Consider the following 288,358-nt stretch of genomic DNA (forward strand, 5'->3'; position numbering starts at 1 on the left):
CGGCGGTGGCATCGCGGAGGGCAAAGATCTCAACCCAACGCGTAGCAGTATCTTCAATAAGAAGGACCCACTTCGATCCATCTTCAGCTTCTGGAAGAGGGCCAAATAAATCGACAGCGAGGACTTCACCTCGCTGGTTGAGAATCGGAGTCTGCAAAAGACCGGCAGGCTTTTGGTTGGCGGGCTTATACTTCTGGCAATCCACGCATGTCTTGAGGTATTCACTGACGTACCGTCGCATTCCGGTGAAATAATAACGTTGACGGATGCGCTCCAAGGTACGGTCGACGCCTTGGTGACCAGCTAGGGGTGTGTCGTGGAATTCCTTGAGGACTTCAGGAATCATGGAGGCCGGTATAACGAGCTGTGGTTCTTCGGAATCAGCATCGGGACTAAGACGATAAAGAACTCCCTGGTTCATTAAATACCCACGCTCCAACCAACGATTCGAAGCCAGAGCATCACTATGCTCGAGATCTTGAATTATCTTGCAGACGTCGGGGTCGCTCAGCTGAGATTTCCTGAGTTCCTCCGGATTAACGTGGGGAACGTCGACGATTACGGTGCAGATTCCGCAGTCTTCGCGAGAGACATCGTCGCATACAGGACGACTCAGCGTGTCAGCGACAACATTCGCTTTACCAGGCGTGTATTCATATTGTATGTCGAACGCCTGAAGTCGGAGCGCCCAGCGCATCAGTCGACCACTTGGTGACTTGAGGGTAAGAAGCCACCGCAAAGGCTGATGGTCGCTGCGAACGATAATTGGGTGTCCGTCAATATAGGGGCGGTACTTCTCTACGGCCCAAACAACAGCTAATGCTTCCCGTTCGGTGGTGCTGTACTTCCTTTCAGCACTGGTAAGTAAACGACTGGAGTACTCGATGGGGTGTTCCTCTATGCCATCTCCTTGAGTGAGGACAGCACCTAAGGCGTAGTCGCTTGCATCGGTACGTATAACGAACGGTTTGCTATAATCGGCCTGAACTAAAACAGGAGCGCTGGTGAGTTTCTTCTTCAACTCATCGAAAGCTTTCTGCTGCTCGTCACTCCAGTTCCAAGGCTCATTCTTCCTGGTAAGTTTGGTGAGCGGTTGTGCTATCCCAGAAAACCCGGGGACAAACTTACGGAACCAAGCACAGGTCTGTAGAAAAGTCCTGAGATGCTTAAGGTTCTTAGGCTCATTCATATTGAGGATCGACTCAACCTTCGAACCATCCGGTAAGATACCTTCCGGCGTGATAAGGTGTCCAAGGTATTTCACCTCCTTGGCCACGAAGACACACTTATCTCGGTTGGCGCGTAAACCAAAAACGCGTAAACGATCGAAGACCAACTGTAGGTCCTGTAAGTGCTTCTCGTAAGACTCCGAGAGGACGAGAAGATCGTCTAGATAGACGAGTAACGTGACATCCTTGACCATGCTCCCTGAACGAAAACGATCCATAAGACGCTGGAATGTTGCCGGGGCATTCTTGAGGCCAAAAGGCATTCTGAGAAACCTGTAAGTACCGAACGGCGTGACGAACGCAGTTTTATCCCTGTCACCCGGTGCGACGCTAACTTGCCAATAACTGGAACGGAGGTCGATGGTACTGATGAAGCAACCCTTCGTAGAGTGCAGCAGGTCCTCGATGACTGGCAGTGGATACGAGTCTGACTTAGTAATCGCATTAAGACGACGGTAGTCCACGCAGAAACGAAAGGTGCCATCCTTCTTAGGCACGAGCAAAGCAGGAGAGGCCCACGGAGACTCACACTCTTCGATGATACCCTCTGCCAACATCTTACCGAGCTCAGCTTCCATAATAGCCTTCTTAGCTGGAGTCAATCGATAAGGCGGGACGGCGACAGGTACATGATCGCCAGTGTCAATACGGTGCTCCGCGTACGGAGTCGGCGCTCCTCCTAGATTGAAGACATCCTCATGACGATCGAGAACATCGGATACTTGTCGGCGCTGGTCACAGGTAAGCATGATGCCTTCATCTTCCCTAAGCATGAAAGAAGAAGCAACGACAGAACGGGGAACCTCCGAGCCTTCAGACTCAAATTCGAGAGGGTAGGTCTGGTGGCTACCTGAAAATTTCCAACACGAAGTCGCAAAATCGATGACCATGCCGGAGGCGCTGAGGAAATCCATACCTAGAAGCGTCTCATTATTATCAGCATCCGGAAAAATAACAAACTCAATCGGAACCTTTTTCTTCTTAAAAGTGACTGAAACATCAACACTGCATACGAGGACATCGCGCTGGTGCACGACTCCGTCAGCGAGTTTCACGGCCACCTGCTTCTGAGTAAAACTTTGCTTCTTATCCTTCAGAAGTTTAAAAAGAGAATGACCTGCGACACAGCACTTAGCTGCGGTATCAATAAGAGCGGTGCCTCGCGAACCTAAAATGTCGACGCAAAGAATAGGCCTACTGCAATAAGTAGCCGTCGAGGTCGCGGAAATTGGGGCAACAACAGTGTCATATACCCTACTGAACACGCTTTCAAAACCTGAAGAACAATTCAGGTCGACACCAGTGCCATTCACCCTACTGAACGTGCGGGAAGAATTCGGACCATTTACCCTACTGTGCACGCGTTCAACACCTGTAGGAAAATTCGGGACATTAACCCTACTGCACATGCTTGAGAAATTCGGGCCACTTACCCTACTGTGCATGCGTTCAAAATCTGTGGAAGAATTCGGGACATTAACCCTACTGTATACGCCGGAACAATTCGAGACATTTGCCCTACTGTACATGCTGGAAGAATTCGGACCATTTGCCCTACTGTGCATGTGTTCAAAAGTTGGCGAAGATTGACCCGTGTGATTGATCAAACATTGATCGTGTAACAGACCTTTTGAGAGAGATTGAGAGTCGAGTGAAAGTGTATCCGAATTCGTGTCTGTCAAATGTTGAGTGAAAGGAGTGAAGTTGGTTGCGTGTGACACATGAATGACATTAGGAACAGAATAAGTAAACATAACCTCGTCATCACCATAGCATAGATCGCAATTACATATTTTATCACAAGAAATATTAATTGAAAGATCATGAATGTCATTATTCGAACTCGGGGTGGAATAAGGTTGTTTACATTGATTAGGAAACGTACTTACGGCGTAAAATGAAACTTTCGCGGTACAATTTGGACATTGTGACCGTATTACACCCTTTGCTCCACAACCATAACAAGAAATAGTGTTGTTATCACGCTTATCGTTATCAATCTTATCAGTACTGTTCTTATTCGATAGTTTACGACACTCTTCACGAACATGACCGGGCACTTTACAGTATATGCAAAACGGACGAGATTTCATGGCACTTTTATTGTTCGACGCGAAGTCCGGAGACATGGTAGACGTGCTGGCGCTGGTAGACGCGGTGCTGGGGCGGCGCGCTGCGTTCTTCAACGACGGCGCGGCCGACGTAGACGTCATGCGCGGAGTACTCGGCGCAGGACGGTGTGTAGCACACGATGCACTGTCGTTACTCACGTTATCTAGGGAATCTTCGACTTCACGTGACTTCCAAAGAAGGATCTCGAAGCTGTACACCTCCTCGCGACGCAGGCGCTCGCGGATACGCTGGTGTAAAAGTCCATAAATCATGTCAATCTCGACTTTCTCTGATAGGTCTCCTCGAGGAAGGCGGGCGAGGAGCGCTCGGGCTCTCGCGATGAATAATTCCGTCTTCTCGTGTTCATGAGTCATTTTAAAAAGCTCTCTGTAGATGCGATGCGGAGGACGACTGTCGCCGAAGGCGCTGCGCAGGCTCTGGATTGCAGTGGTCCAGGTGGTGATGGATGGCTTCACGCCCTGCCACCACGTCGCGGCGTCGTGAGTCAGCAACATGGAGATGCCACGGAGTGCGTTAGCATCGCTGACGTTGGCGCAGTCTTTATATGCTTCAATCGCGTCTATAAATCCGTCTAGAGACTCCTCCATCGCGCCGCTGTAGCGCGCGTTGCATGTGGTGAAATAACCACCGGAATGGTGAGCCGTGGTAATGGGTTCTGCTGGAGCCGGGGCGGGCGTGGCAGGTCGTCGCTCTTCCTCACGGTCGAGGAGGCGCTGAAGAGACTGTTGCCACAACATCATCATCGCAGACATATCGCCGATGGTGACGGTCGCCGCCGCTGCGGCGGGCGCGGTAGGTGGTGCAGAAGCCGAGGGCGCGGCTGGCACAGGAGGGACTACTCGCGCTGCAGATTCTTCATGAGGCGTGTGGAAGTCCGCCTCGACGCTGTCGTCGTCGGCAGCGGTGGAAGAATGACCACTACGTGTGAGAGGCATATTGTTGTTGCAGAATGCACTTTAAACTGGATATTCAACTGAAAGCTGGAGTTCGTACGCTCGTAGAATTTCACGGCCCGAGTTGGGCAGCCATTTGTGACACGGTGCTCTGTGTCGGTAGAGTTCGGGGTTCGGTGCGTGAATTTCCTCACGATCTCTCCAGGGTGGCAGAATGAAACAGTCCAGGTGGTGATACGAAAGGTCCGCGTTTATTATAAAACGAAAGGCACACTTTACAGTCTCACAATGATTCTAATGTAGGAACAACAAACAATATTATTTAACACAGTCTCTCACATAAAATTAGGAATTACGGATAATTAAGAAAATTATAACAGAATAGCGTCAACCATTTCAAGTACGCTCAAACACGGAATCTAGCGGGGAGCCGAATCTCGCGCCGTCCAATCAGCGTGCCGGACGCGGGCCGCGCGGCCGGCGCGCGTGCGCGTTGCGGTAGCGTCGATTTAGACGCGACGCGATTGGAGGGTGCGACCTGAGGGGGTGAAGTGTGCGGCGGAGGGGAATTTAAAGATCGGCGCGCTACATCATGAATTTTCCGACGGGAATCATGACGAATCATGGTCTGAATCGTCCTCCTCAGTATTGTATCGCTACGTGAACATACTTGAACGGGGTGGAAGGAACATCGTAACGAATACTGAGGGGGATGATTCAGCTCATTATTCTGAGTTAATATCAAGTGGAATTTTCCACCGCAAAAGTATAGAATTGAAAATAAAATAAAAAAACATGAATTTTGCGACGGAAAACTCCACTTGATGGTCTGAATCATCCCCCTTAGTATTCGTTACGATATGACTAACGCCCCGTATATTGTTACATAGCGCCATTGGTGGTCGCGCGACTATAGGTACAAGGTTTAAAATAGTAATATCATCGTCATTGAACGAAGATAACCGTAAAAACAAAGACTATACGGCAGTCGTTGAAATGGAGGTACTAATACAATATTCTTAGTGTATAATCTTGTATGAGGACTCGCTATGCCATTTATCGACGAGACATATTCTAGGTAATTTTAAAAATATGTAAACAAATACATTCCATTCAACTACAATTGTAACAACACACACATTATTTTAAAATAATAATCAAAAAATCTATAAATGAAAAATGTCCTCCAGCTCACCACATCGAGGCAAAGTCCCCAGAATACCGGCCTCTCTCCCGGTCTCTTTTGTTTTGTATTTTGTTTTTTCCTGTTTGTGCAATTTGTTATGTTATGTTATGTTGCCTCTCTGTACCGCCAAACTGACTCTTTGACATAGTCTCATATACGCTATAAGTACATAACATAACACAGCAACACGCCATGTATTGCCAAAGAGGAAGACAAGGGTGTTTAGCACATACACCCACTCCTCGCAGGATATGTCTAATTGAAATAGTTGTTTAAGGCGTTCAGGTATAAAGTAAAATAAAATGATGTACTCACCCATTCACTTATCGTCTGTAAAGTTCTTAGTACTCCGTCCGTAGGCCTATCAGAGGTGGTGCCATTTGCATTCACGCTTGGGTCTTCTGCCTCGAATGAAGCCCTAAGATGTATCTTATATTAAATTATAATGTTACACACACACACACACACACACACAAAGACAGTTGCACTGTTTGCCTGACAATTATAGGCGGCGATACTGCTCACCACACATCACGTTGGTCTAACTAGTTGGGCCAATGTATTGGCTTGAGCCACATCAGGGGCCTTTGGCTGTTCAACAGTAACTCTAACACCATGGTTGACGAGCTCGGTCATTGACCTCAGAACCCACACAAAAGAAGAACCTTGTTCTAACAGTAAGTTCGGCGAGGCGTAGGTGGGTACTGAGTTCATCACGCGATGCATGTACCTCTGACTACCCCAATTATTACTATATTCCCATATAGTCGTGAGCTTGTGTCATTTGTGTTACGGTATATTGTTAGGGTTAAACCACTTCGTTAGAGCAGCACAATAAAGCAGGAAAAAGAGCGGGAGTGTCATCACGCTCTGACCGCCTCGTCGATTCTATCTCGCTCGAATAAATTACGTTTCTGAGTGACAGAAAAAGATAGAAGCATACAAAAATGCGATGCAGTGCGGTCAAATGTAATTCAATTCAACCTTTACCAGCAGATAGTCGATGAGTGTCCTTACCAAGTCCTTACGCATTAGGTACTTTTTAATGTCAGTTCAACGGTGAGGTCTTTTTAGTTTTAATATTCACAGTAAATCCATATTAACAGTTAACGGGGCTCCACCGCGGTAAAGGCTCTGGTGCTGAGCGGAACGATAATTAAAAATCAATTTACCTTTTACGTTGAATGGTCATTATAATATGTATCCACATAATTTTGGTTAGCAATTATTTTTTAACGATTTTAAAATATGACATTGATTTTGCTTGTAATTAAAAATATGAAACCACCTTCCTACTTTGTGAAACTTAGTTTATATAATAGCTTGATTAGAGTGACAGCAGAAGAGAGATAGCAGGGGCATAGAATAAAGAATAATACTACGTATGAAACGGCAAGTCTCCGCTCCCCGCCAGCGGCTGAGCTAGGTTTACCTCACCCCATCGGTCTTACTGTAGTCTTCAATCGTATGGGCGTCAGCCTACTATAGGTAAGTTGCATTTTTTCCATTCTCCCAGACTAGCGTAGCGATGTGGGTTATCATCGGTCACGCTTCTTATTAGGTATTTCTCATGTTCGAATTTCCATATCGAAGTTACTAATAAAAATATTGTGCAGTATTCGACAACTTTATTATAAGTTACTAAAATATAAATTCGCATATTTGACACAAGAATATCTTATGCGTGGACGTGCCCTTATAACTTTACATTGTACACAATTTGAGGGCGCGCCGATTTCATTTCAGACTTAAGACAGAAACAAGACAAACATTATTCTATCAAATTTCCTAGAACGTCGGAGACTTAATGATACACAGCTATCAGCCATAATATAATCTTAACAGAATACAAACTTGAACACAGAAACCAAGATCCCGACACAACCAGGCCAAATATTCGAAATTTTCAACTTTATTTACACCATTTACTAGATAATTGCACAAACACGTCATAAATATAAATAGTTCATGATTCGTCAACAAAAAACATTCGTTCAAATGAAACGTGAAGAATAAAAGGGTAACATTTATTTACAACAAAATACTTCACTGAGTATGTCTGTAAGTATATCACATCGAGATTGATAATTTATCATTGAATTCGAAAAATAAACTGCATGATAAATAAATAGGTACATACACTATTTTTAATCCTTCACCATTGGCGCCATCTGAAATTAAAATCAACGTTAGTCACATGCCACTTTACGCGTACCTAATCTTTATTCTAGTGTAGGAAAGAAAAGAAGAAAGCAAAATATTTATTATTAGAAAAAAAATAAAGAATATTCATTAACATAATTACAGAGACATTTATCTCTCGTCTCTTTCGCCCTAAGCGATCGATCCGATGAACTATATCTCTGTCCTGCTGTTATTCTAAGTTCTTTTTTTGACGTGCCTTGTTGTAGATTTGCGGCAGATGACATTAAATACTTGGCCAGACAAATGGGGAGCGCTGAAGGCTCTCACCCGGTACAACGTCTAAGACAACAGGCCTGAGGGTGCCCAGTTGGGCGTGAACCTCTGCTCAGGGCGTCGCCTGAGAGGAAAAATATTTGAAAGAATTAATCGCGATAGCGTTAAGCGCTGATTGAGGGATGTTATTCTAAGGAATCATGCTACGTTTTAAGGGATATAGAATTCATCAAATCCATAAAAGGAGTCGTAATACCAAGGTCAGACGACACTATCCAAGTACAAACCACGTCAATCAGGGAGGCTTCGTTCTTGCAATGTGACGCCCGCAACGAGTACTCAAACGACAACTTATTATGACTAATCACTGTCACTGCAATGCGGCCGAAACGTCGGGAAAACAAATTAATAAGGTAATTGTTTTTTTTTTACTTTATTTAACATCTGATAACATATAACACGTATCGTCCTGTTAATAATAATTTACTATGTATAAAGTGCGTAAATATTTAAAAATAAATGAGTACCAAGAGCCAAGAGTTGTTGCAGATTTGTCTTTTTTTGGTTTAACCACACCCCGGACAATTCATACAAACAACTTCATTTTACTTTTTGACTAAATTATGTTCGAGGGGGGGGAGAAGGTAACCTAGCTCAAACGCTGGTGGGGTGCAGAGAGTTGCCGGACTCTTTCGCAGTGATATATTTATTAATGAACTTTGTCAAAGACAAACAGTACCAACCCTAGCTAAGTTCGAAGCCGGCGCCGGCCTGTATTGCGTAGAGCAGCTTCTCTGCTAGTAGGGGCTCCGAGCCGAACTCGGGAAGCTTAAGCAGGTTCATGCATGTGGACGACGACGGTAGACGGTCCGACGCGCCCGCCGACTGGATGCAGAAGGGGGGCTGCAACTCCTGCAGGAAATAGACAAGGAACATGTAACTCGTGAGAATTAACTATAGCTGGTGAGAATTAACTACAGTTGGCGCGAATTAACTACAACTCGTGTGAATAAATTATAGCTCGTGCTAACTAGCAACGACATTGGAATCCAATCCTTTTCTCAGTTTGCCGCGCGTAACTCCAAGATTTGAACAACAACAAATCTGCAAATCCCTATGGGTTGTAGACACCACACGTCAAGAGAGTTGCGTACCTAGTTGATTCGCTTGTAATTTAATAATTTTCATATGCGTTTACAGGTAAACCCAGGTGAGGTATTGTTTCCTCATGAGCAGTATCCCGAGGGCTTAGTGATATTATCAAATTCTACTATTATAATTTATGTACCTTGAAACCTAGTAGCGGCGGGCGGGAACAGCTGGTGACAAACTTGAGCAACTGTCGCCGCTGGTCATCCGTGAAGTTCTCCAACACCTTCCAAAAGCAGAGCACTGTCGGATGCGTCGCTGAGAAACCACCTGCAACCAGAGTTTATAAATAACCGCACGCACACAAGCACGCACGCACGAATGCACGCACGCAACAAACACGCATACGCGCACGCAAGAGCACACGCACGCACGTATGCACCAATGTAAGATGGTGTCAGGTGTACCAACCTGCATACTGCGTGTGCCTCCTGAGATCGTCCACGTCGATGGGCACCTCGGCCCCGGATATGAGCAGCTGCAGCTCCCGGCACGAGAACATGCGCAGCCACTCCACGTTCACCACGGATGTTAAGCCGCGCTTAAAAGCGGCGCATTGTGACCTTATTTGTCTAGAACAAAACGGTTTTGTGAATTTAATTGTGTTTAGAAAATTACTGACCTCAAACTCAAAAAAAAGCGGGAACATTCAACAACATTCGTCCGTTTGACGGAGCACTAACCTATTTAGTTTGTAATCGGCGACTAGATGAATATATTCTATCCTATTTTCAGCTGTTACGGGAATGTTTGCACCGCCTGGCTTCAATTCCTCTATCTGCAACAAAAACAAACAAAAATAGGTAAATAGTGGTGCCCATTTTAGCAGACACCAACTGTGTGATCCATTAAATAAATAAATAAAATTTCTTAATTAAGTTTTTAATGCTTCATGATCACGTTAATAAGTTTTTTGGAGTTTCTATGGAAATACTGTCCTGTAACATCATCGATAAAAGTGGTCATCGTACTCATTATTACTTAATTCATAAATAAAATTCGAAAATAAGTCGAAAAGTAAAATGAGACTGATATTTGATCATCTTAGACTGGCTTCTACTTCTGGATTAGCATTTTATAATTTATCTTTGACCCAGTCAAATACCCTATTCTTACCCTTTGTTCCCCAAGCTCGTCACTAACGATGGTAAAATCCAGTCCGAGTTCAGGCACATCCTGCCTCCTGTGAGACTTGAGCATCAGCAGCCCGCGGTACAGGCCCGGGTCTAGTGACGCCAGTGCATGCACATCGGGCTCCCGGGTCGAACATAACTTGCCCAGGAAGAACTCTGCTAGGGGAAGCTCTGTTAGAAGGTTCTCGTATAATGCCTGGAAAGATATAAATAGTTACACATACATATAAGTTCACGCCAATTTCCCACAGGGGTGCCGACCCTGAAGGAAACTAGTCAATTCCATAATAATATCTCAGCAGATATTACCTTCCCCAACATCCGTCCAACAAAGTAATAGTGCATCGGGAAATCGTCATAGAGTAGGTGAACACCCGGGTTTGGGTACAACATGTTGTCTCTAGTCAACCGGAACAAACCTCGGTTCGGGTCAAACGCCGACCTGAAATGAATAATACATTTTATTCACGAGTACTAATATGTGTACACTTTGAAACCATGTCACATTAACTTTTTTAACAAATTAAACCGTAAGTCTCATTAAATGTCAAATATGATAGTGCGACAGGGTTCTAAAATGGGTACATGATATTGCCCACGACTGTACGTACATGGTTATTTACGTATGTAAAATTAAATATGTAACGATAGTTTTGAACAATTCCTTATACAAATTGGGTCAAAGATTCAAATTTGATTTGGTTAACTTAGTATTCAAGTATAATCTAATTCATTAACATCAATCAACCCGTACCATCCCAATGCTGGAATGCCTCCTCCATTTAGCATCATCCTTTGCGGTCCTGCGCTAACCTTAACCACAACTTTGGGATTGTATCCTCTTCAACTTAATGAACTATTTCTATGAACTATGGTGCTAATTCCTGTGGACATCATCAAATTTTCTGTGTACTTTTTCGATGTATTTTAGGCTTCATATCCGGCTCTTGAGTTTTATTATAAAATAGAACATAGATTTCGAGGAGCTCGGTGGCGCAGCGGTAAACGCGCTTAGTCTGCGATTGTTGAAGTTAAGCAACTTTCGCAAAGGCCGGTCATAGGATGGGTGACCACAAAAATAAAAGATTTTTCATCTCGAGCTCCTCCGTGCTTCGGAAGGCACGTTAAGCCGTTGGTCCCGGCTCCATTAGCAGTCGTTAATAACCACCAATTCGCACTGGACCCGCGTGGTGGTTTAAGGCCCGATCTCCCTATCAATCCATCCATAGGGAAGGCCCGTGCCCCAGTAGTGGGGACGTTAATGGGCTGGTGATGATGAGAAGATAGATTTATCTTACTTAAGTAACTCTGAAAGGAACTCCCTGAAGAGCCCGCCGCCATCGATGCCCGCCTCCTCGGCGCCAGCTTGGTTGATCAGCTGCACCCGTAACTTCAGCTTCATATCCGGCTCTATAAACAATGTTATTTTATATTTCATATTCTCTATTTTCTTTCTTAGTTTATCTGGCTATAGCGGCCCGGTCCGGCATCATCTGGGTACGATTTACACCCCGGTTTTCTTGAAGAGATGCAGATTATAACAGTAAACACCGCACGCAAATCCAATCAGTAGTTCTTGAGAGTATGCATCAAAGCGAAGAAACGTGGTGAGGAAGATGTGTCGTAAAGAACTAAACCATCGACTAATGAAAACTACCCAAGAGCGGTTCATATGATTTCTTTTCGCTCTTTTGAGCAAAGGCTAAATACTAAAGCTTTCGCATAAGCTGTTCTCGCTTAGTCATGTTCACAATTTGCATTGACGTGTCACAATCAGAATCATTTATTCAACGTAATTATCATGGATAAACTTGTTGAAGGTCAATGTAACATTTTTGAATTTACGTCATTCCGCAAGGTGTTATGGCTGAAGAATAGAAATGACAAGAAACTTGCAAGAGCGACACATCTTTTAAATCAATGAGGGGGCCAGAGTTGATGAGGTTGGTATTCCACCTCACAACCCACACGATAAAAAGAATGAGCGTACACATTACAAGTTATTTAATAACTAGAGGAACACATTTAATACCAGACATTTTTATCATTTAGGTAATCATTAGCTTTTTTACATAAAGTAAAAGTAGATAGACTTAAAAGCAGGACCCTGATTTATGAATTTCTATATTGAAGAATGTTACTTACCATTATCAGGACTAAGTTTATCGAAAGCGTCTTCATACAAGTGAGAACGACGCACACTAATGTTGATCGAGGGTCCTTCATTGAAGTTCGTCATCTCATACCAGTGGTCTTGCTTTTCCCTACAGCCGAGAACATTCTAGATTATTTCATGCACAATAAGCCAATAACAAGACATGACTTAAGGCTATTAAAACAATACCTAATAAGCAGCCCTTGGAAGATGAGAACGCGTGTCGAGAATGGTACGACAAAAGGGATTTCTCTTAATATTGTGACTGTTCTTAATTCCTTGATGGTTAGCGGTGGCCCTTCCTCTGGAAAACAATAATAACCATTAGTAAATTGAATATAATTATTAAAACTTAAAAAATACTTCGCTGGGAGAGGAAACAATGAGTACTAACTCAGATGGCGGCCGTATTACGACGCGCAGCTATCATTAATCTCACCACCGAAAAATAGCAGGAGTTAATAACTTGGCAGAAGTCATTCGTTACCATGCGACAACGCAGAGGATAAGTTCAGGCACTTCGAATATAGATTTCACGGTTGGCATGCAGTTATCAGCAATCTCACCACAAAGAATCTACTTAGGTACCAGGAGTTAATAACTTGGCAGTCTTTTACCTTGAGATAGCGCAGCGGATAGGTTCTGTAAAGGACGTTGCGGTCTGGCCGAGCGCAGATTCCGGGGCGCATGCGCGGCTGCTACTAGCCTCACTGCGGCTACGCCCTCGGGCACGGCGCCGGCCGCGGGCCACTCCCACCCCGTGCAGAACTGCAGGCGAGAGTCGCGCACGTATAGTGCTCGTAGAAGGTTCGTGCATACCTGCGTACAACATAATGTATTAAAAAACACTGCAGTATTAAAATCAGTCTTTTTTTCTGCCATGTGGATGTGGTTCGCACACAGTGAACCGTTTATATGAAAGTGTGTGTATCCGCATTTAATCACCAATATTTACTATTTAATCCCCATGAAGCCTTTGGTATATAGAGTCACAATTAAATGGATACTTATTTAAAAGTTATAACCCACATCAGATAATAATAACTAGAGACTTAGCCCACTTTTTTAGGGATCACAGGAGTAAATTTATTTAAGCATGCTACATGAAATGTAATTCCCGCTCACCTTAAACAAATGCGACCACGCCGGCGTTTGATTCCGCCCTGAGAATTCAATCTGACCAGCTCCAACAGCGTCCTTATATTGCCCGGAGAGTACAGCCGGGCGACTCTCTGGGTAAGCTAATTCGACCAATCCGAGGCATACTTGGCGCAGGGTGCGACATAACCCACCTAATTCTGAGAACTCAAACGCGTGAATTCGACCCCCGGAACCCGTTACAGAACTAGTTGTACTTGTCACTAGAAAAAAGAAGGAAAAGTCACAATTAATTTAAATTACACGATAATTTATAAAATTCCGTATTATTGTAAAAAATATTCACCGAAATAATTTGAACATAAGACTGACTCACCAGTTTGAACATATTGAACAGTAGCCATAAATCTGTGAAGCATTATGAAAAAAGCAACATCTCCAAAGAAACTGCCCAGAAGAAGTAAAAAATATATAAAAGCTAAGAAACTCACTGCTCATCTTCTCATCATCATCTATATCTCGACAGAACTCCGTATCGTGCAGAGTTCCAATCAGCAGTGAAAACAAGGCACAGAAGACTGCCAAAGGCGCCAGTAGCCTATGTACTCCGATGACCGACGACTCTGCCCCCATACCACGCGATAGAGCCGAGAGCAGCGGTGTGACGGAACCACCGAATGAGGATTCATGGCTCATACTGCTCAACCACTTCCATAGACCACGAAGGAATATCGGTTTAAATGCTAGCGTATACAGCAACCTATAAAAAATATTTGAATTTAAAATTGGAATTTAGAATTGGTGTAGCTTAAGAAACGATACATTTCGTTAGTGTATCCTTGGCCAACTAAGAGTGTGTTCCACCTGACATAATGTCTGGAGGTTTCTATCCATCACGACAAAGAAAGAAATCATGCTTAGAAAAGTGCGTGAAACTCACCTGTATTTATGCAACGCCATCCGATGACTCAGCAAAAGGTTGTGACAGACCTGAGACAGATAGTCTAAGAAGTCGTCACTCAGATCGTTTTCGGTGATTTGCGAGCAAGTACTCATGATACAACGTTCCGGCTCGTTCATAAGCTCTATGCAGCGAGTTAGAAGCATCTGCTCCCTCACTGAAGTAGGATTTGGGTCATTGTCACTCTCACTATCATCGTCTTTGTCTGCTGCCGTCTCCTGACTGTACAATGCATCCTCATATTCATAAGTGATTTGCTTATTACAAACATTTATTGTTAACTTAGCAATAATTTTTAGGTAGTCTAGAACAATTGGGTTGTTAGGCAGTCTTGAGTTGTTCAGGTTGCGGATTTCGTTGACTGTGAACAAAAGTTTTATATATTATAATTTTTCCTCTTTTTTTACAGTACTTTCGACGAATATACTGCCATATAGTTTTTAACATGCATACGATCACGCCTATTTCCCGTTGGGGTAGGCAGAGTCTACAAAAGGACAGCATGACAGTATATGAAACATAACTTACCGAAATTCGAAGGTTCCAAAGACAAAACAGAGTGCAATAGCCAGGAATCATTGACCAGTGTTCCATTACAAAATCTGCGTTCATCTTGAAGACATTGTAGTAAAGGTAAAAATGGAAATTTCCTGTTCGGATCTTGACCCAATGCCGGTATTATGAACATTTCTACTGGCTCAGGGTATGGGTTGCAGAGGAATGACGAAGCAAATTGTGACATAACAACATCACTGGAAATAAATTTGTTAATAAGTACACAAGATATGCAGAAATTGCAGAAGTAATTATAATTAAAATCTAGTTTTCTCGATGCAGTAATTATCAATGAAGATTGAATTTTAATAACACATTGGGCCATACAACCATACCATATAATAATAACAAATAAACAATGTTATAGAATAGAAAATACCTGAACATTCACTGATAACTTTTTGTATATAAGTTTATCATACATTAAACATATCTTTTCTAAATAAAAAATATGACTGTAAACTTACTTGTATCCAGGCACATTTGCATGTGAAATAAGGTTCAAAGGTCTCTGTATTAAGTCTAGTAGTGCTCCACAGAGTGGTGTAGGTGGATTAGGTGATGGTCCATATAGTGGTGGGGTTCGATCACATATTAAATCACGTAAGTCTTTGAAATAGCCTGCAGCAATCAAGTGAATAATAGAATTAGAAGCTGTTCACTTTGAAACCAAAAATTGAAAAATATTTGTATAAAATAGATATATATACTTCCTATTTTTAACAAGAAACATGGTATTTACATAAAACTCACCTCTATTAACTAAATATAAGAATGTATTTCCAACAACACTAAGTGCTTCATCACAATTCATGGTTGCCTCTGCAGAGCCAGTGGAAGTAAACACTTCAAACATTCTTAAAGGAACAGCTAGAGGCACCTACAAATAGCGAAATTGACAATAATATTTGAACAAAGTTATTGGATATTACAGTAATTTATTTATTATATGTATAATAAATACATACCTCATTTTCTTTTCTAAGCAGCCGCAGATGTAAAGCAAGTAACCTACGAATTTGTATTGAAGAACCACTACTAAGGAAGACTTTCTTCCATTGTTTTAATAGTAATTGAGAAATGGAAACCTGAAAATTACAGTATTGTTATATTTTCTATCAGCAGTATACAGTTACAACAGTATACTTTTTGTCTGAGATTGTTTTAATGTATTACTTACCAATCTAGGGAAATCTTTTTTATCGTCATAAAAGAATAGAATTTTGGCAACAAGTGTAGACATCACAGAAAAGTCATCTGAGTTGGCTCTTGGGAAGATGTTGTCAAACTGCTCTCTCTCATTCTGTTTGCAGCGTTTTCTCATTAGATAGCTCCGAACATATGCTTGAATCTTTATAGTGGCATTGAGTCTTTTCCGGTGTTCCTATAAACATATATTTAAAACGATAGCTTTAGTTTTGCTGACTTTATGATAAAGAGTACTCAACTAGGCAGATGTCCTACTTAACTACAGCTTCTTTTGAGATAGTGAAAGTATATTAAAAATTTTGTTAGTTTACAATTTCTTAAGGAGTAATGTGAGAATATTAAAAGGATGTAGGAAAATATAAAAAAAAGTTGTATAAAATAACTAAAATTAACCTCTCGTTTCTGCCTTTGTTGTTGCGACTGAAGAATTAAGGCGTCCCTGTCTGTCTTGCGCTGGGCACTGGCGCCCGCTAAATTCTGCTGAGGCTTTCGCCTAAAGTCTCCCTCGAACGAATACATTGCTGAAAGGGTGAGATACACCAAATTCTGAAATCTCATGAAGACTTTGTAAACACGAATCAGCTGAACGTGATGTTCATTCCGATTTGACATACGTACCTTGTCTAAATTTAGCTTTACTAATAATGTACTTATATCATATAGCCATATTAATATGTCCTCACATAGAAACGATCACAAATTTCACCACAATAAAATAAAAATCATCGAAAAGTTCAGTGAATTTCCGTGATTTGTGTTTTTAAGATATTTTTTTTTAGTGATCAACAGATTAAAAATAGTGTTGTACATTTTTGTTAGTTACCGGTTTTTATCTGTTATAGAATTAAAATATTGCTTTGTCTAATAGTCTATTGGATAAATATTTATGATAATACTCATGAAATCCGTAACTGTTCTTTTATTTACATCTGATATATTTTTCAATGGTAAAATATATATTTTTTATAAGAATCATAACACTGATCGTATTCGTGTCAGTAAATTTACCATTGATTTAACCATATTAAACAAGCATTTCTAATATTTCTAATACTATTAGTTTGGTATTTCTAATACTTGGTCTTTGCTCCAAAATACTTGGTTGGCCTCCAACTCAGGCCTCCAATGATGACTACAATGGGGAGAGATATTACCCTGTCTCTTTCATTCTTTTGAGTTTTCTCAGTTTTCTGATACATCTTTCTCGTAATCTTATTCCCAGTGTAGCGATGAGAAATATAGCTCACATAGAAAGAACAGCGATTCGAATCTTTCGAATGTTGAGATTCGAATCACTCTTGTAGCTTAATACCTTTTTCAGCTCACTAGCTCATTAAGCTCAGTACGTCGCTCACTCGAGTTCTGCAAGAAAGTATCTTAATGAGAAACGTTCCTCAAAAACAATATAGACGGCGCTGTACAGATTTTTCTTCTAATTTCATGGACAACAAACATATATGCATCTTTTATCTTTCTTTGTTTTTGGCTATAAATGATGACTCTTTTTATTACACTCTGCCACAATTACGTCTTTCACCCATTTTTATTCTGCTTAAAATAAAGAGAAGCAATATAGGTAGCAACATAATTCTATACTACGTAATGTGATGCAAATATCAAGCAACGATAATTTTTTTATACTGTATATAGCTGCAAACCCACTGACTGACTGACTGCTTATGCCACATTGTATTTTGGAATAATTATGTACCCGTAATGAGAAAATAGGTAATTATCCCGTTAAAGCTGTACAACACTATCTATATTATTTTTTGCGAACGTAGCCTTGAATTTCCTCATTGTTATGGTCTTAGCTTACGTTATTAAATGCATATTATGCGGTAAGTCTTCAACCAGATTAGCGATTTATTTCGCTCACTCTTGTTCATCGGAACAAGCTAAATCGCTAATCTGGTTGAAGACTTTTTTCGTCTCTGTCGATTAAAACTTAGACGGCGACGAACGAGAGCCGCGCGCGCGCGATTCCTAAATAACGAACTCGGATTAATAAGAGATATTACGTATAATACGAAAAGAGCTGAATAGCTAAAAAGCAAATCCGATCACGATAGTCGGCGAGCTAAGAAAGAAAGAAAAAGTATTAAAAACAGACAAGAGGGTATTGAAGTGAAAGACCTTACTAAAGATGAGCTAGCTCTTTTAACTCGCTCGCTCGCCATCGTCCCATCACTAATAACCGTCTGGCTTTTTAGCGGGAAACGGGAACGGGACAGTTGCTTTCTTCATTGAATAATCTAAATAATTAATACGAAGTGGTGTTTTGTGGTTAATGATCGCATTAAGTTAGTCGGAAGACATTCGCGAGTGTTATTACATTGGAGTATTCAATAAACAAAGTGTATCTGCCTATTTTCGCTTTGTGCTAGGAAGCCGCTTCATAGCTCAAAAGTTTATGCGGACTTTTGAGTTAATTCGTTTGGGGTTCGGAGTAGGAGTCTACTCCGAGGGTGGGGGCTTAGGTTTCATCATCATCACCTTTCATCATTTCATTAATCATCAAGAAAAAAAATACGTCAGACATGGCTGTATGGGCATAGTTCCCTTTGCCTTACCCTTCGGGGAAAACAAACCAAAAAAAAAAAATTAATAACCGTCTTTGCACTCCTGCTGTCGATCTGTCAAAAAATTGAAAATTTCCGTATTCTAGTGATACTTTGCTTTATTTTATTTCTGGTATATTGACAAAAGACTGCGAATTGCCGATAAAAACCATACAGATCAGAGAATTAATATGTTATACTTTTAAAAGGTTTCCTGACAATTATTTAATAATTATAGTGTATGTAAATAAAGTAAAGCGGCGGCGGTAATCTACAAGCCTTGCGCTGTGGATTTACACTTTTGCGGTACCAACCAACGTTTCAGAATTCAAATCATGGCAGATATGCTAGATGATCAAGGGGACAACGCAGTTCGTGTAGGTATCTTACAGGAATTAATTCCTTTACAAAACCAATGATATGTTTGTTTTATGCGATAGCTTGTATTGGAAACAATTCCTTCATAAAATCAAAAAACTTATTCTGCTTTTCAATATTATTTAGCTCTAGAAACTGACTTGACAAGCTGCCTAGCAATTGCCATAATATATATATATTTTTTTATTATAGCCATCAAGACCATCACTAGTGCAAGTGAGAGCATTGGTAGAGTTTATTCAGAAACACCCAGACTTGGCTCATAGGAAGCTGAGGACTGGTGTAGCTCGACAGAAGGTCAAGAAGCTATGGATACAGCTCTCTAATATAGCCAATTCTTTAGAAGGCACATTGAAGTCTACTAAAGGATGGATAAAGGTACAATGGTATTCCATTGCTTTTTCTATATGTTCATCTTAGTCCACACTAAGAGATGAGGTCCACACCTATTTGGTTTACGTCATACATACATATTATGATTTTTATCACTAATCAAACTTAATTATCATCACTAATTTAATGGCCATACTGTTGTTGGTGTAGCATTCTCCATTCTTGTCTATCAAAGACCAATTCTGGATTCTATCAATATTTCAATTAGTATTTAATTTATTTACAGGCGGGTTAAAATGGCCATATTGAAGTTATTTATCTAAGAAAGCATTATTGCTATTTGACATTTGTTTGCATTGCACACTTACTTTTATATGCACAAATGTCAAGTTGCAATATTGCTTTTTTAGATGAATTGCTTCTATGTGGCCATTTAACCCCCCTGTTGGATATCTAAAAATTTTAAGCCCATATTTTTTCAATATTCTTCATTATGTCATTGTTTAATTACAAATTCATGTACAAATTACAAAAAATTATAACTAAAAAGTAAGAAACTTTTTAAATGATGTACAATAATGTGTTTTCTCCAGTTCTGGTCGGATAAAAGAAGGAGTATAATCTTGAAGCAGAAGCAGATAGACGAGGGCAAACTGCAGGACACTCTGGCTCCCATAGAACAAAAAATATATGACCTTTGTCAAAATGTTACTGATAAATCAAGTACAACTAGTAAGTAGTTTCAATAATAGGCTAGTTTCCAACTAGTCAAATCAGTTTCTTTTTACTAAACATCCAAACACAAATTACTATGTAATTTGTGTGAAAAAGCAACCTGTGACTTCATAGAAAAACGTGACAAATGTCACACTTATTATTACATTAAAATGTTACACTTATTATTTCTTTATTAAAATTCATAAATAAGTTAAATAGAAAAATTAAAATGTTTATTGTCACCTTTAGGTATCTTTATTTAGTAATCAGAAATTGATTAGGTATTTATGTTTGGGCTTATTCTCGTCTTACTGCAATAATGTTATTAATATAACATAGTGTTACATCTGTATCCCCTAAGGGTATGGGGGGGGGGGAGTATATCCACCCACTCTATGCCAGATATGTTTAAGTCCCATGTAATAAATTTAAATTTTCAATCGACTTGGTTTCAAATGTCTGTAATCTTTATTACTACAGAAAGCTGTAACTTTTCAACAGGTCTACTTCACATGTTGAAAGACCTATTGGGAGAAGAGACTTGATAACTGTAGCTCTCACAAGCAGTTTTTAGTCCTAATTACATGACCCATTCCACCTATACCAATGTGTCAAGGTCACATCGAGATATTGGGTAAATCGATGCTATTACACTAGCGCGAGATCGTGGTTACCATGCTTACTCCTCACCGACCCGCTCGAATTCGTGGTTAGCATGGTTACGCCCCACCAGTTTGCTATTAGAGTACACAAACTTGATAGGCAAGCCCAAGACCTTGACGCATCGGGCACGATGAATTGACAAATGTAATTAGCGCTTATTGCACTCAAAACAAAAGATATAATAGTATATCTTTGTATGCAAATCTTTATAATATAATCCTGATCTTTTGACATAATAATGACTCAAACTAGCAACCCTCTGACCATTGTACATTTGTATACAGAAAGAAAAAAAGGCGTAAAACTAGAGCCCTGTAACGGCAATGATGACGACTCCATGGATGACTTGTTTCCTGATTCTGAAGAGATGGAGCTGAGTCAGATGGATGGTAGCAGACTACTGCCTACCGAAGCTGAGGAGAGACAGCTTAATATCATGGAGAAATTGGTAAGTACTGGAATTTCATTAAATACTTTACATCCACCTTAAGCTGATCGTACACTTGGCGGCAGCGGCATCGGAACGTACGCAACGTAAGCATATACGAATTGCTAACAAGTAAATGGTTCACCATCCACCTAATGGTCTGGCCACTGACATCCTATAATCAAATAGACTCACACTCGCTAAGGAGTTTTTATAAAAAAGCGTATACATTAAGTTATGTACATACGTAGAAGTACGTTCCTTCAAATTAAACTGGCTGTTTAAATAAAGTGCAATATCAGTTATACAGTGTCGTTACACGTCGTGGTTTGTGACAAGATTCGCCGCGGACATTTTTTTTACAGAGATTGGTTGTCTATTTGTTATACGAGGTTTATGTTGGTGGACTGTTAATTTGCGATGTATTGTCCATACAATGCAGTCTTGAGCTTTCATGATGGACTAGCTTCAACTTACAGATTGTAGAGTTTTTCTTCCTTTAAGACGTTATAAACTATTGTTTTATTTTATCTGATAGGTGGATGTAATGGATCAGCAATCGCAAGCAATGGTTCAAATGGCGCAGGCAGCTCATAACAACTCTAAAGCTTTAGAGCGCCTAGCTGAGGCGTCGCAAATGCAGGTAATTAATTTGATCTCTTTACACTTTGCATTAAGCGTAAAACTTCAATACATGTTGGCACCGAGGCGCGAGGGAGTCCTTAGGGAGCGGATTTTTTTGTAATATTTGAGTTTGTGTCCTGGGAACATCCATACAGAAATCCAAGGAAGCAGCCTGGCGCGGTTACGTATTAGAGCAACACAGCCTTCCGGTCCACCGGAGTCCCGTGTTGCACTATTGGTTTTATCGAGACTTCCGCTTTCTTTCCGTTTGCTACTGTGTGAGCTTTAAGATTTTGGACCTATTCACTATTCTTATATTGTTCCTCCTAGGCACTAGCAGTTGACAGAGTGGCGGCTACATTTGAAAACATCAGCACTTCAGTTCATGACGTCAGAAATGCTATCATGAGTATCGACTACACTATGAAGAGGTGTTACTCAGCTTCCGCGACGCAACAACGAACCAGCTCCAACTTATTTAGTTAAAAAATAATATTTAGACGAGAAATGTTTCGTATTAAAAAGTACAGTATTCACAAATAATAATAGTATCCTTTTATGTATGTAGAATTAGAATATCTTTCAACAATTTTCATGTATTTTATCCAGATTACCGTAATTTAAATCTTAATTGTTAATTCTATTTATTTTTATTTTACTTCTAAAGTGTACCGTACAATTTGTGTGAAGCGAAAGTGTACAATGAAGTAATGATATCAGAAAATACAATCACTTTTAAACAATAGAATTGTTTTGTTTATTTATCAGCTGTAATTGGATCAGCAGCGCACGGGACAAGTCGCTCCGCTTTAGTTTTCACTACATAGTGTGCTAACTGTACGTGCGATATAAGGACAAAGATTTTATATCCCTTATCTTATCGCGTTCTCTTTAACAGATAAGCCCGACTGTATCGCTCCATGTATCATTGCTCCATATTCGTGTGAAAAGATGCGTCATTTCTCATTAACAATTTCTATAAGTGATTGGAAGCATAATGCTGCTAAATACTTGCATGAAAGTGCGAAATTATAAGAAATGGAGTTACAATACTATGTTGTGTTAGTTTTAGTTTGTGGTGCTAGTGCGGAGCTTTGCCCAAAGCAATGTGACTGTGATAGGGAAGATGAGTTGAATAGGGCGACGTGTGTTGATCAAAACATTATTGGTATCGACGTGGGTGTGCCAAAGGAAGTGCAAGTTTACAGCCTCAGCCACAACGCTATTAGTGAACTGGATAACTTTTGTTTCAAAGTAAGTATTATGTTCTAAAATCACGTTCATATATCATGTTCTATCTAGAAGTATAGTCCGCTAAACAATAGCCAATCATGCTAGTTTACCTATTACCTAGTGCTATCCCGCCGTCTACACGAGCACATGTAGGCAATGCGCAAACAAGATCGACACCCGACACCTATACTTATCAATGTTGTTTTTCACTGCACATACAGACATACACATTGTAGGTGTTTAGTAATGGTAAATGGGCGTAAACTGGAACAAGTATTACGGTATAGAGTATCGAGCAAACCCAAAGAAACGAATTAGATGATGATCAAAACACTTTCTTATTATACTTTATCAGCGTATGCTTCCTCTTTCTCATTTCAGGAAAGTGGCTATTCATCGATTCAAGTGTTGGACTTATCCTACAATGTAATTTTCTGGATTGGCCTCCATGCATTTTCTGGCTTGGAACAACTCATCCACCTGGATCTGAGCAACAACAGACTCAGGCAAATCCCGTCAGACCTCTTCTGGGACACGCCAGAACTTCGGACACTAGATCTGTCGGGGAATGTTTTCGAGTCGCTGAATAACGAACCTTTATTGATGCATCCGAAGTTGCAGGTATTTAGTTTTGTATGCTTTAACATAATTGGCTAATTTGCGTGCACGAAACGCACAGGAACATTTTCGGTTAGGCAGAACAAGTCGTCGGAAAACAATTGCAGTTCTGGATAGGATATATTATCAGAGAGAGCATAGGATTTAAAACAGAAAACGACATGAGCTCATAATCTTGATCGACCTCATGTGATTACGAAAAACTAGTGACAATGATCAAACTATATATATATATACACTTCTCATCAAAAAAATCGAAACACTTCCGTTTTCATTGTTTCTGTCCGAATTTAACACAAAAAAGAATTCATACGATGAAAAAAATACATAAATGTATAGCTGGCAGTTTGGCCATTACAGTAATAAGCGAAAATTCTAAATTCAAAATTAGAATTTCATTTGTTTATCTTATAAACGAAATGAATCACTGTTTTGAGACAAATGTGTGTTTAGGGTTGGAGTACATTTAGCGTTTAAAAACTAAAAATTGGCGCCTATCCTTAAACTTTTTGTTTTTTATTTCAATACTGTGACTTTGGGACGTCTGAAAAAAGGTTTTTTTTCTAAAACGTATGGATACTTCGCCCACAGAAGCCGCCCAAGTTGTGGCATTGCTGGATTCTGGCCTTAGTCAGCGTGTTGTGGCTGCAAGACTGCATCTAAGCCTGTCATCTGTTCTTAGAGTCTATAAACGTTATCAGGAGACTGGTTTGTTCACGCGCCATTCAGGATCTGGCAGGAATCGGGTCACTTCTGAGCGAGATGATCGATTTATTGTAACAACTTCTTTAAGAAATCGACGCCTTAACGCTTTTCAACTGCAGCAGCGGCTTCGTGTTGTACGAAGGGTGGCTGTAAGTGACTCTACAATTAGAAGAAGGTTGAAGGATCGTGGACTGGTACCGCATAAGCCAGCAAATGGGCCGAAATTAACTGCAGACCATCGAAGAGCGCGCCTTAACTTTGCACGTGAGCACCTAAATTGGTCATACCTACAGTGGAGCAAAGTTCTCTTTTCTGATGAGTGTAAAATTATGCTGTATGGTAACGACGGAAGGAACAAGGTCTACAGAAGAGACGGAGAACGCTACGCACAATGCTGCATTGAAGAAAAGGTCAGCTATGGTGGCGGTTCGTGGACGGTTTGGGGAGGAATCAGCGCCGACGGTAAGACAGAGCTTGCTTTCGTGTCTGGGCCACGTCTGCCTGCACTAAACTGTCATCGGTACGTCGAAGAGTGTCTCGAGCCTCATGTGATGCCCTATGCACATTTTATTGGCAACGGCTTCATATTCATGCACGACAATGCTAGGGCTCACACCGCGGGCGTCGTACGAGATTATCTTAACGAAGTCGATATCTCTATTATGGAATGGCCAGCAAGAAGCCCGGACATGAATCCCATTGAAAATCTGTGGGATGAATTAAAGAGACGAATTCGAGCAAGAGATCCTGCCCCAGAAACACTTAGCCAGCTGCAAGATGCAATCCAAGAGGAATGGGACAATATACCACAGCATGTGATCGTGACTCTCATCCGATCGATGAAGAACCGTATGGAAGCAGTAATTAGAGCTCGGTGAGGGAATACAAGTTATTAAATAAACGTTTTTTAGCTTTTTTTTTCATTTACGTGTGTTGTTTTATCCATTTCCTTTATACTCCATACGGAATAAAAATGACTCATTTAACAAAATACGAAACCTATGAAAAATTCATTTAAATTTAAAACATTAACATTAAGATTTGATAAGCTCATATTACTCACTATTAAACGACATTTAACATTTATTCCTAAATGTACACATTTTTCTGATAATCCTGACAAAACGTAAACTTGCAAGGTGTTTCGATTTTTTTGATGAGAAGTGTATATATATCTTACTTTGTCAATCCCCTAGTTAACTTCATAGCTTGTGTCCTACATCTATTTGATTTTTCAGATTCTTAACCTTCACAATTGCCGAATAAAGGCGCTACCAGAGAGGATGTTCACCCGACTACCGAACATGCAGAAATTGGACTTGAGTGACAACTACATGGTCACTCTAAACACTGAAGTTTTACGACCGATGAGGAAGTTACAGCGTATAGAACTACGGAACGACTATTGGCAGTGCAACCCCGACTTTATGGCAGTAGAGTCGTGGATCGTGTCGAGGGGCATAACATATCAGAAACAGTGTAAACGAAAAATGCCAAAAATGTCTGAGAAAATGATCGCCGCACCCAGCACAGAAAAACCTGCGGTCGACGTGAAAGATGTATGGAATGTGACTACTGAGAAAACGGACACTGTACTAGAAACGAAACCTAGCACGCCAATGACACCGTTTCAGAAGTTCGATAAAGAGTTCTCATCATTCCAAGCGTTTATAATAGGTGTAGAAATAGGATTAGCGATAGGAATAGTGGGTACGTACATATGGTTACGTAAGTTTTGTAAATGTGGGCAGCTGGACTGCACGCGCCCGGATACGAGAAGGGAGAGGCGACGCGCGCAAAGAGTTGACGCGGATAGAACAACTTTACTCTGGAGTAGTGTCATTAACCCGGACACGGAAACTCCGCCTATTTACCGAAGGCAGTTGTCCTTGCCTGATAGAGCTCCACCGTTCCCCACATATGGGCTACCTGGTGTAGTGGAGGCGGGGCTGCAAATTGATGCAATCCGTGCGCCGCGGGCCGAGACGCCGCCCCCGCCGTATAATGAATGCCGGATAAACATTTGAATACTATTAAAACTAGATAAAGTATCAATAGGATTTATAAATTGAAGAGTGATTTGTATATTGCGTTGTTAGCGTGAACTTGTGAAGTGTTGTGAGTCACAAGTTGTGATATATTGCATTTATTTATAAGTAGGTAATTGCAATTGCATTGGTGTGAATGTCAAATTATTTTCTATTGATAAGTTGTTGTACTTCATAGATAATTAAAAGACAAAAGTATGAATATTTATATTTTATTTCATAAATACCATTATCACATTTCATTTCAGCATTATAATATGATTTGTCAAAAACTATAGTAAAAATAATATGCTAAATCAGACTTATGGAAAATATAATCATTTTTTAAAAGCTATAAATTTGGGTAACTACAAACAGGTTTAAAACAGAAAACACAACCTCATGGCATTTGCAATTTAAAAGTTAATCACAAAAACTATGGCAATTCAGGATTTTAATATATTAGAACATTTTTCGCTTTTACATTAGTTTGTTTTAAATACAAAAAATAATCTATAAATATTGTAGAATTAACATAAAAATAGGGAATGTATATTTTGTGTCACGTAATTCATTTAAAATGTCTATTAAATGCTGGAGAAAAATAACAAAATAATCATTCGAGAATTCTCCTGAGCTGAGTAGAAAATGATAGGTTTGGTCTATCGACATTAAAATACAGTACAAGAAACAACAACAGAAGAAATTAATAAAATTAGTTTATAAATAAAAAGGAATCGGCATTTTATAAGCAACACTTTACAAAAATAGAAGGGAAAATGCTCAAGTTATTTTGTCTTTCTCTTCCAAGCATGTAATATCATGATTACAATTAATTAAAAAAATATACAATATTTTGGCTTGAAAAGGAACTTACACAGAAATCGCTCAAATAGTAAGAATACATTCTAATAATACATCAAGCACAAACAGTTAACACAAATGCTGTATAAAATGCTAATTAATTTTAAATATTCTTAATTGAATCGTTATAGTGCAAGTTATAGCTTAAATTGTATAATGAATATTACAAATTAAAAGATTTAATTCATAAAAATCTACACTTTGTACAAATGATAAAATATAAGAACCTATTTAGTAATCAGGCACATCATGGCATGTCATTTCCTATATTCCTTTACCTACATTCCTCAACCTTATGATAAACCTATAAAAGTATTACATCGTTGTGTAATTGAGATTATTCATAGACAGCGGTATAAAATTTTCCATACTAAATGCTCATTTAGAACAACATACAGAGCACTCGCTGTAAACTTGTTAAGTTACCTAAAACCTTCCATTCCACAATATTAACATTATATCATTCTACACCGTTCTTAACATTGATCGGCACGGCCTAAAAATAAATAGATCGGGCGTTGTATTAGCATCTTTACATACCCGTTACAGTCCCTTGTCATTTCTATTCTATTTGTTCTTATATCTCGTCGACGTCTAAGGCAAGTTGACTAATGTTCACATAGTCGGGATGTTGTGAGAATACGTCTACTAACTTGCTGAACGTCGGCCGGTTGTCCGGGTTGTACGCCCAGCAGTCCAACATAACTTGGTATATCTCATCAGGGCAGTCTTCAGGCCTCTCTAGCCGTTTACCACTTTCCACTATTTGTATTGCCTGAAAGAATATGCATAATAGTCGTTACATGAGTCATGTCAGGGGCCTTTGGCGGCTCAATAGTAACCCTGACGCCAGGGTTGATGGGGTTGGTAATCCACCTCTCAACCCACACACACGTGCGTGTTGTTTGTAATAAACCTCTGTGGCCTAGTGGTTAGAGCGTTGGGCTCACGATCTGGAGGTTCGATTTCCCATGGTCGAAATCACTTTGTGAGACTGTCCTTTGTGTGCAGGCTAGAATTACCTGATTGTCCGAAAAAGTAAGATGATTCCGTGCTTCGGGGGACACGTTACGGTAAAACTACGTTAACGTAGCTGTAAAACACCACCACGAACCCGCCGTCTCAAACTATCTCCATACTAAATTTCATCTAAGTAAATCAAATCAGCGGTTTAAACGTGAAAAGGTAACAGACAGATACTTTCGCATTTATAATGTTAGTGTGGATTTTTTGTTTCTGAGATAAGAAAAAAGTTAAGTGTTTGTTTTTATTTTTTTCGTTCCGCTAGAACTTTTAATCTCGTTATTCTCTCGTTATCGGCTTGAATATGAATATCGTATTTTTTTAGTTATAAACAATCGATGTTCTGATATGCTAAGCGATAACGTCGAGTAAATGACAAAAATAGAATATCAACGCTACATTTGATTGTGTTATATTATTTACAACAGGAGTGAGGAAAAACTTAGAATGCATTTAGCTGTATGTCCTTAATCTTGCCTAAGGGTTCATTGAGCTCACTCCAAAAGATAGATTCATATCTATGTTAGTATGAATAAAAATCGCTTATAGGTGACTTCTGTTTACGTGTAGCTCTACACACTCCAAAATATTACATAACAAAATGCTGCGTTATTAGCGTGTCAGGTTGCTTCCATACATTTTCAATTTAGTACCCTTGCTCGCCACTGGCGCTGTTTTTTGTAGTTTGAGTAGGGACCTTAGCATATTGTTACTCTATTTCGTCATGAAGTAACTAGTCGCTAACTGTATAAGCTTACATATGGAAAGGTGTCATGACAGTGTGTCGTATCATTACGAACACAGACAGTACATATGCTCGCCGCCGGCGCTCCATTCGCGCGCGTTTTAGCGGCATCTTTTCTAGAATGGCGAGGGACCGTCTGTTTTACGTAGTATATTAGTTACTCCTTGGTTATAAATAGCTGTCAGAACAATACATTGATATTTTGTCTCTGTAACTATTTTTCTAACGGCCTGGTAGGGCTCACGATCCGGAGGTCCCGGGTTCAAATCCCGGTCCCAAACTTTGAGATCCCTAGTTTGGTTATAGGACATTACAGGCTGATCACCCGATTGTCCGAAAGAAAGATGATTCGTGCTTCGGAAGGCACGTTAAGCCGTTGGTCCCGGTCCCATGTCAGGGGCCTTTGGCGGCTCAATAGTAACCCTGACACCAGGGTTGATGGGGTTGGTAATCCACCTCACAACCCACACGTTAGAATAATTATTTTTCTGCATTTTTGTGCCCTGCTGTCAAATAAATCAAGGTCTATTTAACATAGTATAAGATTCAGATACATACCTCAATACCACGCATGTCTCCGTAAGGTTGTTTGCCAAATGAGAACATTTCCCAGAGCGTGATGCCATAGCTCCACACGTCACTAGCGTGGCTGAAGGTGCCATAGTTGTACGACTCCGGCGCATACCATTTGATAGGCCACTTGCCGCCCCGACTCGCCTTGTAGTAGGAACTGTCCGTCGATAACGCCCGCGATAACCCGAAGTCGCTTATTTTGGCTTGATGCCTGTACAATAAACAATTCGGGGTTAGAAATCGGACCAAAAAAGTCAGTGACTGGTTTGCCATTTTAAATTTAGTAGTAGTAGTGGGAATACAAACATATAAAATTTCCTACCGGGGTAAGCAGAAGTCTCTGGATGAAATTCCATTTGCTTCGATCCTAACATACTTCTTTTGTTTCCTCCACCTTCATCAATCGTTTTATATACGCACGCTGATTAGGTAATAGGAAACGATTTCAATAATTCGTAGTAAAAAAGAAATATGTCACCTCAATAATTAAGAGTACATAGACTATAAGGAGGACAACTTCAGGCTTGTAAATAGATTCTCTCGCCAGTAAAACAGAGTAATCCATAGTCTTCTTTAAGTAACTTGGGAGAAATCTTAGTCAAGCAGTGGAACAGACCACAGGCTAAATAACAAACTCGATATTTACCTGTTAGCAAGCAAAATATTCCTAGCAGCGAGATCTCTATGCACGAAGCGGCGACGCTCCAAGTATTTCATTCCGGCGGCTACTTGGCAAGCCCAGAGCCGTAGCTCGTAGCCAGGTGATACTTTGTCTGGATGTCGGATCAAGTACTCTAGGAGTGATCCTAAGGGAACTAACTCTTGAACCATGGCTAGAGGTGGGCCCTGAAATTATAAACGGGCATTGATTACTGTTGTCTTTACAATAGCTATAACAAATGGTCAAATGCACAAAGACAGTCAACATCTACACACCGATGAGTTCCAAGAGCATTATCTTCGAAGGCTTTATTTCCCTTGATACTACCTAGTCTAGTGTGACAAGATTAGATTATTAGTGGTATTGTAACCAGTCGAGTTATGTATATTATACCGAAAGACGGACATCTTATATTTGGATACTTTTTGGGAAACACAAAGCATACAATAATTTTGAGTCGTCTCGTTTGGCAGCGAGGATGCGCTACGCGTTTCGGGGTCGAACAGAGCACAATACCTCGCTAGCCACAAGTTGGTAGTGTGATCGACGATCCAACGGTATTATGTTGGAAGTTGTATAATATGCGTCACGCTGTGTAAAATTCAATAGCGCGTTTCAGTACTGCATTATTTAATGGTGGCGCCATCTGTTGTATGTGGGCGGAACTAGCTGGTCAACTAGTTCGGTCCGCCACAAAAGCGTAAAGGGGTTAGGTTAGGTTAATTATCGCGAAACACCGATCAGTCTCACGATACTCCCATGTTTTAGCGATATCGTGACCTTGGCTTCGGATAAGAATTCACACAGGAAGTGTTATCCAAGCAACTTGTTGCGGCGTACCGTTGGGCGGTATATATTCTACTACAACAGTAATAAAAACCAACTCACCAAAGAAACACCGATCAGCCTCACGATACTCCGATGTCTTAGCGACATCATGACCTTGGCTTCAGACAGGAATTCCTTCTTGTTAGTGTCGGTGTGTTGCATGTGCAGTGTCTTCACGGCAACTTGCTGCGGTGTGCCGTCCGGTGGGCTGTACGTGGCGCGGAGTACTGAGCCGAACTCTCCCTCGCCTAGTACTGCGCCTAATGTTAGCTCCGTCATTGGTATGAATTCTGGGAACAAATACACGACAGTTGTCAAGCTACGACTATAGATAGGTACTACCCGGAATACTGGGTAAATTAAATTCCCATATATACCCATTTATTTACCGGTACTGGACTTGCGCTAATGAGAAATTAATTTACCTTAAATGCAGTTTTTCACTAACACAGTTGGGTCGATCATTATAGAAGGCGATACAGCTCACCACCAATTACGAGGGTCTAACAGAAAGCTCGGTGGGGTGAGGCTTAGTTCATCTTGTGCCATCAAAGGATGGTTTCGAACAGAGCCTACACCTATACACAATACGGTAGTTTTCAACTAGTCAAATAAGTTACTTTTTACTAAACGTCAAGACACGAAATGACTATGGAATTTGTATGAAAAAGCACACTGTGACGCCATAGAAAAACGTGAAAACCTGTCGCATTTATTATTACATTTTTCTTTATTAAAATTCATAAGTAAGTTAAATAGAAAAAAGAAAACGTTTTTTGTCACCTTTAGACCTGTCTATATTTAGCAATTAGAATCTACCCAAAGGAAACTACCCAATTGGCATACAGTCGTGAGCATTTTTTTTTCATAGCTTCGCTTACCTTGCAGTGTGGATAGCTGGCCATCCGAATCAATAGATATCTCGTTGTAATTCTCTGCTAACGTAACGACGGCGGTGTTATTCGATGGTACTTTGTACGTATCGTTGTCACCGTCGTCGTTGTTGTTGAGAGTGTCGTTGTGGAAGTCTGACGAGAACGAGAGGTTTCTCGTTAACAATTCGAAGGCGTTGTTGTTTGTGGCTACTGGTGCGGTGGCGGGCAGTTTGTCGTTGAGTATGTCGTGCTTGACTAGAGATAACGTCTGGTTCATGGCCGCGCGGCTCGGTGACGGCTTCTTGGTGCGCGGCATGGTCGAGAACTGGGGAAGAAAATATACATTGTTCAACGAGGGAAGAAAGAGTCCGATTTTTTTTTATTTACTTTTATAATTTTACATGACAATTTAAAACCATATACTTATAATAAAATACAAGTTACAAAAGTATGCAAATATAATGCACAGAAATTACGACAATCGGCTCCGAGACTATATGGTTTGCAGTGACAGGCCTCGGCCTGTGGCAGGACTAGTCACATAGGTGCATCTTATATGAGCGGATTACTTTATGCCAGTGCCCGAATCTTCCGAGTGGTAGTGCTTTATATTATACACCTCATTGCTACACCTAAAAGAAAACTACAATAATGGCAAAGGCGCGCGAATGTCATTTTTTTAATTTATTTTTCTATTTCTTTTTCAGCCAGCCTCCATTAACAATAACTTTTTGCTGCGAACCTATTTGTCTTTTGACATGTTGGCACAGAATAAAAAAATGAGAGTCAATAATTCTCCTAAAACAGTTCTTTTTCCAGTACAAAATAGGCGTGAGTTTATGTACGTATGTAAAACACCTAAGACAGTTTCATTCATTATAATAAAAGAAATAGGAACAGTTGTTTGAGCCTTCAAACTTACTTCAGGCAGCGGAGGCTTTGGTTTAGGCGGCACCGGCGTCGTCAGCCGGGTGGGCAGTCCATCGGGTACCGTGCTGTAGTGCTCGATTAGTCGCTCCAGACATTCTAGATACGGCCCGTCGTCTATGAATAGCCAGGAGGCCTGAAAAAAAGAACGGAAAACTATGAACGTGGTTGAGCTTCAGTAAGATAAATAGCTAATCAGTGATTTCTTAAGGTTATGTTAGTAGGCTCAGTTTCCCGCATTTAGACTCTAAGCATAGTGAGCATGAACAGACGACTGTGTGCCGCTCGCTGTTCGACGAGACACACACTGTCGGAAGTCCTGGTGGCGCGATTGGCGTTTCTAGTTCATGGGTTGTTCATTCTAGAATGTTCCAGAAGTTTCTTACCTCTTTCCTAATTATAAAGTTGTATGGAGTATTTTCGCTAAGCATAGTGAGCACGTAGGCGCCCGTGTGCCGCTCGCTGTACCGTACGAGGAACACCCCGTCGCAGGCCTTGTCTTGCACCGAGTGTTGCTTGCAGTAGTCCTGCAGAGTCTTCACTGCCTCCTCGCGGTTCAACGTGCCGTGGTACCACTGGCTTTTCGATGTCTTCGCCGTCTCTGGCTTGTGATTTTCTGGAAGTAAAGGAATGTGTTTAGATTATTAGTTAGAGCGACTTACACCAATGAGTTATTATCTTAAGTGCATTTTTTGGCTCGACCATCTTCATCTTCTATCGTGTGGGTTGAGGTGAATTACCAACCCCATCAACCCTAGTGTCAGGGTTATTATTGAGCCGCCAAAGGCCCCTGACATGGCTCATGTAACGACCACCATTCATGGCTCGACCATTATAGGCGGCGTTACGGCTCACCACCTATCACGTTGGTCTAACAGAAAGCTCGGTGAGGTGTGGGTACTCTGACGTACCCGTTGGGATATAGTCGTGAGCTCATGTTACGTTAGTATAGACACGACTTTGAATTAAAGTCTCATTACTCATTAATTTGGAATTCTGTAATATAAATGTCTATTGAATGAAATTAAACAATGTTAGATTCGGATTGTGATAGATGTTTTGATAACGACGTCAACGTTCTCAGCAATTTTAGCACTCGCCTTATACTGTTTGAATTTGGTTTGGCGAGTTTCGCAAATTAATTTTATGAAGTATTTCTAGTTTGGTTTGAACATTTCGTTACTCACATTTGAACAACGTGGACGCAATGTGTCCTTACCCTTTCGGTTGATAAGAGATCTCTTTACTTTTTTACCGGTTTTATAAATATTAAAAAAATGACGTAAAGGTACTTACTGAGTAACTGATAGCACTCTGTATGCCCGTAGTGTTTGGCTAAGTCGGCCGGTGTGTCCTGAGCTAAAGTCCTGGGGTGAGCTGGCGCCCGTAAACTTAGAAGCACCTGCGGAGAAATGTGAGTGGTGAGTGAGGCAGCCTAAACGTTTGGAATTGTAAAGTGGAGCAACTTCAGGTTTAGTGACGTCAGCGGAGGTGCTGCCCGAGAGGGGTGAAAATATTAAAATTCTGAATTCTGCTACCGGAGACTGGGCCCTTTAATTATCAGTGTTTTTTTAAAGAGTTTATAAATCTTTTAAAGATTTGAGCATCCCGCCTGATGTTAAGCAACGGTGTGGTCTAATTCAATTCAAATTCAAAAATATCTTTATTCAGTGGGTAACATAGTTACACTTTGAATCGTCAATTATTACATAACGAACGTCTCATCCGCCTAAAACTACTGCAGCTTCTCACAATCTGTATAGCCGGGGAAAGGAAGCTGCAAGAAAAACTTCGGCACAGGGCCCTAGAGGTTCTTTTAAAAAAAAAATACTAAGATGAAGCACGCAATCTCAAATAGAGCCTATTCACTCTTGTCTTAAAAATCGGGGAACAATGACGCAGAGAATTTCATTCTAAAGTAAAGTGTAGGGTGTACCTTAATACATTCGATGTGTCCTCTCTGCGCTGCATCGTGCATAGGCACCTTCCCCGTGGGTGCGTGTCGCATCTGATAGTTGGCGTTGCCCTTTGTGACCAACAACTCTGTCGTGCTCGGCAAGTTGTTTTGGCAAGTGTACTGAAAATTAGAAAGAAAAACGAAATTATCATTATCTTATTATATCTTTCGAAATTTCGAGTTAAGGACCCTCAGACGCGATTCTCACAATAAAGGACTGATAACTGAATTATCAGTTATAGTTTTATCTAGCACGATTGTCCAATATGTTTTACTAATAATGGAATATGGCGAAAGTATTAATTGAAAATATAAATAATTAACTTGTAATCTTCGATGTAATCTCAGCATTGACTTCTTTTGCAGACTGTTTAATTGCTTTTGCGTCATAAAATAAAACAGACAATAACTCAAGACACAGACGCGGTGCGGGAGCATTCGTCGTGGTTTCATACAATTCAAAATGACGCCTGTCGCTCCCGAGTCTCTTTAGCATCCAGATTTGTATGTGGATGTACACTAATATTATAAAAAAGATCGTATATTCGACTTACATGTAAAGGCGTATACCCAAAGGAGTCCCGAACGTTGACAGTGGCGCCACTTTCTATCAGCTTCTCGAGGATCTTGTCTCTTCCCGCGCGCGCCGCGATATGTACCGCGGTTTGACCATCTTGGTTCTTCGCGTCGCGACTTCGGTACCCGCACGCGAGTAGCTGAGACACTACGTTGAAGTCCCCGGCCTCTGTCGCCCTGATAACATACACACAGCTTAAATCAGAACTGCTGTAAAATGTACCTTCTGAACATTCGGCTGACCGCCTCGACGAGGACATATTAGAGCTAATAATGAAATCTCTGTCAAGTAAAGATTATACTAATGAGTCGTATATAGGTAAATCATTGGAAAGAAAGTAAAAAAGTTTTTCGTGAAAGCGTGAATTCTTTGCAAACTGGATAAACCTAGTGACCGAAATAGAATGAACGAAAATAGGTCACGCAATCTATGATTGTTTACAACAACAATAGCGTCTAAACAAAAAAAAGCAGTCACCATTCAGTCATAGTTTAATTATATGAATCATTAACATAAACAGTGAGTCATGTTTGCCAAACACAGATGTATCTGTACGAATATTGATGCTACGATATTGTCCGCCATCTCACAAAACATTCTCAAGGTATGACTAACATTAATAACGTAAGTAATCTCCATGTGAATAAATATTAGCTGCCTTTTTGTATAGAATTTTATTTGCGAAGTTGAGTAAATATTTCAATGCTATTTTAATATCGAAAACGATCGCGGGAAACTCATTTCCTACTATGAATTACATTTTGAAAGAGTAATGTGGATATTTAGTCTCAATCATCTTTTTTTTTTGCATCACGCCTGTATCTTTGAAGAATTAGGCAGCAGAGGTGTATACTATAGATCTATATCCGTACTATACACTGTATAGTATATATATGTCGTGGCCAGATCGTAAAATTGATCATTTCATGAAGTGTTCGACCATTTCATGAAATGGTAATTTTTCATGAAATGGCCAACTTAAGTTGACCATATCGTTGAAACGTCAACGTTTAATGATATATCAATCAACGTTTGGCCATATCGTTAATGTAGGCGGTGTCCATGCTATGTGGTGTAATAAAAATGAGTAGTCGATTAATTTCTTAGGTTCAAAATTATGTACCTATTCGATATGGAAAATTGTACAATTACATTGATTCATCGAATATAATATCAATCAAGTTTTAAATACAATCGACACCAGCGCCACTATCGGAGGATAATGTTACTAATTTTACAATATGATTGCCAACGTTTGTCAATATCATGAAGTAAGCATGCATTTAGTTGCTTATATCGTTGAACGTTTTGTGTTCATTGAACTGGCCAAACTACATCATGATGTGGCCAACGAATGATATTCTATTTCATGAAATATGACCATTTCATGAAATGATCGAGCACATCATGAAATGATCAATTCTATGATCTGGCTACGACATATACACCCACTCCTCGCCAGCTATGTTTGAGTCTCATGTTATTGCATGAATAGTTGTAGTTGCGAGCCAATGCTTTTAACCGGGCACAAATCCGGGATACCGCGTTATATCAATTACCTATGATCCAAACATGATTATGAATTCAAACACAAAGTCGTAATTCCCTTCACAATGGTGCTAATTCCTGTAGACACCATTTAATTTTATTTTAAGTTATTTCTGTCATTTCATTATTCGCCGAAAAGGAAATGGACGGGTAATCGAGAGGCATAAAATTTATAGAACACACGTCAATTTTAGGCAGAAATTTAAAAACTTTCCCAAAATGTATATTGGCCACTAGCTCGACAGAATTAAGTTGAGAGCACACGTCAAACGGGTTGCATGTCAGCGAGATATTAATTAATTTTAAAATTAACAATTGTCAATCATCCGTCCCTTTCCTTTTAGGTGGATAAGTAAATGACGGGTATAACTTAAAATAAAATTAGGAGGGGTCTGCAAGAATCGGGGTCGATATGTTAATGGCTTTATAGCCAAATTAACTCTTCTCATATTCTACTTACAACTAAATATAAAAATGTTTCATTGTACTTTGCTTTACATTTGCTATTTCAATCAGGACTCATTGTAAAGTCATCAACCATGGTTGGAATTTTTTAATTGAATCTACAGCTGTGGTTTATATGGCTGATATTATTATTTATCAGCGTATGCGCATGAGAACAGCCCTCTTGATATTTATCCAATGAACATTGAACAAAGCACTGGGCAGGAAATCGCCAATAAAGTTTACAGTGTCACATTATATTACATGTTGTATGTTGAAATTGCTTGTAGTCCTTTTGTAATTTAAAAATAGCCCATTAGTGTCGGTCAAGACAACGCAAGGGTCCCGTATGTGTAACTATTTGTCTTATGCATGTATACTTTAACTTTATTATTTATGCATATATCAGAGAGCTACTTTAACTACATTGTGAGCTGAGCTACAAATAATACATAAACAGCCTATATCCATTGCTGGGCACAGGGCCTCCCCTCAATCAACCGGAGGGGGTATACATACTCCACCACGCTGCTCCACTGCGGGTTGGTGGAGGTGCTTTTACGCCTAAGGGACCAACGGCTTAACGTGCCCTCCGAAGCACGGAATCATCTTACTTTTTTCAGATAATAGTGTGATTGAAGCCTGAAAAGTTCTTAGCAAACAAAAGACAGTCTCACATAGTGATTTCGACAATGTCCCCATCGGGAATTGAACCCGGACCTCCAGATCGTGAGCCTGACGCTCTAACCACTAGACCACGGGAGCTGTTACAGGAGGCTACAAATAATGTTAATTAGGTATCTATTTCTGCTGCGACGCATATACCTCTTTTACATTTCAGTTTTTGTGTCATTCATGAATATGACTTGGGTTCATGCTTGACCACTGAACCCTAAACGGAGGGCGGACCTTCTGGGTATCGATTTCAATACTCGAGTCTATCATGATTGTTTACGACATATACGTATGGGGGTAGACAGAAACATAACTCGTAAGAAGTTTGTCTTCTGCAACCATTTTCGCGTAAATGAGTCTTAAAGACAATTAGAAACAAATAAGATATAACCAGACCGAAGGCTTAGAATTAATAAAGGAATTATCCTAAGGTTTATCTTTTTAAGTTTAAACCCTCTAGTAAACAAACATGGCATCCCTGACTGCTGTAGTAATGGGGGTTGAAGTGATTACATAAGTTCAAAAGTAACGGATTATTGTCATCAATAAATGGGGGGTTAAAAAGGCCACATAAAAGTTTTCTTGACATTGTGCACTTTTTTTATATGCGCAAATATCAAATTGCAATATATCTATTTGATATGTTAATATTTGCAATAAATATATCCTAAACAATCCTGGTATCTTAGGAAACACAATATCCTATGAACACTTTTGACTTTGGAATGATATTTAAATTGAAATTCCTCTTTAAGAATACAAATGCCGTGTCTTATTTAATAAAGCACAATAGAGGATATTACAACTAATAAATTTCTTACAGTGAGAAGTAAAAACAGTTGCCCAACTGTGTTGATTGGTACAATAAAACTTTGGAGGAATTAAGGGCAATTGTTGGCTCTCATCCTAATAGAACTTCCTTCTTCAACTAGAGGACCAATTTCTATTAACTATGCCATTATATGTCATCAACTTTTTAAATTTAATATTTTGTAAGAAACTAAAATTACAAAAAAAATAAAATGTTCAAAAATATAGGTATAGGTATATTGTTGTTCATTTTAGATTGAGTTATAAAATCTATGAGAATTTACAATTAATGACATGATAACCAGTTTGAAACGAGGTTATAGCTTTGTGGTATTGTTAGGTACTTTAACAATATTATTTTAAATTTTATAATTATTAATTTTTAAGAGAAAGATCAATTAAACATTAATTTAATTTAATGGTCAAATAATTTAAAGATTAAAATACTTATACAAGTATTTAACATAATGGTAAACCTTCGTACAACAATAAAAGCCTATGTAATCAGCAAAATAATGGAGTCTCCGTGTAAACTATAATTTACATTAAAAATAGTTCTCGTATGAGACACTGGCAATATCTATCATATAAAATCAGTAGGTACTTTATTTTTGATAATAAATTATCCATGTTAAAAAAGACTAAAACAGGCTAAGATATCATACTATAGACACAATCACAACTTACCGATGCAACAGATTTGTTGTTCCCTGTGTTCTGGATTCATGAGGTGGTGCTTGTCCTTTGCACACAACGGAGAGTCGAGTAACGAGTCCGTTGGAGTCACCCCGATAATGTTGGATGAGTGTGTCCAACCCATGTACAGTGGTGTGCTCCTCGATAGAGAAGAACGCATCTTCACCATGACGACGAATCTGGTAGTGGACTACTTCACCCTGTTATATGGACATAAAACATGGATCATTATAGGTTTTAAAACTTAGTTCACAGGTCTATACACTAATATGAAGTTAGGAAATCAATTTGAGATTGTATGAAGAGAAAACGCTGGTTTTATATAAAAAAACAATAACATTTAGGATTAGCTATAGATAGAAAACAATATTATATAGGTTATAAATGTTGTAATTGTCTTTACCTGATGCAGAACAGAGAGCACATAGTCTCCTGGTGACGTGTTGCTCTCACGGACCAAGAAGACACCATCCTCGCCCTCTGTAAACGCAGTACATACGTTAACTATGGAAAATACTATAACAATAACAAAAGAATATCAACATTCCGCATGACACCCACCTTCCTTCAAGAGGTTCTCAGCAGCTTCTCGTGATATTTTCCCATGGAACCAGTTCACGTTATCCTCTCTGTTCATCCTCAACAAAAAAGAGTTGGTCTGAAAAGTTAATTGGAAACTTGTTCAACAAGTAACACAGCACAGATGACCAAAAGTTTTCGTTCGTTCAATCCACATCACGGAAGTTACAACGTGGAGTTCATTGTTTGCCCTCAAAATTTTAAATCTTTACGCACTAGGTTCAAGTAATAAATGCGAAATATTCAGTTATTTATTGGAAATAAGCTATTTTTCGTAATTTTTGTGCGTAATCAAACTTTCAATTCAACAAGTACTGCTTTCTCTTTCAAATTTTCGTCTATTTCTTTCTAACCTACAGCCTGTCATGTTTGAATAACCAATTGTTTTATCATGGCACTTATACAACAAGTTGCTCTCTCGTTACTGTTTACACCTAATACACGTTAGAAAGAGATAGAAGGCAAGCGTTGAATACTTTTATATTCGCCGGGTTATATTGTAAACGTCAAATACTACAGTGGTCAAATAGGAAACTGATAAGAATTTTAGAGATGACTCATAAAGTAAATAAACACAAATAAATCTTTTTCTTAAATATTAATTCATTTCATTTATTTTTATTAACAATAAAATTAATCTTACCTTCAATAAAATGAATGACGTCATCGTTGTTATCATGATAATCCGAGTTTTGAACACAAAAATATTTACAAATGTTTGAAAGTGGCAAAACTATTTATTTTTCCACCGTTTCTTGACAATGCACATTTTCTAGTTATTTTAATGGATTTAATGTAGCACAAAGTGTTGAATATTAGTGGCGGTGAACGGAGCGAGTCTAGCGCGCAACCGGCAGACAGGCGCGGTATCCCCGACTCTGCCTTCCAGCGAATGACTCATAGCAAGGTCAATTCCGAGAAATGAATCACCAGCGCACTCAGTTCCATAATGATGTAAGTAGTACGCATTCCCTCACTACACACTACATATTTCGTTATTGCATTTTGTAAATAAACACAACAATACGTAGGTACCTATCGCGACGCTCTATCTACAGATAAATGTAATAGGTAGAGCTAATTTTGGACGCACTTTTCGTGATATCTATTCTGTATTAAATTATAGCAATAACATTACACCAATACGTTGTTACTTTATTTACAGCTGGAAATTGGTAAGTAGTTTTCTTTGGAATATTTTTGATGGTCCTTCGAGCCGGATTACAAGAGGTATCAAGGCAGGTATGTTCCGTGTCTATTGATGTCCGCTATTTGAAAGACTCGAGCGCATAATGCGATACCTATCTAGATGATTGTGCGGTGCATACATAAACAATAAGTCATTTATACTCGTAATGATAATACAAATGAGATCAATGTACCTATATGTATATTTATTTTGATCGTAGACAACTCACAACCTGGATGTAGAGTAATTTGAAAATATAAATCCATAATCGTGACATGACGTGTTAAATTAATTGATTGTAAGCATAGTTATAAACAAAATAATTTCTTGTGCATTGTAATTAATGGATTCTACATCATTCCCGAAGGGAATAACGTCTATAGTACAGATACACCCACTCATCGGCAGCTATGTTTAAATCCCATATATGTATGTACTAGTGATGTGCCGAATCGTTAAAAATGTATATCCGCGGATACTGATCTGAATACGGATATTTAGTGTAAAGATCCGCGGATACGGATACGGATACGGATCTTTATTTTCTTAAAAAAAAGATTAAAGTTTTAGTTATTTCATTGTTATAAAAGTGATATTTTATCTTGCTTTCATTATAAAGATCTATCTATCTAAATTTTTGAGAAATAAAAACAATCTGAGTGGAATTTTATAGTTTTTTATTCAATAATTCTACTTAATCACCTGAAAAAGATACGCGTGAAAAGTAACGGACACGGATACGGATACGGATTTTTCTTTTATCTCGGATATCCGCGGATACGGATACGGATATTCGGAACATCACTAGTATGTACAGTCATATATTACACTATGGGGTGAAACCACGTGATATCAATTAATTGTGATCCCAACAAGAATACGAACTCATAAATCATAAAGTCGAATTCAGTGGTTTGGAGCCCATTATTTACCAACGACACTAATAAGTACAATACAATACAAATCGCTTTATAATAACTCCTCATTTGTCCGGCCAAGTAGTTCAATAAGTCACGTCAAAACAAAACTTTATAATAATACAAAACCATTGCTTTTTTTTTGTTTTCAATTCTATACTTTTGCGATGGAAAATTCCACTGATATTAACTCAGAATAATAAGCTGCATCATCCCGTTCAGCATTCGTTACGATGTCACTTACACAACGTACAAGTACGTATAACAGGTACGTATAAATAAATAAATAAATAAAAATCGATCGTTTATTTCGGACAAAGTCCATAGAATGTTAGTATACAAACGACTTATAAACTAGTGTTAGTAGGACATTATTCGGGCGATCATAAGTTCAAATTATAGGGTGTGAAGCTCCATCCACCTTTTTAGAAGGGGGGGTCCCACCTATCACATAACGTCTTCAGGATACTGTTGGTATACAAGTTTGTATGGGTGTTAGTGACACCGTAACGAATACTGAGGGGGATAATAAGTTCAGACCATGATTTTAAGTTGATATCGTAATTTTAGTGTTTTTTTTAATTATTTTCAGTTCCATACTTTTGCGACGGAAAATTCTAGTTGATGTAAACTCAGAATTATGGTCTGAATCATCCCTCAAAGTTTTTGTTGCCATGTAACTAACACCCTGTATGTGGGCACTATGTTATGTGTAAACAAAAAAAATATATAATTATATACCTACGTATACTAATCTTATAGCTGTGATATCTAGAAAGCAATTTACCTACGTGCATATACTTACTCGGGATTTACCTAACAGCTAGTAGTCTGCCAGGTACGTATTTAGGGAGAAGTACTCTGGGGCCTAGGAATTTATGCCCAAAGTTTGTGATGATCAATACCCTAATTAAGAGCTGAACTTTTCAGTGTAGTCTTTTCCCCTAGCTTTTTGTCTGTAATTATGATTTTCTTCTCTCGTGTGGGACCAATGACCAACCTCAACAAACCTAATCAGGTTTGTTATTGAGCCGCTAAAGGCCCTTGACATGGCTCATGTAATGATTACGATCAACGGTTATAAAAAATTGACCAACCATGCAGCTAATAGACTGGTGAGATATCCTCCAAGCCAAAAGAGATGGGTTTCAAATGCTGGAGCAACTTTGACTTACACAATCTTCTGCAATGCTCGATTCGCTGGATTACAAAAATTAGTACCGATTATGTACTTCAATGTACTAAGACAAAGAAAGTATGTACTTAAAAGCTTTGGATATATGGTGCGTCTCATACAACGGCCATCGTGACGTCAGGACTGCCGGTGTATTACGTCTTATAATAATAACAAAATAATTAACGTAATTATTGACAAATAAAAATAATTAAATTAATTGGAGTATAATTGACGTTTTACAGTGTAACTATGTTACCCACTGAATTAAGGTAGGTATTTTCGAGTTGAGTCTTCTTCCGTGTAATTACTAATTAGTCTCGTGAACAAGAACATTGGAACTTAAATAGTTAGGTAAGTACCTATACCTATGAGTAGTTATGCAAATTGAAACTGTTAAGGAACGGAAATCGTCTAACCTGTGTACCTAAGTAGGTAAACATTGCAGAACGACAAAATGCCACACAACGTTAGTCATCCAAACTAGTAGACTGTGCAACATAAAAACAATAAAGTAATGACAATGATAGATCGTAATGGAATCAACTAAGCAGTGACAGATCAAACGGAAAAATTAATCATTCCATTCAAGTATCGTAATACACAGAGACAAACTACAGTGGTTCATGCTAGTTTGTTATTATACGCATTGCTGCTGTTTGCTACGTATAGCTGTATACCTACCTCTTACTTCACTCTTTTGGTTTTTTTTTTGACGTGACTTTTTGTTGATTTGGCGTAAATTGCATTATCGACATGGCCGGAAATACTCTTCTGTGACAACATAGACTTGGTTAAATTTAGAGGAAGGCAGGGTAGTAGAAGGCGAAATATTGTATATTTTCACTTCGTCCACTACCCTAGGCTACTTTATTTATTTTTTATTTGTTTTGTATTGTACCATCCTGAGGTTCAATAAATTTGAAAATTCTTTCACCCTAAGGTGTTTTTTGTGCTATTTCTGGCCGCCTGTAACCTGTCCTATATAAGTATGTTGTGTGCAATATAAAATTAGTGATCAATAAGTATATTTGGTTTTTTGGACTAGGGGGTTAAAAAGGCCACCATCTAAAAAAGCAATATTGCAATTTGACATTTGCATAAAAAGAATTGCATTTAAATAAAAGTAAGTACGCAGTGCAAACAAAAATGTCAAAAATCAATATTGGTTTTTTAGATGAATTGATTTGATGTGGCGTTTTTAGTCCCCTTGTTTTGTTTATGTTGTAAATAAAATGCTTTTTACTAGCTCAGTCCAGTCAGTCCACTATTTGACTGGGTACATCCCTGGGGAGCCTGGATAAGTAGAACGTAGTGCTACCTGCTTTGCAATAAGATGTCGATGAGTCACGAGCTTGCAAATTACACGCAAATGATACCTATTACCCTAGCTATATAGTCTATAATATGGCGAGTGATTTGACTGATTTTACTAGTCCATTCCGTGCTATTATTAGGTTTATAACATTCTGGATTTTTCTAGAATATTATGTCATGACATGAGTCAGGGTTTTTACAAGTTTATGACTAAGTATATTTTTTGTAGAGGTGATGGATTTACATATTCGAAAGAAGCAGACTGCGAATATTAGGTCGTATAACAACGGACTAATTAAATGAGATGATGGTAAGATGTAGAAGATTAGGAAGAAATTAGTTTCTTATAAATTTCCAGAGGGACTTAGTTTTTTTAAATATTGGCTTTAAAATCTGTCTAATAAAAAATAAGAATCTAAATTCTAAATACGGCAGAAGTGGAACACAACATTATAAAAGAATGAAGAATTATTACAATAGATACATAGTATTAAATTACCTCAATATTATTAACAGTTTCGTGTTGCCTACTAACAGTGACAAAGGCTTCCTTCATACAACGAAACCATTATTTTTTTCCATATTAATAATGTTTTTGACCATAACTTTAAAACTACTAAATCGATTGTGATGAAACTTATTTGTAGTTTTCGAGAAATGCGTGGATGAAATTACGTACACACAAACATATATAGGTACATACACTTTTGAAATTCGGCACACGTGTTTAGAACATAGACTAAAAGACGTATAAGTAGATAAGAATATTATGCAATTTCAGCAATATTACACACATACGGGTCAAATTGATCTCATTCTTTTGAAGTCGGTTAAATTCCTATTTAATTAAATAATTTTAATGCAGTTACAATACACGTGACTAGCCTTATAATCAATCAAGAGTAAATATTCAAATAATCCCACTAATTACGTAATAGTTTACAAGAATAAAGGTACATAACGTAGAAATGCAATAGCTTATAAGTACACAGAAGAAAACCAGATTAGTCTGTCATTACAAAATTTCCAAAGTTACGTATTTATTTCTAAGAAAACCTTAAACGGCGTTCCTGGCCATTGACGCATATCGGTGATTACTTTAGGGTGTACTCATAAATTGCTAGTCTGCAAATGCTATATCTACCTAGATAAATGTCGTACGGCTGTTGGCCGAAGCTCTCGATATAATTCGGACCGCGCGGATCGGTTGCGGTGCCGCGAGGGCTGCGGTTGTCGGCGTGCAGACTTTACTGGGTTGTCTACTAAAGTAAATTTTCTGTCAAAGCAAGACTAAAAGGAAGGTGTGGTTAATTTTGACATAGCTTTATACAAAAGACAGATACAGAGTGGATAGCTGTGAAGTTTAATAGGTATATGTTCACCAAGCGCAACTAACGTTGGTTTCACTTAGTGCAGCGGCATTGCATTTCCTTCCTTACTACATATATGCACATTACGTTTTATTAGCGTAGTGTTAACGATAGCGTAAGGGTTTAGGCTTGACCCTTTGGGGCTGGCAGCGGTGCCAGAACGTCTCAGCTTGCCCTAAAACTCGACTATCTTTACATTTCTTCTCCAGTCCAATTGACAAAGCTTAGCGGAGAGAGAGGTGACATGAAACAAAGTTATAAGTATTGTTAGTTTTGTACATATATTTTCTCTTCGTCGTCCTGAAAAGCAGGTAAAACATTTATAAGCTGTTCATAATAGATACTTAACTAAAACGGGTTTTCAACACAGAAGCAGGTTGGGCAATAATTGCTCAATAATCGTCTCTACAATTATAAACTGATAAAAGTAAATAGAGTAACAATAACAAGATATAATTAAAATTCTCGTAGATCATTTTTATAACGGACAATAACTAACCTACATTAAAAGAACGGTGCTCAATTGCTCTACTGAATGATTGCGTATAATTAAATGGTTCAGTAATTCTTTAGAAAGGAAAGTGTATAGACTGCAATGGCGATTGAAGGTGGACAAACCAGTCCCGATGTCTCCAAGTTTGTTTACCTCACGACTATGTTTATTTACTTTCATTCGCCCGTCTGCCTGCAACCTGTCTAGGTTCTATCTAGGGTCAGTTATGTAGGCAGACTGTACTGAGAATCCTACGTATACTGATGGTATATCTAGTGTAGAGATGTAAAGCGTCCCTATTCCCGGATGTCATTCAGACATCTGTCACTGTCAGTGTCAAATCATTACTATGTACGCTATGGTTAAATCCGATATTGAAACAGTTTAATTATGGAAATAAAAGGCTAATGAAAGTATATGAAACAGTTTATTAATTACTGAAGAACCCTACAAATATTGGCGACGAGGATGAGCAGAGAAGATTGTGATTCGATTGCATAATTTTCTCGATTTTATGTGATACCACGAAAAAGCCACGATGGCGACAGAATATGCAATCGGGGCAGCAGGACCTCAATTCAATCCGTACGAAAACGCGAACACTGTCGCAGAGAGATGGAGAACGTGGAAAAGGAACTTCCAATACTATTTGGACGGCCAAATCGGCTTAAGCGACAAACAAAAAATCGCGAGGTTACTGCATCAGGCGGGACCAGACGTTCAAGAGATTTATGAAAGTATAGCAGAAAATGAAGCCGTAGGAACAACGGAGCTTGAAAAGTGCTTTTACAGACTCGACTTATATTTTGAGCCAGAAGTAAACAGAGCATATGAGAGACAAAAATTTAGGAACCTAACTCGGAACAAGAATGAGTCAATGGAACAATACTTAATAAAACTGCGTAGACAAAGCAAATTTTGTGGTTTTACTAACACCGACGAAGCTATATGCGACCAGGTTATTGAAAAATGTGCAGATGCTAAATTGAAAAGAAAATTCCTAAAGAAAGGGAAAGATATTACACCAGCGATAATTTTGGAAATAACTAGGATATACGAGTTGGAGAAAACAAATGAAGAAGAAGAAATCAGTATAGAAGTGCCAGAAAATAATGTTAACAAAATACAATCAAAATCAACATGCTTTAGGTGCGGCCGACAGGGTCATTTTGCATCCAGTAAAGTGTGCCCAGCATTAGATATGAAGTGTGACAAGTGTGGCATTAGAGGTCACTTCTCAAAGTGTTGTAAAACGAAGAAAGGTAAACCAAAAGACAGTGTGAACAAAAAGAAAAAGAAGAAGTATGTGAAATATGTTATTGAAAGTGCATCAGAGTCGGAGGACAGTTCGGACGAGGACACATCAGATGAAAACTGTGAGGAAAGTGTGAACTCTGTGTTTAATATTGAAAGCGAGAACTGTAAGTACACAATCTTAATCGGAGAGAAGCTATCTTACAAATTCATTGTTGACTCAGGTGCATCTGTTAATGTTATTGATAAGAACACTTTTAAAAAATTGATCCATCAAGGTTTGAATGTTAAACTAAATACTTGTGTTAATCAAAAATATTATGCATATGGTGGTAAAGAACTTTCCCAACTAGGTACTTTTAAGACAACACTATACTCACCTGACTCAAGGAAACAAGTACAGACCGAAATACTGGTTTACAAAGGACATGGACCATCACTCTTAAGTAGACAGACTTCGACTCAGTTAGGTTTACTTTGGGTTGGACCCATTCACCAAATAGAACCCTTGTTCCAAATGACTGACGTTGTAAATAAGTATCCAGACATATTTAAGGGAGTTGGGAGGCTTCTAAACTTCAAGCTTCAAATTCCCATAGACCCTAATGTAAAACTTATTGCACAACCCATACGAAGACAACCATTTAACATGAGACCTATTGAAGAAAGACTGATAAAAGAATTACTTGACTATGACATTATTGAACCCGTAACCGGACCAACTCCATGTGTGTCTCCTAGCCACATTGTAGCCAAGAAAGCTAAAGACCAGTACCGACTTGTAGTAGACATGCGCAGGGCTAATGAAGCAGTGTTACGTGAACGGGTACCTTTGCCCACATTTGAAGAACTTATAGCTGATTTAAACGGCTGTAAGTATTTTTCTTGTTTGGATATTAAGTGGGGCTACCACCAAATAGAGCTGGAGGAAGAATCAAGGAACATTACAGTCTTCAGTTCGAGCCTTGGTCTATTCAGGTACAAAAGATTATTCTTTGGCATACGCTGTGCGAGTGAGATGTTTCAGAGGGTCATTGCCCACTTACTGCAAGGAATTGATGGAGTTGCAAACAGCCAAGACGATATCAGAGTTGGTGGAAGAACTATAGAAGAACACAACCATAGACTTATACAGGTGCTGAATAAACTACATAGTAGTGGCATAACATTGAATGAAAATAAATGTGTGTTCGGCGTGACAGAAATGAATTTCTTGGGATACCATCTATCGGCAGAAGGCATCAAGCCAACAACGACTAGCCAACAAGTTATAAAGGAATTTCGTCACCCTGAGAACAAGGAGGAAGTTAGAAGCTTTCTGGGACTTGTAAATTTTTCAGCAAGGTTTATTCCCAATTTCAGTACCATTTCAGAACCTCTACGGAACCTAACCAAGAAGGACTGTGATTTTGTCTGGACTGACATTCATGAAAAAGCCTTTCAAAAACTTAAAGATTGTATCTCCAGAGCACCAGCCCTAGGCTATTATGACAAAAATTGTGAAACAACTTTAGTTACAGATGCAAGTCCAGTTGGGATTGCTGGAGTTCTAATACAACATCAGGATATTGAAGGAGAAAAGCAACCTGTTGTCATCAAGTACATTAGCAAAGCTCTGTCACCAACAGAACAGCGCTACTCACAAACTGAAAAGGAGGCATTAGCTATTGTTTGGGCCTGTGAAAGTCTGTATATGTACCTAATAGGAAGACATTTCAATATTTTATCGGACCATAAACCACTGGAAATAATTTATTCACCTACTTCCAAACCTAGTGCCAGGATACAACGATGGGTCTTAAGACTTCAGCCATTTACATTTAAGGTTATATATAAACCCGGAAAGACAAACATAGCTGACCCAGTTTCTCGACTGCTTAACACTAGCAACAGTCCTCAGGTAACCACTGATGATATTGAAGATGTTGCATTACTATCATTTATTGAAGTTAAAGCAGTAACCACACTGGAAATTCTGGAAGCTACACAAGAAGATGAAGAACTGATTAAGTTAAAGGAGGCTTTAAACAAAGATGTTTGGACAAAAGATTTGAAAAGATATGAAGTCATAAAAACAGAATTATGTATCGTTGACGACATCATACTAAGAGGAACAAGAATAATCATTCCAAAGAAATTAGTGCCCAAAATTTTAGAGACTGCACATGAAGGTCACTTATCTAAAAATTCAATGAAGGCAAAATTAAGAGAGAAAGTCTGGTGGCTGAAGATGGATAGCGATGTGGAATACTGGATTGACACTTGTGAAGGCTGCAGGCTTGTGAGACAGACTACACCCCCAGAACCACTTACACCAACAGAATTACCAAACAGAGTATGGCAGTTAGTTGCTATTGACTATTTGGGACCACTGCCATCAGGGCACTATCTACTTTTCGTTGTTGACTACTATAGCAGATACTTTGAAGTAGAAATAACAACCAATCAGACTGCTGAAACAACAATTAAAGTTCTGGAAAAGATTATGGCCCGTGAAGGCATCATGGAGGAAATTGTATGTGACAATGGACCAGCTTTTAGAGATCAAACATTCAACGAATTTCTCCAAGCTAACAATGTCAAGCTAAGACACACAACACCGTTGTGGCCACAAGCCAATGGAGAAGTTGAAAGACAAAATAGGAATGTCCTCAGAAGATTGAAAATTGCACAAGGCTTAAAGAAAGACTGGAAAAGAGAGCTGTTAACTTATCTATTTGCATACAGAACAACACCACATTCTACAACAGGATTACCACCAGGAAATATATTCAGAGGAAGAAAATTAAGAACTAAATTACCTGAAATGCATCTAGAAGAACAAAACTTGAATGATGAAGAAATGAGAGACAGGGATAAATACATGAAAATGCAACTAAAAAAATACACAGATGAGAAGAGACATGCAAGACCATCAAACATAGAAGTTGGAGACAAAGTATTAGTTAAACAAAAGAAAGAAAACAAGTTATCAACAACATTTTCTCCGGAGCCACATACGGTAGTTTGGAAAAGTGGCAATTCAGTAGCGGCCCAGTCTCCTAATGGGAACATAGTGAGAAGAAACTCATCATTTTTCCAGCCCATTCGTACAAGAGATTTAGAAAGATTTCAATGTTCAGAACAGATAGAAGAAAAAGAGAAGGAAATACCAGATATAGACATAAATAAATCAACAAATCAGGAGGAAAGAGAAATCCCAAAGGTGTCTAGGAGATGCCACGAAAATGAGTTGTCTAAGAAAACTGACTTGACAAGGGACAAAGACAGACGAATGACTAAAATTCCTACCAAGTACAAAGACTTTGTATTGGGTCTTATTTTAGAATGTGTTTATAATAATAAATAACTTTCTAGTAGCCGTAGGCCACGATGCATTGTATAATCTAGTATATCAATGATGCCAAGGTTACATTAAGTCTTAGATTATAGTACAAGTTTTGTATTCTTTAGATAAGTTTTGAGACACAATTGTTTACCGTGCAAGTGCTGCACATTTAACAGAGAATGTTGCTTGATTTAGTTATCTTAAGTTGATTTAGTTTTCTTAAATTAGGAAACTTTTATGTTAATTTAAAAACATGTTAGTATGTTAACTTTGGTCCCTATTGCCTGCTTTATGTTCATTTTGAATACGTTCACAAGAACAAAACTTTTGTTATTAAGTTAAGCTCTTACTTTATTAAGAAAGAAAGGGATTGTAGAGATGTAAAGCGTCCCTATTCCCGGATGTCATTCAGACATCTGTCACTGTCAGTGTCAAATCATTACTATGTACGCTATGGTTAAATCCGATATTGAAACAGTTTAATTATGGAAATAAAAGGCTAATGAAAGTATATGAAACAGTTTATTAATTACTGAAGAACCCTACATCTAGTATATTATACATTCTTAAACTAACGTGTAGTGTCATTTGACTTTTAGCTAGCTACTTAATCACTTTGTCCTATGGGAACATTACTTATATTAGGATGATAGTCACGTCACGAGACGATGCGATCCCGAAGTACGTTCCAAGTGTTTTTCGAAATGCATATAAAACGAAGAGTACGATTCGCGAATAAAACAAAGAAAATTCTCATTTATTTTGTTTTGATATACGTACGAGTCAAACAATAGGTTATTGTTTTCATGTTACAAATGTGACTGTCTATTAAACTCGTAGGTAAGTGTTTGTATTTATTTTGGCACGATATGATAACATTCTCAAATGGAATTTAAATTGAAAAAATTTTAAAGGAAAGAAAACTTACACTGGCCAGAATTGTGAAAAAAACTGACAATGCCTTTTTATTAAAAAAAAATAATATCTAAAGGCATCCATGTAATATTTTTTTATCTGGTTGTGGCCAGTTGTTATGCATTTCAAATGAGTATTAGGTACTCATTACAGAGTTCATATTACATTGACATTGAAATAAAGTGGTTTGCCTCCAAGGAGAATTTATTTACGATTTAGTACTTACATAAACAAGTATTTTTTTTATTGGAAAACGCTAATAATGCTCTATTTCAATTACCTCAATAAAAATAAATTGGAACCGTCGTTTTAGTCGAATAAGATCAAAATAATTACATTTTAATGAGTTGTTCAATAGGTTCCTTTTTAATTTAATTTTAATATACAGTCTCATTTTATTATATTTTTTAAATATATAATATTATGTTTTTGGTTTTTGTTCGATTTGAATTTTGTTTTGTTTTAAATTTGAAGTAGTAAAAATTGATTAACATGAAGATTGTATACCTAGGTGTATAGTACCGTGATGGAGCTATTTAGTTCGGAGGCTGGGTGCGAGAGGCGAGTCATCGACCGCTGCCCACTGCCTGTGAAAGCACTACTGACTCATCGCTAACGTGGCTCCAAGCTGCCTTGGCCGGCCTTCGCACTCCAGCTTAGGTACTAAATATATACCTATCTAGCTATACCCCTTAGTCGGACCTACGACATAGGTATATGATTATTTTTCTACTCCTCTACTTTAATCTGGCATTTAAATAACCAAAAAGTCTAATATAAGTACATACATAATTAAACTCTTTGAAAAAGTGTACGCTCTATGGCCTATAAAAGCATTGTTTACAAAGTGTAACTGTACTATAATGTCGCCAAAAAAGCATTGTTGTTGTTTTTTTTTTTTTTTGACCTGGAAACTGGCACCTTTACTTTGTTTGGTGCCATAGATATACTATAAAAAAAAAGTATACATTTGCCGCCATTTTCCCGCGCGTTGGAAAATAAATTGGAAAATTTTTGTGTTTCGTTTCAAAACACTAAAAAGTATAAAATAAAAAGGAAAAATGACGTCGTCGTAGAAAAAGTATTGTATGCAACGTTGTATAACTAGGTCAAAAAATGCTCGTGGCGTCTCTTATTGCGATGTTCGCCAAGGCTCACATCGCAACTCACGCCACTCGCATTTTTTGACCCTTCTTATACAACTGTTGCATAAAATACTATTATGTAGTAATAGGTAGATATTCGACAACAAATAAAAAATGGCGCCATGTAGGTAGATAAATCACCCGGGGTGAGAGGACTGTTTTTAAAAAGACAATTTAATTGAATTTAAAACTATTTATTTAGAATAAGACACACGTATTGTCTAAAAGAAGTTCAGCTTAAGACTACTTTAAAAAACTAATGGGAAGGGACCAAGCGTCTGATCTCATCACGGCTTATCTTATGCAACGTAGCGCATTCTCTAGGCAGTCTAGACGCTTCATGAGCTTATCTTGGTGAATGTGCAACGTGGCGCATTCTCCAGGCAGTCTGGACGCTTAACTCCTCCCTCCATAACTTCGAAATTCTCAGGGGATGATTTTTGAGACTGAGAATTTCGACGTCTTCTTAAAGTTATGAAGATACCGATAAAAATTGTTAAAACTAAGATTATATATAAAAATAGAGTTCCTATACTAATGCTATTTATATTTACCGCACTTACACTTTTATCACTTTCACTTAGCACAACACTGTCAGCTTTTTTTAGGGCGTACGACAACACTTGGAGATGTCGCAGGTCGACCTCATCCAAGTTGATAGGCTTCCAGGGCGATGCTGCTGCTGAAGTTGGGATTTCCGGAAAATTTATAAGAGGTAACTTGGGATATAGTATTGGAGATGCTTCGGAACTATGATGCCTCAGTGTGACGTCATCGATTTTTAGTTCGCAGTTATCATCGATCACAGCCAGGTAAGTACCTCTGATGTAGATTCTGCTCATCTCACTTCCACAGCGTGTCTTCAAAAGGATGTTGGCTTTAGAGTAGAGAATCCATCGATTAGGTTGTATGGGCTCTACTTTAATTGTCTTCACTTCCACCAGGATAGGATAACAGGTGGTAATATTCATAGTAAACTTCATTAAGTCCGCCACACAGGTATCCTCCATGGATCTTGGGGGAATGTGTTCTTCGTAGCAAATAAAGAAGCCTCTCTCCAACTCTTTGCAGCGTTTGGTGAGTGAGAATGTGTTCGAACCATTCGCAATAAGGTAAGGTTGTTTTGGGATAATTAGGACGGATTGATTTAGGTTGTTTGTAATAGGTAGAGGAAAGACGTGATAATAATCGTATATCCCCTTTTTGACCAAGGGAACTTCGATGATAAAGACTATCTGATTTTCTTTGATATATGCCTTAATCTCTACACACTGCTCTATTTTAATTAAATTTACATAATTTACGGGATATGCAAGGCTCTCTTTACGTTCAATTTTTCCTAAAACAGTTACAAATTCGTCAGTGTCTAATATTGACTGGTGGAGAGTTCCCATTTTGCTAAATGCTATTGCTGTTTCTATTTCATCCAATCTGATATACAACATTTGGAAGTTATGTAAAAATAAATTGTAAATATGAATTAATCTATTGTTTGTAAAATTTGTCATTGACTCATTCAGTATTTTTCTAATGTCCCAAATTTCCCTATCCAATTGGATGAAATTATTTTTTGTTACATTGCTGTTATTCGTAAATGTCCCCAACATTTCAGTGACCAGACTCATTTTCTTTAATTCTGAAATTTGTCGAGTTTTGAGTTCATTTAACATTTTATCATACTTCACAGCATCCTCATTGTCCAAGTTGCCAGTTATTACTTTTATAAGTGACCCTAAAGGGTTTAGTAGTCCACGTTTTATTCTTTTTGATGGATTTAATTGTCTGAGTTTAGTGAAAGTTATGTGTTTTAGGTGATCAGTTTGACTTTTGACATTCGCGAGTTCGAAATTAAAAACATTCTTGCCAAAATGGTTTAGGACGTGTTTGTTGAGGTTCGCATAGCGGTTGAAATTAAACTCTATATCATCGTATACTAAACTTAAATCTAGATTCTTAATTATTATCCACTTATCGTAACTTATAATAGCAGTTCCCTCTTTTACAGGAAGTATCCCGGGATTGTGTTCAATCCGTTGTAGCTTGGCCTCCTCCTGGCTCTGGCTCAACTGGACCACCAGCAGGAGCACGACCCTGTGGAGGACGACGAATGTCCTTAATAGGTACATTGGTATTACGGTTCCTAACATCGACAGGTACTACATTCCTACTTATCTCTCCAACCACTTCTGCTTTTTGAAACCGGGGCTTATCTTTACCGCGTCTTGTGTTTACCCCTTTTATAAATATCGTGTCTCCTTCTGCTAGATTAAACCCTGTCTCTCCTCCCCGTCTTTCTTTAACCTTTTCCTTTTTTTCTAGCATTTCCTCCGTCATATATTTATACAGATATTTGGTTCGTCTCGCGTGTTCGGCTACCAGTTTTTGCGTGTAATATTTGTCAAACTCGACGTTAAAAGCATTAGTACAGTCGGTATGTCCAAATACGACTTCAAAAGGTGTAAGTCCTGTTGTCGAATGTATGGTGTGATTGTACGCCATTATTGCGTATGTCATGATCGAAGTTGCGTCCGTAATTTTCTGCTCGTATTTCGCAAGGCGATAAATTTCTAGGATGGTAGAGTGAAATCTTTCGATCATGCCCATAGAATTCGGGTTATGAGGTGTCCCTATGTGTAAGTTTATTTTATAAAATTTTAACGTTTCTTTCATTAATGTATTATTGAACTCTGATCCGGGATCAGCGCTTATCTTCTCAGGGACACCGTAGAATGAAAAGTATTTTATCAGAGCTCTTACTACTTCCGGTGTAGAGCGATTAGGAATTTCGAAAGCCTGTCCTAGTTTACTAAACGCATCAATGATGGTCAGGAAGTATTTCCCTTCTATTGAGAACAAATCCATAAACAATTCTTGGAAAGGTTTTGTCTGCGTCTGTGTCAACTGCAATTCAGGTTTGTATGGTTTGCGGTCGTACTTCATTGCTTTACAAATTTCACACGCGTTTATCACGCTACTGACTGTTATGTTCATATTGTTCCAGTAGTATACGCGTTTCAGCTTCATGAGAGTTTCGTTGATTCCTCGATGACATGTCTTACTCTCGTGGTATTTTAAAACAATTTGTCGTTGCTCTTCTTCGTCCTCTACATGTATAACTCTTTTAGTGCATTCAAATAGTTTGACTGTCCCTTTTCTAAAAAGTTTTATAGCCGCTTGTGTAAACTGTTTACGGTGAATTTCATTTTCAAAATATATGAAATGCTTAGTTTTCGGTTTTACATATTCTTTTAGGAATTGAGTGACCAAATCTGGCCTATTTGTTGGTAAATGTGCTTCTAATATCTTTTGATTGTTACTAGAGATATTCTTTACAGCCGTTTCGTTTCTGTTCCATGTATAAATTAACATCTGATTAGGTTTAGAGTCTATGGCTTCGTTTAGAATAGGTATGCCATTTGTGTCCATGTCTGGTGCCGAATGAACAGTTTGTGATAGAGACATGTTACTCATCGTTCCTTCTGGTATTGTAATGGTGCTTTCAGAAGGCGATAATATAGGGTACTCAGTTTCTAACTCATGCTTTGTTGTTTCTTCTTTCTCTCCACTGCTTATTGATATTACTTCGTCTTCCCGATTTGGTTGCGCGTTACTTAACCTTTCAATTTCAGAAACCACATCATCCAAGTAAGAATGTAATCGTCTTTCAGATTCGTCTACATTCACCTGCATGGATTCAGTATCGTCTTTACCTAAAGCATTTAGCCTTATACGGGATAACGCGTCCGCGTTGCTATTTTGTTTGCCATTTTTGTATATAATGTCAAAATCGAATTCTGAAAGTCGCAACTTCCATCTTGTTAATTTGGAATTTGGGTCCTTCATGGAATTCAACCATGCGAGGGGTCGGTGGTCTGTGTATATTGTAAACTTTCTGCCGTACAGATACGGACGAAAGTGTTTTACGGCCCATACAATGGCCAAAAGCTCTTTTTCGATGGTGCTATATTTAGTTTCTGCGTCATTGAGAGTTCTGCTCGCGTATGCAATGGGTTTGTCGCTTCCTATTGGTCCCTGTGAAAGTACTGCACCGATGGCAAAGTTGGAAGCATCGGTGGTTAACACAAATGGTTTCGAAAAATCCGGAAACTGAAGTAGAGGGGCGCTTACGAGGAGCTCTTTGCATCTTTCAAAAGCTGCTTTGAACTCATCGGTGATTTCAACCTTGTTTTTCTTTTTCAGACAGACTGTTAGGGGTCGTGTAATTTTGGCGAAATCTTTCAGGAATTTCCTGTAATATCCCACGAGGCCAAGGAAACTCTTAATTTCGGTAGGTGTTTTAGGCAATGGGAAATTGAGAACAGCCTCTATCTTATCGTTGTTTGGTTGTAGTCCATCCTTTGTAATGACATGGCCAAGGTAGAGAACTTCCTTCCTGAGGAACTCGGATTTATCCAGGGTTATTTTAAGGTTAGTTGCTCTGAGCCGTTCGAAAACTTTCCTGAGCTTTTCTATGTGTTCCTGAAGACTACATGAGTATACAATGATATCGTCAAGATATACCATACAGTGTATACCCTGCAATCCTCTTAAAATGCTATCCATGGCCCTCTGGAACGTGGCCGGAGCTGTTTTGAGTCCAAACGGCATGCGAGTGAACTCGTAATGTCCCGATTGTGTAGAAAAGGCTGTTTTCGGTCTGTCCTGCTCTGCAACTTCTATTTGATGATATCCACTTGCTAAGTCTATTGTGCTGAAATATGTAGACTTTCCCAGCTTATCGAATAGATCGGTAATGTTGGGCAGTGGATATTTATCATCGGTGGTGACGTCATTCAGGCGACGGTAATCTATTACCATTCGGTATTTGACCTCGCCTGAGGCATCCATTTTTTTTGGGACGAGGTGGACTGGGGCACTCCATGGTGAATGGGATTCTTGTATAACATTGTCCTTGAGGAGTTTTTGCACTTGCTTTTCTATTTCCAGATTTTGAGCTGGTGGTTGTCTAAATGGTTTAATATAGATGGGATCTTCATTTTTTGTACGAATGTTATGCTTTACTTCGTTGGTAAAAGTTAGCGGTAGTTGTTCACAATAAAAGATGTCGCGAAATTCATGGCATAATTTAAATATTTTATCCTTTTCTTCTTTGTTCATGTGATCAAGCCGGAGTCGTTTTAAATTGTCTTTCAGTAATTCGTCAATCTCGATATTAGTCGTGGTAAAGTTGATGTTGCATTCATTTCGTTCGAATTTTTCGACGTGCAACGGTTTAGAAAAAGTTAATGTGACGATATCTCTAGAGGCGTTTTGTATTACAGTTGTCGCGAAATAATTTTTGCATGTCACTATTGCGCTCGGCATACGCACGTCTTTACCGAAATCTACGAAATTAATAATCGCCTCTCCATCTTTCAGGTCCGCAGGAATCGTCACGCGTGTTTCAGTACGTGGTTGAAGCTGCACTTCGTATGGTGGGTTATATATTATTGGTATTTCTACATTTTTCGTTCGGAGAACTTGATTCTGCATATCGATTGTGGCGCCTAGTTGTTTTAGAAGGTCGGAACCGATCAAGCCATCGTAGCGATTATCGACGTCATAAACATAAAACTTATGTTGTAACATGCTCTTAAAAGTTTTCAGAAGGGGTATGACGATGACTTCGTCGTGTCTGCTACGAGCGTGAGTGCTTACAACCTCGAAGGGTTCGAAGAACTTATAGTTGGCGAAGAACTCGTCAACTTTCCTTGGGCTGATAAACGATCGAGTGCTTCCCGTGTCTATCATAAAACGAGCATTTATCTCAGGTAAGTTGATGTGTGGTAATTTTAATAAGCTATCACAATTAAGATTTACTATCTCGGGTTGTTGGGTGCGGCCGGCTCGTGAAAATCCGGGGTAGTTTCGGTTGTTTCCGAGCTGGTCGGCTCTTCATACAGATCGTAATATGCTTCATAATCTCCTTCATTTGGATGACAGTAAGTTTCCGCAAGTTCGTAGTTATAGAAAAGGTTATTATTACCTTCAGGTTCATCTAACATGTACTGTCTTGTTGCTGTTCGCATAGAGACATCAGTGTCCAATGGTTTGGAGTTGTTTACAGGGGGCCTGTATCCCTGAGGCTGGGGTGGAATCCCGAACCGATACTGATTGGGAATCCCGAATTTGAAACCCTGTGTGTTTTGATTGAAGTTGGGTCTAAAACCTTGAGGTTGGGGAATACCGAATTTAAATTGAGGGTTTGGTTTAAAATTATTTTGGTTTTGGGTCAGGTTTGGCTTATAGCCCATCTGCTGTGGAATCCCAAATTTAAATTGAGGATTTCCAGGTAATGGCATCCGGAACTGTTGTAAAGCACTTGGTCGAAAGACAGGTGTATTTTGTGGAATATTAAATTTAAAATTCTGGGGTTGAACATTTTGAGAATTTTGTGGTTGTACATTATGTGTTGAAGTTAACTGTTTGTGTTTAGAGTTATATTGGTGCTGGAAATTCACCTCTTCAGTTACGATGCCTAACGCATTTTCGAGAGTGGAGCAACCTTTTAGGCGAACAATACGTATTAGGTTTTCCGGAAGGTTATATAGAAAAACATTGAGCGCGCTGTTATTGTAAATGATCATTTTGGCTGCTTTTACGCCTTCGTCGGTCAACCGGTTTACTTTAGCAAATAAGGCGCTGCGAACATGTTGAATGCGGTTACAGAACTCATTGTAGGACTCCCCCGACTTTATTTTCATGCTCTCGAGTTCAATACTAATGCACTCCTCTGAGCGTGGGTCACCGAAATGCTGAAGTAACACAGATTTCAATGCATCCCAGGACGTTATGTCTTGTCTCTCACTGATAAGGGTAGCTGCTCTATCTACAAGCCTACTACTTATACAATGGAAAAGGTATGTGCTCTGAGCAAGGTTACCCTGTATCGTGTAACTATCTAGTACATATTGAGCTTTAGATAAGAATAAATTAAGCTGTTCAGGTTGACCACTAAACTTCGGTATCAAACACAGCATTTCTTTGGGAACTAACGTTACTTGAGCCATATTTAGTTTTATAACGAAACACACACAAAATAAAATAAATGTAACAAACAAAAGTAATAAAAATACTTAAAAGTTCACTTATCACCTATTTTAGTGCGATATGTGAAAATCAGATATTCTTTATCTCAGTGAAGTTAACCGAAACAAACTATATAGAGCTATAGAGTTCACTTATTAATAATTGAGCCCGCAACTAACAGGAATAGATAAGCATAAGAAGTGGAATGCGAATTAGTCACTCACAATCTGCTCACTGCCATATCCTCCACGATAAAGCTGCACTGAACTTCGTAGAATTATGTGTCTCTCGTATTATGTGAAAACGATTTTCACTCTGTCCGCTCACTCACTTGTGTTTAACTTATTTATTTGGTTCGTGGATATCTGCGACTTTTTGACCCGACGACCGATTTTCTAGTCCTCAGGTGCAGCCTTAATGCAAATATCCTACCGGCTGCGCCAGATAAATCACCCGGGGTGAGAGGACTGTTTTTAAAAAGACAATTTAATTGAATTTAAAACTATTTATTTAGAATAAGACACACGTATTGTCTAAAAGAAGTTCAGCTTAAGACTACTTTAAAAAACTAATGGGAAGGGACCAAGCGTCTGATCTCATCACGGCTTATCTTATGCAACGTAGCGCATTCTCTAGGCAGTCTAGACGCTTCATGAGCTTATCTTGGTGAATGTGCAACGTGGCGCATTCTCCAGGCAGTCTGGACGCTTAACTAGGTAGTTCTTTTTGCCAACTAAAGAAGATTTGTTTATAAGCCTACTACTTAGTAGGATTTCAGATAACAATTATGGTTTTTTTTTTCATTTTTACTTTGTAGAGATAGGTAAGTAAGCACTTACCTAATAAGTAAAAAGAATCTGAAGGGCAAATTTTAATAATATTCTAAAAAGACCATCCCTAACAACTTGTAAGTACCACATATCTATAACAGTACCTACATAATATTATGTAAAGTGCTTACAATATTTTTGCAATTTACGATCATAATCTCAATATCAATTACTAACAAGTTAATAGTTTCTAACTAATAAAGTACTTATTCTGTATTTTTTTTTTGTAATCTTTTTGACCGAAATTATGAATGGAAAATTTTGCAATTTTCAATGCATTTATCACGTTATCTGCGAATTCTGCGATTCGGTTTGGTTATAATTCTTCTTATCAAGTAAATGTAAACACTACTGCGGCGATAAATCTCCGATAAAATATCGCACATCTATGTCAATACACGCAGGTATGTATAGCATACTTTCTTGTACGAGGCCACAAGGAAACTTAAAAGAACTGGTGCTTTCAACTCTTGCGCAAAATGTCCAAAATAACTTGATCCCGGGCCGATTGTTTGCGCAAACCCGAGCCAAGTAGCGATGAGGTAATCGCCTCTCTATGAATGAAGAAGTCTACAAAAACTAGACCTAACTGTAAGATCATTAAAAAAAATAAAAAATACTAAACGCGGGAATGTAAAATGAAAGGATATTAGACTTTAACAGCAAGGTGTAGGGAGCTTTTCCGCCTGAGTTTGGCGTTGAGTGGCTTTTGAGGCGATTCTGATAGGTTCGGCAGATACCTACGGAATGTGAGTCATGGCTCCTAATGCAGATCACGGAGCGTGAAGCATTGTGTGGACACATCACATCGACGCCTAGTGCTGACACCCGGCCGGCGCTACATGTTGGTACCGACACGTTCTGTTTAATCTGCTCTATATAGGTACTTACCTATTTTGTCTCACGTTTGCTTGTCTAGAGCGAAAAAAAACTTAGAAACATACGCATGCGTTCCAATGTAGTGTTGAAACCATAAACTTAGATTGTTTCGCGCTTAAATCTACAGTATTTATTTATTTAAATCTGTGCGCATATTATAATAGTATACCTTGACGTAATACTGACAATACAGGAAATAGTATTACATAAAATTATTCACAAAGTGATTTCGACAATATCCCCATCGGGAATCGAACCCGGACCTCCAGATTGTGAGCCTAAGGTGGTTAAAACTACTAGACCACCGAGGCAGTTATGATAACATGCATTCATGTAAAATACGACATGATTCCTATAAATACATGATAGAGGTTGATAAGCAGAACTTCTGTGTGATCGTATTTAAGCAGAATTTAGGTACTTATGGCATTTCTTGATCTAATTACGGAGCATAGGTAGGTTATTCAACTCCCAACTAACATTTAAGTACGACATTTTACGTTTTCCACTGAGCTGGTCTCATAAAATTCTGTCCGCTAGTAAATTACTAAGAACTTCAACAATTTTCCATGAGCACTCAGCTGAATCCAGTTTATATCGAAATCACTAGTTGAGGAACTTTAATAGGGTTTACAAACAAAGTCTCATGACATGGCATAGAGTTTATTGACGTAAGTATAAAATGTATTCGCTTACCAGTAAAAACTTAGCGTCTAAATTAACATCAGATCTTTATAATTATGTGTCATTTCACACGTAATCTATTTTTAATACCTATAATTTTAAGAATTTCTTAAAATGGCGCTTGTAAATTTCCAATTTCAATACTTAATATCAAGTGTACCCACATAACTGACTGTCCACAAATATTACTTATATTTCGCTTACCCAACAATCTTATCATCATCTCCCTAGCATTATCCCGTTATCCACAGGGTCCGCTTACCTAACCTGAAGATTTGACAGGCCCGATTTTTTACAGAAGCGACTGCCTGTCTGACCTTCCAGCCCGCGAAGGGAAAACCAGCCCAATACAGACTAGGTCACATACCTCCGAAAATGCATTTCTCGGGAACGTAGGTTTCCTCACGATGTTTTCCTTCACCGCTGAGCGCATGATAATCATTTATGATTCAAACATGAATTCGAAAACAAATTCGACAATCATTGGTTTAGGCCTGTGCTGGATTCGAACATGCGACCTCAAAGTGAGCGGCAAGCACAGCAGAGTTGGTAGAAACCAACTGGGCTACCACGGCTCTTACGCAACAATCTCATACAATTCTTATATTAAATGGTAGCAAATTAATTGTAATTAACCTGCCTTAACAGCTAACAATATTGAGTTTGTCATTCTGAAGATATTCTATGTTACAGTTTTATTATGACGGTACTTTGGACTTAAAAAACAATGTCAAAATTTGATATACTTACTTAGGTACCTATCTAATATTCACAATTATAATGTTACTTAATTTTACTTTACGCGATAAGAATAGGCGTTTTTTAAGATGATTGACGGAGAAATAAGCACGATGAGAGCGTGAAATGTTTCGTAAAATATATTCACCAATATCCGTTCCATCTATATTTTGTGAACTATAATATTTTACACATTTATCCACTGCTGTGTAGTCCACTACGCAGTCACTCCTCGGACACTTCATAGAAAAGATTTCGTTTGACACAGACACTACACATTGACGTTATCGTACACGCGCATCTGTGTGTGTGACGTCTGACACCCTTACGATTGAAGATTATGGTAAGACCGAGGGGGGTGGGGTAAACCTAGCTCAGCCACTGGTGTAGCGGAGAGTACGTATACCCTATATTATGTAGTATGATTAGAATGACAGCAGGACAGATATATAGTATAAGTATAGTCTAGCTAGAGCGAAAGAGACGACACATGTGGCTTTTGCACTAAAAGTATACAGCTCAGTACAAAAAGAGACGAGAGATATGTCACTAATAATACTACGTACGTTAAATAGCGTAGAGTAGGATATAAAAGTATATATATATACAACAGGATTACAAAAAGAATAACGCTACAGTTACCTATTGTAATCAGAAAATTAATATACTATATATTAATATATTTTTTATATAATTACCATAATTTCTAGATATTATTAAACATCTAATTGCCTTATACACATGCAAACGCCACTGTACCCTTAAAATACCTAAATATAAATTATTATAAATAAATCGACGCTTACTATATTTACAAATGCGCCACTAAATGAAGAATTTAACTTTTGTACGAGTATTTGCATTAATTAATTGTTACATTATAACTGAGTATAATATATGTTGGTATAGAGGTATAATAATTATACTAATTACTCAATATGACGTAAACAACAAGGAATATTTTTGTCGTTAACACAAAATGGAAAACTAATAAAAACATAATAGGTAACCTACGTCTTCATTATATATTACCATTATTACAAAGCCATACCTACTTAGCTATTACATAAAAGGGTTTTTTTAAGAGCTTCATTCTCTGCACATATAAAAAAAACTTCTTGTATGTAATACTTATGGCGTGCATTTATTGAGATGCAGCCACTGGGTAATTAACTGTCAGCAATAATCTAATATATAATGCGTACCCAGGTATATTAATGATAGTGGTACTGTAATAAGAATCCGGCCAAACTCGCGTATTGGTACTTATATGTACTTACACATAAAAAGAGGTTTAACAGAGCGGATACAGTTTACTTACTGCTTAGAATACAAATAAGATTCTAAAGTGGATATGATAAGGATATACCATAATGGACGGAATAGTATTTTATGCTATTAGCTAAATATAGTCACGGTAAGCATTCGCAGAACTTAAAAATATTCATATCAACATCTTACACTAACTCGTTAAAAAAATCACTCATATAATATTCACGTTCAGTTCAATATCTGCATGATTTTCGATAAAGAATTAATCAAAACTTGCAGTTACAACTAGAAGCAGCACTCTCAACAAATAATGCTTTATGTACACCTGCTTCAAAACCTCATTTGTTGTGCTTATACTCACAAAAGAGAACATTATGGAAGATTACATTGATTAGTTCTGGGATACTCCTTATCCATTCATAGGAAAGGCCCGTGCCCCAGCAGTGGGGACGTTATTGGGTTGGTGATGATGACATTGATTAGTCTGGTCCGGTAGTGCAGACGATAGAAAATTGATTGTACTGACCAAAGTCAAAGCACCCTATGTCAATCTTTGACTCTTAGAAATAGAAATTTAAATACAGTAGTTACACATAAGATCTCTATTACTCGTACACACAGGCGGTATCGCGAGCGCTATGGGCTGAGGAGCAAGAGCTTGTATAACACGCATTAGTCCCGTCCAATGCCTATGTGAAAGCGTGCACACAACTTGTATATAAAATATTCCCAACCACGGTGTGCATCAAGCATTAGTTATTTAAAATGCCGCCTCTACTTTTCCCTACTAACTAGATAGCCTATAACGTGTTGCTAACTGTACTATGGCTACATTTGGATCACGTGTAGCAGTTGTCCTCATCGGCGTGGTCGGAGCAGTCGATGGTGCCGTCACAGAGCTGCGCGAGAGTGATGCATAATCCGTCGACGCAGCGCAGCTCGCCGCTGGGGCACGGCGACGAGTGCGCAGTCGCACCCGTGCGGTCGATCGGGAACTCCTCCGGTGTCGTCAGGTTGGCTAGCCTGGCTTTCTCAGCCTCTTGTGCTTCTATCGCTTTCTGTAAATCATTTTAAATTTTTGACGAATTGTTGTGCATCAATTGCTGCGTACTTACAGACAGTGCCCTAACATAAGCAACCATTTGCTTTAATAGTGTTCTAGTAAAAAACACAAACACAATGAAACCTATGTGGAAAAGTAAATTTTTGTTTGGGTGTGCAATAAACAATTTTATAACTGTTTACTTTCAATATCATAGGTATATAATAATGTACTTGTAGTTGATAAGCAGAACAGTTAGGTTTTCTATAATTACGTGGATTTTAGGTACCTACGTATGAGATAGTATCACTAAATAGATGCCATGTCAGGGGCCTTTGGCGGCTCAATAGTAACCCTGACACCAGGGTTGATGAGGTTGGTATTCCACCTCACACGATAGAAGAAGACTAAATAGATAGTTCGACCATTATAATGGAGCCACCACTACCACCTATCACGTTAGTCTAACAGAAAGCTCGCTGAGGTGTGGGTACTTAGTACATCTTGCGATGGATGTACCTTTAACTATCCCAGTTGAAATATAGTCGTAAGCTTATGTTATGTTGTTACAATATAGTTCAAAGACTGAATAATGCATGCTAACCTTTAATAATGCGCTACCATCAATGACCCTGTCGAAAGTACCAGTCTTCAAGACATTCTTAGCAAGTTCTTGCGGCGTGGGGTTGGCTGTATAAAAACTGGAAAGTGGCACTTTCGGTTTTTCAGTTCTAAATTCCGGTAGCGTAAGATCTGGCGGTCCTTTAACAACCTTCTCCATTTCTTCTAAGAGTTTAACCTGGTCATCATCATCGTCGTCTAGTGGATCTTTGTTACCGTCATTTGATGGAGTCCATTTTGGGGATGTGGTCTTTATGGATTCAGATGACTGAAACTCGCGCATTAAAGGTTTTACTTTTTTGCCGTCTGTGTCTTCTTCGTCGTCTACTGGTGGTGGCGTGGTTTTGGTCCTCGACTTCGGCCGGTAAGGCGTCAATCGGGCCATTGATGGTCGACGCGTGTAGTTCCTCTTCAAAGAGTTGATACTGTCGCTTGTTATAAGCAATTCCTCCTTGCTGTCGTTGTCTCCTGTTGAATGTAAAAGAACAGTCATATGGAAATAGGGGTTTAGGTATTTAGATTTTGGATAGCTGTCAATTCAAATTCAAAAATATCTTTATTCAGTAGGTAACATAGTTACACTTTGAATCGTCAATTTTACATAACGAACGTCTCATCCGCCTAAAACTACTGCAGCTTCTCACAACCTGTATAGCCGGGGAAAAGAAGCTGCAAGAAAAACCTCGGCACAGGGCCCTAGACGTTCTTTAAAAAAATAAAATTAAACATAAAACATAAAATATTGGTATACAATTGAGTAATTTAGCTGCCTAATATCAGTTCTCAGACAGTTAATCCCATGCATTCATATCTTCTAAATAATCACTAACTTTATAATAACCTTTTTTGCAAAGTTTTTGTTTAACTACTGTCTTAAAACAGTTGAAAGGCAAATTCTGAATGTCAATGGGAATCTTATTGTAAAAACGTATACATTGCCCCTTAAAAGATTTAGTAATCTTATGTAATCGACTGACTTGTAAAGCAAGTTTATTTTTATTCCTGGTATTAACAATGTGCCGATCGCTATTTTTTGCAAATAATCCTATATGTTTTTTTACATATATTAAGTTTTCAAAGATATATTGTGATGCCAAAGTTAAAATATTAATTTCTTTAAATTTATTTCTAAGTGACATCTTGGGTCCCAATTTGTAAATCGCCCGAATGGCTCGCTTTTGCAGAACAAAAATGCTGTTCATATCTGCAGCATGACCCCACAGCAAGATGCCGTACGACATTAGACTGTGGAAGTAGGCAAAATAAACTAATCGCGCGGTTTCTACATCGGTTATTAAACGAATTTTTTTGACCGCGAATGCTGCTGAGCTGAGCCTTTTGGACAACTTATCAATATGAGGACTCCATTGCAACTTAGCGTCCAAAGTAATTCCCAAAAATACAGCAGTATCCGTGAGGTCCAATTCCTTATTTTTTACAATAATAGAATCGAGGGGCCTACTAACATTCGATAACGTAAAATAAACATATTTTGTTTTATTTTCATTAAGTAGCAGGTTGTTTACAGTAAACCAATCCACTACCTCTGAAATGGCGTTACTTAATAAATGTATGTGTGTGACTTTTAGTAAGGAACGTAATAATGTTCATCTTTATTATGTGTGATATAAACTTACACACTTATACAGAGTAACTTGGCTTATGGCCCGTAATCCAACGTCCTATTTACTTGTAGGTGCAAGAGCAAAGACGGATAATAGAATAGTTTCCAACTAGTCAAATCAGTTATTTATTACTAAACGTCAAAACACGAAATTACTATAGAATTTGTATGAAAAAGCAATCTGTGACGTCATAGAAAAACGCGACAAAATGTTGCACTTATTATTACATTTTTCTTTATTAAAATTCACAAATAAGTTAAATTGAAAAAAAAAAAATTGGCACCTTTAGATCTGTCTTTATTTAGTAATCAGAATTTCATAGTTTAACTCTGAACTACCCAATTATAGGATAGGGCAGTTAAGATTTCTGTTGTTCTTCAAGTAAAAAATACCTGTACTGATTTCAGTCCTGCGTTTACCCTCGGGCAGGCGGTTGGGGCGACGCACGGAGGGCGCCGGGGCGGACCCCGCGGGCTCCTCTCCAGGTTCGACGTCTCCGGGCGTGGTCCGCGGGGCTACGCCTTCCTTCTCGCACACCTCCACCCGCTCGTCGTCACCGTCCGGACAGTCCAAGTAGCCGTCACACAACCATCGCCGCATGATGCATTGACCGGTTGAACAACTGCAATTCGAATCAATTTTTTCTTCAGAAATTTATCCTTCATAAAAAAGATGAAAATTAATGTAAATGTAATGGTGCCTTTTCCGGACAAGTAGCGATTGTCTACAATAATATATGTCAAAATAAAAGAAATAGTAGGTATCTAATGATGCCTACATAACTCAAGTCAGTGGCATACGGATATTTTTGAAGGCTTTAGCAACATACTGCTAACGATGTAAACATCTATCCACGGGCTTATCCACCCCTCCGCAAAAAAATAATAATGCGGGGTCATCCTGCTTAATAAAGAAAAGTGATTGGTAGGTACTCCAATCGTCCAAAGCTTTGCGAATATCAAAATAAACTTACCGGAACTGATTGCTGTCACAAGCGTTGCACTGCTTCTCGTCGTCGCCGGCGGGGCAGTCGTTGGTTCCATCGCACACCCACTCCCGCGGCACACACGTGCCATCGCCGCAGGGCACCTCGCGTCTGTAGCACGGCGCACGCGCCTTCATACAGTTGTTGTTCTCATACTGCTTGCAGCGGAACGCTGGCAGAATTGACGGCGCGATGTGGGCTTCGCAACTGTCTAGGACGGCTGAAACACGTATTTATCAGATGTTAACAAAAATGAGGTCTCACAAGAAGCGACATTATTGTCCGCTGGTTATAGGCTATTTGACGCCATGCACTACACTAAATTCGATGTAGCGCCGTCCCGACGACGTAAACTGATGAACTAAAAACATTTTTTTTTCCAAAAGTAGATAATACATAATACATAGTTTTGGGTATCAAATGAATGAGTTTAATAATAAATTTCAAATACTACTTACTTTTACCCGAGGTTTTGCTTGTATTTTCTCGACAAATACTAACTTTTATCTCAAAATCATGACTAAGTATTCATATATTAAGTATTTTACGACTGTGGGGATGTACCTTTGCAAAGACTGTAGCAAGGCGTTTTCGGCGGGAAGGGCGGGGGGTTACATTCAGGTTCGAGCAGCGAGCACGCGAACTGGCGGACCCGCTCACTGCAGTTGGTGGAGACCAGATACTCTAACTCCTGAAGCATGGAGGTGATCTCCATGCCGCCGATGGTTGGCGCCGGTCCAGCCAGGTCGTACGGCAACACCCCACGGCACAGCGCCAGCCGGGGCGAGTGACATTGAGGCACTGGAATCATATCGTTGGGCACATTTTAGTACAAATTAGTATATAGCTATTTATGCAAGTAGGTATATTCGGACATCTTGAAGAACAAAGTTAGAATATACATTTGAAACCAGCAGTGGCTTTGTATCATTATACATATAGACGCGTCAATACCATGGAAACATTTTCTTTGATTTTGGAAATTTTGAGACTCCGAGTTTGATCTTCCGGATGTTCGACTAGGTATTTAGGTAAGAAAAGTAGGTAAAAGTTAGGAAAAAACAAGTCGAAAGTTCTATAAGTTTAAAAAAAGATGTAGGAGATATTATAAGAACGCTATAAGACATATCAAAGTTCGTGCATTTGCCCAGTGAGTGCATTTGTTGCAAGTGTGTAGAAATGACAATAGCCATAGGTATAATTATTAGTAAGAAGCACACTAATCAAAACCACCACAAACCTTTAGAACCACATGCTTCCCCAGTCCTTGCACGAAACAGATTTTTACTTACCATCAATGTTTATATTTATAGGGTAATTTTTCGTGGTGGACTCGTGGTTGTCGCGCCAAGTAGGGAGAGTTGGAGAAACTCTAGTGTTGTAAATAGAGCTCTGGGTGGTTGACCTCATTTTCTCTGCATCCTCAATACCGATACCAAAGTATTTAGAATGACCTGAGGTGAAGTGGACGCCGGTGCCGGCGTCGGCCGGGCGGTGTCCGTAGAACTCCTGCACCTCAGGCGGCACCGCAGCGTCCAACACTGGATAAGGCTTCGGTTTCTCTTCCGCATCAGCAGAGGACGGCTCCTCATCAGATTTGGATTTTTCATAAGCGGTATAATCGTTGCTCGACTCGGCCTTTGTGAAAGTCTCAGAGTTTAAAACGGTTGTGACCGCATCTTTAAAATAGATCGCGAGCGGTTTTTCTGGTTTCTGAGTTATATGCGGCTTCAATGTTGAATCTTCATGAAGTTTGTTTGTATTGTCCAATATTTTGGGAGTTCTACCTTTATCCTTGTCGGCTTTCTCATTTCCGTACTGGACTTCAGGAGTTAAATGAACCGGGAACACAGGAGGGATAGGCAATTTCCTATCAGGTTTCTTCTCTGAGATAGAATCAATTATTGAAATTAGATCAAAGCTCTTTTCGCTGTCAGCATCGTAGAAATCAATTTCTGGTGTTTTTTGTGTTTTTGGTGCACCTGTAATTATGGTTTTCATGACAATTTATGTTAGTGAGACTACGTGACCCACGACAACAACGATTTGAAACATTGAACATATAGCTGAATTGAGTGGAACCAATATTGAGTGAATGAGGTTTAGCTTACTGAAACAACCCCGGTCTGAGTGCGTAGTGATTGATGGGACATAAAATTGCAGTGGCATGTGTGGGTATAACATAACCGATAGCACATTTAAACACTACAAAACTACATGAAATTTATAAAAATGCATCTTACGGAGCACTGTTGTTATCAATGACGAGCGTAAGTACATCAGATACTTTACCAGAATTGTTGACCACGATGGGTGCTGGTTTTTTGGTCTCTACTACAGGCTTGCGTGTAGTCTCTGTCCTCTGTATGTGCAGTGGTACGCCGGCTTTGACAATATTGTTCTCCCAGTACGTGCTGTTCACTGCGTCTTGGTCTGCATCCAAGTTATCTGCAATGAAACAAATAGCATGCAATTAAATGAAACGCCAAAGCAAGGCTCAGCGTCATTGCTTATTTTATTTTGTAGGCGCTAACAACAACGATGTATTTATATCTATGTATCTATCACTCAAGAAAAGGTAGGTATTGTATTATTATTAATTATGATTCTATCCAGTTTATCTATATTCCATGTTTATTAAAAGCATGGAAAAACATTACTTAAACAATTAAGTATTTTCCTAGCTTTCAAAAAAAGTGAATTAAGTAAACTTTTATTTCGTCGGCTTAGCCCCAAAAATATGCCAAACACTGGTTTATGATATTCAATAAATATTATCATAACTTCTGATTTAATTCAGCAAAATATGTGCAAACTGCCTCCACCTTGAATATTTTAATATCTGTGACGAGTTAAAATTGTTATAACTAGGTACTTATGTAAATGTATAATTTTGATGTTAGCGGTCGGTGGCATTTTTGATACGTATTTTATACTTAAGTCTATCTAATTACAAATATCAAAATTAGGACTATCTATGACACCATCATAAGCAACCAAGGTAAAGTTTTAGGAGTGGCCTAAGCTAAGATGATCCTTCATCTTTCACTTTCATCAAAACTCATTATTACCTAGTACCTGATATCATTGAGATCTGTTTTTTTTTTGTATAAGAATAACATTAATAGTTACGTATTATTTTACTTCAGACTATTCATTATTGGACACTAATGGGTTAATGATAAAATCAGCTTTCAAAAAAAAAAATCTTCTACTGTTCTTTTTCAAACTCTAGTAACCTTAAAACGCAAATTCCCTCAGAAATAATTTGCTTTAACACGAATTCGTAGAATTTAATATTTCCCATATATGGGGTAAGAAATGTAGAGAGCGAGCATAACGTGTATTAGAGACGGGTTATTGCAAAGATATTGTATTTCGATCGGGTGACGTAACTCGGGAGGAAGCACCCAATGGTAGCTCGAGTGGTACTTTGGACGCAAAACCAGTGAAAGCTGGGTTCAAGAAGTCACGAGCGCGAGCGGGTGGCGAGGTGCGCCCGCGTCACTCGTATCGGCCATTAATCCTGATCACGTTGTGTAACGCTCATTATGCATAAAATCTGTTTACTGGGTTTATAGGTGCTCCTATTTTTTAAATTCACGTCTATTCTGTATTAAATGGTGAGCTTACGAGTATTTACGTCTTTAAAAGTAATAAAATTTTATTCGTAAAATAACTTAAATAAATAAAACCTCGGAACTGAAAAATAATACATTATTTATTTTCATTATCTTGTCGGTATAGTACATACAAAAAACACGCATACTAGTTTCACTATATTTTAAATAGTTTACGCTAATTCCTTACTCATTCTGAACCATACACCTCCTGCTACTAGAACTGTTAATAATGTCATTAAACAGGTTGTCATGTGATATACGCGAGTATCATATTAGCTGACATGACCACTTTTTAGACAGATATGTTTAGTTGGATAGTAATTTCTAGAGGTATTACGCATAAAGTAGATACATACATCACATCACGCATGGCTTCCTTCATGCTCACCGGCCGCCCTAAAGCCGAAATAAAACCACTGCAAGTTACTTTTGATATGTGTCAGAATGTGTATTATATGCGCATTGAAGTATCAGGTTACCACTCCAATGGCTCATCTGGTAGTGTGCTTACAGACTAGCGTCGACGCCAGCGTCCGTGCCGACGACGTTATCGCCCTATGTCGACGACGTCATCGACACCAGTGACTGGCTGGCGTAGTGTCTGGTTTGTAAGCGCCCTTATTTATTTTTGTATTGTAGATTCGCCGCACATGTCATTTACTAATTGGCCGGACAAAGTCTCATGTATTCTCACGTATACCTCATTCTCATATATATCCAGATTTCCAGACACAATAGTTAAACAGTGCAGTTACAGGTTACCAAAAACAAATCATAGATCGCGATCATTTAGTCGACTTTATTGAAATGCCCAGGATTACAACAATAACATAGTAGGTAACACATCTGTATCCCCGAAGGGGTAGGAGGTGTATAGTACGGTCACGAGCATTAACACTTTGGTACCATGTCACATTAACTTTTTTGACAAATTGAACTGTAAGTCTCACTAAATGTCAAATATGTTAGTGCGACAGAGACCTAAAGTGGGTACATTATATTGCTCATGACTGTAAATACATCCATTCCTCGCCAGCTATGTTTCAGTCCCATGTGATAGGGGGACACCCCTAAAAATCCCCGACAGGGGATCATAAACGGCATACTATTTTTTTAAATTTCAATTCAATAAGGGACTTTCCAGGCTACGTGCACCAAAAACAATATATATGGCATTGTACAGCTTTAACGCGATAATTACCTATTTTCTCATTAACCGGGCACATAATTATTCCAAAATACAATGTAATGTCAGAAGAATAAATATACGTAAAAATAATTGTAGCTTGATATTTGGATCACATTATGTATAGAATTTTGTTGCTACCTATATCTTAACCTATAGCTTCTTGGTCAGAATAATAATGAGTGGAAGATGTAATTGTGCCTGGGTGTAATAAAAAGGGTCATAATTTATACCCAAAAACAGAGATAAAAGATGCATAATATGTCTATTATCCATGAAATTAGAAGTATAAATGAAGAAAAATCTGTTCAGCGCCATCTATATTGTGTTTGAGGAACGAAGCTTAGAGAGATTCACATTTAATCATTTATTTCAAACGGTGGGTCCATACTAATTAGATTTGATCAGGAATCTAGAAATATGGAAATGATTAGATCTATCGTAATCAGCTTACTGATTATTGCAAAATCATTTTCACGTCGGAAGGGATTAAATGATCAAATAAGTAGTTATGGATAATCAGTAAGTAACAGGGTAGCTAACTGTGGTCGGAGTGGTGAACGCGTGGCAATTTGCCGACACCCTTAGGGCGATAGCGCGTAGATTAGACGCGGGTGTATAACCTTACGTAACGGTAGCGGGTGGTTAATGAAACGCAATTTGATAAGCTGCTCTAGCGCACTTGAGTGGTACGCTGTTGTATAGATAGAATACATTAAATTTTACTAGCTTTTGCCCGCGGCTTCACTAGTATTAAATTGTGGGTAACACGATACACGATTTGTATGTTATTCACAAATAGTCCACGTAAAAATTTTTAGCTTTCTACCTTGAAAATTGCGGAAATTGCTCCATACAAACTCCCACTCCTCATTTTAGGGAAGTAGGGGGATAGAAAGAGAAGATTGGCCGCCTCTAACTAAATTAATCGAGTCGTCATGATCGTATAGTACTTCCTTCGGGCACGCGTATTATCGGTACTTCCTCTAAGTAGTTACGACTTGCTTTTCGGTATATACATAATGGTAATATACCTCTTTGTAGTATTAATATAACAACGTTTTTGGAATATGAGACACTATTATTAATACTAATATACTAATACTACTAATATATTTTTTATTTATATATCCCCGCCGACTGTAGGTACGTTAGCTAATTTTCCCACTAACAACTTCACAGAGCTAAAGGCACCATACACGGCACCTGTTTAGCCAAGAGCGATACCATACTGTAACTATAGACAATTTGAGCTCACACAATCCGAGGAACTTAAAACAAGACCCATTGGAACGAGCCTAAATTATGCACTGGACCCTTAATAAGGTGTAAGTGTCTAGCTTAAATAATAGGCTGTGGGTAGCAACAGCAATACAACCATCGCATACAGGCAATACCAGCATAGTCCAAGGGAAAACTCCTTTGGTTAAAATTATTTATGTCCAATACTTTTAAAAATAAAAAAAAACACAGGAAACAGTTGACGATCGGAAGCGGGAAAAGTAGTTCAGAGTGAAAACATATTCTAAATTCAAAATCGTCTAGCGGCCTCGCCGATAATACAAAAACAAGCGGTGAACGCGCGTATGAGTATTTGACAGCCAAGAAAAATTAAATCCAATTATCAAATAATTCGATTAAACTTCGCTTTGCTGTCATCAGCTTGGGAACACGCAACATATTCCTAACTAAGTATATCACGAACCTCTAAGACCTAAATCCTAGCCTACATGTCTTGTGTAAAAACGAGACTTATAATTTTACAGTTATTAAGCAACGGAATTATGAGCATACATAAGATCTGTTCATATGTTTTTAATAAGTTGAGATCTAAGGTCAAAAAGTTATATAATATATTCGAACCGAATTTGAAAAACCAATCGTAACTTGATAAATAGAGGTTATGTCGTTACTAAGTTTTGTAAGTACTTTGTATGTTTTAACACACAGATATAAAGTATAATTATTTCTTTAAATCAGTGAATATTTAGCTAAGTATAGTTATAACTTAAGTTAAAAAAAAATAATATATAGTACAAAATTTAATGGAAATAGCGCGCTCGTTGATGTCTTTTATATGAATACCTGTACCTATCATAAGTTACGTTTGAATTCATGTCTATAATATAATATGTTTTAAAAGATTTTAAACCTTTCTAATACTTTAAACGAACATGTGCGGGAAAGGAATCATGCTGGAAATCATCTTCTATAAAGTCGAGATCCGTTACATTCAGCACACTTTAGATATGATAATCACTGCCCAAACTTCTACGACATGTCCAGGATAATAAACAATGAAATTATATGTATTTACCCATAAACAATGACAATTCTCAAAAAGAAAACTCGAAACAGCTCATTAAAATTAAACTTACGCGTTTTATGAATAAAGATTTAAATAATTCTACGTGGGTATTGTTAAGTTTTAATGTTAATGTTCCAAATTCAAATTTACAATACAATACAAGTATACTTTATTGCACCAAATAAAAGAAAATAGTTACAAAATATACTTAATTAGGTACATGGAAAATGGCGGCCTTATCGCTTATTTGAAATTAAATTAAACTCATGCTTTGTTGGACAGAATTCGGACACTTTTTTGATTTGAAAAATTAAGTAATATACCTTGCTGACTAAAAATAATTCACCGAGGCAGCTCTATTTGTGTGTGCGTGTGCTTACATAATATGATCACACATACATAACGCGTCTAGTACCGTCGATGAAGGTAGTTTACATGTCATATTGTCCAACAGTATTGAGCATTGTTCCGTATAAAAGCGCCGTAATTCGCACAAAGGTGCTAATTGGCGGTATCTAATGGAAGAAAGCGGGGGTCGGAGGTCCATTATCTTATAACTCTCATTTGACATTGTTGTACAACTCTCTAATGGCATGGCCACCCGCACGTGATTGATTTTGGAACTGCTTCCTTGTAAATATAGATACCTAATCATAAAATAGGACTGACGACGTTCTAGTCGATTAATCGGTCAGTACACCGAATCATATTTAAGTCAGACAAGCTTTAAACACTAGCAAATCCTGTATCTATCGTAAACACCGAAAGCTCGATAACTGAAAAGAAACTTACTTATATATCATCTATGACATTTTATTTGGTAAAGAATATATATATATATGCCTGTTTTACGCCTATTTCCGACAAGGCTAAGCAGAGACTATGGAATTCCATTTGCTTCGATCCTGACACATTTCTCTTGCTTCCTCCACATTCATCAATGAAGAAATGAAAAAAAAAATCATCTCCATTCGAAAAAATGATCAGCAAATAAATATACATAAACAAGCTGTTTAGGAAATGAGGTCAAATGAAGGCGCGGAAGGAAGAGCAGAAACCACTCTCGTCCACTTTACGATCACGACTTGCATGTTTTGATTTTACGAACCTATTATAGTAGTCAATTGACCTTTAAGACCATAATCTGTTAAAAGCCTCAGTTTGCTCGCTGTCGCGCTTTTGACGCCGAAGGGAACAAAGAAAGCGATGTCAGAGGTCGTTTTATGTAAATACCCCAAAGAGCCATGTTCGCACAATATGGCATCTACACAATGTCTGTCAAAAGGCCAACTTTCCATTTTACGAGTCCTTCGCAAATATAAAAAACCGATTTCAAAGCCCGATAACGAGATATGGCACATCCGGACACAATGCGACCCGTCACAGACAAATTGGAGAGAAATCAATGCAGCCGCCGACCACCTGAATACTTTACCGATGAAAAATCTGTTATTAAGAAATCCCTTCGCATGTAAAATGTGAAAGTGGCTGAATATTTATGAAGAGATCAAAAGCTTGAAAGCCCAATGCTCTTATCAAAGTGCAATTTGCACTTGCAGGGGACAATAAATGCGTCGAAAGTTAATGTACGACCTTATGTTTCGCAGTTCTTGTTTAAGTAATACAACAATTAAGATTGTACGTTATGAGCTTTCTATATGCAAATGTTTGCATAATTAACGGTTAGGATCATTTGTGTCCGTCGATTAAGACGATTGGCGGCGTTGCAAAAGAATATCGCCAGAAAGTCGCCAAGTTTAAAATTTAAATTACGTCCGTAACGGTTTGATTTAGACATACACGTGTCTGTTTATAAATCAGTCAGCATTCAGCGATATATGCAACACAATACGTTGTTACGTATGTTTTGTACTAAGTATTATATCAACGGCGAACATCTTCACATATGATCTTCACCTTTTTCAAGAAGTGTTACGCACGCTTCACCTCTGTCAAATTGTGGCTCGTGCTGTTTACCGCTGACGCGTGTTATACCTACTGTTAGCATGTTATAATGGTCGACTTTCGACACGAGGCTTGTTATTACTCGAGTGGTTTTATCGTGTAGATTGCTTGTCGAAATATGAGTTGAGTATTACTGATATAATGATTGCGGAAGAGAGTATGAGTATATGACACTAATTGTAAAAGAGGATGGTAATGAATAGGTAGCCGCGGATGTCGGCAGAACCTGACAAGACTGACAGGATAACAGCATGTAACTAATCGAGTTTACTTACGTAAAATCTGTTCGTCGTGGCTGCGGAGATTCACGAGTTATCGGTTCCTTACGAACGTCCAGTCACGAAAATAATGGCTTTCACATAGCATCGCGAGTAAGATGGTGTAGTGTATACCTCCACATCTATGTTATATACATATCTGTGTTATAATGTCATATCCAACGACAGACAATAAACGACCGTCTTAGAAGACACACGTCTCTTATTTAACTCCACAACTCCGGCGTCCCACAGTGCAATGGTGCTTATTCCGTGATGATGCAAAGTTGTACATCTATTGCTAGCAATTCGAGTAATTGGATTGAATATATCGCTGTGGTGCTTGTGAACTGAATCTCTCGGGCAGATGGCCGCGTGATCTTGCGGAAATCGAAAGTATCAAACGTGCGCGGAGTGTCAGCCTCATCTATCTAGCGACAGGGACCTGTGACGCGATAGGTCAATTGGTCACGCACTCTATAACGCTATCTGCATTGACAACGTAATACTGTCTATAAACTTGAATTATTTACGAATGTCGTGTTCCTGTTATTTGGAAAGATCTAGTCTTCCCACTTAATTTTGCCGTTAAACGTTTTTAAAAGGTCATAAAAATACTATTCTATTATTATTGCAACTGCACTTTGTTCCACAAGTATGTACCAAACGGTCATTAAGTAATAAAATAAGAAAACAATTGATAGCGGTTAGGAAAAGCAGTGAAAGGCTTTGAAAGTTTGAGGTCTAGTGTCTTAAAAAAAAAAACACTCAAAAAAGGTAAGCGATAAACATTATACGCGTGCCGCACAAAAGAAGTTACCAAAGTTCGAAAGTAGTTTTGCTATTCCCTACTTGAGTATATTTTATAGATTACGTTTATCAAGTAATTACGATCAAATCTAGTCTTAATAAAAAAGGGAAGTTTGAAAGTTCGATTACGTGAAATAAAACTGTTACAAATGCAATTCGCGTAATGGCAAAATAATTATTCTCTATTTGTAAATCGTAGTAAGATGTGTTTCTTGTTAACAAGCGCATCTTTCGTCATGAAGATACAACTTTGTTTCTAGGAATGATATTAAAAAGCAATCATAATTTGAATTTGATAATATTTAATGTTATACTGAAACGGGTCTATATGGCTGACTTTAGAAAACTGTAGGCATATTTAGAGCTAACTACCAATATAAAAGAACTCGACATAATACACTAGCATCATATGCTAAGCGAAGACATTATCAACGAAATGCTATATCCTAAAAATGGATATAACAATCAATTGGTAGACGGTACGTTACACTGCTTGATTTATGTAGCCCATTCATCTCTTAAATTTCTTGATGAAAGCTTTACATTCGTCAGTGTATTTGCTGTTTTCGACTTGCTAGTATTTGAATACATGACTAATGTTGACATAGAGAAATTACACTGCATAAAAGCAGATGCAACTCTATTTCGAAATATGTAAAGGCGGATATACATATTGCGAGGCGAGCGTCGCGCACAGCGTGCACGTGCAACGTATGCCTCGCTATGTGATCCGCTTTTAGAAATATTTTAGGATCTAAGCACTAGCAAAGGTTACTTCTACATATGAAATTGATATTTGACAAATTGATAAAAACAGTGTCAATTGCGATGTAGACTCACTAGATTTTTGACACCACTTTAAGCCTCATATTCTGATTAATTGTGGATTTGCCCTCTAAATAAAATGTACACAGATGCGGGGCCGCCTGCGTTCCAGACTGGAAATGTTTTGTTATGTTCGAGTTGCATAGAAAGCGCGCATTTCTATTTTTATATAATCCCTCTTCTCGACCCGCAACGCTCGCGTACCGCTTGCGTGTTGGAAGCTTTTGGCGATCTCGAATGAACGAATGTACTTACTTAACTGCACCTAAAAGTAAGACATGCTTGTCTATGTACATACCTGGCATAAGGAAGTAGACGAAGACGGCAAGGGCGCCGCAGACGATGAGGAGCGCGGCCGGCCACCGCAGCGCGCGCATTATCCTCGCCATCCTACCGTCGCCTGCGCCCGCGCCGGTCGGCACGCGGTACAAACTGTCGGGGTGTGAGCCCTGTAACAAATATATACATGTTTGTTAGTGCCTGTCTTTTATAGGGTGTTGGTTACTGTTTTTTTGGTTCTGGTGCCTAGGACTTGGTCCCATTGGACATTTCCCACACACGGATAATTACGGACTGGGGCGAGTTGACACCGAGGACAATCAGTTTCTATTATGATTATACCACAATAGGTAATCATTTTTTCCGTTCTTCAATAACTCTCGACTATCATCACTTCCAATTATTGAGTATTCCACCACAAGAACAAAGTACTTAAATCAATAATTATTGGGGTTTTACTTATATAAAATACGCTTAAGTTAAAGACACCTTTTTGATGCTTGATTCAATTTAGCGTTTAAAACCAGTAGGAATTGCGTGGAACCGCGCACACATCAAAAGGATCTTAAATGAATCCTAAAGAGATTGAAGTTGACTAAAATTGTAAGTTATATCGTATTTATCTTGAGACGAAACCAAAAGCAAGTTTCGAGTTATTTTCTTTAACATTCCCCGCCCACCCAAGTGGATATTACGGACGTAAGATTATGTAGGAAATAAGTATGTATACATTCTTGCTAAATTCAATTTGTTTTTAAATTAGTCAGATCTGTTGCTAAATTATAGGTACCTACTATAAATAGAGTGGGGACCTATCAAACGCGTGTATATACCGTGATAGTCTTGATTATATTTGAAAGTTTGACTATCGATCTATTCAGAAACAGTGGTTTATAGCTTATATTAAGAATATTAATCTCGTCAGCTACTTTATATATTTCGTATTACTCAAGTCATTACAACTTATTGGTAACTTTGTAGTGTTGAGAATTAAATCATTAACACAAACTTTTAAAGATTCCTCTTTAATTTACGACTTCAAAAGCATCATCCATCTTCATTATAATAAATTATCGACGACAAAGAATTCCAAGGAATTCGGTCGATAAGCTCCAAAGCATGTCTATTGCCATAAACAGCCATAATAAACGTCGTAGGCGCATAATTTGCCCTGTTTATACGAATTTCGACTACGTTTGGTGTTACGTGAACTCTTAATAGTTAATCTGTATAGTTTATTATGACATTTTAAATGCCGGAAAGAATCTGTAACTTTTTTAAGTTTGTGAGGTATGGCGAAATGGTTAGATTTTATTATGATTAAAAAATAAATATCAAGCTCATATTAAAAAATGTACACAGGAAATATTCATGAGTGAAGTGTACTTTGTCGTGATAGATGATAATAAGAATATATTTTTACACGAAATTTAAAGTTTTGTTATTTTTCCAAATTTTAAATTCGTTTCATCTTTCTGTTGTAATTATTTATTAGGTACTCCTTATAAGGGTAAGGACCCCAGTGGGAAATAGGCGTTTATGTATGTACTAGCTTTTGCCCGCGACTTCGTCCGCGTGGCGTCTTATATAAGAGAGAGATCTTTGTGTGTGTGGGAGTGCATACTTATGCAGTTTAGATTTTTTCATACAATTTTTTTCCCAATACCTCCCATTTTTTCAAAATACAGCCAAAAATAAACTTTATATTTACTAAGGTATGCATGCATGCTAGATTGAATCAATTGATTGAATTGTTTTTTTTTAAATTGATTGTTCACTGAGTTTTAATTTTAATACACACTTCCTCTCTTCCCTTCAACGTTGCTGTGCCCTACAGGGTCCATGTTTTAGTTCCTATGCCTATGTAACACCCCATTGTACTACATGGAATGCAATAAATAATTTAATTGAATTGAATTGAAAACATCTACCTTACGCGGTTTCGATTTTTTCATACAAATGTTTTTTTCCCGCTTACTCCCGTTTCCGTGGGAATTTTGCAATATCCTGTTGCAACTAAGCTTTAAGTTTACTAAAGTACCTGCATGCCAAATTTCAAACGTCTAACTTGAGTGGTTTAGATTTTTCATACAAAAGGATTTTCCCGCTAATTCTTGTTCCCGTGAGAATTTTAGGAATTCCTTTCTTAGTGCACCTCTACGGTACCTATGGTACCTGCATGCCAAATTTCAAACGTCTAACTTAAGTGGTTTAGATTTTTCATACAAAAGGATTTTCCCGCTAATTCCCGTTCCCGTGGGAATTTCGGAAGTTCCTTTCTTAGTACACCTCTACAGTATCTAAGGTACCTGCGAGCCAAATTTCAAACATCTAACTTGAAAAAACTTGGGTTTGTCTTTTATTAGGGAACTTGGGAAGCGTCTGCGGGAAAGGGGGCAAGACCCTCGCTCCGGTTCATTTCTGGTTCAGCGTATCTCTCTGGCAATTCAGCGCGGGAATGCTGCCAGTTTGATGGGTACGTTTGAGCCAGGAATGATCCGGGGCGGGCTTTTCGAATAATGACGAAGCTTGTTGCTGATTTCGGTTTGTATTTTGACGAAACTTTTGTGGATTTATGGTTTATTCTTGTCTTTAGTTCCTTTTTGACGAAGCCTGTGGTGGATTTAATTATGTGAATTTATTATTTATTGCCATTATTAATTCTAACTTGAATGGTTTAGATTTTTCATACAAAAGGATTTTCCCGTTAATTCCCGTTCCCGTGAGAATTTCGGGAATTCCTTTCTTAGTGCACCTTCACGGTACCTAAGGTACCTGCATGACAAATTTCAAACGTCTAACTTGAGTGGTTTAGATTTTTCATACAAAAGGATTTTTCCGCTAATTCCCGTTCCCGTGGGAATTTCGGGAATTCCTTTCTTAGTACACCTCTACGGTATTTAAGGTACCTGCATGACAAATTTCAAACATCTAACTTGAATGGTTTAGATTTTTCATACAAAAGGATTTTTCCGCTAATTCCCGTTCCCGTAGGAATTTCGGAAATTCCTTTCTTAGTACACCTCTACGGTATTTAAGGTACCTGCATGACAAATTTCAAATATCTAACTTGAATGGTTTAGATTTTTCATACAAAAGGATTTTCCCGCTAATTCCCGTTCTCGTGGGAATTTCGGGAATTTCTTTCTTAATGCACCTCTACGGTATCTAAGGTACCTGCATGACAAATTTCAAACATCTAACTTGAATGGTTTAGATTTTTCATACAAAAGGATTTTTCCGCTAATTCCCGTTCCCGTGAGAATTTCGGAAATTCCTTTCTTAGTACACCTCTACGGTATTTAAGGTACCTGCATGACAAATTTCAAATATCTAACTTGAATGGTTTAGATTTTTCATACAAAAGGATTTTCCCGCTAATTCCCGTTATCGTGGGAATTTCGGGAATTTCTTTCTTAATGCACCTCTACGGTACCTAAGGTACCTGCATGACAAATTTCAAACGTCTAACTTGAGTGGTTTAGATTTTTCATACAAAAGGATTTTCCCGCTAATTCCCGTTCTCGTGAGAATTTCGGGAATTCCTTTCTTAGTGCACCTCTACGGTACCTAAGGTATCTGCATGCCAAATTTCAAACGTCTAACTTGAGTGGTTTAGATTTTTCATACAAAAGGATTTTCCCGCTAATTCCCGTTCCCGTGGGGATTTCGGGAATTCCTTTCTTAGTGTACCTCTACGGTATCTAAGGTACCTGCATGCCAAATTTCAAACGTCTAACTTGAGTGGTTTAGATTTTTCATACAAAAGGATTTTCCCGCTAATTCCCGTTCCCGTAGGAATTTCGGGAATTCCTTTTTTAGTACACCTCTACGGTATCTAAGGTACCTGCATGCCGAATTTCAAACGTCTAACTTGAGTGGTTTAGATTTTTCATACAAAAGGATTTCCCTTCACTACTCTGCTCCTATTGATTGTAGCGTGATGAAAAGTATACTATTACCTGTCCAGGAGTTTGAAGAATAATTGTACCAAGTTTCATTAAAATCCGTCCAGTAGTTTTTGTTTCTATAAGGAACATACAGACAGACAGACAGACAGACAGACAGACAGACAGACAGACAGACAGACAAAAATTTTACTGATTGCATTTTTGGCATCAGTATCGACCACTTATCACCCCCTGATAGTTATTTTGAAAAAATATTTAATGTACAGAATTGACCTCTCTACAGATTTATTATAAGTATAGATAATGTATTTACGTCATCAACGTGTGTTTTTATCTCTGATAAACTATGACCTTTCCCAATAAATCCACTGATCGTTCGTGACGGCAATTATAAAACATTATAGAACAAATCGTATAGGTTTATAGACTTGATAATGAAGTTTTAATTTATTGATAAAATGCCATCATAATTTATTATGCACACACCATAACTGTCTTCGATTGTATAATGTAAAATGTTGTTTAAAAGTATGTTGTATAAATTAAACAATAATTTAAAATGGAAGTGAATACCGTTGATTTTATGTTCCGAAATATTTAGTAAGTACCTAATCGTAAAAGGATTTTTAAATTCAGTTAAGTCGCACAGTTGATCATAAAATTACTAATTTTTCATTACTAAAATATGCCTTAACATAATTATTAAGAACCCATTTTACTGATTCAAGCAACACACGGCTCTTCTATGAATAAATTAACCTAACTAAGAGCTTCATATTAAATAACTTGTAAGTATCATGTAGGAGCCCCTGTAGAGTCGTATAATTAGACAACTCTCATAAATTGCTTGAACTCGTAATCGATTAGTTCTATTAAGGTATATTAAGTATCTTAATTTATATGTTTCGTACGCTACTGGAATTCGAATCATTTGTAAAGTATTAAAAATTATGAACAGAAAACTGTTATAACACACACACACACTGTTGTTACTGTGTTGTATGTGTGTGTGTGTGTTTGTTACTGGTGTGTCTGTTGTTATTTGAATGATTGTTCGAATGTGTCTTAACATGAAGGGATCATTTAGAGACGCTGGCTGGTTAATTTTTTTTTTTTTTCTATATTTGTTACTATATTTCATAATAATACACTTTCGGGGGCCTAACATACGGAATAGAAGAAAGAGGTTGGAAGGACCAAGGGAGCGCAAAACGGTGCCAAACAAGTATGAGCAAATAATGAATACTTCTACTTTGCACTTCTCTAGTCCGCAAACTTTACAGCGAACGGAGCTCCGCGATAGTATATTAAAGGGCATTATATTATATAACCTGCAGGACAAAAAATCAAATATTAAAATAAGTAATCATTCATTCATGTCTTAGTATATTATGTTATTTTGTAATGAATGTGTATATTTAGTATCTTTTCAAAGTTGGAATTTAGTTACTTAGATATTTTGGTAAGACTTCTTTTAAACAATTTATTAGTACAATGGTTATTCTTAAGAATTAAGTTATTGATTTTATACTTTCCTTAAACGAGTATTTGTACAAAGACATATCTCTGTAGGTAACACATTCACCAAAGTACACAATTGTCTATTATTCTTATAACAATGAATCCCAGGTCTCCTTACGACTGCTCTAAGGGTGACTGTATATGTTAAACGTGAGTTCGTTTAAGTAATATTTGTTTGTTTGTTTGTCACCGGAGCATTCATCGCCGGTTGTTTATGAAGTGATGATGCAATGACTGTAGGGACAATGAACTTTGATATGGAAATAAATATCTATCTGATGCGCAGTTGTTTCCTAGTGATTGTGTGACCGTGTGTAGAACGTGTAACTCTAGAGGAATTACATTACATACATAACTAACTCATTTTATACAAAATATACACCTAAAGTGTTTGTGCCACTAATAACGAATGAAACTAGAGTTTTAAAAGGAAAACATACATATATAATGTTGGATGGGTAGAGCCAGAGATAGATAAGATGAACCTTATGGTGACGAGGGATCAGCGTGTCTCCTATGATGTGATGTGATGTGATGTGATGTGATGTGATGTGATGTGATGTGATGTCATGATATGTGTGATCTCCCATAACAATAATAAAAAATAAGATTCCATTTCATTTTTCGTGGACTTAATCAACACGTGACTTTGAAATAAGTACATGCATACATACATAAACTCACGCCTATTTCCCACCGGGGTAAGCAGAGACTATAGAATTCCATTTGCTTCGATCCTGACACACTTCTCTTGCTTCCTCCACATTCATCAATCGCTTCATACACGCACGCCGGTTCAGAAATAAGGATGTGTGTGTGGTGGATGATGTGGAAGGTGTGTTCGGTTCGGTTTGAAATAAGTGCGGTTAAGTAATATTATTTTTTTAATATATTCAGTTTTTCAAAAGTAAATCACTATCATTTCGATATATCAATATTTGATATATTACCACACCAGTTTATAATTGCAATTTTAATTACTTACCTTATCTGTACTCTAGTACTCAATCTTAAGATATGTCTGGAATTACGACATATCCCAGAGTAAGATGCATTAAATCAACAGATTAAATCAATTTGCATGCATGCCTGCATACGACACAACGTGGGGTCAAACATTTGCGCCTAGATAAATAAATCCTAATTGACTTGATTGAATTATTAAGACCCTTTAGAGAAATAAATCATACACGTTATATTTAATCATTCTTACATATTCAAATTGCTGCGCCTGTGGCATGGCTTCAGCGCCACAAAGCCGTCGATATAAATTGGATCCATGCCGCTTGTGCTTACCTAAGTTTAGTAATTCTCGCCTGCAATTTATGTATGGATTATGGATTAATTAATATTACGTATTTTTTTTTAATTTATTTAATATTTGGGAGACCAACAGCTTTTAACAACTAAAGCAAAAATATCATACTTAAAAACTAAGCCAATAACAGGTTTCCATCTATATAACGGCAATTCATCATCATTTGCGGATACCAATACTAAGAGATTGGCAGTTAGAACCACATCACAGGGGATTATGAGCATTATTTTATGTTATTTACTTATATATTATTAATTTAATTTGTTGATCACAAGCACACAGAGAAAAAACAACGTAAGGAAACCAATGTGAAAAATAAAACTAAGTATGTAAGTATGTGTATCATACGAAGGTATTCAACTTGAAATAAAACAGCGTAATAGAGCACACTTTGAATCCTCTGGTTGATTGCAGGGGAGAGCAGTGGTCATTAGTGTGACGAATATAGGCTGTTTATCACCGCCCCTATACTGGTTGTTACCACAACGCGGAAGCGGCTGCAAGTGGAGCACCCTGGACTAATCGACGCATGTTCCAGTTTAGTATCGTAACTTTAGAACCGCTCCGGTAACATACGAGATATTGATAACCAGAGTAATTTATGCACTGATATCACTGTAATACGTTTAGTTGCTCATGTTTTAATACTGTATCATGGTAACACGCAACTAGATACGAGTACCTCAATTTCGAAATTTGATTTGAATAAAAAATTCGCTGCCATATTTTGTAGAATATTTAATTTGAATCACTTAAAAAATATATAAATTAATATAGTTAATGTATGCAGTAAAAAACATTAAAGCAGACAATTTAATTTACAATTAACATAATTATTATTTAATGTATGTATGTATCAATTTATGCCCACTGTAATGCTGACCACGTAACTGACAAAATATTAATTGTACACTTATTTAAGTCGTATATTTGGCGCCAGCGAGAATGCGTATCTCCCGAGTGGGCCGCGGTAGAGCCATGTTGTTCTCAATTTTATTACCGTGTTCCACCAAATGTGAATATGACCATTAATTCTCCCGCCTTGACAAGATTTATTGACCGAAAATGAAATACGACGAGAAAATTTTAAACTAATTCCATACACAAACAGCTTTTCTACGCATTCCATTGTGGACTTACGTAATAGTGTTGATAAATAGATAACAATTCTATGCATAAAATAAATATCCATCTTTATGCAAGCAATCGACCGGTCATTTCGCAACTTTTAATACAAGTGTTTATTCGGCGGATAAAGTAAACAGCTATTTAAGGAGTTTACGCTCCTTACTGATACTTGAGTGTATACTTTCGAATTTTTGATTGGTGAGGTGAAAGGTTTGCTTCTTATAATTGACGATTAACAAATGATATCATTGCAAAAGTATTCTACTTACATTGTAGCTTACCTTAGGCCCGAATTTTTTTCCGTCTCTTGGCTTGGTGAAGTATTTGTCGAGCTTGGATTCGTAGCAGCTGCCCACCATATCACTGCCCTTAGAGCCCGGCATCCCCCGCACTCGATATGTGCCGTATTGCTCACCGTGCTCCGATATCGTCGGCAAATTACCGTTTGGGGAACTACTGCTCGACCGGGAGTGAGCATAGTTCACAGAACCGTCTGTAGGGTTTTTCGGCTTTTTAGTAAAAGCATACCTTCTCGGGCGCTCTTCCGCCGGTTTCAAGTCGTACGTTTCGAATTTTTCGGTAACATAGTGCTCCTCCACGTCTGTGGTCGGCACATATCGGAGTAGTCTCGGCTCTTTTATCTTTTTCTCGTATTTGACCGAGTCGGTTTCGTTGTCCAATTGCGTTAAGTTGAGGGAAGGCTGTAGTTCGTTCGCACTCCTGTTAATCTTGCGTTTGAGTTTTCGTTCGGCGGTGCGGTGGTGCACGTGGTCGTCCACTATTTCGGACTCAGAAGACGGCCTGTCGCCGTACAGCACGTAATTACCGTTGACCATCTTGAGACTTTGACACTGGCTAATTTCGTCGCGAGGTTAATGCCAAAATTGGATATTTCTCGTTTTGCGCAAACATTGCGTCACATTTTTCGGCTTTTAGTCTCGAGTCATCTCGTATCCTTGACGATGTGAGATGATGGGATAATTGTGGCTCGCGGTGAACGCCAGCCAACCACTCGCATGACACTGAACATGAATGAAGCGTTGATTGCAAATGCGGGCTGTTTGTTTGTTTTGTTAATGTCTTTAAGAATTTAGTAATGAAATTCTTTCTTTGTAAAATGTAAGCTGATTAAGTGGAATGGGTGTAAGGTTTCCTTTGTTTACAAACATTTTTGATTCTCTGAATAGGTATTCGTATGAAGACAGTAGTTAAGTCTCGTGCATTCTGACATGTTATGAGAAGAGTACGTTTACATAAGACAGGTTGCGTTCATGGGGGCTATAAAAGTTCCATTATGGAAACTGCCAGTACCTAAGTCTAAGTATGTATGTTATGTGTGGGTACTTCGAAACAAGTAATGAGAACATTCGCAATGTTGTAAACGGCAAATACTTAGATAATGAGATAACATTCGGAGCGTTATGTCGGCCATATTGTTTGGGTGGGTTCCCGCGCTTTTTGCCCTGTTTACGCGGGAACGTTCTCAAGGCGCGTGCGCGACAATGGCTGCGGACGCGACAACGAGAGTGAATTACTGCAATTGTGCAACTTTGGTACTTTATGCAACTGATGTGCCGTTAACGCCGCAGATGCCCCGATAAACCTCGCGATATCTTTGTTTATGTGTGTCCGGAAGATCTAACAGTTAATGATAAGTAGACCAACATGAAACTAACTCAAGTACTTACGACACTTTTTCTATTTGAGAGATTGATTAAATTATGTCGGTAAGAAGACAAGTGATAATAAAAAATATTTATTAAGTACATGGCGATGCTCATCATAAGTGCGTATTAAGTATAACTCTCCACTTTCTTATATTTACAAAGACACTGAACAGTCGTTTACCTACAATGTGACTGGTTATAACGTTATTATGGGTAGAAACATCATCCTTGAATCGTTGTAGACATTAAACACTTTTATCAGTAGATCTTTCTCACAGTAAAATCACGAACGCAACACAATTTTCAACGGAAAATGCCGCGTACGCCTATTGCCTCACTTTGACCCATCCTTCGTATAACCCATTACAGCCTATTGGCATTGTAATTCACTCCTATCTTGCGACACGACGATTTAGTTAGAGTCCCGCTGCAAATTGTTTTAATACAATACATTCAATAGGTTCTTTTGTAGCCCGTATCAGTAGCAAACTCAAAGTTTATAGAGAAAATTTGCTATAGAATTGCAATTACGGAACAAGAGACCTACAATTTCATCTGATCGTGATTATTGTAACATCAGCATATAATAACAAAGTTAGTCCTTGATCTATGAGTAGGCAGACAGGTATTTCGTAAGATAATTTTATAACAATGCACCTCTATGCTAAACCCTGTTATTAAAGTTCGCCGGTTCGTCTTTGCGGCTCACTATTGAATCTGTGACCTGATTTCATCGTCACAAATGCGAATTATGATAAATGTCATTAGGTACTTGTACCGAAATGCGATTTTCACACGTTTCGTCTTGTTTCGTTTTATTGGTTCATTTCGCCTTGAGACTGTTGGCTAATTATTCTGTTGTATTTACCAGTTGGTATTTACCAATAGCTACAATTTTTCGTTGAAGCGCGGAGGCATTGTTCGTAACGCAATTCCTTTTATAAATATTTAACAGGGACTTTATGTTGCCAACTTTACGAACGATAAATCGTTGTGATAATGCGCTGTGTTCCAGGAATATATCGGAGTTATTAACTTGATTTGAATACATTTTTAAACTGTTGAAAATAATCTTATTAGAATAAATGAGAATTTAAAAGAATGATAATTTAGAATTGGGATATCCCAAAGCTAAATGTATACAGATATCTGTACAAAGAACAATATAAGGTAACAGTATGAAGATTCCATTCTGCATTAAGAATGGAGACGATGGAACAAAAACATCGATTCAGCATCATTATGTTCTAATACCGTGAAATGTGAACCGTATGAGATATTATTTTATTGTCGTTTTGAGTTGAATGGTTCTTCTTCATACAACGCGTTTCCTCACGTGATTTTCTTATTTATCCATCCATAATTATAGTAGGTGTATGTAGGTAGGTGTCTCAAGAATTCAGCAGCGCATTGGTCATCTCTTTCTAACCAGCTAGACCAGTTAGATCAGTTTCTTTCATTCATGAAAGTTTTTATGATGGTGTCGAAGAAGTCATCCACAGAAGGCGACAACTATCGCCACTTTTTTATTTTATTTGAGTAACCATTTTATTAACAGTGTTTTATAATATTTTACTTCAACTAAGCGACTCACCTCGTCTTGTTCCCGTCGACACGACACATGGATTCTGAACATATGAACAAATTTTTCCTCAGTTTATGTTTATATTTTCAAGTTTCCCGGATTTTATAAACATATTATTGATAGTGAAAACATTGATGTTTACACTTGTTATGACACCTATTCGAACATGTTGCTATAAATGACACCTACAACATTTTTCAAAGAAAACCTACGTTTCACGCATAATTATAGAAGCTCCCCATTTCAGCCTAGTAGTTGATGGCAAATCTACAATAAGTCACGTCAAAAAAAATGTAGCTGTACCTATACAGGGTGTTAGTGACATCGTAACGAAAACTTTGAGGGGTGGTTCAGGCCATGATTCTGAGTTGATATCAAGTAGAAATTTCCGTCGCAAAAGTATGGATTGGAAAATAATTAAAAAGAAAAGAAAAAATTTCATGAATTTTTTGACACGAAATTCCACTTGATATCAACTCAGAATCATGGTCTGAACCATCCCCCTCAGTATTCGTTACGGTGTCACTAACACCCATACCTACTTGTATGGCTACCGTATGTACTTGTGCGGGGTGTAAGTGTCATCATGACGAATACTGAGAGGGATGATTCATCTGATTATTCTGAGTTAATATCAAGTGGAATTTTCCATCGCAAAAGTATAGAATTGAAAATAATTTAAAAAAACTAAAAAAAATCATGAATTTTGCGACGGAAAATTCCACTTGATTTTAACTCAGAATCATGGTCTGAAACAACACCCTCAGTATTCGTTACGATGTCACTAACACCCAGTATATAATACATATATACAAGTAACAGACATACGATAGATTAAAGTTACTTTTAACGAAGTGTGACTCTACTTAGAATTCCAAAAAGGACGTACATTGATTAAATTGAAAATATCCTTAGAAAAGCTTCAGTACGGTCTACTCTGAACCGGCGCGTGCGTGTATGAAACGATTGATGAATGTGGAGAAAGCAAAATAAGTGTGTCAGGATCGAAGCAAATGGAATTCCAAAGTCTCTGCTTATTCCGGTGGTAAATAGGCGTTTATGTATGTATGTGACTCTACTTATCCTAAGGGGCATTTTAAATAATTACTTTTTAAGTACTTATGCAAATAAAAGATAGGAGATAAGAAGGTTGCCTGGCAGAAATTGCTGTTTCGCAATAAGGCCGCCTATTGTGCTTATGTTTTATGCGTATGTTTTTGTCCTTTGTATATGTTGTTGAAGTATTATTGATTGATTGATTGTTAAAGAAGGAAGATGGCAGGGGAGAATTGAAGGGATGAAACGACGAAGAAACTGGGGGGGTTAAAATGGCCACATTGAAGCAATTTATCTAAGAAAGCAATATTGCAATTTGACATTTGCGCATATAAAAGTAAGTGCGTAATGCAAACAAATGTCAAATAGCAACATTGCTTTCTTAGATGAATTGCTTCGATGTGGCCATTTTAACCCCCTCGATCTTTTGAACGGCAGCCGTACTGCTCTACAAACAGCGACGAATCTACACATAGCTATATCTAACATTTTCTAAAACTATAATTTGCAAGTATTCCAGTTATCGCTAATTATGAAAATGAGCATATTTCCTGGGAAGTGCGTCCAGTATAGCGGTACAGTCACACGCGAGCACACAGCGCGGCCGTACAGTCGCCCACAATTATCTGTGTCGAATCCGGGCCGCGCATCGCTATGCAATTTTAACTGCACTGTGCGTTCATATGCGACAATGTTCTTTGTTTCGTGATTGGTACTAAGATTATGACTGTAACTGTAGACTTTTTGTGGTCAGGTCTCTAACATGTCATAAGTATTATTCTTAGGTTTCAAAAATATGTGGAGTATTATACCAAGATTTGTTTAATGTGTAGAATGTATAGTTAATGGGTAAAATGACACATCGTAAAAGAAAGATAGTCTAGCAACTTAATGAGTTGCCTAATCCATTATTAAGATTACTTATAGATTTTTTTGGGCTACAAAATTGTAACTGCCTTGCAGTTCATCCCCTTACAGCCCTTAGTTAAATTGTATGTACTCCTATGAATTTATCAGCCAAGTAGGTATTGTCGTCCGAACATAACGTCACGCCTGTATCCCCGAAGGGGTAGGTAGAGATGTATAGTATTTTATAGTAGTGATACACTCCCTCTCCTCGCCAGCTATGTTGTCCGAAGCTAGCCATCACAAAAGCTCAATTCGTTGAAATGTCCCAAACAGCTGATTAACTCGCTGCAAGCCGACCATGTCATCGGGTACTGGCTACTGTTGCTGCCCAGTGGTGTGTTATTGCCCACCGAGTTATTAGACCAGTGAACTGTGACACGGCAATTATCATTCCGATGACCGCGACTCGAGTAATAGCTGCGTTGCCGCTCCAGGAGAAATCGGCTCGGTCATCGACTTCGTGACTTACTGTATTTACATATTGTTCATGTCCTTTACATGAAAGCACACGAAAATATTACTGGTTGTGTAAAAATTGGTTAAGTCTTTTTTTACCCGACTGCCAAAGGAGGAGCATAATGTTTTGTAACGATTTCCTTTTATTTTGAGTGCAATAAAGTATATATGCAATTGCATCTACAAATTATTTTGGTGGATGTAATATAACACTAAATATCACTAGAAATCAAAGAAACTATCTACCACTATTGAACTGTCTACTGAAGTCTTTACCTGAGTTGAATTTAAAAAAAAAACTCTCTTCGTGCTTTCCTACAATGCGTATCATTTTAGGTAAAGCGACTGTAATAGGGTTTACAGTCGGATTACCGTTTTTACATTGTGCTGTGTTCTAATTTATATCAATAATACATTCCATCAGATTTTATCCTAGGTAAGTATGTTTATTATTAGTCTCATATAGGACTCCCTAAGTAGTTTTACGTAACGTAATAAATAACTAGCATAACAAACGACCTCTGTGGTCCAGTGGTTGAGCGTTGGACTTACGATCCGGAGGCCCCGGGTTCGAAACCCGGTGGGGAGATATCAAAAAAATCACTTTGTGATCCCTAGTTTGGTTTGGAAATTACAGGCTGATCACCTGATTGTCCGAAAGTAAGATGATCCGTGCTTCGGAAGGCACGTTAAGCCGCTGGTCCCGGTGACTATTTACTAATGTAAGTGAGTAATCGTTACATGAGCCATGTCAGGGGTCTTTGGCGGTTCAATCATAACCTGACACCAGGGTTGATGAGGCTGGTATTCTACCTCATAACCCACACGATAAGAAGATTACGAAAGCAGTATATAAAGCGAAGGTTGGTAGTAGGGCTGGCAGAGGAAGACCTAGAAGGACGGACACTGACCAGATTGGAGATGTCCTTAGAAAAGGTTCAGTACAATCTACTTTGAACCGGCGTGCGTGTATGAAACGATTTATGAATGTGGAGGAAGCAATAGAAGTGTGTCAGGATCGAAGAAAATGGAATTCCATAGTCTCTGCCCCGGTGGGAAATAGGCGTGAGTTTATATATGTATGTGTAATAAATAACCATGTACCTACACTTGAAGATTATCAAACGCAGTGAGAAAATATTGCAAACTATTCATTAATTAACAAAATTGTTCGCTATGTCGTAAAACTTAACTTTTACAACACGTGCTTATAATTGCTACTACCGCTTTTATATTACTTACACTTTCTCTAGTAAAGGGGCGTATATCAAATATCTATTATCTTTAATCTACGTAATATCACATTGAAGTAAGTGCTAATACACGTTTTCGCAGTTTTACGAAGTTTATGCGTTTTATCGGGTCATCTGCGGTTACCAATCTCACGTACGGCTCGCAATACTCCGCCCACATATCACAATTCATATAATTTTAGCAAAACATCCATACAATAACCCATTATGTAACATATAATTTGAACTAACTATAAACGCTGATACCTTCTCCCAAAAACTAAATTAAATTTCCGGAAACCAATAGCAATTTGTGGTTTATGTTTACCAAACGGAGAATGTCCAAACAAACAAACCGCATTCAGCGTCAGATTACCTAACGTACACCGCACCACAACACGAGTTTTGAGTAAACAACACTTGTCTCTTCGGCGTATGGGATCGCGTATAAAATCCAGTAGTCACTTGTCACGAGGGGTGTACGATGCGTGTACACAGTGCAAATAAAGCGTGAAACTATCGTATGTAGTTGACAGTGCAAGGCTGCGCGTGCGACTGATCCCGCCACCAGCTACTCACCACCGTTGCACCACCACGCATTGTCAAGAAATCACCGTGGAAACCTGCGACTATAGTTTGCGCAACCCATTATAATCTAGAAGACACTAGCCAATTTCGACTGTGATTCTTAAAACACAAATTAAGATATAAAACAAAACAATGGGCGTTAAGTAATTGTGCCGTGAAATTTGAATATCTAAGTATTGCGGATCTCAAGCTTATGTTAGATCAAAACCTTTATAGATGACTGCAGACCTTTAAATCAAATTATTGAGCCACAATATTTTGATTATTTCATCTGTATAAACCACATCATTTGAAAGAAGCAATTTCAATTTCTTTATTCAAAAGGCCAAAGAGTGATTTAATGGGCTACGCTATAAGACGTCGGGAGGTGGTACGAGATAGGTTATGTTCATTTCCTTTAAACATTATAGCACACTATATATCTCGCGCGGCGGCCTAGTTCCCATAGAGGGAGAAAGAAGTATCCATTATACCACGTTATTCAATCTACTGCTTATCAAAATAAGAACGGAATTAATGTAAAATGTAGCATAACATGATTGTTATTATTACTTTATTCGGGCAAGAAATAATTTCTGTCAAAAAAAATAATTTAAGTAATTTTTTTTCGAATACTACATGGGAATCGTCCTTGCTTTGTATTTTTGACGATACCTATTATACTTATATTATTATTATGTACTTACCGAAATCTATGTTTTTACTTTTAACCTACTTTGTTACTAGTTTGATTAAAGTTTGTTTTTTCATAAATACTTAGATAAGAACTTTACACATATTAAATGAAACAAATACTCCACGTTCAGCCAAAACTCGGTTAAACAACAAATAAAACCCAAGTTTTATCCTAATCCTAAAAATAAGATGGTGATCAATGGAAACTGATTGAACAGTTAATCGCAACGTGCGCACACGCGGCGTATTGTAACGATGAATAAAACAAGAGACGCAGTCATTGTGCAACTGGGGTAGCGACACACACTCACAAATACGCATGAGTATTTAAAAATATGTCTACATATACATAGACTGTAAGATAGCCTGAAAGAGCTAGGTACAAGTCTTCAGAAACTTGGAAAATTACTCTAAGTATCTAACCACTTTAACGGCCTCTCTAATGGTCCCGGGTTCGAATCCCAGTGGGGACATATTAAAAAAAATCACTTTGTGATCCCTAGTTTGGTTAGGACATTACAGGCTGATCATATGATTGTCCAAAAAGTAAGATGATCAAAGATGATCCAAAGGCTCCTGACATGGCTCATGTAACGACTACGTACTCACGTGCTCACATCAGTAAGTAGCAACCGGGACCAACGGCTTAACGTGCCTTCCGAAGCACGGATCGTCTTACTTTCGGACAATCAGGTGATCAGCCTGTAATGTCCTAACTAAACTAGGGATCACAAGGTGATTTTTGTAATATGTCCCCAACTGGGATTCGAATCCAGGACCTCCGGATCGTGAGCCCAACGCCCAACCACTGGAGCACGGAGGCCGTTGATATGAAAATGGCAGGTATTACACCAACAACAACTTACTTAAAACAACGTCTATATAATATAAAGATCTATCGCTACTACATTCCCGGGATGATACCTACACAACATGCATATCTTTAGGTCCCTGCAAGTATGAATCACGTGCAGCAAACACGTACATGCGCCTGAGACAAAAAACACGAAATGTAAATGAATCAAAGCAAGAGTAAAACAACATTACGTGTAATTGTTGAATTCAGTTAGTAGCAGTTTTCCCTAAACGGTACGAGTACGCTTAGCACGCGAAGATAATGTGGTTTCTCTTAGAGTGGGCAGAGATTTGCTGATACGTTTGCTGTCTTATTTTATTTTTTATTTATTTATTTGGAGAACAAACAGATATAGACTTAAAAGCTAGATACAATTATTCGCGTTGTAATGTTTAGAGTATGAAGCCTACATCCTTAACATTCTCACTGAGACGCTTATAATCTAATATAACAACTGCTCCTCAATTTACGGACGGACCACTTGGTGACAGGCCATTAGCCTATCGCTCAAGTACCCAATAAAAGAAAAAAAATATAAAAACAAAGTAATAGAATATAAACTAAAATTTGGTTGATGTGTGTGTGTGTGTGTGTGTGTGTGCGCGCGCGCATATGGGTGCATTGGTGTGGTTGTCGGTGTGGTTGTCTTGATATAATTATAGATCACAATATGACAGACAGATAGACAATACCATTTGTAAGTGATGTCACAAAGCTTCGGAGACTTATTGCATTTTTTTTTGTTTTTTTGACGTTACTTATTCGAATCGACCCACTAGGGTCGATTAATTCTTTCAAATATTTTTCCTCTCAGACGACGCCCTGAGCCGAGGTTCGCGCCCAACTGGGCACCCTCAGGCCTGTTGTCTTAAACGTTGTACCGGGTGAGAGCCTTCAGCGCTCCCCATTTGTCCAGCCAAGTAGTTAATGCCATCTGCGGCAAATCTATAATAAGTCACGTCAAAAAAAAAAAAGTTAAGGTTCAAGATAAATTATGAAGTTCTGATTACTAAATAAAGATCTAAAACTAACGAAAACATTTTCTTTTTTCTATTTAGCTTATTTATGAATTTTTATCAAGAAAAACGTAATCATAAATCCGACATTTTATCACGTTTTCTATGACGTCACACTGTGCTTTTTTATACAAATTCTATAGTAATTTCCTGTTTTGAAGTTTAGTAAAAAGTAACTGATTTGACTAATTGGATACTAGTCTATTGTCTATGGTCACGAATTTTGGTTTACAAAGATGTAAGTAAGTATACGATAAGTACCTGTAAATAGTCTATGGCGATTCTCAAATGACGCGACGAATCTGCTCTACGTTTTCCATGCCTGTATGTAGCTTATATGATTTGTGACACCACTTAACACAATGTGGGTAAATAGAATAGCCGACAACATGGCGTAACGAACAATCGGGAGTGACAGTAATTAATACACTATACAACAATTATTATACAAATAATATGCTGTATTATACTATTAAGTCATATACTTAATGATTAAACACATTTTATTGTATATTATTACTGTTATATGAAGTGAAATATGTGAGAGAACACGTCGACAGCAAGGATTTTCTCACTATTTTAGTGATATGTTATTGTTTTATTCAGTTTTAGTTGTCGTTTTAACTTACCAGAGGGTTAAATGTGCATTTAAAATAGTAACGTTGTAATTTGACGTTTGCGTCTATAAAACTAAGTCCGTACTGTCAACAAATGTTGAATAATAATAATCTTCTATCGTGTGGGCTGTGAGGTAGATGACCAACCTCATCAAACCTGGTGTCAGGATTATTGACTATTAAGGCCCCTGACGTGACTCAAGTAACGACTACGTACTTACATCAGTAAGTAGTAACCGGGGCTAACGGCTTAACGTGCCTTCCGAAACACGCAAGTGATCAGCCTGTAATGTCCTAACCGAACTAGGGATCACAAAGTGATTACGGTGTAGTGGGCACGGACCTTTATATTAGAAACATCACAAAATCATAACAAATTGCAAAGGAAAAATAACAATATTGCTTTTTTAGATGAATTGATTCAATGTGGCTCTGTCCACCCCGTTAGGGTATCGTGCTACGGTTGCTATGGTAACTGAGGTAGTATAATCATAGTTTATATACAAACACTCTCATCAACGCGTCACTCGCCACGCTCCGCACTGACCGCTACTCATACAAAAGACATCAACGGGCTCATCAACATGCTAAGTTCAAGATAAGTTATTTGAATTACTGTTATGAACGCACAAGTACTTTATGTTACAATACATTACATCACACACTCAGCCTGACCTTAATACCGTTTAACAACGTAAAATAATTACTACAAACGTAACATCATCTCATTCTTATAATTTCGAAAATGACGAAAGCTTTTCACATGTAACCAACATAACACTAAAAATAGGAATTCACTTTTATTTCTTCACTTATCTGTGGAGCTTTTATTTTTATTTCGCGGTTGCTATAATCCGTGAAATATTGCTACGAGCTGTTATTAAAGAGATATCTGAATGCAATTCGCTCTTAAAACTTGAGCTTTTATATTTCACATGCGCATAAAATGTTTATGACATGGAGTATTTTATTTTTAACTTTTCTCATAATACATTTTTTTTTATAAGAACAACGTTGTTATGCCTGCTACATACTTATATTGAATTTTATCGACACGTAGTGATTTTATTCGCTTTGATCGATACTAAATCACATAAGCGAAGCGTACTTCAATATAATAATGGTAGCCTGTAACTTACAAATAAAAAATACACCCATAGACAATTTTTCCAAACCTATTCCATAAACATACCGCTTTCGAGCGATCACATAAACAATAGTGGTTAGTATTCGATTACATAAAAGATATAAATTGATTAGTTCGGACACCTCTATGTTACTATCGTGTGAAGTGATCGCTTTTCTCGTGTCGGATATAGGCTCGTGTCACATATATCACGGTTTGATGATACTATTCCATATGAAGCTACGCGATAGCGAATATGAAATATAGGTTAGGATTAATGTTTTGTGTAGTTTATGTATTACCTAACATAAATAGCCTATATACGTCCCACTGCCGGACACAGGCCTCACCCCAATGTCTTCCGAAACACGGAATCATTTTATTTTCTCAGATAATCAGGTGATCCAGCCTGCCATGTCCTAGCCAAACAAATGACAGTCTCACAAAGTGATTTTCAACAGTGTTCCCATTGAAAATCGGAATTGAATCTCCAGATTGTGAACCCAATGCTCTGACCACTTGATCATGGAGGCCATCGGAGTATACATACTTAAGTAAAATATAAGTTTAAAAATGAAATGCAGTTATGTGAATTGACACAATAAAAAGTTAGCTAGTGTATAATCTTTACCCTCAATGTACACTGAAAGATATTTAGCAGCATTCTTGTGTAATGGAAACACGTTCTTGTGAAGGGATTATGTTATTAAGGGACACAAAAATCTCAATGCGCCGCGGAACTCGCACACGCAATTCCCACTTCTCGGAGTTTCAAAGTTGCAGAAGACACCTCTTTCTGATCGAATCAAATCTAATAACCAAAACATAAAATATTCTTACGTGATAGACAGCGTATAAAAACACCGTATGGCGTAAGTTTAACTATGACAGACAATATGAAATCATGGTTACAAATATCGTTTTTAGATTTTCCACATCGTTAAATGTTAGAGGAATATATATTTTAGATAAAGGTGTTATTTTTTGCGATACGCTATTCGACACAGATTTATGTAAGTACGATAAATTGCCAACCGCAAAAAAAGAAGTAATAATAAGAAATATCTAAACTGAAGCTTTATGATCGCTATAGTATAGCTTTCAAAGTGACAAGGCGCCGCATCAATTAACTAGATGACCAGTTTCTGTTACATTACTGACATACTAGGTTCGTAATACTCGCACAGTCGTTTTAAGCCTACTTCACACCAGGCGGATAGAACGCAAGCGACGAAGAATTCGTACATTTTTCGAATTGTGCATTATTTATTTTCAACGTATTATCACCGAGACCGTCATGTAGTACCTACTTAAAGCGTTTAACAAAATAGTGATCGCCTTAAAATACAGGGTGTTAGTGACATCGTAACGAAAACTTTGAGGGATAATTAATGATTTTGAGTTGATATCAAGTGGAATTGTCCATCGCAAAAGTATGGAACTGAAAATAATTTCAAAAAGCACTAAAATTTTCATGATATTTTCGACAGGAAATTTCACTTAGTATCAACTCCCCGTACAAGTACTACAGGTAGCCATACAAGTACATACATATATATGGGTGCTAATGACACCGTAACGAATACTGAGGGGGATGATTCAGCTCATTATTCTGAGTTAATATCAAATGGAATTTTCCATCCTGCACCCTGCATAAACAAGCGGTGTACTTATAAAGTATTTCACGGCAAAATTAAATCCCATTATCAAATGAATCAATTGAATTTTACTTGGCTGTCCACACGCTTGGCTTGTTTTTACATACGTTGCCGTCTCAACATTATTCATTTTACAAACTACAAGTGAAACTAATTTACCATACAGATTGAAAGTCATACTAAAATTTTGAATATTTAGTATTTCTGCTATCAAATGTGGCTGTAAGATTACTTACTGCTAGATCGCATCACTGCGTATCATTCAGCTAATATGAAACAAGCTTAAGATTGCCACCGCCGATTAAACTATGATCAAAGACCGCTCGAGGCGCGATGAAGAATTTATATCATTTATCACGTTACACAACCATGGGTATTTAAAGGTAATCTTGTTAATCGCCACTAAAAGGTCTAAATTGCCGAATAATGATAGTATTATCATACTGTCAGTCACTCACTCTACACAAATTGTAACAGACGTAACTTAGTCTTTAATAGTTTGAAACAAATTAAATTTCTACAATTAAAGAAAATATTTATTAGAAAAACCGAATACTGAATAGTGATGTAATTTACTCAGTGGTTATTTCTGTGATGAAATTGTGTTTGATTTATTCATTGAGTTTATAGAATGAAAATGTAACGTATCTGTGGGAACTTAGAAGGAAAACAAGTACCTAAGTAATAATAATAATGAACCATTAAGGTAAGCTCACGACTATTCAGTTGGGGTAGTCAGACTCCACATCCATCGCAAGTTGAACTGAGTACCCATACCTCGCCGAGCTATCGTTTAGGCCAACGTGATAGTCAATAATGGTTGAGCCACTCATAATTAATAACTCATTGGTACAACTCCGGTACCGAGGTTCGAGATGGCAATTCCCATTTGCGAAGCAAGCCAGTCAACGACAGGACCACAGTGACTATAAGTGCATGGAATAACTTATATATTGCATAAGATATGTATAACTATATAAGTATTATGTAAAATTACAGTGACGTTGACTACTTTGACTAAGTGATATATACTATATTGAGCAGGTGTGTGCCCTTTTTACAATTTCCAAACACGGCACAAATATTGATACATAAATATTAATCAATGCCATTTAACTAGATTTTCTTATCAACAGCACAATAAACCATGGGTTTACAACATAATCCTACATTTTACATCAATGAATGTTGTGACCAGTTGTGACATTAATCCGGAAACGTAAACACGTAAACTTAGTAAATAATAGCCGGCTATGTCAGAAGTCACACGGCAAAGATGTCGCGGACTAGATCCAATGGTTATGTAATCGGAACTTGCGCTGGCGCAGCTTATCTTTTCTTATCTTTTGCGATTTCCGCACGCGATCGGTCAGGCTGGTGACGGGCGTGATCTGGTTTATAAAGTGACGACGGTAATCAGGAAACCACAGGATTTCGCTTTTAATGTGTATTTAAAGGGAAACTTATCAGGATGTGAATGAGCATTGTGCTTTAGTTAAATTAGAAATGGCGAGCCTCAGTTAGACGATTTTTCTAATGTACTTATTACTAATTTAGATACCTAACTAAGTAAATATGGAATCTTAAAGTTTTGTACTGGATGATAGCCCTCAGCGCATCCCATTTTCCGGCCAAGTAATGCAGAAATACAAAACAACTAAAATAAGATTGTAAATAACAAGTTTTGTTTGAATGCAATAAAAGCGAGTGACAGAAATAAATGATTATAACTCATTAACGAAAAATCCGTGAGTTCTATGACATTTGTCACGCCGTCTCAAATAATTTGGAAGTGAATTCAATGCATTTTTACACGGAATATTATAGGAGAAGTGTGTCAGGATCGAAGCAAATGGAATTCTATAGTCTCTGCTTACCCCGGTGGGAAATAGGCGTGAGTTTATGTATGTATGTATGTATTATAGGATATTAAATAGCATGAAATGACATTATTCAACTGTGCGTATTTCAGTTTTGTTGGTTTGTTGTTTCGGTTTACTTTTTTTTATGTGGCTTATTGTTGATTTTCCGCAGATGGCATTACTGCTTGGCCGGACAAATTTCGGTTTAAGTACAGGTTTTAAGGGATTTATTATATAATTAATAACTGGCTCTATCTTTACTTTACCATTCCTATTGTGAACCAATTACGGTAATAGCTAGTGAGCAGGTAAATACGTAACATTATGTATTGACGTCATAAAGTTCAATTTATAAATAACTTAGAAACCGTATTTTTCTGAGCATAACAGTATTTTTTGTATCAAAATGGATTGTTTTGCTTAGATGCTTATTTTCCACGTTTTTTATAGGGTTGACTTTACAATAAAAAATCATAATTACATACTTACAGAAATGTACAAAAAAGTCAATGATCAAAATTTACGTAAACTTTAATAACAAAAAACCGAGTAAAGATAAACAGTTTTAATCGCTTCATCTCGATTGTTCGTGGGGGAATCACGACAGAGGTTATTCTAATAAAATTTGAAGCGTACTATAATAGTGGTATGACTACAAAGGCTGCAACTAGCGACCTTTGGCTGACATTTCTATGTCGATACACGGATTCTTTGAGTAAAGGTCGCTGCACCACGAAAACCGAATGCCATCCGCATAGCGCCGGAGTCAAATCCTGAGGAATCCTTTATAAAGCACGCTGAAACAAAATAAATGCGAATCGATCGAAAACATCCGTTCTATTGTTTTAGAACGATTATTCCAACACTGTAAATAATCCCCTGTTAATTTCAATGCTGGATAACCGAATTGTTGATGAAGAATAAATACTAATCTTGACAGACTAGTATAGTAGTATTTGGGTTACTTACTGCCTTTACCAAACTATCACATCAGATACAGATTAAAAGAGAAATAATGTGGAGTTGCAATTGCAATGACTTATGGGAAAACAGTACCTTCCTACACATTAGGCGTCATACGTTTGTTTTTGACGATTCATGACTATCATTGTCACAGAGTTATGCACTATTTTTCATGGCAGTGTAAACAAATTTTGGAGCGACAAATTCTACCACATACTCTGCAGGAAAAGCCCCTTCGACAGATGGAATACACAAAGACGCGTAAAATACTGAGTAATACTGATATAGTCATAGATTTTGATTTTTTCGCGTTTAATGGTTATACTGGTGTACATCGGTGTAAGTATCTAATTCATTTCTACGAGGTATAGAAGCTTGCGAGACTGTAGCTAAAAGTCTCATTGTGATTTTATTTTTATTCATTTTATTTTATTTGGGGAGCTTACATCTAAATTTATAATGTTACATACTAACTTAATATCTAAAAGGTATTAATAAGCTTCCATAGATTGTAAAAAAAATAAAAAATTTACTATAATAATATTATGCTTGGGCAAGCTAAACCGCATGAACCTCCTTTGACTCATACATACATACATAATCTAATACATACATAAACTCACGCCCGTATTCCCCGAAGGGGTGGGCAGAACTACAAATAATCAAGAAACTATTTGCAGCCACTTTTCAACAACCCAACCAACCCAACCTCCTTTGAATCTGTTCAATATCTGATGAGTATTGTGTTATAACACGGGTTCCACACCTCGGATGCATACTCCAAGTGGCTTCGAACATACGCACAGTAAAGTATTTTCAGTGTTTTCATACTTTTGAAGCACTCACCTGTGCGAATAATGAACCCTAAAGCCTTGTACTATCGACGATGCTTTGGATATGAAGATCAAAAATCAATTTATTAAGTAATGTTCAAGAAGAATAAGTCACTCAGAGTAAGCTCGATGTGGCCTTTCGCAAGCTATTAATAGTTAACAGTTTATTTCCACATGATGCAGTAAAACATTCAAACTACTCAACGTGCGCAAATGACGAAAGAGAAAACTATCTAGGGCAGACATTCCTGACGATGATCGAAGGCCTGGGTACACTAAACGGAATTTATGCAAAAATATTTTCAATGTCTTTTAATAACCACTCTAATTGGTGACACCTTTTTTTTTGACGTGACTTATTGTAGATTTGCCGCAGATGGCATTAACTACTTGGCCGGACAAATGGGGAGCGCTGACGGCTCTCACCCGGTAAAACGTTTAAGACCTGAGGGTGCCCAGTTGGGCGCGTACCTTGGCTCAGGGCGTTGTCTGAGAGGAAAATTATTTGAAAGAATTAATCGACCCTAGTGGGTCGATAGCGATAAGCGCTGATTGAGAGAAATCGTCGACCACGCCGGCGGGGTCAGTATCGGGGTCCATTGGTGACACCCTAAACCCATCCAATGCTTTGGCATCAGAAAAAATTGCGTCATCGGTTTTGGCATCCTACGATGGATATGATGCTCTGGCTATTGTGTTCACTATTATCTTTTACTGTTACCTTATAGTAACAACAATACTATAACAACGTAAGCGGCATTTCGAAAAAACAAAATCTCGATTTCCTTCAAGTAATTCAAGAGCGTATTTTTTTTATCGCAAGGTTTTGCTAAAAAATCATATTCGAATTTGATTTTACATGTTTTTCATTGTAAGGCGGCGTTGTGTAATATTTCTTATGTGTATGTGTACGATAAGGTATTTATTTATTTATTTATTTTATTTAAGGAATACCAATAGTTATAAAATACAGAAAGTAGACAACAAACATAACAGTTGAAAACTAATTACAGGTTTCCACTGATAACTCTAAACTAGTTAATATGATATCAGAGAGTTGTGCAAAGGCAAATTAAAGTTAGAAGAGAGATAATAAAAAAGAAGATTAGGTGTCAAAAAACCTCTGACTGAGTAATCTCCTCGCCGCTGCAAAACCGGTACTGACAAACTGTATAACAACGTCCTGCCTATCTAACATCCGATGATGTTTATCAACCCGATCATATCAAGAAGTTAAAACTAATTAAAGGCTGTATGTAACCTGTCAATCATAGTACAGTCATGAGCAATATTATGTACCCAGTTTAGAACCATGTCGCACTATAATATTTGACATTTAAGGAGACTTACGGTTTCATTTGCCACAAAAGTTAATAAGACATGGTTTCAAAGTGTATACATATTAATACTCGTGACCGTACAATAAATTTACGTAGTAGCCAGGCACAGAAGTGTGTACTTCTGCTATTTCGTAAATGCTCAAATCTTCATTCACATTAAAAAGCTTTTACAGAATAGGTTAGTGGTAATGGTATGCATCTGCTATTATGTTAGATAACATCGATTACACGGTGGCAGGTCACGAGTTGAGTATCGATTAGTAATCGATGGTAAACGTGATTTGTGAGAATAGACTTGAAGGGTAAAGAGGCCATGCAGATGTGAAAGATATGTTTTATCTGTATTGTATGAATTTTTATGAGCGAAAGTGTGTCAGGATCGCCAAGGGGAATTCTGTGATCTCTGCCTACCCCAATGGGAAATAGGCGTGATCTTGTGTGTATTGTATTATATTTGTAGATGAATTGGTTCAATATGTTAGTTTTCTCTTTGACTTTCGTTAGATCAGTAATTTCTTAAATGTTTATTCCTTCCGGGATGTACTAAATTCTTGACATTAAAATGCTCTACTTCCCACAACATGTTACACCTTTTGACATAATAAATAATTTATATACTTCTACTAAACTGGGACACCGCCCAAACTTCACATGAAGATGACAACACCTCTTGGAAACGACTAATTGTTCTTGACTTCCGAATTGAGCAGGTGCAACAAATGATGAAGATAATTTTCATAACATGAGGTAACTTTAGTTGTCGTTGATAATTATACTATCGTCGTCAGGGAATATACGCAATACCTAATTAAATAACGGTTAAGACGATGCTTGCCTATTATTTGTTATATATGTATAACGTAACAGGATTTCGAAAGACTCCTATTATGATGTCAAAAGTCGATCTATTTATTTATTTTACTTGTACTAAGTAGGTACTTAGAACATTTTAGACGACGCCCTAAGCCGAGGTTCACGCCTAACTGGGCACCCTCAAACGTTGTACCGGGTGAGAGCCTTCAGCGCTCCCCATTGTCCGGCCAAGTAGTTAATGCCATCTGCGGCAAATATACAATAAGTCACGTCAGAAAAAAAAACTTAGAACAATCTAAAAATTAAAACTAATTAACATTCACTCGGACGCGACCGAACATGAAGTTTATACAAAAAAAGACCCTTGAGGGGAGTACTCGTATTAGTATTCTATTAGTTTAAATAGGGCTTCATCGTTTTGAAAACATCTCAATATCAAGTAATATGCATATGTCACCGTAAAATTGTAAATAACGTTAGATTATAATCTATCGATTTGAATCTCGCGAGATTGTGAACTGTCGAATAATTATGAATCGTATCATATTGCTCACAATTTAACGTATTATTTTTCGGTAGATTATAATTTATCGAAGTGAAACCGTCAAATTGTGATACGAAACGCACCTCGCGTGCTATACCATAGAGTTACAAAACTATTAGAGTGAGCATAATGTTAATTTGGGATTCTCTTAAAATGCATAAATGTTTTTGTCATAATTTTAATTATCATAATCCTTTTTGCATAACGTTTTTTAGCATAATAGTTTTACTTTCCCATAATAACATCTAGGAATACTGGTTTGTTAGGTATAACTTATTTTTGGGATTAATAAATAGATATCCATAATTCTTTTTTAGAATAATAGTGTTTTGTCATAATTTTTACAAGGCATAACAGTAGGTTAGGGTGCGGCGGGGGTGGCCCTTGGGCCACCCCTATGCCGCCAACATGTTTATCTTACACACAAAAAGTATACTGAATGATACGTTTCAGATTTTTTAATTTTGATACATTTTTTCTTACCATGTGATGTCAGAATTATTGATTACTTACTAAATAATTAATAAATACGTACTCGATTTCACAATCTTGAAGAGCATTTATTTTATTTGACTGACACCTGTGTTTTATTCCTAACTCTATGGACACAGAACGGTCTACTGTAAAGCCGACCAATCAGGGACAGCCGTCGGACAGTTGACAATTTGACAATTGTAAGATTGTGATTTAACAGTTTTACTTCGATAGATTATAATCTGACGAATAATAATACGTTAAATTGCAAGCAGTATATTACGTTTCACAATTTTTCGACAGTTCACAATCTCGCGAGATAGATTATAATCTAACGTTATTTACAATTTTACGGTGACACATACACTTCAATGGTGCACTGCATTGGCAGTTAGTAAACGAAAAATATAAACACGACCTATAAACGGCTTAGTGAGTCTAAACGACACACGAAAGTCCCTTCCGGAAAACCCGTAAATACTTACCTAAGCAGGAATTATTCATAATTCATTGTAGAGTATGTAGGCTGCAGCTAGGGTTCCCTTCCCACCCGTACTATAATTATATAGTATCGTACTGTACTTGAGTAAGTTGTCCTATATTTTAGAAAAGCTCGTAATTTACTATTACTTTTTATTTTCTTTTACCCTTGGTCAAAAAAACCCAACTATGCCTTAATATCCCTTAAGAAAAGGTGGCAACCCTAGTTGTAGAGGCGTATTTGCCGAACATTCCCATTTATCTGTGGTAAATCTACAATAAAGCAAGTTGCAGAGTAAGGTATAGGCGGCTTGTAAATTGTAAATGATGAATAATAATTGGCCGAAAAACATTCAAACACAAACAGTTCATCATTGCATCCAGCTCACGAGGTGACGTCTTATGGAACTTACAAGCTTACATTTAAGTTTATGTAGCTACATAATACAGCTGACATAATCGTCTAAAATAAACGTCTATGATAATTCTAAATCCGCTACTGCTAGATAAATGAATAAGAGCTCGTGATGGCACGTAAGGTCGACTAGCTGGTCGAGCCATGTCACAGAGGTCAAATCAGACACCCCTGTTATGCTGCATTAGCAAACGCAATACTTAATAATTTTAATTGCATATTACATCGCTTGTATAACGACCATGTTAGAACTAGCAATCATGTTGGACATTGTTAGCAATAATTACTTCACACTATGAAATATTATTTTATAGGTATTTGAGTCACGGATGTGATCGGGTAATAGCTAAAGATTGGGTTTTGATTGCTCTTTTATTTACTAACAAAACTGTTTCATATATCACATAAGAAATATTACCTAAAAACGTTTAAACTGTTACGAAAAGCAAATAAATAGTTTACCAATTGTCCAATAGAGAGATTTGTTTTGGTTCTATAAAATCAAACAAAAGCGAAGTGTTTATGCAATATGTATTTTGATAATTTATTTTTATTAAGCTGTGCAGATTGCACTATTGGCTCCGACTTTATATAAATTAAGTATACTCGTATTAATAAAAAAAGAAAATGCTAACTTGTTAACAAAAAAAAACATTATCTTTCATCAGACAATGTCCCCGATTCCTGCAGACACCGCCTAATTTTATTTTAAGTTATATCCGTCATTTTCATATCCGTCGAAAAGGAAAGGGACGGATGATTCACAGCTCTTAATTTTAGGAAGAATGAGTAAATGAATGAATAACCCGGGCGAATCAAAAGGTACGTCGCTGGTATGCAATCCGTTTGACGTGCTGTCTACTTAACTGTGTCGGGTTATTGACGGATGTAAAATTTTTAGACGGTTGGTTTAGATTTGTGCTTAAAATTGACGTGTGTTCCATAAATTTTATACTTGTCGATTACCCGTCCTTTTCCTTTTCGGCGGATAAGAAAATGACAGATATAACTTAAAATAAAATTAGATGGTATTTACAGGAATTAGCACCACTGTTTAGTTTAGTGAAAAACTTAAGATAAGCGCTGTCCTAAAAACTGCTTTAATTGACAACAATCCAAACGTCTTTAACATTTACATTTTTAAACAGAGAAGTTTCCTGAGGCTTGTGGTGGCATTGACCGTCGCTTTGTGAGCGCCCGAGCTTGGCACCGCCGGCGCATGCAATCAGCGAACCTAATCAGTTTCTAGGTTCAACAAGACGACTATCGCAAAAACTTCTTGTCAGTTCGATATACTTACTTACATATTATTTTATTTTATTTTATTTTATTTATGGGCCGTTATTATAATAATAAGTACCTAAGTCAAATCAACATATTCATAGCACCTATGAAAGTGTAGATTATTTATATTAACACTAACGTCTTGTACTTAGTAGAATACCAATTGTCCATTGTAATGTAGGTATTAAATTACAAATCGTTAAAAAAATATTTACCTAAATGTTTGTAAGAACAACCTTTCTATAGCACCCAATAAAGGTGAATTGTAACTTTAAGGCTACGTTCAGATGACAAGCGCTCAACGCGCGTTTTGATAACGCGCGTTTACAACTACATACATTTTATTCAGGCTGTACACATGCTAACGCGCGTTTTAATACAGCGCGCGTTGAACGCTGCGCTAGCGCTCGACTGTTGTCAACGCGCATCAACGCGCGCCTTGAGATCATTGGTTTTCTATATTTCCGTTCACTTGAGCGCGCGCTTTCGACGCGGATAGACGTATTTTAGGGTTCTTCAGTATCAGTCCGTCCAAAAATCGTCCGAAATGGAAACCGAAGTTTTTAATACGGAATTATTTATAGATGAAATAGAGAAACGTCCTGCGATTTGGGACATGACAAAAAGCGATTATTCAAATAGGGACCCAATATCTGCGTCTTCTGTCGCGTCGTTTCAGCCGTCGGTATAGAATCACTGTTAAAACTGTTTCAACGTCCATCTTCAACAAATGTAAGAACTGTACTGAATACCATGACGGTCGCGGCAACGCGCGTTCGACGCCTGACAAGCGCGTGTCATGTAAACACTATACAAAAATTTTACGCGCGTTGATCGCGCGTTGAACGCTTGTCATCTGAACGTAGCCTTAACGCATGTAAACTAACGCGCATGCAATCAATCAAGATAAATACACACAAAGTGACGTATCGCGGTATCGACACCTTGCTTAAAGTTCAAGTTGATATGCGAAAACCATTTATAATATTTTGACGCTAATAGTAGGTTTTGTTACACAGGCATTCACTAAACTGTTATTCAAAGAACATAAAGAACATATTGTTTTATTATAATTGCACCGAAACCGTGACAAAATGTTAAGGCTGACAAATGAAATATTAGCTATTTCATGTACATGTACCTACTTATGAATCCAAAAGCTCTGCAGAGGTACGCAAATCTAATAGAAATCCAAAAACAAATTCGGCAATCATTGGTTCCAGAAGTAAAACAATATGATGAAGTTTAGGTAGGTATTCATTTTATTATTATTATTATTTTGGAATTGGCAAGAGGGAAACCACTGCCCTATTTTTCCCTAAAAAGTAGCATGGAAAATGCTGCACCGACAAGAGCGTGGCTCTTAAATTGATGATGATGATTTTGGAATTATTTTGAAACACATTTGAACTTTGACTTACAAAATAGTCTCAAAATACAGTTGGAAGGAAATATCTTAACATTACACTTTAATGCTACTATTATCCTAAAACTACTGGTTATAACATACTGGGAATGACTGCTTTACAGCGGCATCTTTTGATGACAAAATTCTAGGGATTCTCTCTAGATTATGACAAGCACAATAATGTAGATAATTATAAACCGCGTATAATAACTGTAATTATACGCTTAAATATGTGGTTTTATATTTCTACTTTTTCACAACTACGCTACTATTACATACTGTACTCTGCGCCTTGAATATCAATGTCAAATCATTCATTATTATAGTTATTTTCCAAAAAAAATGTAGAGGTAGCCACTGCTCTATGATAGATTGGTGTATGGGTATAGTGATTTAGGGTCAATGGTTTTGTGTGGCATCAGTGCGTAGTGCCCCTTCCTTGCACGGAATAGAAGAAGTTGGAAGGACTAAGAGAGAGCGCAACGCGTGGTATACAAGTATGAGCACATAGTTCATACTTCAACTTTACACTCCACTCGTCCGCATTACTTCAAAACTCTACTTCACTTTTACTTTTTGGTGTTAGTGACATCGCAACGAATACTGAGGGGGATGATTCAGACCATGATTCTGAGTATGTGTTTTTATTAAATTATTTTCAATTGTATACTTTTGCGATTGAAAATTCCTCTTGATGTTAATTCAGAATAATGTGCTGATTCATCCCCCTCAGTATTTGTTACTATGTCACTTCCACCCTGTACAAGTACATACAAGTAGCCATACAAGTAGATGGGGCGTTAGTGACATCGTAACAAATAGTGAGGGGATGATTCAGACCATGATTCTAAGTTGATATCAAGTAGATTTTCCTGCCATACTTTTGCGACGGAAAATTCCACTCGATATCAACTCAGAATCATTGCCTGAGTCATCCCTCAAAGTTGTTGTTACGATGTCACTAACATCGTGTATGTATTGATCATTACCAAAATTTGGAATGAACTATCTATGAAAAAGGAAACTACATAGTAACTTAATATATTTACTTTGTTACACAGGAAGTCATTAATATGCCTACCTATTTGTTACATAGGTATACTATCTCTGTAGCTATGAGTAATTGTTTTCAATATAATCAAAGTAGGTATTTTGCATTCGTTGTATAATCGCCTTCCTTCTATGTAAATCGTGTCATTATTTTTGGAGGATATCAGGAATTGACTTGATTGTTCTGTGTTTAGTATAATCGGTTCATTATTATACGATTCACTATACCAACTTGTTTTAGTAACGTACGTTGCCACGTACCCCAGTCCCAGTTCTTGTTTTGGACGTGACTTATTGTAGATATGCGGCAAATGGTATTAACTACTTGGCCGGACAGATGGGTAGCGCTGGGGGCTCTCATCCGGTACAAATTTTAAGATAACAGGCCTGAGGGTGCTCATTTGGGCGCTACCCTTGGCTCGGAGCGTCGTTGGTGAGGGTTATATTTAAAAGAATTAATCGACCCCAGTGGGCCGATAGCGCTAAGCGCTGAATGATGGAAAATCGTCGACCACGCTGGCGGAGCCGGTATCGGGGTCCTCCATCCCAGTAAATATAATACAATACATACAATCTGAAACTATTTTCTTTCGACTTATTTGTTATTTTTTACAGAGAATAAGTAGAAGTCAAGTATGTAACTCAATCGAGAAACCTTTTTGATAATAAACTCATTGCTCTAAACTACTTCCTCACCATTACAACCTTAACAATGGAATACCAAAACACATAGATAGGCACATCAAAGACGGTCATATCTCCAACAATCTAAACGTAATAAAGGGTAATCAGCCTACTGCTTCCGCATCCATATTCAATTACAAAGCCCTTCAGGCGTCTAATAGAAGCTCATTTTAGTTTTCTTTACTCTATCATTATAACTAGACAAGTGAAAGTATTGTATTGATCTTATTGATCTCACATTCGCTCACACATTACGACATATAGTTGGGTACAATAGCATGCATTTTGAATGCAAATTGCTGGTATTACTGAGACATTACCAATCGTGCGCACAGTGACTGCGTGTTCACTCGAACCCGCGCAACTCCACTTACCTCACTAATAACTGCACTATTTAAGGAGTGATTTTCTAAAGTAAGTACTAAGTAGTTTATTTACTTATATTATAAAAAAAATATAACAGGTAACGGTATTTTAACTTACATATATTAAAGGGTAAGTGGGTATATAAAAGTAAAAATAAAATTTAGAATGAGCTAGATTTAAAGTGAATAGTTTCCCAAAGACAAGATGAATAGCAAAAAATATGTAAATAAATTGTGTTAGTTAATAACTTAACCTAACTCAGCTAGCTTAGCTTAACTTTCAATTTCAAATGACACGTTGCATTCAACTTTCTGGTGCTATGCGACTTGTTTACAAACGTATTAACCTATCGGAATTACAAAATTGTAGTGAATAAGCAATGACTATTGAATAAATACATAAATATTATTTCCGTTGACGCTCTTTAAAGATCTAGTATATATATAGTAATAGTCAAGACAAAAAAGACGTGGTTGCCCAGTTGGTAAAATCCTTGCCTCTGACTTTGAGGTCGCAGGTTCAAATCCAGCCTCTGCTGGATTCGAACAATGATTGGTTTAGGCCTCTCCTAAACCAATCTTTGTCGAATTTGTTTTGGAATTCATGTTTGGATCATACATTATTGTCACGTGCTCAGCGGTAAAGGAAAACATCGGGAGGGAACCCACATTCCCAAGAAATGCATTTCGGAGGTATGTGACCTAACCTATATTGGGCTGGTTTTCCCTTCGAGGGCTGGAAAGTCAGGCAGGCAGTAGCTTCTGTAAAAAACCGGACCTGTCAAATTTTCAGTTTAGGTAAGTGGATCCTGTGAAAAACAGGATAATGCTAGCGAGATGATGATGACTCAAGACAAAACACATTATAGGTATGACTAGAAAGACCCCTTGTACTATCTGCCTATACAAATATTATTCCAATTCAAGGCACAGTTACACCCCAGTATAAACGGGTCTCATAACCGAGACCTATGACATCTCACATAAATTCGAGACTCGCAAAGTTATTATCAAATTTATTGTTATACAGCAGACATAGACGGCTCGACAATTAACTGGCTATACGGTTTATTATTGCACTGAACATTTGAATGTGGCCTCGAGGCTAGAGGAATTCCTTTTACAGAACTTCTCAATATACAAAATGGTTATTTGAAGTTGTTAAATAGTTTGAATATACTTTTCATATTAAAACTGGCTTTCTATCCAGAGGGCATACCCAAGCGGCAAAATGTTTGTATGTTCTACAATGGTTAAGATAACCCGTTCGAATTAAATAAACACCTAAGGCCAATACGTACCTGGGAAGCTAGGCGTCTCGATTCGCGCGAGTTATACTTCAGCGCGCGAAAATTTGCAACTTTGGCTAGGTATTCAGTTATTCCGCCACATAGAGACGGTATCGGGAAGTTTGTATGAAACTGTGTGAAACAGGAGTATACGAATTCGAACATAACAAACAAATCGCTATATAATAATATGGGGTAGGTAGAGTTGTCGTTGTTGATGTTGTTGTCTCTCCTCGCCGGCTATACGTGTCTAAGGGTGGTATTAATAAACTAATCTCAGCTTCGAGACTGCTCTCAAGATCATGTGAATGTGACAGTTCTTATATAAAAACAGAGACTCGAGCATGATTTGAGGGCAGTCTCAGCTGAGATTAGTTTATTAATACCACCCTAAGTCTCATGTAATGGAGGGGGGGGGGGGTCCTATTGCCACTTACCGGGCACATTTCTGGACCAATAAGTTTCAAAAGGAGAAATAAAAAGAAAGACTTAAGTAGGTATACTCAAAATGTCGAGTTTTATAGTATACCTACTTAAGTCTTTCTTTTTATTTCTCCTTTTGTAGTTAGACTTTATCTGATCTACTTATTGTTATATTTTAATACTTATGGACCGTATAATGTATACGTAGCATGCATTAATAACAGCATACAATTTGTGAACATGACCTCTGGGTCAGGTGAACTCCATATAAAGATCCCTTAGCGCTGCAAAATAAGCATTAAGTACCTAAGAATTAAGATGTTTTATGTCGTCTTTGTTCGATCTCGACGAGAATCTAAACAAGATTGGCAAGGTCCTTGACTGTAAATAGTCAAAGAAACTTTGTTGTAAAAGGATCTTTGTAACATAGATAATAAATATTTATCATGAAGAAAACATGGCTTCTCCCTCTGGGTTGGAAAAAAATCCCTCGCCTTCTCCTTTTCCTTTCATATCTTTTTTAAATATTAAATAAATAACGCCCCGATTCCTGCAGACACCTCCTAATTTTATTTTAAGTTATACCCGTCATTTTCTTATTTGCCGAAAAGAAAAAGGATGGATGATTGACAACTGTTAATTTTAAAATGAAAGAATAACCCGGGCGAATAAAATAGGCATCTCGCTCATATGTAATCCTTTTGACGTGTGCTGTTAACTTAATTCTATCGGGTTGTTGGCCGATATAAAATTTCGGAAAGGTTTTTTAAATTTAAAACATTGTCGCTTTCCTTTTCGACGGATAAAAAATGTCAGTTATAACTTAAAATAAACTTAGATGATGTGTACCGGAATCGTCACCAATTTGTTGGTAAACTCACTTCTCTAGATTACATTCTCAACTCAAACTCTGTGTGTACTACCACAAAAATGCAATGTGCCTACATATAAATGTGTCATCCGTCAATTAATCACAAGGCCGACAGCTTAATTAAAAACTTGCCGCCTGTCGGGCCGATGAAATATGGATTTCAAATCGCTTTCGGTGCCTTTAAAGCCTTAAAAGGGCCGTAAATGGTGTCGTCTTCGCTAAGTCGTTAAGTTTGCTAAATAAGTCATAAAATGCAACATGTGTGTTAGTTCTTATATGGATTGAAGATCGCCGATGTTGAAATGCAATCTTTCTAAAAGAGCTTTTACATTTTTCTAAGAAATACAATAAATATATTTGAATAAGCATATAGAGGTATACTGTAGAGTAACCAATTACATAGAATACAGGGTGCTAGTGACATTGTAACGAATACTCAGGGGGATGATTCAGACCATGGTCGCAAAAGTATGGAATAATGGTACTGAAAATAACTTAAAAAAAACACCGTAACGAATACTGAGGGGGATGGTTCAGACCATGATTCTGAGTTGATATCAAGTGCAATTTTCAGTCGGAATATTCATGAAAATTTACGTGTTTTTTTAATATTTTCAGCTCCATACTTTTGCGACGGAAAATTCCACTTGACATCAACTCAGAATCATGGCCTCAATCACCCCTCAAAGTTTTCGTTACGATGTCACTAACACCCTGTATGTACCTACTAAGTTAGAATCCACCAATAAACGGTTTATTTTTGTTGTACTTGTCACTAAGAACGTACATAGTGCATTTGAAAATTATACTTAACTTAACACTTTCAAGGACAGAACGTCTAATGACGTTCCGATTCCAAATTGTCATACTCTCATACTACCTATTATGAACCATCAATGAACCATGGTCTCCGTCCATGAAAGGGTTAATATTAAGCCATGTTAAGCCGTTGGCCCCGGCTACTAGCTGAAAATAACACCTTCCTTCACCAATCCGCAGTGATGCAGTGTGCTAGAGTATGCTCCATACTCCCTCTGGTTGATTTAAGGGAGGCCTGTACACAGCAGTGGGACTAATATATGCTGTTTATGTATGTTTTATACTTATTATAATTTTTAAATGAAAATCACTTGCAAAGGTAGATTTTAAGGATGTTTTACTGATTAGCTTTTCTATAGTAAAAAAATGTGTGTAAGCCACATTTACATTCCGACCACAGAAGACTATGCACTTACAATTAAGAAGCATATAAGTTTTTATATACATATATGTAACTCCTTGCATCAGGAGCTCATTACTAATATGTGTGAAAATTGACACACCTACAATGATCAATATATATAATATGACGTACAGTCAGAAGCAATATAATGTACCCACTTTAGGACTCTGTCGCATTAACATATTTGACATTTAGTGAGACTTACAGTTCAATTTGACAGAAAAGTTAATGTGACATGGTATCAAAGTGTATACATATTAATGCTCATGACCGTACTTATATAATGGATGTTTTAGAGTGTATTATATTATTATGTCCAATAGTTTAATGGGCTGTATAAAGAGTATATTGAGAGTACTTAAGTGGTACTACAGCTGGCCTTAGTATATTCATATTCATCGAGGATACAACCGAATTTTATTTTTTTTTAAGTTTTTATTTTACTATACTCCTCACTATACTACACACACTACTACTACTGCTACTACTACTTTTCTATACTATTTTATATTTTTTTTGTTTATTTTTTAGTTTTTTTGTTATTTTTATTTTTTTATTATTTTTTTTGTATTTTTTTATTATTATTATAATTTATTGAGGTGAGGGAGATGAGGGAAGCAGGACGCTGGGTTCAGATTGGGTTAGTAGGTTTGCTTGAACGATGTCGGGCTGAGGTGAGAGCCCTCAGCGCTCCCTTTTTATCCGGCCAAGTATTTAATGCCATCTACAAACACGTTAAAAAAAGTTGGGCGGCATTTCATGCTTGATCTATTAATCAGATGTGTGGACAGAAACTGTTCGTCTGTTTAGGAGTCCAGATGTTGTATCGTCGATAGGTATGTTGAACTTTCACCTTTGCAGTGTTAATGAAGCAGACCGAGGTAGATGTCTATCGACTGACAATTTATAGCAGGTACAATTTCCTGCGAACACCCTGCGGTTTGCCTTTCTCACAACATTTATCACCTCATACTGAGCATACTGGTAATTAGAATATACTGTATATCCATTATTCAATAACAGATGGGGTTATACAAGTACATAACCATTATTTTATCATCTATTGCACTTATGAATTGGATCTATCTGTAAGATGACGTATTGTAGTGTAGTTGACCTTGAAAATTAGTTTCAAGTTTTATATTAGTAAGTATCCTTTTCTCACCGAATTATAATCCTTCTTCTTCTATCGTGTGGGGTGTGAGGTGAATTACCAACCTCATCAACCCTGGTGTCAGGGTTACTATTGAGCCGCCAAAGGCCCCTGAAATTACTTATATAACGACTACGTACTTATATCAGTAAGTAGTAACCGGGACCAACGGCTTAACATGCCTTCCGAAGCACGGATCGTCTTACTTTCGGACAATCAGGTGATCAGCCTGTAATGTCCTAACCAAACTAGGGACCAAAAAGTAATTTTTGTGATATGTCCCCACCGGGAATCGAACCCAGGACCTCCGGATCGTGAGCCCAACGCTCAACCACTGGACCACGGAGGCCGATATTTGTTGATTGTTATTATAATCCTTGAAACAGTATTAGAGTTGAGTAATACTGTTTACATCAGTAAGTATAGTTGTAAGTAGTCGTTACATGAGCCATGTCAGGGGCCTTTTGCGGCTTAATAGTAACCCTGACATCAGGGTTGATGGGGTTGGTAATCCACTTCACAACCCACGAAGAAGAAGAAAAAGCAACTATACTTAATTTATTACCAAAGTAAAGCAATTCCCAGCAACAAAGAATAAAATGCTCTAAACATAGGTACCTTCTTTGTTTGGACGTGTGCTCTCCATTTCAAGCAATGCTGTTCAATTTCAAGAAAGCTGATCTGTCTGCACGAAGTTGGTTTAAACCGGAGTTCCTACTATCTTGACCCCACAGACAGACATACACATCTAGACCTTACAGAGACATCTCTCTGCCCTACATTGTTTTCCAGTCATGCTCTACATTCCGACACCGATATAAGATAAAGTATGTCACAAACAGTATGTTTACTTCAGAGAAAGCTTTTGTAAGAAGACAAACAAATCATTGGGTTACTATTGCCTAGATTCGACATTACATAATGCCTAAGTGCGGTTTGGTCTAAATCCGCTATAAAACGAGTCGAGGAAAGAGCCTAAACAGGCACGTACTAATGCGAAAACATCTATTAATAGACTACTTTGGTCGAATAAAGACGTTATGTTACGAGATCAAATCATAACGTTATTGTGAAATAGCATCTTAATAATGGTAGGAAGTAATTCATAAATCATAATCATAAACTGCCTATACATATACGTCCCACTGCTGGGCACAGGCCTCCCCTCAATCAACCGGAGGGGGTATGGAGCATACTCCACCACGCTGCTCCACTGCGGGTTGGTGGAGGTGTTTTTTACGGCTAATAGCCGGGACCAACGGCTTAACGTGCCCTCCGAAGCACGGAATCATCTTACTTTTTCGGACAATCAGGTGATTCAAGCCTGAAAAGTCCTTACCAAACAAAGGACAGTCTCACAAAGTGATTTCGACAATGTCCCCATCGGGAATCGAACCCGGACCTCCAGATCGTGAGCCTAAGGCTCTAACCACTAGACCACGGAGGCTGAGGAAGTAATTGGTCTAATAAAATGTAATAACATATTATACAGAACAATATCTACGTCTAAGGTCAAGAGTTCGACACACGATCGTAAAAAAAAACAAAAATGAGATTACAAGGATAACTGTAAACATGAGGTCGTCATGTTTAAAACTAGAGTAACAGGAAAAATATTCATGACATTTATTGTAATATTGGAACAATATTACAATTGGGTCGTGTACTAGGTTCAAGATAAATTATTAAATTCTGATTACTAAATAAAGACACATCTAAAAGTAACGAAAAACGTTTTCTTTTTTCAATTTTACTCATTTTTGAATTTTAAACAAGAAAAACGTAATAATAAGTCCGACAATTTATCACGTTTTTCTATGACGTCACAAAGTGCTTTTTCAAACGAATTCTATAGTAATTTCGTGTTTTGACGTTTAGTAAAAAGTAACTGATTTGACTAGTTGGAAACTAGCCTATTACAATTGTTTTATATGTATATTTATTTATACCTATCTAGAAGTAGGTCGTCATTACAAATCTGTTATTTTACAAGTACTTGACAACAATAGTGATTCGAAGCTCTATGCTATGTTTAGGCAGAACACGTGTAGGCATGTAAAGTACTTGACAGGTGCGTGAGACTCGCAGCAGAGGTGAGGCTGCAATTTGAGAGGAACGCACCTAGATAGGCATTGGATGCCAATTTGAGACGCGAATTTTATAAATACGTATAAGGCTAGGCTTTTGCGAAGATCTTTTACGCACAACTTCAAAGAGCTTTTAAAGGAATCAATAGATGATTTTTCACCACAGGAATTACCGTAATTTTGGTGGAGAAATTACATCCTGAACTGTAAAGCAATATTAAGTTACCTAATGCAATATGGGAATCTTATTTGTAGCCAACACTAAGTTTAGAAATAAGTACCTATACATGTGAAAAATACGCCATCTAAATTATGGACATACATACATCACGCCTATTTCCCACCAGGGTAAGCAGGGACTATGGAAAAACTATCGAAACTACGAAACTATTGAGACTATCGAAATTACGGAAATTCACCCAAATGAACTGTTGCGTTTGAATACAAGAACAATAGGATCATACTATAACAAAATGGAAACTATAGACCACAGAACGACGTAGATGTCACAGTTCATCGAATTCATGTGTAGATACTAACAGTATAAATATAGAATATGGATAACAACAATAAATCATCCGTACGGATAGAGGGGTCGGGTCACACACGATAACCTCATACGAATAGTTTACATAAGTACCTACATATACGTGTCCTTTGTGCTATGACAGATCCTGTCTAGACTGTCTTGAGTACAGATTTTACTCACGATGTCACGATGGCCATTCAATAATGTGTGTAGGAAAACCAATGAGATATGTCGAGCTTGCAAAAATCCTGTCTAAAGAAATGCTGAATGTTCCTTGTCTGATGTCATGATAGGATGAACACGTTGGACATATTCCGAAGCGTTCTGCTATTATGAAAGAAAGGTCAATGACCCGCCTTGATGATAGGAGATTTTTTAAATATGTCCGTGGTTGGCAGTCATCTGATCTGAATGACTATATCTACTTATCTAAGCAGTGGCGGCCCTAGGGCGTGCGAGGTGTGCCACCGCACCGGGCGCCGAAATAGGGAGGGCGCCAAAATGAATCAAGGGTTAGATTGCGGCCATATAAAACTCATACCGGGTGGCCGTAAAGAACCTTTTTAAAAGATTTAATTAAGTACATTTCGGTGGCCGTAAACTAATCGAAAATTTTTGTATTTTAAGGGGCTCAGGGGTGCCACTATGAGGTTTCTCGCACCACCTAAATATTTTGCTAGAGCCGCCACTGTGTTTAACTGACGATGCGGTCCAAGACGAAACATAGAGTATTTAATACAATTTCAAGAAATATTCCGGTAGCACTTTAGCAGTAGCGCCTTATTCAGCCCTATCCAACATTAGCTATCGTAATACCTACAAAAATGCTTTTTTCAACATGACATCGTCTATAATCCTCATATTTATGGATTTATCCACTGACATTCTATAAAAAAATAGACTCACTATCGCTAAGGAGTTTTTTTTTTGTAACAAAGCGTCCGAAACGTTGTGTAAATACGTATAAATTAAGTAGGTAGTATAAGTTGGTTCCGTCAAATTAAAATGTTATGGCTGTTCAAATAAAGTGCAACACCGATTGTACAATTTGTAGTGTCGTTATACGCCGTCGCTTGTGACAATATGCCCCGCGGACACTTTTTTACACTAAAATTGTTGTTACGAAAAAATTTTGTGCCTTTATCCCGTTTTTACATGGTAGGTTTACAAACAATTTGCACTTTCAACTTCTATACTGTAGAAAACAAGATGTCGCAACGTCTAGACGTCTGGGGCGTCAATTGACCCGTCGCGTCATGATTGCAGACAGGTACATCGATTCTCATCCACATCAAATGCTTTTTACAGCCTATTATAACAAACAGTTTACCACAACACCTATGGAGCAACCACCACAAAGGTCAACTGATTCCATTGCTGTTGACAGAAACCGGAATGAAATTTCTGAAATAGCAAATTTACTATCGCCTTAAGGTTTCATAGGGTTTTGTAACAATTCCTTTATACGCATCATTAATAAAAACCTATACGATGACATTGGAGATATGGTAATTATGGTGCTATAAATATAATCTCGTGATAGTTTCGTTTTAGTATCGAATTTCGCATTATAATAAGCCTAATAAACCTTGAACTTAACTTATGACCCCGTCAAGTAAGTCAAAAACTTAGAAAGACAATAGAATGATTGAAAGAACAATTTAAATGAGTGATTTTGACGAACCTGTTAATAAGAACAATTAACCAAACCTCGTAACCAAAGATTGTATAGGTAATATGCCTGCTTAACTAAAATGATGCTAAAATAATAGGCAATACCAATCAACTAAATTTACGTAGGTAGGTATATTAATTTACCAAGAAAATGCTAGTCTTTGACTTTCAGTTATATCCATAATCCTTCCATAAAATTAACCAAACTTTTTACAAACAAACTACAACAAACTTCTTACACCTTCCATTCTTCACACACTCACTCACACTCACTCACTCACTCACATACACCCTCGCACAAGCACAAGCACACATGCATTCTATATTATTGTACAACATGACAAAATTTGCGGAGGAACATCATCGATTCCTATTGTACAGGTTTACACACCTAGTTTAGGAATTGACCGATGGTCCAACTTTATGTTAGAATTAAGTACAACCTGTAATAAAATGCCATGTCAAAAAATTGTAACTGCTGTACATGAATAAATTATTTATTATTATTTATTTTATTATTTTAAACTGAGTCTCCCATCAACACACACAAATTCTGACTTCCTCAAATACTTATTAACCTTTATAAAGCCGGCTGTTAGTTTAATGTAGGCAATAAACACGCGAGGATGAAAGTAGGTGCTAAGTACAATGCACCTGTTCAGTGCAACATAACTATTGTTGCCTACGCGCAACATGACTCACGGAGATTGACTCGCCTTGGCACACTACGAACAAATTAACATTTTTGGTATTCAAATAATGAAGATGCCAAACGGCGAATAATTACTTGATTGAAAATTGAATAATTATTTTATTCAATGTGTAGGCTAGCACGTGTGAACAATAAATTTGATTTCTTGAAGGCCATTAAGTCTCGTTACTGCAAAAAAACTTTGCTTTCAAAAGCAGGGAGTATGAAGCATACACATGCTCAACCCGTCTGGCACCCGGGGAAAGATAACACCTTTCAAATTCAAAATTCAAAAATATCTGTATTCAGTAGGTAACATAGTTAAGAGTCAATTTTTACATAACGAACGTCCTATCCGCCTAAAACTACTGCAGCTTCTCACAACCTGTATAGCCGGGGAAAAGAAGCTGCAAGAAAAACCTCGGCACAAGGCCCTAGACGTTCTTTAAAAAACAATTGAAGCTGAAACCTTGTCTGACTGAAGTCGTGTCTCCGTAAATATTGTGGCAAAAGGTTTCATAATCATATCATTTATTGCGTTCCACATGGTAGGACCACACATGGTGGTTTATTACATTGTTACGACGCTAGTGTCTCCCTCTAATCTCTCTAATCTTTGAATAGGGTCAAAACACTTCTGAGCTAATCGCCAGTCCGTTACCGCATTTTGACAATCGTCATGTCGAGGTTCTATTCCAAATAGGTTACAACTCATCTGACCTCACCTCACTATCTGTTCCTGCAAATTAAAAGCGTTTAATGCCCTCAAAGTTCAAAACTAAGGTCAATAGATGGATAATAGATTGTTAATAGAATAAAATACCATTATTGAATTGGTTTTAGTGTCAATTAAACGTGGGAGTTCAATTTTATTATTTTACCACGATCGGCCATTATGCTTTATTAAAAGAAGATCCAGTTCCGTTTCCGGATAATATTGTTATTAGAACCTTGCATAGGTATAATCTATATTGCGTATATATTTTTTCCGGAATTTTCTTACTAGTTATACGTAAGTTCGTAGGTGTGTACCTTACCTACATTATCTATATTCTCCCCATAATCCACTCTGGAGAAGGTCTAACATAAAGTGTTAAAACTCTTTGTTGTAATCTACAATATGACCACCCATGTTTATATATTCACTTATGTACTTTTGTCATTTGTCCTAGTAAAAACTGTCACTACAAAATATACGTATTTACCACTACGACTTATATTTTCTCTGCTATAACAAGTATAAGTCTTGAAGCTATCAATAGGCTATCAAGTTAAACATAATTTTATTCCCGTGGTAATAAACATTAACCAAAATGTAACCAAAATGTAACCACTTTATATATTATTTACTTAATCCTAAACCAAACGTAGAACAAACTTCGGAACTTTTCATAGTGACCATGACCAATGAGTGATTTAAAACCAGTATAGATGGCGTTGTACAGATTTATAATGATAATTACATATTTTCTCATTAATTAAAATGTAATAGCAGAGGCATATATAACAATAATTGTTACTTGATATTTTGATCAGAATAATAATGGGTGGAAGATCTAATTGTGCCTGGGTGAAATAAAAAGGGTCATCATTTATACCACAAAAAAAGATAAAATATGCATAATTATGTTTGTTATCCATGAAATTAGAAGGTTAAATGAAAAATCTGTACAGCGCCATCTATATTGTTTTTGAGGAACATAGCCTACAAAATCCCTCATTGTTCTAGGGTATAATTGATATATTTGTATTTAATTCCACACCGTGACAATAGATGTCGCTACATACATCAAATTCATTGTTTTCGCTTAATTATTTGCTATCAGCGTTGTATAAGTTAATTATCTTCAGAAAATTAACGACGGCGATAAGTTAACAAAATATTTGCCGTTCTTATTTCGTGAAACCGTAATTTTATAATTATTGATGTTATAATCATTATATTTTACTTAGTTTTGGAATGTTTTATGGCACCTATTAGTCATCTTAGGATACTTATTTAGGAAAGGTTTAATTTATTATTCGCTTTTTCACCTCATTTCTGACTTGCTATTGTACCGACAACAAAGTTTCTTGTGTTGTAAGTAGGCTGTATCTTACCTGAAACAAAAAATATAGTTTGGTTAGTAAATAACATAAAAAATTATTTCAAATATACTTACTTAATTAATTTAATGTAATAGCAATATTTCACAGTTTGTAAATATACTGCTTTCCGTGCAATATTTCTAAGACCTATAAGTAATAAATAGTCCTCGTGGTCAAATAGCATTTCGATAGATAAAACTAAACGACAAAGTTAATTAAAACAAATAAATCAAGAATAGGTATACCAATAGTAGGTATCTATCTCAATTCTCTAACATTTATCGCCAAGGAAAATTACTGCACAGTGTACCGATATCGCAAACTACGGGTCGGAGGTTAATTAATAAACACATAAGGACAATATAAGAGACCCCAAACGAACATGACAACAGTAATTATCTCCCTATATAAACACGTCAGATATTTATTTTTTGATCCACTTTAATAAGACCTTATTTTGAGCACAAATATTTATTATTATTATCATGTAGAAAGGAGAATATAAATATTATTTCGAATATTTGTTTTGGCTTTGTTTTGTCATTCTATGTTCTATTTTAGTAGACGTATCATGTTTGAGTAGCGTGATTTGGAAAAATAATCCTAGTAGCACCATATCAGCGAGTGATTGTAAAGAAAACAGCGTGTACGCTTTGTTTTACATGTACACATGACAGTTTTATCTGGATACGATATCGCCATGCGTGGTCCATGCTGCATGAATGAAAACATAATGACACACAGGTAACTAGAGTTGAGCAAAATAAATTCGAATTACCAATAAATATATTCGAATTATGAATAATAATTTATTTATTAATGAATAAAAAATAATTTCGTTTATTCAAAGAAAAATCGTTGGAATAATGAAATTTTTAACTTCTAACTACTATGTTCAGTACAGAGCTAAGTTAAGTAACAAAACATCAAATTGTTTAATTTCCTAAAACCATTAGCATTTTATACTTAATGATACTGCAGACTCGCCACAGACAGTAGCTAGTGTTAGAATCGAAGTAAGTAACTACAGTTACTTAAGTGCTTGAAGAATTTATAGAAATTACTTAAATAGGTACTATTAAATTGAAAAACTATTAAATTCAAAGTGTAACTATGTTACCTACTGAATAAAGATATTTTTGAATTTGATCGATTTATCCTAATATCTGGCGTACATCGGCAGATAGTTATGAACAATGAACAATTAAGAACAATGCTCCGTAGGGCTAACATACGCAACGTGATAAAAAATTATGACGGTCATTATATCGATTCTGACGATATAATTATGTCGTTTTGTCGATTGGTGCTAATATGTGAACCCAAATACGTCATGTCGTTCTGTCAAAATACGAACAAAATCACGTGGCACGAATGTTAGGGAAAAAAAACAAATTAATAGATTTCGACAGAATTTATTGAATCGATCGATAATTTTATCAAATTGCGCATATTAGCCCAGATGGCCAGTAAAAGAGTGATCATGTCGTGATAGCGTTTACATCCATCATCACAGCGCTATATGCCATATTGCCATACAGTCTAATTCCAGATGTAACTTTTATTTTATTTTATGTTTTATTATATTATAAGCTGTTGGTGTACCTTTTTTATAAATAAATAAATATTGCCGTAACTTTATTACCAAACGAAGGTACGTGTAGTGTACGTCGTAAAAAGCGTAACGCTATGAAGTAAATCAATCTATAAATAAATCAATTGCAAATTGCGTAGAACAATAGATTATCGGACGATCGTGGACGTTACAATGTTGATACCGGTGCGCAAATGGAGCAATCTGCCTAAAGCACTCTATGGCATTTACAGTTACGTAAGTCAAGTTTTCGCTTTTCGCTAACGACCCATAGTCATTTTTTGACTCTTCCTCGGTCGTAAAATTAGTTCGTCACACTATAGCGCACGCTCTGTTGCGAACTACGGACAATTTGTAACATTCGAATCATATGCATTTTATGACATTGGTGCAATAAACGATTAGTGTGGGCCTTTTATGATGCTTTGAACTTGTTCCAAATTTACATAGAATAAGTATATATATAAACTTAGTGGAATAACAAAGAGCTTAAGTAAAATTAAGTAATGCGCTCTAATGTAGTATAAACAGGGTGCTAGTGACATCGTCACGAATACTGAAGTGGATGATTTTCCGTCGCATAATTCATGAACATTTTTGGGTTTCTTTAATCAGTTCCATACATTTGCGATGGAAAAATCTACTTGATATCAACTCAGAATCATGAGCTGAATCATCCGTCGAAGCTTTAATTACGATATCACTAACACCATGTGTATTATAATAAGGTTAATTTTCATAGGTTCAAATCAAGCTCTTGTCAAGCATGTGTCAATACACAAATTCCGAAAAATACTTAAGTACATCAAAATAAAAATATTACATATATTACGCTCATAACTCAGTGTTGTTACCATCAATAGAAACCAATCAAAACGAAGTGAAATCGAAGACCTCCGTTTCTTTAAACTGAACTGATGTTATCAAAGTAAATCATCTCTACGATACTGCCCACTGTAATTGGTAACACGAGACTACAAAAGGATGTCTAGCATAACACGATCATACAAAAGAAAGATAAGTATCTATACCGAAGCAGAGAAGCCGGTTAATCTCAAATCAGAGGCAAAACATCAGCTTAGTACTAAGGTGGAGATGTATTATGTATTATGCATGATTATGTCCGTCGACTTTAAATATCTTATAGACTCTGTTAGGGTGGTATTAATAAACGAATCTCTCTGAGAACTGTCACATTGACATGATCTTGAGGGCAGTCTCGAAGCTGAGATTAGTTTATTAATACCACCCTTAGTCTTTCTTCTTGTCCTTAGTCATGCATGTTACATCGCGTGGTTAGAGCAAAAGGTACCTTTACTATTAAGTATCATTCTGTATTACCACTTTTTTACTACGCAAACCGAAAGCCCCAGTTCACAAACCCAGCTCTATCAAAAATATAAATAATAGGTTTATGTGAATGTGTGTGCAATAAAGTGTTTTATTATTACTATTATATAATTGACTGATGTGGAGGTCCAGGTTCGATTCCCGTTGGGAACATTGTCGAATCACTTTGTGTGACTGTCCTTTGTTTGATAAGGACTTTTCTGACTTGAATCACCTGATTGCGCGAAAACGTAAGATGATTCCGTGCTTCGTAGGGCACGTTAAGCCGTTGGTCCCGGATATTAAGACGTAAAACTGGTGGAGTATGCTCCATACCCGCTCCGGTTGATTGAGGGGAGGCCTCTGCTCAGCAGTGGGACGCTTTTTATGTTTAAGTTATAGTATAATAGAGTAAGAAATGTTTAGACCTTCAAGACATATGATGACATTAATGTAGGTTGACAATGCCATGGTTTTACAACAAGTTTTACATCTTTTTTTCTGGTGGTAAATAATATAATGAAGACATGGCTTAAAGGTCTCTGTAACCAGGCCTAAAATTAAAAAAAAAATAGCTGTGAAATTGATCACCCTTCGCCGTGTGCCTCAATAGAGATTTATTTATTTATTTATGACAGATAGGCCAATGACGTTCATTCATAGATAGAATTGGCGCTAAAATTCTTTCAGGTGACCTTTACGCCTTTTATTAAGCGCCACTGTATCAGTTACGTGTAATGTAAATCCGCCCCAACGCGACAAGAATGCCTGATCCAAATATCGGATTAACAATGGTGAGTCATTACTGTGATGGACACGTCAAGGCTGTCGTGTGACACGGACAGGGCGGAGTCACCGTCAGCGGGCGCCACATGTCATAACACAGGGCTGACAAACATTGGAGTATATAAAAAAGTAGAAATAACAAAATATTAGGCTGAAGCTACGCATTCTTGACAATCCAATACGCTTTTGACAAATACATGTGCAATAGACATTCATTGAATGCTAAAAATAAAATGAAAAATAAAAAGAACACTTTCTGATCCCTAGTTTAGTAAGGATGCATTACAAGCTGGTCACCCGTTTTTCGAAATGAAGATGATCCGTACTTCAGAAGGCACGTTAAGCCGTTGCTCCCGGTTACTACTTATTGATGTAACTAAGTAGTCCTTACTAGAGTCATGTGAGGAGCATTTGGCGGCCAATAACAACCCTGACACTAGGTTTCAGATCCTCACAACTCACATGAGAGAAGAAGAGGTCATACGGTCTTGTTACAGTATTTTTTTGACGTGACTTTTTGTGTAGATATGCCGGAAATGGCATTAACTACTTGGCCGGACAAATGGGGAGCGCTGAGGGCCCTCACGCGGTCCTTATACTCTACCCTATGCATAGGATGTAGGTATAAAATTTAAAGCAAAATGGTGGCCCTGCCGACCCAATGTGATATTACACTACCCGATCGCGACACATCGGGTACGAATTGGGTGGTCCCATTTATTATGAAGATAAATGGTAATAACGAAATAATACATCGTTACATTAAATAACCCATCGAAACTTACCTTTATATTTTGAGCACTATGGTAGAAAATATTATGATTATGATATTTGATATAGATACTATAATTTCTAAAATTACTATCGCACACGGCACGGCACACTACATCACATTTCAAACTGAATGAGCTAATACCTATTTACCTACTGATTTTTCAATTCGCAAAAGTTTTTTAAATATTTATTGTTTTCCAGCATGCATTCCAGCTATATTTGATTGTGAAAACGTCGACAAAGGTCTGTGATTTATAAATAATAGCTTCTAATAGCAAATAATCAAATTGAATCGATGGTCCTATACAACAAATGAACTAACAAAATCAAACTTAGAGCATATTGCGCACTCAATTAAGTCAGATGCTGTTGATACGGCCCGAAAGTATAACGCGAAGCACAAAAAATAGTTATTGTGCTTATATAATACAATTTAAAAAAAACTGTTTTTGTGAACCAATAATAATTTATCGGCAAGCAATATTGTTTATATTTCGACAACCCTGACATGTCGCAAGCGATCACCCCAATAATCTGAGCGGGTGACATTCACACTACTAGTTTAAGGCTGCAGCCGCGGGCGGACCCACATGCCATCACTGTGATGATATGACTAACTATTGTGGTGCAAAGCCAAGGGCAAGCAGGAGTGTTTATTTGAAAATGTCAACAAAACTCTTACATAAGGTCAAAGGTTTCGTATCTGTAAAATTAACGCCCCGAACGCATCGCCCTGACCGGATTCAAAATTGCTGTCAAGATATTGTAAAAGTATTAAGTATTATCAAGTACCACCTATTCCATATTTATGCGCACGCCGTCGCCGGTTCAGGGTAAATCGTACTGAACCTTTTCTAGGGACATCTCCAATTTGGTCAATGTACGTCCTTCTAGGTCTTTCTCTGGCAGCCCTACCACCATCCTTCGCTTTATATACCGCTTTCGTAATCATAATTATCCTTCATCCGCTTTACGTGTCCAAAGCAACTTAACATTCCCGTCTGAATCTTAGTCACTATATCGTCTTTTACTCCACATCCCTCTCTTATCACATTGTCTCTCACTCTATCACACAATTTACAGTAGGTAACATAATATCGTATTTTATAACAGCAACATTATTGGGCTAGTCAGAGGTACAGAGGTAACGCCTCCCACGCAACGCCCTGACCGGATTCAAAAATGCTGTCAAAATATTGTAAGTATTAAGTACTATCGGGTGTGACCTATTCCACCGTTGATATTTATGTATATGCCTGACACGATTGTAGTGCAAAGCCAAGGGCAAAAATCTAATCTCTATTTGAAGATATCTGATACAACATTTTTATTATGATATAGCGACAATGCCTCTTTAACTAAATAAGAAGGTCAAGATGCATTACTCGTCAAATCGGTATCATGTCAAGCGTTAAACAACCACCTACTGCCATTTATGTCAGTTCATGATACATCTGACATTATTGCGATGGAAAGTCAAGGTCCAATGACTAGTTTCTTTATTTGAAGATATGTGCTGTTCACTGGCGTGAAAAAATATAAAACTAAGGTCGTGCCCTTATCTTCTTGCAAGTTGATACGTTTTTTGTCATCAAATCAAGATTAGAAGTCGCCTTTATAAATCCTTGTCTATGTTAAGTCCTGTAAACATACAAAGCTAATTGACGCTATTGTAGTATAAATCCAAGGGCAAATAGCAAAATTATTTGTTTGATGATAATAAGGGACATTCCAAGCTATGTTCCTCAAAGGAATATGGATGGCGCTTCAAAGATTTTCCTTCGTTTAACCTTCTAATTTAATGCATAACAGACATTTATTATGCATGTTTTATTTTTATTTTTGGGTATGAGAACCCTTTTTTTATTACACCCGGACACATTATTATTCTGATCAAAATAAGGACAAGCAATATAGGTTAACAAAAAAAAAAAAAATAACGACCTTCTGGAAATAATATAGAAGTATTTACTCAGAACCAAATGCAAATGGAATTCTATAGTCTCTGCTTACCCCGGTGGGAAATAGGCGTGAGTTTATGTATGTATGTATGTATGTATTTACTCAGAACATTACTTTTCAGTGAAAGTGTTTCAAGCAATAGTTCCCAAAAGATTCAGCCATAGAAAACATATTCTGCATTTAGTACACATAGGAAGTAGTTTACTAGCACGCATCATATTGCGAAACGGAACTGCAATTGAACTGAAATCGTTGATGCACGTAATGCAGATATATCAACCAACATGCATTCAAATCAAACGTATCAGATATCAAGGCAATAATTACGATATCAACCTATAAACGTCTGCTTTCATTTTGTATTGCATGATACTGCTGAATAAATAGCTAAAAAATCAGTGTGTAAGAAACTAGCTAAAATAATTTTTAAAACGTCTAAGAAATATGAGCATAAAAATGACAAGAAACTTTGCAATCTGTAAAGCTTTTATGCCTTGAACTATTACACATAAAATCTTCTGTAAGTACGTAATATATGAAACCCATCTTCCTCTTTATTACTATTTGTAATAGATCTAGCGGTTCCAATCAAAAAGCAATCAATAGCTAATAAGGTTAGTCAATGGATTTTCCTTAATAACCGTGATTTCCTATAATGATGTTCACACGGACTCGTTATATAACTACTACCAATATAACAACCTATATATACATCCTGTTACTGGATGTAGACTTCCTCTCATCAAAAGGCTAAGTATTACGTGTACTATGGTAATAAGGATGCATATATGCTTCTCCTTCTATCGTGTGGGTTGTGAGGTGGATGACCAACCTCATCAACTCAGGTGTCAGGGTTATTACTGAGCCGCCAAAGACCCCTGACGTGACTCAAGTAACGAATACTGAGGGGGATGATTCAGACCATGATTCTGAGTTAATATCAAGTAGAATTTCCATCGCAAAAGTATAGAATTGAAAATAATTAAAAATATCTAAAAAAAAAGTAGTAAAAGTAGTAGTAGTTGCTTCTATGCTGTTCTGGGAGCAAATAAAAAACATAGAACACGTTCAGCTGCTTGTCTTCCCGGGCATGTCGTAAAAACCGACAGAGGGATTGCGTCCTCTAACATAATGGACTAATGTTATGGGCGATAGGCTGATCCCTTATCACCATAAGGTTCATCATATCCATCTTAGGACTTCGTATCAACAGTGGCTGCAAGTTGTCTTTGATTACTTGTGGCTCTGCCCACCCCATTTGGGATTACGGGCGTGAGTTTATGTATTTAAACAAAAATATGAATTTTGCGACGGAAAAATCGACTTGATATTAACTCAGAATTATGGTCTGAATCATCCCCCTCAGTATTCGTTACAATGCCACAAACACCCTGTATACTGCCGATCTCGGCCGACCTACCATAGAATACTTTAATAATTGGGGTATGTGTAAATAGTATAATATACGTAAACACCTTATTATACAGTGTAGGACCACTTGTACACTAAAATATATCTCGTGTAGAGGACTGGTCTTTGCCTATTAGGTATAGGTCTTATGTCTGAGTTAATGCGGCTGAGTCCGTCATTCCAGGATCGGTCTTTTGCCCCTACGACATAATGCTGCCTAAATCATCTGACCAGATAGACAAGGCCTAATGATGATTTCTGGGTTAGAACTATTATGACCTACTGGACAGGATATACATATATAATAAAGCAAGACACATAATGTACCACAACCTTAAGCTTATTAGATAATTGTACTCTAAAGTTCAGATGGGGTCATTATATAACTAACACATAGGTTAATTGAATTACTGTGACCGTGGGTGCGGCGCAGGTGCGCCGGCGCATCTGCGGCTCAGCTCGTCGTCCTTACCCGCGATAGATCTACAAAAACCAAAGGAATGTCGCTTGTGTGATATTGTCGAAATTATTAAAGGTTCTCCACTTGTTTCGCTTTCTGTTAATGTAACTTATATACATAAATAGCCTATATACGTCCCACTGCTGGGCACAGGCCTCCTCTCAATCAACCGGAGAGGGTATGGAGCATACTCCACCACGCTGCTCCACTGCGGGTTGGTGGAGGTGTTTTTACGGCTAATAGCCGGGACCAACGGCTTAACGTGCCCTCCGAAGCACGGAAGGTTGTGTAACTTATATATCGAATTTATTTATGCAGTTTACTTAATGAATTATTTTTATATTACATTCAAAAAATAACAAGTTATATAATACTTATACCTTAAATATGTATTATGTAAGTATCAGAAAGCAGTGCTGCCTCGATTTGGAGTCTCTTTTACAAAATGCTAGAGTAATTTAGGCACGAGTACTACAGATAAATTTAATTGAGGGAAAACTGGATCGGCCTACAGCGAATCTACTCACAATAAAATAACTATGACGGTACACTAAGCTATAGACCATTAACATACGGGACCCTAACCGCTATATACCAAGAAACATATGCATATCACACGCATACACAACTCCATTAAAATATCGTTAACCGAAGATCTTGAAGGCTGCCGATACACGCTACACGTTATGTCATCCAAAAGTTACGTGTAATCATTACAATCAAATGAATTCCACATCTTAGAGCCCAAGGTTAGGAACAGAAATACATAATAATATGACCATCATCAATAGCTCATGGACAAATGACGCTGCTGTTGTACTATCGCTACAAAATAATTATGTTATCCAGCCGTTTTGGATACAGCGACTGCTTCAACTCCGACGTTCATGTGCTCGCATGTGTATATATGTTTATATAGCCAATCTTATGGGAAAAGATCCTCGCATATAGCGGGCATGTGAACACACGATTTAAAATATATAATTGATCACTGCAGGTGGTCGAGCTTTCAATTCAAATCTACGATATCGTCTACTCTAGTTTCCAACTAGTCAAATCAGTTACTTTTTACTAAACATCAAAACACGAAATTACAATGGAATTTGTATGAAAAAGCACACTGTGACGTCATAGAAAAATGTCATAAAATATCAAGACTTATTATTACGTTTTTCTAGATAAAAATTCATAAAAAATTCGTGATTATTGAATCAAGTAGTTTCTAAAATTTGTGCCCGGTTAACGGCAATGGGCTCGCCCCCATGGGACTTAAACAGAAGTGGGTGTATATACTATACACCTCTGCCTACTCCTTTGAGGATACAGGCGTGATGCTATGCCGCAAGCACAAGATCACGCCTATTTCCCGTCGGGGTAGGTAGAATCCCACTTACTACCACGGAATTCCACTTACTACGATCCTAACACACCACTTTCGCTTCTTCAACTCTCATCAAAGACTTCATGCATGCTGTTTGTTGTTTGTTTTTGTTCCCTCATTCAGCGCTTATCGCTATCGACCCACTAGGGTCGATTAATTCTTTCAAATATTTTTCCTCTCAAACGACGCCCTGAGCCGAGAGTCGCGACCAACTGGGCACCCTCAGGCCTGTTGTCTTAAACGTTGTGCCGGGTGAGAGCCTTCAGCGTTCTCCATTTGTCCGGCCAAGTAATTAATGCCATCTGTGGCAAATCTACAAGTCACGTCAAAAAAAAAATGTTTTTTTTTTATTGTGTTCATGTTTGATGTGTTTTTGTTGTTTTTATTTATTTATTTTTTTAGGGAAATTTACAGCAAAATTACACAAAATATACACAACTCTAAGAAGCTACATGCCAACAAAAAATTTCCACATATATGAGTGTAAACAGTTAACTACATACTAAAAAACGTAAACCGTTTTTAACGGGACAAGTCCGATAACAGCAGCATTAATAAATAATAGAAGAAACGAAATAATAAACGTGTAAGTACAGTTTAAGATACAATAACATCTGAAGTAAAACACTTCAACTAATTCTATCAAACACTATAAGCCTAACCTATTAAAATGGTTCTGGGTTAACAATCTCTTTATGTCGCTTATAAAGCTGTATTATATGTCAATATTAACTATTCAGATTATTCTTTCGTTCTTCTAAATTCTAGGACATATTCATTTAATTTCCGTTTTCCAACCAAATAGAGAATGCTATCCGAAGCAGATCTAAAATAAATAACGTCAAAAATGTTCCAATTCAACTGCATATAATAATCAGGCACCATAAGAGAAACTAATTTACATAGTTTGACTAATAGGACTTCCTACACTTCATCTAGTAGTAGCACCTCCGTAATATATGCACAGGTAAGCACATATGAATCATTGACACCCATGTTATTATGCAATTATTAAAGAATGCATAAAAAGTCTTGGAAAATACCACCTACAGAATAGACTACGTAGGTACATACACATAATAAAATAAAATAGATTAAACAGTTTTTTTTTTAATTTAGAGATTGTTTTAAAACAGTACATCAGCCCTGCACATTGATTTTTTTGATTAAAAATTACAACGATTATTAAAAGATAAAAATTGCATTAAATAATATAAACTCACGTCTATTTCCAATATGGAATTCCATTTGCAAAAAGAAAAGAGAAAAATAATAATTTAAAATAGATGGTTTTGCTTAAAGTTTATTTCAAACTATTAAAAGATTTTGAATAATAAAAACTGTCAATATCACAGACATTTATAAACAGTTAAATAATGGATGGAGTACTTACGTTATTTTTTTATTTATTTAAGTACATTGGTTTACGAACATCGCTAAACCTAAACAGGTTCGTCTCGATGCCTTCTTCGTCGGCTTCGACGTTGAAACAACATTAAACGCATTTACGAATAAATGAGATCTCCATCAAAAGCTAAAATGAAATTCTAAATTTTATTACAAAGCAATTTCGACATGCCACAGAGTAAAAACACCACCTGCAATTTGAAATGTCTAATTGCAGTATTGCATTTGCCTCTATGCAAATTAAATTTACTTTTTACTGAGTAATTACAAAGCGCAACGCGACACTTTTAACAATAGTTTTCATGACTGACTTGAGAAAAGCTTTTTTAACAAATTAATTACGTTTATTTGTACTTAAATGGCCAATACATTATACAATTCTGATAATGGCTAATGTAAACAAACGTACCCGGAATGCCTCATAAAGGCAGTGTTTAGGTTAGGAGTCAGAGTAGTAATACAGGTATCTTGGAGGCCTTTTCATCAGAGCCTACGAGCAGGGAATCATATTTGATTTATACTTTCATTCACAACAGCATCACATCTTAGGCGGTTGTGGGTGGGAGCATGAACTAAATTTGTTTTTTTATCAGTTTTAGACAGTCTTGATCGATGGGACTGGCATAATAAACTTTGTTAAAAGTCCGTAAATAAAAGGAAAAAGTTATAACAACATTATTACTGTACTGATTTTGTGTCTGATACCTCTTAATATTTAAGGATTTCTTTATTCAGGATAATTATTAATATACTAGGTGAAAAGGTTTACTTACTTTAAATATATATTTTTTTTCATATATAGTATATTAACGTTTGCATTCGACTACTCTCAAACTGCTCTGAAACGATGAATTGTGATCTAGAAAAGTTATGAGACACAACTTATGAACTCGAATCTACTGTAGATAAGCAAGAATTGATATGTTACACACTAACAAAAACACACACACAGATCTTCTTCTTTTTCTTATCGTGTGGGTTGTGAGGTGAAATACCAGCCTCATCAGCCCTAGTGTTAGGGTTATGAAGGCCCCCGACGCGGCTCACGTTAAGATTACTCACTTACATCAGTAAATTGTAACCGGGACCAACGGCTTAACGGAAGACTCACACACAGATGTTACAGCATCTGAACAACAGCATGTGCAGCTGCTGTGTCTTTTGATGACTAATGTAATAGCTCTGCCCACTCTTATAAAGAATATGCGCGTAAGTTCTGTATGTCTATCCTGATGGATAGACATACCCTGATGACCTGATGGTCAAACAGAAAGCTCGATGAGGCGTGGCAACTTATTTCATCCTGTGATGGATGTACCTCTGACCACCCCAATTGGGATATCGCCGTGAGCTTATAATAATAATAATAATAAAGTTTATTTAGGTAAAATCTACGACACACATATACATTTACAACATTAAAATATACACACATTAAATTAATATTAAAAACTTATGTTATCAATTTGGTCATCGATCCCCCAACGTAACCCCCTGTCGCGACTAGCGTCCTAGATACGCTAATAGCTTGATAACACTGATAACAAGTTAGTATTTAATTACCACGCGCCTACCACATGATCATACATTACATATTTGTGCGCATATCACTCATTATGCTTATCACTATCATTGCTATAAGATCTCTGTAACTTTCCGCCAGGGACTTAATACAGTCATTCAGATGTGTATCTTTCGTATCAAATTTATTAATATAACTCACAACACGTGTCAGAAACAAACAGTCTATTAATAAAGCAGAAATTTCTCAAATAAGAAAGTACTTTCAACGTAAATGAGAAATAATATGAACGCTCTACTATAATATAATACAAGTACGGGACAAATGACTCTACTGTAATAATGACATGTGTATAGTAAACTATTGATTTGCATTTACTTTGGCTGTACTATTAAAGTATATTATGTTTTTAACCCCGGAATGGAAGAGGTTGGAAGTGCCAAGAGAGCGCAAAACGCGCGCCATACAAGTATGAGCAAATAGTTCATACTTCAACTTGGCACTTCACTTGTCCATAAGCTCAGCGATAGTATATTAAAGGGTCGTCTTGTGCATTATAACCTGCAGAACAAAAAAAAATCAAATATCGACTAAGTATGATTGATGCAAGGAGATCTCTTCTTATCAAAAAATCATTTTGTATGCCGTGTTCTACGAGAAGTAATAAAATGTAATTAAAATGCAGCCTAATAAGGAATAATACTACGTATAGAACGGCAAGTCTCCGCTCCCCACCAGCGTCTGAGCTACGTATACCTCACCCCCCCTCGAACACAGTTTAGATTTGAATCGTATGGCGTCTGACGTCACACACAGATGCGCGTGTACAATAACGTCAATGTGTGGTGTCTGTGTAAAACGAGGTTGTTTCTATGAAGTGTCCGGGGTATGCCTTAAGTATGACCGTGATGACAATTGATAATATTTCGTAGCCTGCCTGGTTGACCTAATGTATTAGATTGATTATTGCTTATCTTTTATCACTTAGCTACGACGCCATTCATTAAACTTTTGACCGTTGATAAGATAAAACTATTTCAACGCATTATAACATTTGAACTATACCTAAGTACTCAACATTGTTGAATGGATATACCTACCTACAAATATGTCGTACCCTTTGCTACATGTTTACATATAATCACTGAAGATATACCTAGCATAAAATCTAAGTAACATTTGTGCAACTATTCAAAATATATTTCACTGAAACTACTTCTTTGCAAGGTTCTTAGGGCTTTGATGATGCCACAAAAACCTTTTGCCTTTTAATAACTACATAGTTTGATTCAAAATATTGCATAAACTTATCAGCAGATTAAAATAACAGGCGCTCTTGAACTTCAGTTTTCAATTAAATGTATCAGGATAAAAAAATATATAATAAGATTTTCATGTTTATCGGTAGAGAAATATAAAAAAATGGCAGCTGTAGACATTTCACGACGGCGGCAATGAGGTCAGGAGGTGCGCGCGCGGCGGCAGGCTTCACAAATGTCACGGCAGTCGTACCAGCAAGGGCATCCCCATTTCGACTCCAACATTTGTGACCTAGGAATTGTACGGTCATAACATAACATGATAATAGCGCAATAAATTTACAGGTGTTTGCTTTTATCGCTGCATTTGGTGGGAGTCTGACATTAAATTGTCTTACGGATATTTTACGGCCTCTGCAGACTCTGCACGGCAACCACGCCGCACGCAGCGCGAATTACATCGAGGATTTCCACCAATAGACTCAGCGAATGCTATCTACATAGACAAACATTGTATGTCTATTGCTCAAAGCCCTCGATTAATTGACGTGTCGCGAGAACTGTTATAATTAAATAAGTATGTAACGCAACAAATGTTCAATTAATTACTAAAAATTTTCAAAGCTTTTCTTTACACATTGGCGCCGATTCCTGCAGACACCTCCTAATTTTATTTTAAGTTATACCTGTCATTATCTTATCCGCCGAAAAGGAAAGGGATGGATAATTGTCAACAAGTTAATTTTAAAACGAATGAATAACTCGGGCGAATAAAATAGGCTTCTCGCTGGTATGCAATTCGTTTGACGTGCTGTCTACATAATTCTGTCCAGTTATTGGCCGATGTAAAAATTTTAGACTGTTGTTTTAGATTTCTGCTTAAAATTGACGTGTGTTCCATAAATTTTATGTCTGTTGATTACCCGTCCCATTCTTTTTCAGCGGATAAGGAAATGAGAGGTATACTTAAAACTTAAACTTAAAATAAAATTAAATGGCGTCTGTAGGAATTATCACCATTCTCTATATAACATGGCTTGTTTCATTAATTTTATCAATTACTTACCAAATATTTAAAATAGTCGCTAGGCAAGACGGCGTATAATAAAGATCTATTGTGATTAACTACAACTTGATCCGATCGGTAGAGTCAAGGCGCGGTATGCCGGCCGAGGGCCGAGACAATCAATTGGGGACGCTCTCCGCTTGTGAAATACCTACATAAAATACCCAAGTTTCTATCCATTAAGTACTACATTTACTCAGTGCACCTGAGAGTTCGTACTTGCTTAAGTAAATGACAACAGAATATGGTGTTAATCAGTTTACAAGTTTGGAACACAAAAACATCAGAAAACGCTTCTGAATATTTTGAGACTACAGAAATCTTTTTAATGAATATTAAATTAATTAAAATATAAATAAAAAGTAGATCAAAACTCTTAAATTAAGAGCAGAGCAGAGTAGCAACAATATTACAGACCGCAGGGACTGTTATTTTTAACATTAAGTATTATGCAAAAGGGTTCTTGATTAAAATATGCCACAAGAGATTACCAAGATAGTTTAAACCCACTTCTATTAATTAACAGGTTGACATTATAATGTAGAAAGTTCAAAAAACTTATAAAGTAAATGTTTCTAAATTTAAAATACTAACATACGATACGAGTAGAAATAACAATATATTAAGTAAGTACCACAATTATAAATCAATTTGATATATTGAATCGAGTATTCATTGATTCATTAACGTACATAAGTTTAGAGGGCTTAGAGAAAGGTCTTTCAACTAGTAACTCATCTATCTTCCTCATTTCAATCCGACGAAAGCAATTAAATAAAAAACCAACAGGCAAACGAGTCATTTATAATGGAATCGAAAATTTCTTTGTTTATCTGACACGTAATAATTCATTTGCCAACAACCGGTATACAGGCATATGTTGATAGTATTGTTCTGTTTGCTTTCACGGATGCTCCTCTAAGATAAACGACAAAGATACGGAATACAATGGCACTTCCGATATGCTATGTAATTGCTGAAATTGACATTTCGCAAACTGGCACTAACCCACGGTAATAATAATAAGGTTACATAAAGATGATTTATTAATGTAAACTTTAGGAACAAGTTCACTTATGTGTGACGTAAAAAATATCAAGCTGTACCTACCTCCGAGGCTGCGTGTGCACAGAAACATCTGCGTCGCATAAATCAAGAGACCCGTCTCATTTAAAACTGTATTCTCTTCTAAATTTGAATAATTTCCTGTCGTCAAAACTCAGAGGTCGGGGTTACACTTTCGATGTGACACATAAATAATGCTTTCCCTGTTTAGCACACGACTTGCGACTCTATTGCGCAAGTGACCCCTGGTTTCCGCAAGCGCAGTCTTTAGATAAAATAGAGTCATGACAAATCACAAGGACAGATAAGAAAGCTTATAATTGAGATTAACAAAGTAGTAATTACGCCAATAGCTAGTAACAGCGATATCCGCCAGTGGTCCGAAGCGTGGAAAATTCTAGGAGATCAGCTCGTTTCCTCGATAGCATGCAAATGAACCGTGGAGCCGTGCGCGCGCCCCAGCCCTTATCGGTGCTTGGAAATAGCGAAACAGGCTTATATCACAAATCACATTACTTATACCCGCAATATTCGTCACGCTGCTACAGAATGCGTCATTCCTTTGTGAATGTTTAGTAAAATTCCCTTACACGTTTTGCATTAGTGATCCTGTTATCTGATATCTAATTGGGTAAAGTAAAAGTGGAACGATCTGGCTCACAAACAACGATGATGTCTCCTAGCAACTGTTGTTGTTGTAACACTTTTACTAGCGAAAGTAGATAATTAAAACTTCCAATGTTACTGTTGATTTGTTGGTCTTTTGTTTATTACCACTTTACCAATTATTAAATAAATAACGTCGCTTATTGCATACATTATTGAATAACGTGCTCTCATATCATAACTTAACTAATAATATTCATTATAGAACAATTTGGAGCCTTATTATTTGGGTTTTGAATTGTGATAAAGTAATGGAAATTGGGATAATACTTTTTTAAATATGTTCATATTGACACAGGCTATTATTAATTTACTTGACGATATTCGGGATAGTAATTAGCTTGGTCTCTACTTACATGCACACATTTTTGGATGAACCATAAAGATGCTTCTTTTTTTGATATATTCATATTCATTTTATTTGTGGTTTTCCAAAACGCACTAAAATCCTTTTTGGAATGCTGTTTTGTATACACTATATTCGCATTGCTACAATGATTGATGTTTCCTACAAGATGTATATTGCAATCTTTTGACAGCCCAACTATGCCTACTTAAATGTTAAATATTAATTATAGATGCATAAATACCACTCGCGCTACACAGATTATCATTCATCGTCGTGCGGTGAAGTTCGAGATATGAATTTTAAGATATCTTTAAAAAGATATTATCGTTAAGAGTTCATCTCACTTGGTGATTATCTTGAGATATAATTTAACCAATTCATTGACAATGTGATTTATGCAGCTATCACCACTGTTTCTGGCCTTTCAACGATGTATAACGAAACCAGAAGCGTATAATCGTAAATCACTTTTATGAGATTTCTGAGAACAATCGCATAACGATTTTCCTTCTTGCTTACACGATATGAAGAAATGGGGTCGCATTTAAATAAAAAGTCGTTCAGATTCAATGGTACTGTTTGGAATGTTTGTCATTGTTGCAAAACCTGACAGGAGCATGGATGACGAAATCAGAAATTGGACATTCCAAATAACTAAAGTCACTTGCTTAGCTTCAACAATTAGCACACTGAAGCGTCTGATTACGTTTCACATTTTTTTAAGTTTTCTTAAAAGTATCTATGAATTTTCTACTATTTCTTTATGTCCTTATTGCCAGCCGTTTACTAATCCAGCACTTTTCAGAGTCACCTCTTGTGTCAATCACTCCACTTTAAACAAAAGACACTCCTTCGTTGAACTATTTCGCAAATGTCCCAAAGACATCGTGATGTATTCAGATCTTAAATCCCCGCGACGAATCGCGGCACTCAAAGGGTGTCGTTCGGGTCACGAAGTGTCGCAAGAGTCCCATAATACCTCAAACTAGTGACGCATGCGCAAATGGACCATAAAAATCATAAATCGCCATTGGATTATGACAACGCGCTATTTTACCTTTTTAAGACATGATATTTCGCGACACGCAGTTTTATTATCATAAAATATGTTTTATATCTGTTATACGCTAGTAGGTAAATGTCATAATAATATCTTACATAAAACGAAGGTGTTTCGAAATTGATTGAAATAATCTGCACGTACTTTACATTTACATACATCAACTGCGGACAGATGACTACTTAAACCACTTGTAGTTATAATATTACATATCACTATGTAATAAATTTAAAAATGGACAAAGAATTTTGCTTATAGCAATATTACATCGAATTACAAATAGAAATCTAGTGATGTCAAATGTTATCGCATGTGAAGACAAAACCATTATTTAAGCTTTCATGAAACAAGTCAACAGCCTTAGGCTCGGCATTTATTCATTCTGAATTCATCGGGTTGGTTATCTATTGGATATATTTTTTTAAATATTCACCTTTAGTCCAACAATTCCAACGACCCTGACACACACTGGTTGGATGCACAGGTCAGTCCCCGCGTATTAAATGTATGACCGTTGCATAATAACACATTTATTTGGCAATTTAGAAACAAACATGTATTTTAGGTATTTAGGCGAAGTGCAGACTGCTTAGCAGAGGTCAAGCAAAGTTCAGTGAGACCTGGCTGACGCCTTACCCGATCTAACTCTTACAACACACGCCTGCGAGCAATAATGCCTTAAACACGATTGAATCCTTGAAGTACTACAAACCTTATCCTTTTAGGCCTACAGTTGCATTTATCATTTTCAGAATTCACAAGAAACATGGCATATTGGTTGCTTTTTGAAGGGCGTACAACGACTATGATAACTTATAGGACCCGCCTTGAAGCATAGAACTCATCCATATTATCATGATTATAAATCTACTAAGTGCAGGTCAAACTTACGGCAGAATAGCACACGTATTGTACAATATTATTTGATTTTCTTCAGTGCATTGACCCAAAGTATGTCTTGCTCTTAGACAAAAAGATGCCATATCTCCCTATCTCCTGCTCTTTAATGTCTAATTAATTATACGTAAGTAAATTAAACAATGTAAGTAATTCTAACACGGAAATACGCAAATAACTTCAATAGTTGTCTTCATGCGCAAGTAAAGCAGAATAGGTTGATACGACTAAATTACCGAGATTTTATGCAAAACAAAATTTATGACGGCTACATTTTAAATTTCTATTCATACAAAATTGGAACGCTCAACGATAAACTAAATATTTTCTTTTGCCGCTAAAAATATAAATTCTCTCACAAATACATTTTCGTTAAATTTAAGAGGTCGTTTCCGGCCAAATAAAATCTACAATAAGTCACGTCAAAAAAAAAGTGGTCGCAAATACCATAACATCAAGGTGTACAATTCGGTCACTGACCTGTGACTTGCATATATTCGAAGACATGCACATATGTACCTTTTTAAACAAAGTAATCTTCACCAATAGCCAGACGGCAAGCACTTATGAATAGGTACTGTGATAATAGCAATTACAAAGTCATTGAACTCATTGAAATGCAGAATGTGCTGGAAAATGTGAAACTTGTATTATCGTGATTTTTGTTGCTAAGGAAACTAGGGAAAGATGCTAAGGAGATTAGTTTTAGGGCGAGGGAAGACATACAAGAGATAGATAATACGTTCCTAGTACTTTCATTTGTTTAGTACTTACCTAGTTTTATTCTTTATACGGCTTAGGCAGCCTATACCACTCAATACGACCATATGGCTTTGTATTTATTCTAAGGTCTCAGGTTTGAATCTTGCATATTACCTATAACCCTTTTTTAACGTTGGGAAATGAGTTACGTTTACGTGGTTATGTGGAACTCCCCGGATGCAGGCACCCGATACCTATACCAACTAAAACCCAACGCTGTTCCTTCTCTCCGCATAGTGGCAGGTTTACGGAAACGCTCTCGCATACACCCGCGACATATATCTATAACCCTAAAGTTTCTAGTTCATGTAAATTGTCCTAAGAAAACTGCTATATGTCTATGTAAAGACTGTGATTAATCTCATTCCTTATCTGACATAGTTCGGATTTTTTTGTCTGTGTAGGCATACCAAACGCGAATAGCATAAGAGTACTTAACAGTTATGTTATAATATGATACTAACAAGTCATATCCTTCCGTTATGAACTAGTTAATATGATCATGTTCTAAATACATTGTTAAATTTTAAAACCGACAAAATTTGCCGGAATATTTGATTGCATTTTTATATTATTATGTTTGCCACAACTATAGATACATAAGTAATTGTAAGCCGGACATCCTTTAATTATTATTATCTTATTAGTTGGTATATCCTTTTAAATAATCACTCTAGATATTTATTACACACAATGATATGAAAAAATATCTAGTGTTTTCATTCGAATGGAGAGTAAATTCAAAAGATCTCTTTCTTTTTTAGCAGCCTTAGCAGCGTAGAGCATTTTGGATAGTTGAGGTAAGTGCATTTTATAAGTAATAGATAATGTAACTAATCTTCCTGGTCTAAAATTAGTACGTAAATTAAAAAGATATTGGTGTTAATTCCTGCGGATGCCATCTAATTTTATTTTAAGTTATACCTGTCATTTTCTTATCCGTTGAAAAAGAAAGGGACGGGTTATCGACAGGCATAAAATTTATGGAATACACGTCAATTTTAAGCAGAAATCTAAAACAACCGTCTAAAAATTTTACACCGGCCAATAACCCGACAAAATTAAGGAGACAGTAGGTCAAACGGATTACATACCAGCGAAATGCTTATTTTATTCGCCCAGGTTATTCATTCGTTTTAAAATTAACTTGTTGTAAATCATCCGTCCCTTTCCTTTTCGACGGATAAGAAAATGACGGATATAACTCAAAATAAAATTAGGCGCTGTCTGCAGGAATCGAGGCCAATTCGCTTCTTATCTTGTTTCATAAAGGATTACAAATTAAGGCTACATGGCGACAATCTTTTAGACAGACAGACAAATAACATCACCTTCCAACAAAATATGTCAAAATAATAATAAATTGATAACATTAAGGTTGCTTAGTGACTATTTTGATATTTTAATAACAATGACTGCCTTATCACAACCAACGAAGAACGTTTTAATTCCGTGTCACTTCCTACTCAAAGTCATATCGTAGTATTGAGATAAAGTCACATGCGCGCCTTGTATCTATGCGGATGATGTTAATTTGCATCATTTTATGTATTCCATTACATTGTAGTGCCTACATAAAGTTACTCTCGTAATGTTTAAACTACTTAATGTTTCGTTAGTACTGTCGTCTATAAAGATAGCTTATAGGCCTGTGCCCACTACACCGTATCATACTAGGACCGTGTCAGCCACGGACCGGCGCGTGCTGGACGCTACTTCTTCTTCTATCGTGTGGATTGTGAAGGGGATTACAAACCTCAGCAACCCTGGTGTCAGGGTTACTATTGAGCCGCCAAAGGCCCCTGACATGGCTCATGTAACGACTATTAACTTAAGTACATCAGTAAGTAGTAACCGGGACCAACGGCTTAACGTGCCTTCCGAAGCACGGAACATCTTTCTTTCGGACAATCAGTTGATCAGCCTGTAATATCTTATAACCAAACTAGGGATCACAAAGTGATTTTCCCCAAGTGTGCCTCCACCGGGATTTGAACCCGGGACCTCTGGATCGTGAGCCCAACGCTCAAATCACTGGGCCACGGATGCCCACTGCAACGGAGCAACCCCGTTCTATCCCCGTATGTACGGGAATTCTGGCCGGTCCGTGCCTGGCACGCTACGGCTAGGTCGTTGATGGAACGGTCTAGTGGACGTTGCGCCATAGATTCAATTCAAACAAAGAATATTTTTTTGCCTGCGCCGGGACGGATACGGTCCCGGTATGATACGGTGTAGTAAAGGTACCCCTTTATAAAAAATAAAAATAAAATAAAAATCACGGGTAACTTGGACCCAAGATGTTGGTAACAATGATTTCTTATTCACTAATATTGGTATTACACACATACACAATAAATATAAGACATTTATTTACTGCTCCTGTACAAGTGACTCATGGAGCAATGAGTCATGTACGGACAGTCCAGCCTACTAACAATTAGAAACATCACAAAATCATAACAAATTGCAAAAGTTTAAATCGCAGCTAATGTTCGCAACATCTATGTGAACCCTGCTAGAAACTTGCAGTTGACAAAGCCTATATCAAACTGAAATGTTAGTTTAAAACAGTGTAAAGTAGACCACGACTTAGACGATCCTAACATTTGTTCGCGAGACGCTAAGTTAAATATTTACATCATTTGTTTTTACCAAAAGTAGCGAAAGCCTTGAGACGGTGTAATTAGGGTCTTATCATATCGTCTAGCTGTACTTTGTTTCTGATTTTATCAGTGTGTAAATACAAAGTAATCCTTATCAAAATATTTTAAATTTTATGCTCACGTACACCCACGAAGACTTTCTACTTGTTATTTACCGACATAATAGAATATTTATTATTTATTTTGGCATATTTGTCAGAGTAACTTGATCTATAGTCGATCTCTAGCAAATACTAATGGAACAATATGGTTGACACTACTACATTTGTTTAGGAGTTTCTTGAATTGCTTTATTTACTAATCAAATAAATTCTTTATTGCGCATAACTTAATTTTAACAATCAGACTTAACACATGCATACAGTACAACTTGGGCGGCCTTATTGCGTTAGGGCAATTTCTTCCAGGCAACTATCACCCACCCTAATGGAACTACAAAAAGCTGGCCAAATTAAAAACGCAATTTGATTCCTAATAAACCTGATAATTTTTTTGTGATATGTCCCCACCAGGAATCGAACCCGGGACCTCCGGATCGTGAGCCCCGCAGTGAGAGTCAAGCGTTCTTCCAACTGTGCTACTACGGCTTTTGGAGGTGATTCAGACCAACATTCTAACATTTAATTGTAACTTGTCAGGTGTTCAACATGTCTACGGCCACGACCATTAATATGTATACACTTTGGTACCATATCTCATTAACTTTTTTGGCAAATTGAACTGTAAGTCTCACTAAATGTCAAATATGTTAGTGCGACAGAGTCCTAAAGTTGGTACATTATATTGCTTATGACTGTACACTCAACTTGTGACGTCACAGTTATAAATCATGTGAACATCTCGGTGTTATGTGGGCTAAGCATAGTAAAAACTTGCGGTTGTGCCCTGAATAACTATTACTACAGCTTTCATTTCGTTTTTTGCAGTATGATGTAAAAGGTCTTGGAAATGTAAGTAAGTATATTATGTTGCGAAAATAAATCATGAGATGATGCTACTGCTTTATACAATTGTGCAATTATTAATTTGAAATACAATCTCCCCATGTCTATTTTTTCTTTGTCAGAAAGGCACTAAGTATTGCATTGCCTACCTACTTAGAGAACATTCCAGGCTATTTTGGAAGCCACTATGCTAGTTGCGTAAGCGACATTATTATTAAGTATTAAGTATAAGTATCTAACTAAGGTTCATTTAACCGTGACACAAAATCATCATCATCTCCCTAGCATCATCCCGTTTTTCACAGGGTTGGCCTACCTAACCTGATGATTTGACAGGTCCGGTTTTTTTACAGAAGCGACTACCTGTCTGACCTTCCAACCAGCGAAGGGAGAACCAGCCCAATGCAGGTTAGGTCATATACCTCCGAAAATGCATTTCTCGGGAATGTGGATTTCCTCACGATGTTTTCCTTCACCGCTGAGCACGTGATAATAATTTATGATCCAAACATGAATTCGATAACAAATTCGTCAATCATTGGTTTAGGCCTGTGCTACCATGACATAAAATTTAATATAGTAGACACTTTTATCCGTAGAGTAGACATAACAATTTTGATTTTATGAGAGAGTACTTAATTGATCGAAGCAAATGGAATTCTATAGTCTCTGCTTACCCCGGTGGGAAATAGGCGTGAGTTTATGTATGTATGTACTTAATTGATGACAAATTAAATAGTGCATCTTGGTCACCTTAAGCTTTCATTTAACCATGAAATAGTCATTATAGTTAAAAGGTTCATTGTATAGATTATAAACACGATCGTCGCAAGGCAATGTTCTCTGATGACAGTGTTACTAGTAGGCATGTAAATAATGATAGTATTGACACTATGGTTTGAGATGCAAATGGTGTTATAACAACCTATGGATCACGCTAACGACATTACGCTCGAGAGCTGTGTACGGCTATCGTGAGAAATCGTTTTCGTTCTCAATTCTATTTTCAATCGAAGCAAGTCTTACTTACCGAATTGAATAAAAGCTTATTTTCAAACAGTTTTTACCATGACTGTACTATACAAAAAGAAATGCGCGACGTCAAGTCACTCGCCGTAAAGAGGCTCGCCGTAGCGGGAATCACCGTTCGGGGAGTCGCTGTCATGTCAATGCAATATTTCGTCTAGAGTAGGTATGTACTAATTTATATTCGGACCTAAGGTTGCTTAGTTAAAAAAATATACTAAGTAAAGTAAAATACAAAATATATGATAAACCGAACAAAACTTAGTCATAAAACAAATTGTCAAGTTAGGTATTTTTAGGTTTTAAAAGATTTATTATTATTTGTATGTCGTTTCTATATCTCGGGGCTGTGGAGTCCCGGACTTTTGGAAGGCGTGCGTGGGGCCGAAGCCAACACGTAGAGGCCCCTTAAGACAATTTAATCTAAATGATTATTTATTTAAATCAGATTACAATATCCATAAAATGATAGTGGTGTAAGTGGTAGGGTTGTACGCGTGCATACCGCGATCAGATCCGGGATGTTTTAAAGAAAGCCCAGGTCAAGAGTACTACTCTAAACCGGCGAGCATACGTGAAGTTTTTAATAAGAATGGAAGAAGCGAAAGCGGTGTGTCAAGATCGTAGTAAGTGGAATTCCGTGGTCTCTGCCTACCCCAATGGGAAATAGGCGTGATCTTATATATGTGTGTAAATTATGTATCTAGATCTGCACAAGCCCCTTATAAACGGCTCAATGAAACTTTATCGTTATAATTCGCCTACTAGCCCAGTAGATCTAAAGTTATTGGTGCTTGAACTTTAGAAACCGATATGACAGCACATTATCTTAAAAGCAGGCCTTTTGAATATTACCATAGTTGGTAAACCCATAAAGTAAAGCTCGGTCGCATCGCTTAAGAGCCCTATCCAGCTCGAGGCGTTTCAAACAGCTGATTTACCGCCTCTGCTCCTATAGAACGGTCCTATTCAAACGGTTAACATTTAAAACAATGGTTACATGTCCCACGAAATGTTAAATATTTCACACTATATTACTCAGAGCACATAGAGTCTGTTGGAAATTACTGTTACTACGAGCCATAGGTGAGATGTTACACGAAATATCAAGGACCAAAAGGGAATAAGTAACGAGATGAGAATAGCCAAAGTCGAATCCAAAGGTGAATTTGGGTGATAGATGAACTATCAGAATGAAGAAGGGTGTTGTTATAGAGTCTATAATCGAACGAACCACGTGACACAATTCAAACGAAGATAAAGACAAGGTCCAAAAAATTTATGAATACCTAAGTTTTCTCGTCTGTTCGTCGGCGACAAAATTCCTGTAAGTGAATGATGTCGAATGTCTCCTGTAAGTGAATGATGAAAGTGTTCGAATCCCGGTGGAGACATATCACAAAAATCACTTTGTGATCCCTAGTTTGGTTAGGACATTACAGGCTGATCACCTGATTCTCCGAAAGTAAGATGACCCGTGCTTCGTATAACACGTTATGCTGTTGGTCCCGGTTACTACTTACTGATATAAGTATGCAGTCATGTCAGGGGCCTTTGGCGGCTCAATAATAACCCTGACAACCTGAAGTTGGTAGTCCACCTCACAACCCACACGATAAGTAGAAGAAGAGTGATCTGATTTTACAAATGAAACAGTGCTACAAAACACAGGTCATTAATCGTAAACATTCGTCAATTAACCGATTAATATTTGCAAAAATAGCAATTATCGCACGAAATGTTAAATATTGATTCACACCAAGAGTTACGTAAATAATGTCAACATAAATGCGCTGGAAATGTTATAATACACATTCACAGTCACGGATTTACAATCATGCAGGCAATGTCACGGTGGTTTAAGATATCGTGTTTGTTTTATGAGGTTAGCAACAAGCTTGTAATATTGTTGGTTTCATGGGATTTGTTAATCTTGAGATAGCGTGGAACGAAAGAACGAATGTGTCTTTCCACACCGAAGATGGCGCTTTATAACTCTTGTTATTGCGTTTACAGATTAACTTGCCGTATATAAAGATGTCCTACAAATAAAATGTAGGTATCATCACACATGTCTGTAGGTAAGTCTACTTGTATTTCTAACCACTGCTTATCGTCGAAATATTTAAATAAAAAACAAGTCTTCAGTTTAGGTACTAATTAAACTATCAAAACAGTTATACTGATAACAAGCAAAACAAATAAAAAACTTTATCTGAGTAAGTAACTATAAGAAATTTCAAGAAGAAAAACATGCGTAAATATGTGGTGTACGTTTACCACTCACCCGCTAAGTATATCGTGTGTAGGTGGCTAACCTAGAGATAAATATATCTCTTTTTGTTTACTTACCTAAAATAAGTATTGCAAGCTTTTCGTTGAAATAAATCGTACAGTAAGAAAACCTTCAAGTGCATATTATGAAGTATTCAAAAGCACGTGTTAAATCGTGCAGAACGGCGATAAGTTTTGTTTCTTCGCTCGCGCTGGATACCTACAAAGCGGCAAATTGGAATGCGAAGAATTTTGAACTTTATCCTTACTGATACCCCGAAATAAACATGTTTTTACAATGATGAAAATAATTGATGACTTGTGTTTTTTAAATAAGGAACGATACAGAGTAGTATCTATGGGACCTGGTTAATAAGCTGGTGAAGTAAATGAAGCTCGCTCATCCAGTGCGGCGATGTTTTTTTATTTTTTTTGACGTGACTTATTGTAGATTTGCCGCAAATGGTAGATCTGAGGGTGCCCAGTTGGGCGCTACCTTGGATCAGCGCGTCGTCTGAGAGGAAAATATTTGAAAAAAAAATTATCGACTCTAGCGGGTCGATAGCGATAAGCGCTAAATGAGGGAAAACGTCGACCACGCCGGCAGGGTCGGTATCTGGCTTCTGAAGTGTTTGTTGTCGCCAGCTGATTGGCCGCCTCTATTGCTAGAGTAATCGGGTCGTCGGGAACCCAGTGCGAAGAGTATCCCTTCTATAAGTACTAAGTATTATTGTTTATTTTACGTCCTTAGTCATCTCTTCATACGATTAATTACGCAATATTATTATCATATTATATCTATAATCATAATCACGTTGTAGACAGACGCAACTTATGCGCGTATTCCTTAACGTGACGCGCGAATGACAACTTTTGAACATAAAACTACGATCCACCCTAATCCCTCACATAAAGTCTTAGGACTTCAGGGTGGATCATAGCTTAAGTATATATAACTTAAACAGCCTATCCCGCTGCTGGGCACATGCCTCCACTCGATCAACGAGAGGGGGTATGGAGCTCCGTCACACTGCTCTACTGCGGGTTCGATTCCCGATGGAGACATTGTCGAAATTACTTCGTGAGACTGTCGTTTGTTTTGCAAGGACATTGCACGCATGAATCACCTGATTGTCCGAAAAAGTAAGATGATTCCGTGCTTCGGGGACATTAAGCCGTTCGTCTCGGCTATTAGCCGAAAAAAACCTCCATAGCTTTTTATTGAAGCATAATTAAGTGGCTACTTCAAATAGTGAGAGTACATGTCGTGAGTCGTCACACATGTCACAGTGACAGATATCGTCGGGTGACAAGCAATATGGCCGCCGAGGGCTATCTCGCAGATAACCCGCGCGGGAGGCCGGGTCGACTCACCCACCATCGCACTCCGGCACTACGTCTTATTATTATTATTCAGTAATTAGTATGTAATAGTTACAATTAAAAAATCGAATATTACTTATAAACTACTTTTATTATAGTTTGAAACGAAAAAGATCTCGTTGATAACGGAAAATAAATGTTAAGGTATTTTTTGGTTTGATTTAGTTATTCTGTTTGCATTACCGCAGTAGCACACGCATCTGATTTGCAAAATAGATTGCAGCATGTTTAAAAATCAACTCTCTCTTATCTCGAAAAGGACTTAGTAATAAGATTTACAACAATCGATAAATGTACAGATACGCATCTTTACTTCATTGCATCATTAAGAGAACGTACGATTCCTCCGCTTTCTATTAATAACTGGTACTAAATAACACTTCTATCTGTGAAATAAAAATAAAACCGACACGGGTGGCGCTGCAATCGCTTAATTAAGTGCGTAATTAGCGGCGATAAGATTTATGTAATAAAGTCTAGAGGTATCGAAAGACGATAAGCAATCGCGAAGATTCGTTAACTTTATTTTTTACCTAATTTTATTGTTGGCACATTATATTAGCAATGTTTTCTGTTTATATATGGAATTTATTTAATTAAGTATAAATAGGTATTTTACTTGTTTACTGAGAATTTTTAGTTATTTAGGTACGTATAATCGTGTAGTTACTACGAAAAGCTTGTTTATACATTGGCAAAACAACAAAGCAATTTATACTTAGGTAATAGTAATTTTATAATTAGGGTAGTAGTTAAACTTCGTGTAATTGAGATGTATTAATTCATCCACGATTAATAGAAAAAGTGGCTAAACTAGTTAGTTCACTGGTGTGACGTGTATGGTTAAGCTCTGAACACAAGAAGCACAACTTTTTAAAAAGTCACCCACAACCTTTGGCGTAGGATTACATATGTTCATCATGTTCATCATTATGGATATAACAAAAATGGTTGTGAGAGTGAAAAACATAAGGTTTAATGGACTGTATGTCACGCTGGGCGGAATATTTAATACCAGCTGTAGTTAAGGAACAAATAATTTTTTTATAAAGATAAAAGCACAGTAGGTACCAGTTCTATGGTACCTATACGTTTGACGAATAGATAGATAGATAGATAGAATCTTTATTTCGGTTTAAGACGTTACATAAAAAAATATATATAATAGTTGAAATGTTGAGCTCAGGGGGGTTATAATAGGGCCATATAAGCAATTCATCTAAAAAGCAATATTGTTATCTGACATGTGTTGACATTCTTCTCCTATCGTGTGGGTTGTGAGGAGGAATACCAACCTCAGCAACCTTGGTGTCAGGGTTATTATTGAGCCGCATAGGCCCCACACATTGACAACCCCCGGTTGACATTTTGCACTTACTTTAATTTTATAAGCGCAAATGTCAAATTGTAATATTGCTTTTTTAAATGAATTGCTTCAATGTGGCCATTTTAACACGTCATTTATTATAACCAATTTACCTTATGACTATTTAAAGTATGCATCTATGTATACCAAGCTTAGACGAAGAAAGTTTCAGGTTGTGATGTGACAAGTTGATCTCCTGTCATTGTGGGGATAGAAAAGGGCTAGACGGACAGTCGAAAGTGACAAGCGCAATTTGATTAACAAGATTTAAGTCAAGATTATGTCAGTAGCAAGCAACAGATGTCTGCGAAACGCTTGTACTTACATGTTTGTTTTAAATTTACATGTGTCATAGGCATTGGAGTTTAAGATTTCATCTTTTGTGGAAGGATTTGTAAATAGGTGGTATCCAGTCAGAAGGGGTGAGATTTTTTAATGTTATTTTTATACCTAACCTAATACCTAATATACACGTTAAGCCGTTGGTCTCGGACTACTAGCCCTAACGCCTCCACCAACCCACAGTAGAACAGCGTGGTGGAGTATGCTCCATATCCCCGTCGGATTATTATGGGGAGGCCCGTGCCCAGCAGTGGGACGTATACAGGCTATTTATGTTATGTATGTATGTATGTAATTGTTTGTCCCTTTACAAAGACTGAGAAAGAATACCTTGCGGACGATTTATTCATTTACCAACGATCTATAAATGCAAAGTAAGTAAATAGGTAAATCAAGTATCTATTGAATTAGATGTAACTATTCTCATAAACACTTATTCTATATGGCAACATTTTGTCTATTCACTCTGTGATTCGATTGACATCTGTCATCCGCTCTCTTTCTACTTTCCGGTTAACATGTTTGTCTGGTGAACGTTAATACTGTAACGAATCCAAATTTATATTAGTTATTAATAATTAATCTGAAACTGTAATCTGCAAATATTATTTATTGTGAACGTATTGTTGTGCCTCTGATCATATTTAAGTAACACAAAGATTGTTAATAAGTCGCTGTCACACGAACCTCGTTGTTTTAATAGTATCTAGGTATGTGAACTCTACATATCCCTAGCGACTGATTTCGCTCGAAGGCAACCCATATGGACAATACAGCTCCATAATATAAATTAAAAAATATCCTCTTTTTGTTTTCCTTTCCCTTTCTCTCTGTGTGGCAGGATTTCGCAATACAATACAGTCGGTTGTCCCATTAAATAAATAAGAACAAGTCCCGCCCGCCAGGTGGCGCGCTCGCCCTACCTGCGCACACGCAACCGTCTGTTTACGACGACATTCTGATATAAAATACACGCTCAACGCATTCATACAAGCCCTTTGACTTTCAAGACACATTTGTCGTCTGTATGATTGTAATGGGTACGAGAATGTGTCTTATTTATAGCTCTATAGTATGTTGGCTAGATGGACTTAGATACTGGCACTGCGTTGTTCTGTGGTCAGTATTTATATAAACGATAAGGCCGGGTTTCCACTGACGCGGAGATGGGCGGAGAAGAGCGGAGATGTGCGGGTTCGACCAATCACAGCGTTCGAGAGAGCGAAAAATGAAGACGCTCTGTCACTCTCTCCCTCACGGCGATTGGTCGATTCCTGCACATCTCCGCTCATCTCTGCACAGCTCCGCGTCAATGGAAACGCAGCCTAATACTACGTACGGAACGATAACTCTCCGCCCCGCACCAATCCGCATCGGTCGCTGACCTCACCACCTCTTGGTCTTACTTTAATCATAAATGGCCGTAAGCCGCTAAGGAGTAAGGGGGAGAGCGCGCGGATTGTGTCTCGCTCCCATATATGTACTATACTTACGCATTTGGCGGCACAAATGTTAAGAATGAGGTTTTTGTTAATTTTACATGTCGTTGCCTGTTCTAGAAGTGGATGGCGGGTGACGGCTGTGTGTTGGGTACCAACAATAACAGCACAGAAGAACACACACACACATACACTTGCATATCTTGAAGGTTCCTGTCAGTTTTTCCTTTATTTAATTTTTTCGTTTATTTCTGTTTTTTAATATATTTTTTAGATTATATAATTATACATTTCTCTAATATTTGTAGCTACTTAGTAACGCATTAGAATATATTAGCTAATTACTAAGGGTTGGGGCCTGGTGACCTGTAGTACAAGGGAAATCCTTTTACAAGCACCAGCTCCCTTGAAATACACTTGTATTGTATCACAATGTTAGCGTACTAAGAAATTTTTTGTTTTGTGTTTTTAGTGGAGAAATATACCTTTTGTAGGTACTACAGTGTGCGGACTCCGGGGTCTAGTATTATGTAGGGGCAGTTACTCTGGTTTTTTTTTTTTGACGTGACTTATTGTAGATTTTCCGCAGATGGCATTAACTACTTTGCCGGACAAATGGGGAGCGCTGAAGGCTCTCACCCGGTACAACGTTTAAGACAACAGCCCTGAAGGTGAGGAAGGTGTGGTGAAGGTAAGAGGAAACATATTTGAAAGAATTAATCGAAATGTTTGCAACTTTGCTAACGCCCCGAAATAGTTGCGCGTCGTGTTATCGGTGACGTGGGCCTCTGCCTATTCCGATAGACATACGGGCATGATTTAATGTTATGTAGATATAGGTATTAACATTACTTACAATTAAAAAGTAATCTCGGATGTCCTTATCTATTCAAAATCCGGATCCATTACGCTATCACAGCTGTAATAATTAGGGCTAAGCCTGCTCCAAACATGATAACGTGACACCCGCAGGCACAATGTACACATTACATACATACAACACATACATATTTGCATAAAAACAATAGATAAGAGCGTCTCATGTAAATGGGACGAATGATAACATACACGTGATTGGTCTGAAGCAAATAAGCGTACGCGCCGACAATCAAATATATTACTATATTACTACGTAACATATTTAGGTACATACATACATAAACTCACGCCTATTTCCCACAGGGGTAAGCAGAATCTATGGAATTCCATTTGCTTCGATCCTGACACACTTCTCTTGCTTCCTCCACATTCATCAATCGTTTCATACACGCACGCCGGTTCAGAGTAGATCGTACTGAACCTTTTCTAAGGTTCAGACATCTCCAATTTGGTCAATGTACGTTCTTCTAAGTCTTCTTCTGACAGCCCTACCACTCTACCACCAACCTTCGCGTTATATACTGCTTTCGTAATCCTATTATCCTTCAACCGCTCTACACATATCACATATGTACATATTTATTTAGGTAAAGCAAAAAATATAAAGCATGTTAACAGCGGGCCCTGCACTAGGGATTCTCTGTATAGCAGTAGCTTACGATAGACTTTAACTTAAAGATTAAGTACATAAACAAAGTCCATTAGAGACTCAGTCATAGTCACTTAGTTATACAATAATAGGTAGCTAATATCAGGTACATAATAACGAGTTATTATTTATTTATTTATGTTTATTTCCTGTCGGAAAATTCATGAACCTTGTAGTGCCTTTTTAATTATTTTTAGCTCCATGCTTTTGCGACGGAAAATTCCACTTGATATCAACTCAGAATCATGGTCTGAATCGTCCCTCAAAATTTTTGTTACGATGTCACTAACATGTACGAATATAATTTATCATACTTTATAGTATGCAATAACTAGCAGGTAAACAAATACGCATAGGAACGGCAAATAAATATTTATTTATTCCTATTTAGAATGACCATTTACTAATTACACAAATACTTATCTACTTTGTCTACCAGTTTATAGAAATACAAACTGCAGTGGAGCGACATTATTTCAAAATTTATATTTGTCAATAGTCCACTGAGGTCCTGTGGTTCACCGGCCTGTTTCTCAAACGGGGAGCGCTGGTTCTAACCCCGAGTACCGGACTTGCATCAATGACACAGTTGGCAATCTACAATAAGTCACGTCAAAACATAAATAAATAAATAAAATAATGTGGCAACGCCTGGTATGGCTGAAAAGTCCAATAGGAGAGCGGTATTAGCACCCGCAAGACTGGCATCTCAGCTGAGGGTCGTTAGAGGGTGTGGATAGTGAAGCGACCCTCTCATTATTATTATGACCTAAGTAATTAGCTAGTGCTTTTCGCGTTATATTTATATTTATGTTTCTGTCTAAATTTTAATTTTAATTGTTTTGTTGTTTTGGTAAAATTTTCTCGCGGCGTCCAGTGTAGCGACTCAGTTGGTGACTGAAAAGCAGCAGCAATGCTGAGGCTCCTCCTTTTCGGCCACAACTGATTGTAGTAAAAATACAGAAGAACAGTATGTCGATTCTGTAGATCTCGAACAATAACTCGCTTATCACTTCGACGCTCACTTACACTTCGCATTCGATCTCACCTGACCTTGATTTCGTATTCTGTAAACATCACTAGCTCACTTGCGAAGTGAAGTGAGCTTCGATATATCTTTCGAGTAACTAGTGATTGGCGCTTAATGAGAAGATACCAATCGGTAATAACCGATTTATTGTTTTTAGCTAAAATAATGAAATTCTGCCAAAGAACTATAATTTGGATGATTTTATTCACGTTTCTGTACTCGAATTTAAATTACTCAAGCCTTAATAAGTTAAATTATAATGTTTTTAATCATAAACTTAATTCTTTTGGATGAATGAGCATTGAGTCTATGCTTACATTTTTATAACTCAAAGCTAAAAAAAAGTTTTGTACGAATGTTTGAAAACAAAGTTGAGGAATTTCAAGTGCATTTATATGTTTTTAAGTGGTTTGGTGCATAGATTGTGGTGTTTTGGCTGCGTGTGGACATATTTTGAAACGGGATAATGAAGTAAGTTTATTCTTTTACTTAAAATTAATCTCTTACTGACTGGAATTATTTTGTTTTGTAACAAAAACAAAAATCTTTTCAGTGTAAGCGAGCGCTCATCCCATCTGTCCTTTGCCCTAATAGAAGCAATGATTGACTTCCTGGAGAGAAACCCAGATCTGGCAAAGGGTTTTTCAAAAACTCAATATGCCAGAGAGTGGAGCACTAGGAAGTTTAGTCATAGCGGCTCAATAATATGGGTGGGACGATTAAAACATACAAGCAGTGGACCAAAGTGAGTATGTTAATATTAATATTTCTTGTCCGGAATACTGTTCTTGAAGCATTTCAAATGTAAAAAAAATTGAATTTCAACGTAGCTTGTTTATTGAGTTTGTCAATCTCTGCAATTTATTCATTAACAATGTACCTACTAACGCATTCTAAACACTTTAAACTTATATATTATCTGTCTGAGTAAAAACGTGCCGTTAAAAAAGTAGCAGCACAGGCTGCAGCTAGACGTAGGACTGGTGGTGGGGTGGAGGATGTAGCTGAACTTGCATTGGAGGAACGGATAGTGGCTTTGTATAGGGGTTCAGGGTTTGGTACTGGAGATGCCCACTGGGAATCCAGCTATTTTTAGTCAGAGTTTTATTAAATTAGCTGTGTTCGTCGTTATTATACTAAAATAATAATAATAAAGTACATGATTTTATTTTCAGCAATCAGACCCAATACAATTGGTTCCCCAGCCTCACTCTTTAATACAAAGCAGTGGACATTCAGAAGTACGTATTTCAGTTTATTTGATCTAATGTTATTTTGACTACATTTATGTGCTGAAATAAACTACTATTACTCTTACAGATTTCAGTGAGTTGAAGAGCAGCAGTTAGAAATTCAGCGGCCCAATGCATCGGTCAAGGCGACCATGATGAAGCGCAGCATTGAGAGAGACGGAATTGCCGCTAACGCTGTGGCGGCAGTGGAGGAAGGATTAAATGCGCTAGCAGAAGCTATTAGGTTGAACTGGGGTCAAATAAATAAGTATTTAAATTGTAATTTTATATTTTCAAGTTTTAAAGTAGATTATTATACGTTATATTATTATTATTCGTTGTTTCTTTTCTGGTTTTGCTTATATTACAATCTTTTTTTTTTCAATGTTCTTAGTACTAAATATAAATAATAATAAAAAACCGTTATTTATTCATAAAATACAATTTTGAAGTTAATAGCAGACCCTAAAGTAATAATAGCCTATTATATACAATTGTATTGTATAACATTACACAAAGTAGGTAATTCTGTATGATAACAACACACTCACCTATACCTCTAAATTACCTGTTATTCCTTAGTATGTACTATAACTAGATCTACATAGATAATTAAAATATTTAGTCCTAAGGTTCTGTTACTCTTCTCACACTGAGGTGGAGTTAACGTCGACGCGATCACCACAATCTATTCACAAGATCTTTGACTTTTTTTTCTTTGTCCTTTGAGGCCTTTGCGACCGTCCAACATTTAAATTATCATGATTTGGCACGTTGCCTTCTCTGTGTCTCGGCTGCCACCTGAGCTTCCTCTAGGTTTTCATCTTCAGTCAAATTAACTACCTCCATTCCAGCCCGGTTGAACACGTTATGCAGAATACAACATGCATTTCAACTTTATCAGGATGATAGTCTAGGACCCTGTGTACTAACAAACACCTGAAGCGTCTTCAACAAACCATTTGGCGTTTTACGGAGTTGCGCAAGCATGTTATAATATGTTTCAGGAGTATTGTCTGGGGCATTATTTATAGGTGTCATAAGGTTAGCCCGCTCAGCATATCCAGAACCACCTGAAATATATGAAGAATACAACTTTATTACTAAATATTTAAACCAATTGTTAGTAAGGAATTCCTTACTAATAAAACTGAAACGTAAGTTTGTTGCTGCTTTTACAGAATTATACAGTAAACCACGAGAAATGTTGCATTTAGATAGCTGATGAATGGTCTAGAAAAGAATTTCAGTTAGATACTCTGTATCCTATTAAATAAATCTAAAAACTTTTTTAATAGATTTGTTAAGGGCCAACTTATAATTATTTTTATCACTTTTATAAATATATTATATCTTTACTAAAGAAAAACAATTTCTTCACCAGCATTTGTCAAAGCCTCTAAGTGATCTCTTACATCTTCATTAAAAATAAAACTGTCATCTGTAATCTAAAAAATAGGTACTTAATCTAAGATTAGGGAGATGATCATCAAATAATAATTTGAGAACCTCTAAGATGTTTGATCAAGCGGGACAAGAGATTCTAATTCACTTACCAATTGCACATGATATTTTTTCAATTGCACATCCTAGCATGATAATTCTTACGACAGAAGAAGCGCTCTTCATGCTCAGCCGGTCTTTTTAAGTTACGAGAGTGCCATCAATGCTGCCAATGTCATCTTGAAATTGTCAATTTTTCATGAAACCTGTAATTCAATACAAGAAAGTAGATAGTGGGTACTCGTATTAGGGTTTCAACGCATGTTTTATCACAAAAATCTTCAAATATAAATCTCCTCTTTAATATTTGTCTTTCTTGTATATTTTGGGGAAACCTTATATACTTTTTCATCATGTTCGGATTGTTGAGTACCTTAACCACTTTGTTTATGCAGCAGGATGCAGATGTTTGGGACAAATAGGTCCGAACATTTTCTTTTATAATGTTTAGTAGCTGCCACTAGCCAAAAATGACAAGGTACACAATATGTGTGGAATAGTATGCTATCAATCTATTTTAACAAAATAACGATAATTTATTTGATAGGTAGGAGGTATTAGATAGATAGGTAATTTTCTCACCTTAATACGAGTTGTAAGTCCTTTTCTTCGACGTTTGGTACTTTTTTATTATAGGGAGCAACTCAAGCTCGAGTTGGTCGATTAATTGCTTCGAAAGACTATATACGCTGACATAGTTATCATCTCGGGTCAATAGAGACAGACTACGAATTTCATAGGCTTGTCGACGCAACTCAAAATTGTCCAAAGTATGAGCTTCCTCTAATAAACACTTTAATAATAAAAACATTTGAGCGATTTTCAACAGAAGAAACATGTACACTAGCACCAGATAAAATACTACACTAAAGTTTTTTAAACATTAATCTATTAAATTACCTTAATTGAAACTTATTGAGTCTTATTAGACACGATATCACCAGCAAATAACTAATTTCACTCGACGAACATCAACTTTTTATTTGACAGATCAAATCGAGTTCGTAAGTGAAGTGAATAGCGAAGTGAACGGGGAATCACCCTTACAGAATGCGGATACATCTGTCATCTCATACTAAAAACGTCAAAATCTCGCATCAACTTTAGTTCGACTCGCCGCCGTACTCGCAACTGTGTCGCTAGTGTGCATTCAACTTAAGTACATGTCTTACAGAATGCCAAAACAAAAACTCACCGCGGATTCAGATGCGAGTTTCAAAAATTACCTTACAGAATTGCACTGCAGTAATCACACTTATTTATTCTGGTATCAAGAAAATAACACTTAACTTGGTAAACACGTCCGATGTCGACAAGGTCCCCAACGCAAGAGAGCGTGTACCAATCCGTCCGATTTGACAACACCATTCTTGTGTTGGCATTTATAGAAAAATGTCTTATAACTGTCAACGAACTATTCAGCCTAACATGATAATGTGTTACATGTAATTAGGTTTAAGCAATTTAGTAAAATATTTGTGGTTGAATAAACTTCTTTTATTTATTTATTTATATTTTATCATGCCGCGTATAATTAAAAATCAATATCATCGAAGCTTTTTCTATGAGAAAACTGATCAACGCTTTGATAATTGTTCCCTTCTTTGTTACACTGACCTTTTCTACGATTAAACCACGAAATTCGTGAATGCAAAAATACGAAGCACTTCTCTTTGGCATTTACTTTATTGTGTGCGTTGATTCAATTTTGAAATCAGATTCATTTGTTATGAGTTCCTTTGGCAACATCAAAGTTATACAGGGTGGCCCAGAAGTTCACGTTCAAAATGAAAAATTAGATAGAGGGGCTCATTAGCTACCAGAAACACCCCCATGTATGTTCAGCAATCATTTACGGTTTAGGAGATATGACCCATTTTGTACCTTTTTCTGGATTGCTACCTTACTTCAGAAATCATCATTTTGTCGCTATTCCTTTCTTAATAATTATTTAATTTTACTTCACAACTATGCCTAAGTACCGCTCAATCAAAGATAAATCAAAGTCAAATCAAAGATAAAAAAAAAGTTATCGGAAGTCAAAGTGAGAATTCGACCAAAATTGTTACAGTTGTTAAAACTTCGCCGTAGAATAATAAACACATGAGATTGTCATGGACCCTGAAAGTATTTCTAAAAACTGCTCCATTTAATAGGCTTTTAGAAACATCCAAAAAAAGTATCCTTAATACGGGCAAAAAACTAAGTAATTAGTTAGACCTCAAATATTGCAAGACAAACAGATTTGAAGGAAAATTTGACATTCTCATACAATGTAGCTGCTTATTTCTAACGTTTATAAAGGTGCTCAAAGACACATTTTCAGTTAAAAGTAAATAAAAATCACGCTTATAATCGCTAACAGGGTAGACATAGCAACAATCCGAAGACAAAACTTGCAGTCACTTTTGGTATTCGTATTTTAATGAAGGTACATAGATTTCAAGGAAAAAGTTATCCCCAAACACTGTTGGTGATTCATACTATTGGATACTAAAATAAAATCTGTCTTTGAGCACCTTTAACATGGCAAATGACCGCCTTATCGCTTAAAGCGATTTCTTCCAGATAAGGCGAGGGAATATGTAAAAATTAAATGATTGCGGTTGCAAACTAAGTAGGTACGTACTAACAACTTACCAATAAATACATGCACAATAATAAATAAATACATAATATACATTTATAAATACATACATACAACAATAAATAATATACCTAGATAGTACACCCAAAATACCTAATAATAAGCAACTCAAGAGCCACAGGATATACCACAACACACTTCATTACGAAAACAGAACCATCTACAACTTTAAAAAGGAAAAAGTAAATTAAAAAGATTAGTTTTATACTTACTTACTCAATTAGTATATTTTTATAGACCACAACAATATGTAATATATATTCACGCCCGTAAACTCTATTAGGTTGAGCAGGATGAAAGTGGTGAAAGAAAACTTGCAGCTTTTGCAGTCACTTTTAATTAATATTGTTACGGAAGTGGGATTGGAAGGAAATTGGAAGGTAAGTAAGTAGTGATGCGATATTGTCAATTCGTCACAATATGTTGCTTTAATTACGATCCATTACAGTAATAACGAGAAGCTCGATGGGAGAAGCTCGATGGCGCCGCAGCGGTAAACGCGCTCGGTCTGCGATTATTGAAGTTTAGCAACTTTTGCAAAGGCCGGTCATAGGATACCTATCCTACCCACAAAAAAAAAGTTTTCATTTCGAGCACCTCCGTGCAACATTACATAGGTATTATATACTTAAATGTTACAATATTAAAATTAAATTCATAGTCAATTGGGCGTGCAACATTACATACTTATGTACGGGTGTGCAAATTAATAACCCTGGCAAACAATTGTCCTTTCCGTCCTTGACCAAACGGAATGTAAATACAATAAAATCCAAGACAATAATAGATGATTAAGTCAGAATTCTGTTTAAAATAAATACCTTGGTAAGCATATAGGTATTTGTATAAAGGCTTATACATATTTATCACGTGTACGTAATATATATCAACTTTCAATACTTGTATTCAACATACCCAACTACCAAATACGTAGGTATTACTTTTCATAAAATATGCATATGTTAGGTTATATTCTTAAATTAAATTGGCTCTTTCGTACGACTCCTAACGAAGCATTATTTCCTGAACGAATTCAATAAGTAAACATGATAGAGACGTAGAGGCGTGTCAGATGCATATTCATGAAGGTTAGATAAAGTGTCTGCGTGTTTCTGTACAGGAAGCTGCGCGGGCGACGTTGGATCCATTTCTATTTGCGGCATAAATTACATAAATAGACGCCGTGTGCCCGATAAACTATGAAGGAAGACATTCCTCGCCAAGGAAAGGAAAATAATCACTTGTATTTGCACACAACACAAAAACTACTTAAAATAAATTACCATATAAATCACAGTGCAAAAATAACAAAGGAACGGCGTTATGCTACATAAAATTGATTCTTAAAACCAAACAAATGTGCAATACTTAAAAAAAACATCACAAAAAGGGCACGTAATTCTCATATAGTGAACCCGAAAATACCGAAAGAACAAATGTCAGGGTCGGCACAAAGCATCCAATTGTTCCGCCGAGGGGAAGCCGGTTAAAAATAATATAAAGCAAACGAACCGCCGCTTGCGCAGCTATTTAACATTGAAAATGTAATGTACGGATCGTGACTCCGCCGTCTAAGCCATTGACAGCGAAGATTCTATAAAATCTTCATTAGCAAGCAAAAGTAACGATTGTTTTCTCAGACCACCGAAATAAGGAACTTTCTAGGCTACGTTCATCAAGAACAATATAGACGGTGCTGTCGAGAATTAACGTGATAATGATTGTGAATTCAATGTTTTCACGGATAACGACCGTTGTGTTTTTTGGCATTGCTTTAATAGGCAGCAAGGACGTACAGAATCTTAAATCGGTTATTCAATGCCTAACTATATGGTCGTAAGGCCCAAAGTCCTTTTAAAATCCAAATCCCATTGTTTAACTATTGTGTCTGGAAATCCGGGCCTTACGAGGATATGCAGGTATATCATTGACTGTACGTAAGTATAGCAGTCCTTTATAGGACTTCCTTTATAGGGTTATCCCTGAGGTTCAATGGATCTCACAACTCACACGAAAAAGAACAAGAAGAAGTTAAGAAGAAATTATGTGTACATTTTAAATTAAATGTACGTATGTAGGAAAGTGACAATACTATGGAAGGATAATGAATGGGAATTTGATTGTTTATGGTATGAAAGGAGGATGGTTAATGAATGGGACGTAAGAGAGTTTTTAAAAAGTAAGAGAGGCGAGTCGATGGTGTAATGATTTGGGTAAAATATAAGGAGTGTGTAAAATAAAGGGAGGAAAGACATTTAAAATATATCTCGTATTATTTCTATATCCGTGGTATAATAAAATCACGCCCGTAAGCCCTAATGGGGTGAGCACGTCCACACATAATCAAAGACAAATCGCAGCCACTATACAAAGTTCTAAGATATAGATATGATGAAGCGTATGATGACAAAGGATCAGCCTCTCGCCCGTAACAATTGTCCACCATTTTAGTAAAGACATAATTTGTCTGTCGTATTTTACAACATGTCCGCGAAAACTAATAGTTGAACATGTTCTAGGTATGTTTTATTCGTTCAGAATAGAATTCAAAGTTTACGCGAATTCTCATACCGCTCGAGTGTCCCTAAAATGTAATGTTAAGTAAGAAACACAACCTCTGACACCGCTGTGGTACTTAACCTACGCGTTTACGACAGTTCACGCACTCGGCCCATTGCAGTATAGGATATAAGATACTACTTACATCGTCGAAATGCAAGCCATAAAACCAGCTTCACCCAGGAAGACATTACTTATGTCAAATCATCAATCTCACACATATCATATTGTCCAAATAGCATTAACATTGTCACACTGATGCGGTCGTGACAAGACCAGCCTTCGGCCTAACTAGGCTAAATAAATTAGAATACAATAGACACCAATATACCTGACAAGTAATTAATATGTATATCGTATTATCTAGTATCGCTAACCCGATATCCATTTGCGAAAATTAGCGTGACCCAAATAAGGTATCTACTGTAGAAGGTTAATAGTTCAACTGCGAATAACATATTTGCATAAACTGCAAACGTAAATTTGTTACCTACTCATTAGTAAACAAATTGTCAACGTAAATACGAAGTATTATTTCGACCTCTGCCGATATGACCTGGAAATCCAAATTTCATACTTATTGAACCTGAAGATTTGACAGGTCCGGTTTTTTACAGAAGCGACTGCATGTTATAATACTAACATTAAGTATTTATGTATACATTTTTGTGATAATATTTTTGTTTATGTACACCTAAATATTATTTCTGCTGGCAGGTTTGTGCCCTATTTCTTCATCCAAGCAAGTACGTAGTGATTGACATCCGAAACAAATGTACAATAAGCCAAAAAAGTGTCTTATTTCAAAACCAAGACGAGGAAACCACTCCAATCATTTTCTGAAAAAGCTTCTATTCAAAACCATTATAGTTAATCTACCATTACATTGCTTTCGGTCTAGCCTAATGCGGCTGTTTCAAACATTTCGTAGAGCGAGTGATGAGTTCGCAACCGATATCGAAACACGATTTAGTAACGGTGCACCGAGCCGCCCATCACTCATTCTGATGGATACCATTATGTAACGTGACAAGTCTTCGCTGTCGGATTAGGAGACACCTCACCGACTTCAAAGCTCGGAACAGCGCAGTCAAGTTGAATCGCCTTCAAAACAGCGGATTTAATTGTCAAAGTCTCGCGTTCAAGTCGAGAGTAATTAATTTTAATTAATATGCGTATTTGGATATGACAGACGGCCTGACTAGAGGATGTTTGTGGATAAAGATGTAAAGAAAATGACTTTGGCCTACGCCAAATCAATGTCTACTCATTGATTTCTTTTCTTTATAAAATAAGCTTTAAACGACCTTATATAATTTTGTTTAAAATCAGTCTTTTAAAATACGTTCCGCTTAACTCTATTAAGACGTGATGCATTGTTAAGTTCTATAAAAAATCGTGTTTTATCCACATCAACATGGACATTCCCCTTTACCCTTGAAATAGTAACCTTTGTGCACTTGATTCAAGCATGACGCTCCATCGGCTTTTGCGTACTTAGATCATACTTCGAGTGGGTTTGTCCACTCAGTCGTGATACATAAAGTCAGATGCCGGATGATGTATAACACAATGTGAAATCACGGTTCGTATACACTTATTGCCAGGAACAAAGTTCTGCCGGAAAAAAAACATAGTCAATAGCACGAAATATGTAGTATGAATATTTGTTTCTTAGAACCCTTTTTTGTTACCCGACATGATTTATTACATCAATAACAACGCATTTGGCGGCTCACTGAATAAATTATTCAACTATTTATTTTGTTTTACCACTTTAAGTTGAAATACGATCAGATTACACGCGGGCAATGTTAAATATAGCTTGGATATGAATGAAGAAAAAATATTGGAATGAGGAAACCTATTGCGAAGCGATAGATATAAAAACGAGACAGGTTAACGGGCTAATTTGCACTAAGCAATGTGCGCAATAAGAGGTTACTGTAACCGAGAAACTAAGTAAATCCGAGAGCGCTGCATAATGTAACCTTGAGCCCTTGACCCTCGGCGGACCAGTTTCGCTCACCGATGCAGTCATCTCGAGACATCAAGGCGAAGTCAACTATAAACACAATCTCTTCATTCCACTCCAGTAGTCAGATATTGAAAATCAACAACAACGCGCGGTAAAAAGTATCGGGGACAGGCTTTTCCCAGCAACCACGCGAGAGACGTGAGAAAGAAATCTATCGAGAGCCGACACAGTTTGCAACCTGCCGATACTTTCATTCAGTGACCTCCCGGAGCCCATAAATTTTTCACCTGTTTGTTGCCTGCGTTTCGTAAGCGTACGAGATGCATGATTCGAACTTTGATTAGCTGATCAACCTGCTGATTAGCCGTAGATAATCATGTAAACCACATATTAGATAGTCGAAGGTTGCTTCCATTTGGGTAATTACACGTGAAGGCGAAAACGGGACAGGACTCAGATAGGGTTGACGTGCTAACAATGGTAAACAAGCCTTGGTAGCTATCTATATTAATGAGTACAAATGTTATGTGTGGAATGCCACAACCTCACGAACTGCCCCACTGAGTATAATGACGACGACGACAAAGAATTCAACATGTATGCATTTTAATGTACGCATATCATAAGTAGGTACCGAAGGGAATTAATTTTATTACATAAATATAACATACATAAACACACTATGTATAGACGCCCTACTACTGCTGGACATAGGCCTCACCTCAATTAACCGGAGGTGAGTCGAAAATTCGTTATTTTAAGCATACAGTTTCCAGAGTCCTCTGATAGATATGATTGAATTCATATCTAATAAGTTTAATTTATTGATTGATTGAAGTATGTCTCTTGATATAGCCTACCAAATACTGTATATAGGTACGTGTCCTATAATTGCATGCACTCAGTAGTTTTATAATTAAGAAGAAACAACTGAAACATTAACAATACCTGTTGCCTGGTTGTGACAAAACAGTTGTTAGTGCGAGAAAAGTGTCGTCATTAATATTTATGCCCGCCTGGTGTAATGGTCAATTCGTCATTGTTGTGCTAATAGATCCGGCCTCAGGCCGCTGTCCGAACTCTTGCAACAGTCGACATTGCCGCAAATTGCCAACCACGTGCTATTCACACAATTTCCATAAACACCGGGTCAAGTTTGTGATGACGACCTCTGTAGAGAAGTGGTTAAGAAAAGAGATCACTATCAGAAAGATTCCAAGCTTGGCTCTTGATCGCATCCATTTAAGGGATGTTCATGCGGGTAACCTCTCGTGCTAATGGTTGATATAAGAACATATTTGTTAGATATTCAAACACTAACCCGTGGTAGACAAGCAGATTCTAGTTTACACACTCGACCAGTTGAAGACGTGTATAAGTATCATAAATGCCTTAACAGGCTTGTGCTGAGAAGCACGCATGCATGTGACAATTCACGAAAATTCTTACTAGGTGACGTAGATACGTGTATGGTGCAATACGTGTAAATTAACATATTAATTACACTATTGTTTGAGTGTTAGTGTTTAGTAAATAGGGTTAACTAGGGTAGCATACGTACTTAAGTGGGTGTGAACATAAGCCATAAACGATAATGATTAGGTACAATACCGCTGATTGCACATTCCGAGCAGAAAACGATTTTATAATCATAGATATTGAGAAGCTGAATCGAGTACAAATAGGAACACGAAAAGAAATAGCGATTTGCAAACTTTTCATTATATTGCACTTACAATATTATAAAATTATAGTATACAGTACTTGTTTTGAAAAGGTGATTTATCTAGTGATTAAGGCGTTGAAGGAGCCTCGAGACTAATTATGATGTTATAAAAGTTTCGTCAAGGCTGTTTTCAAGAAATAAGTATTTGTATATTGCAGATTACTTTTCTAATTGAGCAAACCATTGTTTTCGCCTAGATTTCGGTTAACATAGTACCGTGTATTATTCATAATTATAATAACGTGTCTTCGTCTTTTTATTCCCTTTAACTTTGCTCATCCATAAACGTAAAAAAACTGGTAGACATTTATATGTCGCAAGATTTACGATAAGACTATATAAAAAAAAAAGTTTATTGCAGTAACATTTGGGACATATAAGTGTATTTGTATTGTATTGTATTGTAAGGGTTGGAAGCTCTTTTAAAGCAGATATGTGCGTGTATTAGGAGATTACGCTCTACCATAATAGTTTTATAATTGTACCTATTTTATAAATTCATATTATAATACAAAATTTGGCATGCATTTCAATTTACCGTGAATGTGTGTGTGTGTGTGTGTGTGTGTGTGTGTGTGTGTTATTTCATATTATTATATTATGTATATTCCAAAAATCCTTAAATCACATTATTATATAAACTAAATAATAGCCCCTTCTGACCTCTGACCATGGCCTTGCAAATCGATAACATCGTCGACAGTTAATGGGCGTCATTTCAATCGCAATATATCGATATTGTCAATCAAGTTCGGTGACGAATGCACTTGGTCGCCAGAACTGTGTCACTGGTTCAATGTGAACCGCGAAAATACCAAGCCAAGTGACTTGTAACGGAAGCTACCACATCTGCGAATGACTGTACATTCGTATTTGGAATGTACATAATAGGTACGTATTTTTAATGTACATAACTGCTATCCTTTGTTCAATAATGTGACATATTAGGCTGTTCACGTTTCTGACAAAATATTACGGTAAATATAAGCTGTGCTATGCAGCTTTGTGTGAAAGTTCAGCATGTTGCATGATATATAGGGTATATACTCGTATTTTTTTATACTTCCTTATATGTATACTAGATAATATTTTGAATTAGTCAGAAAATAAATTTAAAGCTCATGTGAAAAAAAATATATAAGATTAATGATTACCTAGATGATAAAAATGTCTAGTATGAAATATGTTCCTCTAGTTATTAAATAACTTGTAATATATAAGTACCTACATTGATTAAAAAGATGTGTTGCTGTTACATTTTCAGTTTCTTGTCATTTCTTCTCTTCAGCCATAACACCTTGCGAAATGACGTAGATTCAAAAATGTTACATTGACTTTCAACAAATATCATGGGTAAACCATGATAATTACGTTGAATAAATAATTTTGATTTCTGATTATACAATTCACCTCTTTCAATGTTTCAGAAATCATTCATTATTTATATCTAGATAATGGGTGTGGGTAACACACTTTGGATTGGTGTTTGAGTGTCACTTTGAGCTGTAGTATTATCTTCAAATAAAGTTTATTTTCAAATTAGCCTGGCCTCTGTCCAGCTCTCTACCCTAACCTCTATAACTTGCCTTTTTACCGTTATATGTTTGAACAACTAAAATTATATTAAGTTATCACGATTAGTGTAACCTAGATTCCAAACTAAATACAAACTAGACAGGTGACACGTCATATCTATGTCTGTAGTAAACGAGGCACAATTTGTCAAGCGGCTACTGAGTCTAGTGCAAACGAGCGATCACTCATTGTATTCGACATCTCGCGCGATAAGCTACTCTATACAAGGTTAACATTAACTTTTCAGAGGGTTTAATCAAAGTTATACTAGCGTTCGTTAATGCCAGTAGAAAAGGCTAGAAATAGGAAATGACGTGTTACGTCATTTTTAGAACACTTGTGCTAGGCCTTACGGTATTTGGTACCTTAGTCATTTATTAATGATGAATGTAAAGACTTGCAGGCGAACAAGCCGTAATTTTCAGTTTTTTTTAAACGGGCATGGGAACTTACCTTAAACACGATCTTCTCCTTTTCCATCCTTCAAATAATATTTACTCGGCAATTTAAATATGACCTGTAACAAGAGATATTTATTAATCAGCATTTCAGTCTCGAGTGGGCTGAGCTATTAATTGTACCTGGTCTAACGATGAACACATTTCTTACGCTTACTTTTGGATTATTTGTGCCTAAAATACTTAAATTGTATTGCTTTACCACTTAATCATACAATACCGCGATTGATTCTGCAACCGTTCTCCTACAAGATTGCGTGGTGTTAACGAATTGGCGACTTTTATAACTTGCCCCGTCGACAGCATAATAATATTATAATTATATTTTTTGTCCCATATCATGCCGAGACTAGACAGAATGACATTTAAATCAATTATTATTACAAAGTTAGATATGTCATGTTCTTTTCACTTAACATTTCGTAAGTACATAAGTTCACATGAATTTCATAATATTCTTGGGTCGTATTGTATGTAATCGACCTGTGTTAACTCAACATTCAATTGTCTTATTCGTAGGTACCTACAGACTTGGGATAAACAAAAGAAAATATATGCAATGCCTACTCTCTGACTTTGGCAATAAAATAAACTTTATATGGCTTAGTTTAGTGGAAATAGACATTTATTAATTCGTTAACATTAAATTACAACACAATCGTAAACATTTTGACTTTGTACATTGTTTGAGGTTTACCGTGTGAGGTGGGGAGTGCCGTGATCGTGGCACTTGCAAAAGTATTGAAATATCGGGAGTCTCATATCCCGAATTTTTAACGCGGTAAGAACCCATTATGTGTATTAATTATTTTGACTTCGTATCCTGATTTAAAACGAGATGTAGTGTTCTGCGTGCCCGAACACCTGGTCTGCACGCAGGAGGATCTGATGAGCGCTGCAGATAGCGCCATACTTGTAGCCAAATTTTGGGCCGATACTATTTAGTTTGCCATCGACACGATAAGAAGGTGACCAGATGTAGTAAATAGTTGTGTTGCAATAAGACAAAAAGGGTCTTTTGAATAGTCGCATCGTGTTCCAGTATCCGGGAATTTGACGAAAAAATAAAAACCTGACCAACCAACGTACGTTGCTGAATCTAAGTAGGTATTACTTAGTAAATTTCATCCTGGGAAACTCTACAATACTTTACGTCAAAGAAGAAACAATGAAGCCTGAAAATTAAATAAGAAAACTTATAACTCTAGACACTCAACATAAGTACCTAATAAATTTCACAGTAAGTATAATAGTATCCTAACAATAAAACAGAAAACTAAAATTCAAGCCTTTTTAATAAAAGTTTCCGTACGTAGATAATAAACGCGTGGGCTTAAATGCATCTATTGTTTCACTGCGGAAATACGACCTTAGCTCGCCATAAACTATGCCTACCCATCACTTGAATGAATATTTTCAAGCCATAAATAAATTGACCTCTAAGGTAAGTTACATGAACTTTCAAGGTAAAAGTCACATTGATTAATTAATCACTACATACTTACTTAATTGTACTTTATCTAAGTTTTATATTTTTTTCTCTTGAAGTAACTAATTTCAAAGCGGTTAATTTGGAAGCGGTGGGCGCGGCTGCTCAGGGAGTGGGTAAAATTTATTTTAATATTCAATACTTACACAAGTACACATGTTAGCGACAGTTTTACTTTTGTACCTTTTTCCTTTGTTATGTCATTGGAACTTTCCGCATTGTCAGCGGATGTCAAATCCATTCGTCATTTTCTTTGTCAGTATTTTTGTTTCTTTTTTTCGTAATAAATATTATACGATAACGCGTGTTTTCATCATCTACCTACACGCATTACTATTACATGGTCAACCTTTATAATGTGCCGGCCTCCGTGGTTCAGTGGTTTGAGCGTTGGGCTCACGATCCGGAGGTCCCGGGTTCAAATCTCGGTGGGGACATATCACAAAAATCACTTTGTGATCCATAGTTTGGTTAGGACATTACAGACTGATCACCTGATTGTCCGAAAGTAAGATGATCCGAGCTTCGGAAGACACGTTAAGCCGTTGGTCCCGGCTACTATTTACCGATATAAGTAAGTAGTCGTTACACGAGGCATGTCAGGGGCTTTTGGCGGCGCAATAATAACCCTGACACCAGGGTTGATGGGGTTGGTAATCCACCTCACAATCCACACGATAGAAGAAGAAGATGTACCGGCTAGATACTTTGACTCCTTCACCGTCAATTTAGGAAACTAAATTTTAAAAATTGGTTAGGCTAGGTCTAGGATCCTTAGTGGAACATTGTGGTGGAATGTGCTTAGAACTCCGGATTCACATTGAAACAGTGGCGTATGATACTACTACGCCACTGTTTCATTGTGTAATAAAGTAACTGCTTGCATCCGATCATAGGTCAGTCAACGCGCAAGGAATTTACACACATACAATATTAATAATAAGATAGGAAAAGCATTTATTGATAAATATTGTACTATAAGTACATCATCATCTCCTTATCGTTATCCCGTTTTTCACGGGTTTTCTTTTCAGAAGCGACTGCCTGTTTGACCATCTAACCCGCGGAGGGAAATCCAGTCCAATACAGGTTATGTCATATACCTCCGAGACGTAGTTCTCGTTTATATGGATTTCCTCATAATGTTTTCCTTCACCGCCAAGCATCTAAATAATCAAACATGAATTCGAAAACAAATTCGACAATCATTGGTTTAGGCCTGTGCTGGATTCGAACCTGTCACCTTAAAGTGAGGGGCATGCGTTTTGCCAACTGGGCTACCACGGCTTTCATACGAAAATCATTTATTTTTAAATATTGTAGTATACATATAACTTGCTTTATACTATGTGAAAACTATGTTAGTTATTATAACAATAATTACTGACATAGTTTTAAGGGCATTGTTATTAACACTCTATGGACTTAAGTTGTTTGAAAATAAACAATTTTTATTTTTTATTTTATTATTAATTTATATATGAGTAGGTTACTTTAAACTTAGATATCTTTTTGAAGTGGACGTCGCCGTATGACCTCTGAACTACTTGCCTTGATGAACGAGTTTAGTAAGTAGCTTTTTATGGATTCCGAGCCTTGTTTGCATTGAACAAGGTCTAGTATTTTTCGAAAAATAAACAATTATATTTTTCTACAGCAACGTGTTCGTAATTTGAATTTCTTTTGGCTAAAAATTGAGTGTGTGGTTAGTTAGAATCAACGATAAACAAAATCAGTCCAGCCATAGATTTAGCATGAAAAAAATCTAAGTCTAAGATTTCAGCATTGTTTCAATAGACTGGCTTTAGTATGCCTACAATAAAACTATTATTATAATTTGTATGTCGGATCCATATCTCGGGCCTATGGAGTCTCGGAGTTTTGGAAGGCATGCGTGGGGCCGAAGCCAACAGTAGAGGCTCCTTAAGACAATTACTAACTTGTGATTATCCCTGTAATCGCACTCTGCACTATGGATGTGCACCCAAAGACAATCCCCGGTTCACAGAGACTGTGGAATTCCATTTGCTTCGATCCTGACACATTTCTCTTGCTACGTGGTAATCTAATCCATTTTAAATATATATGCAGTGAATACATGTTGTAGAGCACGAAATTCCGCTCAAAATTGTTCTTCATCGCCATAGCAATTAAGTTAATTTTAATTTCGCCCGAAGCATGAGCAGACAGAGATGAATATGCGCAAGAGACAGATTCTCAGAGTGAGGCGGTCCTTTGTCTTCGTTGCTCAATCCTCAAACGTATCCGGGTGATTCTACTAGTAGGTACATGACAACAAATAATATAACCATCCTATATACGTCCCACTGCTGGACGCAGGCCTCCCGACCATCAACGGGAGGGGGTATGAAGCATACTCCACCGCTTTTTTTTTGACGTGACTTATTGTAGGTTTAACTAATTGGCCGGATGGCATGAACTACTTGATCGGAAATACTCCACCGCGCTGCTACACTGCTTGTACTAGTACGCACGTAGTATTTATTGTTCACTCTATTATGCTACTAGATGAAATCGTTCAATGATATATGTCTTGCAGACTTTTCTTTTGTTTTATTGATTAATGAGGGCTATGCTGCCACTTGCGATTGTTTTTTCCAGGTTTTTACTTCATGAAATCTTTGTAATAAATAAAAGTTTCTATGCAGGACTGCGGGAACGAATAAAAACATACAACGCGACCAACTCCTATCTTCTCAGAGTTGTTGTAAGAACCGACAGGGGAGGTTGTTATAGGCGACAGGTCGATTACCTTTCATCAATACGGTTCATCAGATCCATCAGTCAATCAGATCAGTTAGTAGTCGTTACAACAGCCATGTCAGGGGCCTTTGGCGGCTCAATAGTAACCCTGACACCGGGGTTGATGGGGTTGGTAATCCACCTCACAACCCACACGATAGAAGAAGAATCAGATCCATCTTAGAACTTCATACCAAAAGTGGTTGCAGAGTGTCTTCTGATTATAATATGTGACTCTGCCCATCTCGTTAGAGAGTTTTAGGTATAAACAGATAAAAAAACTGCCAATGAAATCACCCAACAATTTAATCTTGCGGAATCACCCATCTTTACCACTGCACTTTGCTAAATTCAGTCCAATGATTATGAAAACAAACGAGTAAGTATACCAACCTTTGATTATCACGTGTCAGCTCACGAAACTGTGTGTTGACATTTAAATTAATAGAAGATATTTATCGTGTTAATTTATGCCCTACTTACTGCGTGGGACTGCAGCCGTACCCTCGAATATCCACGTCCATATATAAAAAAAACACAAACATAAACATAAACTCATGCCCGTAATTCCTAATGGGGTGGGAAGATCCACAAATGATGAAAGACAACTTGCACTGTTGAAACGAAGTCCTAAGATGGATATGATGAACCTTATGGTGACGAAGCATCGCCCTTATCGCCGCTCATCGCCTATAGAAGTTTTCCATTATGATAGAAAAGACACAATCCCTCTGTCAGATTTAACGCATGCCCGAAAAGGCCAGAAACTGAATGTGTTCTATGTTTTTGTTCGTTCCCAGTCCAGCATAGGAACTCCTACAATAGAAGATAACATTGTTTTAAGTTTACGCGGTTATTATCATAATTAAAACACATAATAACGGGTTCCCCATTTAAACGCGGTAAGAACGCGTTATTATGTGTTTTAATTATAATAGAAGATAAGCTTTTTAATTTTTTGACATCCTGTATGATTTTCACTCCAACGAAAAAAATAATAAAATACAGTGCAGATTTTTTTGCGTAACTTATTATACATTTGCCTTGGCTTGAATGCATTCTTGACAGTTAATCGCAAAAAGGTAGGAAGAGTAGTTATTTATTATATCAAGTACGTAATTAGAAGGAAATGTTATATCTTCACTTTTTTGTGTAATTTTTATTAATCCTCTTTATAATATCTTCATTTCGGATTAATGTCAGGAAATTCTTTCAGATTGTATAAGAAATATAGGTATTTGAAATGCGATAAAGATTAATCATATATACGATTACAGCTTTCTGTGTTGATGTAAATAGTAACGAAGACTTCATAATGTAACTTCTACAAATTGTGGAATTACATAACTGTGTGGGTAAATTATACTTATGTATATATATTTAATTTCTTTGAATAAGTACATAATGTAACATAAGTAAATAAATAACATGGATCTTCCTACTTCTTTTTAAATTGATGATCGTTCAAAATTGTAAACTACTGACTCGCAGTTCAAATATGGAACATTCCATAATAGACCACGATGCGATGGGCTCAAAAACTGGCACTACCGTATTCTTGCTAGATTCCAATTGTGAAACTCAAATTTCGAATATGGTTGCCTGAGGTCATATAATAAAGATCATAGACGAAGAATCTAGTCTAGAATACTGCTTGCAGTGTAAAAAATAATGTGTATTGTTAATTTTGGAACATACTTGTACAACACACCCAATGACCATTGTCATTCAGATGGCGAGACGAGATAACGAGTTGAATGGTAGGAACTTCTTCACATCAATGTTTCTTCTGTAGGAGTCTGGGTCACGAGAATAAGTAGTAAGTGCTTGCTACTATTTACCTAAGTGAGTATGTAGTCGTTACATGACCTATGTCAGGGTTTATGAGCTCATTTGTGCTCACAACCTACAATACACCTTAACTTAAGTTAAACTTACTTATAACAACAAACTTTGAAACCCATAAACGACTCTAACCTTAAGTACTTTTTAAAAGAATGTTTAACGATCACGAAAGTTTCTTAGCGAACTAAAATGTCAAAATAGCAACTTAAATGGCAAAACATTAAGATAGCTCCGAGTAAAACCATTACATGCATTCCACAGTGAGATCCAGATTATACCATATACGAAATTACAACCAGGCTGATAAAGTCACGAGCTTTATAATGAGGAGAGGGATAATTGGATACGTGGATTGAATTGTTTGTAGGGACCACAAAACTTTGGATATAATATATTAATTACTAATAAAAATTAAGTTTGCCGATGAGATAGTTCTAATTGTAACGCACCATAAATTACCTATCATCCATCCATCCATCGCCCTATTGGCTACAATTTCGCATTAAAAAAAATACCCAAAACTTCACATGGGTCGGTAACGCTGTACTTTATTCGAATAATCTGCTCACTTACCCTGTTGTTGTGCATACAGAGCCTTTGGTTTAGTGCAATACAGATATTATTATAATACTTTAATCATTTTCTGCGATTAAGAGTCTAAGGTGTGATAATATTTTATGCAACTAACTATACCTTAAGTAGACCCACAAACAAATACATGAAACACACTAATGCTATATAGCCATCTACATTATAAATTCTGGTAAAATTATCTCCTTTTATGGCTTAGAATTATACCCGCGATAGGCCGAGAATCTGACATGGCTTGGCTGCTTGCTCACGTCCTGCAGATTGGTATCAATTGTGCAAGCCTGCACAACCGCTGTATTTCTGTTTTTGGCAAACTATTGCCAGCACAAAGACACGACTATTGTTTTTAGGCCAATCATTTTCAAAGGCATACGTATCGAAGGCGTTAGATGACTGTGCAGATATTGTCTTGCGTCACGTATGACGTAATTATTGGACCATCCGCTGCACTCTATTTCTTTCTGTCCATAGATATATAATGACAAAACCACAGAACATGATTAATGAATCATTACATAGTGAAAAAGGACTATTTCTCTTCTATTTACGATGGTACGAATGATACTCAAACAACACCCATACCCTTGGTAGTTGCGACTTCCGAATACACTCGACTTAGGAACGGTACTAGAAAGTATCGGCACACGAAAAACGTAACATACGATCCTGACTACCCGACTACTCTAATCATAGAGACGGCCAATCAGCTACTTCTAACGAAAGGGCAAAATGTTTAGATTTTATTATTTGATTCTCTTCAAAACCAACACGAAGAACTAAGGAGTCCTTCACGAGTCAAATAACCCTAAGAAACCTCTTATAAAGATGTCTTTTTGTCTTCAGAATCCACTCCCACGGTGCTCGAAATACAACTGTTCGTCTAACACTCGTAAGATTTCATAATTTATCCCACTAATTAACACGCACAACACCGGATTATACGCGCACGACTGTTGCGCAGCTATTAAAGGTTACGAACTAGTTTTACACGGTTTAATACTAGTGAACTTCACTTAAGTACTTACTTATATTATAACTTATTCATTGATTCGAGACCTAATTGTAATCTAATCGATTAAAATTACTGAAACACAACTCGTTAGTCGTAAGGCAGAGGGTAATGGTTTGTGAATAACTGACAGGTTTTGCATACTTATTAGTAAACTGTCAAAAGTATCCTAGGATTGGCTTGTTATCTAATATCTACGCTGTCATTTACGAGATAGGTACTCACGGCCACACATTAGACGCATCGGACTTTCTTTATATTATGCTGGTTCAACGATAGAAGAAGTAAAGAAGTCAACTCATATGATTACGGTTAAACGTGATGGAGATTATTTTATCACTTTAAGAAGAAGTCATGTCAGAAGTCCCAAATCCGTGCTTCGCGCACGCTAAGCCGTTGGTCCCGGCTATTAGCCGTAAAACCACCTCGACCAACCTGCTGTGGAGCAGCGTGGTGGAGTATGCTCCATACCCCCTCCGGTTGACTGAGGGGAGGCCTGTGCCTAGCAGTGGGACATGTATAGGCTGTTTATGTATTAAGTATGTTATGTATGTATGTCAGAAGTGATCCCTTAAAACATACGACATGCCTGTAATGTTCCCCAACGTGGAACAATCCAAGTTTTTTCGTATCTAACCCTAGTGACCATCTGATCATGCATCTAAGGGTAAAATGAACACGAGCCATTGGATTTTTTCTTATTTCTTATTTTTAGGGACATTAAATCACTTTAGTATGCGATTATGTCAGACCCATCGGAGCTTCATAGCTTAAACAAGCAAAATAAATTAATTATTTTGAACTAACTAGCATTAACAAAAGTATAAACTATTTTTGCCGCACCTCATAGGTACCTAGATATTTTTCCATATTACATCAATAGAAAGTAAATGCAGAAGGCAATTTAACCTGGAAGTAAACAACTCCATGCTCCGTCTACAGCGGAACCGATATGTCGTAAAGATAACATTCAAGAACGAATGGATGTTAATAATTTTAATTATAAGCACTTATAAATATAATTATCATATTTTCTTTCTTTCAGGAAATCTTCTTGACGCACAAGTTATGTCACACCTGGAGCAAATAAGCAAGCATAGGTATACACCTATATCATAGAATAAATTATAATACAATCTACGTCATTTATTTAAGGAGACATATTTTGTACTTTATGCTAATTTATTGTAAGTATGTATTTGTCAGAAAACACAAGTACACAAGTTTTTAGGTAATTGTACATATACTTGAAGTACTACTATATTACTACAATACATACATTAAGTAATTGTTTTTCCAGAATGAATTATCATTCTTTCCAACACTATCTTTCTCTTTACTCTGTCATCATTACCTCCCTAATATTATTCCTTATTTCACAGGTTCCGCTCACTTCTTTGCCGTATATTATTCATATAAAATGAGAATCCATGTTGTTTCACTTTTGGCCCAGTGTCATTCATTACACTGGTTAAGATTGAGTTCAATCTTAATTCTAATCCTTCGTAACTAGATATACCCAATATAGTATTGTAATGCCGCCAGAAGAAAATTAAAAATTTACATTTTTTGTACCTGGTATTTCTAGTGCTTTTTGATATTTCGCAAACTTTTCCATGCAACATTCCACAAACAAGCGTCATATTGTCAAATGTAGTTTCTATCGGATCATTACACAGAACTTTTTATAGTCGTGTTAGGCCATTGAATAGAATGTCCTATCATTGCACAATTACCGTAACTCAGCTTATATAACTATGGACATCGCAAATGCAGAGATGCGTTGCATCCTAAGATGGACCGATAAGATGTTGCAATACTAGACCGACAAGAATTAAGATTAGAATCGAATAGCCTCACTCGGTAAATAAAAATTAAATTAAAAAAAAAAAACAAAGGTGTTTTGGGGGTCTCAATCTCTCCTTTGCGGATGCAAAGCAAGATAAGCGAGAAGAATAGAGTGCATTAGACAAAGCCAATAAATATCCTGTAGTTTTTCGCCAGAATATTTAAGAATAGGATCAGTTATCTCATGACCATTTAAAAAAAATCGTCATGTCCTGCAGTAGACCTTACCTTATATTCAAAGTAGGTGCCCTTGAGTCTTCTTATCATCCACACAACATACTCTAATTTAAAAAGTAAATGTTTAATCTAAGTACACATTTTCTTTTGATATGACTTACTGTAGATTTACCGCAAATGACGTTAACTACTTGGCGAAGTACATCCATAATTAAGTATCACCAAGCCAATTAACTTTCTGTTAGACCAATAAAAAATAATTATTGCAATATGATTTATAGTTTCTGAGAAATGCGTAGACAGACATATACCTATACACAAACAAACATACGTATACATTTGGCACACGTGTTTAGAAGCCCACGTAAATTAACAGATACAAATAATGGTGCCTATTCGGGCGCACACAAACTTAGCCTAATGTTAGTTCTTCAGCTCTTAAATTATTGCCGTCCTTCACTTACAATACATGCTAGAAAGAGATGCAGCCAATTTGAGTCCTGTCAAAATAAATTAAAATTAAGTTAGTGGATGCCCGAATTGACCCCAAAGTGCAATTTCACACACACATATTATATACATACGGTTCAAATAGATAGCCTGTATCCTTTTTGAAGTTGGTTAAAAAGTAGCAGCACGCAGGAATTTAAACAAACGCGTAAGTACCTAAAGATAGTTTTTTTCTTATTCGAAAGCAACTAGACTGATGATACAACATGCACCATAAAAAGGAAATGCAAGAAAATAATGAAGAGTTCGTAATAAAGTTATATTAGCCGTAAGTAGTTTATGATTCAGTAAAAACATTTACATTAAAAAATGGCGTAAGTTCCGTTCACTGACTCAATTCATATTGATTTTGTTAAAGTAGGTAATTACACAATAAAAAAATCAGGTTAGGCACCTATATAAGTATATTACTTATAGTTTTTAAATCAGCTATTATATCAAAAAATCGCATAACTACTTTATTACGCTCGGTAAGAACCAAGTTTGTTATTTTTAATCGCACCTGGATAAAAATAAAAATTGATTACATTTTACCGTGTAAAGGAAAATTATGGTATTAAGTAATTAATATCCAAAACGTGCAACAACAAAGTAGGTAAGGTAGGTAAGTATTAAACATTTCTTAATTAATTTATTTTTGTACTTACGCTAGATGTTATTATTCTTTATCATCTTCATTAATTTATTTAAGAGCCACGCTCTTGTCGGTGTAGCATTTTATATGCTACTTATTTAGAGAAATTTAGGGCAGTGTGGTTTCCCTCTTGCCTTCCGCCCCGCAGTACTCTGTCTGACTCCAGTGGGATGGCGCCCAGAGTAGTCTATTTCAAAGTCGTATTAGGACTCCTGTCCCCCGCGTCTGAATAGTACTGACAGTTACTGTTGCCCTCTATCAGGTTTCAGGTTACAGTCCCTGTGACTTGCCCCTTCCGTCCTTTATTACCATACGGATGGCTCCCATCTACGCCTCTGCAACCGTTGAGGTCTTCGCCCGTGTCAATGGGCAAGGGTTCTACGTTATACCCCGTAGGAATACTACATTAATAGGTAAGATACCTAATAAGCAAATCTTTTTCTAGACAGACCTAAGTCTAAATCTTATTTGAATAAACTAACAAAGCATTTCCTATATTCGCACTAGGAAGACAACCAGTAATCAGAGAGCATATCTCGGCAATCGCTGATGTCATTTCTAAGTGATTGCAAATTATCGCACCTCTAATGGAATAATGAATTGCCATAAAAAGTTAACGCTCACGTATTGCATATCCGGTTTGTTTACACATCATATTAATATGGTCAACACAGCATGAAACAGGTACGCCTATAATTTTTGTTTTAGATACGTATAATAATGTATACTTAATTCATGTCCGTAATCCTTAATGGGGCGGGCAGAGCCGAAAAGACAATCTGCATATTGCACTTGCTTGCATATTGCAGAACAGAATCATTCGTAATACTTATTTTTTTTATGTTATGTTTTTTTCAGTCTATAAATAATAATTCAGAGGCGGAGGACAGGAGTCCTAATACGACTTTGAAATAGACCACTCTGGGCGCCATCCCGCTCGCGTCTGGCAAAGTACTGCGGGGCGGAAGACAAGAGGGAAACCACTGCCCTATTTTTCCCTAAAAAGTAGCATGGAGAATGCTACACTGACAAGAGCGTGGCTCTTAAATTAGTGGTGGTGGTGAAAATATTACTATTTAGATACGCTAGGTCAGGTATATAACTAGGCTTACGAGTATAGAACAAACACTAGTAGAAAGGTAGGTTTTTTTAGTACAAGCTATCGCTGAACTCTGAACAGCGTAATGTTAATTGTAACTATTACATAAGTTGTAATTACTTACAACTTTGCCTTAAATACCTACTAAATACTTGTCTTATCCCACTGATAGGCAAATGTTCATATCCCTGTAGACTTTCTACTTACCGCTGTCGAATCAAATCAAAATATTCTTTCCTAAAACTATTTAGATAAGTACAGTAAAAAACACCCCCATACCTACCCTAAGCCTCCTGTCCTAGGCGCTGCCTACATTCCGTAATTACTTTAATATCAACATTTAAAAAAGTTGAAACAAGTAAATAATTATATACGTAAATTAGTAGCTAAGTATATTAATTTTTGAAGGTAAGGACGTGTTGTAATAACAGACTCGGTGTCGAGGTTCGACAGCGCGTGCGCCGGTCAAAGGAAACCGATTTCTAAGCGGAATCATATGTTTAGGATTGCCGTCACTATAACAGTACCTACCTACACATAACGTAAATTGATTATTACATAGCTTTAATCGTGACACATTAGGGCAAGAAAGTATAGATTTGTATAATAACTGAGCATTTGTAAAAAGTATGTTTAATACATGAAGTGAAGAAGTGTTTAAATAGGTAGGTACCTAGGTACGAATATTCGTCTCAAGGTGTGTAGTAATACAATGCGAGTAGCTATGGGTTATTTTATTAATGACTTGAAGCTCTATGCACCCCTTTAGGAGTCACGTATAAGTAATCGTGTAGATGTGTTTGGCCCTATATAATACGTGTGGGTACAGTCATGAGCAATAAAATGTACCCACTTTAGGATTCTGTCGCACTAACATATTTGACATTTAGTGAGACTTACAGTTCAATTTGTCAAAAAAGTTAATGTGACATGGTACCAAAGTGCACTAAGTGCTCTAGTGTGATATTAATGCTCGTGACCGTACAGTGCTACACTAATACACCATATCTTATAATTGATGTTCATTTTGTTTGACGATCATTCGTTTACTTATTTATTTGTTATTTATTTTGCATTTGACATTAAAAAAATAGAAGCACTTTGGTTAACTTACGATTATGTAGGTACCTATATCATCAACATCATCATCATCAGTTCATCACCAGCCCATTAATGTCCCCACTGCTGGGGCACGGGCCTTCCCTACGGATGGATAGGGAGATCGGGCCTTAAACCACCACGCGGGCCCAGTGCGGATTGGTGGTTATTAACAACTGCTAATGCAGCCGGGACCAACGGCTTAACGTGCCTTCCGAAGCACGGAGGAGCTCGAGATGAAAACTTTTTTTTGTGGTACCTATATAAGTTCCCCATTAATCTAAACTTTAGGTCTTAAACTGTAACTAAGTATGCTTAACAAACCGCTGAAGTTTATTGCCTGACGTCCACTCCGTCGTAACCGAACATCTTTGCTAATATTTGCAATAGGTACCTACTCTAGTAACCTACTTCGCACTCTCAACGCTACCTACACATTACCGCATGCAAAGAAGGATGACATCTAATATAATAAAATTTTTAGTGTAGTCAGAGATCTACTTAATGTGTTCTAAACTACCTAAGAAATACCCGCGATTTAATATATCTCCATGACAATTATCTAGCATCAAGTCTGCGTAATGTATGGAGTAATGGCGATTACTCCACCGACAAGAGCGCAGCTCTTAAATAAAGAGAGAGAGAGAGAAGTCTGCGTGTCACGAACGCTTATAGGAAATTCTTTGTGCTTAAAATGCAAAATTATTTGAAATAAACAACAACCTACCTACGCGGAACTACGTACGTACCTAGATACCTATTTTAAATACCTAAGTAATGCAAAATAAGTTTAAGATAAGAGTAATGCAAAATAACAAAAAACGCACAAAGCGTTAATTACACGAATAAGTTTTTTTATACGGAAAAAAAACTATTATGTATTAGCTTTAATAATTACTTATTCATAATTTAGGTTAAATTGCAATACTGCTACTCAGGAACAAGGACACTTATTCAACACAATATCATAATCTCGTGACGATCTGTGGCTCTACCTACTCCAATAAGTATTATGAGGACAGTCATAGGCGTGGGTTTACTTCTTCTATTTCGTGGTCTACTAAAGAGATGGTATTTCGATCTGCAGTTCCGAGATTCGGTGATTCCCGGTAAGGACAAAAAAATACTTTGTGATCCCTAATTTGTTTAGGCTATTACAGGCTGATCATCTGATTGTCCGAAAACAACATGATCCGTGCTTCGGAGAGCATGTTAAGCAGTCGCGGTTACTATTTACTTCAGTAAGTATGTAGTCATTACATAAGTTATATAATGGGCCTTTAGCGGCTTAATAGTCACCCTAATAGGGTTGATATGGTCACTGACCTAACGACCCACACAAGTGAAGGAATTAGGTACAGAAATAATTTAGTAAAAGTAAAGTAAAACAACATAGCGCAACACAGACCTCCGCGGACCGACAAAACAAAAGCAAAAGTTAAAGCAAGTTGTTGACTGGATACCTATATCCTCTTCCTTCCTCTTCGGGGATGCAGGCGTGATGTTATGCTAAGTATGTGTTGTGTTGAATTGATTTTTGCTTGTGTACATCCTAGGACGTTCTTCTTCTATCGTGCGGGTTGTGCGATGAATGACCAACCTCAGCAACCGTGGGTGGTGTCACTGTATTATTAAGCCGCCAAAGGCCCCTGACATGGTCCATGTAGTGTCTACCCCAGACGTTTATTAATGTCCATATTTGTCTTTCAGTTCGTAATTTGAGTGGAACCACGACACCACAAAGCTAATTCCTTTAATGCCAGAAGTTATTAAGCTCCCGGAAATAAATCTCCGGAGCAATCTTCCGGTCTTCCATTAAGTGTGTTTACTAAATTACTCAAACAGATCTAGAAAGCAAATGACCTATGTAATAGGCAGTTAGCCTATTAGTAAGATAGGTAGGTAGGTATATGAAATGAAATAAATTTATTCGCTCTAGAATGGTAAGTACAGTAGATCTTATAAAATAAATATTGTATTGCAATAGTACTTCATTCAACCATAACTTACTGTACGAATAATAAAGAATTGAATAACTAAAGAAATATAAGTAATTGATATTCTAAAATCAAATATATTATGATAATATAATAGGTAATTAAGTACCTAGTAGAATGTAAACTGCGGATCTAAATAAGTAGGTGCCTATGTAAAAGTATTTTTTTTAATTTGTTAGGCATTCATCATCTTTTTTATCAGGGTCCGCTTACCGAACCTGAAGATGTGATCAACTGTCTGCTTTTCCAACCCGAAGGGAAAATCGGCCCAATCACAGGTAACATGGTCAGTCATTAATATTAATTAATACCTAGATATGCTAAAGCGAATGTCATTTCATAAAGTTACAAGTTCTAAGTTACAACTTCAAAAGGATACGATATAGGTAACCTATTATTATAGTTAAAACGTGTAGAAAATAACATTAAGTAGGTCCGTAGATAGCAGCTACCTGTATACTACGCTACGAGCATAGAATAAAGAATAAGTAAGTAATACTACGCTAAGAGGTAAATAATGCCTAGTACCTACCATAATCAAAACATTTAAATTATGTTATCAATGGTCTTTTTTATATCAGGTTGGTTGGTAGGTACGTACCTGAGAAACTTTTACACACCTATAGATATCTTGTTGATTTTAAGTATCAATTATCAGTTTAATAAAAGCCGATAATAAATTGTTAGTAAATCTTATCTATTTGTTATCCTCAATAGATACTTACTTCTGTTATCAGTTAAGTCCTCTTAACATGCGTGTGTGAATGTTTACTGTGTAACAATGCACTTTTGTCCAAATACAAAACGTTCCGAAAATTCCCGCGAATCGAGCGTTTGTTTACGCGGTTGTCATGGCAACGCGCGGTATCGAGCGGAGAATCAATATGGCGGGCGGTGCGCGTGCGCCGCTGTGTGCAAGCGCAGACTGACGGTGCGCGGCCACCGACCACTACCACTCGACGCTCTTCGGAAAGCGAGAGGAAGAAGCCTCGGAGCAGGTTTTGTTGTCCGAGGACATGCCTCCAGCCGGCATTGATGCCCCGGCCCACGGCGGCGCTCGTTAACTATATCTACGCCTCCGCCACATATTTTCTGGTGATTAAGCTCAATATAATAACTTATTGAAGCTTAACCGTCGACCCTCACCTTGAGCCTTCATGTAGAATCAATACTTTTAATCATTCTTATTCAACTTAAGAATAGGCAAGGATACCGTGTACCATATTACAATATATACTTCAAATGAAAAATATTTTTTAAATTTTCATAAGCGTTTATTACAGCATAAGTTCACCAAACAATATATTGGGGATTGTACATATATTGCTTAATATACCCATACATGGTTCCTTATTTGATTTAGCTGCTCTAAATCGTCGCACAATCAAAGTATAAACAATATAAAGATGATGATAAGAACCAACGAATACACATTTAAAGCTAATTCTACAAAAAAACTTAAAATGTAATTATACAACTATATAATAATATCCATTTCATACAAAAAAGTCCCCGCTTTAGGGCAGATCTTATAAAATCAAGGGCGCAGGTTACGAAATGGTCTCTGTGTTAACAAGTTATTGGAAGCCTATTTTACGATACAATGATACAATTAAATGCTACACTATATATGTTTGATAAGTAACATTACACGGATAAGTAAAATCAGTTATAAAATTATAATTTAATTAATTAAAACAAATGATATGATGCATTCTTGTAGCGTTGCACAAAGGTGCGATTCGCGTGTTTTTGCATAGACACACAGAGTGGTACCACACCTTATTGAGACGTGAAAATCGCAAAGCAATATTCTATAATAGTTCTTGTAAGTGCCGTAGCACACTGTGCGTCTAAAAAATTAAAAATAATACACTAAACTAAAAGAACACATAATAATAACAAAGCAGGTTGAAAGTTAATAACAACAAGAAACACCATAGACCTTATTAAGTGAAAAATCTGTTAGTAGGCATAGGAAGCTGGACACAAGTATAGTAAGATACAATTTAGTTTGTTGCACGAACAAAAATATAATTTTAATATACAGAGTATTTACATAAGCCGGCCTCTAGACCGCCCAACTTTATACAAAATTTACAGCCAAATGATAAACATCTATGTTAGAGTCCATAGTAGTGGTACTTAGTCTAAAATCTTTAGCACCTATAGGATTACACTGAACACTTACATAGTATTGACCACTTGATCGAAGCATTTGGCGACAAACTGTTCTTTTTCGTCGAGTTTCTTGACGTCAGACGTGAGGTGTCTGGTGAGCATCGCGTCTTGTAGGGCGGCGAGAGCTTCTGAGGTGAACCGCTTGCCTTTGAGGCCGGTGATGAAGGTGGCTTCGCCGTGGAATCCGGATTCTACCAGACCGGGCGGGATGCTCAGAGTGACGTCATTGATGAGGCCCTTCTCGACCGTCATGTTGATGACGAGCTCCTGTGTCGCAGAGTATACTCGCGAGGGCTCGACGAGCAGTTCCGCGGGCACCGGGAAGGCGCGGCTCACCGTGAACTCGGGAGTGCGCCCGTAGCACCAGTCCCACGATTGCAGCTCGTTCTTAAGCTCATCAAGACCTGTTGAAGAGTTGCGTATTTATAAACAAAAAATATCACAAAATGGGGATACATTAGTTGAGACTTATGAAAGAAATGTCCTCTGATTTCTTGAGTGTAAATTCGGTAACAAATAGGCGTTTTATTTTGAAACCTTACATACATGACATGTGGAATCTGAATTAATTTAAGGGAAGAAACATTCTAGAAAATGAAACTAGCGTAAATACTATACTTTTTTTAGTGTTTAGATAAAACTACAAACCTGGGAACCAGGCGTCAGTCGGGTTGATGAACTGGAACCCTCGCTGCTTGGAGATCTGGTTCTGGCCGCCGTCCTCGAGGTGCAAGGCTGGCGTGCGAAGGTATTCGTAGCCGACGGCCGTCTGCAGGTTGTCTACTGTCACGCGGTTGTCCACTTCCCCCAGGTTGACCACCGGAGACGGCGTCGACAACGTGGCGTTAGTCTGTATGCCATGCTAGATGAAATTAAACGTCCTTAAACTTATGACCGGAGGGACAGGATTGTTAGTCACGCTAACACTGTTAGTGTACAGGCGCATGCTCTTGGAAGGCTAAAGGAAGATGGTAAGGAAGTAGTGGTTAGATAAGGTAGAGCAGGTAGAGCAGGAAAGAAGAAACTATTATACTTGTAAATAATATGAGAGATATAAATATCTACAAATGCCTCCATTAATGAAGAGAGAAAACATCTTCAATTAAAATTAATGAAGTGTAGGAAAATATATAAAATGGGCCCATCAACCTTAATAGTACAATGCATTGCATCCACAATAAGTTTCAATGTTTTTGTACAGTAACAAAGACAATGAATCATCATAAGCAACAAGTTTGACCTCTGCCATCACTGCATATGTAAAAATTGCTCAACAAACTATTCACTGGTAGTATTAAAACATGTTTTTGTGTTAAATAATACCCTTATTCAATATTTTTCATAGGCATGGATCCCTTCGGTAACTTAATATGCAACATACTTAATATAATATGCATAAAAACAATCAAGAATTCAATGACATTACTGTTTAAAAACAAAGATTGATTTGGTTACTTAAAATCGAAGGTTGAGCATTTGGTTAATCATTCTAATATGCATAAACATTCAAACCAATCAAAACAAAAGCTAATATAGGTCAGCTACTTTAGACACATAACATGTTACTATATGGATGGTTATTGATAAATGTAACCATTACCTTTGTAAATAATTAAATTGAAGATGTTTTGAGTAAATATTTAAAACAAATTATTAATATTAGTTGTGGGTTATTCTAATAACACTAAAAATGTAATTATAATGCAATAGCAAATTACTCTAAAAACATAAAGAATATCACTTGAATTTCCTTAGAACTATCTGCACTTCAGATAGGCAAAATCTAAAAGACACAGAATTCTAATTTACTACTAATCAATCAACTATTTCATAAATCTTCAAAACAAAGTGATCTTCTTTGAAAATAAAAAGAAATAAAAATAAAATTCCAGTCTTATTTGGACATTGCACTCACCTCTCGTTTGGCCAGGGCTTTGCTGAGATCTGCCTTATTGGCATTGACTAGAAGGGTGCAGTGATGATAGGCAGTCAAACGGCCAACTTTTGCAGCAGTACCAGACACCTAGTAGATTGCTGGGTTAAGGAAATAATATGTTTTTGTATTGTTGAATTTCTTGTCAATTGAAAATTGTGTGGCAAAGGAGTCTTGTTTCAACAAGGAGTCTTGTTACAAGAAAGTTAAATGTTGGGAAAACTGTGTTATGGAATTAAAGTTTAAAATGTCTTTGTTGTTATCTAAAGTCATTCAAAATAAACTATAATGAATGTTACTGTTTTTTTGTAAAGGATACTTTGTATTTGTCTCGTACAACGATGTCCTGTCGCTCGTTAATGCTAGACTTGACCCCATATTCTCTGTATAGAGCTCTTGTTATCAGCTCCAGGTTGTACTTCCTGTCGTACCTCTCTTTTGGAGTAAAGAAAGTAATGTTTAAGTTGCCACGATCATGGTACACAGTACCACCGCCACTGTTGCGGCGAGCCAGGGCAATCTCACTCTCACTCAGATAAGGCACGTTAGCTTCCAACCAAGGGTTCTGGTGTCTTCCAATTACCACACAAGGCTCATTCCTCCAGACCATCATCACATGGTGGTTAGAGAAGTCCATATTGCGGTACATCCAGTCCTCTAGAGCCAGGTTGGTGTAAATGTCAGTGGATTGGGACATAAACACTGACTTTGTGACCTCCCCCTCCTCAGGCAGTTTGTTCTCCTTCCTCTTAGCAGACAGGTTCTTGCAGCCCATAGTCAGGCTGCGAGTGCTAGACCTACGTGTGATCCCCACCAACACACAGGCACTGCTCATGGCAATCTTCTTCATCATTGACTGAGCCATTTTCTCTTATTTACTTTAACAAACGGATACTTTTCTGTATGAACCTTTTAAAGGCAGTAATTAAGTGTAAAATATGTTTAAGTATATCTAACTATATCTATTACTATGTTGCTAATAAAAGTCCAAACAGTGCTTGAGGTCAATTACTGCTTAGAACAGGCGTCGGTGTCCGCCGAAGAGAGGGAGATCAGGTACTCGTGAAGGGCGATGGTTTGATGCAGCCACTTCCAGGTCTGGTGCAGGCTGCTGATCCGATGACGAATACCCAAACAGTCTCGACAGTCACTTGGCATTCCTCCTCTTGGATGCAGGATGGATAAAAAAATCACAACACGTTAAAAATTAACACTCCAAAAACTTGAAACTACACAATAGTACACGCACGTTAGCTACAATGATTGCAAGAACAATGTGTGGCTAGCGCAAGCGTTAGCGCGACGATATGTAATGAATTGATTATAATTACCTTCCGCCGTCTCATTTTATTCAGGCTGATAATGATAAGGGGGCCGGGGAGCCGGGGTCGGGCGAGGGCATCCGAAGTTCACTTAGGCAAGCACACAAACATGATAAGGAGCACGAACGAGCCACGCGCAACTTTATCGCTTCTGCAAAACGGAGAGATTAGTAACTAAGACTATGATAATAGCAAGATCTAAATTTGGCTAAAATGTACACGTAAGAATATTTCTATTTTTTAACGCAGAATCCAACTCTCATGTGATTTTATTGACAGTCTAATTTGACATTAATAGAGAGGAGGCATTTTAGTATTTATAGTTACTGACTATAAAAAAATATCCGAATAATTATCCGAAACGCCGTGCAGCCTACAATAACTTGCATCTCTTTCTTGCACATATTATTAGTGAAGGACAAGACTAGTTTCAGAGCTTTCAAATTTAAATTAGGGTATGTCCGCCTAGGTTTCTATTTATATTATGGTTTCTATTTTCTATGACCGAACTATAAAAACCTCCGCCACCCTCTACATTGACCTAGATCTATTATTTTCCAATGATCGTTGGCTCTACTTCAAGCCTTTTAGACACTTCTTCGACGCTGTTCATCACATAAATTCTTAGTAGCAGCAGCTTCCAAATATGTACATTCCGCTTCAAGACAATAGAAAATAATATCACCGTCCGTAAAACGTAGACACGATTATCTATCTATCTATAGAGCTAATCAGCTAGCGGCAGCAAATACTTATCGAGACGGGCGAAGTGGTCGAATTTTGCCCTATTAAAGCGCTAATCGTTGAGTTAACGTTTGCACCTACCTGGGCAACCTCAGGCCTTAACGCTCCTCATTTGGCCGGCTGAGCAGTATTGATTCGAGGCAAATCTAACGGAAAAAAAACTAGTAACGCAAGTACGACTTTGCTTGTACCCAAGGAATATAGCGGCACGATTGTCTTTATTTATACTGACATAGTGAATCTTCTTGAAGATTGTATTACCGCCATAACGTTTTATTACTTTGAACGTTTTATTTATTTTACATCGAAAGTAAGCAATCCCTATCAACCATTTATTTTGATCTTGTTTTGATCGGATGTTGCTTATTAGACATAGTTCCAACGTTTGGAACATAGAGTTTGGAACATCCAAAAAGTAGCTCCATAGCATCATTATGTTATTAGCTGGAGACAGGGGACTACCGAGCATATTATTATGTATAAACTTCGGAGTTGAAATACTCGCCTACTTGCCTAGGCTTTCTCCAGTACATCACCTGGGCCTGAACCCTACAATGGATTCAGGAAAGATAATACTGTTCTGACTGGCACCGATTTTACGAGGGCGGTTATTGATCTCACAACCCATTCGAGAAAATAAAAAGAAGAATACTGAAGAACCGCCGTTTCAGTAATGAATATTTTGTAACGGTTTCCCGCAAAGACCAAGTACTTGGTCTTTGGTTTCCCGCCTGAATATTATTTAAAACACTTTTAATTATTTTAGTATGGCAACTAACAAATGTATTCGAGCGTTCCAATTATCAGCGGCTATCCTTGTCTATACTATAAATGACGTATATCGTTGTCCTGTTTTTCTGAACAATATTTGCTGCCACTGTCAGTCAAGTCAAATCTTCTGCATGTGTGACAAAATTGACATTGACAAGTGACATTTCTGTGACCATCTTTCGAAAACGAAAAACCTTTTGATTATCAGGCATCCAAATTCTTGTGAAGCAGGCTTAAATTGTAAATAAAATGGCATTCAGAACTACTGCAGTAGCACGTAGTAAGTTTATCAAATAAAATACTTACATCTTTCTTTAACTGTATACTGTATTTTAGCTATTACATAATACGTTGTTTTTCAGGTGCCCTGAAGAAATGGGCTTACAACCTTTCAGGATTTAACCAGTATGGTATGTTATGTGATTTATAATGTGTATTTTTGTTCGTAAAGACTTGTTATGATAAAGTTACAAACTTGATATAACCTTGTAGGTCTGCTGCGTGACGACTGTCTCCATGAGACGCCTGACGTCAAAGAGGCTCTCCGCCGCATCCCGCAGCACGTTGTCGATGAACGCAACTACCGCATCGTCCGTGCTGTCCAGCTTTCCATCGTGAAGCAGATCCTACCCAAGGAGGAGTGGACAAAGTATGAAGAAGATAAACTCTACCTTACTCCGGTTGTCGAACAAGTGGCGAAGGAAAGACAAGAGCGTGAGAAATGGGAAAAAGAGTATTAATTTAACCATATTTTGCTTATAGCTGTAAGAGTAATGTTACTATTTAAAAATTAATAAATATAGCATATTAAGTTCAGCAGTTTTTCTTTTGGGAAGATTGCATGTTCAATTATCCAGTATCATTTTATTATTAACTTTTAAATAGATAAAATGATTGGATAACTAGGGTAATTCTCATAACACAAAAAGAGAATAAGTAAAACCACCTGATATACAGAAACATTTTATTATTGCCTATAGTTTAAAATAGAGTATACAAATACAGTAAACAAATAAGAGAAACTGATAATATGGCAAAAGATAGTTATGGCCGCTAGTTTAGGGCAAATATTCTTGTTTTCAAGAAATAGTAAAATTGAATGTTTTAAATAACTAACATGGTCCCTTTGAAATTATTTTGATTTTATGTAAAGTATATAAAAAAATGATATGGGCACAATAAATGTGTAAAAACAACAGTATACATTGATATGGGAGTACTTTTCTGCACATCAGTTTGGTCCATAATTAAATAATTCATAAATATTTTCTAAACAATGGTACATAAAAAAGTTGGATACTAATAACAAGATAACATAAACTAACCCTAATTGCATAAAGGAGATTATTCAAGATAACTTTTTAGATCATAACACATAGTTGTCATATTTTGTATAAAATATAAACAAATTAAACATGTCAATAATAACTGTAAACAACATGTGGGTCGTTCTTCTTTTTTATCGACAATGATCTGTCCTTCGTTCTGCTTCTGATAAGTTATGTTTTAGAATTTTGTTTCATGTTTCCATTGTCCAAAAATATAGTTATCTTATTATACTCAAAATATAAGTAAAATACTAATCGGTTCCTCAATTAGTCCTTAAAGAAGCTTGATTGTTTTTCACAAAATTCTGTGACAGAGTGGTAAATTAAAATGCTGTCTCCGATGAAAAGGACCACTCTGTCACAATATTTTTTGGAATGTGTCTACAAAGAAAAGTATGTTACCAAGATAAAGAGAACCTCTGAATGGTCCTCTACAGACACATCTTTATATGATGTTTTAAAATATTTAATGCCGTTATAATTTTAAAGATGTTAAATCCGATAAATTGAGAAAATGTCTTTTTATTGTCGATAAAAAAGAAGAACGACCCATGTACAATATAATGTAGATCTGTAAATCAAAGAGATTACTTAGGTATTCTTTGCTAAAGTTATATGGGACAGAAGATAAAAACGTAATACAGTAAAAAACAATGCATGTTTAAAAGCTTCAGAGTAAGAGAGGTAAAGTAATAGATTACAAACTTAAAATAACATTTCCATTATAATGTACACAGGGTTAATTGAATGTGACATTCCTGAGCCGTATTAGTTTACTATATTTAGGATTTGGTGATATGGTGTGCATTGTTGTTCTTAGGCCTGGCATCCTTTGGCCGTCCACTTTAACTACTTAGTACAATGTATACAGTCACAATACTTTCTATTGTGTGGTTTGTGAGGTGGATAACCAACCTCATCAACTGTGGTGTCATGGTTATTATTGAGCTGCCACAGGCCTCTGACATGACTCATGTAACAACTATGTACTTACATCAGAACCCTCAACACAATCGCAATCCTACAAGAGAGTCACAATACCTTATTTAACGTAGCAGGATTAGAAAGACAGCAGGAGAGAGATATACAGTGCATTGCCATAGGCATTGCCTAATGCGAAAGAAACAAGACATATATCACTGTACTCGTGCTATATTAAATAGGGTATAACATAATGTTTTACTGTAGTTACATAAGAGAAGAAAATACTATCAAAGGCCTAACAACCAAAAAGGACATCCTCACTTGTTTTTTCCAAGTGGTTTTAAAAAACCCCGCGTACATTTAGGTCGCCTTATACCCTTACAAACATGGTGTAGTTAGCATCCCCTGTTTTCCGTAGCAAACAAATAAACGTATAAAATCTAACAGACGTATTACCGACTAGGCATATTCTACATAAATTCTCATTGAACTACAGTTTCTAAATATTAATTGCTAAGTCTTGCATATTCAAGAAGTATAGTTGTGCATTTTATGGCGTTGTAGACGGAAATATGTGAGTTTCTGATAACCGACTTCATTGATAAAAGATAAATTCACTATAATATTTTACTTATACTATGGCAAGATGATATTTGATCGATTGAAACATACAATTAATATATAGACATTCATAGCCTAACTTTGCTTAGAATATAAATTACTCATATTAGAGCCGACAGATTAACTGTACATTTTACATATATTCTAATTACTATACATCTATACAATATTGGCAACTTTGTTTTGCAGTGATGATTTTTCTTTGGAGAATTTAAAGGCGGTTCCAACTTGGCGAAATACGTTTTTTAATAGCTAGAATTATGGACCGTGTGGTACCAGATTTTCTTTTTTGGAATGTAACAAAATTCAGACAAGGCCACATTCTGACATTCTGGCCAACCAAATGCATGTTTTTTTTTTTAAACTTCGATATGTTTTCTTTGTTATTAGTGTGTAATAAGTATTTTTTACGAGCTTACCAACTTCAATGGCCGTAATCGTCATTAGGTATTTCGCCCAGTTATCACTGACCGTTGTTCAATTCGATTATTCGAGACTTTACAATTAAATTGGCATCTTTAGAGCTCCTCGTCACCTATTGCCTCGAAGGCGTTGTTCTCGACGCAATCTCTGCCGGATTTGAAGGCGACAGACGCGAATTTCTCAGTCAGTTTCTGAACGGAGAATATTTCCCTTGAGCTTCCAGAGTTGTATGAATCACCGTTCTGAAATTACAATGATTATATTAGTTGAAAGAAACTGCAATTCTAAAGATAAGTATGATGAATGATATGAGTTACCTACTTTTCAAAATAAAACTAAGAATATCACTAGATATAGGTAGTGTGTTACGAAAATTTATTTCAGAAAATGATAATTAATAAATAGTGTCCTAAATAGTATGTTCCCACTAGTCTCATTAGTCTCGTTCGACGATCGAACTGATGATTTTTTCCCATTTGTCCGACTGTCGAACTAGTGAGAATTGGGTAGCATCCTAGGTCAAAGATAAAGTATGAAATTCTGATTACTAACGTTTTCTCATTTTCTATTTTTAATCAAGAAAAATGTAATAGGTACTAATTCCGACATTGTATCACGTTTTTCTATGACGACGTCACAGTGTGTTGCATAGAAATTCCATAGTAATTTCATGTTTTTACTTTTAGTAAAAAGTGTCTGTTTTGACTAGTTGGAAATTAGCCTATTAAAAAGTGTTATTTTCGCATTAATGTATACTATGAATATGCGTGAAAGTTACCGTGGAGCTGAGAGTGTCGCTAGAAGACGAAGGCGTTATCAGTTGGCTGGAGCCGTCGCGTCGCAGGTAGGTGAGGCTGCCGCGCTTGCCGCCGCGGGGCGACGCCGGGCCAGAGCCGTTCTTCTGACGCATCAGCTCGTCCACTATCGACTGGAACATCCGAATTACTCATTAGAATAGACATTCAAACAGCAGATTACTCTTCTTCTATCGTGTAGGTTGACCACCTTCAGCAACCCCGGGTGTCAGGGTTATCATTGAGCTTAACGCACCTTAACGCCAACATACATCAGTAAGTAGTAACCAGGACTTAGCTTAGCGTGTAACAGCATTATTAGTAACATTATTGGGCGAAGGCCCCATTGAATATCAACAAATGTCAAATGGGAATATTGCTTTATTAGATAAATTGCTTCAATGTGGCGTTTTTAAACCTCAGGGTTTGTATAGAAATTTATTTTGACATAAAAATTGGTAAACGTAACAAAGATTTTTTTTCAAATGTAGGTACGAAGTCACGGCACACGTAGAATTTTAATTTGACTTGATGAAAAATAATTGGAAAATATAGTTGACAGTAGTTTCCCTTATAATAACATATAGAAAGAAAGAAACGTTTATTATAAAGGGACACCACAGTAACAAATATAAAGCAAATAACATATATTATAAAATACATAACTTACAATCAAAACACATAATAAAAACAACTTACACGAGAAATATAAATAATTGAGTGTATGAACTCATATAAGGCGAGGATATCATATTTAGAACTAAAAAGGCATACTATTATATTTTCCATTTCTTTTCCAAACTTAAAGACGTTTACGAGATTAAACAACTATTATGTTACCGTACCTGTAAACAGACACTGATGAACGTAGCGTGCTCAGTCCGCAAGGTTATCCATTTCAAATTGTCTTTACTAATCAGATACTCGAACGACAACTCGAAGTTTTTGTTCGAGTCCTCTAACAAGGGCCCGTGACCGTTCGTTTGAGCTCGTTCAACCTGAAAAAATAAATATTGTGTATGAAAAAAATATTATAAATGCGAAGGTAACTCTGACTGTCTGGTACCTTTTCATAATCATATCATTGCGTTCCACATGGTAGGAGGTTGGTAATATAAAGTGAGTAACACATATGGACCCGGATTGGGCACAGCAATTTAAAGGCGAGTTGCAGCATATTTTTTAGGCTTAAACGTAATAAATGTAACTTCATTTCACGCTTAAACGGCTGAACCGATTTAGATAAAACTTGGTAAGCAGATAGTTTGAGGCCTGAGACCTAGGGTATAACATAGGATAGTGTTTTTATATCATGGAAATCTATCCCTAAAGGCACGCTAATTAATAATCGTAAAACCAAGTCGGACGCCTTCGGGCGGATTGGAAATTGGCCACTGGTTTGATTGCTGACCCAAACATCTCCACCCATAGCAGTGGAGCAGCGTGGAGGAGAATAGGAGTAATGGGTAAAGCGCGCGGACTGTCTCTTTAGAATTTGGCGAGTATATGAAACGAAAATGGAGTGTCAGGTCGTAGCAAAGGGAATACGGTGTTCCGTACCTAAGGGAGACATGCGCGTTATCACGTATGTCTATGAATGTATACGTGACGATAACTTTGAATTGAATACATAATATGACATCATTTTCTTAAGTCATCTCTGTATATTTGGTGGCATGATGAATTTGTTACTGAGAATAAAGGATTTATAGTAAACTTAGAATGTCATCACCAATAATTTAAGAGCCACGCACTTGTCGGCGTTGCATTCTCCGTACAAATTTTTAAGGGAAAAATAGGGCAGTGGTTTCCTTCTTGCCTTCCGCCCCGCAGTACTCTGTCTGACTCGTGTGAGATGGTGCCCTGAGTAGTCTATTTCAAAGCCTTACTAGGACTCCTATCCTCCACCTTTGAATAGTACTGACAGTTACTGCTGCCCTCTGTCAGTTTCCAGGTTACAGTCCCTGTGACTTGTCCCGTCTCTTCTGCATTGCATCTGCGCTTCTTCAACCGTTGAGGTCTTCACCCGTACCCCTGGGCAAGGGTTCTATGTTATACCCCGTAGGTCTGGGTCCCTATCCGAAGTCAGCCACCATCTCACTCCGGCCTACTGAAGTAAGAGGCGCCCACCCACGCGGACAGGACGCGCGGAACAGGAATTGCCCCATAGGAGGGCTGAGAAGATGTATGACACCAAAACCAAAGGCAACTTAGACTGTACTTGCAATGTATTGGATTTAAAATAATATATGAACAATGTAATGTGGCTGGACTGAGAACTGGAAGCAAAGGAAAAACATGGAACGGAGCCTATCATTCCGAGCAACGGCACCTTCGTAAAAACCGATTAAGGGATATTATGTCCTTTCCAACATGATGGACTATCTATATTATGGACGATAGGCTTCAACGCTCAACCACTGGATCACGGAGACTGTTTATTCCCCTGGCCAAATATTGTTACTAGGTACATCAAATTAAACCAGGGATCATTACTGGCTTGGTTGGTAAGGTGCGCATTACGCCGCAGAGGTTCAGGCATAGAATAATAAAAAAAAAACCACTAGAGTCCGCGCTACGAATGATGTCCAAGTCGTTAGTGTTGCAGTATCTGCATATAATTACAATACAATACAAAAGAACTTTATTGCACATATAAACACAACACTAAAAACAATTACTAAAGTGACTAGAGAAGTACAATCGGCAGCCTTATTGCTAAATGGCAACTGCTTCCAGGCAACCTTAGGGTGAAAGAACTTGCTACATACTGGAGTCGGGGACGGTGCAATACTAGTATAACTAAATAAATAACTTAAAACGATCTACATAAAACATACATATTATAGACACATATTATTTATTATATGTGTGTGTTTAATTATAATAAGTGGTCACGATATCCGTGCGCTATGTTACGGATATTATTAACCTTAACTCTTAATATAAAAAGTAAAAAAGCTTTGAAAAAGATAAACTTACTGAATGAAGCGTGGTAATCCTCCAGCACCGCATCCGGGTGACCTTGTACCGCTGTTCCCGGACCGGCTGGTTGACAGTCATGAGAGTCAACTCCTTGGACGCGAGGGACACCCTCACTCGACTGGGGACCCCTGGTGCACCCCCCGCCACGTTGCTCGAGTCTGTTACCGCTTCCCCCGCGGGTATCCTGCCGTAGTGGCGGAGTGTTCGGGACAGTTCGATGTACTGAAATCGTTTGTGAAGGTAAGTTTGATTCACACTTATGCAGCGGGTGTAAATGGTAGAGATATACCACAATCAAATTAAGAATGTTTAAAAAAAGTAAACAGATTTGGACTCCGCCGCGATTGAACGAGCGTACCTTTGGCCGTACTTAGCCACCTAATGTCGACTCGTTACGATGACGAAAGTGGAAATTTAATTTAAGATTTCCCGCGACACGAATGCGACAGAGAAATAGCGTATTGCATCTATACTATTCCATACGCAACGTAATACCTACCTAATTCACATAACATAATACATATAAAGAGTAAAGAGTATTTTAAGTTATAGGTACCCGTCATTTTCTTATCCGACGAAAAGGAAAGGGACGGATGATTGTCAACAAGTTAATTTTAAAATGAATGAATAACCCGTGCGAATAAAATAGTCTACTTAATTCTGTCTGGTTATTGACTGATGTAAAATTTTTAGACGGTTGTTTTAGATTTCTGCTTAAAATTGACGTGTATTCCATAAATTTTATGCCTGTCGATTACCGTCCCTTTCTTTTTCAACGGATGAGAAAATGACAGGTATAACTTAAAATAAAATTAGATGGCGTTTGCAGAAATTAGCACCATTATATTAGAGATCGGTATAAGGCCCTGTTCGTTTGTCCTGTAAGTGTTTTCCGTGTCTAGACAGTGACACGCATTTGATGCAGTTTATCTTCGGTGGAACAATGTGGCGTAACCGTTACAAAAGTGTGATGGAATGGTTTTTAAGATAACGTCCAAATCGTCTTACGACTAGAACCATTGTTTAGTGTCCAAAAATAAATTTAATCAATGTCCGTCAAGATCAAAAGTAAAATGTGATCGCTAAGCGCATGATGACTAGCAGTATGGAACGGAGCATTCTGAAGTTTTTTTTTTAATGTAACATAATAATAAAATGCGAAATAATATAAACCTCATCAACTCTGGTGTCAGGGTTAGTATTGAGCCGCCTAACGCTCCCGACATTACTCATGTAACGACTACGTACTTACATCACCAAAGTAGTAACCGGCACCAACGGCTTATGCCTTCCGAAGCACGGATCATCTTACTTTCGGAGTATCGGGCGATCAGCCTGCAAAGTCATTTTTGTGATATGTCTCGGGATTCGAACCCGGGACCTCCGGATCGTGAGTCCAACGCTCAACGACTGGGCCACGGAGGCCGTTTATTCCTCTGGCCAGACACTGTTACTAGGTACTTCGAATTGAACCAGGGACCACTACTGGCTTGGTTGTCAAGGTGTCAATTACGCCAGAGCTTGCCGTTAAAACATGCAGTGCAAATAACATATCACGTTTTTAGCCAAATAGGTATTTAGTGGCAGGATAAAACCAATTTACGCATATCAGTTAGGTACACTTACAACAATGCACTACTATAGTGTTATAAATAGATTATCCTTATAATAGCTGTACTGTTTCATGTAAGAATGGACATGGGCCGGACTGAAACAACAACACCTAAAATTCTGCTATCGAGAGATTTTTGATTTCTTTTTTTCTTTTTTGAATTTTTTCTCGGGGTGTTGTTTTTAGGTTTTTGGTGTTGATGATAATCATCATCGATATAAAAATATGGTTACAGAAAAAATCCGCCAAGTTTGTGTTTTGCGAGGATAGGCATTTCTCATAACACTATCTTGCAACTGAAACATGTCACTGACATCTTCTATCGTGTAGGTTTGTGAGGTGAATTACTAACCTCATCAACCCTGGTGTCAGGGTTATTATTAAGCCGCCAAAGACACCTGACATGGCTCATGTAACGACTACTTACTTACATCAGTAAGTAGTAACCGGGACCAGCGGCTTAACGTGCCTTCCGAAGCACGGATCATGTTACTTTTTGGACAATCAGGTGATCAACCTGTAATGTCCTAACCAAACTAGGGATTACAAAGTGATTTTTGTGATATGTCTGATGTAAGTAGATATTTTGTTACATGAGCCATGTCAGGGGTCTATGGCGGCTCAATAATAACCCTGGCACCAGGGTTGGTGAGGTCGGTAATCCGCACCACAAACCACACGATAGAAGATAAAACTGTAAACTCAGTAAAGTCACAAACCACGGGTGACTAAAAGGATAAAATAATATTCAGCAATTAAATCTATTAGAACCAAATACACGAACGCATTTTGTATGAAAACCGCTGTCGCCGGTTCAACCCCACTCTCTTTTACTACTACTCCTGCAAACAGCTACGATAGCTCTACTGCTTCTCAAATTCCATAGCCGCATAACCTATATTTTATGTGATAGGCTGCAATTTTATAATTACTTTTTGTAAAATACTGCATTATAAAAGTATTTTTTGATAAATAATCGATCATATTAAGGATTTTAGCTTTCCTGTTACAAGGAGGGATCTCCCTTGCATGATAGTGGATATTAGATTTTTTTTGATGTCCTGCACGTTATGATACACAAGACGACATTTTTATATTCATGGCGCGCCGTGGGCCGTAAAGTTTTCGAATGAGTGGAGTGCAAAGTTGAAGTATGAACTATTTGCTCATAACTTGTATGGCGCGCGTTTTGCGCTCACTAGTCCCTTCCAACCTCTTTCGTCTATTCCTTGAATTTTATATAACTAGGTAATTCATTTGGTATCTCAAATAAATGTATGCATTCACATTATGTATTTGAACTGCCGCCATCTTATATCGCGTCGCCAATTCGCCTACAGAATGTTTTTCTTTTAAGTTAATTCACAACTCATTGTTATTTCACTTAAGCAGATTTTTAAGCGTTTAAAATACCGAATGAAATTCATGGAAGTGTGACTAATGTACAGTCACGTCGTCGGCACATACATTCAACGAGATAGGTAGGTAGGTAATTGATCAGCGTCATAGTCGCTATTGACTCAGTGTATTAAATTATAAAATGGTATGCAGCTGTTACATTGATAGATGATCGTTCAAATTCCAATAAAACAGGTATTGCACACAATGAGACATTGTCGATTCTATGGAAACACCCAGTTTAGTAGGTATTTGTCATTCATTTTTATTTTGCATCTACGAGATATTCTATACCTTTCTATGCCCTCGACGGTGACCGTGCCGCGCACGCCGTGAATTATATCGAGGACTTCGATCAATAGTCATACGACGTCTGTCTATGATAGATAGCATGCGCTGCGTTTATTGGTCCAAGCCCTCGATATAAATCGCGCCGCGCGCGGTACGGTTATCGTCCAGGGGCAGCCGGCTTTGCATGACAACCGCACCGCGCGCGCGCGAATTATATTGAGCGCTTCGTCCAATAAACGATACGAATGCTATCTACGTAGATGGACGTCAAACGGCTATTGGTCGAAGGCTTCGATATAATTCGTGCCGCGCGCGGCGCGGTTACCGTGCAGAGCCTAAAGGTATCTGAGTTCAGATGGATGTGTAATAGGTAATAAGGTTATGGACGATTAGAAAACGGTGTTAAGGCGAAGATTATTGTTAGATAGAGTTGACTGAAGAAAAGACGTACCCACGGAGTTACTAAATTGGGATGACCTTAAAAACGGTTTCGTACCTGCGATTTACGCACGCGCGTGGGCGAAGCAAAAGAAGTACCTGTCAGGATTGTAGCACATGGAAAGCCATAGTGTTAGCCTACCCTGACCGGGAAAAGGCGTGAGTTTATTTATCTATACAGTTACACCCTGTATATGTATGTATCTATGTTGTAGTGAGATAGGTCTATGTGGTAACTCCAGGGGCCTGTTTCATAAAACTTACAATTGTAAATTACAACGACAATTTGGTGTTCATCACGTAGCTAATATGAAACTGCAAAATATTTGTGATCACTAACTCCGCAATGTACATCAAATTGTCATTGTAATTTACAATCGTAAGTTTTATTGAACAGACCCCTGATAGTATTTATTACGCAACTATACCTTTTTTTCTTATAATAGGTAGGTACCTATAAACTATACATAGTATAGTATTAGCGAGATACTACGTGAATCTATAATGTAGCGCAAGTAATGTATTATACCTATGATGCATAGCACATAATTATCTAGTTACTTACTAGTCTTTATAAAAAATGTGTTATTCGTGATATAATAATTAGAGATGGGCCGTGTACAGCTTCGTCTGACTAACCAATTAGTTGGCCCCAGAAAGCCAACTAGTCGGCTAATTGTCCAGATAATGTAGTGTAGGAAAATAATATTTCTAAAGTTGCAAATATACACGAAACTATAAAGAACATAATACATAACACCAAAGCAATAAAGAGTATACAAACAAACAAACAAACACCAGTAATTATTATTGTCATTGACATTTAGTACTTTCAAAATGTTTAAGCTAATTTACTCAACGCCGACTAGTCGGCTATGACAATGGTGCTAATTCCTGTAAATACCATCTAATTTTATTTTAAGTTATATCTGTCCTTTTCTTATCCGCCGAAAAGGAAAGGGACGGGTAATCGACAAGCATAAAATTTATGGAACACACGTCAATTTTAAGCACAAATCTAAACCAACCGTCTAAAAATTTTACGTCAGTCAATAACCCGACACATTAATTTACTCATTCTTTCTAAAATTAAGAATCATCCGTCCCTTTCCTTTTCGACGGATACGAAAATGACGGATATAACCTAAAATAAAATTAGGCGGTGTCTGCAGGAATCGGGGCCAGTGTCCGATTAGTCGGCGTTTAGTCGGTGCATCTCTAATGATAGTACATTACAGCTATCATTTTGTTTTCCAACTTACTAGACATCATAATTGTATGAATGGGGAGATAACTTTATTGTGATGGCCACAAAATCCATTGAACCTTTTCTCCATCTTGACCTCACATTCCAAATAGATAAGCTAAATCAATACAGAGAGCTTTATTATTATTATTCGTAGATACTACGTACATGCAAGAGACACCCACATTATTTAGAATGTCTGTAAAAGTTTCAAATTTATTATTTATTACAATTATGACATTGGACCAACCCAATATTATTATGATTAAAACTTTTATTAACCTAAGGTTCCCTGCCATAAATTTCTGTGTAGCATAAGTCCATCTATTGTAACTACCCACTCGTTTTGTCCTATTTTTTTATGTGTCATGTTTTGTTTTACATAAGCTTTCAACTATATTTCCAATTAGACAAGTCTGAGGTACATCCATCACCAGATGTACTAAGTACCCACACTTCACCAGTCTGTTAGACAACATGATAGGTGGTGAGCTCTCGCCGCCTATAATGGTAGAGGCGACTATATTAGTGAAAGCTACATTATATTGTATTATGTGCAAAAAAGTGTTATAAACTAATCTCAGCTGCCCTGAAGATGATGCTCAAGTCCCTGTTTATATACATATATGAAATATCACATTGACTTGATCTTGAGGGCAGTCTCAAGGCGGAGATTACTTTGTTAATACCATCCTAATTTAAAATATATGTTTATTTCAGGCATGGTTATTCTAGTCACAACTTGTCAGTAATTAATTATTTATATATTAGTTTTTATTAATTAAAATGGAGCACTTACCTCTCTCTTTTGTTTCTTTGACTCATAAGATGACAGGATGTCCTTAGTGTCGGGTTCAGCAGTCATCCATCCCAAGTCTAGGTCTTCTATTATCTGCAGGTACAAGAGGTCTAGGGACACTCTGTCTATCATCAGATCTACATCGTAACATGGATCCCAATAGCTAAAAGTTCAGTTTTAGATTAATAATTAATGTTATCAAATCTAAATTCCTTATTTAAGAAAAACCAAGGGTACCTAATGGATAGGTATAAAGGAAAATTATGAACAAAATTGATTATACCAAAAATTACCTACAATTTGCTTGTTATCACTATTATTCATCATACAAGAATCACCTCAAAAGTGACAATTCAAAAGCAAACATTTAACTGCAGTAGGTAAATATGTAGTCTGTCATACAATAATTTAAGTCGTGAAGGTCACCACACCTAACCATTATAATATTCAATGTCAACACACCTTTTCCTCAAAACAATTTTGTCCTCTGGTCGCACATATTTCTGAGATATGTATGGCGATTCATATTCTTCTAGCTTCTTTAAAGCTGGCTGGCCGTCTTTAGCACAACTCCAATTAAAAAGGTATAGGGAGAAATACTTGACAAGCTCCTTTGGAAGATTTATATAATTACATGCAATATCTAATATTGTGCTGGAAGCATCTGTAGAGGATACAGAGAGTGGTATTCTATAACCATTCATAAGTGAGATTTCAATGTCAACTTCATGCATTCGAACTCCATGTGTTTCTTGTTGGGCTGAGAATAGGAATGTGATCAGAAGATCTGAATTTGCCAACACCGGGTTTTGGCCCACTGAAAAAAATAGTCATTTGTTTAGTATGGACAATGGCAATCATTAAGTGCAGTATTTGTGTCAGCTCAACGATAATGATCGTGTTATTAAGTTATTATTAAATATATATATTCCCTTAAAGTAGTTGTATAGACATACCCAGTTGTATGTACTTTTCTAACAAGATCCTTCGCTCCTCCAGTAGAGAGTTTGTGAGGAATATCTTCTTCGGCGGAAACTCCGGCAGCTTCAGACAAGGATTCTGAGCCTTCAACTGCTCATGCAGGCTAAGCAGCTGTCTATATCGAGCAGTGCAGTGGAAAAATCCATCTATATAAATATTGTAGCCCTAAAAACATTACACACTCAGTAAAACACAAACAAATACTTCACATTCACTTTTGCTCATCGCCCGTGCCCTATCGAATTACAAGGTCCTCCGTGATGAAGAAAACAACCTTTATCTCAATGATTGGTAAAACAAGATAAATACCGTATAAGAGATCCCATTGTCATCGTGAAATTGCTGCAAATCCGGTATAGAGAAATGCATTTTTACAATTCTTCCGTACGCATAACAACTTTTAAGAAAAACAACAATAAATCACAAAAACATTAACACAATTGATAATTTTCCTGCGCCTTCTATATAAATTCGCCCACTTTGTTTCAAAACACTTTCCCTTGTGACCACAGATAATAAAAAAAATAGAGATGTGCATGATGTGAACGAATGAATAATTGAATGAATGACACTGAACTTCAAGCGCGTTCCACTTAGAAGAAAATGTTAGCTCTGCGTTGTTTTTTGGTTGTTTGGTGTAGTAGAAATGGTAGAAACGAGTCAAGGTGTAGCAACCCTGTAATAAAAAAAAAACTAATCTATCAATTTTGAAAAATCACGGGCTTGACATTTGCCGGATTTGCCTGTAAATGTATTTAGTTTAGGTGTATTATTTACACTCTTGAAAGTGTTTTTTAGAAACCAATACATAAAAAGTTAGAAGGAAAACATGTCGAATGCTGTGCCAGTAATAACAATTCAGTGTGATTGGAACGATGTTGTGAAGTAAGACCATTTATCAGTAAAGTAATAATGCTTTTATCTATCGGCGGTTTTCGTTGCAGACTTGTAGTTACTACAAAAAGTATTTCAAAATCTACCTACCTTTGTACTAAAAATATTTAATACTTACAGGTTGCCTAAAGAAGAAGGATGGATATCTTCTAAATATTATAATGAAAGCAGTGTACACGACAAGTTTAGAACTTCTGTGAACTCTGCTGATGGAAAAATTAAAATCGATTTTCCGGATTCCTATCAGTATATATCTCATTCTAATTTGAATCTTGTTATAAAACATGTACCCTCCGGTTTGAAGGTAGCTTTTATAGCACCTACTAAAGCACATAAAGTTCATGATAAAGCAGTGTTATCAGTCAATACAGCTGAAAATGCTTTAGCAGTCTCATCTTGTGAAGGAGACAAGCTCCTAGTGTGGGATAGTAGAACTAGTAAGTATTTTACTTTTATATATATATATATATATATAAGCATTTTTTAGTTAGGTATACCTATTTTTATTTTATTTGTCTCAATTTTCAGGTGAAGTGCAACTGGACTTGAAAGGTCATGGGGGACCAGTGTATAAATGCAAATTCTTCCCATCAGGCATTGTAATTATCTCGGCCGGAGCTGATGGCTCTTGCAGAATCTGGTCTGCAGAGTCCGGGATTAATCCTGTCACCCTCAAAGGACATAAAATGTCCATAGCTGACATTAGTATTATTGAAAAGGGAAGAAATATTATATCTGTGAGCAAGTATGTATACCATAATACATTTCTTATTGTTTTTATCAATGGATGATTCCTGTAGACACCATCTAATTTTATTTTAAGTTATACAAATTAAAAGGAAATATAAAAGGAATGGGTGGGTAATCACAAATTTAATTATTTTAAACAGAAAAGAATTCTCTCAAAATATTTCAATTGACCAATACACCAACAAAATTAAGTTGACAGCACATGTCAAACGGGTTGTATACTAACTAGATGCTTATAGGTATGATTCTGGGTTATCCATTTTTTCACTCATTCAAAATTAACAGCATCTTCCTATCAACTGTCCCTTTCCTTTTTGGAAGATAAGAAAGTGACAGGTAAAACTTAAAAAAAAAACATAAAATGGCCATGATAGAAGTGATACAAGTCATAAAATCTTGACCACAAAACTTGTAATTTTTTATAGGAAATGTCTTCATTATGAAATACTTTAATTGCATTATATTCTTGCTGTTTCATAACAGGGATGGTTCAGCAAAGCTGTGGGATGTGGGTGAATCAAGGTGCTTGGATAACATCTTAGAAGGTCACGGCCCCATAAATTGTTGTGCTATAGCAACAACTAAAGATGTGGTTCAAGTGGAAAATGAGAGAGAGGTGAGAGCTTATTTTGTACATTATTATTTTTTTAAAACATCATTAAAAAGCTGATGCCTCTTTAACCATTTTAATATCTGATGCTATAGCTCTTGCGAATTTTGTAATATTATTTTTATGTGTTGGAAGGATGTGTGCAATAAAGGTAACATGCTACTGTCTGTTGTTTCTTTTTCCCATAACAAGACTTAAGAAATAGACCCTTTTGAAAGTCTTATAAGCAATGTCCTATAAGTAGTCAGTCATGTTATTGTGTTATGCTTCTTCAACAATGCCTTCCGTAACATTTGTTCCTGAATATTAATTATTATTTTTTTCTACCTTCTAGGTAGGCACAAGCAACAAGCTGCTAGTGGTGGGCTGTGAGAGTGGTGAGGTGATATGCACTCATGTCGCCAAGAGAGAAGAGTTGTTTAGAAAGCAAGTGGACTCTCCCTGCAATGCTTGCATTGTTGTGGGGAACAATATCATTGTTGGCTGCAGTGATGGCAAGGTAATTTAATTTTAATGGGTCTTACAACATTTTGCATAGACTACAACACAACCTCACCTTATTTATGTTCTAATTTCAAAATATAATTATTTTAACATATTATCTGGGGGCACGGCAGTGCTCCCGCCAAGACGAGCAAAGCGAAGCGCAAGGGCAGGCACTACCTACCTTTTCTCGAAATGTTTCGCCGATTTTTTGAACCCTCATATCTTTATTTCCAGATTATACAACTAAACCTCGCTAATGGTACGGAGACACGACGTTGGTGCGAGTCGGCGAACCCGGTTCTGAGCACGATAACATTGCCAAACCAGATGTTTGCAGTGGGCAGGCAAGATGGGACCTGTACAATTATTTCCCTACAAGAAGCACATAAAAGCATCAGAGTACAACTCACTGGGTCTGACTGTGACGGCATAAGAGACATCTCATTCAATGGGAAATGGATCCTCACAGCATGCCGAGACTCATTCATAAGGAAGTATGACTTCAACCAAATTGTTGTTCACTATAAGTGATATAAATTAAAACTGTGATTAGATTTAAGAAGCATTTAATCATAAGGTAAATTTTTAATACATCGAATTTTAAATCACACTGTTTTAATCAAGCAACACTCATAGTACCCAGCATGACCTAACATCTTGCTGTATTGTTCGGACAAAGTTTTCTAGCGCGTTTTGAAAACTTTTTACAATTACACTTCACACAGTACTCAGTAGACACGATCTAGAAATAAAATTGTAATTTAGATCATTCTGAACCATCTGCTAACGATACATATAGCTGTATTCAAATATCACACTTCAAAGCGAAACAAAAACAAAACGGTAACATTTTCATATTATATAATTATATAACTCCCATATGCCACTCTCTAAACACCAAACAACAGACAAAATAAATAAAACCAAAAAGTATACCAATCTATGTAGCCACAAACTTAGCTCGTCTATCATATTGATAGTATCAAATATAGATTCTTGTATACAGGGCCCGTTATGAGCCTTGTCACCGTCTTCCGTCTTAAAAATAAACAAAATATCATTTAGAAACTAAAAATCAAAATTCGGAAAAAAAGACGAGTTTAGCAACTACCAAAACAAATTACTTATACAGTTTTCAAACTCAATTTGTTATAGAGATCAACCTAAAGATAAATTAATATTATGTATAGGTAAATTAGTATTAGATATACTTTTGCGGCCCAGATTTCCAGCCACAAAGGGCTTTGGGCCTTAAGACTATACAGTTAAATTATACGTTTTTGACATTTACAAATCACCATACCTTAGGATTAAATGTGATGGTGTAGCTGCCCAAAACCTCTGAAGTACGCTTATTTAATTTTCTCCACAGAATTGCGTCTTTGTCAATGTTTCGCTTTAATTTTATCCACTCTTTTATCCCTCTGTTTTTGTCAGTTTCAAATATATTGTTCATTTCTGGAACAATCATAATTTATAATTAAATTATTATTAATTTTTACTATTATTTTTTTATTGATAAGGATCTTGGTCTTGAAATAATAGGTCAATAGATGTTTGTGAACTGTGGAATTAATTGCTTGAATGAGTAATTAAACTTACCAGTTTCTTGTTTCAAAGACAAAATTTTCTTGCATGTTGTATCAATCCAGTTGTTCCATTGTTGTAAATTGATGAGGGTATTCTCTAAGTCCCGGCACCATTTGCGAAGTTCAGTTTGTGCCACGACTTGTTCTGAAAAACCACACATATTCTCTCTATTCTATGGCTTTAACGAAATTGGCTAGACCCTGATTTTTAGGGAATGTCAGACCACCAGAAATCAATATCATCACAAATGGAATATTTTTGCAAATATTCAGACATACGAAAGTTAGTATAAGAAATAGTTCCAATCGGATATTTGAAAAAAAGGATAGTTTTGAGGTGATAACTTAAAAACTTTGTAATTATAATATATGTAGTATAAACTATAATTATGTATTGTTTACTAACTTTTCGATGTAGAAACTGCATAGATAGAATCATCGCTTGGATTGTAGGTTACCCAGGCAGGCGCTGTTTGAGGGTGCACTTCTGTAGAAGAAATATAAAAATTTGCCTAGCAGTTTCACGATTGATTACCATTCTTCTAAAATACACCAATAATAATAATACAGTAGGTGTAAGTGTGCTGAAATTGAAAGACATACTTACTGTAATCAAATTTAGGTTTGGTGTTGTACGAAAGTCTCATTTTTTGCTTTATAGCTTCTAACATGACATTCCTATCGTCGTCTGTGTCGTAGTCTCCTTTCCCGTCTTCTTTAAAATGTTCATTTACATCAGGTTTGGATTTGAAATCTAAATCTTTAGATGACTCCAATCCCTTCGATGAATCTATGTTTCTTGTTTTACCTGATTCAGGTTCAAAACCTTTACGTTTGCTAGAATATAATCCATCGTCATCCGATGTATCCGTTGGTGTCAAGGTTCGGTCGTTATCGTCTCCCAGTTTATTCAGTCGGTCTATAATTTTAACGTACTGTTCAGTCTCGCTTGAGGTTTTATCATTGTCAGAGTTGGCTTTCCCTGTTAGTACTAAGTTTGAAGCTTTTTCATCACTTTCAATAATGAGACCTAGCGACGTGACGGATTTGCTTACACTTGCAGTAGTCTGTAGTTTTGGTTTCAGCACATCAGAGGGCCAAGACTCGTCTGCTTCATCTATATGCAACAAATTAGTTATAATATGACATTTTATGGCGTAACGTGCTACAGAGAAATAAAGTATAAACGACTTACATAATAAAGCTGCGTTTGGTGGAGCAAAGACTATATTAGATTTGCGATTCGGTGATAAGATTCCTGAATATGGTTTCGCGCTATAAAAACAAAACATTGAATTTAGTTTAAAGTCAAGAAATGAATTATAATATTATAGTGCACAATAACGACATACTCCTCTGTTATAACTCGTCGTCCGAAGTCTGAAAAGGAATAAACTGGTTAATTGAGCAATATTATTTTTACATCTTGTTAGGACTACGGAATTTAAATTAATCATCAGTGCATTCAGGGATAAAAAGGACAGAAACAAAATGAAAGTAAAAATAGGTTTTCACAATATACAATTTCATCAAATGTGATACTTTCTTGTAACCAAGTAAAAGCACAAATAACAAAAATAATAAAAATACAAAAATATCATTACCCATATCTACTTTAGAAAATTTAACGGTTTTGTCTTCAGCGAGTGGGTCTTCAGATACTACCACAAACACTTCACTCACGTTTAGACTTGCTTCATTGAGCAGTGCATTTAATAGGCTTTTGATTTCACCTTCAGTTCCCTTCAGCTCTAAGGTACTAAATTTAGCATTCGTCGAGACTTTTTCTTCTTCATTATTGTTGTATTCATCGCCTTTTTTATCGTATTCATCTGTCGTTTCTTCTTGGGTTGATTCCGACGTAGGGATTTCGTATCGACCGACTGTGTTATGTATTGTTGTAGTTTTGTCAGTGCTGTGTTCTGAGCCGGAACCTTCGTGGTCCTCGTCTGGTCTCTCAGCGGCGGAGTCTCCGGTGTCGTATATACTTTCGTCGAGATCCGCGACTATTGCCTGAGATCTCCCACCTTCGGGGCTCCCGGTGTTATCAGTGTTTGTGTCCTGGTCCGAAGTTTGGGTGCATAATTGCTGAAATTTTTTATTGTATAAGTTGATGTGTGTATGACCATTGCTATTATTATTTTTAAATATAATAGGCTCGCGTTTGACCACAATCTCACCTGATGTTAAGTGACGATGTGGTCTAGGGTGGATCACGCTTACCTAGCAAATTCACTCCTTGAAGTGCTGTCTTGAGACTCCTAGATTATAACGAGTTGGAAAAACAGACGACGGTAGACAGTTCCAGACCTTTGCAGTACGCATCAAAAAGGAAGAGGCAAAACTACTACTTAGTGCGGATTGGTGGTATATCCACAACATAATGATGAAATGCCTGTCGACGCCTAGTTGTCCGTAGATGGAATGGAGTGGGTGGAATTAACTCGTGAAGTTCCTGCGCACACTCACCGAAGTATATCCTATAAAAGACCGACAGACAAGCTACCCTTCGTATGTGTTTTAAACTTTGGAGTCGCGTCTTCACTAACGAGTCGTTGTCTATGAGCTTTATTGCTCGTCGCTCCACCGAGTCGAGAGCAGCCAATTGAGAGCTGGCTGAGCCCTGCCAAAGGTGACAACAGTACTCCATACAGGAACAAACTTGAGCTGTGTACAGATCGATCAACTGCTCTGATGTAAAGTATCGTCTGACTTTAGAAAAGATGCCTAATTTTTTGGCTGCAGTTTTTGCTATCGACTCGATGTAGCGGTCGAAGTCACACGATTCACAAGATTCTCGCTGAGAACACCAACATCCCTGGTGCTTGCTCGTGCATTGGACATGTATTTCTCCGTCACTGTGCTATCGTCTGCATACCCAAAGATACCGAACATAATCAGCAGATCATTGATATGAAGCAGGAAGAGAGTGGCGGAGAGAATACATTCCACTACATTGATAGTGTTACTTACCACCACTTTATCTACTATTGTATCGAGCACATCCAAAGCTGGTCCTTCTTCCTCTTCCAAATCTAGAAATTTTAATCGTTCTTTACTATTACTGTTAGTATCTAGTTAGGCATATTACATATGTTAATTATTATATCTAATCCTAAAGATATGCCAATACTAAGTAACTACCAATATTTTATTTTGGTTTAATCTTTTGTTGGAAACGATGGCGCGATGATCTCGACGGTTATCGAAAAGACTGGATAGAGCTCGCACAGAACCGGGATACTTGGAAGAATATGGGGGAGGCCTTTGCTCAGCAGTGGGATCATATAGGCTAATAATAATAATAATAATCTTTTGTTTTGGTTTCATACAAGACCATTAACCCGATCCCAGGCGTTACGTGGGAGGACATCTTCTGGAGACTTCCTGCTTTCCTACAATAAGGCAATTCCTGTTCGGCGCGTCCTTGCCGCGGGTGTTGCATACATTCACACATCACACATATATTTAGTAGGACAGAGTGAGATGGTGGCTGAGGTCGGACAGGGACCCAGACCTACGGGGTATAACGTACAACCCTTGCCCAGGAATATGGGTGAAGACGCCAACGGTTGCAGAGGCGGAGATGGAAGCCATCGGTACGGCAATGCAGGACGAAAAGGGCAAGTCACAGGGATTGTTACCTGAAACCTAACAGTGGGCAGTAACTGTTAGTACTATTCAGAGGCGGAGGACAGGAGTGCTACTACGGCTTTGACTACTCTGGGAGCCATCTCACTCGCGTCAGACAGAAGGCAAGAGGAAAACCACTGCCCTATTTTTCCCTAAAAAGTACCATAGAAAATGCTACGCCGACAAGAGCGTGGCTCTTAAATTAGTGATGAGGTATTACTAGCGCGAGTTTTTGTTATTTATGTGTTACTAAAAAGAAAAAAAGCTTAAAAAATTAAACCTGCATGTCCCTCAAAACGCATCAGTATATATTTCTCTATGAGCGTCACCAAGTTTCCTTCTTTACCCTGTTTATTTTCCTTGTGCTTTTTGGCTAAAAAGAAAAAAAAATAGTTAAAAAAAATACTTAAAAGTAACCCTACATTATTTAGTAAACGTTTATACTTACCTCTTAGATCATCTTCCAACAGTTTGTAGTACGCGTCGTCTAAAATGCCAGCTATCCAAATCGCTACCTAAAATATCAAATTATTTCGGTATTCTTATTCTATCGATATCCGTAGAAAAAAATCGATACGTGTATGTGTGTATCGGTTGGTCTAAAGAAAGCTCGGTGAGGTGTGGGTAATTAGTTCATCTTGCGATGGATGTACAATCAAAGAGCAAAAATTCGGTCACTGAGCCTAGCGAATTATGTGTAAACAATGGTGAAATTATGAACCATTACTTGTCATAATTATAAAATTTGTTTTTGGTGTATTACAGAAAGGACATGTAACCAGTGCAACTATTTAATTTATTACGTACTTTGCTAGAAACTGATTGGACTTTTGCAGCTTGTCGTATCTATGACTACCCCAATTGGGATATTGTCGTGAGCTTATGTTATGTTATCTGTAGAAAATCGACTAAGGATCACGCACCTCCTTCAGTTTAACGCCAATACGAAAAGAGTGCCCAAAAACTGTTTTACTCACCTTACTAGACATTTCTTTTAAAATTACTGTATCGTTGATATAGTCGACGCATAAAGTCCTTTCATTCGAAATTATTTTATTTATCTCGATTGCAACTACGTTAGATAAAACTTCCATCCTGTAATCGTAGAGTGCTTATGTACTCGAAATGCAAATACCCATTTATTGTACACATTATTACAAACTGCTCTACAAAAAAAAATACATCGATGCAACAGGACATTACTTCATTCATAAAATTGGCACCAAAAATTGGCACATAGTAAGAATGACCACCCACGTTAATTTAAAAAAAAAAAATCTTACTCATTAGTTAAAGAAATGTTCATAGGCTTGATCAATTTCTTGGCTAGTTTTTGAGCGAATATTGCAGAGAATTTCTTCATTTCAAACGTTTCTTGCGCTTCTCTTTGCGCGTGTCTGTGGGCTCGATATATCATTTTATCCTCCCTGAAATAATATGTTTTGGTTATTTGGGTTATATATGGGTTATTCGTTCGTGTAAGCATTTTTAGTAGGTACTTACCCACTAGAACAACGAGGATACTTAACACGTTGACAGTCTAGTGATCCATATACGGGTCATGATGGACTAGTTCCATACGTCCGTGACCCATACATGGGTCACTAAGAAACGACCAGGTACGCACTAAGGGCGGGTGCTCTACTTGGATCTCGGGTAACTTAGCAAAGGTTGAAGTAATATGCGAGACTTACAAGGAAATCAAAACATTTTGTATGGGGACTGTCAATGTGTTAAAACAAGTGTAATATCAGCCAGAGGAAAAGACCACGGAAAGGGTAGTTCTTCGAACACCAGATGTCAGTATTATTACCGTGAACGCGAAAATATCCTAAAATATTTTGTCTTTTTGCAAATATCCGGATAGAATTATTGTATCTCCGTAAGTCCTAACTGGATATAAAAGTCTCACTGGACTAAAGCCCAAAGATTCCAGGATATTTTTGCGTTAACGGTAATAAGATTAACCACCGATGTTCGAAGATCTATCCAAAGGAAAGGTCAACAGTAAGTGAAGCTCATTTGGGAGTAGGTATATTCCATACATACATAAACTCTATGCAACAGGTAGGTAGGGTACATTTCACTTATTCGAATATCGATTGAGGTTTTATCCCTGCTTGCTGATTAGATTTTTAGGTATGATGAATGTATAAAATAAAATAAATATTAAACTTACTTCTTCGACCCCGTTAAACATTTCGGTTTTCGTTTAAAACAATTGATTGCGTCTGGTATTCTTGCTATGGGTCTTTGATTCATAACGTGTTGTTTCAATCTATCTAGCTGGAAATGTTATATGGGCGTATTATAGCGAGAATTTGATTGAAGTATTTACAAATACTTATTTTCTATTAGTTTCAGTGTTGAACAAAATTTGGGTGAAGCATCGAAACTCAGTATCATTTGAAACTATCCTAGCTTTTATTGGAAAGGTACCTAAGTTCCAACTGGATATTCGCAAAAACAAAATTATATCCTAAAATCCTTTTTTTTTGGTGACAGGAATGATTTTGACTTTCGGTGCTCTGAAATTCACCCACTTCCGGAATCCTGAAGGATCAAAAACGGAACTCGGAGCGATTTTGAATTTGGATTTTGAATTTCAAAAGTACTGTAAATTTCACACATGTGAGCGAGTAGTCAAGTACCTATGCTTTTACTTTTCACTAATTACTACTAGTCTAATAAAATAAATAATACCATACACACCATAAATGCAGGCAGTGCACCATTTTTACTTCTCCAAGTTTCGATGCAGTGCCGTTTCGACGGTTCCGCTAGCTCTGCTATTCTCAACGGACATTTTCGAGGCTTTCTAGCTTTAGAAATAGAGCTGGCTGTACCGGGACGGGAGAAGATGTTCTTGGACAGAGGAGAATAGGTCCCGTTGGATATCATCCTCTTATATGGTGAACATGATCGCGGGGAGCATGCGCAGTTCTCAGGTCTGATAGGTCTTTGAAAACGTTGTTTACAAATAGGACTGTAAAAGGAACGTGAAAAGAATAAATAGTCAAAAACAATGAACGAAAATGTATTAGGTATCTGTTACAGCTTGCTGAGTTGGGTGCGGTTATTATGGCAGGAGATGAGGAGACAACTAACGGTGGCGGCGAAATATATTTAACTAAAATGGAAATTAACTACCGTATACGATTAGATTTCCTCTTATCTTCGTCTTCGTCGATAAGGTCTATGGTATTTTGTTGCCGATTGCAAACTGTTTTTCTTTCTCTAAGTTTGGCGCCGCTGATCACGGCTTGTTCGACGGAGAGATCCACCCATTGGCTAACATAGCCCTGTTTCTCTGGTGGCTTACATTTAGGGACTAATCCATGATTGTTATCATCTTTGGCTGCGATAATTTCAATTTCTGCTGACAAAAATAAATTATTTTTTTAATGGCATCCTTATGATCACGATAACTTAATGAGCCATAGGCAAGCCATAGGCCTCATTCTTTTAAGGAGAAAATGCTTTTATTCTAAAGCGCTGTGAATTTTTTTAATAATTCTACTTGCTTCCCATTACTCGATTTACATGAGCAAGAAGATGTATGAAAGAAGTGACTGTTCTATACTGTAGAATCAGCACGTAGGTATTTAAAATATTTCACACATATTTTTGTTCATACCTGATAATAACGATGTCTCATCCATATTTTACAGAAAGTAAAAAGTACAATAATTTGCAAAAAAAAATCTAATTTCTAGTTATTTTCATGTTGACGGAAATTTTGGCAATGTGACAGTGACAATCATTTTGTCATTTGATCTTTTTCTGCGATCTATCTGCCCCTGAAACGGACAAAAAGTTTATAAAAATAAATTGGACAACGTTAAAATGCAAGGCTTTCTTATCGAGGGTTGAAAGGCAAATGGGTTTAAGCGACATTTTGGGCGAAATTGACTTATATATATATTCGGAATCAGCGATTTTTTCCGCGTCGACTGATCTTGGTTTCAGATCAATCGAAGCTACTTTTTGGCGCTTCAACCAATTAGCACTTTGGGTACATTTTTAAAAACCCGTGTTTTAACCGACAAAAAAATGCACAAAATTCTGGGCGGGTGGCATATCAGTCGTATTCCGGGATATGAGTCGGTCACATAAGCTGTTATGTCTTTTCATTTTCATGATTCGAAGTCTGTTAAAGCGTTTTCCCTGACAGTGTTTTGTTATAGATAAGTCGGTTAAATCATTTGTCCTTAGACGAAACGAAAATAGATTTGGCGCTTAAATCATTTTGCTATAATCCAGATTTTATAAATATTGTCGCTTCAACCGTTTTGCCTTCGACAGTTTAAAAGTAAAATTGGCACTTGAACTGTTTTGCCTTTACCGAAAATATTCATAGAATTTGACTTCAGCTATTTATGCTACATTTTTTTAAATTTTTTGTCGTATAAAACAACTATCATTTTCTTTTGAAAGGACTTAAAACGTTTTTCCAAAACAAAAAAGAAATAATGTTAACATTTCAGTCATCGCAATTTTGTATGAAACCTTGTGCCCGCATCACTTCAACATATCAAAATAAGTATGGGCAGGTCCTGGTTGGGCGATTCACACAGCTAAAAATTACGATTGGGAAGACCGGGAGTGTGCGTGTCATCATGTCACCCAAGCCGTATCCGTTGATGGTGACTTCTATTTGTGTCTATCCCAAGTCGTTGTTGTGGTAGACTTTGACGTGGCTAGCGGAACCGAACTTCGAATTGAAGATCTGGTCACATGGCATACAATCAAGCTGGCCAGCCGAGTTTACCGTGTAATTGTAGGAAGGTTTCCGTTGAGTTTTCCGTATTAGGCGTCTTGGACTAAGATTTTCGAGGACTATATCACGCGCTATTCCAGGTTCAGACACACTCATCCCAACTATCAGTTGGCATGTTGAAAGCCACATGGTTGCGCTTGAGTACGTCTTTGTACCGCAGGTATTGTCCACCTTGTTTACAGTTCCTTCTAGACACCTCGAAATAGAAAACCTTTCTGTCATCCATTCGCATGACGTGACCGCACCATCGTAGGTGATGTTTTATGATGAGAGCTTCTATTCCGAATATGCCAGAACGACGTAATACTTCTGTTATTGGAAAACCATCTTGCCGCTTTATGCGAAGGATGGACCTTAGACATTTAAAGTGTTACGTATCAAGTACGCCGCTGAGACTTTGTACACTAATATTTTAAGTTTTCCAAAGGCTGCCACCGCACCTGTTATCCGGGCTGGCAACTCCGATGACTTTGGAGTCATTTCATATTTGAGAAACCAAATATTTTAATTTTGAAATTTCCTCCAGCTCAGCGCCCTTTAAAGCAACATTGGAAGAAGCTACATCCCCGGAGCATCCTCTGGATGGTTATTTTAAAAGGGTTTTGCACAAAACTATAAATATTCTGGTGTGTGACTTAATTGAATCGGCCATTCCTCGGCAAGTTTGGTTAACTGACGCATAGATGTGAGACGTGAGAGATCAAAAATAATCTTATTCATTTTAGCCTTAATTTCAATTAAGCTATAAATAACAATTCCACAGAGTATCCCACTTATGCGTGATACAGAAGCGATATATAAAGAAAATAGACTAGGAACCATGGCTCCATGTGTTATGACATAGCCTTGTTTCGCGCCGTAGGTAACGACGAATAGCTCTGAAAAGTTACTTCTAAATCAAACTGTCGTCATCATGTCGTCATGATATTGTCGTATCAGGATAAGTCATAACTTTTCAGGACAATCTGTTTTCTTTAGAGCAATCCACAAGCCGCGTGAAGCCTCACGCAGCACATAACAAAGGCCGATGTTGTTCAAGCCTTTTGGCCTGAATCTATTTAATAACAAAACCGTACCCCCATATCTCTGTCCGGACAAAATCATCATTGGGTTTCCGGAAGTACCTTTTCTGCATCATGGGATAGAATAACGTTAAGGCTAAAATTTAATATCGATCGCCATCGACTCGCAAAGAGGAAGAAGGCTAAAATCATTCCAGCAGCTGACTCCCATATCTTCAGGATGAGTTTGTATAACCAGTTATTAATGTGTAGGCATATTATACAGTTCAGATGGTATTTTTGATGTGTTGGTATTTGTCATCCTTCTTAGCGCGGTAAGAAGTTCTTCAAAGGTCGGGGGTGCCGCTAGATCTTAAGCGAAACCCCCGACCTTGTTGTAACAAACTCGACCGATATGTTGTAACAAACAAGTCACTGGTATTACTATTGGGATTTAAGACATCGTTAAAATGTGTCCAAAGCGCTGCTAATAAGTCTTTCTGATCAGTGAGGCGTTGGGTCTTTTCCTTGTTGTAGATTTAAACTCTCTTCAAAGTTTGTGGCCGAAAACAGTCTTGAAGCTGTCGAAAATCTACCGGAACTGAATTGATAGGAATCAGCATAGAGCTGAATTTCACAAGCTTATTCCACCTGGCATTTGTTTTTGAGACATATGGTGACAGAAAAGCCCGCCTGTAGTTCCCCACGAGCTGATTTTCACGTTAGAACCATCGCACCAATCTTAGTTTTGCGGTCTGGTTTACCAACCAATAACTTCGGTAGAGCAGAGCACAGCTATAAAAATGCTCGGCAAAGGAACACCATCTATTTATTATTATTATCATCTATATTATCTCATCGACAGATGTGTCTGCTGCGATGTCCGACGTATCTCGGCTTTAAAAGCATGATCGAGTTCTGTTATTGTTTGTCAACTTCGACGGTATCTTATGGGCAGCTCGAAGTGGAGGTCTTAGGCGCAAATGTAACAGAAATTTTGATCAAAGAAGTCGCTGATCTATCCACCCCTGGCCGCCTCTTAATATGAGAGCAATCAGTACTTCACTGCAGTCTGTCCTAGTACCGCGTACCATCTAGTAGGAGCCAGTACTTGGAACTTGCATCCAGCCACGTGGTCTTAAATTTTTCAGTAAATCGGAAACAGGTTGTGATAGTGAGATTAAACTCAGCACAGAGTATAAGCATATTAAGACTTTTTCAAAGCTATTTGTTTCTTTTATTGCCCGCATTCAGTTGGTGACAGTCATCTGTCATCCGCCATCATACGCGGTTTACCATATACTTAAAAAGTCGAATTAAGCATGTGTAACAATCTTTATGGTTATATTCTAGATCCTATTTCTTAATGAAATCGATTTACTCATTATATCCGCCGTGATTTTTCCTAATATTGTAAGGTACAAATGCCTTGCCCGACTAAAATCTCTCCCAGGAAAAACGGCTTATGGACCGACTTTATTTCCGATCTTACTAATATTTGGATTTCATACAATTGAAATTAGTAGCGGATGGTCACTTAAGATATTTTCCTTCCCTGTCATATAACCTTTTATGGAGGTTAAGCTGATTTGCCTCTAGTCTTCTTTTTTTAAGAAGTCGTTTAACTCATTTAGCTTTAGTCAAACTAATAAGTGAGAGGTCTCTTAAAGCATTTTGCTTTTAGCCAATATTTGGCTCTAGTGGATATCAACCGTTTTTCCTTCAACTGTAATTTAGTTCAATTGAGGCATTTTGTATTAAGCGACTTCTAAAATCTATAACTGATGTGTTTTTCGAACCAAATAAATACAGAATTGTGCAACGTTTAATTTAAAATAATTCTTAGCATTTTGAACACTTTTGATTCAGTAGTTTTTTTTTATATGATTTTTTTTCGAAAAAATAAAACTTTAAATGGCTCTCCTGTAAAGTTCACAAAATGTCGCTTAAACCCATTTGCCTTTCAACCCTCGTTATATTTTGTAGGTATCCATTGTACCTATTTATACCTATTTTACGAGATTTGAAACACAGATAGTTTACGATAATTAAACTAACTGTAGCATATTTCGGCACCATATAAACGGTATAAACAAATTGTTTACAACGACAGCAAGTTTTGTTTACTTTACATATTTAAATATTCGCGCCATTCACTCGCCTTTTGTAATCATTCATTCATTCTCTGCTATTATATTTTTGTATTTTTGCTTTGTTATCTCTCTCCTTCGATCATAGGTATACTATATATAGGTCTTTCTCTGTCATTTATGTCATTGACTTGACAGATTTCATTCGTTCATATCAAATGTCAAAAGAATTAGAACGAAATACGTCAGACATGGCTGTATGGGCATAGTTCCCTTTGCCTTACCCTTCGGGGAAAACCAAACCAAAAAAAAAAAAAGAATTAGAACGGGAGTAGACGATTGTATTGTTTTGCGTATTATTTCGCCGCAAATAGGATTGTGTTATAATTTGTGAATTGGAATTTTGCGACGTTTTGAATTAAATATCACTAATCGTGGCATTTAATTTGTTTCCGTAGAATTAATGGTGTATTTTGAAGTAAAGGATCTTAATTGCAGCATTTATTGTGAATTTTCTATTAACTGCGTGATTTGTAAACAAACAAAGGAATTGTTTTGCTGAGAAGCAAAATGTGGGCTCATTTAGAACGGGGAAGTTCGCCGGTGGACTGGTGCGAGTCAAATTATTCTATTTCACCAGTGATTGCCGAATTCGTTAACACGGTGAGTGTTTTTAATTTCGTAAGTTTTGTGCAACGATCTGGGTTAATTTGTTTGAGTTACAAAACTGTATATGAAAAGCTTTGTGACGCCATGAGTGTGTTGTGGATCTTGTGAGTAAAGCATTTTATATTTTTTCTCAGGTCAGTAATATATTGTTCTTCCTGTTTCCACCGGTGCTCATCCACCTGTTCCAAGAGTACTCGCGGTTTGTGAACCCGGCCATTAACGTGGTGTGGGTGTTGCTGATGGTTGTTGGACTCAGCTCTGCTTACTTCCATGCTACTCTCAGCTTAGTTGGTAAGTGTGTTTTATGAAAAGTTCTCGTAGTTTTCTAATTAGAATCAACTACCAAACTTACTGTGATATTAGTTTAAACTATTCTATAGTCCCCCCCCCCCCCTAAATAAGCTTTTATAAATTCTCATTTATCTATACAAAATAGATAAGTAGTAGAAGAGAGTAGGTCTCTAGCTGGACAATACATAATCATGGTAGGTTAGGTACCTGTTGGAATTTAATTTATAATTTAATTTATTTTATAATAGATAATTCCATAAGAAATAAAAAAATAACAACTTTAACTGTATGTGCATAAGTAGGTACTTAATTAAATTGTATCTTCATTATATAAAATTTTATAACAATATTTCCTCATTCTTTACACAGCTGATAAATGCAAACCAAATTGTTTGCTTAGTGTCACTTCTAGGACAACAATATAACAATAGATGAAATTAAAAATTTTCCTTTGCCATTGGTGAGGATGAGATTGCAATTGTCTGAGATAAAATGTGAACAATCAGTGGATCCATGCATCTGAAGCATGTACAATAGGCTAGTTTCCAACTAGTCAAATCTGTTACATTTTACTAAACGTCAAAAGAAGAAATTATTATTGAATTTGTATGAAAAAGCAACATGTGATATCATAGAAAAACGTGATAAAATATCGGACTTATTATTACGTTTTTCTTGATTAAAATTCATAAATAAGTTAAATAGAAAAAAGAAAATGTTTTTCGTCAGTTTTAAATCTGTCTTTATTTAGTAATCAGAATATCATAATTTATTATTGACCTAGTAAACTACTCAATTAGATATAGCATGCTGCTAAACAATAGTGTACCAATGTCTACTTAGATATGATATGATTCCTACCCACCTACCTACCTAGATATATGAGACATAGGTACCTATCATAATTTATTACAAAGAATCATTGCTTCCTCTATGCTATTTAGTCATTGTTTTGTATGCTATTGATGTTTCTTCCAGGTCAGTTACTGGATGAGCTAGCAATACTATGGGTCTTTATGGCTTCCTTCGTTATGTTCTTCCCAAAGCGACACTTCCCGAAATTCTTGGGAGGAAATAGGTAAGTTTGTGTTATTTACTTTCCAATTAGTAGGTAAGAATGTAGGTGTGAGAGAAAATGTAAGTAGGTGGTACCTACCTATAAATCATGTCAAGTGTCTACTTAAACTGAAACATCATTAGTAACTACTACTGGGAACTGAATCCCCTTCCAATGACTAGAAAGAGTATGAATCAAAAACAACAAGTAGGTAACACAAATAATTCACTACAATTTAATCTAGTTACTAGTTAGTGGGCTCTGTCTTCCGCATTTAGATTCTAACACGGTCCATTATGCGTAAATCTACAGTAACATAAATAATACAATACAATCGGAATACAGTTGGAATACCGGTCATAATAACATGAAAATAAACATCTCTTATTGTTCAAAATTATGCTTAGATCGCAAAACATGTTAACACAAAGAAAAAACTCTTTTATGATCGCGTGTAACCTTGACGTACTACCGACGGCTTGATAATGATTTCTTAGCTTGAATTACACTGGGTTAGTCATGCCACGGTAGCTAACAAATGGGTGCTGATTTTACTAATTAATATTGCTAACAGGCTCCTTGATTGAGTTTTCAATAGTTTATTGCGGGCTAATTTATACACACACACACACACACACACACACACACACAACAAGCCTGTAGAGGCAAAGTAAATCTGAGGTTGGTAGCAGTGGCTCCCTAGCAAAATATTTAGATGGTGCGAGATTTCAAAATACAGTTTTGTCGATTAGTTTACGGCCGCCGAAATATACTTAATTAAATCTGTTAAAAATGTCGTTTACGTCCCCACCCATTAAATGTATGAGTTTTATGTGGCCGCTGAGAGGTATAATTCACAGGGCAGGTGTGCCCAATCCAGTTACTCCCCTGTAGATCCGGGGTTGTCAGCCAAGCTGGTCCTGTCTTGGTTGATTTTAGACCCCCTATTGTGAAACTACGTACTACCTACCGTAAGTAGCCGTGGTAGCCCAGTTGGTAGATCGCTTGCCTCTCACTTTGCGGTCGCAGGTTCCAATCCCAGCACAGGCCTAAACCAATGTATGTCGAATTAATTTTGTATGTTTGGATCATAAATGATTATCACGTGTTCAACGATGAAGGAGAACGTCGTGAGGAAACCCACATTCCCGAGAAATGCATTTTCGGAGGCGTGTCCCCTAACCTGTATTGGGCTGGTTTTCCCTTCGCGGGTTGGAAGGTCAGACAGGCAGTCGCTTCTGTAAAAAATCGGTCCTGTCAAATCTTCAGGTTAGGTTAGCGGACTTTCGTGTTCTTGGATTGGGCATTAGCATCATATTATATTATATAAATTATAATATATGTCTATTCTAAGACATACTTATAAGAGTTTTATGGCAGAAGTTTTGTCTGCTAACAGCTTGTAGCTCTGTCAACGCTAATAGAAGGAATAGGCATAAACGTACTCTCTCCTACATCTACGCACTGAGATGGTCATTTATTTACACAAACTTGACAAGATAAGAAAGGGCGTGACTTTATCAGTTCACTACACAAATTATTCCGACGAGGACAAGCGAACTAAATAATAATATCTGTACACATTATTATTGGAAACGTGTTGTTTACTCAGAGCATGCCGAATTCGTCCTCGTTAGCTGATAAGCAATTGTAACTAAAACGAAACTTAATAAACTTTTGAACGGATTCATTATTCACACATAGATACCTCGGACGTTGAAAGTGATATCGACATTAATCTGCCCATCCCGATAGGGATCAAGGGGGTGGTGTGAGTTGTGTATGTCTGTCCTTTAATGATTTAGGACTCTGTCTAGTCCTTTAGAATTGTGTACGTGTCAGTTTATGTGTTCGTACGTAGTGTAAAAGTATTAGCTTTATCACGAATTACTATTATTTTTCATTGCATGTTTATTGCGAACGGACGCATTTCATGAATTCAGCAAATAATAAAACTAAGTAACTGCTTATTAATTATAGCTTTACCTAAGTTTTATCAACTCGTAACAGTACTAATAGGTATTTTGAACTGAATAAAATATAGGTACATAATACCTACATTGCATTGGCGCGCTATTAGGATAGGTACCTATTATAAGGCCGTCCTTTTTTTTTTTTTTTTTTTTTTTTTTTTTTTTTTTTTTTTGACGTGACTTATTGTAGATTTGCCGCAGATGGCATTAACTACTTGGCCGGACAAATGGGGAGCGCTGAAGGCTCTCACCCGGTACAACGTTTAAGACAACAGGCCTGAGGGTGCCCAGTTGGGCGCGAACCTCGGCTCAGGGCGTCGTCTGAGAGGAAAAATATTTGAAAGAATTAATCGACCCTAGTGGGTCGATAGCGATAAGCGCTGAATGAGGGAAATCGTCGACCACGCCGGCGGGGTCGGTATCGGGGTCCTGAAGTGTTTGGTGTCGCGAGCTGATTGGCTGCCTCTATGGCTAGAGTAATCGGGTCGTCGGGATCGTATATTACGTCCTTCGGACGCCGATACTTTTCAGTACCGTCCCTAAGCGGGATGTATTCGGAAGCCGCAACTACCAGGGGATTTGGGTGGTGCGGAGCAGAATCGAAAAAACGTTTGGAAGCTAATTTGAGCCATTGGGCAATGGTTGGCAGACCTAGGTCAATGTGCAGATTTTCATTGCGAAGGAACCACGGAGCTCCCGTGGCTTTCCGCATGAAACGATTTTGTATTACCTGTAGACGGTGGATTTGAGAGGGACTCGCATGAGCGAAAACTACCCCTGCATAGGTCATGATCGGACGGATGCAAGTCGTGTAGATTTTCACCTTATTCCTAAGGGACAATTTACTTCGCTTGTTAAGAAGACAGTGAAGACGGCCCATTACAAACGCGGCGCGATCGCGCACACGTTTGATATGGGCCTTGAAAGTAAGACGTCTATCTAAGACTACGCCGAGATATTTGACTTGCTCCTCCCAAGGGATCGGCTTGCCAAACATCTTAATGATTTTAAGTTGACGGCGTGACCGTGGCGTGTTATAATAGCCCTTTGAAAAGTACACCGCTGCACTTTTCTCCGGGTTTACCTCGATTCTCCATTTGCGAAACCACTTGCCCAAGGCATTGGCCGCGCGTTGGAGGATTCCGGTCATCATAACTCGACCACGGCACGAAGAATAGATGGCTGTATCATCCGCAAATAAAGCTAATTCGGTATTAGGGGATTTGGGAATGTCACTAGTATACAATGAAAATAGTAAAGGGGAGAGGACGGAGCCTTGTGGGACTCCGGCATGTATCGGGTGCGGTGACGAGAGCGTCCCTTCTACGCGGTAGCGAAAGGTTCGATTTGAGAGGAAGTCTCGTATGATGTGCACGAGACGGTCTGGCACTCCCAGTGAATAAAGCTTGTAGATCAAGCCGTTGTGCCAGACTTTGTCGAACGCTTTCGCCACATCGAAGAAGAGCGCTCCCGTAGCGACAGGTTTTTTTAAGTTTAATCTACTGGAGATATGTTCAACAATACGGTGCACTTGTTGAACGCAGGAGTGTTTGGTTCTAAAACCAAACTGCTCTGGTGGAATAAGACTATTGGATTCGGCGTAGTCCCGTAATCTAGCAAATATGAGCCGCTCATAAATCTTCCCCATGGTATTGAGGAGACTTATAGGGCGGTAACTGGAAGGTATAAGGCCGTCCGTCACGCATACACCAGTATACTATACTTAATTCGATAATTATCAAACAGATATTGAAGTAAATCATACCACAGCAGGGCTACGAGGTTCTTCCTTTCCCTTTAACGAATTTACCTTCACACGAGTAGGTACTTTACTTAAAAGGTGAGATGAAATCGATTGAATTGGTTGGCGCTACCTGGCAGGTACCTACTGGGGTGTCTATTATGAAAGGGAAGATAGAAGGATAGAGAGGAAGGGGAAGACCAAGAAGAGCTTACATGGAACAAATAAAAGAGAAGGCGAAAGATGTGTCTTTTAGGGTAGTTAACGAATTGGCCTTGGATACACAATAATGGAGAATGCTACACCGACAAGAGCGTGGCTGTTAAATTAATGATAATTTTTATTACAGGAGGGTGTTAGCGTATTACGCCAGCATATTCTCGGTGGTGTCTACCGGTTTCCTGGTGATGCATCCGGCGGCTAACGCCTTCGCCCTGATGACTCTGGTCTTCCCCGCTATTGGATACATGTGGCGAGAACTTGTAAGGTTCGTATATTTAGATAGCATTTTTGTAATCTTTTGGTGGTTTGGTTTTTGGCCGAAAAACTACACCCAGATTTTCATTACGCAGAAAACGTTTCCCCGCTCTTTTGTGTACCAATATCGCTTTTGGCATGTCATATTTTATTTGGCTGCAAAGTCCATCTTTAATTCCTTGCTTTTTACGTTGTCTTCTTTACTGTATACCTCCTTCACATGCATGGCAAACAACAAACGTGTTTGTTTGCCAGTAATCGGTGTTGACGTCGTGTACAATCCGGAATATGTACTAAACACGATCGCCAATCCCGGGGATGTCAATGTTTGTGTTGGGTAATAGGCTACTTAACAACCTAGTCAAATGAGATACTTTGAAAAACGAAAATTTTCTTTGGAGTTTGTATGGAAATACCGTCCTGTGACGTCATCAATAAAAGCGGTCAATCGTCGCACTCATTGTTACTTAATTCATATATAAAATTCGATAATAAGTTGTAAAGTAAACTGTGATTGATTTTTGATCATCTTAGACCGGCTTTTATTTCTAGATTGGCATTTCGTACCCAGTCAAATACCCTAGTGTTTGACACGTGTTTAGTGTTGGTGGCAAACACCAAGCGTGTGGAGACCGCTTTGTATAGTAAAGTAGTACTTATACATATTATATTTTGTCGTCTTACAGAGTTAAATGCGCTCGAGTCTACCGTTTGGGACTTCGTTGTGTGGCTGTATGCTTTCTGGCTATGTTCTGCTGGATTATGGACCGTCTGTTCTGCGACGCGTGGCTCTCCATTGACTTCCCATACATGCACGGAGTTTGGCACATCCTTATATTCATAGCTGCCTACACCGCAGTCGTGCTCTTCGCATTTTTCAACGTCTCAGACGAACGGCCGGAACAGAAACCCCAACTGAAATACTGGCCAAAGAACGACTTCGAGCTCGGAATACCCTATATTACGTTCAAACATCCCTACAAGTCAGATAAGAATCTAGCTATTTAATTTATTTATTTATGTTACGTATTTATTTTAAGTTAGATATTAGGGTGTTTTGGAATAGAGTTTGCTTATAAAGTACAATGAATCATTACATTTTGAGGCAGTCAAAATAACAAAAGTGAATAAACGCGATACCAAAAAGTAGTTGTTTATGTTTTGTTTTTATAAATACTCATGAGTTCATGAGTCGCAAAGAGTTTCTTACGGACTGTTTTATTTGAAACTTTAATTCTGAGCTGATTTAATTATATTTCGAGAATTGAGATTGTTTTGATAATGTGCAACTCATTTCAATTTACGAGCTTGAAGTAATTGATTCTAGTGCCAATCTGTGATGTTATAGCGTATGTTTATGTAGACATGTTTACCATGATGTGCAATGATTTCAGTTTTAACTAATTAAAGATGTTTTAACGTTTTCTACGAATTTTATAGTTACTAATTGGACTTGTAAATTTATAATTGCTGTATTTTGTGACAAAATTGTATTTATGTCAATTAAAAACCTTTATCTGTTTAATTACATTTTATAGAAAATAATTATGCTTTTAAAGCATTTACGTATTAAATGTTTGTGATGTTTGATATATATCTGAGATATTTTTATAGTAGTAAGTTTTAGATTTTAGTCAGGTGGTTGATAAATATGGTTTAGATACCTATAATGGTTCAGCTTCATGTTAAAGTAGCATTAATTTACAATTAATCTTTGTCCTGTACAAAGATCTTGTCTTGTCATACATTTTGTCAAAGGTCAAAGATAAATTATGGATTTCTGATTACTAAATAAAGACAGGTCTAAAGTTAGTCTGAAGGTGACAAAAAACGTTTTCTTTTTTCTATTTAACATATTTTAATAAAGAAAAATGTAGTAAGAAGCGTGACATTTTTCACGTTTTTCTATGATGTCACAGGTTGCTTTTTCATACAAATTCCATAGGTAGTAATTTCGTATTTTGACGTTTAGTAAAAAGTAAGTAATTTGACTAGTTCTAACTACCCTATTAGGTGTAAAAGGCAAGTATGGTGGTTGTGTGCATAATGTTAGATAAGTTTGAAAGTAATAATTATATTATTGTTGTTATAAACATATTAGTAATATTGCAGCTCAATTTGTGAGGTATTTTTATTTATTATAGGTAAAGGAAAATGGGCAAAAATCTAAGCATGATGGTGATACTGAAATGCCCATCCCCTTTTTTCAGAACCACTTTAGTAGCTTTTGTGTTTTGATACAAAAATGTTAAAAAGTTTGTGTGCCAATTAAAATTCCATTCGATTGTAGTAATTTTGAACAGTATGTTATAAATATTAAAGATCTTCAGTGAATATGATTATGTTATGTACTAAGATTAAATGTGATCTGGTAAATGCAGTTATGATACCTAAATTCATATGCTTTGGTAGCTTCTTTACATGTATTTTGCCATTTGTGGACATGACAATTTTATTATTGAAATATAATAAAAATACATTAAAACTTCATTCAATATTTTATTAAAACACTCCTTTATCATATGATAAAATTCACGAAAAATTAATTTTAAGAATATAAAAATTTAAATGCACTCGTGGAATGATACTGTCAACAAGCAAGGTTACTTGGAATAACTGTCAATAGAATATAATATTTCTTCACATCAAAAATATGAAACGTCATATCTATAATATTTGAGATTATAAAAAACTTGGCAATACAAATCAGTCTGAGTCTGAAGAAACATTGTGGTGGTGGTTGTTAGGATGAAGGCTTGATGGGTCAAACCTCTTTTTTGGGTATGTGGACCCTCCACGGTACACCACATGGTTCTTCTCAGTCTCCAATATCTTCACCTCATGAAGCAACTGTGGCTTTTCCATTACTTTCTGCAGCTGATCCCAAATGAACACAGCTAGGTTCTCTGTAGTGCTTACCTAGAAAAAAATAATTACATAATATAAATGGCAGTTCTAAAACTAATTGCATTAATTGTTTATGGTAACAAAATACAGTGGTTAATGATCATTTGATAGTTATTTAACTGTTTAAGTAATAACTTAATTATATAATTGATACTTCCTTAGCAAGTTGCATAAGAGTTATGAAATTAAAGCAAGTTGTAAAGTACTTCTATTTTACTTATGATTATGAAGTAATAAGACAGAAGAGATTCTTACCACAGCTTTGAAATATGGCACATCTTGGTCCAAATTTTTATGGTCAAGGGGGTCCATGATGGCTTGTTGCATATACTCTTTCAGGGTATGAACATTCATTACCATTCCAGTATGCTGGTCTACTGGCCCCTTTACCGTCACTAGAACTGATAAAAAACTTTAAAAGTTAAAAACACAGTAGGTTGTTCTGAGTCCAAGTCTTTCATTATCTGCGTTTTTTCATTCAGTGCTTACCATTATTGACTCTCTAGGGTCGATTAATTCTTTCAAATATGATCGACCTGAAGTGGGCACCATCAGGCCTGTTGTCTTAAATATTTTACCGGGGGGAGCCCTTAGCCCCTCCTCAAAAAAAGAAAACCTAAATGTTACAAAATCCATGATACATACCAACATAATTATGCCCATGTCCATTGGGATTGTTACATTTTCCATACAGTTTTTTATTGGCTTCCTCACTCAAGAATGGGCTGTAAAAAACATTAAACTATAAGTCAATAAAACTCATTAAAAGATTAATTACTTATACCCTTTTAAAGTTTAACAATCTAATATTAACATAAGTGTAACATAAACACAAAAAATGTGTAGAAGTTTGATTGAGGCCAATATAATTTAAGGTCAGAAACCTGTCCAATATTAAAAAAAATTACAATGTTTTAATATAACAAAATTGCTGTGGTCTACGTAAAGTACCTATAAGGTGACGCTTACTTAATTTAGGCCATTGATTTTTGTAATTTGATACGCTTGATGTGAAGACTTATATTACTTACCTGTGCAGTCTATGACATGAACTGAACGTTTCTCTTCTAGTAATGGATACAATAGGAAGATTCGACATTTTGATAATAATACTTTTGAAAAGGTTTCTTAAAACCACGTTGTCAAAACACCTGTTTTGTTATTTATATTTATTTTATCAGCCGGTCTGCCGCGATTCGTTAATTGAAACAAATGACAACTGACAACTAAGTACGGTGCAGTGAGTGAGTGAATGGGACTGACGTACGAAATGACAGATCAAATGTCATTGACATTTTGTCCTTTGCCTTTGACCGCAAGTTTGACCGTGGAAAGTGAATGAGTGAATAACAAAGGTGAATAATAATTGAGTGATTTGCCAAAGACAAAACGGAAATGCCTTCCGAGTTCAGCAAATTAAAATTAATATTTTGTCTCGGTCTAACTATGGATCTGTGGTATGGCGCCATCCTGCTGTCGTTTTGTGAACAATTGACAGCGTGTGAATGAATGATATATCAAGGAGAAGGAATTTGTTTTTCGATCGAGGTAGTTACTGATTAGGTTGGACTTTGTAACCTTTTTGAAAGTTAACTTTTTGTAAATTAATATTAGGCCGTAATTTAGAAGAAACGAAATACAAATTATTCAAAATGTTCGCTCCGTGCAGCAGGCAGTTGTTTTTCTCTACTCAGGTACTTATAGCAACTGATATAACGGTGTAGTGATTAGTTACTTATTTGATACTGATTAGTTGTTATCTTCGCAGTTGCGTCGACTTCAAAGCACTTTGGTGGTAGCTGAGCACAATAACGAGGCATTATCACCTATTACACAGAACGTTCTCAGCGCTGCCAAGAAGATTGGTGGTGATATTTCCGTCTTAGTTGCAGGCACCAAATGTGGCCCTGTAAGTACCTATCATACTGTTGAAAATGACATGAACGTGTATATACCTATTCTTTGGTAACCTGTAATCGAATAGGTACCATGGTGTATTTATGTGTTATACCTTTAAAAAGTGGATCTGTGCAGAATAGTGGGATGAATATTGAATGTTTATGTTATGTATCTTAAAGGACACATGGTAAGCTGTATTAAAATTAAAACTCATTTTCAGGCTGCTGAGGCCATTGCCAAAGCAAATGGAATCTCCAAGGTTCTTGTAGCAGAGAGTGATGCGTTCAAAGGCCTGACAGCCGAGTCTCTGACTCCTCTCATCTTGGCCACTCAGAAACAGTTCAGTTTCACACACATTGTGGCCCCAGCCACAGCATTTGGCAAGGCTTTGCTTCCGAGGGTAGCTGCCAAGTTAGATGTGTCACCAATCACTGATATTATTGGTGTGAAGGATGCTAACACTTTCATTAGGACCATTTATGCAGGTAATTTATATATTGTTTTTTTTTTTATTACATTGTATGAGTTTAGAATAAAATTATTGTAGTCATGCAACAAAAAGATCTATTTACTAATATTAATGTTTGTTCTTCAGAATTTGGAATTAGAATTTGAGAAAATTAATACACAAATAGCTTTGTTTAAAAAATAACCCTCTTGTAGCAGTTTTTTGTTAAACAGGATTTCTGGTTTTCATTATATTAATAAGTACTAGTTATATTACTGTTATGTATTTATTTATATTGCTTTTCTCCCAGGCAATGCCGTTTTAACTCTAGAAGCTAAAGATCCGATCAAGGTCATCACAGTTAGAGGCACTGCCTTCCCACCTGAGCCCCTGGAAGGTGGTTCGGCAGCTGTTGACAAGGCACCAGAGGGTGATTACAAAACTGACCTCACTGAGTGGGTCTCACAGGAGCTCACCAAATCAGACCGGCCAGAGCTCACCAGTGCAAAAAATATTGTTGCTGGCGGTGAGTAAATTTTGTCAATAAAAGATTTTGTTAAGGAATAAAAATTACAAATTATTTTAGTTTATCACATCAAACTATGAAAATCACAATGATTACATTTCCTGTGTATACACAGGATCTTGATAAATGTAATAAGAAACAAATGAAACAAAGTTCACTGCACTGCGCTATTCAATTATGGATGTCTTCACTGGAAATAGAATTTGAACCTTCATTTTTGTTTTAAAGGACGTGGACTGAAGTCCGGTGACAACTTTAAGTTGCTGTACGACCTGGCGGACAAGCTGAATGCTGCAGTGGGAGCGTCCCGCGCGGCCGTTGATGCAGGCTTCGTGCCTAACGACTTGCAGATTGGACAGACCGGCAAGATTGTGGCTCCTGTAAGTACATATTTTGTATCATCATCAGCCGTACGACGCCCACTGCTGGGCATAGGCCTCCCCCATGGATCTCCACGACGGTCGGTCCTGCGCTGCCCGCATCCAGCGGTTTCCCGCGACCTTCACCAGATCGTCGGTCCACCTTGTAGTGGGCCTACCCACTGAGCATCGTCCGAGCCAAATATTTTGTATACTCATAAAAAATGATCATAATTTGTCATAACATCAGTACTATAGTCTTAAGAACAATCAAAACTAACTATTTTTGTTAATAATTAAGACTTGAAATCCTCTATATTGCAGTACAAGCTGTGTCTGGATCTCCTTAATCAATAAAGCATTATTACAGGAAAGAAACTTAACACAATTTAAAAAAATATGAAATGGTCTATTGCAAATGTATATTTCTAAGTTTGGATTACATAATTGAATATGATATGATAACAAAACTTGGCTAGGAAGTGGAAATAAAATGACTTGGTTACTACTATTGTAACTGGCTGTCTATGATTGTGATAATGAGCCAAAAATATTATGTAACTTTACGACACTAGATGCAAGTGCCATAACATAACCTATGCAAACTAGTCTTCCATTGTGCATATCATGAAGACTTTATAAATAGACTATTGAAATTTAAGAATTTTAAATTGCTAGGATTAATTGAATTAGACTGGTAATTCCGCGACTTTGCGTAAACAGTAAACTTTGCGGTAACTTATATACTACGTAGACAAGGCAGTCGAGAGGCAGTCTGGTTTATTAAATTATTTTGGCTTAAGCCTTAAAGTACTATACTATTAATACTACGTAATAAGCCCGAATAAAAATATTTTATTATAAAAAAGGATTTTTAGAATTTTCGTCAGATTAATAGTAATCTGACGAAAATTCTAAAAAAAGATTGCTATTGAATGCAATTTTCGTTTCGGTTTTCAAGGTGCCGACTGCTAAGTGGGGGCTGCTATTTGTGTTTTATTTGTGGACATTGTATTATTCCCAGGACCTGTACATTGCCGTGGGTATCAGCGGTGCCATCCAGCATCTTGCTGGCATGAAAGACTCCAAGACCATCGTCGCCATCAACAAGGACCCTGAAGCGCCCATTTTCCAGGTTAGTCAATATTTAAAAGGATTATTTATTGTATTAAAAAGGAAATGGCGTGTTTGTAGATACTATCGGCTCTCTATGGCGGCCGTTTCAACGTTTGTCCCGTTCATCAATTTGCGTGTTAATTTCTAACTATATTGACGGCGCGAATTGCTGTACTTTATTATGGCAAAATGGCCATCATAGCGTGTCATCACTTCTACTACTAACTAACATCTTCACGCCTTTTGCCATTATTACTTACCAATTTTATATCATTCGACAATGGTTTCTTATCTAATATGCTCTATACTCGTAGTACTTTTGTTTGTTTGAAGGCAAAGGCTTAAATGCCTTAAAATAAAAATAACTTAAAACCTTGACTTATATTGCTTAAATTATATTTAGTAGGAATTATGTTGGTGATTAAAAAAGCAGACTTTAGATTTACTCTTCTGTTTAAAAAAACATAATATACTTGTAGGTTGGGACATATTTTATATCCTAAATGTATTAGTAGGATGTTTGATAAATATTTTTTCTGTACTGTTTAAATAGCATAACTTGTGGGTCACTACGTTATTTACTACTATATTTTCGTGTTAAACTTTAAATGATCTTTTGAATGTTTAGTTTCCGCATATATTTAATAAGATTAGAAACAAAGAAGATTGTTATCGGGCGCACATTAAACAAGAAGTTCAAAGTAAACTCTGTTATCGCAACCTTATCAGTTCTGTTTCTATGTTGATTTAAATTGGGTACAAAATTACTTATAGGCACACACATTGGCAATTAAAGGAACCACTATGAACTATATTTCTTTGTACTTTTAAAAATACATGATATGAGTTATACAACAGAATACATCATAATGTTGCGAATATGGGTTATATAGATATTATAGATGTAACTTATTACAATCTATTTTTATTAGATTGTAAGATTGAAGCTCTGGCTGGATTGAAGATCTCCTGAAGCTATGAAAACTTACGAAACAATCTTGTTTCAACAATCAAGTTTTTTTTATATAATCTAGATAAAGGACAAATTAGCTTCAAATTAATTTAAGAATGCAGTATCCGAATTATGTTTGTGGTTAGTTATGTATGTATGCATTTTAATAACTAAAATATTTATTGTTTCAGGTTTCAGACTATGGCCTAGTCGCGGACTTGTTCAAGGCGGTCCCAGAGCTTACTTCTAAGTTGTAAATTTATTTATAAGAGTCAACGCTGTCATAATAAGTAGAACATTTTTTTATTCCACAAGTATACAATCCCCTTGAGATTTTCGAAAACTTTACACGCTGTTGATGGGTAATCAATCATGTCTGTATGTAACTGAAATATTTGTATTTATTATAAAAGTTGTTTTTAACGCGTTTGTTTTATTTTTAATCATACTTTTTCATATTATGTAATGAACTGAAAAGCGTAATGCAGATGTAGTTTCATATACGAAACTAGTTTCGCTACTCGCCGCTAGATGGCGTTGGCGGTTAGTAATTATCCCAACGCGGTACTTAAATACCTCGTAATTATCATTCAATATAAATTAATCACTTAAATTCCTTTCAATGCGGCTACATAATTTACTCCGGCGTAAGTACTACTTTCAGAAACATTAACCCGTAACGTAGCACATATTCACGTTCCCCATAATGTAGCGCTCGGCTTGTAGGTAGGTATAAAACCAACAGGAGGTAAGTGCGCAGTCAATCATCCCGGTAATGATAGTACCAGAGGGAGATGCGGTTTGCTCGTGGAGTGGCATCCTCGTTATCATATCTCTCGGCAACGAGCGCTGAGGGAGGGGCTCCGGAGGCTCCGCCCAGCCACGCCACGCCTTCGCTCTCGTCTCATACCGTCGCGTCGCGGTCGCGGCACTCTACAGAGAGAATAGATACACCCTTTAATTTCTAAGGCACTTGAAATATTGTAGATCTTCCGAACTGTAAACTAATAGCATGTTATATTCCATTTAGACGTTTACCTATACCAACCTATACCTACGTCTTATGGTCACACTATTGCGTATTTTATTTATACTTAGATTTACTGATAATAGGAAGGGGTTTGAAATGAACCCCTTTTGTGGGTTATTGGGGAGAATTAGAATGCCTTGAGTGTTCAATGTGCATTTTAGATAATTAGGAAAAAATAATATGAGAATTTATCTACCTCTACATCTTCAACATAAATATCTACTAACTGCCGTCTAAATATTACCCATAGGGTAAGGTGGTGCAAGAGTGCGCAGGCGATAAGAGTGCGCATATGGCTCTGTGCAAAAACTGAAAGATATTTGCTGCTAATTTCAATCATGTTTTGAACACCTACTATGCCGGTTTACACTCCCCAAAAATAATCGCGATTGAGTAAAAACTGTGTCTCTCAGGTAAGCTCGAAGTTTTTTAATGCTTTTTATGTTAAATATCAACTATTTCAATGTGTGATTGTTTCAAAAAACAACCCATTACAAGTATTTGATTACAATTATTAAACAACCTAACCTGTCAACTTGCCGCTCGAAAGAAATAATTATAATCGCTGCGCAGAGATGGTGCTAGTAAAGTCATTACTGCGATTTGAGAAAAAATGTAAGAGTGCGCACTACGAGGGTGTGTAAGATGGCGCGTGCGTACTCTTACACTACGGTGGATATTTTAGTGATTTCTAATTTTTATGCAATTTTTATTGACTTGCAGCATTACCAGAAGATAAAGGAAAACTGACCGACAAAATTGTCCACTTTCGTTATTAGAAAGAAGAAGCTCGTAAATGCGTCAATGGAGGTGAAGTAAGAGATCGGTTGCTAAATCTCTTGGAATTGCGGTATCTACTTTAAGAAAGAGGTTGCTCAGAACTTCAATTGCAACCAAATCAGGAAGATATGATCTTACATTTCCGATAGAAGTAGAACAAAAAACCAAAAAAGCCTCGATTAGATTTTAAGACGCCTAAAAAGCCTAAGAATGCTCCCAAAATAAAAAAGTGAAAATGTGGAGGGTGCGACGTAATATATAAAAAACCTATTGATGAAGACTGTATTGAGTGCTCCGGATGCAAAAACTGGTGGCATGAAAAATGTACAGCGTATACAAGCGTAGGAGCTTACATGTGCCTTTTGCGTGGACAAATAAACTGCGCACTCTTATCCGTCTCATAGCGCACTCTTACACACACCTGAGTGTAAGAGTGCGCAAATCTCATTTTGTGATTTAATTGAAATACGTCCAAAGATAATTATTATAGATGAAAATAATATATTCCAAATAATAGTCTATTAGTTACTGTATAATATTTAATAGAGTTGATTTTCCTAATTGCTTTTGTTTTATTTTTAGAACTAATTGAACTTTAAGTGCGCACTCCTGCACCACCTTACCCTATTAAGTACCAAAATAAAAACTGTTGTAGACATGTGTACTGAAAACAAAGTTATCGGCAAAAACTTAGGGAATATACCACCTACCTCAAGCATATTGGAAACCTAATAAGTACCGACAATTGACCCACACAATTTACACATGAAAACAACGTCATAGGCTTAGTTTCAGGCGTGGAACAGGTGTTTAGAAGGTACACTTAGCATCACAAACACTTTATTATGATAACGAGAAAAACATGGACGGTTTTGCATTTTGAATATAAAGTAGTACCTACTTATCATACGCCTCTTAACCTAAACTGTATTGGGCTTGTTTTCCGTTCGCGGGTTGGAAGGTCAGATAGGCAGTCGCTGCTGTAAAATAACGGTCAAAACTTCAGATTAGCTAAGCGGAACCTGTGGAAAATGGCATAATGCTAGGGGGATGAAGACCTGCTTATCATACGCACTACCTATGACATTTGTTTCCAACGAACAGTTGAGAATACAACACACAGTTTTTGAATATCGCTTATCGCTGATCTTCATTACCTACGCCGCCGGCGTGGTTATTGAGTCCCTACTTCGAGCTCCTTCCGGTCGCATCTCAATCAGTCAATCAAATATTTATTACTGCACACAAACAATTTAAACATACACAACAAGGAATGCAATAGAATAGGCGACCTTATTTCTATGCAGGATTTTTTTAGGCAACCAATAGTAAAAAGTATTTTTTTAACAAGCCTTTAGCGCTCAAAAATCAGAGATATTTCTGGTCTATTAATTCATCGTCTATAAAACCTCCATAATAATGTCGACATAAACCACCACTGTTACTTTTAGTAAAGCATGTTCAACTTTATAAGCAGCATGAATATAAGCATTCTACATAGGGTTACCTACTTGTGCATATTTTTGCGTTAGTGACGTCATGCATGACAAAATTTATATGCGCAAATTATGCTATAGGTAGGTATGACATCTGGGTCTGAGTAGTACCTAGTCTTTGAAAATACAGGGTGTTAGTGACATCGTGACGAAAACTTTGATCGGTGATTCAGAACATGATTCTAAGTTGATATGAAGCGTAATTTTCCGTCGCAAAAGTATGGAAGTGAAAATAATTAATACAATTTTCCGAGAGGAAATTCTATTCGTTATCAATTCAGAATCTTGGTCTGAATCATCTCCCAGAGTATTACAGTATCACTAACACCCATACGTACTAGTATGGCTACCTGTACGTACTTATATCCGTATATGTATAGTATAGAATTGAAAATAAATTAAAAAAAAAACACAAAAATATCATTAATTTTGGGACAGAAAATTCCACTTCATATTAACTTAGAATCATGGTCTGAATCGTCCCCCTCAGTGTTCTTACGATGTCACTAACACCCTGTATATCAAATGGTATTTTTTGTCCATTGGGTCTACCTATACCTATATAATGTTATTTTAAATTTATAAGTACGATACACAGCATGCTAATAACTTCTTAATAATGAGTAAGAGCAAGTATTTACAAAATGTACCTATTTATTCCTTACCCGTCACATTTCATAAATTCATAGCTTTAGACAATTAATGCATTGCCTAAAGCTATGAACTTATGATACAAATAGGTTTAAAGGGTTAAACTGCAATTAATAGTTCTTGTATGTTTTTCTAAACTAATTTAAATGGACCTAGATAATTATTTCTGCACCTTAATTACCGTTTTATATTACAAACCTTTTGCTTACACTTACAAAAATAAATGACGACGTAAAAAAAGTTTAAAGTCAGAATTTTAATAGACACTTAACCTAGGTAAGTTCCGAAATGGATTTTCAATTAAGTAAATCTATTTAAACATGAAATAGATACCTACTACCCATATTTTGATAAATATGGCCCACATATTTTATCTAAAATCTTTTTGCTACCTACTCTCAATACCAACGAGTACAAACTTATAGACATGCTTAATATTCTTATTTTCTGCTATTATATATATTTAGTACAACATAATTATCAAATAAAATAATCTTAAAATTGCAAATTACATTTCTGCTTAAGTTTCATACTTATTTATGTATAATTATATAATAATACGTAGATATAGGTATACATTATGTTTTGTTGTCGTAAATGCAGTGAGCACTTGTAATTGGGGCACAGGGCACATAATACAAAAAATAACTTTAGTCTTGAATTTTATAACTTTACAATATGTATACTGTTGGTATACCTATTTAAATAAATAAATGGTTAGAAGATGAATGTACCTATCTATTCTAATCAATAAAAAATATTATTCTATTCTCAGATAGTTCCAACTTAGAGTGCAGGTGTGGTGTGGTGCCATCCCCCACACGATGGGCCATTTGATGTGGTGCCCGGCGTGCTCAAACAAATGCACACTGAAGGATATGATGCTACCAATGATGCTATACCTATTCACACAAGACACAAAAATAAGACAAAGACCTTATTATTATACGTAAAAATGCAAGAAAAGGTCTAGAATCGTAAGAAAAGGAGAGCACCGAAGGCAATATTTAGTTGCCTGCCTACCACGTATAGGTGCTTGGGTACGAATTAAATAAAGAAAATCCAACTTTTACATGCAACAACTTTATTCTGAAACCTATACCATCGTGATAACAACATAACATAACAAATACTGTATTGCACAAACAGGAAAAAAACAAAATACAAAACAAAAGAGAAATAGTACAATAGGCGGCCTTATTGCTAAGTAGCAATCTCTTCCAGGCAACCTTTGAGGCGTGATGTATTTATCTATCTATAGGTATTTATTCTACCGAAGACTTAATTTACATCGAAACTAAATAGACAAAGCGCACCTCTCTACTAAAACCACGGGCATCGTTCGGCAGGTGATACTAAACATGGTTCAGTCCAACACAATTTATATAATATAACATATTTTTCATTTTAAACCTTGATAAATCGCTCCCTTAACTTCGTTTAAGCTTGAAGAAGAGGGGATGTTAATGTAATCGGTGGAATCAGTACCCGTGACGACGTAGGGTACGTACACGTCATTTTTTGTTATTTATGTCCAACGGCCCGAGGGCTGTTTTGGTAATTAATATAGAGAAATGGATAAATGAAGTGCCGTTTACCCCCGGGCGTCCCTTCTGCCCAGGCGCGAACACCTTTCGAGGTAGATATCAGTGAAAAATTAACTTGGATGTCACCAATTACACAGCTTTTGACAACGGATGAACTTTACGTATTATGTAGAGTTATGAATAACTTTTGAATTACTTAAATGAATTAATAATAGCATGCATGTAATTTTCGTAATATTTATCATTAAAAAAAATAGTTATATTTTTGAAACGCTTTGCTTTATTGTATGTATGTATGTTTATTCTTTCGAGTTCAAAACTCTGATGAAGTTTAGTTTTTCATTTGTCTTATGAGAAAATATGATTTTTATATCTTGCATCGTAAGGTTGGTACTCCACCTCACAACCCACACGATAAAAGAAGAAGATCGTAAGTTTTACAACTATAGCCACTTCTGTTTCTACAATACAAACTACTTAGTACTCACAGACCGGCAACATTGTCCCCGTACTTCATTTGAGGTTATGGAGCAGAATAACGTCCGTTCATTTGAAGAGACGGGAGTGACGAGCCGACCACAATGCTTACTCTTGTTAAATGGAGCATTATATCTGGAGCCAGCTCGGAGAATGGAACGACACTCGGCGAATGACACATCTTACTACACGGCTCAATGATTACTCTCACACTTTTTGCGACGATAAAATGAATAAAAGGTGATCTGTTTGTGTATGGCACAAAAAGTTGATTGTACGTTAAGCGTATGGCTTAATTATATCGTTTTTGTGAGACAGTAGTTTATATTACGGTTGCTTACGTTGTTTTTGCAGGGATGATAATAAGAGTAAGTAGTTAATTTAACAAATAGATGGTCGCTTTGTTTACAGCAACGTACTTAAACAATTTTAGCAATCCTGATCTTAGACGATCGTTTACTATTGAAAGTTATAATAACTTACCCCATAAGTGTAATATTACCTATGTTCCATGTGAGGATGACTTTTTTAACCCTAGAAATAACATAATCTGTCTGCACACCGACGTCAGGAACATCCTCCTCCTCAATCAATCGGAGAGTGGGTTCATGGTGCACATGTATTTGACCATGTATTTGACCACGCTGCTCCAGTGCCGGTTGGTGAAGATAAAACGTATTCTATTGAGTTTTAATTCCATGCACCCTGTATTCCTGCCCGTAATTTTATTCTTTTCGAAAGAATATTTCGCTACTTTCTGGACAAAGAACAATGGATAATAAAATATAAGTAATACACTGGACGGTCAATTGCGAAGATAGGTAGGCACAGATATATTAAAAAGTCACTTTATTTGTTTAACTTGGTCTATTTACACGGTCCATTTTCATGAAAAATTGGTAGATGCGGTACGCCACAAGGACTAATTCGTAGTAGAAGGAAAAGTTGTGGATACGTAGGAACCAATCTATTCATTATGTTCTACGATTGTATATACTTACTAAGTAATAGAGCAAATTGAACTGAACTAATGGTATATTATAGTGTGTTTTATTTTAAGTTTGGTCCATTGTTTTGCTTGGTTTTGTTAGAAGAAAATCTTAAATTTTCAGCGCATCTCTTATTTTCGTTTGTACTTAGTTAATTTAATTTTCTTTTTAAACGTTATTCCAGCACGTGTATCCCACTTTCTCTTTAAGTAAAAAATGTGTAACCAACTATAAAGATTGTGGATAAATAAACAACATCGGATTTCGATAGAACCAATAGCAAAGGTTACTTGTTTTTCATGGTTCGCTGGTAGGAACGTGACGACTTTTTCGTCATTTCTGCGAATTAGATTGCTTTCTCGGAAATGTTTTTGGATTAAAACTTTTATTTGCGACCGGTATATATACAGTCTGGTAGGATTATGTTTGTGAGGGGTGGTCTGGAGTGAGCCGGTAACGATAAGCGCTGAAAGAGGAAAATCTTCAATCACGTCGGTGGTGCGGCGGCGGCGTTGTCGGTACCTATCATCAGGTTCTGACCTGCGGGATGAGATGAATTATTCTTTATTGCACTGAACAATTAGTTGCATTTGAAACATGAAATGAACCTTAACAAGGGACAACTTATCTCTAAGAGAGATCTCTTCCAACACAGAGGTAGTACAAGAATAGTTGCGGGAGAACAATAAAGGTGCAATATACGAAATACGTATGTATTTATTAATTATAATTACATCCAAATAAATTAATTATAACTGTATAAATAAATATACTACGGGAACACAAATACATGCCTAGGCCTCTATAAATATATAAAAATATAATAAACTATACGTACTATGTAGCTTCGTTTAGCAGTGGATTGATCGCACAGGCTCATAATGAAAGAACATTACAGGCTGATCACCTGATGATGAAGATGATCCGTGCTACATGAGTCATGTCAGGGGCCTTTGGCGGCTCAATAGTAACCCTCACACCAGGGTTGATGAAGTTGGTAATCCACCTCACAACCCACACGAGAGAAGAAGATAATGAAAGAAAACTAGTAATAAATAGGGATAAAACTTAACGTTAGTTAGTTTTGTTACTGAAATAAATAAATATTAGCGCTTTGAATTTTACAGCTTAGTGGCGGAGGTACCTACTCTTAAATCGCTTCTTTTTTATAATTATATAATTGATTCGTTCAAAGTAAAGTACATCAAGCAAGACCACTAACTGAAATAAATTAAGACAAGACAATCGTGTCAACGAAAAACATAAGAATCATTGTTATGACATTTTTCGTTCATTCATTGCGCAAGTTGTTATTCGTCAATTTCAACCGGTTGCTTTTTAGTTCTTTTTTGTTTTTGTAACATAAATTATACGTTGACAATTTATGTCATTTTTCAAAGAATACAGATGAGAGATGGTAGTGCCTCTTGAAAAATATATTTATAAAAGAGAATGTATTATTTTAAATATTGTTATGTAGTTAAAAAGTGAAATAAAGTCACTACATATAGAAAATGATTTAGGTAGTTCTATTAGACTCAGGAGTCTAGGGGTATTAAAAAGGCCACATTGAAACAATACTTACATCTAAAAAAGCAATATGACATTTTGACACCTAGTTTAGAGACACATTGCGCACTTAGTTTTATATGCGCAAATGTCAAATTGTAATATTGTTTTTTAGATGAATTGCTTTGATGTGGCCCTTTTAACCCCGCTGATATCCCAAGTATTCCGCAGGCAGACATTTTGTATGCACAAGTTTTATATAAACTCGCCCTTCCCGGGATGCTCTCGGTACCCCTTCAGTGTGCATTGAGCTTTAACTCTGAGCAAGTGTACACGAGAGGAACGTCCAAACGGAAATCGTTTCTCACGGAACGCGCGGAGTGTCGCCCGCGCAGCTTTTTGTAAAAGCTCGTCGTTGGTAGCTAGCGGTGCGTATTAATCAGATCACTCCGCTGCCGGTACGGACGCGAGAGATAAGGACAGTCGGCTACAGAATTCATTCATTATTTACCCAATGAGTATTACCATTTTTGAAGAATTTGGTGAAAAGAGCGACTATAATGACATTAATTTTGAGCAACTGAATTATTTTTAAAGAGATCCAAAAATCCCAACAATAATATAGACAATTTTAACTTAGCTATATTTTCACCCCCAATATGGAATGAAATAAACACCTGGGTTGGGAGGACAGAGGGCCTAGCGAAGTTGTAAATGTTCCTAAATATGTGTACTTTCGCTTCTACCATTACCCCCATACCGACCCCGCCGGCGTGGTCGACGATTTCTCAGCAGCGCAAGCAGCGCTTATCGCTATCGACCCACTAGCACTAGGGTCGATTAATTCTTTCAATTATTTTTCCTCTCCGACGACGCCCTGAGCCGAGGTTCGCACCCAACTGGGCCCCCCTCAGGCCTGTTGTCTTAAACGTTGTACCGGGTGAGAGCCTTCAGCGCTCCCCATTCGTTCGGCTATGTAGTTAATGCCATCTGCGGCAAATCTACAATAGACTTATTGTAGAAAAAAAAGGTTCTACCACTAGCGCGAATCAGGACGCCTCACAGTTATGCGACGTCATGGCAAAAAGTGTTTTTTTTAATTCGTTAGTGTTGTCGAAACAGGCACATTTGCCGTTCGGCTAAGTCCCTTGGCTAGAAAGGCTTTCTGTGCCGCCTGTACGCGCGTGTACCGACGGCCGAGTCTCTAGTGCGTGCGTGACGGATCCACTCAGCCAGAATTCACGGCAAGTCAAATGTTTAATTTGCTCTATAAATCACGCCATTAAAAACATTTCAAGGGTGTCATCGCGCAGCCGATCTCATTGGAAACGTGACCGGCAGCTAGCTGTGTGGTCGCCTCCCGCGCAGGGACCAATTCAGACCTAAGGTGGTAGAACCCCTTTGCCTGTCTTAGAAAATAATTGAATCCCGCTATACTTTATTCGGCCTCCGTGGTCCATTGCTTTGAGCGTTGGACTCACGATCCGGAGGTCCCGGGTTCAAATCCCGATGGTAACATATCACGAAAATTATTTTGTGATCCCTATTTTGGTTAGGACATTACAGGTTGATCACCTGATTGTCCGAAAGTAAGATGATCCATGCTTCGGAAAGCACGTTAAGCTGTTGGTCCCGGTTACTACTTACTGATGTAAGTAAGTAGTCGTTACATGAGTAACGTCAGAGCCTTTGGCGGATCAATAGTAACCCTGACACCAGGGTTGATAAAGTTGGTAATCCACCTGACAACCTACACGAGAGAAGAACTTTATTCGCCATTAACTATTTGGCCGGACAAATGGGGAGTGCTGAGGGCTCTCACCCGGTACTAAATTTAAGATAACAAGTGCTGACGAGGGTGCCCAGATGGGCGCGAACCGCGGCTCCCAACGAACCTCGGCTCGGTAATTTAAAGAAATATATAAAAATTCAGCTGCTTCTCTTCCCGGGCATGTCGTAAAAACCGACAGAGGGATTGTGTCCTCTAACATGATGGACTAATGTTATGGGCGATAGGCTGATCCCTTATCACCATAAGGTTCATCATATCCATCTTTGGACTTCGTATCAACAGTGGCTGCAAGTTGTCTTTGATTACTTGTGGCTCTGCCCACCCCATTAGGGATTACGGGCGTGAGTTTATGTATGTATGTATATAAAAATTAAATAAATTAATAAAATAAAAATTTATAATAAGCAGGAAAAGCCCAAATAATTAGTCTCAACTTAAGGATAGGTAATTCCCTAGCATATAACTAGCATACCTACTGATCTACTGACTACTCTTGTTAGTAACTTACTCAATCGACTGAAGTTTTCTAGACATTCATTTGATGAGTCATTAATTGGGACAATTCGTTTCTAAGTACATTGAGGTGATGTAAAGGTGAAGCCCCACGCCGCCTCTGGAATTTTCATCTCGGTAGCATGTTGGTATTTGGGGCCTTTGTTAGTATACCACACGAACAAGAATGTACCTCTCAGATCGAATTCAATTTGTTGAACAGAAATTGAATTACTAGTGACGTCTTTGTGCTATTGTACCTATACAGTTAGGTTATGAGGCGACGTGATGAAAGAAGCATTGTAATTATTCAATTGTTGAAGGACTACCGACAATGAGAATTGGAGAAATCATTTGTCCGAATCATTGTGTTAGGATGCAACAAAAATAATAACTTACATCAATCATTTTAGAAGTTATCTTGAAATGATCATTCGATTGTACTTAATAAAAAACTCATCTAGGAACAGTATATACTTAGACAGGTTGTAAGCACTTGATTACTTCACAGATTATCTTCTTTGATGCTTGCAGACAAATTAGAACATCTTGATGCTGCGTCCTTTGAAGTTAATAAGTAACATAATGCAATGAGACGTAACAGGACCAAGTGCGAGTGTATTTTTTGACTGTATAAAGCTCTGCCTACCCCAGTATTGATTATAGACACGAATTAATGTAGTTACCTACGTCACTTTCATAAGTTTACCTCTACCAACGTAATGATCACGGAGCAGAGAATGCAATCCCGATCTCGCGAGATCTCGTCTAATTTTTCGGGATCAATCCCGAAGCATAATATAGATACCATTCGAGATTGACGGGATTGGGCGAGTCTCCTTGAGTTAAACTTTTTGTTATGATTATGCTGATTTCCAAAGAAAACTTAATTATTTAGTTAGTAATATTGAAGGTTTTTGTTTTCTTTACAAAAAAAATTGTTTTAATTAACCTCACTATCACAAACAAGCAGTTGTCATCGTTTTCAGCCATCGCAATTTTATTTTTTTTAGAACTAGACGAGATCCCGGTAATTTCGGGATCTCGCGAGATTGATATTTCCAATCCCGCGGGATCTCGAATTTGCGATCTTGAGTCGGGATTGCATTCCGTACTAATGCCATGACATACATACAATATTCAATCCATTAGTTAGCTTTTCAGCGGATGCTTTTACTGAAAGCAATTGCTTGTAATAACATTGCGTGACTGCCCGAAAACCGTGGACGGAACTCGGCTCAAATTAAATTAGATTAAATTGATTTATTGGAAAGGAGCGTGAGCCGAAGTCCTCCCGGAGGCCTTACGGTAGGCCACGCAAGTACCTCTATCATTCCTCCTACTTTCCCAAAGGAGGAGAATTAAAGGTACCTATGTAAAAAAACTACGTTCCCTGGCGTACGTCTCGCTTCGTTCCGCCGTTCTCCGTCACAGCCTTAATTAATGCTATTAGATTCAGAAACTAACTGGAAAAATGGACATCACTACACTTTAAAAATAGTTTTTAACAAAACTGAATTTATTATGGACGTGTTACGATTCATGGGAAAGTATTAGATGCTATTGTTCAAAGTAAGTGTCTATTGTTTCATAAAACATACGAAAATAATTGGTGAATGCGTGTTTTTATTTAAAAGTTTATTTACGGACTTGACGGCGTGTAACTAAGGAAATTTATGTACGAGATTTAGATAAATAATAATTTAAGTGTATAAGTATTACTATTTATAGGTATATGCTATTTGAGACGCGTGGTTTGGAATATTAAATTCAAAGAGTAGCATATATGAAAGCTTTTTTATCATGAGGTACTTGTAAAAGCTAACAAGTACTTGAAATTGATGGATGGACGAACAGCCATTAGGCACAGAAAAGGGCAAATCAGTAGAAACGCGAAATAGGCATAAAACGTTTCATGAAGAGCGGAGACGTAAATACAAAGCGATTTATACGCGATGATTCCGATACATAAAACATTTCATTATAGGCAGCGAGGCTCCCATTATTCAAAGATATTTATTCATGTCGAATGATTGCCTTTCTTTTGTGCATCGACAATGGCGTCGCTGGCGTATTCCATTTGCCGCGGCACCGCATTGTGCACGCGAGCTGTTGTTTCGGCGGGGCTCTTTCACGCGCCGCCCGCGCCCGCGCCGTCTTGTAACCTATTCTATTCCAAATTAAATGGAGCCAAGATTGATGAGTTTAGACACGACCTGTGACACGCACTACCGAATGCACCGTGTAAGCCACTACGCCCGTTTGTTTGGAATGTGCTTTATTTCACCCTTTATAATAAACGGTAATTATTGGTAGCGAACGTGATGTTTATGTAGGTAGATATCGGACGGTTTTTGTTTAATGTTCGAACGCATTCGGCCAGCTAATAGGGGTTTTTTGTGTGTAGAGCCTTTTGTTGAGTATCCGTACTAATATAGCATTAATGCCGCGTTTGTTGCAACCGCTGGACATTTATCATGGAGATTTGTTAGAGCAAACTAAATGATGCGTACACATGGGATCGTTACTACCGGCGCCACCGTTACACCATCACATACATTACAGTGTAAACTAAGTCTGTTACTGCCACATTAATCAGACATCATCTAGGTGCTACGCGTGACGAAATAGTTCTGTATAAAGTTGTACCTACACAAAATACACACGAGTTTATTTAAAACAATGAGACGGAACATTGACAAAACGTCGGTAGATGATATCTGTGGGCTGCTATTGTCGTCATTATAGTCTAATTGGAATGTTTGGGCAATAGTTGGCGTTGGGCGCGTGAAATTGGCCGGCGTAGTTGTTGGGCAGCCCTGTAATTTGGGCCACACCGCCGAGCCGCGCCGTGCTTCTTCTCGGAAACTAAACTACCCGCGTCTATTACAACACTCGAATAGGAACGTTTGTTTATAAACAAAGAAGATTGAAACTTTAATTATGTTAACTGTTTATGTTGTAACACTTTTATAATTCAGCCGTATAACCTTCGTATAGCAGAAATACTGCGAACTGTTTGTGTACCTACGTTTTAAAAATATTTTTTGCAGAAATCTTTGTAAAAATCCGTTAAAATGTTCTAAGCTACTTATAATCCATAATAGATGCGAATCAAGGAATCACACTCGTATGTTAATTTTAAATAATCCAGCCTGTTCGTCACTCTACAGTTTCTCACCTATATCTGACTGGATCTGACGGATGGCAACCTACAGAAGTTCTAGGTTGTCTTTTGACAATGTTCTGTCCACTCCAGTGGAGATTATGGACGTGAATTTATACAAATATGTATGTTAATTTATCTCCATAGACAGGTGCTATCTCAGCAGCAAGAAACGAGAGTTGTCGTTAATAAATATGTAGAGCTGTTCCAATTTATGATTGACACTCTAGCATTAGAGCCCTCACAATGGCGTGTAGAGAACAAAACGATATTACACTGGATTATTACAAAAATAAATGTTTATGTAGTTAGTGGGAAAGGCTGCAATTAGAGGCAGTGGAGGGAACCGCGTTCTGGGCCCGATTTTTATCTCAAACGGTGAGCCGGCGTTTCCATCCGCATAATTACAGAGTTTAGCCCTAGAATGAATTATTATACGCGGCTGCGGGGTAATCAACGATAGAGCTGCTTTGCATGCTGGGGTAACTAGTATTTTGTATTTGATCTCGTGACGTCAGACTTCCGGGAATAAGCATGAGCTGTTTGATTATGAAATCTTTTTAGTGGTTCCCGCTTCAGGGACTTTAAAATCTTTGATAGTTTTGTTGTTGTTAGACATAGCACAGGTAACATGGCGCCGTAAGTTCGGTAACGCAACATTTGACTTGGAATAAACAGCAATTCTGTCTCAGAAATTCAGGATAAGTGTTGTTGGAAAGCTCTATAGTAAGTCAGAATAAATAATGAAGAGCAAAGATAAATAATTCTATGCCTCACATTTAAACAGCGAAAAATAACAAAAGTAACACGAAACAAACGCCGCAAGTGAAGTATTAGGACGTTACTATAGGCAATAAAAGTAGCAGTAGTGTCTGCGGTGCGCCTCTAACGAGTACAATAATTGTTATTCGCGGCTAGAGCTGTGCGCGTTTTTGTGGTCACTCGCGCTGTCTCACCGGCATCAAATTGAATTTTACTAGTGGCGTAACAGAGAGGTTGAGTACTAGACACGCACGCACATGACACTTTAAAAGGTAACGTTTCGTAAGTAAAATATTAGTCTATGTGAATTATCACATAAACAATATAAAAACATTTCTAATGTACTTACTTACTAATTTAAGAAATGTTTTTATATTGTTTACACCTAAGTTTCATATGTCTAATAATATTATTGTTTATATTGAAAGTTTCACGGCGCATTGGCGCTTCTGCACTGTAAAGTCGTGAAATGTAAATAATAAGTAAATAATTATATTTGACTATAACTAGTTTAAGGCTGATCCCTGGCTACTATCCCAAACACCCGCACCGACCCGCTATGTAATAATTATGCTACTTTAATACCTTTGGTTGTTGAGACGAGGCCTGTGCCCCAGCAGTCGGACATATCTATGTTATGTTATGTATAACTAAGTACTTAACAGAATAATATTTATCAAGATTTTTTCTGAAATAGTAGGTACGGAAACTACCTCTAGACATTAGAACACAAAGACGATAGCTGACACAACAAAAACATTTTCTCGGTAGAACAAATAAGTACTGAAACTAATGTCAAATAACTGTAAAAAATATAATTTATTATCTACCTACTTCTTAGGGAAAAATAGAGCAGTGGTTTTCCTTTTGCCTTCTGCTCAGCAGTACTCTGTCTGACGCGAGTGGGATGGCGCCCAGAGTAGTCTATTTTAAAGCCATACTAGGACTTCTGTCCTCCGCCTCTGAATAGTACTGACAGTTACTGCTGCCCTGTGTCATTTTCCAGGTTGCAGTCCCTGTGACTCCCCTCTTCCGTCCTGCATTGCTGTACCGATGGCTCCCATCTCCGCCTCTGCAACCGTTGAGGTCTACACCCGTTTCCCCGGGCAAGAGTTCTACGTTAAGAACCATGGAGGATGCTACACTGACAAGAGCGTGACTCTTAAATTAGTGATTTGATGACCGAATTCTTATGTCTCTATAAAGTCACTTTGGTGTTCTAATTCGAGAAGACGAAATACTAATCACCAGTGACTGCAAATATTGATTACGAGCTTTTGCATTAATATGTAAATTGCCAATGTAGTTCCAGCACGAACATGTGATGATATATCATTGTCCGTAACGGTCCCGCGCTTTGTTCGGCGGAGCCTCTTTATTGTGCTAATAAAACGCTGCTCATCCCCGTATAATTGTAGCGCGAAGTAACATTAAATCTCATTTAGTTAACGCTTAAAAATTATACGTTGTGTTCGTGTTTTATTCAATTGTAACTGCAAATTGCTTGTACGCTTTTTATTTACGGAATTAACGCCTTTTTAAAAACATTACTATGTACAACTTAACATAAGCGCACGATATATCCCAATTGGGGTGATCAGAGGTACATCCATCGCAAGATGAACTAAGTACTTACCTCAGTGAGCTGTTAGACCAACGTGATAGGTGGTGAGCCGTATCGCCTCATCTGTGTTAGTGAAAATTGTAATTACTTTTAAGATAAATTAATAACTCATACATAAATGCTTAGTCATATTAGGTTCATCCACTTTATACTAATTCCAGCAAAATATCGTTGGGGGTTTGGCATTTGTGCATTATTCCACAACAGGTTGGACTGGTACCTAATAGTGACCTCGACTACCTATAACAAAATAAATTATTGTCGCCTTAATTTTAAGCAATTGACGCGTAAGAACTTTTCTTAGATCCTATAGACGGTGAGTTATTGACACAAAATAGATAGAATTTTCCTAAACACTTATTACTGTTAGATAGAAACGAATCGGTCGACCTTATCCCGACTCTAATCACTGGCTGCCGTAATTTGACTGACAACAACAACTTTATTGAAATAAAAACAGGGGGGTAAAATGGCCACATCGAAGCAATTCCATCTAAGAAAGCAATATTGCAATTTGACATTTGCGCATATAAAATTAAGTGCGCAATGCAAACAAATGTCAAATAACAATATTGATTTCTTAGATGAATTGCTTCTATGTGGCCATTTTACCCCCCTAGTTAACTAATTGTATTGAACAGTGGGGTAAAAGGCTTCATCGTAGCAATTCATCTAAAAAATCAGTATTGCAATTTGACATTTGCGCATACAAAAGTAAAAGCCCAATGCAAACAAATGTCAAAATAAATATCAATATTGCTTTTTTAGATGAATTGCTTCGATGTGGCGTTTTTAACCTCCTGGCCATTCTGTTTAATAATACTGATACAAATAGAGGTATAGTAGCCATTAGATACATACAAAGAAATCATCTAGCCGATGCGCTTCGTGCTAAACTGAAATCAAACTTACAACATCGGCAAACAGCCATAAGTTACCAAGTCAAAGCAAAGCTTTTAAAGCAAAACAAGGAAACTAGAGTAATTTATTTCGTTGGGCGGCGCCCGCCTTGCAAATTCATTACCACAACCTGGCGCTTCCGTTTCCGCTCGCCCCTACTGCCGCGCGGCGTAGCCTGAGAGTGGTTGTATCGATGGCGTTTTACATTGCTGGTTCATATGAAAAAAAAAATATATATATATATATCGACGATTATCTATTTTTAGGCACGTTAAGCCTACATACTAATGTTAGTACGTAGTCATACATCTGTCATGTCAGGGGCCTATGGCGGCTCAGTAACCCTGATACCAGGGTTGTTGGGGTTGATAAACCATCTCACAATCCACACGATAGAAGAAGAAGATCTGTTTAGACTGACTCGAGATCCGTATGAAAGTTCCTAAACTTGCAGTAGGTAATGCTTACTCTAAACCACTTATGCTCTGCATAATCAATCATGCATACACGTAATCAAAACACTCTTTAGGCTTTTAAGACGGTTCTCTATCTTTTAACATTATTACCATTTTATGAAAAATGTATGAAAACTTTAGATGTATTCTTGAAACTAAGTCGATACCTGGTCAGGTGACGGTCATATCTGTGCTAGGTAGGTGCGAAAGTGAACTTGTTATTTACGCGACCTAGGTCATTTTATAGGCATGTCATTATAGAATGTAGATCATTTTTTGCAGCTAGAGTGTTATGTGTTTGACCGCTATTCTGAGTTTGCGATCAGGATTTCTTCTAGTGCTATTACATATTATTACACATACTATTTTCGTTGGAGTAGGTAGAGACCACAGAATCAAGATTTTGTTTATGAACATTGCCTTAGCACGAAGCAGACAATGTAAAGCGTATTATGAGAAGTTCTCATTAGTTCCCGAGCAAGTTAGCATACTAGTGGAGTGCCGGTGGAGCGGCATCGCGATAGCTTGTGACGTGACGGGTTTGCACAGCCGCTGTCGGCGCAAAACTAACATCAACTTTAATGAACCTCGCTCACGAAATTACTGTACTACCAGCTCTACTTTATTTAGTAAGAATTTCCGTGTGTGTTTCCATCATATTACAGTTTCAGCAAATTGTATTTTATAGGTTACTAGCGACCCGCCCCGGCTTCGCTCGTGTGCAATGCTGAGGAAAAAATGAAATTATTTACGACATCACATTAAAAACCTCAAAACAACAGTATTTCTCCACTATTTAATAGATTTTATTATTCATATAAACCTTCCTCTTGAATCACTCTATCTATTAAAAAAAAACCTCATCAAAATCCGTTGCGTAGTTTTAAAGATTTAGGTAAGCGTACGCGGATATAGGGACAGAAAAAGCGACTTTGTTTTATATTATGTAGTGATACATAGATCGCTCATTTTCGCATTGGAAACACATAGGATAGTTTAGTCCTTTAAGATGTTTCTTTCATTTTGAGCAGTTTTATAAACAAACCATCAAAAGTTTTTTGTTTTAATATCAATAATGAACTACGTAAGAACTTCCGTAAGTGTATTGTTTTTACGGTACTGGCGAATTAGAAAAAGGTAATTTCGACTTTCGTTATAATCGAAACAATATGATCATTATTAATGTGATATACTTGCATAGTTTGTACCCGCAATCTTTAAAATTTTTTTTTTACCTTTTTCCTCACCTTATGGTTGTCTGGAAGAAATCGCTTTAAGCGATAAGGCCGCCATTTGCCATGTACTTAGTTAAGAGACTTTTTGTAATTATTTCTTTTTATTTTGGTGCAATAAAGTGTATTTGTATTGTATTGTATTGTATTGTATTGTATTGTATTGTATTGTATTGTATTGTATTGTATTGTATTGTATTGCATTGTATTGTATTGTATTGTATTGTATTGTATTGTATTGTATTGTATTGTATTGTATTGTATTGTATTGTATTGTATTGTATTGTATTGTATTGTATTGTATTGTATTGTATTGTATTGTATTGTATTGTATTGTATTGTATTGTATTGTATTGTATTGTATTGTATTGTATTGTATTGTATTGTATTGTATTGTATTGTATTGTATTGTATTGTATTGTATACTTACATAACTTACAACACTAAATATTTATTTGTAACGGATGGTAAATAACATAACATGTTTAAATCTATTCGTTAGTTAGGTGGTCCATCCATTATCATTTAAAAGCTAAGATATTTCCCACCATATCCGAGACATTTGAGAAATATTTCAGGATACTTACGTTCCATGTTGCAGGTGTTACAAACGCGCCGCCGACGCTGCGCCTGCGACGCCTTGTATGTAATTCAATAACAATAATCCGATTCTCTTTAACGCCGACAAATAGCATCCGAAGCGAAACGACGTAACTCATGCTTCCTCTTAAAACAAAACCAGGTTCGTAGCAAACGGTTAGAGCTTTAAATACGTTGGATCGTAGGCGTCGGTTGTTGGTGTATACAAAAGTAGTTTGGCCAGTAATAGGTCGGCTCAAGATTACAAATAACAAGTCGTTACATACAGCCGCTCCATACAGTCTCATTGTCTTTCACGGCATCCCCTTATGGGGTTTTGAATTATGAGAATATTTTACAAGTCGGAGTATTAATAAGCATTATTTTGTTTTAACTCTCTTATTCCATTGTCTGGAGTATTTGTACGTGTTCCTGGAACGTTTTTTCTTTATTCATCGTCGATTTATTGGTATAAACGGCTATTATAAATAATCCTTAGGTACTTTTAAAATACATATATAATTCAAAATGTAAATCGATGTAACCAATGTCGTAATGAAAAAGAATAACCAGTGTTTTTAATTTACAAATATATGAGAGTATTATGTACGAGTAAGTGGGAGGCATGAGTGTGCATATATCATGTGTATCGTAGGCTGTTTATACTTCGAAATTGTGATCTCGCCGATTTGAAGATGCGAGATAAGAAGCAATTAAGCGCGCATGAATATACGATCGTCGCACATTCGCTCCGCACATACATAACCACTTTTCCGAGGCCGGTTAATAAATAAAATCTCGTATTTGCGCTCGCCCACTGCCCAATGATATATAACGTTTGTTAATTAGGTTATCTCTCGCGCGGCATCTACAAAGGGCGAAGGTTTAAAAGGCTCGTTGATATTAAAAATGCCGCTTATAACTTTTATCATAAATCACCCTCTGGCTAAGTCGCGAGGGCGCGCGAAAAAATGCGATCTACTTCGAACAAAAAATATGCAAGTAATGACGAACGCGCCCTGAGAGCTTTTTTAAGTCGCCTCGGTCTGTGCTTAGAATTAATTGTCTGCCTCAATAATAGCGAAGTGGTGTCAACGAGGCACGGGCGTGACTACTTTGTTTCCATTTCCTAGAGTCCCATTTGAGGGAGAATTTGATTCAAAACATTGGTGTTCAATCATGATTTGGAATTGGTATGATTGAATCAACCTTGTTAACCCGTCGAATGTCTTCGTAGTCAAAGCGGCCGCCAGGACGCATTCCAGCGAATATGAGTGAAAAAGATCAACATGGAGTTTAATGAGCGGCGTGAGATCTCGTCGAAAGCAGGGCTCGGTTTATGATTACGGAGCCTCCCTGTAATAATAAAACTTCGACAAGCCTTTATCGGCTGCCTGCTCGATAAGCATCCGTGACGAATTCGCACCACTCCGACTATGCTCGCATGTCGACGTTTGTGGGGTCACCATATCTCTACTATATTATATGGACATGCTCAAAACAAAAATATTTCTAGAGATAACAGTCATCTATTGTTCTAGACTATCTCTTTTCAACCTCAAGTCACTTTTCATCAAGGGAGCTTGATATTATTGTATAATTTCAATGCAGTCCTCATAACATAACATAACAACATAACAAATTTAATACTCATATTGTTTGGATGTGTGCAGATTGCACTTGCCCGTTGCGCTCTCTTTTATATGTATTTTGTATTTGTTTATTATTTTTTACTTCTTTGTATTTTGTACTTATGTCAGCCGTTCGCTTCGTTCTCCCAATTTTTTATTATTAGCTGTCGAAGGCTTAATCGCACCGTTTACAGGGTAGTTACATATAATTTTTCAACGTCCAAAATTATACTAGTTTACATGGTTTATCATTGTTAGCTCTTTTACAATTAAGTACTTTTAACTACTTACTGCTTAATACATTATTTTGATGTCCTAGTAAAATTACACTCATATACTTACTCACTACCCGGTCATGGATCCAACAAGGCTCAGATCTGTAACACGCAATGTAAAGTCGATCTTAATTCACAGAATAAAGGTTTTTATTCAATAACGTGTTGCGGGACAGTCGTTTAACTCTTTTCCGTTGGAAAATGGCCGAGATACTCGTATCGATATAAATTTGTTTCCAATTATAATGCTCGTCGCTGGTTTATTTGGCCTTTTTATTTTACATACCGACGTAGACACATGCCTGTGATCCTTTACCGGCGGAGACCCTTCAGTACTCTCCATTTGTCCGGTCAAGTAATGACTGATATCGAAGTGCCTGCTAGATGTCGGTAGACACTTCAATCTTTTGTTGTGGATACACCACCAATCCGATCGAAACGCTTTGCCTCTTCTTTGTTAATGCGAGCACCGAAGGACTAGCTAGACCAATAGAACCGCCCGCCGTAGTCTGTGTAATGAGAACATTAAAATCTTGAAGTTTTCAAGGATAGAGTGAATAGGAATTCGCTAAGGCACATCGGCATTTAATATCAGGTGAGATTGCAGCCAAACGCGAGCCTATACCTAATAACAAACACGAACATCCTCTCGAAAGTGCTGTCGCTGGAATCGATTCACAACACGAACTTCAATGCTTCTTCTTCTTATCGTGTGGGTTGTGAGGTGGAATACATACATCAACCCTGGTGTCAGGGTTATTATTGAGCCGCCAAAGACCTCTGACATGGCTCATGTAACGACTACGTACTTACATCAGTACCTAAGTAGTAACCGGGACCAACGGCTTAACGTGCTTTCCGATGCACGGATCATCTTACGCTAATGCTTATGGTGGTATACGTGCCTACGAGCAAGCTGGATACCGTTATGATGGAGGATTGCTGGCCGAAGGGAGTGGTGTACCTATAGCTGCTTCTGCGGACGACCGCCATGCGCCACCGTGTAGTGCCGAAGCGGTACAGAATGTGTCAACCTAAATGGTTTTACTTTTAAGTTACATTTTAATATATTTTTATATGTATACTTAGGCTCTAGCCACAAGTTCATTTTTGAATAGTCTATTAAGTATATATTAAATTTTTCCTTTACTGAGTTAGGTACAACTTGTTATTAAGAATCTTTTTTGTAATATAATCGTACTTTAAGATAAGATAAAGATATTTCTTGCATTCCTGATGTTTTTACAGAGGTCTTAAAAATAGAGGAAAGTACAAACAAGAACCCTGTAAGGGCTTTACAACAACTTAAAATTTACACAATTTAAACAGAAAACCAAGAATAAGAATAATAAAGATAAAAAAGTTATTTTTTTATAAAAGATATTGTTAAAAACAGTAGGTACTCTCTCTCTCTATTTAAGAGTTGCGCTCTTGTCGGTGGAGTAACCGCCATTCCTCTCTTCTTCCCGCCAAAACCTTCACCTCCCGATACGACACGACCTGCACCTTCTCTTTTATTTGTTTCATAAATGTTATCCTAGGTCTACCTCTTTCTCTCTTCCCTTAAATTTTTCCTTCTATAATGTTTGTTATAAATGAATCGTGTCGTATCAGGTGGCCAATCATATTTCCTCTCCGGTTCTCTATAGTCTTCAATATGGTACTATGTACTATGGTAGTAGGTACTATGTGTATTTTATTATATTTAGAAATCTATTATATTTATGGTGTATACTGTAACACCTTCGGGGATACAGGCGTGATGGTGTGTTAGTGGTATGACGAAAATGCCTTGACACTGAATCGTCTCTTACCACCCCGCATGGAATATACCGTGATAATGAACTTAACGTACCTACCTATAGATTATCTAGAATCTAGTCAATAATGGAAATTTTCTCTAGAATAGTAATTTACAATAATTCTCATCATTATATTAATGAATATCATTTACTCATAAATATATTAATGAATTAATGACTTCTAGGAACTAATTGAATGATTCACTTTAGTGTTAATTGTATAAAGTAATTACGATGAAAAGTGGAACAGGTATTTGAAAAGTAACTTAATCACAGGTCTTCAGTTTATTGCTTGTGATTTATACAAATATTTGAATAGAATGAATAATTATTTTGTTGTTAAAAAGGAAGTCATTTGTGTATCTTTTTCGACATATAATTATGAGCGATTAATAATTACTTAATAAAGAAACGCCTATGTTAATAAAATTAATGTTTACCAGAATTATAACAATTATTGTAAAAAATAAGATTTTAATTTAATCATCAGTACCGAACTCGCATAATGCCTTGGTATATATGTATGTACCCAATGGATGATTGGGTGCTCTATCTATGAACGCTATGTATTTAATAATTAAATAAAATAATTATTAAGAGAATAAGAAAAAGAAAACTTTTTGGTTGTTTTTCTTATTTAGTATACTATGTTTATTTACCGGGTGAGAGCCCTCAGCGCTTCCCATTTGTCCGGCCAAGTAGTTAATGCTATCTGCGGCAAATCTACAATAAGTCACGTCAAAAAAAAACTTACTATTTTTAAATCCATTTATCTTTATAGTATATTGTTAGATGGGTAGCCTGTTAATTTTTCTTATAATATGACAAATTATTCTGAATCACTGATGTGTTTATTACATAATCTTGATTAGTTGCCTACTTTTATTTTGCTTAGGCTGATTTATTCCGTTCTAATACCAAAACCTAATACCACTTGGTACTCGTTCGGAATGGAATATAAATTCGGAAATAAACTAATAGGTACCAAGTGGTAATACCTAGTATTTGGTATTAGAACGGAATAAATCTTTAGGCTTAGATATAGGGTCGTGTACTAGGTTCAAGATAAACTATGAAATACTGATTACTAAATAAAGACAGATCTGAAACTATCGAAAAATATTTTTTTTTTCTATTTAAATCATTTGAGAATTTTAATCAAGAAAAACGTAATAATAAGTCCGACATTTTGACAATGAGCTTTTTCATACAATCTCCTTAGTAATTTAGTGTTTTGACGTTTAATAAAAAGTAATTGATTTGACTAGAAAACTAGCCTATTCTTTACCTAAGTTTACCGTCTGGTCTGAATTAGATCCAGTGCTCCTAACTGCGGGCCCAGTCGAGCGTTTAGCGCGGGATTTAGATAACCGCAACATTTTAAATTACTTTTATTTACTTTCAAATTATAACGGTTCATTTCAAATTAAAATCGTTTGATAGTTGAGCGATTTTAGACGGACAACAGTACCTTTACACCCTAGCATTATCCCGTTTTTCACAGGGTCCGCTTACCTAACCTGAAAATTTGACAGGTCCGGTTTTTTACAGAAGCGACTGCCTGTCTGACCTGGCCTGTCTGTCTGAACTGTAACTACATAGTTCTATATTATCCCAGTGGAGTCAATGAGTACGAGTGTTGCACTTACAACACTATGTCGTCTGAGCGGATTATATTTGAAAGATTTAAGCGACTCTAGTGGGTAAGATAGCGGTATGCGCTGAATGAGAGAAATCATCGACCATGCCGGCGGGGTCGATATCGGGGTTCTGAAGTGTTTGTTGTTGCGAGCTGATTGGCTAGAGTAATCGGGACTTACGGACCCGGGCGCAAGCCTTGATTTGGCGTTCGTTGTCACTGCGGCTGCGCACGTTTTAGACACTTTTTGTACAGTTCGACCACCTTTCCGCTATTCGCGATCTCGATAAACGGTACCCAGTAAAAAATTGCACTTCGTGATCGATGCGTTTGCCTACCTTTTTTAACTTACTGGTATTCTCAATCTCAAATCCGAGTTTATTTATAAGTTGAAGACCAAATGATAGGAAATAGATACCTATCTATTTCAAGTTGTTTGAGATAATAATGTTACTTGATTTAAGTATTCAAGTAATATTCAAGTATTTAAAAGTCAAGTGTTCAAAAAAATATTCAAGTATTTAAGTATTAAGTATTCAATAGTTATTTAATATTAAAGAATATATTATTTATACATACATAAAACGATTAATTAAGTTCAAATTGAATACTCTTCTCTTCGAAACATTTAAGCACATAGTAGTGCGATAACCAAGTTCGCAGATGAAGAATAGATAATTTTTAAAAGTAGGTACCTACTTAAGGATTTGTGAGTTCAGTGTTTATCTACCTATCTTATTTTTGGGAATATTTGCATCTCATTAAAACGTAGATTAGGACTATTATAAGGTGGATGAATATTCACGACGGTGCCTAAAGTAAAACCAATAAAGGTGTTAGGTACTAGGTACATCACACATACAAATACCGAAATAAACAGCAGCGTAATACTTGTAATTTGATTCTCCTAGCGTCTCATTTAAAATTTAAAGTTCACTTATGGCACAATGCATCATATTAATTCACCGAGACCGTTTTATCTTGCCGATGAAATTATAATGCTAAGAATTTTAATAATACTCATTCATCGTTGAATCGGTGTATAATTCAAATCTCTTTTTCTGTATCATCGTAATTTACATACGCTAAATAAAAAGCGGTGTCATCACAAAAGATATTTGGAGGCAATATAAACATAATATCAATTTAAATTCCTTGTTAGTGGAGCGAAAGCCGACATCATACCTGAATCTGGGGAGCTTGGATTGGCTAACCGTCCGGCCAATCACAGCGCAGTAGAGCGGGCGGCATGGGGACCGCGGCGTTGAGCACCCGGCGGGCGGGTCGAGCCACGCACTCTCCGCGCCTCAGTTCCTCTCCACACCTCGTATTGAAGTGACGCGGTCACACACCTGTGTGTTTATTATCCACAACTTTGAAAGGACATTAACTTAGTTATTCTGCTTACCTGTGGAAGTGACAATGCCGCGGCCGTCACGTGAATCCTACGGTGATCAAAAACCGCCTTACTCGTATATCTCTTTGACGGCGATGGCAATCTGGAGCTCGCCGGAGCGCATGCTGCCGCTGTCAGAGATCTACCGGTTCATCACGGACCGATTCCCGTACTACCGGCGCAACACGCAGCGCTGGCAGAACTCGCTGCGGCACAATCTCTCGTTCAACGACTGCTTCGTGAAAGTGCCGCGCCGTCCAGATCGGCCCGGGAAGGGCGCGTACTGGACGCTGCACCCCCAGGCCTTCGACATGTTTGAAAACGGCAGCTTACTGCGTCGCCGCAAGCGATTCAAGCTGCAAAAGGGAGAGAAGGACAACCTCAACGCAGAACTTGCAGCTCTTGCTAGTTTTAACAGAGCATTTTTGGCGCGACAAGCTGGAGCACCGCCGCCTCCGCCGGCGCTACCTACTGCAAGTTTGTATACACCTCCGTTGTGTCCTCAAATGAGTCCTGAACCTGCGGAACTTCCGGAAGCTACAACAATGACAATGTTGCCGAGAGAAAGGCCACGAAGAGCGTTCACGATTGATGCATTATTGGAACCTGAGCCGCCACGGAGTTCTCCGTCACCACCTCAGCCAGTGATGCCAATACCTTCCTTGCCACGGTTAGAGCTATCGATGCCATCGCACTACATGCTAGCGGCGCAGCGTTACCACGCAGAACTGCTGCAAGCAGCTGCGCACGCACTTCGTCCCTGCTACCTGCCACCTCTGCCCGTCGCGTGACATCGGCGCCCAGACGCTACTTGCTCTGACTTAACGTGCAATGCTAGATTGTAAGTACTGAACTCAGTCTAAAGATATATCCTTGTGAAAATACAAAATGTGTAGAATATTTAATTGTAGAACCTTAATATATTATGTTTATGATCTTCAAAAATCCACAATACACTATGTTGACAAACACCTACATTACCTACATCAAAGTCAGTAGAAACATGACCTAATTTCACAGCCGTTTAAAATGTAACGTTGCTAACAAATACGCCTACACGGTTCCGACTCCGACATCGAGGCCTAAATGTGTATAAATACTTTGCGTGGAACTGCACAGCATCATACTGTGCCCTTGTTCTACACATAACATACAGTCCTTTCAATAAGCTCTGCATTCATTTGTTTAGTGATCTCACTTGTAGATAATTATAGTTACTAGCTAAAATATTTGTGATTATTTATTATAAAAAGATTGATGTCTAAATAAAACTTTATCACAAATACATAGTTCAATTGGATACTAATTGGAATGATATAGATAAAATATGTTCCATAACTCTATCCAGTTTTCTTCTATATAGGATTTGTTGTTGTAAATACGCTTTTGAATGCATTTTACACTAATTTTTGACGTTAGCAGTTTATTGTGAGGAAAAAATGTTGTCAATAATTAATTGTTATTTATTTTAGTTAAGAAAACTATGATTTATACTGTTTTTTGTAGATATTATGTCTTTGTAAATATTGTTTACATTGTTATAAAGTTCAGTAGTATTAAATTAAAATAATTCTTAACTTAGCTGTTTTATTCTTCATCAAAATTTACAGTCTTGGTTTCATTAAAATTTCAAGTGCTACATTTTTCAAATATTGTTCAAAGAAAAGGAATTCCTTTAGAGTTCTATCTTCGTGGGGGGCGTCCCGATTCTACTATAGATAAGGGGAAATGGTAAATGCTATGGTTACTTAAATGGTAAAAAACCGTCGAGGAGGTGGTCCTTTTCACGGTGTAACGTAGCGCGTCGGCCGACTTTGTGCCCTAATAGATCGTGTTATTGGCCTCAACTGGACAACCGCTGACTCACCAAACGCCTTGTTATACCAAAATAAGGACGTTTCGAGTATAAAATTAGTTGCTAGTCGCTAGCATCTGAAACAGCGTCAGTACTTCTTGGAATCTATCGTGAAAACTAATATTTTCCAAAGCAACATTAAAACATATAGGTATATGAAATACATAATTAGATATTGTCATCAATGAGGGAATGTTTTACTCAAGTGACGATAATTTTGAAAGTTTACGGATATTATTCGTTATTGTTTCTCAAGAAGAACGACACATAAACGACGTCAAGAGTCAAGATGTTAAGTATTTGAGTTAACTATACATTGTTTATTTTTCATTATGATTTATAACAATAACTTACATTGAAACAAACACAACTGACGCATTAAACAGAAAAGAATACAATGCTAAAATAATGTAACAGATATATTGTGCAATTGGTAGGTACATGTCTGTCTTTTTATTTATGTATAAATGTCTAGAACGGACGTATGGTTATTTAATAACCGGCATATCGTTCGTATGACATGTTGTGAAACATACCACACGTGATTAATTACTGGGTAACTCGTTGGTATGCCTAATGAATGATCGACATAGCTAGTGTCCGTTACACAAGGCACAATAAATGTTGTAATGTAAACAGCATGTCAAGATCTTATAGTAAATTGAATTTATTTATATTACCTTCAATTTTCCTCCGCGCAACATTGAAATTATTTATTATAAATTATACTTATTTAAAATAGAAAATGCTGGGATGTTTAAAATATTTTATTGTTAAATGAAATTGAAAAGATTTGGACGAACTGTGACTGCAAAATATTTTGTCTATCTATAAAATAAAAATGCAAAGGTAAATAAGAGAATAGATACTAGGTGAAAAGATTTTTAAACAAAAGATTTAAGGAATTGTACACTTGACAGATAGGTAGCGCAGCGTGCATTTAAGTGCATAATGGCTCTACAAATCCTCAGTGTATTTAATCAGTTGGCAATACCCGGATAAAAGCAGGTTCTATGACTCAAAGCAAACGGTTTGTTTACTGTTAATGACAGTGGAACACGTAATTGCCGCTGCCAACCGATATAATTTATATCAATAAACAATTATTATTTATTGAGATTGGTATTGTAAATATTGTAATTGTAAATATTGGAATTATGACTTAATATCAAATCAAATCAAATATACTTTATTGCACAGAACTAAATTTCAACAATCAGACATAACACATGAATACAGTACAATGTGGGCGGCCTTATTGCTCTAGAGCAATTTCTTCCAGGCAACCACCAAAAGGAAACAAACATTTACAAACAACTTGGATGCGGGATGGTGCAACAAAAAATAAAAAATATTCTTTTGGTAGGTACTTAAGGTGATAGGAAGTCACAAGGGTCACCATGGTTGCGTCAACATCAAAATGTCAAAATATGTGTGTGTGTGTGTATTTTCGTATAAAGATCACCTGACTGCGGAATCAATTTGTTGTCGGCAATTGAATCCAGAATAATGTCCTACTGGTGGATCAACCATAACATACTAGCGAGATAGGACCTTAAGCGTCATGATACCGACCGGGACGTTTGCTGTATAGATTAATAATATATAACTGGCATTTTAGAAGAGAAAATTATTTTTGCAGTGTATATATTTTTAGATTTGGAGTGTATATATATACACTTTTTTAGATTTGATATTAACTTGAGATCGCCATTATTCGCTATAGTGTTTTTTTTTATAATTTATCAATAGTTTACGTCCCAGACCGGTTGTGAAGAGACAAAGTTATCAGGGCACAATCTGGCATTTACTTGGCTCTATTAATGATTTATGTCCTCCCAATATATCGAGTGTGTAGTATAGTACCCCTACATTAGTGGGAAACCCTTAATACGATGCACTCAAAACAATATTATACGACTATTTGTTCAAATGACAACGATCATAATTTGCGTCAATGAGTCTGTACTAAATAACATAACACTATGTATTGTTTTTGTATTAAAGTAAATACTTAATAGATTTAATTCGATGAAATTGAAGACATTATGGAAAATAAATTAAATTACACACTTTCATATCATGTTGTTCAGGCTTTGTTAACATTAAATGAAGATATAAGACAGTTTTTGATTCAACGCATGGTAAATATTCATATTGCAAAAAAAAACTGTGTTGCGGATTCTTTTAAAAATAAGTATGGGGGAAAATCGAAGGCGCAATAATATTATTAATGCTACAAGTACGTTAAAAAAGTATTCATGTCGCAATAAACATACGATGATTTACTAAGTAAACGTTTTTTTTATATACTTAGTTATTATGTTATTCTAACATTCTGAATTACGTGCTTGATTTTTTCAGTACTGTGTGCTCGGGTTAAAAGTGATTCAGTAAATATTTGATGTCTAGCTTCATATAATTTAACAATATATTTTTTAAATTAGAAAGCATACATCAAAGAACACACTTATTTAATTTAAACAAAGAAAGAAATGAAATGGCTTATAATTTAATACAAACTTTGTGTTATAAAATTGCTGTGGCGTATAGTAGGCAATTTTCTTCGTTACCTAATAGGTAGCTTAGTGGCTAAGTTAACCAGTGTTTGCTAGAACTTGGCTTATAATTACGTCGTGCCCTGCAGTCATGTTGGAGAAGTAAAAATTGTATGCAGTTATAGTACCCCTACATTAGTGGGAAACCCTTAATACGATTGGCTCTACTAATAAGTAGAGCTAGTCAATTCTAAGTAAACTTACCAGTTGCATACCTCATAAAAATAGAATTGCTTTAGCATGGCAAAAACAAAAGAGAAATTATAATTCTACAAATACCATCATCAGCCCATTAACGTCCCCACTGCTGGGGCACGGGCCTGCCCTATGGATGGATAGGGAGATCGGGCCTTAAACCCCACGCGGGCCCAGTGCGGATTGGTGGTTATTAACGACTGCTAGTGCAGCCGGGACCAACGGCTTAACGTGCCTTCCGAAGCACGGAGGAGCTCGAGATGAAAACTTTTTTTGTGGTCACCCATCCTATGACCGGCCTTTGCGAAAGTTGCTTAACTTCAACAATCGCAGACCGAGCGCGTTTACCGCTGCGCCACCGAGCTCCTCGTAATTCTAATTCTCGTAATTGACAACATTTCATTTTTACTAAGGTGCCTTAAATCGAAAACCATTTCGAGATATTTCTATGATTTACACAAAACACATTTTTTCAGATTTTTTAATTCAGTAATAATAGAAATATATTGAAAAATCCACGAGGTCAGAAGAGGAAGGCATAATAAGTTAGTTCAGACCTTTACATAAAAATTATAAAAAAAGTAAATGTCATACATAACATGACACTTTGTTTGCGACTTGTTTTAAATACGCATGCAAAGGTACATTACATTATACTGCCTTCATTCTATCAATGGCAGAATCCAATTTTCAAAAAATATTTTTTGTAACTTCTAGTGGAAAAATCTTGAAAAGAAAAAATACGTGTCTTCTATTTAAACAAGTACTTTCGAAATAGCACAAAAAAACCACGGCTTAAAAATTTTAAATGTTGTCAATTCTACAAATATAAAATATAAATTGTACTTATCTACCATGATACACGAGGGTGAGTGACTAACAACTGAGACATGGACAATAATGTACAACCCTATTAAGTATATTACGAGATATACAAATATTTTTTCCAAACAATAAATATTTGTAGAGGCAGCTGTTTGAAGAGGACTATTACACGGACCTAAAATAATAATCGGGCTCTCTTAGCACTTCTGTTGATGTTTTTGCCCCGAACACCTTTGCCCGACTCTAGTCTATAATTTCGAAATTAATATCTAACACGTTGTGCCTATCCGTTCGTCCCTCGATTTGCTGTTTTTATGGCTTTCCCGACACCGTAACTGCTAATTATTTCTGCCGCGATATCGCCTTAAGGGTTTCCAAAAATTGCTCATCAAGCCACTCTCTACCTTAACCGACCAGAAATAAGATTCAAGCGTTTCTGAAAGTAGATTGCGATCAAAAATCAGGATTAAACGCTAGCAGTTACGGAACTTTGGTCGCTTTGTTCTGAAACAAGAGTCGAAAGTTGTCTTTTGCGGTCCCCTCGCGCCAACTGGGGGGTAGAACGGACGAAGTGTTTATGAAATCATGTTTTATCATGTTACCTGCTTGATTGTCGAGATTCGTAGATATTTCGTCTGATTTAATTTATAAAATGGAACATGACGTAATTTTTTGGGGCAAACTGAAGAAAAGTTTATTTTTGCCCACCACTTCGAATTCAATACCGGTAAAATAATTAGGCTCACAATAGCTGTAGATCCGGGTTCGATTCTCGATGGGGACATTGTCGAAATTACTTTATGAGACTGTCCTTTGCTTGGTATTACAGTCTTGATTCACCTATGATTTTGCGAAAAAGTAAAACGATTCTGTGCTTTGGAAGGCATGTTAACACTTTCAAGGACAGAACGTCTAGTGACGTTCCGATTCCAAGTTGTCATACTCTACAGTTGTATTGTGTTGGTATTACGAACCATCAATGACCCATGTTCTCTGTCCGCGAAAGGGTTAAGCAGTCGGTCCCAGCTATAAGCCTTAAAAACACCTCCACCAACCCGCAGTTGAGCAGCGTGATGGAGTATGCTCCATACCCCTTCCGGTTGATTGAGGGGAGGACTGTGCCCACTCGTGAGACGTATTTAGGCTGTTTATGTTATGTAGGTATGTTACGTTATTTTGACAAAAGCGAGTGAACCCAAATGCTGACCGTGTTACGTTCACGTGGAGAGTTACAAGGAAGTTATTAAATTAGATTAATTTCAAATGTTTTATTATCATACGAAAAAACACGGTTTATAATCACATTACAAGAGTTTAGTGCCGTGTGTTTAACATACATAATTGTTAGTTGTGTGTGCTAAGAACAGTTGGACTAATTTAATACTTGTGCGAATTGTTTTCGGCCGGACGGTTTTAATCAAAATAATTAAGCATTGTTAGGTTTAGTTGCTTTACGACGGCTATAATTATGTAAATGTGACTTGGTTTTGGCAATTTTTGCTCCACATACCATTCATAATTGACAAATTGAAGCATAAAATGTGTATGCTCTAAATTTTTGTCTATTTTTTTTAACTGATTTCGGAATAAATTACAATGTAGTTTCTAAATTAAACAAAAGATTTGACAGTTTTTATGTAAGTTCATGCTTTTTTTGTACAGTAAGATACGAACTAGGTAGACAAATTGAGCTATTAAGGCCAGATAAACGTGTGAAAATGTTTTTATCCCTATTTGTGCTTCTTGACATTGAACAATGAATATCTACACTTAGTACTGGATCTTAATTGATCTAAACTGGTAATCTTACTTTTTTTATCTCATTTTTTCGAGGCTTGAGACACTCTTCGTATTTATGCCAGCCTCATAGTTTAGAGCGTTTAATGATGATCAAATCATCACTTTACAAAAGAACACCATTACAGCACTACACCATACTGTTCAGGTCATGTAGATTTTGGTGGAATCATTTCCTTCTAATCTCTTTGTCCCGGTCACATTCTACCAAGAAATGCATAAGGTTCTCGACAGTCCCACAGCGTGCACAATTGGGCGAGTCCTTTTTCCTCATTAAAAAGTAATCTTACTTGGAAATTACTTTATTAGCTGTCTCTAAATATTTTGTCCAGAAAATATATGCTATATTCTAATTGTTCAGGTACTAGGTGTAGTATGTAGGTACTATCGCATCGTAAAACGTTTATAGAAATTGGTAGGTTTTTAAATTACTTAATAGAAACTATTTCAAAAATCGAATCTGTTTAATTCAATTAACTACCCCCTCTCAAGCCAGTGAGGCTCGGGACAATGTCGTCATGCGTACAAGGTGTCATTGTATAGAGCTGAATAGCCACAGCACTGTAGACTTCCCGCCGACCTGTTCCGGCGATTGTGTCGAGCCCCGCCTTAAACTTGGGCCTTTTTAATCGCTGCATTGGATTAGGCATCGGCCGCCTGTGTTCTCGTTTTAATATTCAAAGTTTTAGTACAATAGACGTAGCTTGTTGTCGGTGTAATAGATAGGTAAAGTTGCATTTGTTATTGGAGAAAAACAACTCGACAGAGGACAGCGTTTTCCTTATACCGATTACCTACGTGATGACTTATTGAGATATGTTCCTTGTTTTCAATAACCGTGGCTTGATGTACCACAATCAGAGTATACGGAACTTGATATAGGTACATAAGAGAAACAATAAATAAACATACTTACTTAACTACAAGAACACACAGAACTAACACAGCCGAAGTAATATTTTAAATGCTAGTGTAATATTCGCAAGTATGTTAAGAAGTCGCAGTAAGGTCGTAGTCTTTAATGTACTTACCTACACAAATAATCTTCAGTCATAATTTGTACACGAACATGCCAGCACACCCGAAGGAATCAACAAAACGTAAGGGCAAGAACAATAGGAAATTAATTTTGATAATTTCCTACTTTCACGGTATTCACGGTGCGTTAGTACCAAATGGAGTAGGTACCTATCGTTCCGTTCACTGCAACTAAGTCTAACTTGATGGATTGCGTTCACAAGCAGCCTATATAGTATATGTACCTATTTACTAGACGATCCACTACTAAAACTTCTGACTTCTTCCCATAATGAAACAGAAGTATATCTTTCATCTATCTTAGAAAAAATAACAGGAAGGGCTACGGGTTATCTCAATGACGACCACTACACTACACTCAGGAATTACGGGAGTGACTTTTAGGATGTTTGTGAACCGAAGCATGCGAAATCCGAACTCTGCTTCCACTAGGTTGGTTGGTAGTATGGTAACCTACTAGGTAGACATTTTCATGCCGTGAGAAAATCTTCTCGCGAACGCAGGTTTCTTCAGGATGCTTTCTTACCATAAAGTATCATTCATATCCACATACGTCCATAAACTCACGTTTATTTTCCATCGGGGTAAGCAGATAATTATGGAGTTCCATTTGCTTCAAACCTGACATGTCTACTTATCTCGCTTCCTCCACATTCATCAATCGCATACACGCACGCCGATTAAGAGTAGACCGTACTAAATCTTTTTAAAGACATCTCCAATTTGGTCAATGTACACCCTCCTAGGTCTTCCTCTGCCAGTCCTACCAAGAACCTTCGCTTCATCTTCGCTTTCGTAATCCTAGTAAGTGTCTTACGATATGAAATATCATCCATTTTTTGACAAGTTAAAAAATACATGGCACTTTAGATACTTAGAATTTCTTAAAGAAAGATTCCCTATTGACTGTTTTAATATTTTTAATACTCAAGTAGTTACTTTACGTCTTTATAATAACAAAAAAAAAAATTTTTAATACTCAAGTAGTTACTTTACGTCTTTATAATAACAAATTAATGTGGATGACAGGGATTCAAACGTACGACTTTCGGAATGCAAGGCTCACTACTCAGCCCATCACAGCTCAGATTACATGCATAAAGCTGTAATGACATGCCCATTCATCCGGTGTTCCGTAATTTCCGTCAACATTATGATCATCTCGACAATTTTCATGCTAATAGAACAATAAAGTGAACGTTATTGTCTTGTTATTGGCCGCCAAATTGTCTTGTTGTACTAAAACTAAGTACTTTGTATTGTCGTCTTGTGGTACTCTTGCTCGTAGTTACCTACTTGCTTTCTGAGCTCACCGCACGTTAGGGCTATTTTTAAATCGTTTTGTTACCCAACTGCGGCGAAACAAAAAGGACCATATACTGGGATTTGAAATATTCCGAAAAAGCTGCTCTCTCTCTGTCTTCGACGTAAGAAATTACTGTGAAGAAGAAAATAAAAACGAGATAAGATTTTACACATCTGCGACTCTAGAACGTAATGTTTACAACTGTTCCATTGCGGCTCTCCAACTTCTACTTTACAACAAAAATAAAAACTGTATCATTGAAAAATTCTTTTTACCTGAATGCGGCAAAGCGAAAAGGAGGGATAACCCTCCTAAATGTTTGATCGCTATGTATGTGTGTATGTACAGTCATGAGCAATATAATGTACCCACTTTAGGACTCTGTCGCACTAACATTTTTGACATTTAGTGAGACTTACAGTTCAACTTGTCAAAAAAGTTAATGTGATATGGTACCAAAGTGTATACATATTAATGCTGCTCGTGACCGTATCTAAGTATATATGCATGCATGTATGTATGTGTGTACGCACGACTATTCCCACCTAACTTCTAAACCTCCTGTCAGAATTTAACAAATGAGGTGTCACTTGAAGCGACTTGATAGTCGCGCGGTTACAAGCTATGTGACGTCACGTTAATTCAATGTTGCTTACCACGGCATACGACTGGGGCTATTTCCCAAACATCACTACTCGGAAGAATTACAGAGAAATTGACAGCCTCCGTGGTCTAGTGGTTAGAGCGTTAGGCTCACGATCTGGAGGTCCGGGTTCAATTCCCGATGGGGACATTGTCGAAATCACTTTGTGAGACTGTCCTTTGTTTGGTAAGGACTTTTCAGGCTTGAATCACCTGATTGTCCGAAAAAGTAAGATGATTCCGTGCTTCGGAGGGCACGTTAAGCCGTTGGTCCCGGCTATTAGCCGTAAAAAGACCTCCACCAACCCGCAGTGGAGCAGCGTGGTGGAGTATGCTCCATACCCCCTCCGGTTGATTGAGGGGAGGCCTGTGCCCAGCAGTGGGACGTATATAGGCAGTTTATGTTTTATTAAATTTATGTTATGTTATATTCTTGCTTCATACTTTTTAGAACGTGTTTCTTCCACAGTCGGGTTTTGTACCTACGTTATCAGTCGAAAAGTGTATGGAACATAAGTGTATTGCCACTTTCTAATCTAGTTTAGGTCATCTAAGAATAAGAATAAAACAAATTAATTGCCAGTAACAATTTACATTTTTCTATAAGAACTAGGTAATTATGAATATTACGAATACGGGTAAAAGGATATGGCTCAGCTTGTGCTGTGATAGAGCCATGCTATGACGCTATCCAGCGCTGGTTTTCAGTCATTTCCTCTTCCTGGGATATTGTGCAGAAGTAATTATCAACGAGGAACACCAAGAACCAACCAACACAGTTTTAAGAATATCAGATCTACTTATCCCTAGTCTGTCAGACTTTTTTTAACGTGACTTAGGCCAGGCGTTGCGACATTATGCCGCTGCTCTTCTCTGCCGCGCGGCGAAAAACTCGTAGTGCGCGCCTGGCCTTAATTAGGTAAGGCTGCCGCAAATGACATTACTATTTAGCCAGAACACAATTTACGCCTCGCCTGAAACTCCTGAAAGCCATAAAACTATCAACCTTCACACATACAAAACACTCACAGTGCTACTACCTTCGCAAGAAATACGTAAGATGACAGGTAACAACTCTAAAATAATTTAAAGTCTCCGATATCCATAAACATTATACAGCATATTTGTTCCTACTTGCCAATAACACATTTTTTGCACAAATGCTACAATCCAATCCAACTGTCCATTACGAATTTTAACAATCCAAAAGTCGACACGACCATTTTGAAGCATTTGACTATTGACTTTATTTCTAAAGGATCTAGAGTTGATTTTCTATTTGAAATGTGGTAGTTCATATGTGGTTTAGAGAGTAGTGGTTGCCATTAGATCACGTGTTGGTCCTGTTGGTGTGAAGTGAGCGGTCGCCGCTGTTTGATCTCGCCGCGAGTACCGTTCCCGGCAGTTTTTGTGTTCTACGTTTAGGATGCGACCTGTTTTTTGTAATATGTTTGTAATGCCATGCGTGTGGAACCTGACACGTAGGTAACTATTGTTAAATCATTCCTGTTTGTTATTGTTGCATTCCTATTTTGTCGGAAGAAAAAGAACTGTTTGGTTAAGCGGACTTTTGTATAGTTTGGAATTGTATTATTTTGGTAGGTAGATATATTTATTTAAATCCTGTATTAAAGAAATTTACAGTTTATAAATGATAAACACTGATGTAGGTATTAGAGAGAACGGATCCATATAAGAAATCAACTTTTCTGCTTGTTTATTGATCACCAATGGGGTAATGTAACATAATAGGCCACCTACATGTTCTGTGTTTATGTTTTTGTGCAATAAAGAATTATTGATTGATTGCTGGATTGTAATATGGTACAATCTATAAGCCCTTGTGTCGATGGGAGAAACAATATAAGTATACATGTATTCTGTAGTACACAGATATTGCATGTATTCTTGTTGAAGTTGCAATCACTTAGGCACCTACCTGCGATGTATAGGTAATTTTAATAGTTTCGTGATTAGAGGTTCTTAGAAACCAATGTTATTGCACGAATGTAAGGAAGTGTTCTATTGATATCCATTAGACAAATTGTAGGCAGTTTGGCTTTGGCCAGTCAAAGCGATATATTTAATGTTTACACGCGATGCTATAAATCGCCAGTCTTGTATATCAATTACTTGAATGAAGCATTTGCATATAATTAAGTATCATTACTTAAGTAATTGACACTGATTGTGCAAGATATTTATTTCGCAGACGATAAAGTGTCCGTTTTATAGGACATGTATCTACCTTAAAGTAATTACTGTTTTGTGTGATGTGGTTTGATTTATGAGCGAATATTTGAATAATGATAAAATATATGAACATTTACGTCAAGGGTATTTAAATCAAAATTATGTAAAGAAATCTTCATAAGTAGGGACCTACTTGAGAAATAATTCAAATGTGAATAAGAAAGTTAGTTATTCATCGCGCCACGACGACGACAGATGATTGCGACAAGTTGTATGTAGATATATAGGTATTATATGTATGTTGCGCACTATATACTGTGAAGATCGGTGTTTGAAATATTCGGAAAAAAGCTGCTTTCTCTCTATCTACGACGTAAGAAATTACCGTGAAGAAGAAAATAAAATCGAGATAAGATTTTACACATCTGCGAGTTTAGAACGTAATATTTACAACTGTTCCATCTTGGCTATCCAACTTCTACTTTTCAACAAAAATAAAAACTGTATCGTTGAAGAGTTCTTTTTACCCGACGGCGACAAAGCAAAAAGGGGGGTTATTTGTTTGACCGCTATTTATGTAAGTATGTGTGTATGCACGACTGTTCCCACATAACTTCTAAACCACCTGTCAGAATTTAACAAAAGAGGTGTGAAGCACGTTATCTTAATAATCAGATCGGTGTCAAATTATATTTTTTAAACATGTGCTTTGATTGTTTATAACGAGTGTATAAGCAGGTGATCAAATTGTCATTTGGCGTAGCTGCACGTGTTACTCATTTAAAAAAGGAATAAAAATATAAGGTTAAAACTAAAACCCGACTACGGTTAAATCATGCTCTTAAAAGTATGAAACAAGAAAATAGATGTTTATATTTCTCTGAAATACTTCCGAATAGCGATGTTTAGTAGATAACCGTGGTTGACAATCTGTCCTAAGAGTTTGCTCACCATGGCATACGACCACGGCTATCACCTAAACATCGCTATTCGGAAGAATTTCAGAGAAATATACCTATTTTCTTTTCTGATTTTTCCGTAGTCGAGTTTTAGTATTTAAACTTATATTTTTATTCCTTTTTTAAATGAGTAACACGTGCAGCTACGCCAAATGACAATTTGATCACCTGCTTATACACTCGTTATAAACAATAAAAGCACATATTTAAAAAATATAATTTGACACCGATCTGCTTAGCCTCCTAATTTGAGGATAAACCTGTAACTTCGTCCCCTTCTGTCATTAATGTAATGACAGAGAGAGATGATACAGTTGACAAAAGGCCCCGGATGGTGCACCCTGTGTTTATTTACACATTATACAGTTAAGCGCCACTTGTTTCGACCTCAAATTAGTATCGAAATCGTAGCTTAAGTACAAAGGGTTGCGGCAAAAAAGTTATACCTACGCAGTAGGCGTCAAAACGGTTCCATTATGCCTGCGTTCATATTTGGTGTCTTGTCAGTTGCTTCCGAGGCTCTGTCGGTTTGGGCTCACGATCCGCATATACATATGTGGAGACATATGACAAAAATCTTTTTGTGATACCTAGTTTGGTTAGGACATGGCTGATTACCCGATTGTCCGAAAGTAAGATGATTCGTGCTTCGGAAGGCACGTTAAGCCGTTGGCCCCGGTACTACTTACTGACGTAAGTACGGACTGGTGTAAGCTCGTAGTTACATAAGCCATGTCAGCGAATATTGACACCAGGGTGGCTGAGGTTGGAAAACCTCACCTACACAACAAAAGAAGAACGTTTTCCCTGGTGACAGTGGATTGTTACCATACCTATATCCGTCTAATATAACTACAGATGTATCTAACATATGCCTCCACAGATGGCTTTTACTCATTAAAATTAAATAGACGGCACGCGGCACGACTTATCGGTTAGATATGAGTACCATCTAAATACAGTTTTGTTTTTCGTCCTTGTACTTACATGTTTTATAAGTTTGTCTAGGGTAATTCTGTTTTGACAATTGTGTATCACGTGCCGGGAAAAGTTCGAAAAATAAAATATTCCTGCATAATTACAATAGAAATAATTGTATATTACATTAAACATATATGAACAAATATGATGTATGGTTGATTGCATATTTATAAGTGTTTATTGTCATAGGTGATTGGAACCTACCAGACATTGACATGAATGAATTTGGTGTCGCGTGCAAATTAAGCAAATCAAGAGGTTAAAAAAAACAGAAGCAGAAAGCTCGGTGAGGTGTGAGCACTAGTTCATCTTGCGATGGATGTACCTCTGACTACCCTAATTGAAATATAGTCGTGAAGTTAAAGTACTTACCTTCTCATGCCACATGGTAACAATTCATCTAAAAGTAATATTACAATTTCACATTTGCGCATATAAAAGTAATTGCAAAATGTCAAATAGCAATATTGTTTATTTTTTATTTTTAATAAAAAAAATTAGCAATATTTTAAATGAATCGATTCCCTGTGGCCTTTTAGCCCCTCAGGCTCTCCTTCAATCTAGAGTAGATACTGTGCATACCTACCCTATCATGCTGCATCACTGTTGGTTAGTAGAGGTGTCAGCATACCTTGTTGTTACTATAAATAATAAATATATTTATTTATTTGGAGTAACAGTGTGACTTATATGTTATTGTAACTTATTCTAAATGTACCTTGTTTACTATCCCCGGACTGCTTCAAATGTGGTTAAATTTATATTTCGTATTAACTTAATTAAATTAGATACGTGTAAGTTACAAATGTAAGGGATAGGTATTTAGTTGTAAATTTTACTTAGTCATAGATTTTATGAGCGAAGCGGAGGTTGTCACATACCATAGATACCCATTTGTACCTAACTATATATCGTAAATGCGGTGACATATTTATCTAAACATAATAGTTGGTAGTTCATAATATGGTCGCCTTATGGCCAGGCGCGCACTACGAGTTTGTCGCCGCGCGGCAGAAAAAAGCAGCGGCATAATGTTGCACTGTAATACTGTACCAAACAGTTTTAAATTGTACTGCGCGCATTACAGTGCGTGCGACATTATGCCGCTGCTATTTTCTGCCGCGCGGCGAAAAACTCGTAGTGCGCGCCTGGCTTATAATCCCACTTCCTTTTTGAAAAACAATACTTCGCAATAGACAATCTAGTTTTAATGTAGGTAAAAAATTGTGGTTTCAATTTTTAACTGAAATGAAATTAATTGAAAGAAATCAAGGTTTTGTTGAAGACAATCATATCTGTGACAAAATGTCGATTTCTCAAAAAGACGTTTACTTAACTTTGTTTTTACTATATAAGACATAAAACCTATTGAGTTGATAATACCGTTCACCGCTTTAATTGACTTTATACTAGAATATACTAGAAATAATATTTTGTATATTATTGCCTATCGAATTATAGACGCATTGTGGATTTTGGCCTTCTTTTTACTTTTAAGCCATGTTTTTTTGTACAAGTACTTACTTGGCTTTTGGTTGTTGGGTGTAATCATAGTGTGATTACAGTGTGATTAGTAAGATAAATCGATTTATTTTGTTTTATATTGATCGCCAACTTGCAACAAAACTAAACTACTTAAGTACTTTATATATCTGTAATCGTTTCCTCTACATTATTTTTTGAACAAAGTTTGAACATATTGTATTTACGAATCACTGTGGCCTTCACAAAACCATTAATATGTACGTATCATGTACTTTTGTAATTACTCTGCATACCTGCTTGATATGAATGCGTGTAAGTATATAACAATTATCGCTTGTAGTATTTATTTTTGCTGCTGCTTTGTTATCATGATATACCTAATCATTACCTAGCAAACTGTAAAAATCGAGTCGACTCGATTGATTAATTTTAAATAAGATACTAGAGGTATATTTACACATAACATAACAATAAATACTTTACTGCGCAAGAAATAATTCAAAGGAAATTGTGAGTGCAATATGTGGCCTTATTGCAAAGTAGCAATCTCATCCAAGAAACCTATAGAAGATACTGAATATGTATTATGTTATATTTATAAATATAGGCCTATGGGATCTGCCAGTATACATTTCATTTCATCATAGGTACGCTGTACTTATACGTACATCTGAGGACTATTACCAGTGTTTGAAAGTTGTCTTCTGTTTTGAGTTGTCGTTTAATCCACCCTTACAGAAATTACCGGCGCAGGCTTGAGTAATTTCTACCTATAAGTACATTCATTAACGGCCTCCGCGGTCCGTGAGTGTAAGACTCACGATCCGGAGGTCCCGGGTTCAAATCCCGGTGGCGACATATCACAAAAATTACTTTGTGATGCCTTTTGGTAACATTACATGCTGATCACCTGATTGTCCGAAATAAGGTGATTCGTGCTGCGGCACGTTAAGCTGTTAGTCCGGGTCACTTCTTACTGATGTAAGTAAATAGTCGTTATATGAGCCATGTCACGGGCCTTTGGTGGCTCAATAGTAACCCTGACACCAGGGTTGATGAGGTTGCATGACACCTCACTACCCACACGATAGAAGAAGTATTCAAAGTAGAAGAAGTATCACTTCAAATTTAATTCCTTCAGATCGGATCCCTGAAATAATTCCGACTACCATGAAATTCAGCGCGACATTCCTTAAAAGAAATTATTAACAAAGCAATTCGTCATGGAACATTTTATATATTGTGTCCAAGTTTGTCCAATAAAAAATAAAACCGTACATTAAATAATAATTGCTCGCCGCGTCGTTGAATTTCTGAAAAAATAAAGGAATAAACAACATTAGTCGGGTCTTTGTCGCGCGGTGGAACTGATTTTGCATCATTATATAAGGTTGGAGATTGATTCGAGTACAAAGCCTGTCAGTCTGGGGATGAATAAACGCAAGCTTATTGTTGTTATAACAAAATGAAGTCGTAATGAGTGCGGCCTGATGTGACCATGCGGTCGCTGTTTCGTTGGACATTAAAGCCTTTTGTGCTTATAACCTTAATTGCTGTAATACTCGTAGAACGGTTCAACATTGAAAGTATTATCTAGCTAAGTATAGAAATAGAGTATTCTTACAAATGTTTTGCTTACTACCTAACTCAGAATGTTAAGATTCAAAGCCGAATACTGAATCAATAGTCCCAATTTTCATTTCATTTCAAATTGTTTCTAATCATAATCTGGTAAACACAGGAATTGGTGAACCTATTGGTAGACAGACTGCGCTGGGTTCATTGAGTCCGCTTCCACTTCTAATTGAAAGTGTAAATTCAATTATTCCCTTGATTTATGTTTTGTCTAGATACTTACACTTAAAACATATTTGAATTTCTAAAAGTGAAAGGATTAAGTTAAAAACTATTCTATTTTAGGATTAAGTTAAGTATCTCTACTTTTATATTTAGTTGGCCACCCTATCGCGAGAACACCGCGACGCGGCGCCTCAGTTGTGAACGACAAAATGTCGCGAGATTGAATTAAAATTGCTTCAATATTGTGGCTTTAAAACGCTGACATTTGACAGCCATTGCCGACGCGCTGACGGCTGTCAACCAACTGCGACGAGCGGAACGCAAGCGCATACCTACAATGCATTATCATTGCAACTTAATTGTATACGCAACCATTGTAAGCGAATTTTTATTACGCCACGTTCTTCAAAGATGTAATGTCAGGACGATGCGATTGTGTCGCGGTTGGTTGACAAAGAAATTCATCGAACACGCGTGATTGAACATTACAGACATGGTTGATTCAGTAGCGTCCACAAACTTGCGACGAGATTCACACGACAAAACTTCTTAATACTAAAATATTATGTTACCTACATCCTGTGTTGTCTTTTAAACTGAGGGAGGTGATGGTGTAGTTGATAAGTGCGTATTCGTAAAACTATTTGTGAAATAAAATTTAATTAAAGTATCCAACAGTAAAATTGAATAAGTATGGCGACTTTGTATGTTTTATTTTATTTTATTTTCAAGATGATGATGCACTACAAATACTGCGATGGATACGCCAACTATGTTGCCATAATGTTCGAACATTATTATTAACCGAAACTGCCACTAAAAGTACTTTCAAAGTAATATTTACTTACAATAATTCGAACCACGCTTTGTGTTTTATCTGGTAATTCCATCAAATATAAATATCACGACGTATGTTGTGAAATATTATCACAGAACCAGTTTGTGTTTTGTATTGACGGCGGCATACTAGACACATCGGTATCAAGGACGTCTATTTATTAAACCACTGTCCCAATAATAGCTATACAACTACGACGTAAAGGTTAGCTGTTATAGATACAGTCTACGTAAGTACAGGTAAGGTTTTATTATATCTGTAACGTTCTCGATAGGCATCCTTAATGTTATACAAATAGTTATGAGATGTGGGCGACAAGTGAGGATAAAAACTGTTTATTTTACCCATCAGATGTCGCTACTGTTAAGTGTTCTTAAACTTTGACATTTCCCCATGCTATTTGAGTAAACAAACATATTGTTTTTTGTTATATTTACACATAACCCTTTGCGCAACGTTTAACTGCAAAATTATAGTTATATTTATTGCCTAAAGATCGGATATAGAAAATTTAGAAAAACTTATTTTCAATTATGAAATTTTAGCTATGCCCAAATAAAATGCTATAAAATGTGGAGCAACGTGGTGGGTATCCCGTCTGATGAATGAGTTACGAAAAAGAAAATCAGCCAGTTGGAAAAAAAGCAGTTTTGATTGAAAATAAGTTTTTCTACGTTTTCTTCTTTTCGATCTTTAGGGAGAACTGTCAAAGTTCAGGAACACTCAACATTGCTGCCGCCTACTTTTGGTTTTTATCCTCATTCATCCATCTTCCTAGCGTTATCCCGTTTTTACTGGGTCCGATTTGACAGGTCTGGATTTTTACAGAAGCGACTGCCTGTCTGACTGTCTGTCTGTCTGAGGCACAAATTAATCAAATAATTTAATAAGAGTTATTTTTTGAGATTTTGACTAACTCTATAAAATACTAGGTATGTTTTTATTAAATAAGCAGTGACCGTTGTCGACTTGCTGTTTTTCACTTTACGATGTATCAAAAAAAATGTCAGTCTCTATTATTCTTTTCTATATTATTAATATTCTAGATCCATTTTTATTACAATCAGCTCGTATTCAAATACGACATTTATCATCTCAAAATCCTGTTCAATCAAACTAATTGGATCAAAACGGTTGTTTGGCAAAAAACATGTTACTTATATACAAATATACAGAATAATCAAGTGATGTTAATATGTTTTTGTAAACCAACTGTAATTAAATTTACACAGAAGGCGCCAATTATCAACATAACAAGTAACAAACAGCCTTTGAATTGTTTTATGTTTAGAATATTGTGTTTAATAAACACGTTTGATGATCTCATTTTTATAATAAAGTTATTTTTCTGGTCTTGAGCGTCGACGTTGAACTCTTTTGCACGGCCGTATAGAAGTTGTTAAAAACAGGTAATATTTTTAGGTATATTAAAAATAAAATAAAAAAATGTTTGTAGTCTTTACATTTCTCTTTTGTTTTGTATTTTTGTGTAGCCTGTGTGTGCAAAAAAGTATTTTTATGTTATGTACTTTGCTAGTTACTATACATCATCAGGCCTCATACATCTTTTCCAAAAGATTTTAGTAAGTATACAGCGTCTAGGATGCATTATACACAATAATACTAGACCTACCTATATTATAATGATAACAGTAAATACTGTTATAAGTACATTTCAAAATTAATAGAGACCACAAATAATATGAATAATCCCTTTTCTACTGTACGCGAGCATTAATATGTATGTATACACTTTGGTACCATGTGACAAGAACTTTTTTGACAAATTGTACTGTAAGTCTCACTAAATATCAAATATGTTAGTGCGACAGAGTCCTAAAGTGGGGTACATTATATTGCTCATGACTGTACATACCTGTACTTCACGCTGCTGATCCACTCCGGTTTGGGAAAAAGGGTACTTACTTAGTACCTACTTACTTATCTTTAGTTGCAGTTTCGACTAACAGAGTTGGCTCAACCATTATAAACGGCGATACGGCTCATCACTCACTTTGGTCTAAAATAATGCTCGGTGAGTTTAGCCATATTGGAGTCTTAAGCTTAAGTTATGTTTACTTGTCTTCAGGTATCTATCGTGTGAAGAAAACTAAATATTGGTGTGGCAGTGCGTATCGATCTTATAAGTAGGAATGTATCTGAGTGGATGCTTGTAGTCAGCGGCGAGAGTTTTGTCTTGTTTGTTATTAACAACAATAAGCCAGCCTACGAGGCAGGCGCGGGCGAATTCCCGAGCCCTAACTTGATTGAAAATAGAGGTAAAGCAGGCGTAGCATTGTATGGTATTATTATGTACAAATTAAAAAAAAAGTATAATGGTATAATTCATTTATGGAGATAAATTTTGTCTTGTATAGTTAGCACTATACTTACCTAGCTTACGGTACTTACCACTAATAATTTTTAGACTATTATATTGATTTTTATTGACATGGAGTGTTACTAGACAAATAGAATAAGACGCCATAACGATAAGGCCGCGATTTGCCATGTACCTAGAGTCTTTCGTTATTATTGTCAAGAGTCTTTTGTAATTATTTCTTTTTATTTTGGTGCAATAAAGTATGTTTGTATTTGTATTTTTGTGTAGAATGAAAATATATTTCAAAGAAATCATTGGAATAAATACTTTACACCCCATGATCCGGGAATATTTGCGTGGCAGTTCGGCTCGCACGTCGGCCGGCCGTGTTGCGGGAGTGATTAGCCGCGCGCACTCTGTAATCACGCCTCTGCTGCCCGTGCGTCTGCGCCGACGCGTCTCTCGCCTCCTCACACCCGCCCCACCACCCCGCACCTCCCCGAACCCTCAGGCGAATATCTCCAGAACAAACAGGAAAAAAAACCCTCACAACCTTCGCCGCTCCGTGCGTACACTGTTAACGACCCGACCTGTTTTCGATGCCGTGTGGGAAGATTTAGCGAATTTGAATTTCGATTGCCAGCCGGTCCAATGGTCCATCCATCACGAGAATTGATGGATTCGGGGCCAAAAAGACGCGAAAAACTTGTCGAGATGAAAGCGGACCATTTCGTGAGGGATATTAGTAAGCGAGGCTATTATGTGCTCCTATTGTTTCCCATTAAGACACCTAAGGTGCAAATTACTTTTATAATTCCCTAATTCGATACGGTCCCTCTCGGTATCATATTTTTAAAGACTAAAATGATTAACTACTCAACCTCTGTAGGCTTGTAGGCACCAAAACATTTTATAAAGTTTATTACGCCTCTCAACATAAGCTATAGATCATTCGTTGTCTTATTTATTTTTGGTTTGTTCTTTGAAGTCTTTTCTTATAAAACCTATTAAATGTTTCCCGTAAGTACTCTTGATTTCTCGGCTGAATACGGAGTTATTTCACCACTAAATCCTGGGTATTCGTTGAAGACAATACTTGGCTTACCTCGCTTGGTGCCCGTTCGTCTGCTCTCCGCGCCGCACTGTCTGCGTTCAACCAAATTTTATTATCTCCACATCTCCCGTTAACACGAATCATACCTGGTAGATTGCTCGTAAAACATCGTACGTAGTCCTAGTCTCATACAAGTACATGCATTGGTTACGTTTACAGTGTGAAAGCCAGCGACATTGGAAGTATTTACATTTATTTTTAATGTATGCGAACAGGAAATGGTTGAGACATTCGTCCGATACGAATGCGAGGAGAATTATGAACTGTGTATATGAAGGATTGTGGTCCACACTATACGGTCATCGACCCCATATAAGTACCTACTTTTAAAAGGACATATACCCTATAAATAATTTAATAAAGGCCACAGCCCCACAGGTCTCCCGTTGATCAACCCGTGGGAAGGGGTATGGAGCATACTCCACCACTGCGAGTTGATGGAGGTGTTTTTAACTTAAAATAACTTACCCACGAATAATAAATCTTAGCTACATTCGATAAGATACATGAATCCGCACTTATTACTTGAAACTAGTGTTCCAAACAGTTAAATATTTAATATTAGTTGACTGGAATCACGCCATGTCATATTA

General features: G+C 37.1%; 17 protein-coding genes and 3 long non-coding RNA genes across 23 annotated transcripts in view; 10 read left to right on the forward strand and 10 right to left on the reverse strand.

Moving 5' to 3' along the window:
- The window catches only part of LOC126373013 (uncharacterized), a 5,513-nt gene extending 1,174 nt beyond the window's left edge, over positions 1 to 4,339 (reverse strand). Inside the window, exon 1 of the mRNA XM_050018967.1 lies at positions 1 to 4,339. This exon is cut by the window's left edge and continues 1,174 nt beyond it. Within this exon, the coding sequence (XP_049874924.1) occupies positions 1 to 4,297 (4,297 nt within the window). The 5' untranslated portion in view covers positions 4,298 to 4,339.
- A 2,710-nt stretch (positions 4,340 to 7,049) lies between these two features.
- Positions 7,050 to 16,900, reverse strand: LOC126372817 (ubiquitin-protein ligase E3C). Of its 2 annotated transcripts, none has more exons than XM_050018727.1 (21): positions 16,738 to 16,900; positions 16,513 to 16,640; positions 16,091 to 16,294; positions 15,879 to 15,998; positions 15,664 to 15,790; positions 15,378 to 15,531; positions 14,884 to 15,107; positions 14,335 to 14,716; positions 13,886 to 14,154; positions 13,422 to 13,657; positions 12,914 to 13,115; positions 12,486 to 12,600; positions 12,287 to 12,405; positions 11,440 to 11,551; positions 10,451 to 10,583; positions 10,125 to 10,337; positions 9,692 to 9,786; positions 9,420 to 9,580; positions 9,148 to 9,278; positions 8,603 to 8,771; positions 7,050 to 7,612 (listed from the first exon to the last, which is right to left on the reverse strand). In XM_050018727.1, the coding sequence occupies exons 2-20, from the start codon at positions 16,636 to 16,638 to the stop codon at positions 8,604 to 8,606; spliced, it is 3,291 nt and encodes a 1,096-aa protein (XP_049874684.1). In that variant the 5' UTR covers positions 16,639 to 16,640; positions 16,738 to 16,900; the 3' UTR covers positions 7,050 to 7,612; position 8,603. The 2 variants fall into 2 exon arrangements, with proteins under 2 accessions (XP_049874684.1, XP_049874691.1); XM_050018734.1 differs by having other exon boundaries at positions 16,513 to 16,665.
- A 1,863-nt stretch (positions 16,901 to 18,763) lies between these two features.
- Positions 18,764 to 22,570, forward strand: LOC126372960 (uncharacterized). The gene is made up of 6 exons (XM_050018890.1): positions 18,764 to 19,057; positions 19,251 to 19,436; positions 19,985 to 20,123; positions 21,056 to 21,219; positions 21,737 to 21,841; positions 22,153 to 22,570. Exons 1-6 carry the CDS (start codon positions 19,016 to 19,018, stop codon positions 22,306 to 22,308), a joined length of 792 nt encoding a protein of 263 aa, XP_049874847.1. The 5' UTR covers positions 18,764 to 19,015; the 3' UTR covers positions 22,309 to 22,570.
- Positions 22,571 to 22,668: 98 nt separating this feature from the next.
- Positions 22,669 to 26,628, forward strand: LOC126372918 (leucine-rich repeat-containing protein 38). The gene is made up of 3 exons (XM_050018831.1): positions 22,669 to 23,076; positions 23,437 to 23,676; positions 25,617 to 26,628. Exons 1-3 carry the CDS (start codon positions 22,861 to 22,863, stop codon positions 26,403 to 26,405), a joined length of 1,245 nt encoding a protein of 414 aa, XP_049874788.1. The 5' UTR covers positions 22,669 to 22,860; the 3' UTR covers positions 26,406 to 26,628.
- Positions 26,623 to 41,085, reverse strand: LOC126372863 (tyrosine-protein kinase Shark). The gene is made up of 14 exons (XM_050018784.1): positions 40,831 to 41,085; positions 40,170 to 40,266; positions 40,012 to 40,088; positions 39,600 to 39,808; positions 35,413 to 35,611; positions 34,838 to 34,978; positions 34,198 to 34,303; positions 33,288 to 33,517; positions 32,897 to 33,037; positions 31,981 to 32,299; positions 31,160 to 31,389; positions 30,257 to 30,456; positions 29,596 to 29,821; positions 26,623 to 28,044 (listed from the first exon to the last, which is right to left on the reverse strand). The coding sequence occupies exons 1-14, from the start codon at positions 40,864 to 40,866 to the stop codon at positions 27,847 to 27,849; spliced, it is 2,409 nt and encodes an 802-aa protein (XP_049874741.1). The 5' UTR covers positions 40,867 to 41,085; the 3' UTR covers positions 26,623 to 27,846.
- Positions 41,086 to 47,185: 6,100 nt separating this feature from the next.
- On the forward strand, positions 47,186 to 51,250 carry LOC126375604 (uncharacterized protein K02A2.6-like). The gene has a single exon (XM_050022599.1). The coding sequence runs from the start codon at positions 47,186 to 47,188 to the stop codon at positions 51,248 to 51,250; it is 4,065 nt and encodes a 1,354-aa protein (XP_049878556.1).
- Positions 51,251 to 62,674: 11,424 nt separating this feature from the next.
- Positions 62,675 to 189,751, reverse strand: LOC126372849 (uncharacterized). 2 transcript variants are annotated; one of them, XM_050018773.1, is made up of 10 exons: positions 189,319 to 189,751; positions 173,529 to 173,592; positions 80,267 to 80,417; positions 71,287 to 71,442; positions 70,287 to 70,976; positions 69,559 to 69,795; positions 68,983 to 69,214; positions 68,402 to 68,631; positions 66,368 to 66,852; positions 62,675 to 65,779 (listed from the first exon to the last, which is right to left on the reverse strand). In XM_050018773.1, exons 2-10 carry the CDS (start codon positions 173,553 to 173,555, stop codon positions 65,561 to 65,563), a joined length of 2,427 nt encoding a protein of 808 aa, XP_049874730.1. In that variant the 5' UTR covers positions 173,556 to 173,592; positions 189,319 to 189,751; the 3' UTR covers positions 62,675 to 65,560. The 2 variants fall into 2 exon arrangements, with proteins under 2 accessions (XP_049874730.1, XP_049874721.1); XM_050018764.1 differs by lacking the exons at positions 173,529 to 173,592; positions 189,319 to 189,751 and adding an exon at positions 142,169 to 142,368.
- LOC126373033 (uncharacterized) lies at positions 134,787 to 149,527 on the forward strand. The gene is made up of 3 exons (XR_007567277.1): positions 134,787 to 136,390; positions 146,622 to 146,657; positions 149,036 to 149,527. It is a non-coding gene; the product is annotated as an uncharacterized LOC126373033 (long non-coding RNA).
- Positions 160,003 to 161,337, forward strand: LOC126373027 (uncharacterized). The gene is made up of 4 exons (XR_007567276.1): positions 160,003 to 160,326; positions 160,409 to 160,600; positions 161,031 to 161,096; positions 161,176 to 161,337. It is a non-coding gene; the product is annotated as an uncharacterized LOC126373027 (long non-coding RNA).
- On the reverse strand, positions 162,453 to 163,818 carry LOC126373021 (uncharacterized). Its single transcript, XR_007567274.1, has 3 exons — positions 163,173 to 163,818; positions 162,644 to 162,796; positions 162,453 to 162,535 (listed from the first exon to the last, which is right to left on the reverse strand). It is a non-coding gene; the product is annotated as an uncharacterized LOC126373021 (long non-coding RNA).
- Positions 189,752 to 189,845: 94 nt separating the features above from the next.
- Positions 189,846 to 193,572, reverse strand: LOC126372893 (lipoyltransferase 1, mitochondrial). Of its 2 annotated transcripts, none has more exons than XM_050018830.1 (4): positions 193,027 to 193,572; positions 192,690 to 192,797; positions 191,423 to 191,624; positions 189,846 to 191,178 (listed from the first exon to the last, which is right to left on the reverse strand). In XM_050018830.1, the coding sequence occupies exons 1-4, from the start codon at positions 193,570 to 193,572 to the stop codon at positions 190,781 to 190,783; spliced, it is 1,254 nt and encodes a 417-aa protein (XP_049874787.1). In that variant the 3' UTR covers positions 189,846 to 190,780. The 2 variants fall into 2 exon arrangements, with proteins under 2 accessions (XP_049874787.1, XP_049874785.1); XM_050018828.1 differs by having other exon boundaries at positions 191,423 to 191,636.
- A 143-nt stretch (positions 193,573 to 193,715) lies between these two features.
- On the reverse strand, positions 193,716 to 194,036 carry LOC126373009 (uncharacterized). The gene has a single exon (XM_050018953.1). The coding sequence runs from the start codon at positions 193,863 to 193,865 to the stop codon at positions 193,716 to 193,718; it is 150 nt and encodes a 49-aa protein (XP_049874910.1). The 5' UTR covers positions 193,866 to 194,036.
- Positions 194,037 to 195,666: 1,630 nt separating this feature from the next.
- LOC126373005 (cytochrome b-c1 complex subunit 7-like) lies at positions 195,667 to 196,360 on the forward strand. The gene is made up of 3 exons (XM_050018947.1): positions 195,667 to 195,824; positions 195,907 to 195,954; positions 196,037 to 196,360. Exons 1-3 carry the CDS (start codon positions 195,794 to 195,796, stop codon positions 196,282 to 196,284), a joined length of 327 nt encoding a protein of 108 aa, XP_049874904.1. The 5' UTR covers positions 195,667 to 195,793; the 3' UTR covers positions 196,285 to 196,360.
- Positions 196,361 to 198,729: 2,369 nt separating this feature from the next.
- LOC126372883 (sorting nexin-17) lies at positions 198,730 to 209,897 on the reverse strand. The gene is made up of 8 exons (XM_050018818.1): positions 209,694 to 209,897; positions 209,360 to 209,549; positions 208,866 to 209,220; positions 208,404 to 208,566; positions 202,617 to 202,841; positions 200,480 to 200,632; positions 199,619 to 199,768; positions 198,730 to 199,082 (listed from the first exon to the last, which is right to left on the reverse strand). The coding sequence occupies exons 1-8, from the start codon at positions 209,751 to 209,753 to the stop codon at positions 198,936 to 198,938; spliced, it is 1,443 nt and encodes a 480-aa protein (XP_049874775.1). The 5' UTR covers positions 209,754 to 209,897; the 3' UTR covers positions 198,730 to 198,935.
- Positions 209,898 to 210,087: 190 nt separating this feature from the next.
- On the forward strand, positions 210,088 to 212,730 carry LOC126372933 (proteasomal ATPase-associated factor 1). The gene is made up of 6 exons (XM_050018839.1): positions 210,088 to 210,269; positions 210,399 to 210,715; positions 210,807 to 211,023; positions 211,512 to 211,644; positions 211,973 to 212,137; positions 212,359 to 212,730. Exons 1-6 carry the CDS (start codon positions 210,214 to 210,216, stop codon positions 212,653 to 212,655), a joined length of 1,185 nt encoding a protein of 394 aa, XP_049874796.1. The 5' UTR covers positions 210,088 to 210,213; the 3' UTR covers positions 212,656 to 212,730.
- Positions 212,731 to 212,760: 30 nt separating this feature from the next.
- LOC126372846 (uncharacterized) lies at positions 212,761 to 229,192 on the reverse strand. Its single transcript, XM_050018751.1, has 20 exons — positions 228,943 to 229,192; positions 228,205 to 228,283; positions 220,984 to 221,146; positions 220,497 to 220,722; positions 220,059 to 220,332; positions 219,526 to 219,632; positions 218,630 to 218,773; positions 218,324 to 218,441; positions 217,795 to 217,861; positions 217,627 to 217,719; positions 216,687 to 216,748; positions 215,318 to 215,801; positions 215,066 to 215,093; positions 214,909 to 214,988; positions 214,321 to 214,830; positions 214,120 to 214,200; positions 213,727 to 213,858; positions 213,428 to 213,582; positions 213,061 to 213,162; positions 212,761 to 212,866 (listed from the first exon to the last, which is right to left on the reverse strand). Exons 3-20 carry the CDS (start codon positions 221,006 to 221,008, stop codon positions 212,774 to 212,776), a joined length of 2,781 nt encoding a protein of 926 aa, XP_049874708.1. The 5' UTR covers positions 221,009 to 221,146; positions 228,205 to 228,283; positions 228,943 to 229,192; the 3' UTR covers positions 212,761 to 212,773.
- On the forward strand, positions 225,518 to 233,915 carry LOC126372955 (alkaline ceramidase). The gene is made up of 5 exons (XM_050018876.1): positions 225,518 to 225,880; positions 226,021 to 226,177; positions 227,156 to 227,255; positions 231,298 to 231,435; positions 232,112 to 233,915. Exons 1-5 carry the CDS (start codon positions 225,788 to 225,790, stop codon positions 232,431 to 232,433), a joined length of 810 nt encoding a protein of 269 aa, XP_049874833.1. The 5' UTR covers positions 225,518 to 225,787; the 3' UTR covers positions 232,434 to 233,915.
- On the reverse strand, positions 233,912 to 235,748 carry LOC126372997 (6-pyruvoyl tetrahydrobiopterin synthase). The gene is made up of 4 exons (XM_050018938.1): positions 235,364 to 235,748; positions 234,978 to 235,057; positions 234,588 to 234,733; positions 233,912 to 234,344 (listed from the first exon to the last, which is right to left on the reverse strand). The coding sequence occupies exons 1-4, from the start codon at positions 235,429 to 235,431 to the stop codon at positions 234,132 to 234,134; spliced, it is 507 nt and encodes a 168-aa protein (XP_049874895.1). The 5' UTR covers positions 235,432 to 235,748; the 3' UTR covers positions 233,912 to 234,131.
- A 97-nt stretch (positions 235,749 to 235,845) lies between these two features.
- Positions 235,846 to 240,055, forward strand: LOC126372945 (electron transfer flavoprotein subunit alpha, mitochondrial). The gene is made up of 7 exons (XM_050018864.1): positions 235,846 to 236,026; positions 236,101 to 236,241; positions 236,452 to 236,716; positions 236,990 to 237,205; positions 237,434 to 237,585; positions 238,589 to 238,699; positions 239,824 to 240,055. Exons 1-7 carry the CDS (start codon positions 235,985 to 235,987, stop codon positions 239,887 to 239,889), a joined length of 993 nt encoding a protein of 330 aa, XP_049874821.1. The 5' UTR covers positions 235,846 to 235,984; the 3' UTR covers positions 239,890 to 240,055.
- Positions 240,056 to 265,790: 25,735 nt separating this feature from the next.
- On the forward strand, positions 265,791 to 267,338 carry LOC126372969 (fork head domain-containing protein FD4-like). The gene has a single exon (XM_050018903.1). It carries the CDS (start codon positions 265,883 to 265,885, stop codon positions 266,645 to 266,647), a length of 765 nt encoding a protein of 254 aa, XP_049874860.1. The 5' UTR covers positions 265,791 to 265,882; the 3' UTR covers positions 266,648 to 267,338.
- Positions 267,339 to 288,358: the final 21,020 nt, after the last annotated feature.

This window comes from Pectinophora gossypiella, chromosome 2 (assembly GCF_024362695.1).
Source record: "Pectinophora gossypiella chromosome 2, ilPecGoss1.1, whole genome shotgun sequence".
Classification (NCBI taxonomy): domain Eukaryota; kingdom Metazoa; phylum Arthropoda; class Insecta; order Lepidoptera; family Gelechiidae; genus Pectinophora; species Pectinophora gossypiella.

Bases quoted from the DNA above. Each gene is read 5' to 3' on its own strand.
- LOC126372817 (XM_050018727.1), bottom strand. From the start codon at position 16,638: ATGTATTCGTTCGAGGGAGACTTTAGGCGAAAGCCTCAGCAGAATTTA. The intron at 12,406-12,485 runs GTATTGTTTTAA...TCTCGGCTGTAG, and splicing joins TTCCAAGGGCTGCTTATTAG to GGAAAAGCAAGACCACTGGT. The intron at 9,279-9,419 runs GTTGGTACACCT...CTCTGGTTGCAG, and splicing joins GAGGCACACGCAGTATGCAG to GTGGTTTCTCAGCGACGCAT.
- LOC126372960 (XM_050018890.1), top strand. From the start codon at position 19,016: ATGGCAGATATGCTAGATGATCAAGGGGACAACGCAGTTCGT. The intron at 19,437-19,984 runs GTACAATGGTAT...TGTTTTCTCCAG, and splicing joins CTACTAAAGGATGGATAAAG to TTCTGGTCGGATAAAAGAAG. The intron at 21,220-21,736 runs GTAAGTACTGGA...TTTATCTGATAG, and splicing joins TTAATATCATGGAGAAATTG to GTGGATGTAATGGATCAGCA.
- LOC126372918 (XM_050018831.1), top strand. From the start codon at position 22,861: ATGGAGTTACAATACTATGTTGTGTTAGTTTTAGTTTGTGGTGCTAGT. The intron at 23,077-23,436 runs GTAAGTATTATG...TTCTCATTTCAG, and splicing joins TGGATAACTTTTGTTTCAAA to GAAAGTGGCTATTCATCGAT. The intron at 23,677-25,616 runs GTATTTAGTTTT...TTGATTTTTCAG, and splicing joins TGATGCATCCGAAGTTGCAG to ATTCTTAACCTTCACAATTG.
- LOC126372863 (XM_050018784.1), bottom strand. From the start codon at position 40,866: ATGATAACAACGATGACGTCATTCATTTTATTGAAG. The intron at 31,390-31,980 runs GTAAGCGAAGCT...ATTTGTTCCCAG, and splicing joins CCAGCTATCCACACTGCAAG to AATTCATACCAATGACGGAG. The intron at 29,822-30,256 runs GTAAATATCGAG...TTTATTGTACAG, and splicing joins AATATTTTGCTTGCTAACAG to GCATCAAGCCAAAATAAGCG.
- LOC126375604 (XM_050022599.1), top strand. From the start codon at position 47,186: ATGGCGACAGAATATGCAATCGGGGCAGCAGGACCTCAATTCAATCCG.
- LOC126372849 (XM_050018764.1), bottom strand. From the start codon at position 142,207: ATGCGACGCAGATGTTTCTGTGCACACGCAGCCTCGGAG. The intron at 80,418-142,168 runs GTAGGTACAGCT...TATTTGTTACAG, and splicing joins GTGCACACGCAGCCTCGGAG to GGCTCACACCCCGACAGTTT. The intron at 69,215-69,558 runs GTACATCCCCAC...TACGTGTTTCAG, and splicing joins TTGCTACAGTCTTTGCAAAG to CCGTCCTAGACAGTTGCGAA.
- LOC126372893 (XM_050018828.1), bottom strand. From the start codon at position 193,572: ATGGCTCAGTCAATGATGAAGAAGATTGCCATGAGCAGTGCCTGTGTG. The intron at 192,798-193,026 runs GTATCCTTTACA...GCAATCTACTAG, and splicing joins TTGTACGAGACAAATACAAA to GTGTCTGGTACTGCTGCAAA. The intron at 191,637-192,689 runs GTGAGTGCAATG...AATTTCATCTAG, and splicing joins AAGCCCTGGCCAAACGAGAG to CATGGCATACAGACTAACGC.
- LOC126373009 (XM_050018953.1), bottom strand. From the start codon at position 193,865: ATGCCAAGTGACTGTCGAGACTGTTTGGGTATTCGTCATCGGATCAGC.
- LOC126373005 (XM_050018947.1), top strand. From the start codon at position 195,794: ATGGCATTCAGAACTACTGCAGTAGCACGTA. The intron at 195,825-195,906 runs GTAAGTTTATCA...GTTGTTTTTCAG, and splicing joins AACTACTGCAGTAGCACGTA to GTGCCCTGAAGAAATGGGCT. The intron at 195,955-196,036 runs GTATGTTATGTG...ATAACCTTGTAG, and splicing joins TTCAGGATTTAACCAGTATG to GTCTGCTGCGTGACGACTGT.
- LOC126372883 (XM_050018818.1), bottom strand. From the start codon at position 209,753: ATGCATTTCTCTATACCGGATTTGCAGCAATTTCACGATGACAATGGG. The intron at 200,633-202,616 runs GTAAGTTTATCT...TTATTTTTTCAG, and splicing joins GGATTACCACGCTTCATTCA to GTTGAACGAGCTCAAACGAA. The intron at 199,083-199,618 runs GTAACTTTCACG...TTGTAATTTCAG, and splicing joins GCGACACTCTCAGCTCCACG to AACGGTGATTCATACAACTC.
- LOC126372933 (XM_050018839.1), top strand. From the start codon at position 210,214: ATGTCGAATGCTGTGCCAGTAATAACAATTCAGTGTGATTGGAACGAT. The intron at 210,270-210,398 runs GTAAGACCATTT...TAATACTTACAG, and splicing joins GATTGGAACGATGTTGTGAA to GTTGCCTAAAGAAGAAGGAT. The intron at 212,138-212,358 runs GTAATTTAATTT...CTTTATTTCCAG, and splicing joins TTGGCTGCAGTGATGGCAAG to ATTATACAACTAAACCTCGC.
- LOC126372846 (XM_050018751.1), bottom strand. From the start codon at position 221,008: ATGGATGAGACATCGTTATTATCAG. The intron at 220,723-220,983 runs GTATGAACAAAA...TTTTGTCAGCAG, and splicing joins TGAGACATCGTTATTATCAG to AAATTGAAATTATCGCAGCC. The intron at 219,633-220,058 runs GTGTGTATGGTA...TAACATTTCCAG, and splicing joins GTGCACTGCCTGCATTTATG to CTAGATAGATTGAAACAACA.
- LOC126372955 (XM_050018876.1), top strand. From the start codon at position 225,788: ATGTGGGCTCATTTAGAACGGGGAAGTTCGCCGGTGGACTGGTGCGAG. The intron at 225,881-226,020 runs GTGAGTGTTTTT...ATTTTTTCTCAG, and splicing joins TTGCCGAATTCGTTAACACG to GTCAGTAATATATTGTTCTT. The intron at 226,178-227,155 runs GTAAGTGTGTTT...TGTTTCTTCCAG, and splicing joins TGCTACTCTCAGCTTAGTTG to GTCAGTTACTGGATGAGCTA.
- LOC126372997 (XM_050018938.1), bottom strand. From the start codon at position 235,431: ATGTCGAATCTTCCTATTGTATCCATTACTAGAAGAGAAACGTTCAGT. The intron at 234,734-234,977 runs GTATGTATCATG...GTTTTTTATCAG, and splicing joins ACATGGGCATAATTATGTTG to TTCTAGTGACGGTAAAGGGG. The intron at 234,345-234,587 runs GTAAGAATCTCT...ATTTTTTTCTAG, and splicing joins TGCCATATTTCAAAGCTGTG to GTAAGCACTACAGAGAACCT.
- LOC126372945 (XM_050018864.1), top strand. From the start codon at position 235,985: ATGTTCGCTCCGTGCAGCAGGCAGTTGTTTTTCTCTACTCAG. The intron at 236,242-236,451 runs GTAAGTACCTAT...ACTCATTTTCAG, and splicing joins CAGGCACCAAATGTGGCCCT to GCTGCTGAGGCCATTGCCAA. The intron at 237,586-238,588 runs GTAAGTACATAT...TATTATTCCCAG, and splicing joins CCGGCAAGATTGTGGCTCCT to GACCTGTACATTGCCGTGGG.
- LOC126372969 (XM_050018903.1), top strand. From the start codon at position 265,883: ATGCCGCGGCCGTCACGTGAATCCTACGGTGATCAAAAACCGCCTTAC.